The 238,098-nt window shown below is 52.9% G+C and overlaps 2 protein-coding genes across 13 annotated transcripts; one reads left to right on the forward strand and one right to left on the reverse strand.

Annotated features, from left to right (window-relative positions):
* The first annotated feature begins 4,127 nt into the window (after positions 1 to 4,127).
* On the forward strand, positions 4,128 to 11,741 carry TGIF2 (TGFB induced factor homeobox 2). Of its 3 annotated transcripts, none has more exons than XM_074920213.1 (3): positions 4,128 to 4,168; positions 5,517 to 5,755; positions 9,110 to 11,741. In XM_074920213.1, the coding sequence occupies exons 2-3, from the start codon at positions 5,552 to 5,554 to the stop codon at positions 9,686 to 9,688; spliced, it is 783 nt and encodes a 260-aa protein (XP_074776314.1). In that variant the 5' UTR covers positions 4,128 to 4,168; positions 5,517 to 5,551; the 3' UTR covers positions 9,689 to 11,741. The 3 variants fall into 3 exon arrangements, with proteins under 3 accessions (XP_074776314.1, XP_074776313.1, XP_074776312.1); XM_074920212.1 differs by lacking the exon at positions 4,128 to 4,168 and adding an exon at positions 4,293 to 4,481; XM_074920211.1 differs by lacking the exon at positions 4,128 to 4,168 and having other exon boundaries at positions 5,429 to 5,755.
* A 3,238-nt stretch (positions 11,742 to 14,979) lies between these two features.
* On the reverse strand, positions 14,980 to 195,221 carry DLGAP4 (DLG associated protein 4). 10 transcript variants are annotated; one of them, XM_074920643.1, is made up of 15 exons: positions 195,110 to 195,221; positions 168,675 to 168,822; positions 99,543 to 99,636; positions 85,230 to 86,099; positions 83,661 to 83,831; positions 77,699 to 77,916; positions 74,288 to 74,402; positions 71,288 to 71,338; positions 69,886 to 70,132; positions 23,993 to 24,354; positions 22,502 to 22,593; positions 21,647 to 22,056; positions 19,941 to 20,032; positions 18,197 to 18,349; positions 14,980 to 17,394 (listed from the first exon to the last, which is right to left on the reverse strand). In XM_074920643.1, exons 4-15 carry the CDS (start codon positions 86,055 to 86,057, stop codon positions 17,179 to 17,181), a joined length of 2,955 nt encoding a protein of 984 aa, XP_074776744.1. In that variant the 5' UTR covers positions 86,058 to 86,099; positions 99,543 to 99,636; positions 168,675 to 168,822; positions 195,110 to 195,221; the 3' UTR covers positions 14,980 to 17,178. The 10 variants fall into 10 exon arrangements, with proteins under 10 accessions (XP_074776744.1, XP_074776741.1, XP_074776738.1 ...); XM_074920640.1 differs by having other exon boundaries at positions 69,889 to 70,132; positions 85,230 to 86,272; XM_074920637.1 differs by having other exon boundaries at positions 85,230 to 86,272.
* Positions 195,222 to 238,098: the final 42,877 nt, after the last annotated feature.

A 238,098-nucleotide genomic window follows, 5' to 3' on the forward strand; every position in this document is an offset into this window, starting at 1 on the left:
CCACCCTTTTATGTCACCCTGAGCAGGGGGAGAGTGGGGGTCAGAGTCAGGGAGGGTAAGAAATGGGAGGGGGCTTTTCCCTTCGGTTTGGTTATTTATCACCACCCTGACAAGGGTGTAGGAGCACAGAGGGCTCCTGCCTTGCAAAGCTGCTGTCAACTGGTGCTTGAAGTCAGCCCCATCTCCCTGCCCTGGAGGGATGAGTTTCCTGCATTTCTTCCTTCAAAAACATGATTACAAACCCACGGAACCTGGTGAGGGCACAGTACATGCTGGAGATGCTTCCAGTGCACAGGGGAAGCTCAGACAGGGTCTGTGGGCGTGTGCTGCTGGGATCAGAGGGGTTTGGCAGCCCCGGCTGTGCTCAGAGACCTGCCAGGCCCGGGGCGATGCTCTCACCTGGGGGATGACCCACAGTTCACAGAATCGCAGAATCATCGAGGTTGGGAAGGACCTTGAAGCTCCTCCAGTCCAACCGTTAACCTCACACTGACCGTTCCCAACTCCACCAGATCCCTCAGCACTGGGTCAACTCTACTCTTAAACACCTCCAGGGATGGGGACTCCCCCCCTGCCCTGGGCAGCCCATTCCAACGCCCAACAGCCCCTTCTGCAAAGAAATACTTCCTAATATCCAGTCTAAACCTTCCCTGGCACAAAATTTCTCCTTAGTTCTTGGTGCTTCTATTTCCCAGGCACTGCCAACACAAGGAAAGATGAACTGAATTATCAGGGACACAGAGATGTGAAAGGCTGAACACGTGCTCTCCCGGGGAGCTCCCCAGGGCCATGACTTGTGCTCTGCAGCCACAGCCTCAAACCAGCCCACCTCCAGGCTCGCAGATGCCAAGATCCTTCCCTAGTTCTCTCTGTAGGGGGGAAAAACCTGCAGTTCTCCCACTTCCAGAGCAAAGTCCCAGGCCTTAAGGCTGCTGGAGGGCAGGATGCTTTCTAAAAGGCCCTGTTCACTGGGACACACACACCAAAGTGAATGTCTCACAGACATGTCGGGGCAGAGGGCCGAGGCTGGAGATAAACTGAGTGGCGTGGGGAAGGGCCTACAGCCTCTGCAAGGTCTCTGCCACACTGCGGGCAAACTGTCTTCTGGTGCTGGAGCCGGGCAGAGCCCCTGGTGCTGGAGGTGGTGAGGCAGCTCGTGCTCCAGCTGACTTGGGCTGAGGTGTGCACCGCCGTGCTGGGGCACCAACAGTCCAACACTGGGTGTTTTCGTGGTGCTCCCTGTTCCATCAGTGCCCAGCCTGGCGCTTTAACACAACTGTCAGTCTCCTCGCTGAGCAGACCAGGATTGCTTTTAAAGCTTTAAACCTGCCTTTAAACACCAGCCCGAGGCTCCCACTCCATCCCTGAGCAGGGGAAGGACAAACACCCACTATCTTTTCCCTCCTACTTAACATCACCATGGCTCCAGCTCAAGGCCATCCAGCTGTGGCTTTTGCAGAGCAAAGGCAGGCTGTGAACCAGTAAAAAAGCCCTGTTAACACCACTCACGGGACCTCTGGGGGAATCTCAGCCTGCTGGGAGTCTGGTGGCCCTCAACAGGGAGCAGGACCCTCAGTGCTGGAGAGCCAGACACGGGCCCCAAGGGCAGGGCTGTAGCCAACAGCCATCACAGCTGACCACAAATCCTATTTTCCTTGCCAAAAATCCAGGTGAAATAGCAAAGGGTGGGCAAAGGTTGGAGGAAATACTGCCTGGGAAGGGTCAACACCCACGGAGGCTGCCTGGGGTTTCCAGCATCCCCCTTCGAGCTCTTTCTGGCTGATTGTTTTTCAAATTGCTGAAGTTTAATAGTATTATCATGTCAATGGGCCCGGCCAGACTATGCAGGGCCAACTGTGGAGGGATTCAGCCTGGACAAGCCCTTAGTGAGAGCAGGCAAAGAGATGCCCCATAGCCCCTGCCGTGGCCCCTCACCCCACAGGGCTCCTAATTCCCCACAGCTGGGAGCTCCCTGGCTCCTGCTCCAGGCTGGCTCTGCCCAGGGATTTAGGCTCCCCAGACGCAGCACCCAGGCACCCAGTGGGATTTTTCCAAAGCTGCTTCTACACTGCCTGTGTCTAGCCCAGGGAGCACAGGAGGACTCACGGCCCAGCCTTTGGACAGGTATTTGAGCCCAGGGACCATTTCCCAGTTGCCTCAAGTAGGCAGAAGACTAATACAGCCTTTTTCAAAGGGTAGGAGCAAAAGCAGACTGCTCTGGAGGACAGTCCTGCCTGAGCACGGCAGCTGACACAGACCCTGGCAGGGCGGCCAGGGGTGCTCTGCAGTGCCCCCCCTCCCTGCTGGGCACCCAGGCAGGGAGCAGAGCAGGAGGGTGAACGCACCTGCCCGGTAATGGCCCTGGTTTGCAGGCAGGAGCCAGCCTTCTGTGAGGGGGCTGGCTGGGGCGGGGGATGCACTGTGCACTGGTGAAACCTGCAGCAGACAGGATTTGCACCCAGGGCTGGCCCCACACCTCGCCTGTGGTTCACCAGCCCCTGCTGCATCTGCATTAATGGAGCTATAGCAACATGGGGGTACAGTTTCACTCAGGACCTCAAAGATTTAGTAGCAACTAAACAAACACTTTAAGGAATTATCTTCTTTTTGCCATTTAATCCTTTATTGCACCACACAATCTGCTTTTCACGGACCAAAAACCTACCATAAAATAAGCTTTTTTTTGCAGCTTTTCTCAATACCTGAATGGATCTTTCTCCCTGCAAGCAGAAAAGAGAGGAGGGAGGGGAGCTGCAGCACAGCCCACAAAGGTGGTGGAACCTGGGAGGGGAGAGCTTGCCTCAGGGCTGGCTCCTGCACCAGGGTGCCATCAAACACCTGTGGCGGACAAGCTTGGTGTGGAGAAAGGTGGAGCAGGGCCGGTGACCCTTGGGGCTGCTGTGCCTCACAAGCACATGGGTCCCTGGTGGGATGCACACGAGTGCGGTGCCTGGCTTGGCAAGGATGAGTGTGGACATCCTCAAGAGGGGGTATAGACATCCCAAAGGGGACATCCACAAAAGGGGGGTCTCTCTGCTAGCATCCTTCTGGGCTGGCCACTGGACAGGGTCATCTTGGCTTCCTGTGGCAGCACTTTCTCCACACTGGAGCTGGAAGGGATCAGCCTGCGTTTCTCACCACGTCATCACGCAGCCCAGAGGGTGCCACCCCACGGGATGTCGCACCGCTGCTCAGAGCAGCTCTTCTCTCTGTGGTCCCCACCTTGTGCCATGGACACAGCCCCTTCCGGGCTCGGCGCTGCTCACCTGCCCGTCCTGACCATCCGGCAGAGGGTGAAGGTGTGACCCAGCCCCACGCCACAGAAAGGCAGGGAGCACGTGCTGGGGAAATCCGACGGGAGCCACAGCCGGGACCAGCAGCGTGCTTGCGCATAAGCAGAGCGATTTGGTCTCCAAAACTCCAAAGGTGACCTTGGGCTCTGCTACTGCAGTGGAGAGGCGCAGGGAGGGCAGGGCAGCCCGGTAAGGCCTCCCAGACCTCGCCCAGCCCGCTGGCACTGGGCATGGCAAAGGCCCACCTGGTGCCCCCTCGATCACCATCCCTGCTCTGAAATACTTTCATGGGAGCGGTGATGCGCTGAGGTTCTGATTTCCCATTTAGTAAGTAAAAAAGCCACCAAATGAAGCACTGCTGGTGCCACAGGGTGGTCTGAGGTCCCTGGGGTTGTCACCCACACTCGCCCCAGCAGCTCCTGTTCCCAGGCCTGGTGCAGCCGGCGCCTGCCTGCTCCCTGTCCACGGACACCAGGAACCCCTCGGTGCTCAGTTCCAGGATTCAGCCTTAACATGTCCGGGGGTCCTTGTGTGGTGCCTTCTGGGGGTGTCACTGCGTGGGTGCCCCTGGGTGAGTGTCCCTGGGTAGGTGCTTGTCTTGGTGAGTGTCCCCAGGTGGGTGTCCCTGGGTGGGTGCCCCCGCAGGGGTATCCCTGGGTGGGTGTCCTGGGCAGGTGTCCCTGGGTGGGTGTCCCTGGGTGGGAGTCCCTGCCGGGGAGCAGCTCCGCGCAGGAGGGGGTTACCGCGGCATTTCCGCAGCCCGTGGGGCCGGGCGGGTGCGGGGGCTCCCTCCCGCCGGGCACCGTGTCCGGGAGCGGGGCAGAGCCCCATCCCCGCCGCGGGGCCGCTCCGGGCGGAGGTGCCGCCGCCGCCAGGTACCGGCCCGGCGCTCGGCGGGGCGGGGGCTCGGGTGCCCGCTGCCCGGTGCCGCGGCGGTGACAGCCGGGGGCGGGCGGGCCGGGGCCGGGGGCGGGGGGCCCGGCCGAGATCCTGCCTCCTCGGGAACAAAGGGAACTCTGTCTCGGCATCTGTCACCGCCGCCCACCCAAAACTTTTCGCTGCGCCTCGGCCGCCCGCCCCGCCGCCGCGGGAGGGTCCCGCCGCACCCCCGGCACCGGCACCGGAGCGGCGGCGCGACCCCGGGGCGGCCCATGCAAGGGCCGAGGCGGCGGCGGCGGCGGCCCGGGGGTAAGAGCGCAGCCGGGGCGGGCGGCAAACATGGAGTCCCGGCGGGTGCGGGCGCGGCGGGCCGGGCCGGGCAGCGCGGAGCGGCGCAGAGCAGCGCGGAGCGGAGCGCGGCCCCGCCGCCTTTGTGCGGGCCGGGCCGGGCCGGGAGCCGCCCCCGGCGTGAAAAGTTTGTGGGAGTCGCGGGTGGGCGCGCTCGGGTGGGTTTTGTTCCCTCTCCGCGTCGTTTCTAACTTGGCCAGTGTTGTTTGTTTGGTCGGGGCTGTTTTGGGGCCGGTTTGCGCCGTTTGCGGGGGTGCGCGGTTCGGGGCCGCGGGCGAGTTTCCAGCTTCTCTTTCTTTCTCCTTCGCCTCCCCGGGCGGCGGGGGGGGGCCGGGGCTCGCCGCTTCCCCCGGCTTTGTGTCCGCGGCGGCAGGGCCCCCGCGCCGCGCTACCTGTTGCGGCCGGAGGGGCGGCGGGGGGCGGCGGGGCCGGGGGGTGTCGGGGCCCGGCCCGCACCCCCGAGCCGAGCCCCCGGCCCGTGACAGCAGCGCGGGGAAGCCGCCCCCGCCGCCCCCCGCCTCCATCCCCGCCGCACAATGACCCCGCGTGGTTCCTTCTCCCCGAAGCAACTCCGACTTTCCAGCCCCTGTCTTTTTCTCCTGCCAAGATTTTTTTTTCTTAATTTCCCCCCCCCCCCAAAATGCTTGTTTTTTTTTTTTTTTTTTTCTTGCCCGCTGCGAGTGGCTCCCCCTGAACCCCGCTTGCGTGCGCGGGGCTCACGCCGGAGCCGTTTCCGCAGCCCTCCGGGGGCTCTGTTTAGGCAAAGCGAAGTGCCGGGGGGTGGGTGGGCTGTTGTCTCTGCCGGTGCCTGGAGCTTCTCCTCCCCCGGGGGGGGGGGCTCTGCCTCTGTATTATCCCCCCTCCTCGGCCGGGTGAGGAGGGGGTGAGCCCCCCCCGTTCGAGGCGGGAGGGGGGGAGCGGGTATGTGGCTGCGCGTCCCCCCCACCCCGGCCGGGACGCTGCCTGATGGCAGCTCTTTGGTCTCCACCTTGCCAGGCTTTCACCAGGAGAGATCTGCAGGCAGCTCCACCATGTCGGATAGTGACCTCGGGGAGGACGACAGCGCCACATCCCCGGACCCCTCGCTGTCCAACAAGAGGAAGAGAAGGGGCAATCTCCCCAAGGAGTCGGTGAAGATCCTCCGGGACTGGCTGTACGAGCACCGCTTCAATGCCTACCCCTCCGAGCAGGAGAAGCTCAGCCTCTCGGGACAGACCAGCCTCTCTGTGCTGCAGGTAGGAGCCAGTTCCCCACACGCTGGGGACACCGGACTGGGAGAATCCCACTGAAGATCCCAAAGGACTCAGCACACTGGAACCACTTGCCTCTGCAGGGCAGTGAGGGGGCAAGGGAGGGAACAGCAAGCAGGGAAGCAAAGCCACCTGCATGTGGTTGAGGGAGGTCTGAGCCCCAGGGACCAGTGTCATGGCAGCACTGGAGCAGAGATTTTTGACCGGCCAGAAGATAGAGGAACTGGGATGGGGACAAACTAAGCTATACCCTGTTGTTAGTAAAAGCTACCACAGGTGGGAGAGTTTCAAGGGGGTGCTGCTTTATCCTTTTTCCCTGGGCACCCCCCAGCAAAGGGGCTATGGCTACCACCCTCCTACATGCAGAACTGGGCAGGGGACAACTGTACTAGAAGGAGAAGCTGAGCTGGGCTTTGGCTGCAGGTGAGCCGTTAGCAGCACTAAGTACTGGCTGGTCCACCTGACACCAGTTACACCAGTTACATTAAGGGGAGCCCAGGCCAGCTGAGGGCTCCTGGGCAGGAGTCCCCCACCCTGCTTGAGTTGTGGGCTAATGTTCTCCTTACGGTGCTGTGGTGGGTGCCTAGCCCGGAGCCCTGGCTAGTAGGGGGGTGGGCCGTGCCTTTCCTTCCTTCTTGTCATCCTGCCTGCTGGTAGGGTGGCAGGGAGAACCTGCCTGCAGCTGTCTGCTCCCCTGAGCCATGTGAAGGCCAGCAGCCCCTGGGCAGGGGGACCCCTGTGCACCCAGGGTCCTGTCACCCCTCTCCCAGCCTGGCAGGGTGGGAGGTGAGTGGGGTCTTTGCTCTGTTTCTGGGGGCACAGTGGGGTGGGAAGCAGCTCTTGTGTGGAGGGGAGCAGGCGAGGGCCATCAGGTTTGCAGCTGAGCTCGTCTCCTTGGGGCTTCTTCTGCACCTCTGGCTCCTTTCCCTTCCTGGCTGAGCGCAGTCCTGGCCAGCCATCCTGGCCACGGCCCATGCGCTGGTGTGTGGGCAGTGGCCGCCTGGTTTTCTTCTTCCTGGCCGGTAAGGCAAACTTTCTCATACTAATGTATTTCCTGAAATGCTGCCTGTGCGATGGATTTGTGTCTGGGTAGCTGCTCCAGGGGGAGGCTGGTGGTCCTGGGAGGGCTTGAGTCAGAGTGTTGGGGGGAGCAGTGGTGGGTTTGGGGCTCTGGGAGTCCAGGTTTGTCCTGGACTGGGGTTGGCACAGTGGTGCCTGGCACACAGGGGTTTGAGGCAGTGGGAGCGGTGGGTGCCCGGCTCTCTGTGCCCTGGGCTCTCTGGGACTGGGGAGGGTGTTGCCAGGCCCCTGGGCTTGTGCTGAGGTGTGGCCTTGCTGTGTGTGGCTGCTGTCTGTCCCATGGGCCCCCCTGCAGCCAGCGTGTGCCTGGTTGAGGCGGCTGCCCCGGTGCTGCCCAGGCAGGGGGTCCCAGCCCGGGGGTGTTTCCCGGGGCCAGCTGAGGGCTTTCTGTCAGTCTGAGGTGATGGTGCGGGGGCTGCTCCATCTGACGAGAAGCCTCTTGGGGCGGAGGTGTGGGACACTCCATGGCGAGGCTGGAGTGGCTGCGGGGTCAGTGCCGATCCAACCCCTCCAGGAGCCTCTCAGGCACAGGGCTCTGCCGCAGCTGCTGGCCAGGCACCCCCTGGTTGTTTATTTGTGCATCCCCCTCCCCAGTCCGATGGCTTGGGGAGCTGGAGCCAGGTGGGAGCAGCCAGGGATGGGGCGTGCAGCAATTTGGGGCCTCCTGGGAGGGTGGGAAGCCATGTGACTTATTTGCAGAAGGTTGGGAGGTGAGAAAGTGGTGCCTGCTCCTGGTGAGGCTTCTCCGACCACAGCAGGTTCCCAAGCCTGTGCCCTCCTGCGGGGATGGGCTTTTCCTCCTCACAGAGGGGCTGCTGCTGTTGCCGCAGTGGTGGGGACAGATGCTGCAGATGTGTGCGCTGGTGGTGGGGCCAAGTGATGGGTATGTTCAAAAAGGGAAAAAAAGAAGCTGCTTACTTCAAAGCCGAGGCATATCCCAGCTCCCCAGGTAGGGGACGCCATGTGGTGTCCTGGGGTGTCACCAGTGGCTGCGTGTGCCTGTCTCCGTGCCACGTTTTCTACAGGGTATGCTGGAAGGGGATCAGCAGGATTTTGGGGGGGCTTCTCAGTGCTGTGGAGTTGGTTGGGCTTTTTGTTGGGAGTTCAGTCCTCTGGGGATTACAGCGGTTGATGGACGTGGGATCACAAGATCACGTCGAGGGAGCTCGGTGAAGGCTTGGAAGAGGGGAGGGTGTTTGGAGGGGAAAAGGGGGTGAGACTGCTCTATTTTGAGGGTGTTAAATGCCAAATATTGTCTTAAAAAATACAACTGAAATCTTGCTGCAATTGAAGTTGTGGTAAGGTCTCTCCTTGGGGGAAATACTTTAAGTAGCACTTAAGAAAGTGTAGGAAAGATCAGGTTGTGTGTTTTTTTTTTTTTTCCCCCGGATTTATTCTCTTCTGATCGTTTTCTAGGAAGAAGGCAGTTATTTTAATGTAGCATTTTACATAAAGATGCTGAAACAATACATGGCCATGGCTGAATCCATGGCTGCTGTGTTTCTGAAGGGCTTCCAGAGGTGTAGCTGCAGAGCTCTGCCTCTTTGGTGTGCAGATGGCTGGAAGAGCCTTTAAAGTTAGCTGTAACCTCAGCCCTTGGCAGGAGGCACAGGAAGGTGTTGATGCAGCCACAATCCCTGCCTTAGGTGATGGGGGCTGCAGCCCTTCGAGCTGCTGCTTTTAGGGTTTTCCATCCATGCTGCTGTCCTGCTGTTGACCTGCAGTCAGTTGCTGGGACTTAAGGGCTGCTGTGGGGGTAGAGTGTGGAGCCCACTCTTCCCTGGGGAGTGGGCAGCACTGCTCGAGAGCCATGGCAGCCCCGGCGGCTCTCTGCAGCCTTGCTCTGGCTCATGGGTGGCTCGGCCCAGGCTCTGTTCAGTGTGCTGGTGTGGTGAGCCAGTGCTGGGGGGGCTGGTGGCCGTGCACTGTCCCCACTGGGGTGGGCTGGCAGGGCTGGGTGGGAGTGTTGCAGCTGGGACAAGGGTGCAGGGAGGAAGGGGCCGCCCCAGGCAGGCGGTGCCAGGCAGGAAGCAGCCAGCGCTGGGGTTTCCGTGAGTGGCTGGGAAACCCCTGCCAGGAGTGGCTCTGCCTCTCCGGAGCCCCACGGGGAAGGAGGTGCAGGGCTGGAGAGTGAGGGAGACCTGTGGGGCTGGGGCATGCGGGTGCTGCTTGCTGGGTCCGGGGTGGGGGTTCTGGTGGCCTGGCTGTGCGTGCGTTGTAGTCCTGGGCTGACAGCACTGCCTCCCTCTCTCCTCCCAGATCTGCAACTGGTTCATCAACGCCAGGAGGCGGCTGCTCCCTGACATGCTGCGCAAGGATGGGAAGGACCCCAACCAGTTCACCATCTCCCGCCGAGGGGGCAAAGCTGGTGACGTGGCCCTGCCGCGGGGGGCTGCTGCTGGCTCTGGGGTGCTGGTGGTACCGCCCGTGACGGCCGCGGGGGCCTCCAAGGTGCTGTCGATGTCCGTGTGCCCGCAGGTACTGTGCCACCCTGCCCAGGCGCTGGGCAGCAACCTGGCGGTGGTGAGCGCCCACAGTCCCGAGTGGGAGAAGCCCCCCGGCCCGCCACGAGCAGAGCCGGACCCCAAAGCTCCGCTGGGTGCCACTGGCAGCACCGTGACCTTGCTGGCCCGGGCTGAGGCGGCCAGCCCCACCAGTGGACTCTTCAACACACCACCCCCAACGCCCCCCGAGCTCTTCGGTGACGACTTCAGCAGCTTCCAGCTGCTGGTGGAGGTGGCGCTGCAGAAGGCGGCTGAGCTAGAGTCGCAGCGGCAGGGCGGGCAGCTGCCCCTCTTGCCCCAGACTGAGCCCCCGGGAGCCTCCATCCCCAAATAACCCCCTGGGCCAGGTCCCACAGGGTGCCCTTCCATGGGGGTGCCGGACCCTCCCAGCCTCCTGCCACCCGTCTGCCTGCACCCCCCGACCAGCTCATCTCAGAAGCGGACTCCTGCCCTTCCAGGGGCTCTGGTCTCTGCATCAGCCATGGTGGGAGAGGAAGGACTGTTCCACCCTGCCATCCTCTCGCTGGGGAGGCACCCCCACCTCCCAGGATACTCCAGAATGGTGCCATCCGGCCGTTGTGAAAAGACCTTTGCAGCTTGACTGACCTCTCCCTGCTGCGACTGACGGTTACTGCGGAGTTCCCCTTGGAAAACCTGCTGACTTCTTTTTCTCTCTCCTGTAAACAAGGGTCCAGCCAACACTGCTTCTTCAGGGAGAGAAAAAGAGAATTTATTTTTTTTAAAGTTGGTGTCTGTTTTAAGGACTATGGATGAAAAGCTTTTTCTCCCAGATATCTGATCTTTTAGCCCCTCCCTCCCATTTTTTTTTCCCCTTTTGTTTGTGGAGGACCTTTCTGGTACCTTGTGCTGGACAGGAGCCCTGCTTTGCCCGGGGAAGGGCAAAGGACAGATGAACTGGAAGCCTGAAGTCTGTGGCGTTTTTTCACATGGAAAACATGGGACCCTCCTCTTCTGCTTTAGGGTGTTATGGATACAGCCAGCAGAAATCTCTATGGTGCTGTTTAGCAACTTTTTGTTGAAACATTTTCCCTTTAATTGTGATTTATTATATGATTTTTTTTTTCTTCTATGAGCATTTCCACAAGTTCCCCGTGTTTCTCTTGAATTCCTGCTGAATACGTGCACATTGTGTCCCAGAACAGAGAGCACACTGCAGAGCCTGTGAGACGCTGACAGCAGGCTGCTGCTGGGGGCAGATGCAAAGCTGAGACTGTGAAATTTTGTATCCAACGTCTTTATTTTCTTTTTTTAAAAAAAAACATTTGGAAAGAGGTGTGTTGCGGGCATAGGCATGCGTGTTCTTGTGCAAGCATGGTGCTCGCAGCCTGCAGACCGCAGTTCTGGAAAGCTGAGTTCTCTCATCAGCCAAGTGCTGATGACCTGCCCTGGGAACACGGAGGGATGGAGTCCCGTTGCCCTGTCCCCTCCCTCCCGCTCCTGCTCCCGGGGCTGTGCCTGGCTGTGCGGTGCTGGGGACCTCTAGTGACAAGCTGGTGTCTGCTGGGAGCTGGCCTGGCCCCCCCAGCCTGGCCTGGCCCCCCCAGCCTGGCCTGGCGGTGGGTTTTGGGGCTCTGGGGCAGTTCCTGGTTGGGCATCGCTTGCTGTCACTGAGCCTGGGTGCTGTGCTGGTCCTGGGACTGAGATACTGCTGTTTCACTGTAAAATGTAAGTTAAATAGCGATACGTACGCACCTATGTTATCTATCCTGAGAAACACTAATCCTAGGTAATTAGCCTGATTATTAAGTTGCATGACTAGAGATAATAATGTCCACAGGATCTGGTGCTCTGCAGTGGTTGGAGCCAGCGGTGCTGGGGGAGCAGCACGCTGCAGGATGATGGGGTGTGGAAGGGAAAAGCACTGATTTTGGGGGCTGACTTTTCTTCAGCAAGATGGTGGCAGGGGAGCAGAGTTCCTGTAGGGCTCCAGCACTGCCCAACTGGGCAGACGAACCACTCCAGATGGATGCTCACCACGTGGCTGTGAACGTCCCCTTCCTCATGTCCAGCCTTTGCCCTCTGCTTCCTTTGTAGGGAAAGCCCTGAGTTTTAGGACTCCCTTCCTTATTTCTAGGTAGCCCTTTGCCTGGTCACCCTCTGCAGTTCTGTTTCTTCCCCCAGGGGAGGGTGAGGCTTTTTAGTCTCCTCCACTTATTTTGCCCCAGTCAAACCAAAGTGGTTTCCTCCCCCAGGGCAGGAGTGCTACAGCTGTGCCTGTGCCGGGGACTGGTGTTGCTGCCCTAGGGATGGACCAGAAAGAGTGGGGAGGGCAGGGATTATTGGAATGAAATTTATGGAGCAAAAGAACTACTTAAATATCTTTCTGTTTGTTCTTCTGTTGTCAAATAAAAGTTTTTTTTAGTTTTGTTTTTTTTTTTTTTTAAATATGAACTTTGTGTGAGACTGGACTATGTCATTTGTGGGTGGCTGACTTGCTCCACCCTCACCACCAGCCCCCACCTCCTGACACTCAGCCAAAGCAGCTTAAGAGGTCTGAGGAACGTTGCTGGGTGTGGAAAAAATGGGCCCAGTGCCTGGCACGGGCCTGCGCCTGCCCTGCCATCATTTGGTCTGATGTTTGATGTGCTCACTTCCCACAGCATTTGATCCCGGTGTCTGGGAGCCAGAAGGCATTTGGCAGCAGCAGAGGGCTGATGCATTTGTCTTCCCTCCTCCTGGCGGACATTGGAGAAGGGAGACAGCAGTGCTACTAGCCCCTTGGCAAAGGAAAAAAGAAAGCAGCTCAGTGGGGCTCTACTGCACACCATTTCCAGGGTCAGGAACCCTGTGAAGTGGGCAGGGGTCTTCCAGAGCTCTTCTGGAGCAGCAGCCCCAGCCCGCCTTGCTCTGCCACAGCTGCTGCACTGCTGGCATGGATAGTGGCAGCACGGGAGCTGCAGCAAGGCTGGGCTCAGGCTGCTGTGGCTGCTCCTGCACTGCTCTGGGGATTTGCCAGCCTCTTGTGTGTGCTGGGAGTGTGTGCTCTGATATTTCATCTGCTAGTGCCTTCTACATGTGCCAGCTCAGGGTTATAGTCTCTGTGCCAGCTTGATGTCCTGCTTCCCTTGGGATGGATACCTGCTGGAGTGGGGGCTAGCACCCGTTCAAGCCCTGCAGCCCCATCATCCCTGGCTTCCCTGTGGTGTAGGGTGACCCCAGGGTCTGTGCACCCTCCCTGGCACTGGGAGCCCAGCCTCATGCATTCACTCATGCAGCTTCAGGGAAAGCCCATGGCAACTCTGGTGATAGGAATAGCAACAGGGTGTCCCCCATGCTGCGTGGGCTGCTGGCACTTAGTGCTCCTGGTGGGGATTAGGGGCTGGAGCCAGGACTCAGCCAGGGCAGGACAACTTGGGGGTGATGGTCTGCACAGCAGCGCGGGGTCATGGCTGGGTAAAACACAGCTAGTGCCTGCCCCCAGCTCTGCTTGCCCCTCCTGTGGCCTCAAGTAGCACCTCAGGGTTCGGAGCTGTAGAGAGGTGCCTTTGCCCTGGCCAGGCACTGGGGACCTGCAGGCAAGTCGGGCAGAGCCTCAGAGGCCTGCACGGGCCTCCATGGGGAAGGAGCACACCCTGTCACGGGGCGATGGGTGGGCATTTCCCGCAGGCATAAGGAGAGTGCTGGGAGGGGGGCAGCTGGCATCCTCACCCCCCGGCGCGGCGCTGAGCGGCGTTACCTGGGGTGAGGCTCAGCTCTGCCCCCCCCGCCAGCACCTCCAAGGGCAGCAGCCGGGATGTGTGCTCCCAGGAGGGGTCCTGCTGGCTGACCACCACCAGCCCTGCAGCCCCCCTGCCCTGGGTATGATGAGCCATTACACTGAGCGCAGAAAAGCATCGTTAATGTGATGTTTTCCTATTTCTCGTGCCACAGCCAATACTGCCCTGAAAATACCCACGTAGGGATGAGGCTTCAGGAGAGCCTCCCTAGCTGCTGCATCTCCCGTCGCTGGGGCGAGGAGGCAGTGCAGGGCGTCATGCTGTGCCCCAAACCAGCGCAACCAGAAGGTAAATTTATGCATCACAAGGGTCTCCGATCCCCCAGGGATGTGTGGTCAGCAGCAGCACAAACACCCCCCCCTCCTTCCTGCTGTGCTCCTCTTACCTGGATAGTGCCGGGAGATGCTCCCCTGGCAGTGCTCCTCAGGGCATGCACCAGCCCGGCTCCATACCCCCCCAGTTTCAGCGCTGCCCGGGGTGCTGGACCTGAGCAGAGTGCTGAGCTGGCGCCACCGAGCCCGGCAGGAAGCGGCACACATGGCGGTCGCGGGAGGATGGCGGCGCGGAGCAGGCAGCTGTTCCCCGCGAAGCCCAGGGCAGACACAGCTGGCACGGCGGCGGCTCTCATTCCACCGGCGAGACCTCGCCTGCTGCAGCTCTCCGGCCAGGGCACAAACCTCACGCAAAGCCCCAGCGCGGGCTCAGCCGGGGCCTGTCCCGGTGATGCCCAGGCCGCGGGACCGGCTCGGTCCGTCCTGTCAGTCGCTGCTGCCCGAGGAGCACGACGGGGGCCGACCCTGTCCCTGCCGGCGCTGAGAAGCTCCGCCTGGGCGCGGCCCTCCCCTCACCGCAGGCCCCGAGCGGGCAGCGGGTGGCGCCGGGCCCAGCTGCGCCCACGGCCGGCGGCGCTGCCGGGTTCGCCGCAGCGGGCAGCGGCCCGAGGCCGGCCCCGCCACCCCGCCCTCTCACCGCCGGGGGCCGCGGGGCCCCGCCCACCGCTCCCGCCAGCAGTCCCGCCCCCTCCCGGCCATTTGCCCCAGCGATAGAGGGGTCTCTCGTGATTGGCTGGAAGGACCGGGCGCCCCGCCTACCGGGCTGCCGAGCTTCTACATCTGACAGGGAAGGCCCACCACCTACCTGCACAGGGGGCAGCCATTTTGTTTCACCCACCATTTTAGAGCAGGGAGCAGCCATTTTGTTAAACGTCATACAGCCCTGTGATTGGCTGACAGCCACCCCTTGGCACCGTCATACCCACGTGTTCTCAGGCAGCCCCGTGATTGGCTGCTCGCTTCCTTTGGACCCCAAATTGCTCAGATATAAAAATACATACGTTTCTATACAGTGTATGCATATATGGAATTATTTCTATAAAGGCGTGTATAACTTTTTTCAGATGGACACCTCTATCTGTGTAGACAGATATATTTTAACAGATGTTGGACTAGAGGATCTTCAAGGTATTTTCCAGCCTAGGTGATTCTGATATGCACATTTATAAAGTTGTAGAGATTCCATACATACGGCCCTAAACCCAGAGGTGTGAAATAGATAAAAATCAGGGGAAGGGCCCTCTGGTCTGATGGGCTTGTGTAGGTAAATCAGTGGGAGGGGGGAGTGGTCCTGCCAGCCAGTCACCGTAGACTACCTGATTGAGGGCGGGGCTTCCTGCGCAAATGGCCTATGAGGCTGCGGGAGGGCGGGACTTCCGCCCAGGACACCTGCCCCGCACTGCCCCGGCCCGCCCCCTCCCCGGAGCAGCCGTCAGTTACCCCCCGGCTGCCAATAGCTGACAAACGAGTCCCATTACCAACCACTCACAGATACCACTGCTGAGAATAAAGAGGGAGAGAGACTGCAGGCAGCTATAAATTAAGACTGCATTTGTTTATTATTTTTTTATGGTAAGTCAGCCAGCTGTCCTTGCTGCTGTAAGTTCTTCTCCTCCAAGGCGGCAGGAAACAAAATGAGTCAGGCAGGCGCACACACGCCCCTCCGCTACGCAGCCTCCCTCCGAACAGCCGCACGCACACCCCTTCGCCCATCCCGGCTGCAGCCCGCGGGCCCGCTGCCAGCCACCAGCCATGAAGAGTCATCCCAGCCCAGGGGATTGAAGATCATTTGACAACTCATTTGCTGCCTACAGACTGCCAGCCCCAGAGACAGCAGCCTTCCAGGCCAGCTCTCCAGCAGCAGCCACTTTTGGAGAAGTTAGAAAAAAAAAAAATTAAAAAAAAAATCACCTTTTCCTGCTGTTCCCAATTTCAATGCTAGAGCTCTCTAAAACTGCATCTTTACAATCTCTTCCCCAAAAACCTGACAGTGCAAGCCAACATGTCAGTGTCTCTACCCACAAAGATCACAACCAATGCCAAATTTGAGTTATGTTATAGCCAAGCTTTGACGTGAATCTAATTCCGTGTTTGAGAGTTTATGGTAGGCAGGCAAAAATCTGAGAGCACCTGTGCATGGACAACACTGGACACTATACAATGGTCACTCAGACATCATTCAGGATTTCACTTTTATTTATTTTTTGCCTTCTGGATCACCAACACCCTCACTGAAACTTCTCTAGAATTCTACCCCCAGCCCATGAAAGTAGCACACAATCTCCCAACTCATTCAAGTGAAGAAAAAAAAAAAAATTTCCAGCAAGATCACTCAGGATGGGGCCAAATGCTTATTCTGAGGGGGTGGCAGTTCTGACTTCAAGAAGCCAGATGGAAAAGGAGACTTACAAAGGGGAAAATGGGCTAAAAAATATTTAGCAATCCTTCCTCTACCCAGAGAGCAGGGAGATAAGGAAAAAATAGTCATCTGATTACACACAGGGTATATATTTTTACACACACTTTTACACACATCTAGATATAGTACATGTAAAAATATATGCTATACATATGCCCATTCTCACCAAGGTGGTTTTAGTACACCATCTGCACTGTGCGTATGGGCATGTATACGTGTGTATGAATTAAATGTACAGGTACTACTAAGTGTATATGTGCATATGTACACATACATACAGGCAGGCAGCCTACCACCAGCTACCTGTGCCTTCCTCTTTGTACAAAACGCAGTCCTCCCACCCTGAAATACCATTACACTCTCCCCAGCCCACTTTGAAACAGGTCCCCCAGTGTAGCAGCTTCTTTCTCAACAAGCAATTCAAGGAAAATAACTTTGTAAAGGGAAAAGGAGAAAAATCAAAGTGAAGCGTGTGTGGATCATGCCCATAGTTGCTCTGTGGTCCTTCAGGTCCCCTCCTGTGCCTGGAATAAGGTACTGTTCTCTCAGGATCAGCCAGCCAGGCACTGTCCCTTCTCCCTTTGCCAGTTTATTGCACATTTGCTTCTGGGCTGCATTTCAACAACTCTGCATTACATTCCACAGACCCTGTCATCCTCTCACTTCAATAAAACAAAGGAATACAAACCCACTGCCCTGTCCCTGCCCACCCATCCTCCCCCCACCCCAGTATCCCCATCAAAAGGAAAACAAAAAAAACCCCAAGAAAGGCTGCTTGCTAGCAGAGTGCAACAGTAGTACACACTGAATGGGTGTTCTCTTCAGGAGCTCTGTGGAAAAGAGGTTATTTCTAACACGGTAAACAAAGCCATGCAAAGGGTGGGAGAAAGGAAGCAGGAGGAAAAAATAAAGAATGAGAAGGAAGAACAGAACTGAGGAGGAGGAAGAACACAGCATGGCAAGTGCTCAAGGCTTCATGTTTTCTTGTCCTCTTCTTGTAAACAAGCTAATAATTCTCATTAGATAGAACAAGTAAAAAGACTGAAGTTCCAAGTTGAGGGGCTGGAGTTTCCAGGAGTCTGTTCAGTCCATTCAGCAACACCACAGCCAGTGAGAAAACAAGGGGTATTTTTTCTTTTTTTGTTTGTTTGTTTTTTGTTTTTTTTTAAAATCTTCATTACTTAAAGCTGAGAGAAAAAAGCCAACTCAGGAGCCCTTTTCAAGGATGGCTCATTGTCTCTAGACTGAATAAATCACACTAGTTTAGAGAGAACCTTTTTTTTTTCCTTTTTAATGACTTATAAAAACCACACGGTTCCTTCCTCTGCCCCTTTGCTCAAAGGCGGGTCTGTGCCTCGGGTACGTATATCTCGATGCTATCTGCGCTCTCCGTGGCCGAGTTCTGCCGGACAGAGGCAGCCCGCTTGGCTGCCATAAGACGCTTGCGAGCTTCCTGGCGCTGCTTGTCTGAATCAGAGACTTTGTCCCGGTTCAGTTGGGTTTTGGACTTGGCTGGCTTCTTTGGCACTGGAGGGGGTGGTTTTTTCTCTTCCTTTAGGGAGACAGTAAGGAAAAACCCAAACATAAAATAAAAATGCACATACAGAAGCTTGCTCTGTGATATGGCAGGGACTCTCATGGCATGACAGACTAAGCAGTGAGGCAGAGTGTCAGGAAGAAGCAGCAGGAGTAGTTCTTGAGCAAGACATTCATCAAAATCAGCTTCCCCAATTTCTAGAAATGTGCCATATTGCATTTCATGGCATAGAGGCCTTCTGCGAAGTGGACTAGAGTTTGCAGACCATGTCTGGCCCAACTATATGTCAGAGCACAGCACAGGCAGTACAAAGACTGAACTTGATCCAGAACTGCAGAATTCCAATATGCCACCCTGCCCAGAGCCATAGTCCTCCTTCCTACCCTCACGTCTGGTCAGGCAGCCTGGCCCAGGGACACAGCCTGTGCTACATTTTCAAAAGGTTCAAGTAGGTGTTTTTTATACTACTCAGACACCAGGAATACTTAAAACCTATTCATACAGTGCTTGCAACACTAGAGGCCTCTGTACCACTGCTTTAAGCATATACCACCACTCATCACTCTGGTCTCTCTCTATCTTTAACACTTTTTCCCCTTGTACAAAATTGTTTCCACTATTACTCAAGAGGAATGGTCTCGGTGCATTGCAAGGCTGTGAGATTACACTGCACACGTGCAAGATGGCAAAGGCCCTAGAGATCTTCCATTTGCAGACACAAATAAATCTCAGATACCTGAAATGTCTGCAAGGTGCTCTGGCCACCCTCTACTGCCCCACAAGGTGCTCTGGCCACCCTCAACTGCCCCACACTCACCTTTCTCTCCGGTGTCTCTGCCAATTGCCAGCTATTAGCTTTCAGGTGGTACAGCTCATCAAACTTCATGCTGATGTCTTCAATGGACAACTGCAGGAGATCCCAAAACCCAGCTAGGTCCTGGGCTGTGGGTCTGGGATTGGCATTAGGGTTCTAGAAGGGAAAGTGTAAAGAAAGCCTTTCAGAAACAATAAGCCCTCCTGACAAGCAGAGCAGTCTGCACAGCCTACATATTCACCCCTGTTAAGTCTACCTGCCTGACAACTGAAATGTCAAGAACCCATATGAGACACCAACCCTAAATATGTGGACACACAATGCCATCATTTACAGTCAAAACTATTTCTGCAAAGATCAGGAAGTATTTCTCCTATAGGAGCCTGAAAAAGCATCCCAAAAAAGACATTCTCTGTAGCAGAAAGCACTAGCTCCCGTTTTCCCCAAGGCTTCCCCAGCTAGCACTAACCCCACAGCAGTAACCTCCAACTGAAGGTCCCCAGCATGTGATTCAGAGCTAGAACACTGGTTTCTTACACAGGGATCCTGATTCCAGGGTGGGTAGTAACAGAAACAGACACAACATAATGCAAAGCACAGTTCCAACATCTGGAGAACTTGCACACCAGTGTACAGTGATCCAAAGAAGCCAATGTATTTCATGAGCTAAATTACTTTGCTACACAACCCCCACCCCTCACCCCCCCAATCTGAAAGTATCAGTATTTCTCAGGCTAGGTTGAAAAATTTTAAATTGCTTGTTTCTTCCAAGAACACAATTTTCCCAGTTCTGAAACATCTGAACTGCTATCATAGGCCTGGATTGTCTAAGGAAAGCACGGGATCAGATCCGAGCAACTCAGAACAAAGTGTCAAAGGGAGGCCTCAGCACAAAGCTCTGTTGAAAGCCTGGCAGCTAGTGTGTTGCTGCTAGTCTCAGCTGTGATCAGCCAGAGATCAGCAAGCAGATGCTCAGCATTTCACCCCCTGCTCCTTCCCGAGTTTCTTTAAGGCTTTTCTTGCAAGTAAAGGGGAATCCACCTCCAAGGTTTGCAAAATCTACACCATGATAAAGCTTGAGGGGAAAAACAAAACAGATTCCCATCCATCCCCACATTAGCCCTGTTCAGCTCCCAGCGAGGGCAAAACCTTGCATTATATTCGAAGGGATCAGATTCAAACAGTGCTTTGTGACCAGTGGGGGACAATCCTGTTGGGACAGTTTTACCATCTACTTAATCTACATACAAAGCAAGCACGTCTGAAGATGAACAGTAGACTTTCCAAACATTCCTCCCTATTTGGCAAAACCTCAGTGGTTCACCTCAAAAAGCCCTTTCTTGTTACTTCTAAAGAGGTAGTTTCCAGGACACACAGCATTATGGTGAGTTGACAGTTCAGACCCACAGAGAGACTCAGTGTATTCAGCATGCCCTGAGTAGCAGTTGAAGAAAATTCCTCTGTGCTCAGGTAAGCACCAAAAGGAACTGCAAACACTCATCCCTGAGCAGAGCACAGCTCGAGCACTGCCTGTTCACTAGAGAGGTTGAGGCAATCAGCCTCCCACTGGCTCAGCTGCCATTTTAAATCAGCAGCATGGCATGGTGGTCAGGCTGTAGGCTACAGCTGCACTGGCTTTCTTTTTACAGTGACAGTAGCTTGTTAATGCCTGACCATGTTCTTGTAGTGCTGTTGAAACAGGTACATCCCCCCTCTCAAAAACCAGAAGAAATAGATCCAGACTCACCAAGTTTTGTTCACAGAGGCCGTGGAATTGCTGGAACTTCTGTGACATTAGTAACTGTGCACTGCCCACTGCACTCAGGACTTTTCCTAGGACTATGGGGGGAGAAAGAAAAACCACAAAAAAAACCAACACAACCTCAGTTGAACAGTCTATTAAACCTCAATTGAACAGACTATTAAATGCAGCAATGAATGAGTGTTTATGGAACAATGAAAGACTCTTCATTCATTAGAAAAGGTGTTTCAGAGATCCCCAAGGAACTAACTGCTCTCAGGGAAAGAAGATGTACTGAAACTATAATCTGCATCTGTCTTTGCCATCTATTATTACTCCTTCTAGAACAGGCCAAAAGCAGGCCAGACTGAGAATAACAACATCAGAATTAGCAGAAAGTACCTTAAACTGTCTTCAGCCTATCAGACAAGCCACCAGCACAATCTCATTGAGCAGATCTGCTGGCACCTGATTGCAGATCATAACCTGCTCTTCCACGCATGCACAGGGTGAAGGCAGCAAGGGGCAAAACTGTCTCCAACCTCCATTTACCAGAAGTGATTAATACTGGCAGGCTAGGGCTTTATGCTGCTCTTAGTGGGTTTTCCAAGAAGCCTCTGGGCATGGCAGCATTCCTCTGCTCATTAATGGATAAACACTGTATGGGCTTTCCCCTTCCAAAGGCACAGCTGAGAGACCCACGTGCATGCAGCTACACTGTGAACAGGGATGAACTGATTCCTCTTCTCTTTGGTCTGCTGCTGCACCTACTGAATCAGTTCTGAATGTTTATCAATCTTGATGGGACAAGTGTAAACTGGGCTCTCTCCATACTCACTAAGTTCTGTTACAGAATCTACTAGGAGACTGTTCTTTGGGGTCACAGATTAATGCCACATTGGCCTTGGTGTCTTTTCTTGCCAGAGCACTCTTGCCACAGGCAAAAGAAGGGCTGGGCAGCTAGTGCAGCATTTGAGAGCAACAGGATTAGAGATTAGCTCCCCCAAGCCCTAGCAGTAAACTGTAACTGAGTCTCACCATTATTTCACCTTTCTCAGATATTAAAAAAATAATCAGACTCAAAACAAAGATTCTGCCCTCTGCAGCCTGGTCACCCACTTCTGTCACTCTGTATGCACCATGGGCATGATTTCCACTGCAAGAAGCAAAGGTTTTGCCAACTCATTTGAAAATAACTGAACAACCCAACTGGGACTGAACCCAATAAAATCAAGTTGCTTGTGTTCCCTGTGCATGTGCTTTTGGTGTATTTAGCACAAAGCTTTCCCATATGAAGAAACCTCCTCTTTGCTGTGAAGTCCACAGATTCAACAGATCAAACAAGCCCAGAAGTCGTGTGCGTTCTGCCAACTAAGCTTTCACCTGCCTGATTGAATACAGCCTCCCTGAAAGCAATCCATTTAAGCTTTTAGCAGTTTTGAATGTCCAAGAACATGCACCATCCCCTGCAAGTCTTACACACTGTATCACAGTATTACTTCTTACCCCATTTGCTACAGGAAGTCACCTTATCCTTTCCAAAGAAGAAAAAAAGTGTTCCTTGTCCCATACTCATCTCCATGTTCTGTCTCTCTTGGGACTATCAGCAATTTAACTGCAGAAAGCTGATCCAACACTCAGTTACAACTCTTTCTCAAGGAAGGAGCTGCTAGGCTACTCCAGTCAGCCTCTGGACACCAGACAACACCTACCTTCTTCAGAGAGGTTGTTCTCTTTGGTCTCCTGGTCCATCTGGCGGCACCAGCCTTCTAACCGCTCTGTTTCTGCCTGTAGCAGCTTCAGGAACCAGTACCCATCCCGCCGGCAGGCTCCTGGCTGTGTGGGTTCTGATGGCGAGGTGGAGGACATCTCAAGCCAGGGGTCAGGAGGAGGGAGAGAGGAAGGCTCAAGGGCTGGGTCATTGTTTTCTCCATAGGAGAGGTTTCTCTTAATCTGTGAGGGCTTGGCTGGTTGCCTGGTAGTGGCATCAACACCAACAGAGTTGTTGTGTTGGGGGCACTCAGCAAGGCTTCTCTCAGATGATTTACAGCTAGAGTTATTAGGTTCCTGTGTGTCAGAGTCTGTGTCCTGTTTGGAGGACATACTGCGAGAGTGGCTGTTTCTAGAGAGATCAAAAGCAAACATTAAATAGCAGAACTCAACGTGGCTGGCCTCACACACTGACAGTGAAATGCATTTGTTTATTATGCCTGGAGATGAGCCTCACCCTGCCCGCCCTGCCCCTCCTCACACACAAACACACACCATACATTCAGACAGACAAAATTATAAGGTTGCCTGCTTACTGCAATAGGCCATTCAGATGAGAGGACTGACGCACATCTATAATTACATCTTGTACTTTTAATTTCAAACTCCCATTGATTTGGCTGTTTACAAAACAAGTGCTTTTTGCAGCAGGTATGTGCTGTGGAGGAAGAGCTCTCCGTGGGCCCCCATTCAACACCACTCATATTGGAACAAAGAAGGGAAGAAGGTCTAAGCAAAAGTGGGGGAAGTGCGATTTAAAAGAAAGGAAACTACAAAAGCTTGCGTCTTTCACTTACCGCCACTCGTCCTCTACCTGTACCCCGATGGACTGGAATTTGGTGGCTGGTGGAGGAGGCTCCTCTTTTGCCACTGGCTGAAGGCAGTCAACCTTATTAAACAAAAAAAATACAGACAAAAACAGACACAAGAACTTGCTGCTGGAATTCACATTAGTACACCAGGAGTGCTGCACACACACACAGCATGCTGACACCACACACCAACTGGAGGGTTGTCTTAGGAGAGGCACAAGGCTCAGGTCTGCTTCCACTTAGGGATGAGGACTGTATCCTGCCAGGCTGCTGCCAGATATCTGCTCTAAGAGCACTCAGCAATGCCATCCACCACTGTTTGCATGGTTGTGGCATCTGACCAAAGCAAAGGCCAAGAGATTCAAGAGAGGGCAGTGATCTGATTAAGACTGACAGCAAAACCCAGCTTCCTCTCTCACAGGGATTGATACCCTCCACAGTTCTGGATAAGAGGGTTAGAAGGTTTTAGGAAGGAAATCCAGGCCATGGAGCAGGTGGCTTGGGAACCAGCTCAGAAAAGGAAGAGGAGAGGAAGGCAGTCAGCCTCTTCAGTGTGAGTTCTCTTGCCTTGCTGCCCTTTCAGCATGTGTTCTGCCCCACTGGCACTGCAGAAAAGCCCTCACTACCACATGTACCTAACAGGCCTGCTAGCCTTACGGAGATCTTACTTGGTGCACACACACACAGTGGCTCAAGGCACAGATCCTGCATTTTGACTTGCCCAAATGTTCAGGTTCCTCTCCGCAGGTAATAGCCTGCAGCACTGAACCAGCCCTTTGGGACAAAACAAGGGTTCGGAGCAGTCAGCCACCTGTAACTGGGAAATCTTGTCCGCAGGAAGAGCATACAACTGCAGATGACTTATGTTTAGCTGAATAAAGCATGGACTTACACTATTCAGTGGGTTCTCGTTTGACTATATAATCAACAACTCATTTCTATCAGTTCCCACAGAGTTTAAAAATGCTTCCAGAAAGAGAAGCAGCAACCTGCTGGGAACAGGTGACAGCAAGGAATTGCTTCCTCCTGCCTATGGCCCTGGGAGCATTTCACACTGCAGCAGACCATGCTATGTCAAGTAAAAGGGCCCACCTCTCGAAGAAAGTTGTCCCCAGAACCATGATGGACAAGGAGCAGATTGATGTTAAGTAATACACAGTACAGAGCACAGGCTCAGTGTTGGCATCCGAGCAGCAAAAGACTTCTTTAGAGGGACTCACCCAGTTAACATGGTCCCACTGCTTTATGAAACATTTTAATTTTGTACTGTAAAGAACTTAGTTCTTTCTGGTCTGTTATGGAAAACTTCTGCTGTATTTTACCCCTGGGAACACAGAAAGTTAGTTTGACAAGGCAGTTAATGTCTTGTGCTATTCTAAGTGAGTTCAGATGCACACCTGGTCACACAAAATGCACACGCTAAATGGATGGGTTAAGGACATTCCTTAGGACAAAGGAGAACAAACTGTTCCATACTTGTATTCCTATAGACGACAGCTTTCTTTTAGGGATATTCTCCACTTTAGGCTCTTCGCTAGTCAGAGTCCCTTTGTCACTTTTCAAAGTTGCATTTTTCTGAGGTAACTCTGGAGTCTCTCTTGCTGGAGTCACGACGCTTCCCCTCGTCACACTGGGTGTCCTGGTGCTGTCCAAGCTGTCTGAAGAATTGCTGAGTCCCGACTGGCTGGTCACCTCACTCTTGTGGTCCTGGCTGTCCAGGTAGGTGTCCTGCGCCGATTCAGTGCTGCTCTGCACAGTGACAGAGATGAACGGCTTTGATGTGGTCCGAGGTGGGACAGGAGGTGGAGTCTTTTTATATGCCACTAGGCATGATGAACCTGCAGTAATGGAGGTGGGAAGAACGGAGAATGCAAAAGACAGATTGGGGAGAGAGATACAGTAGAAGAGAAAGAAAAAGCAGGTCAGTCACAACATCCAAGAGGAGCCTCCAAGTGGAAGCTGGAGGCAGAAATGCAGAAACAGCCTACAGCCAGCAGCTCACACTGGGTAACCCAAACCAAAGCGTAAGGGGAAGCGGAAGGCAGAGCCAGCTAGCTTGCAAAAGAAGTCAAAAGGAATACCGTGATGTTTGAAAGGCTGGAAATGGAGAAGAGGTATAGAAAAGCCTCCCAAGAATGCTACAGGGTTTGGCAGGTGTAAGCCTCCACGTTGGGGAATTTTTATTTGGCTAAACCCTATGTTTTAGTGTCCTAGTACAGCCAAGTGTCTCAGCTCTTTGTTCCATCAGTTGACATGTTTCAGTGTCTGGACCAGGATGGTGTTTTTTCCTATAAAAATGGAAAGAAGCCATAAAATTTGTTAGATGCTGATGGTAGGAACAAGAGTTTATGAAGTACCTTAAAAACCTCGCTGCTATGCATTAGAGGAAAACACATCATCTAGATGCAACAACCCAAGAGCAGTGAGGCTGCCGCTGTTCAATGTCCCCAGATCTGGCCAGTAGTAAGGCTGAAGATGTGCTCCCAGCAGACATCCAGAGCACACGTATCCACTACATGTACGTATATACACATGGCTGGCCACAGATCACAGAAGAGCACCCACGTGAATGCAGACCCCAGCAATGGACTCATCCTGCTTCTGTCTCTGGCTTGACAGGATGGAAGTCTGTTAGAGAAAATATATGTACAAGGTGGATCCTGCAGCAGCTGCACTCAGTCTGCCCAGTTCCTGACCCCTGGACATACAAGCCCCTGAGGCCTAAGTCCTACTCCAGCTGCTGTCCAAGACAGGACAGACTGTGCTGGGCAGTGCATGGCCACAGAAGCATACTGACCAGCCACCTACCTACACACAACTGAGCCCTTTTATCCCCTTACCCCTGTATTCCCCACTCTTGTTCCTCCCCTTTCTTGTCCCACCTTTGGTTCATCCCCTAAATATCTCATTAAGCCCCATGCAATCCCAAACTGCTTTTCCTCTGCATGATGTAGTTTGTACCAGGCCTTGGCAGCAACCCCTTTTAGTCTAAAAGGTGATCTGGAGAGCTGCTCCCCATGGCTCATGGTGGTGGGTGTCACACTGGGGACACCAGGGCTGAGGTTCTGCTGGGATGACCCCAGGAAGGGCCTTGACAGGGTGGTCAGTGTTCAGGGGTTCTTGGTTTGGGGTCCCACCCGCCACTGTGGGTACCTGCTTGTCCCTGTGATGGGCTGATGGCCTCTGCAGTGGAGCTGGGAGTACCCCAGTACCAACAGAGTAGGATTTGGGCTCCCGCTCCTGCTGTTGTCTCCAAGCCCCTTCATGGTGTGCAGAGGAGCTTTATCACATATAACGCTGTCCCACTCCAAGGCATAACACATCCTACCTGGCAGTCCCACCTCACCTTCCCCATGCAGAGCAGAAGCCCCTGTGCTCAGGACAGCAGCAGAACCTGCTGCAGATACTTGAGCAGCACCAGCTCAGAAGTGTTTAGCATCTCCAAAGTCAAGCTTGCCACTGGGATGCCTTCCTCAGAGGTACCAGATTAGATGGCACCACTTGTGCCAGCAGAGGTTGAACTACACCCCAGAGCTGACTTTTGCCCATGGAAGCTGCTTTACAGCATCTGGTTCATTGTACAAACGTACAAACCTGCCAGCACAGCAGAAGTCACGGAGGTGCTAAAGCAACAGTCACTGCACGACTGCTCCTTCTCTTTCCCCATGTTCTTTGCTGCACATCCCCAAAAGCCTCCTGAGGTGTAGATTTAGTTAAGTTAAAACTTTCCTGGTTACAGATGTTTATCTGCCTTCACAGCAGAAATCTTGATTATACACTACACAGAGCACAGCCTGCTAGACAGGGGAAGCATTCCTTGTGTGAGCACAGCTACAAGAGCTTTGCCCCATTACAGAAAAATTCCCTGGCTGTACAGCTGAACAGCCTCGCAGGTGCGTGCTGAAATAGCTCATCTGCCACCAACAGCCCCGGGTGCAGGACACTGCTCCTGAGGACAGAGGGAAGTTCAACTGCATATACGCTCTGCACTAGAGAGTGCGAGAGCAGTCCAGGTCTTTGGGTGCTCAGGCACCATCCTGCCCTCCGTAGTGAAGCTGCACAGGCACACGCTGCCAGTGATGCAGGCGGCCAGAGCCCTGCCAGCTGCAGAGAAGGCAGGCACTGGGCACCCCACGGATGGGAAGTGCCCACACAGTCACTCTGCCAGGGCTGTCTGACCAGAGAGCACCATCTTAAATAGCTACAGCAATTTCTAGGCCAAGTCTTATGCCCTGTCTTGTACAGCCCTTTCCAACAGAGCAGTGTAGGAGCAGCCTGAACAGAACAATTGCAGAAGTACCCCTTGTCAGACTGCTGCTACACCACCAAAACACAGGGTGCTCATGCTGCCTTGTGTTACTGTACCAGGACTATTATCTAGGACAAGCAAGAGCCACCCAAATTGGCAGTGGAGAAAGCACGTCAGTATGGCCCTCAAATTAAATACCTTGTTTTCCCACTCCACACAGCCTCTGTTCTTCTCCAGGGAGAGTGCCCAGCCCCAGCACCCCAGCTGCCTAGGGTCCCCTGCCACCCAAGTGAGCCTCTGTGACACCATCCCACTTGGAGCCAGACCAAAACAGGGTGGTGGTTTTGCTCTCATGTTTACCAGGAGCACGGCTCAAGTTTCCCAGCTGCTGTTTACACCCCACTGGGCTGTAATGTAATTGGGGAAAGTAAATCAATTGGTATCTGATATCAAGCACTGCAGCCAGTCAAAACAAGGGGAGGGCAACACATCAGCACAGAAAAGCAGCAGAGTTTCCTGAGGAAGATTAGCAGTGTTCAGGGTCAATAAACTAGATCCAAATTCATCCTTCCACCTACCAACAGACAGGATGAATACTGTTTGTGCTGTTCTATATACAGGGGGAAACTGCAACATCCCCTTCTCTTGTTCCTGGGGATCCTTTCATGCCATTCAGTTCAGCTGAAGAGCATCAAAGATTTTGCTAGAAAAAACCCCATAGAGTACCAACAAAATACCACCCCTGTTACAGGTAGTCAAAGGGTTGACTATGTGAGCTATAAAAACAAGTCTACAGCTCTAAGAAACACTGCAAATGAAAACCACAAAAAGATCAGGACTCTTGAAGAACTGAGGATGCTTTGATTGGTGCAATTGCAAATTAACCCCACCGAAGTCCTCTGCAACCATAAAGCAGGGACTTTTGACCAGCCCATCTAGAACAGTCTGCCCTTCTCCCTCAACACAAGTCTGAACTAAGTTTCAGTGTTTCTTGCATCTGTGGGAAGAAATAAAACATTGAGGAAGCCAAGAGCATCCCAGTATTTCTGTAGGAGGGATATGTTACCGGACCAACTGAGCAGGCAGCACGCCCTCATGGCTCAGAGTTCAAGCCCACCAGTTAGGGGCATTCCAGCTGCTGATTTACCCCTTCCAAAGGGCTACAGCTCAACAGGGTATGAATCTGCTCTTGAGTTGCTGCAGGTCATCGCCTATTACATTTTAAAATCAGCTTGTGCTGTAACATGGAACTACAATCCACATGGACGCTGGCACAGGTACACATCTTACTCTGCAGCACCATCAGCGAAGTTTGCTTGTGAACATCAGCCACACTCCAAAAAGGTACAGAAGAACAAGAAAATTTGTAAGCTTTGCTCAAGCTTCCAGCTTTGCAGCACTAGACTCTTCCTGCTCATAGAACTTCTAAGGCTTATTTAAGCAAGTCATGAGAATTCACAACTGTGCTGTGGATGATTGATTTTTTGTGGGAAGGGATGTCTGTTTATAGTCTTACTTGCATAATTATTTTTAGAAAGCAGCATGTTTCCAAATTAGCCTCTTCCACATGACATTACCTGCTGCTCCTAGGGGCTCGGGCAATACCCACTCACGTGGCCCCAGGCAGAAGAGGTGTGTTTGCAGAGCCTTAGCCTGGAGAACCCTCCTAACCCCCAAACCAGCTGGGCATGCTGTGATCCTCCCCCTCTCCTTCCAGAGAACCAGACATTTGCTTCTTGAAAGACTAAATGTAGGAGTCAAAAGAATATTAAATCCAGCACTGCCTTAAGAGGCCCCTGTTCAAGTACCACCAGACTGTGCTCACCTGCTCAGTACCTGGCAGCACTGCCAAGATCACAGCCAAGGTATTTGGGTTTTAGATTAAAATATCATAATTGCCCTCAAGTGTATATCTAGCATGAAGTGCCCATTTATTTTGTTGCTATTGCTGATTCAATACAGGCTGGTGATATTTCTAATCATTTCAGTGACTTCAAGGATCTATTCAAGCCATCCTCATTTTTGTTAAATTATCTCAAAGGTTCCAAGCCAGTCAGTTGTGAAGGCAAGTTGGACTGCCCTCAAACATCAGCAGGGCTCAGACTATCACTTTCCTGCTCCATGCATTCCCCCCTTTCTCCATGGGAAAATCTGAAATGACCTCATTTCCTCATGCATAAAGCAACATGCTCTGAAATAGTCTCTCCTACTACAAGACAAGCTCATTTGTCTTTTAAATGAAACAACCCAATAATCTTGAAGCAAATGAGAACCACTATCAGTTGCATTATCTCCTTGGAGATTTTGGTTGCATGTCTTCAGGCTTGTGTTTGCCACAGGGTCTCACAGATGGAAGGAGTTGCATTTAGAGGCAGTTTTCAATAGTGAAGGGAACTAAACAGCCACATTCCAATCAGACTGACCTCTGATTTTCATCAGCTTGAAGAACACTTGAAGGCTGAAACTACAATGAACTGCAGGATGTTTTATTTGTAGGGTGTCCAAGTAAAAACAATCCCCAGTTACAACTGCTACTGAAGACAATACTGATCTTTATTAATGGTTCACAGCAATCACTTCAGACCTTATTTTTTCTGCTAAAACAAGATGTTTCTAGCCTTTATGGCCATGGCTACAGCACACAGGCCTCCTTGAATCCATATTTGGCTTGTATAGAAGATGTTTGAGTATTCTGCAAAATGAAGGTCAAGATACTTACATCAGAGGCATAGATGAGAAACCTACCCAAATTTTATTAGTCATAGGACTCTTCACATGGATTCCCCAACTAGAAGATGGGAAATCCATGTGAAGATGCCATCTCTTGCTCTGAAAGAATGACTGTTTTGAGTGTTGAAGAAATTTTAAGTTTTACGCTGGTTAAACAAAACCACACTCCTGGAAAGCAAAGTTAAGTGACTGCATTCGTTTAAAGAGACTATTTATGGAAATGCTATAAATACCTACTCCCTCAGTGGCTTTCCTTCATAAATCTTATAGTACTGATCTTTGAAAAAAAGAAAAAATCTCACCTTGATACTACATAGAGAAAAACAGGCACCCAACAGGGAAATATGTTGCTGACCATGACTAAACTGGGGAGTCAGGGATGGGCTGTGGGCCCTTCTGCCACAGTCCTCACTCCACCAAGCTGAAGTCTGAACCCCCAACAGCAGCAGCATCCCAGAATGAGCAGCTCACCCACCTTACAGTCCAAACTGTGTGCTGCCTCCATGGCAGAGACCTACAGAATGACCAGCCCAGCAAAGCCCTTCTGAAGCTCTCTGACAGTCAAGCACTTCACCAGCTCCTCACAGCCCTCAGCTTTGCTTACAGTACCTGCTGTTTCCTTATAATCACAGAGGAGATCCACAAGCCAGGCTATACTTGCAGGCCAGATGACAGCATGCTCCAGGCGCTCCTCCCAAGCAGCAGCACCAGGGGAAAAGCATCTCCACCTCCCTGCTTAAACCCAGCCACATGACAGCCTGGCTCCTGCTCCAGACATCCAAATCACGTAGTAGTTTTGAAGGAGGTTATTGGAGAAATTCAAGCTTCCATTCCCCTTGTTAATGCCCTACTTGTCCTCAGCTTTTGGCTGCAGCACAGCTCAGTGGGGAGAGCACCAAGCCCTGCAGCCTGCCTGGGCATGGCTGGAGTGACAGCTGGGACAAGGGGACCACTGCTACCCCACTGCCTGTGGGCTGTTGCTTTTCCCACCAGACAACCAGCTGAAGGCAGACACTTGTTTCCAGGAAAGACACCAAGGCCTTGGGCTCTCTGACCCCATCCCTCTCCACACGCAATGGGGCACCCCTCTCACACCAGCCCCCTGGACTCCCAGCCAGAAGCAAGAGCACCACAGTCATGTCAGGGAGCACATCAAAGAGGTCACACTGAGGGAAGGTGGGTCTGCAGCAGAGCCCAAGGAGAGATGAGGGGCAGCCAGCTCATCTCTCCCACTGAAGCAGTTGGGGCCATACCCTGAAACCCCAAGCTGCAGCTGTTCCTACCAGCAAATATGGAAGATGACCAGACCTCACTTAGAGTTGTACCCAAGTCACTTTTCCCAACCCAAACAACCATAGGAAGTGGTTAACAGTATCAACTCACCTGTGAGGTAAGCACATAGAGGGGAGACGCCCTTACAAGCACCATTCCTCCCACTCAGGCACACTGGCTTCCTCTGGGAACACTCTCCAGCCAACCCACATACGTTCTTGACCCATACTTCAGCTCCCTGTTGGTACAGACTGTACCAGATTTGCAGACGTTTCAGCTATCTGGCATTTTTTTTCCAGAAGGAAAAGAAATAACTTCTCAGCTTTAAGAGAAACACCTACACCACCACAATCTATCCAGAGAAGCTAACACAGCTGCCTCCTCCTCATCACTGGGCAGCAAGTGCTTCCATGTTTGCAAGGGCTATAGTATTAAACAAAGACCTGTGCAAAGAGGTCTTTGCTTCCCAAACTGGGATATTACTTGCAAGTCCTGGTCAAACAAGCACAGAGCTGTTGAAGATTTATCACCTGTTGCTCCTGTTCAGGTTCAGTATCCCCCCTGGGTCACAGCACTCTTGCAGATCTCTAAAGCTAGGCTGGCAGGATAGTATTTATCATCTACATATTCATCTGCTACCTATTAATAATAAAAAAGGGACTCCCCTGCACTTTCTTGACCACTGCCAAGCACAGTAAGTTCCTGTGTATTACTGAAACAAAAGAACTTGACATATCTGTAGGAGAAGGACCTCAAACATTACAGTCAAAGACCCCTCCAATGCAAATACAGAAGCAAAGGCGTCTCCTTGAACATCAGCTGTGTGTTCTTAGACTAACAGTACAGCTTCCATCCATAAACACACACCACAAAATACTTTGTACAACCATTTGTGTTCTCCAGTCACCCATGACTCAGATGCCTTTAGGGTGAGCTGCAGCATTAGTCAACAGCATTGAGTAACATGCTGTGTGGACAGGGGAATGCATAAGGCAGGCAAGAGGTCAAGAGTGGCAGTACTCTGCCACATGGGACTGCACAACACTCAGCAGCCACTTCTGATTAGAGACATAGTCCCTATACTTTGGGGGGGAAGCAAAAACATGAAGGGCTGAGGGTTGTGATCTCTTTAAATGAGGGAATTTGGATTTTTCAATGTACCAGAAGCTTGAGCTTCTTGGAGATGCTCCTATTTGGAATTCATACCAATGTTTGGCAGAGAAATCATAATAAGCACAATACACTGAAAACTATTACACTGGGAAGGCAAGGCAGCTTGCCTCTTTTTTTAAAAAAAGACACTTGTAGAAGGTCACAAACTTGAGGCATGAAGCATCAGATGACACCAACCCAAAAACACTGAGGTTTTAAAAATACAGGATCTTGCTCTGCTGGCCTTCTGGTCATCTCCCCCTTTCAGCACTGACTGCTGCAGCACAGTTAGCCTTATAGTAAGGACACAACAGATGCTACAGAGAACGCCAGCCACAGACACTCCCAAACCCATCTGCAGCAACTATTACTGGGGCTTCTATTTGTATTAGAAGTCATTGTTAATTTCTCCCCACCCTCCCCAAAGTAATTTTCAGTATGGGTTTTAAAGCAATTTGGAGCAGTTATAGGCAACTCCACCCTACTCCAAAGATGCACATCCAGCAAGCTGTCCATCTGTCCTGTGGGACTCAAGCAGGTCTCCAATCCAGCTAGCACAGGGCAGGAGCAGTCCTTTCCTCCCCCCTGTCAAAGATGGTAATTCATTAACAAGAACCAAGGTCCCAAAAAGTAACCATCCTGCCTGAAGTCACTGTAAGAGAAAATCCCTGAGCATGGTCCCAGAAGAAACAGAACTGCAGCTCTGAGAGTGAGGGTGCTTGATTCCCAGGGACAGGGCCCCTTGCCTCTCACCTGCTGGCTCATTGCCCTTCTAGGGGTGGCACACACATTTTTCCACAAAGTGGATGAAGTGAAAGGAACAGAGCCTCTGCTCTGTACTGGGAGTCAGGTTGTCCTCACCCTCTCAACACCCCCACTAATGAGAGCTAATGCTTAATTAGCTAAACACACCAAGAGGTGTGAAGTAACACATCTAAAGGGAACCCAAGTGCAGAGAGCCCTGGGATCTCTGCTCATCATCCATGTTCCTGCAGTCTCCACTAAGACCAGGCTCTGAGGCCAGGGTCCTGCTCCGGAAACTCAACCATCCCAGCAGCAGAGTCCCCAGCACATGGACTACCAGCACCTGTACTGCCAGCTTGTCTTACACAAGTTGGGCAGCAACAGAGACACCAATTCCTCCTACCACCAGATCTTGCCTAGGCCCCAGCAGACCCTGCTGACACAGGTATACCAGCACAACCAGGGCTGCAGAGCCACTAAACCAGCCAAGTCTGCTTTGGAATCACAGAACCATCAAGGTTGGAAAAGCCCTTGAAGATCCTCCAGTCCAAACATCAACCTCCCCCTGACTGTTCCCAACTCCACCAGATCCCTCAGCGCTGGGTCAGCCCGACTCTTCAACCCCTCCAGGGATGGGGACTCCCCCCCTGCCCTGGGCAGCCCATTCCAACGCCCAACAGCCCCTTCTGCAAAGAAATCCTTCCTCAGAGCCAGCCTGACCCTGCCCTGGGCAGCTTGAGGCCATTCCCTCTTGTCCTGGTGCTTGTTCCTTCGGTCAAGAGACTCATCCCCCCTCTCTGCACCCTTCTTTCAGGGAGTTGTAGAGAGCCATGAGGTCTCCCCTCAGCCTCCTCCTTTCCTCCAGACTAAACCCCACCAGTTCCCTCAGCTGCTCCCCATCAGACCTGTGCGCCAGACTCTGCACCAGCTTCTCTGGACACACTCAAGTCATTCAATGGCCTTTTTGTAGTGAGGGGCCCAAAACTGAACACAGTAATGGAGGTGTGGCCTCACCAGTCCACAAGCCTACAGAGGCATGCTTGAAGACAAGAGATGTCTCCTCACCATGACCATATGCATGCATTCCCCAGTCAAATTCCCAGCCATGCAGCAAGAACAGCAAGCAGAGGCCATCAGAGAAGCATAATCCTAACCCTGTCACTGGTTTTCACAAGTGTGGAAAGCTCTCAGTGACAGAAGTCCAGCTTAGCTTTAAAGCCACACTCAGATACACCATTTCTTCCTGTTTGCCTTTGTCCAGGGGATGCAGAAATAGCAGGCGAGCAAACCCAAGCGGGAGTATCAACGGTGCCAAGGAGCCCCCACGATGGAAGACCCAGCAGGACTCGTTGCATCACCCAGAAGCCTTTTTACTATATGGCTGCGCAGACAGCTCCCCCGAGCCCCCTCCTTGCCTCGGGATCCTTCCATTCACACAGCACCATGCTGGCTCTGACCCAGGCATGAGTCATGGCGAGCACAGGGGGAAAAAGCAAGTCCCTGGCTGCAGCAGAGCGAGGATTCCTGGGAGGGTCTGACTGGTAGGAAAAAGGCCTTCTGTACATACAGCAACAGTCAGAGGGAACCTATGCTGCCGCTTTTCCTGTCCCTGGAGAAGGCAGGGAAACCCTGCCTGCCTACACATCTGGGCCAGAGAGCAGTTAGTCCTCTCCAGAGGGTTGTCAGGAAGGGGGTAAGCTCTGAACCATCCATTCCAAAGAGGCAGAGGCTTTCTAGAGAGCAGACATTTCCATCAGACCCTGCCATTGGGACAGGCCACATGGACTTCCCCACCAGCCAGTGCCAAATCTCACATCTGATAAGAGAAAGCAAGACTCAGACAGGAGCACGGACCATTTCAGAGCCCACCCAGGGTACAGCCTCTCCCTCCATCACGGCAGAGCTGGCCTGCAGCTCAGCACACCACTGCTTACAGGGCTCCAGGAGACATGAGGACCACTTCAATAGTACATGGACCACAGCTTAGGGACCACGTATCAGCCAGAGGCTCCTAAGACAGTGCACAGTCTCTCATATAAGCTGCACAGAGATGCTGCCACAAGAGGAGAGCAACAACTCTTTCCACTAATGATGCTTCAGTGCACCAGCATCCACTTCATCCCACTGATCCAGAGCTGGGCAGTCCCACCCAGGTGTGCATATAAAGCTCACCTGGCAGCAGCAGCAGCCCCAGCACAAAGGACTGTCTACTAGACTTTGACCATGCACTGCCTGTCAGTGCAACAGCACAAATGCAGCACTCAGGGTAGCTCTAACACCATCAGAAAGGAAACTAGAGAGGCAAGACTGATCTGGTAGCACAACAGGAGAGAGAAAAAAGCAACTAAAGATACCTAGAGACTTGCACTCCAGAGAGTATTTTTCAGAAATAGCATTTATTGCAGGCCCCATTCATCCCTGCTTTTAAATACATTCTGTGGCAGTCTCAAAATGATGATTCCTTCACTGAGGGGCTGGGGAGTCTGCTCCTGACAACTGCACACTGAAGCTTTTTGTCCAGGCCAGCTTTGGCTCTGCAGCCCTGAGTGTCTGTATTAGAAAGGTCTTGTGGAGAGCAAGAACTGCGCAGGATATCTAAGACCATGAAGGGAGCACTGGTTGGAACTGGCTGTTACAATATTAGTCACACAATAGCAACCAGTCTCTGTACTCCTCTCCCTATTTAACATCACTCTTTCTGCAGGTTTTGTGTACAATTATGGCAGCATGCACATGAATTTAGGGCATAAATGTGAACCAGGCATGAATTAGCCAATAGGTCACAAGCTGCTTTCCCCTCTCCTTCCCCACGAGGGAATGTTAACCTGCTGCTCTGCACCGCAGCAAACTGTACAGACCAGGGTTAGGTGTTCAGAGGAGACACTAATATGAGGAATAACTGAGAATCCTCCACTTATCCACCATAGCCGCTTCTAAGTGCACTGAGGGAATTAGTATTAATCTTCAAAGTGTTTAGGAAAGTTAATTAGGCAGGTCTTATTAGTTTTTCTCCAAGCTAACAGTTTCTAGGATATCCTGCAGAAATAAGTTCCACCATCTAATTATGCACTGCATGAAATGTGTTTTCCATTTGCCATCACTTCACTTTATGCAATGCCACATCACTCAGTAGATGGCACATGCAGATGATTTTAACTTGCTTCTCTGCCACTGCAGAAGTCCAGGGAATCTTAATACACCTCCTCAAAGTCGCACCCAGTCAAAAAAACCCATATGGCTAGAAACCATGCAGCACTACTTGTTAAAGCAAGACTGTTCTTGTCTATGTCAAAGCTCAACAGCTCAAACTTACTATTTTAGGATATGCTGACCACTAAGGCACAAAATCACATTATTCCCAAGCATTTGTTCACATGTCAAAGCAGATGCATTGCCAGCTTTCAAGGTACAGGCAGTAAGCCCCATCTTAGGGGCAAAAAGTGCAACAACCCAACTGCTTGCCCTCTCAGAAAGAGGAATTTGTCTGTCCAGCACCGTATAAACAGCACAGTTATTCTGCAGTACTTCCCCACATACCTTCCTTTCAGCTTCATGACCATCCTCTTAGCCCAACAGTAACCCTGGTAACCCCTGACAAACGCTTTTTGTCCAGGACCTTTTTACAGCTGCAGGAACATGAAGAGTTCCAGTACAGCAGAATCACACCTGGCCTATGACACTAGTTTGGTCCCTGGTGCTCAGGGAACAGCAGGAAGGTTTTGCAAAAGCTGGGGCAGTACTGGCATATTCCCACCAATACACAGTCACAGAAGCAGTGTGGATGGGTTACCATTATTTTAAGTGTATCATTTAAATACTTACTGTTCACAGAAGAGCTGCCCAAGAGGGTGCTGAAAACACTGATGGCAGCCAGCAGCTTGTCAGCACAGACTGTGATAACAGGAACAGGGCTGCACTGATGTCAGCAATAGCAGAGTTTCCCCCTCATATAAATTGGGCTCCTAGGGAACTGCTTCACCCCCAAGAACAGAAGCAGCCAGCAATTCTCTAGCCTACCTAGAAATTGTCACAACTGCTGCTGAAAAATCCTCAAAGCAAGAAAATAATTTCTCCATCATATTATTCAGCATCAAGGTTTTCACCAGTTTTCAGATTCTATATCCTAGATTTTACCTGATTCAGGGAATTGCTGTCATCTGCTGTTCTCACTTGCTCACAGGATGAGATTCCAGCTGTTTTAGGCAAGGGCAAGCATTCAGTGATGCCACCAGCAACAGCAGAGGTGGTTTTGCCAGAACATTATGAAAAACCCTCCACACACCCAGATGACTAGAAATTCTTTGTAAGCTAAAAACAAACCACACCCTGTACCCACAGGGCCAGAGAAAGCACATGTGTCAGCAGATGAGGAGACAATGCAACACAGCCTCTGCACAAGAGAGATGGGGAAGGCATCTAGCTGAACATACATCTCCCTGCACTTACTCAACCTATGAAAAAATCCAACCCTTAGTCCAGACTGTCTTTCCACTTGGACATTTTCTGTCAGGCAGCCAGCACCCAAGATTTACATCTTGAAAGCTACTATCATCAAGAGGCTTTAATAGATTCAATTGAAGCTATTTCCTCCCTTAAGTATGTACAAACCGATGTGGCAACATTATGCTAATACTGAAGAATCAAAGTCAGAATTGCTGGGAAACTTCTACTTGCTCAGGCACAGCACAAGCTTTGCATGTTAGAGAAAGCTATTCCATATTCTAATTCAGGATTTAACATGGCATTAGTTATAAGATTAAAAAAAATATCACATGAACACACAGCGAAAAAAGCCACAGCAGGTTGCTCCTTCTCTTCATTAGCATTTAATTCGGCAGTGGTCAGCTGTTGCACCAACCAGAACAGTCAACACTGTAAACCTCCTGTGTGATCAGTAGAGGCAAGGTAAGACCTTAGCGTCAGAGCAGGCAATTAAGCAAATATTCCAACCTTCTAATCCTTTCGGGTAGCATACTAGAAAGCTTTCAAAAAGCACAGCTGTTATCATTGCTTGGATTTCCAAGCACTCCCATATGAATTAACCTATGTATACTACAAAGCCAAGCTGACTTTCTTCTTTCTCACTAGCTAAGGCCAGAGAGGTATGTAAAAGAATGGTAGCATGTGTCCCCAGTGACGCTGCTCACACTGTTCTCAGAGGCCAAGAGTCCCCAGCTTTGATTTCTTAAGAATTTCAAATATCACAAGCACTTCCAGAACAATGGTCCCTTCTCTCCCATCCTCCCAAGGGTGGGGGTATCCAGAATAAATCCAGCACTTTCTGGAATACTTCATTTCAGAAATCAAGCAGGCCATTTGACAAAGGAGCCACTGTGCAGGCTCGATCTCTGAAATGAAAGAGCACAAATCCCAAGAGTGAACTGAGAGACTTCTCCAATCATATGTGAGGCTCTAATATCTGTGACATAAGTAGCTTCAAGCCACCAACAAGTCTTCATCTTTGAAGCTCAGTTTGCTGTTACTGGAGGGTCCAAAACACCAAGTTCCTGGTTCAGTCCTGAAGAGTTCCTGTAATCTTTCAATTTAAGAGCCCAGACCACCACTTTTCAGCCACAAATATAGGAAGCAGGTCTGGATTCATGCATGCAGTACCTGTTCACACACCCACATTCATCTGGGCCTCCATCTTGCAGAACCTGCCATAATGGTAGTTTGAAGATCTAATACTATTAACTGGAAAAGGGACACAAGGGAGAGGCTAGTGAAGAGCTCTACCACATCCATTTAACAGATCCAGTTTCTAGGCAACAAAACTGAAGGCACTGTCTTAGTTATGCTGTTGTCATGTCATTTTGTGTGCCATAGCACTCAGGACCTACTCCCTTCTGACCTGCTGTCTTGAATTCTGTATTTAACATGGTGACTCCCTGGTCTTCCAAGGAGGGCTAACAGCAAAACCCAGTCTCCAGCAAAAGTATTATGTGACACCAAAGCATCCTCTGCTGCTTTCAGGAATCTGATCAACTGCAGAACAGACTCTTTTCCTGCCTTGGAAGCTATGTGCCAGAAGACTTCTTGGCTTAATTTCCCACCTTGCTTATATTTATTCCTGTTTTCAAATGAGTGATCTCCTCTCCCTTTGCTTCTTTCAACTTACCAGCTGTATAGCTCCAGCTGCAAAATAAACACCATCCAAATCAAACTCTAAAATCCCAGGGTTGCTCTGCAGGATATTCCAAGAAGCTTCCTCCCAGGACTCCACCTGTAAACACTAAATAGCAACAAGCAGATGAAACAGCTTTCAACACTGACACTTTTGTTATTCCTCATCTGTTGCACAACACTAAATGGAAGAGTTTTGTCTGAGAGGGTGGGAAGGAGGTAACTACCACTGATTTAGAGCAGCTTGAGGAAGGTGATGAGAATGATCTTGAGTCAGAGTGTTTGAAGTTATTCCAGCAAGGGACAGTTTACAAGAGTTGGTTTTGCTGAAGCACAGCTATCTGACCTTCCTGAAAAACACTGTTCACTTGATCTCCCAGAGCTGGATGGGTCTTCAGGAGAGACTGCTGATACACTACTCCAGCTATTCTTTAGCCCAAAAAGTTGTAAACATGTCACGAGTAGGCTTTCCATAGTGGTTAGTTTAGCAGCAGAGAATGGCCTTGAAAGGAGCCTATCCACAATGCTGCCTTTTCCTGTTCATCTTGAGCTTTCCCTCCTAACACGTACAGCACTTTCACAGGGCTGTCAGGCATCTGCACTCATAGCAGGCAGCACAAAGCCCAGAGGGGTTTTTTTGATTGCAAAGTCCCTGCTCCAAACAAGCACAGAAGCCTTTTGTCAGAGTAACCTAAACAGTAACTAAAATGGTGCTATGGAAAAAAATGTAAGGCTTACTGGATTCTTAGTTTGACAGAAAACATCAGTCAAGTAACAAAACAAACGTAACAGCTACAGTGGGAACAGCCCTACTTCACATATCAGAAGCTTATCAAGTCTAAAGCTCCAGAAAGGAAATTAAGGGGCTTTTTGTTAGAGGTCTTCTGAGTCACAGTCCTACCAAACAGCTGGTGCTACCAGTCCTCTGGAGAACATGATCAGAGGGTTTCAGCAAGCAGGCATTGGGACTGCTGCTAACCACTCCTTACCCATCTCTTCCCTTTTCCCCACACCCCCTGCCCAAAGTCAAGCATTCAGGCAGCTGTTACAGCATGGAGGTAAAGACAACTCTAAAGCATATGAGCCAAGAAGTTCTTCTGGCAAGGTCAGGATGGAGAGAACAAGCTAAACAAACTGCTCCTTGCACAGACTTCCTCACACAACCAAGGACAAAAATGGTTTTGGAGAGAACAAGCTCGGACTTTCAAAATGGCTCCTCAGAGTAAGGCATCAACCTCACAGCAGTAGTTGGAAGTGGCCTGACCTTGCTCCCACACATACACCGAGGTGTGTACACTGTCATCAGCTCTTACTGAAAAATGCCATTTCTACATTTCTCTGAAAATCCCAGCCAAAGCAGACACTTTGAAGATTGCCCAAGGCTGGAGTTATTTCTCTACTCGGCCATCTGCCCACACTTGGCCAGGGAACAATTTTAAGCTTGGAAGGCATTACTGCATTCAAGCAGCCACTCCTTGTCATACCAGTTGTCCAACACCAAGACCGGCTGTAGGGTGAATTTCATAGTAACAGCAGCTTACCCTTCCAAATGAAACGTCAGTCTTTCGATGCAATGCTTTCCAGGGCAGTCACCAACTCAGTCTTTGCCATGTTTAGCTCAAAGGGATTACTGGGGACACAGCTACACTAGCTACCCAGTACAGACTGACCATGGCAGCAGCCCAGGGGCTAGTCCAGAAAAATGTCACCTTAAGTGGTCTTGCAAAACAAGAACCAGACAAAAATAGCCAAACTGTGATCATGTAGACATAAATCTAGAGCAGCATTTAATTTGTGAGGCACAGTCTTCCAGGAGAACTTATACAGCAGCAGGTGTCCAGCTATCTGCTCCAGGGGTTCATCTGCCAGCAGGACCCTCCACCAGTTAGAGTATGGCAAGGTACAGCAGGAAACAGGGCCTCAAAGAGAGGGACACAGGTGGGAGGGAGATTGTCACTTCAGTCTGAACTGCAGAAATAGCAGGGACAGGGAAGGGATCTGAGCCCTGTGCTCGGCACTGGTGAGGCCGCCCCTCGATGAGTGGGTTCAGTTTTGGGCCCCTCACCCCAAAAAGGCCACTGAATGACTCGAGCGTGTCCAGAGAAGGGCAACGGAGCTGGGGCAGGGTCTGGAGCACAGGTCTGATGGGGAGCGGCTGGGGGAACTGGGGGGGTTTAGTCTGGAGAAGAGGAGGCTGAGGGGAGACCTCCTGGCCCTCTACAGCTCCCTGAAAGGAGGGTGCAGAGAGGGGGGATGAGTCTCTTTAACCAAGCAATAAGCGACAGGACAAGAGATAATGGCCTCAAGTTGCACCAGGGAAGGTTTAGACTAGATATTAGGAAGCATTTCTCTACAGAACAGGTTGTTGGGTGTTGGAATGGGCTGCCCAGGGAGGTGGTGGAGTCCCCATCCCTGGAGGGGTTTAAGAGTAGAATTGACCCAGTGCTGAGGGATCTGGTGGAGTTGCAAACTGTCGGTGCTAGGTTAACGGTTGGACTGGATGATCTTCAAGGTCCTTCCCAACCTAGATGATTCTGTGAACTGCACCCAAGCACAGACCCCCAGCACATACATGCTGCAGTGGTCCTGCCATTGCCCATAAGGGGATAGGGCAATTGAGTGGCTCGGGGTCACTCCCAATGTCTGTGATACCAGACTGGGAAGCAAACCAGTCCAATCCCTCCTCCTACATTTTCCTAGAAAGCACTTTCTGAAAAACATTGTTTATGTACCAGAGCTACCCTTTCAGAGGAAGAGATACCAGTCAAGTTCCCCGGATCTAGGCCATGCCAGAAGAGTTAAGGCAGACACACTAAATACTGATTGAAGATACTTCATAATCATAGTAAGCAATTAAACCCACAAAGGTCCATCCCTCAGGAGAAGAAAGCTGCTCTGAAGTCTCAGCCAGGGTTTAGATGAAGGTCAGTGGAATGGGATGACTCTACCAGAAGTCCCCTCTGTATGGCTTCTGGCAGGCAGGCAGGCAGGAGAAACACTGTGAACTTGCTGTCAGCCAGAGAATGATATAGCAGGGAGAAATGCTGTCAAGAAGCTGAAAAAAGGGAGTGCTGAAACTGCTCCCATTACAGCACAGGTTAATGGAGACCTAGAGTGCACACTGCAGAAATTAATTTTCCTCCTCAATATACCTAAACAAGCAACTCAGTTCTGTCACTATACAAGAGAAAAATCTCCTTTACTCCCTAACAGCCTTTCAAAGGCCAAAACCAACCAAGTGCTTTTCAAGATAAGTTAATGGTCCTGTCGCAAGTGAAGAGGTGGGACAACACCAAGTAAGTGCCTTTAATTTTCAAGAGTCTGATTTCTACTGTCTTCCAATCATGCAAGAGCTGGAAGCTCTCCTGCTTGCTCCAGCTTCAACAGTGCATTAACCCCCAGTCAGAGGGGGCTGGTACATTCCCCAAAACAAGTGGGACCCAAACAGCTGCCACCTTGCAGCAACCTGCATGCAGGGCTGCCTTGGGGCCTGCTTCCCCCACAATGACTGCAGGGCTGCTGCTCTGCCTGCTCCCACAAGCATCTGAGCACCCAGCTGGAGTCAGCCAGCTGCACAAGGATTACCCTCTGCCTTATAGGGAGGCAAGCAAAGAGTGGCTAGGACAGCTCTTCCTACACAAACCACCATTCCTCACATGCTAGGGCTAGCATCTTCAGCACGGTCATCAGACCAAGAACAAATCCGATCTTCAGACAGGGATGTAAAGCTGCTCCATTTCTATTACTGTCCCATACATCCAGAAGATATAGGATGCCTATGAGATGACAGCGGACATGCTTCATACCAACAAGCCGAAGTCCCGAGATAGTGAAAAGAAGTTTGCATTAAAGCAGTGAAAGGAAAAATGTCCAACACCCTTTCAGGAACAGATTCAGTTCTATTTTTCCAGCTGAAACCGTGATGCACAGTACAGCTGAGGTAACAAAACAGCAACAAGTTATTTTGGATACTGTTTTGTAAACAGATGCATGGCCAGTTACCTAACTATGGGAACATTAATGAGTAGGCTCTGAGAGGGTGCAGGAGAGCACTCGCAGGGTTGTTTAACTGCAAGCTTTGAGCAACTTGCATCATCTCCATCAATAAATTTCCATGAGTCTGCAATGGCAGCAGCTTATGCTGCAAGACACCTGGAAGAATTTGTGAAGTGCCATCTCCTTTGGGCACCACAGAACTGTCCCCTCCTACTCTAGCCACTAACAGACACAGTCATGAGGACAGTTAGAAGAGGTAATTAACAGCTGTAGAAACACATTAATTGACAGAGATCTGACTCAAAGCTATAGAGCCTGGTGCTAGCTGGGCCTCCTGCTCCCTGTAGCAGAAATGCCTTATCCTTGGGGAAAGGGTGTAACAACAGAATTGAGTCACCTTACACACACAGCAGGCTATCACTTTCACATAATTTATGCTAGGGCAGCCTACTGATTTCAGTATGATCTGTATACCCTGGCGGGCTTCATACCAGGGAGTCACTACTTTGAGTGCTTTAAAAGCCGCATACAGCTCAGGCACCAAAAAGCAAGACATGAAAACAAGGAATTTCAGCATCATTAAAGGTAGGGTCTTCTGCACAAGTTAACATAGCAAGCATTAGTGTCTATGAGATCCATGGACAGAAGACCATGATCAACACCTGTGAGATGAAAGGAAGCACTGAATACAGAAGCACAGCATTAGAGGGGCAGCACAACAGAGAGTATGAACTCAGTCAAACTGTGGTCACGCTCCCCACTGTGGCTAACAGCAACAGAGCCAAGGGACAGCAGCAGAGCTCAGAACAGAAAAGCAGGGCTAGAAAAGCAGGTCAGAGAGCCAAAGCCCTTTTCCTCCCACCTCCACCTCACAGCAGTGCACCCTTCCCACCTCATAACTCACTGCCCAGGACCAGGCACCAGGTCCCACACAGCCACAGCAGCACTTGGTGCAGGCACCTGGGGGCTGAGGGCAACAGCTGCAGGACCTCAGCATTGTTAACCTTCAACTGATGCAGTAGGGGACAGAAGAATCACATCATTTGTGGTTTCCCTAGGTCAGGAACCCAAGCATGTGTAGTTTGTAATACAAATATTAGTATTCTGTAAAATTAAGAACCACCTCTCCTGAGAGCCAGAATCATACCTAACTGAAATACAGCACACCCCCCAAAACTGCAGTCCGACAGGACACATGTCTCTGGAGCAGAGCACAGTCTCTCTCCCTGGACTGTTCCATTTGAGAGAGTTTTAGAAGCGCTCTGTGTTCAAAATTGAGAGTTCATAGGCTATGGCAGTGCAGAAGGAAACACTTGGATACAATCATTTCAGGTATTTTGAATGAGCTGGTAAATTTTGCACAAAAGCATCACTACAGCCAAGTTCTACAGATGCTAAGACATATATGCCCAACGCAATTTCATGAAGCATCACGAATACACAATACATCACGAATGTATTGAGAAGTTGAGTGCCAAACCAAAGCAACCCTTCAATTTGTTTTAAGGACTTCAGCCTGATCTCACTCTGTTCACTTCTGCAGTGATCTTGAAGTATGAGCCTGATTTAAGGGAAATTTTAGCACTGTATCAATTCACACAATCACTGGAAGTCTTCCAGTAGCGGATTGCTACTTTTTTCATCAGGAAGTTATATTCTTGAATGTTCTGTCCTTTGCCTGTGCAGCCAGATTGAAGTAGTAGCTGTCCTCATTACTACATGTAGTATTCTGAACACACAAAAATCACAACAGCAATTAAAGTTAGAGATGGGCTCTGGTAAGCAAATGATCTTGCACTTCCCAAGTCCAGGATGTTACCTGAGAATGCTTTCAGGAATCTAAGGAGCGAACTGCTTTACAGTTTAATTCAGCAGCCCCTGCCAGAACAAACAAATCTGCCTTAAGCTTTGGTTCTTGATGCAAGAAGCTTCAAAACATTAAAGTTATTTGACCCTTCATTAGATGTTGCATATACAATATATATCCTCTGTGCATTAATCATAGAATGGTTTGGGTCAGAAGGAACCTTAAAGATCATCTAGCTGCAACCCCCCTGCCCCAGGCAGGGACACCTTCCACTAGCCCAGGTTGCCCAAAGCCCCATCCAACCTGGCCTTGAACCCTTCCAGGGAGGGGGCAGCCACAGCTTCTCTGGGCAACCTGTGCCAGGGCCTCACCACCCTCACAGGGAAGAATTTCTTCCTTATATCTAGTCTAAATCTACTCTGTCAGTTTAAAACCATTACCCCTCGTCCTATCCCTACACCCCTGATGACAAGTCCCTCCCCCCTTTCCTGTAGCCCGTTTCAGCCCTGGGAGGCCTCTCTAAGGTCTCCCTGGAGCCTTTTCTCCAGCTGAACCCCCCCAACTCTCTCAGCCTGCCCTCACAGGGGGGTGCTTCGGCCCCCTGAGTATCTTTGCTACCTCCTCTGGACCCACTCAAGCAGGTCCATGTCCTTCTGATGTTGGTGCCCCCAGAGCTGGACCCAGAGCAGAGCAGAGGGGGAGAATCCCCTCCCTCACCCTGTTGCCCACACTTCTCTTGGATTTCTGGGCTGCAAACACACATTGCCAAGTTATGCTGAGCTTCTCATCAATCAACACCTCCAAGTCCTTCTCTGCAGAGCTGCTCTCCATCCATTCTCCACCCAGCCTGTGTTTGTGCTTGGGATTGCCCCGACCCACGTGCAGGCCCTTGCCCTTGTTGAACTTCATGAGGTTTGCACAGGTCCCAGCTCTCAAACCTGTCAAGGTCTCTCTGGATGGCACATCCCTTCCCTCCAGCATGCCAACTGTACCACACAACTTGGCATCATCATCAGTTAGTAACAGAACAGTTATTAATTTCTATTAGGTAGGTACGTGTGAGAGCAATATAGTGCAGAGAGCAATGGCATGGAACAGTAATTGCTTCTGAAGTTTTAAAGCAATCAGTCTGGTTGTGGTAGGTGGCAAGTCAGATGGCATCCTGTGATGTCCCAGTGTCATTTTGAGTGTTCAGACCCTTAACAAGAGAGGGAGGTTGAGCTGCTGGCTCTCTGAAAGTGCGAGGGAACACAACAACAAACTGAACCCAAGACCAAAACAGAAGGCACAACCTATAACTCTGGAGGGAGATTACACTTCAGAAAACCCAAAACCACAGCTAAGTTTCCCTATGTTAAGATGAATCATCTGTCCCCCTTCCCATCACTGTTCCACTTACTGCTAGTGAGTCCTGCAGATAACTCTGTGCAGCCTAACAAGGTGAGCACGCAATTGCTGCCTCTCAAGGTAACAAATACAACCACAACCTCAACAGACCAACAGTTAAGCAACTGCACTCTAAGCAGCATGTACTCAAATCACAGCACTTGAATTTAGTAATTTCCTTTATCTTTGAGAACAGTGGTCCAGATTTTCATGCTCTGATACCTAACAGGCTACCAACTACCATTTCAGGTGTTCTATTAACATCCTGCTTTCTGGAAGTATTTATGAATACTAGAAAAATCAGACCTCCTTAACAGAGACTCTTTACTAAGGAAAATTCACTTGTCTTATCAATGAGACTTCACCATAAAGCCAGCTAAGAAATTTATTCATAAATCTTACCCATAGGAGGAAATAGGAATTCTATCTTTAGTTTTTAGATACTGGAACATGCAGAAACTTGCAGAAACCCCATATACACAACTTCCACTGCAGAACATGCAAAGTCCCCTACCCCCCCCCCCCTTCAGCAAATACTGCTGGACTATTTCTTTCCTACATTTATGATTGTAACTACATTAAAACCCTAGCTCTGATGAGAGATGCAGGAAAGCATCAACGAAAGGATCAGTCTACAGAGCTGAGAATTGCAGTCAGCACTTCCCAGAGACTCTGCTGGCAGCCTGAAATTCTGGGGTTTCAACCCCAAGCCCCAAATTAAAGTTGACATGTGGGTGATTCCCACAGCCCTTCCCAAAGGGGGGTGAGTTTGCCTTTAGGCTTCCCTCCAGGGTGCAGCCGGCCTGGCAGGGAGAGCCATTGGGTAAAGGAGCCCCAGGGGTCCTGCATTAAGTAACCCAAGGTCAGGTGTCCCCCTTAGGGATAAAAGCTGGGACCCCTTGCAGGAGGGGCAGTGTCTGTGTGTGAGGGGGATGCCCTGTGCAGAGTTCCCTGTTGGGGAAGGACCTCCCGCCTCCCTGGGACTGGGCTCCAGTCAGGTCTGGCCTTTGTAAACGTGGGCTGTGTAGAGATTCAGTATGTGGCTTCCTTGGTCTGATGTGTTTGGTTTGTTGACTCGGTTGTCTCCTGTCCCTTCTATGGGAGACTGCATTTCACCATTTATTCCACCATTGTTGGTTGTGCGGTGTCGTTGTTGGGGTCAGTGGGATTGATGTCAGTTATGTATAATCTGACTGACTTGTTTGTACCCTCAGCACTCACCCATGTACTGACCCTTTTGTATCAAATACAATTTGGTTATTGGTTCATCTTTAAGCTGGCTGTGTCCTTTATGCTAGGCCTAATAATCGGCAAAACACAGCCTTACTGACCTTGTTCACTGGACCTCAATGCATTACACAAGACGAGCTCCAAGTTAATGCAGCCATAAGCAGCCACATTCAATCAAGAGCAGTGTTGAATCGGGCACAAATCAGTTGCAGTATGGATGAACAGGCTTGGAGAACCTCAGCACAAGAGGCCAAGTGAACAGCATCCACTGCCTCTTCAAATAAGAAAGGCTGTTAGTAACTTGAGGCCAACTGTGTGGAGAGCAGACAGAATATATGACCATAGATCTGCCCATGTCACTGCACAGCACACACAGGTATTTACTAAACCAGCACAGACCAGCTTCCTCCTTCACACACTCACTCTCCATGAAAACCTTCAAGGACTTGGAAAATCTGGACAGGGGCTTAAGCATAAGTTGTGGCTTCTGGGGACACTTACTGCAGGAGGTTACACTGCCTCTGTGGCCAGGTGTGCAGGTTTTCCAGCTTACTATCTATCTGCAGGCTTCTTGCAATCCTGCAAATAGGATTAAACACCAGCTAGTCTTAACACTGCTGAAGTTAAACTGTCAGTTCAGCTTTCAGCACCAGGAGGAGTTCAGATCAAGAAATGCATCTGACAGCACTACCCAGCTATGCTTTCCTTCTATCTTTAAAGTTTCTCAGTGTTGCACAAACCACTGAGATTTTGCACATATGCAAAAACCACTGACACAGAAGTGATTCATATCCCTGAAGTGTGTCACTACTGGCTAGACAATGCAATCTTTAAGACTGAAAGCAGCCAAGTGCCACCCTTGTCCACTTTGTGTTTGCCCTGCATGTGACACCATGTCAGTAAGAGGCACTCAATGTGAGTGTAGAGATAGCCTGGGCAAGTGCAGACCTTGGTTCACAAAGGTATTTTCCTGCTGCTCAAGGGTTCAAAAATAATAGACAAGAGACTTAAAGAGCAAATGCATTTTTCTTTAAAGCAAAGGGAAGGACTCATCTTTTGCCACTCACTGACCAGAAGTTACTAAGAGGTGAAGAGACATCAAGAAAAGTTCTATCATTCTGAAGCATGACAGCTTAGCTAGATGGGAACCTGAGGCTCTCAGATATTAAGTAATTTCACTTTTAGTCATGTACTTAAGAGCATCTGCTAGCTCTGCATCATCTACTTTTCTAACAGCTTGCTTTGAGCACATATCCATACTTTGTTAACCTCCATCTCTGAGTGGTATTTGCAGGAGCTCTGTTTACCATTGAACAAGTATACATGGCTGTTGCTGCTACAGGATCAGGCAGCTCTAGTTTCAAAGTCTTTATCAGAGATCACACAAGACAACTCGATTTTCATCCTGAGGTCCTGACTTGCAGCATCCAATCTGTTGGCTTACGATCTGAACAAGCACTTGATGTCACAACCCTTAACCAACTGCTGCTGAAAGAACGCCTGAAACTTCAGTGCTGGAAAGATGCCCAGACAAACTTGCAGCAATTTTCACTACCTTATCTTTCAGGCAGGAATACCATTTCCCTTAATATCTCAGATACATTTTGCAGAGGAGTTCTGCAAAAGTTGTCAGTGCCCACTCACTCTTCCCTTTTAAGTTTGGATACTGCTTACCATCCTGTAGGTGATGATCTTCTACAAAGTTACAAACTTGTTTGAATGACAGTCATGTGCTGTTACATCTAAATTTCAGAGAACTCAGTAGAATAACACATTAATTTGAAGAATATTAGGTTTCTGTTCTTACCCTTAAGTCATCAGCCTGCCTTGGCTAGCACCTCAGTTTTTACTTCTGCAAGTTCATCACATTATAGATGCCAGCCAAGCCAGTTTGAGGGATTCAAGAAACCTGCAAGTCTTGAAGGAAGGGGCTATCATACAAGGCAGTTGAAAGGTTAAAGCATCTGCACTGAACTCCAAGGTGGTCAGTATAGCCCTGCTGGTGGAAGCAGGTCAGACACTGCAGACCAGGAACAAGGAAGCCTGCTGCACTGGCATCTGCAGCTGCAACAGAGGAGGGGTCTCTCCTGCTGACTTCTTGCTTCCCGAAGCAGCACAACACTGACCTCGTTTTCCTTTGGCTTTGTGGCAGCAGCCAAGCAGAAAGCAAGCAACACCCACAGATTTTGTCACTCACGAGAGCTGCTCCTGCTCAGCCCATTCCAGAGCTGGATGACCCCATTCCTCACCAGCAAGAGTTACCTACTAGTAACAACAGGGAAAGGAGAAGAGCTTCCAGGCACCCCCACAGAGGACCAATAATTCAGTCAGGTTCTTCACATCGTTGAAAGACAGGGGTACAAAAGCAGCCTACACAGCATCTTCTAACAAGCTCACTATATATAATATATTATTCAGAACCTAACAGTGGAGATTATATAGTGGTCATATTATCTGTATACTTGGCATTCAAGTCTGCCAAAAGTCATCACTGACATAAGAACAGAGCAACTGAGAATATCAGATGGACTCATCCACAGGATTACCTCCAGTTAACCCCGTAGGGCACAAACAAGTTTGGAGCATAAGGAACTCCATGCCAAGTCTTATTCTGAAATCATAAGCCATTTCAGAGCAACTTGCTCACGTAGTAAAGGAATTTGTTGGGGTTAACTGCGTTTAGACAACCCCATGAGTGAAGACCAGAAGGACTAGTTTCCTTCTAGGAAGCAATCTATTTATAGCCTTTAATGGAAATCTCCAAATACTTTGGAATTAGCTGTTTTGCTGTGTTAAGGGAAACTTCATCTAACCCTTTCCATAGATGAGGTAGTTTTCTACACACACTGAAAATTGAAAGCATGCTACAGACCATGCATAATTTGTAGATGAGCTTTTAACTCTTTTCCTGAATGACATCTGCCTGCAAACTGTAGTCCTAACTAGCACTAGCATAGTGTAGTAACTATAGGGCTAAAAGTCTTAAAAGTCAATTAGCCTTGGGGTGGGTTGCTCCACAGCCCCTGTAGCTATCAGGACAGATATGACCAGTGTCAGGAAACAATTAAAACACTTCCTACCCTCTAGAGTTTTTAACCACTGTTGGTTAAAAAGCAGGTTTTAGCATCTTTGGCCAGACACCTAGCTATTTTAAGATCAACAGCACTACAAATTAACATGATTCAAATGCAACTACCCTTTCAGTCACACTTTTCCCCTAAACAGGACACTTATCAAGGGTTCCAAGGGAACAAACAAGGTGAAAAACACTTTGTCTTCATGCTATGAGCTGCTCTAGCCTTTCATCTTGAAAATCCAGCAATTCAGAAGATAAATGAGAAAAAGAAGAGAAGTCTGTCAGCAGAACTGCTGGAAATGATCCTTTCAGGAAAACAGCCAGAAATTTCTCTCACACTGAAAAGTCAACTTGTTTCAGCTTCCATATTACAAGAAATGTGATCCTTCTTGTCTGAATACAAGGCTGCTCAAAACAAGCAAAGCACAAGGGAGAAGCTGTACGACTGTGCTTGCCAAGCAAGTGCCAGCCCCAACGGATTACAACTCCAACAAGCCCAAGAAACTGTGCAGGTGCAGTGCACATGGCCCCTGATGAGCCACCACCCAGCAGTATGAGAGCACCCTAATCTCACCCCAGAGCCCCAGATACACCCCACATACAGGGAAAATCCACATGCCCTCTCACCAATATCAGACTAATACAAACAGAAAAATTACGGATAATGTGCTTCTGCAATAGCTATGACAAAGCCCCTTTATAAAAAAAATGACAAATAATTGGAAAGCATTAGCTATCTACTTGCTAGGTCAGGCACTGAAGACCACCCTGCCTCCTGTTAATCAGGAGGAGACTAGTTAATATTTGAGTAGGCTGTTACAGCTCAAGACACAGTATCAAGTACACTGTGCCATGCTCTCAACCAGAGCCCTGACAAGAAAATAGATAAAGCTGAGGATGAACGTGTGGAAGAGATCATACAGAGCAGAACGCATCCTCACACAGCCTTTGCAGTGACGAGTCACAGCGTTTCAGAAAATAAGAAAAAGTTCCCAGCATTTTGGCAAAGAGCAGAATCAAGCCATGAAAGAAGCCCAGTTCTCTGCTACGTTACCATCTCCACTGAGGTCATACAAGTCAAATCCTGTTGGCTTTCATGATCTCACTGCGTAACAGCCCAGCTACCCCATTATGTGCTTACATATTCCCACAGTGGAAGCAGCTGTCTCAGAAGTGTCAGAAAGGCAAGAGACCCAAAAAAGTTCCTCCAACTGCCACCCTGGTTATACATCAGCTTTTCTGACTGATGTCAGAGCTAGCCAGAGAAGCTTAGTATACCTGTTATCCAGCCACAAGTAGCTCCAAGCCCATCACGTTGTGACTGGAATGCAGCCTAGTGGGTACCTGGGTTTTTAGCATCACAGGGCTCAAGTGAAGCAGCACAGCAATAGCTAGAGATTTTGGGCTTTCTGCCATTTAAGTGAGCTCAAAAGACACAGCAATGAAGACAGTTTTGAGAAAGTGGTTATGTTGTACCTCTTCTGCCATTGCTACTGAAGCAACAGTCTTAAAATTGCAATTGTAATTCAGGCTCACATGAAAGCTCTATCTTCCCTGAATCCTATTGACCTGTTCCACTTTCTCCTCCCAGCTACTGATTACTAGGGTGGATGGGGTGAGGGGGAATATTAACAACTGCCTCCCAGCCACTTTTCAGTGATGCTACAGCTTGTGACATCACAATTGTCTCCATGGTGACAGAGCAACACAACTGAATACGAACAGGAGGAGGCCAATTAGAACAAGAAAGCTCTTTTGTGGTTGGAACTGTAGTAATTGACAGAAATAAGAGAAGCTGTTATAAAAAATACAGCGTTCTAACAATAAAAACCTTGCTTTTAGTTTGCCAGGTGAAGCTAAAACCCCCAAACCATGGCTAAGTATAAGAAAAGCCCTACTAGATTGGAAAACCCATGATATCATTAGCTTCTTTCCCAGCTCTAAAGAACATTGAGCACAGTCTGGATCAGAGAGATCATTTTTCCTCTCATGTCAAGTTCTCTTTTCCACTGTAGTCTGCCCACATGCTTAGGAAGCTTCTCAGCCCATCACACTCAAGCAAAGCCCCCCAAGCTCGTTTCAACTTGCTACAATTAGCACACACGTGTGTGTGTGGGGAGAACACACAAAAGAAACCAACCCAAGGCTGCCAATCCGTAGTGACTCATGCCACCTAAGATTCCACCTTCAAGGACAAAGCACATTCAGGCTCTGAAATAGATGATATGAACAAGATTTGGACCCTCTAGGTACCTCTGACATGCTGTTTTCAATCTCCAAGTCAGTAAGAGACACACAGAAGCAATCTCTGCTAGCCAAAGTCAAATTGTTACCGTGCTGTTGGGGGCATGTTGAGCCAAATCCAACTCCCTGATGGATCTCTACTTTCCACCCTACAGTGCATGTGATCAGGAAGCTCTTGCTGCAGTCCCAGAGATAAGGCAACTGCTGTATTGCTCCAGAGTGGCCAGGAGCCACAAAGCTAGTAGGAAGACTCCAGGGCAGAGCAGCTGTTTAGAGCACACCACAATCAGGCTTTAAGCCTTAGGCACCTCTACTTTGTCTACAGATTTAGCCCATTAAATACTAGCTACATTTAGGAGTACATTTACAGCATTTTTTTCTTTTCTCAAGCAAGCCTGAAAGCTGCAGCAGTCCACGAATAAGTTTAGGGTATACTTTCCAAGAAAGCAAGCTTGAAGGTGTAAGCCACAGCATGAAGTCAGGCCCCCTGAAGTGCTGAGAGCTGCACCCAAGGCAGCAGCTCGAGCACAGCAATACCAAACACACTCACGACTGGTGGTTAAACCTTCAAGGGTAAGCTGCTTCCCAGAGCTGCAGCTAGCAGACCTATTCTGTTCCTCTCCTGCGACTCAATGGGAAAGAGAGGCATGTCACTCTTGGCAGAGAAAACAAATTACACAGGTCTCTAGTACTGGCAAGCTCATGGTATGTGGAGGCTGGGCAGTAATGAGGTTAGCAGCTGTGTTGTGATAATGGGCACAGCTAGCTAAAACTCTAATTGCGCCAGCTTAAAAAGTGATGCTGAGAAGCATCACATCATAAGAATTAGCATAAAATAGATTTAACAGGTACCCTCAACTGCAGCAGAAGCAGTTCTCAGTCATAATCCATCCAAGTGAGAGTTTTTGTATACAACAGCTCATACCTCAGCCTAGTAAATTTATTTCACATGCAACAGCAGGACTTAGGGTATTAACAGTGACTAGGCTTCCTGCTGATTCACCCAGCCATTAAAAATGAACCATCCTGTGACACACTTCTCAGAAGTGGGACAACAGGACTGCCTCAAGCCACTGTCATCTGTGACTACAGCTGGTTCAAACAGCAGATGCACACATTCCTGCACACTTCCTTCTGCAGGACAGCACCTGAGCAGCTCCAGTCTTCACAAGCTAGTGTTCTCCCCTCCAAAAATGTTTCAGTTCATTCTGGCCTCAGTGTTCCTGGTACCCAGAACTGCAACCACATCCACCTGCTGTGTGAACACATACCATCACTCATACCTAATACATTTGCTAACAGAGCAAGAACTAGAAGAGAGCAGAAAGCATGATTTTCTGTATGAACCAGACCTTGCAGCACTAGAAAAAGACATTAGCTACAGAAGGGAAAGAAACCTGAGAGAAGTAGAAATAATGACTTTGGAAATAACCAGCCTCTGAAGTTATTTTTAGACCTGCCTCCCCAGCACCCAAGATATTCAGAGCCCTTGGAAAAAATAAATCAAAGGTAAGTGCACAAATAGCAATGCCAGAAGAAAGCAGACAGTGCTTCAAAGTTTACTGCTGTCACAACACCAGCAACCTAAATGGCTGGCCCAGTTCTGTCCTTTGATTTGAGGAGGCCTCATTAGTCTGAGCTCTGCTTTGCTCCACCATAGCAAGCTCACAGGAGCTTCTGACTCCACTGGAGTCGTGCCACACGTGTGCTGGGGGAAATAACGAGCACCACTCTGTGCCTGGGGCCCACAGCAGGATGGCTGTCAATCTGCTGTCCAACAGGACTGAGCACAGCACTTTAAAGAGGGAAGAAGACAGACATGCACTTTCATCCTTGCTTTTTAAAGCCTGTTGCTATTCAACACCCAAGATGAGAGGTTATGGAGTTTCCTCCACATGCTTGGCAGCCTGCTACCTTCCCAGCTCAGCTGCTTCCCCAGGCAGGCTGGGCCGGGAGCGGAGGGGCACGCAGTCCTGACAACTCTGTGGGGCTGCAGCTGGTCGGGGCGTCTCCCCTCCCACCGCACCCGCGTAAGCTCCGGCCCAGATGGGCTGCGAGTGTCAGCGCCAGCGCTCCGAGCTCCTTTCCAGCAGCCGAAACGAACGGCAAAGGCCGGAGGCCGAGGTGTCTCTGGATCAGCGCTCCCCGCCGCCCGGGCGGGAGGTGCTCCCGGCGTGGCCGCCCTGGAGCGGGGCCCAGGTCCCGTCCCGCTGCGGGGAGCGCGGCGCCGCCCGGCTCGGCCGCGTCCCTCGCCCTACGGCCTGCTGCAAAGAGCGGCGGCCGGAAAGCGCGGGCGGCGCGAGGGGAGCGGCGCGACCGGCCCGGGGCCTCGGCCGCCCTCCCGCCGGGCGCGGCCCGCTCCGGCCTGGCGGCGGCACACGGCGCTCCGCGGGGGGAGGAGAGACCCCGCGGCGGAGCCCGGCACCTCGCCCGCCCTCCCGGGACCGCTGCCGGGGTCAGGGCAGGGCCCCCCCGCCGCTGAGCTAGCGGGGCTGGAGCCGCACAGCATCAGCAACACCGCCGAGTCATGCCGACGGCTCCCGCGGGGGCCGCGGGAGCAGGGCGAGCTGGCTCGGATTTATGCAGCCGTCAAAAAGCCCCTTGGAGGTACTTGAGACAAGCTCTGGGCATCGCCCAGCTGCAGCCCGCGGCTGCCGCGGAGCCCGCACGGCTCCTGCTCGCTGCTGCCCTTGGCTCCCCCCGCGCCTGCTCTGAGGAAGTTCTCACTCAAAATGCACTGCGTCCCTTTTGCCTCTTAAACCTTCAGATTTCTTCAGTCCTGATGCCACACTGACATTGTCCCCTTGAAGCACTACGAAAAGGAATTAAAGCATCACACAGATAAACCGCCAAAAACCGGGGACACCTCCGAGCCGACGCCTGCCCCGTGAACAAGCAGGTCAGATGAAGCAGAGCTCTGGCAGACAGACGAGCACATCCGCTGGAAGCACACAAGTGTGTGCACAACTGGCACAGCTGACAGGGAGCAGCATCTGCACCACCAATTACACGGGCAAAACAACTGAAGACAGATATTCATACAAGCTTTATGTTTCCCTTCCCCCAAAGACCTGATTTCCCCCATCAGCCTGATTCAGTATTTGACTCGAACAAGAACAACTCCTGTGAGAGAGCAGGGCTGTAAGAGCCTGCTTTGGCAGCCTCCCCTTAGCAACCCAGAGCATTTTGCAGCACTCAACTCCAGTAAACATGTTAACAGAGCAGCGATAAAAGCTAATGTGTGGCATAATATCACTATTAGCAGCGGAAGCCTCCTGAATGCCCTAGAAGATTGCAGGGTGACAGTGAGATGCAGACATCTGGAGCCTGGTGCCAAGGGCAAAGGCCAACTGCAGCAGTGTTGTGGCCAAGGCAACAGACTGGTGAGCAGATCTCTGCTTTCCAGCATCCAGGATTTCCTTGCTCAAGGGCTTGTTCTTGGCACACTGCAAACTTAAGAGCCATGAAACCCAATGCTTTTTAATCAAAGTAGCTACTTTGTCCAGGACCAGAGCTCAGGAGGTGAAATCACTGGCCAACACCCTCTTACTTCCAAGGAATCAGAATAAGCAGCTGTTATGGTACTGGGAAAAGTTCTCCAGCTCTATTCTACTAGTACCCATCTGTCCTGGAAAGTCCCAGTCCATGACGTACAAGGCTGGGCATTACAACAGCTCTGCATTGCCAGGCTGCTTGATTTGATCAGAGTAGCAGTGCTAAGTGGCCAAAATTCCCAGTCTGGGACTGCTGGAGTGGCAGGTCAGACAAGAAAGCACTGGTAGCCGTTCAGTAGAGCACACTAAAACCTGGAAGAGTTCCTGGACAGAAATGTCATGACTCAGGACCCCATGTTTGAGCGAAGCTGAGAGACTGAGGAAAGCCTCAGGATTCAAACAACGAAGGGAAGGCTTCCCAACAAAACAGTTACTCAAGTGACCTTACAAGAGGCAAGGGAGACCAGCTCTGCAATACTGTGCTGCCTCATAAGGTGCCTCAACACACGCTGTTCTGCACAAGAGCAGCACTGACTAATCTGGCAGCTGAGTGGGCAGTGGCTCAGCTCCTGAACAAGGGCCTTCAGAAGAGGGTCCAGAAACCCCCTTGGGGACAACTCCACAGTAGCCTTTGGGACACTTTATCTAGCTTCAGAAAGTGATGGTTGTCTCATGTATAAGGCCTAAGAGGGGTGTAATGCTTTAATTTCACAATTTTAACTTTCAATTTAATGCAGCTGTAGATATGCCCACCCTGAGTAGGAAGCTTTAAGCTTGGAGATGCCTCTTGAACATAGCAAATGTCCTGCTGGAGCTCTGTTCAGTTAGACCTTCAACCACTTCCAGAATATAAAAAAATAAGAAAAATAATTCTTAGAAGTTTGACTGCTCTTATGACAACAACTTGCAATAAAAATTCCCTTTTATCAACTCTTAAATACCTTTCAGCTTTTATCGAATATCACTTTGCACTATGACAACCCATCAGTAGAAAGGCATATGCAACTTCTAGTCTTTAATTTCAACTCTGACAGACTCGCACCACAAGTAAGAATTTACCTTTGAAACATTCACCACTCAAGTTTCTTGGCCGGCTTCAAACTGGAGAGACAACACAGTAGCTTAAGCTTTGATGTCTTAGAAGTAGGTTCAGAAGAAAAGATCATTGCAGTGAAACCTGGATGTCTTAATGAAGAGTACTAAATAAGACACACAAGACATAGTCAACATGTCCTTGATGTAAATATTAGTGTTAATGTTTAAAATTTATGCATCTTTACACCGTCCCTCTTTTGAGCACTGCTGTCTGCTGCAGCAAGCTACAGCCTGTCTCAGACAAGTCCCTTTTAGAAACTGTTTTCATTTTCTTGGTGCTGCCAGAAGAGCTGACAAACTTAACCCCCCAGACACACTGTACAGCAGTGAGGATAAGCAAGATCCTGTGTGCACTGTCTGCTAAGATGAAGCAGTAGCAGGCAGGATGCAGTATTCATGGAGATATTGGACATCTTTCCTGCACCTCAGTATGTGTGGGTGCCCCTCTGTGCCTTTACTGCCAATTTCACAGCGTAAGACCAAGCCCACCACCAAGAACCCCAGGGGGAAGTAGGAAAGAATTGGAACTCGGCTGTCTTCCTTCACAGTATTTAATTGTTGCAAGGAAGTTTGGGAGGAAGCCTGGCAGCACATAACCCACAGCCCTGTCCTCTACAGAAATCAGTCTCTGGTCCTGGAGGACCAGCACTTCCCCCAGGTCTGCTTGTCACCTATCTGTGACAGCAGCCTACACTGCGGTGTGTAGACACTGGTACTGCCCTACCTTATGTTGCCCATAAAATTAGAGACCAGACTTACATGGCATGGACAGATGTATCTGTTTTCAGTGGCAATTGCAAATGCTTTTGAAACAGTGCCTGTCAGATTTACAAGCCATACCCTGGTAGAACAGAGAAGTTAAGCACAGGGCTAAAGCCCAGGTCAGGTCTTCAGCCAGGCTGTTCCTCTTGCCTACTGCTTCACCAGGAGACAGAAGGTTGACTTAATCTGCACCAAAGGGCCAGCAATTCATTAATTTTTCAAGACAAATTGAAGGGGACAGAATTCCTACTCCCCTCATTAACCAGCCCATCTGCAAAGAATTTAACTTCCACTTGTTTAAAGGCAGATTATGTCAGACACCCTGGTGTCATTCTGTCCCCTACTTCTCCCTCTCCCAGGTGGCAGGCTGACATGGAGACCAGGAGAGAAGGAAAGTATAAACTCATTCTTTTGTGAGCTCTTCCAGAGACCCAAATTCACCATTCTCAAGCCCCAGCCCAACAACAGCCTTCACAGAACTTGATCCAACTGCCTGAACTCTTAATAGCAATCATACAATTTCTCCCCTCCCTTTTAAAATCTGCTCGGATAGGAAACACACTGACAACTTTTCACTGCAGAAACGGAATTGGATTTTTCTTGAACAAGGCCACCCGCCTGCACAGCCTTAATCCTTCCAGCTCACATATGCCACTAACTTACAGTGCACTGAATTCAATTATGCCTCCTCAATCCATTAAAAAATATTTGAGGCGGTTGCACAGCAAAAAAGTATCAGCTGAGATGACAAAAACAAGCCCTGTGGCAGCACAGTTTTGCAGCCTTACTTCTGCAGGCAGGCATGTAGTGCATTATTAGGAAAATTGTCACAGAGTTAACTTTTACAGGGTCTGGTGAACAGTTCAGTCCAAACTATTGGAGTCTGGACTCAAACAACAGGAAAATCTATACAGGAGACAAGAACTGACATATAGTTACTTGTAAGTGCCTGGCAGTTATTAGTTATCCATTAAAAGCTTTTTAAATTATATTGCTCTGGCAGCATGCACAGCTAAGAATGAGCTCACGGAACAGCAGGTCTCCCATGCATTACACATTAGGCTGGAGCAGCAGATGAATAACCTTGAGCTAAGTAGTCAGAAGTGTCCACAAATCTAAACTGCATGCACAGATTAAGCAACTGACTATCCAACTACTGACTCACACACAGCTGCGAAGCAAAATGCAAGCTCTCCCCAGCAGCTGACAATGTTTGCCCCATCAGCTAGAGGGCTGGGACACCAGCTACAGCCGATCAAGTTCCACAGAGGTACCTCTCAGCCTTAGAGTGCTCTGGGGTTTGCCAAATCCCATCTTATTATCAGTATTCTCCAGATAGTCAAATCCACATGTAACAGAAATTGAGTTCTTCCATTACCACCTTTGCTGACCAGGATCTGGCAGGGGCTGCACAGGGTCTTCTTGTCCTTTCAAAACCAGCACACTGCATAGTAGTCATACCCCAGCACTTCAAGGGCCAAGTTACAGATCCCAGGGCCCTCAGCTACACCAAAAACTTACACTGCCACTACAGAAATGGAACAGAAGTAGCAAACTATAGATGCAAACCCGGCATATAGCAGTTTAGCACTTGCACCTTAAAGATGAGCTCTTAGGTTTTCTGTGACTGCAACACGTCAGACAAATTCTGCAGATACTCTTCTGCTGAATATCTGGGTACTACTGCAGAGCACACACACAAATTATCTTAATTTGAAAGTCAAGCAGGCTAGATCTGATAGCTAGTTACACATACTTTCCTCCACACATTTAAGAGTGTGCAACTTCATAGCACCAAATTCCCGTTGAAGAGCAATTACCAGCTAAGTAATTTGGACCCTCTGAAGTCAAGTCTGCCAACTTACACGACTTGGCAATCTGGCTTGTTATCATCCCACATGATTGGAATTTATTTTAGGATCCAATGCCACATGCTGTGGTGGTGTTTTTTTTTTCCTTGTCTTCTTTTCCTCCCCCAAGTGGCAAGTTATAGCCCAGGATTCAGAGATCCTAATTCCATTCCTGTCTCAAACACACATTTCCTGCACAACCTGGGGTCAAGGTCTGTACTGCTGTAGAATATTAGTCCTACCAACAGGATCCTGGAAATAATCTTCCTTTTTGAACCACTTGAAGACAGGAGTCGAAATTAAGAGCTACATTTACTTACAGCTCAAAGCCAGCTCTAACATCCCCACCCTCCAACACAGCACAGGGATCCCTGAGCTACACCTGCAGCCAGACTCTGGGGCATTGCACCCAAACCCTCAGACAAGGTAGGGCAGCTCAATGCCAGCGTGCAACACCAGGTACCCTCAGCCAGGATCTGTTCTCCCAGGCTAAAAAAGAGACTTTCCAAAGCCTGCTCTGGACAGAAGGTGCCAGCTTGCTGCGCTGCTACATGTCAGCCTTCAGCAGCGACGGGCGCTGAAGCTTCGTGCCTCATCCAGACAATACCCTTTTCTTCTCGAGGGAGGAAGAATCCAAACACCACCTTAAGGAAAGTGTCAGTGCTCCCCGGGGGAGAACACGTTTAGCGATCGCTATTTCATTTCCTCCAGCACCTCAGGGCTCCTCAAAGGCCTTGAGCACCGGCCTGGGGACCCAGCCTGACCCGCCACGACCCCGCCGCGCCTCACGGGGACACCGGGGCTCGGCGCTGCCGGGGCTGCAGCCAAGCGGGGCGGCCGCTCCCCCGCCAAGGCGGCGGGGAAGGGAAGCAGCGTTCCCCTCCGCCCTCCACGGGCGCGGGGCCCGGCTCCTCCCGCGGGGCCGCGGACCCCCACGCAGCGAAGGCGGCATGCGTGGCAGGACGGGGCAGCCCTCCCCCAAGACAAGCGCGGAGGCAGCAGTAGCTCTCCCGCCGCGGCCACCCGGCACCCCCCTCCCACCCCCCCACGGAGGGCCGAGACGCGCGTGGGAAGCGGAAGCGCCACCTGCGATCCCGGCGGGGCGGCGGGCCCGGCAAGCGGCGGCAGCAGCAGCAGCAGCAGGCAGGCAGGCAGGGCGCGGCACCCCCGCCGCGGAGCCATGCAGGGCCCGGCCCGGCCCCCCGCCCGCCCGCCGCGCCCCGGGCAGTCACTCACATTGCTTGAGGAGCTCCAGACACAAAGCCATGGGAGACACAAAGGAGGGGCGGAGGGGACCGGAGAGACGGGGGGGGCCGCGGGGCGGGGGCGCTCGGCGCGGCCTCGGGTCCCGCCGAGGGGAGGACGGGCCGTGCACCGGCGAGGGGGGGAGGACGGGCCGCGGGCCGGGGCCGCGCCGGGCTGCTCCTGCGGCCGCGGGCGAGAGGAGGGAGGAGACGCGCGGAGCCACCGCCGCACTCACCGCGCCCGCCCGCCGCTCCGGCTGCGCCCCGCGGGCGGGGCCGCGCCTTAAACCGCCGCCCCGCCCCGCCCCGCCCCGCGCGTCACCGCCCGCCCCGCCCCGCGCAGGCGCGGCCCCGCCCCCCGCCCCGCGGCTCTCCCACGGCCGGGCGCGGTCCCGCGTGTCTCGCCGCGCCCAGCCGGAACGCAGGAGACCGGGCACGGTTCGAGCGTTAACCGGGATCCCCGCGTCCCGCCCGCTGCAGGGGGGGGGGCGGGGACAGAGGCGGCGGCCGCCGCTCCCCCACCGGAACCGTCGCGGGTGGCAGCCCCGTGCGTGGCAGGAGCGGGGGAGCCAAACGCTGCAGAACAAAGCGGGCGCCTCTCCCACCCCCACGCGGGAGCTTTGTCTCCCTGTCACAGCCGCGGGAGCCACGGTGACATTTTCCCCAGCACGGCCCCGTCCCTCACCCACACACCGACGTGATTTGGCGAAGAGGCCTCCCCGCCCCCCGCGCTCCGGCCCCGCCGCTGTGTGGGGGCACCCCGGGCTGAGCGGGGGGTGCGGGGGCTGCGGGCGATGCTCCGGCACTGCCCCGTGTCAGCGGAAGGAGTCTCCAGCGAGAGACAAATAAGTGGAAAAGAAAACAGTGGGGAAGTGGCTGTTTCCCTGGGTGGATGTTTCCTGCTGGTCACAGATTCGCCAGCCAAGCTCCATCCTGCTGGACGCTGATTTTTGCTTCACCGGGGGACGTTGCTGTGCCTGGTGCCTGCGCTTTGTGCCTCCCTGTCAGGCTGCCTGAGCAGGGACGGTGGAGGAGGGACGCAGGGAGGGGAGCAAGGCTGGTGCAGCTTGCGGGCCACAGGGAGAGCCCTGCCGGGCTTGGCACCCTGGGCACAGACACACTGGGTGCTGGAGCCGCGTCCAACTCCACCCCTCCAATCCTGCCTCGAAACACCCGGAGCTGAGCATGAGTCTCGCCCAGACTGCGGGGCAGGTGTGACCCCCGCGAGGCCAGAGCCACACTGCGCAGAGAGCTGACGCGAGCCGAGGGCAGCGGTGCCCGCGAGCCCAGGGTGCTGTGGGTGTTGCCTCACGGTGCTGCCACGGGCCTCGGACAGGGCTTGTGGCTTTGCAGGCAGCGGTGATACTGCGTGGCTCCTGCCAGGAGCACGTGTGCTGCCCCAGCTCCTCACTGTTACCATCAGTCCTTGGATGCTCTGATTTATTTCTGGCTGGCTGGGTTCACGGCATGCAGTGCAGAAGGGCTCGTCTGCAGCATGGAGAGATGAAAGTGCCTTGGGGAAACACTGCACTGAGCTCACGGCTGAGCCACTGCCGCCCTTGGCGTGCAGCGACAGAATCGCTGTGGATGTGTTCCTTCTGCTCTGGAAAACAGAGCAGCACGCTGGGGCCAAAGGAGAATCTTGACAGACAGTCAGCCCTGAGGCTTGGGACCTGCAGCCCAGGGCCTCTCCCCTGGGCTGCCTACCAAGGAAAACAAGAAAACTTGTTTTCAGTTCAACTGCTTCCAGGCTTGGGAGTGGTGAGAGTGGTGAGCAGCTCTGGACTGAGAGCCCCTCATCCACATGGGCTGTGAGTGGTGAAGCTCTGAGCCAATCTCTTCCTGAATCCTCAGGAATACCCACATTGTGGCTCAATAGATTGAAGGAGAGGAAAAGCAACTGAGAACAAGAGAAACACAAAGAAATCCTCATTTGCCTGCGCGGTCTGAAATCTTGCAAATGCTCAGGCCTGGGTGCATGGCCTTACTAAACCTCATCCAGTCCCACTGTGTCTTAGTTAAGACCATTGTCAGTGGCTGCTGGGCTGCTCCAGCGATGGCACAAGCCCTGTGGCCACCGAGGGAGAGGCAGAGAGGTGCTGAGGGATACTGAGTGGCATCTGTGATTACCTGGCACCAGGGCGGCTCCGTGCTCACCCAGTTTCCATAGACGGCAGCAGTGCCAGGACGCTGCCAGGCCCCTCAGCCTAAGAAGAGACCTTGGGTGTCTGCCATACATGGTACATGTCTCTCCAACCAGTGCGGCTGCAGGGGCTGAGCGCTGCACCAGGCCTGTGCTCCCTGCTGCTGCTCTCCCAGAGCCCCTGACCAAACTGAGACAACCCTTGGTGCTTTGGTTTCTCCTTCTCTCCCATGAGGACACCACTACTGCCTCCCTTTCCTGCCCTCAAGGCTGATTAAAGCAAGCAACAAGGATTTTGCTTTCTGACCATAGTACCAAAGGAAAATGCTGGCAGCTGTCTCTCTACTCCTTTGTAGGTGGCCCCTGCTGGGAGAAGGCAGGATTGGCCAGGACCTGGGAGCTGTGCTCCCTTCCCAGTATTAAGTGCATGGGCAACTGTTTCCACCTCCCCTGCTCCTGCTTGTGTTGGCACAGCAGCTCCCCCCTTCCTGGGGATCTGGGCAAATGACATTTCCGTGGGGCTCAAACTCATTGCACTCGTTCCTGGGTGCCAGAGAGACACATGCGCACAGCAGGCAGCAGAAAGAGAGCATGCTGGGCTGGGTGCTGCCTGTAGTAGAGCTGAAACCTGGCAGCAAGGAGCACCAAGCTTTGCTGAGGCAGAAGGATGGAGATATTCTGGTTTTGATGGTGGAGTTGGAGAGTGGGGTTGTAGCCATGGTACAGGCTTCCTGGGGAAAAGGGAGTGCTGTCTGGGCACAGGGCTTGGTAGTGGAGTTGCCATAATATCAAGGAAAAGATTAGAGGTGAAAAATGAACAGGTAAGTGTGGAGAGAAACGATTGTTATAAACTTCTTTGTGTCCTACAGACATATGAATAGATCATGGAACATGTATATGTACCCTTTTTTTCCATTACAAACAGCAACGGAGCATGCAACAGAAATCTTACCCTGGCATGTGCACACGCACGCACACACACACTCTCTCTCCGCCATCTCTCTAATCCTTTTCCTGCTGGTATGTCAGAGAAAGCTATTTCTGGAACGTGAAATCTAGGTCAAAAAGGAGAAAATCTGAAGGGAATGATAACAGTCTCTCTCCTCAAAGGCCATATGGGGTCAGCTCTGTCTGATACGATTAGCAAAGGGGCTGCAGTGGTTCTTTTCTCCTCAGCTGTGGCTGCTCACACACAGGCTGAACGATGTGTCCTGCTCTGGTTTGTTTTTTCCTTTGCCTTTGCACCACTACTTTTTCCCCACAAAGAAGAGAAGGCCATGACAGCCAAGAGAGGAGGAGCAGAACTTGCCTTCCTACCCAGAGACCAGGTAGTCACTGCGGACAGAGGAGGAGGAAGAGGAGAAGGAGGAAGGGTGTCTGTACCCATCCCTCACAAGCCAGCACTACATGACTTTCCCAGAAGCTGTGGAAACTTGTCCCGCAGTGAACCAGCCCTTGGGGATTTGGTCAGCATGATGCTGTTTTGTGCTGTGACACCGCACGGAGTTGTGCACGCACTTGTCTTTCCTCTGCTAAGCACAACCGTGCTGCCTCCCTGCAAGAGCATCAGTGCCAGGGGACCAGGCTGAGATCTGCCTTCCCCCTGGGGCAGGGCAGAGTTCCCAGCACAGTGATGGTCCTGGGAGCCATCTCTCTAATTTAGTGATGAACAGAGAAAAAAAAACCAATACAAAGAAGACAGAAAGCAGGTTGGAGGCAGAAGGGTGACTATTCTGTCATGACTTTAGGGAGTATCTCTCCCAGGTAGTGGTCTCATGTCCAGCCTGGGCTTGGCAGAGCTCTGGCATATGGATGGGCGTAAGGTATGTGCAGCCCTGGCAGTTGTTCATGGGAGTGCTGGTGGCTCTCAAGGACAAGCCTCATGCCTGGCTCTGGTTGGGCTCCAGGCTGGGCTGGCCTGAAGGACTAGACTTCCTAGAGCTCCTTCTGCTTCAGGTCCCTGTGATGGGCTGAGCTGGGAGCCTGCAGCCAGAGCTGCCATCACAGCATCTGCAGAAAGGGAGAACTGGAGGGTCCCTGCCCTCCAGAGCTCACACTCTCAGGGACATCTTGACCATTGGTAAGACAGGTCAACAGAGACAGCCCAGTTCTGGAGGAGGAGGCAGAGCTGGATTCCCCAGCCTCTCTGAAAGAGATTTGGGCACAGGATAAGGAGCTGAGCACCTGGACTTTCTGGGAACAGGCTGCTGAATCCCAGGGCAGGATGCTGTGAGCAAGGGTGATGTTACCAGATGGCACAGGGAGGATGGGAAGAGCTTGAGTAGGAACTGGCTTGGTATGAACTTTCCCTGCTGTCACTGGTGCATTGGGTGGAGACTGGGCTGGGGTCTCTGCACTGGGGATTCTGACCTCCTTTTGCTGTGCTTTGCTCACCTCTTCTTTCCCGTTTCCCCTGGACATCAAATACTCAGCTCTGTATTGCAAGCTGTCTATTAAGCAAGTAATTCCCAGTGCTGCTTCTAATAAGAAGGAGCTGGGGCTGGGGAGCCCTTTGTAATGCTCAGGAGCTGGCGTGGCTGTCGGTGGAACGCCTGGCAATTAAATGAATAGGTTTCACTGGGGCTTTTGAGTCTCCAGCTTGGGCTTCGCAAGGCACAAAGCTTTGTTTAAGGCTGATCAAGGGCAGCTCATCATCTGTTTTGCTGGCTGTCAAATGGGAGCTAATTGCCTTGTAGTGCACGAGTGACACAGGCAGTTTGTGGGAGGAACTGGCTTGTCAGAGGTGTGACAGCTGTCAAGGCTCTGCCACCCAGCTGTGCTCCCCACACAGACCCCGGCACTGGCAGCCCTCTGCGAAATGGAACTCGCTGCACCTCCCTGTGCCCTCAGCTGGTGGCTGAATCCCTTTGCTTTATTAGTCAACCCCCACATTCTCCTCAAAAATTGAGAAGCCTGTGTCAGTCACAACACTGCTGCTGCTGATGCCTCTTTAGGATGTGTCCCTACAGAGAAGAAACATGATCCCCCTCTCAGGGACCAGGTCAGTGATGGAACAGTTCCTCTGGGCTGGTGCACGGATGCTGGTGCAGGAGCATGTCCGTGGGAAGGGAACAGAGGAGGGCTCTCAGTTGTTTCATCCCAGAGCCCTGTGTGGAGCAGAGGCCATGAGCAACTATTAGACTTGCGGATAATGGTGCACCCACTTCTCTCTATCAGTCCAGACTGATGCTGTCGAGCTGAGAGGTACCAATCTGCTGCTCGGGAGGCCCCTTTTGTACAACACCAACCAATTAAAGCCTCAGTGATGCACATTTGCAGGGGGAACTGAGCCCGGGTGGCGGATTAAAGGTGTGACTGCCATCCAGATATGCCTCCTGCCTTCCCCATCGTGCACACACACAAACACAGATGCTCCTCTCTGCTTCCCACACCTCCTCTGTCAAAAACATTTCCCTCTCCAAGCCCCAGCAGCCAATGCAAAGGACTGGAGGATATTCTGAAAATCAGCAGATCTCTACTGGGTCATGTCAGAGAGAGGTGGCAACCAGTCCTTTTGAAAGCCCCCTCTGTGCTATGCCTCCTGGTGTTAGCCTGGATTTGCAGCAGCGTTGAACTCAGCATCAGCCATACTGCCAGCAAGGAGCAGGGGTGGGCTTGCAGTTGAGCCAGGGTGGGAAGAGTGTGGGACAGAAGCAGAGCAGAGAGGGTGGTAGGAAGGAGGGATGGGGCTGAGCAAGCAGCCTGTCCCTCTCAGGGAATCTCTTTCAGTCCCTGCCTCATCCTGTGGACTGTGATAACCCTGGAGCACAGACTACTGGAGGGGACACATGAGGGTATGGGCATGTGTCTGGGTAGGAGGGCCTGGAGCCCACATGAAGGCTGCTGGTGCCCCCCTTCCCATTCTCCCCTCTGCTGGGATGGGGCTCCACCCTGCGTCCCACCAACAGCCCACTCCAGTGCTCCGGCAGCTTTGCCCACAGCAGATATGCTATGCCTGCTCTGAAATTCCCCCACAGCTCTGTGGTTCAGTGCCAGAGCTCATGCCAAGAGCAGCCTGCCCCGCTGGACCTGACCCCGGTGTCCCCGTGGGTGACAGGGCTTGCTGTCTGCCTCCACACTGCCAGAAGCACTGTGCAACCCTGGTGAGAGATGCCGGACACCTCCTGCCCGCTCTGGTGTCTGCCTGGTATGATGTCTAGGTACTGCCATGTCTGGGAGCACTGAGACATCACCTTTTCTAACCAGTTCCCCAAACTGTTCCTGGGATGGGACCCCTCAGCTCCTTGCACCCTGCATTATGGCCAAGCCTCCCCTGCAGCCCTGAGGCTGCCCAGGAGTTGAGAAGGACACAGGCTGCCTTGAAGAAAATGATGCAAAAGTGATGCAGATCAAGTGACTTGGAGCATCATGGAAAGGTAACAAGTTTATCTTCTGGCAAGGGCCTGCCAATCTCCCAGAGCATCTCTCTGGAGACTGCTCCCACTCCCTGGTGCCCCAGGAGGGCCTTGCCTCAGCTGAAATGATGCAGTGAGAGCAGAGCTGCTCCTCACGCTGCAGCTTCGCATAGCTGCACCTGTCAGCTCTGCTCAGGCCTTCAGGAGCCATTTGCAGAAGCAGCATCTCCAGAGCGATGATCCTCCCTGCCACCCATAGCCCTTGCACCCATTTTCCAGGACAGGCAAGGACCACTGGGGACTGAAGCCACTGCTGCAAATCGTGCTTTGATAAAGGCAGCCACAGGTGGAGCCTGGCTGCACCAAAACTGTCCCTGGGCCAGGGTGATGCTGGTCTCTGCAGCAGGGAGCCAGCACCCCAGCTCATTTGTGGATGAGACAGAAAATCAGCTCTTGCATCTCTTTCCTCCTGGGCTTTCCCAGTGCTGTGAGGTCTGAGCAGCCCTCACCATTCCTTGCTGTCTTGAGCCACTGACCCCAGCATCTTGGCAAAATTATATCCTGGGGCAAATCACTTGCCTTTCCTTGCATCCCACCTGCGTGCTGAATGCATGGGGTGTTCACAGGAGCCTCCTCTGGCAGCACTGCCGGGGGCATGCCAGTCCTGCCAGGGAGTGGGCAGCCCCGACTCACCCAAGAGGTGCTGCATGGTCTGGCCACTGGGGAAGCAGGGGCTTGGCATGTGGGAGAGCCAGCTCTGGCCAGACATGTGGCAAAGAGACCCACTCTGCTGTGATGCTGGGAGCTGCCTCCTGGGAGAGACAGCCTGGCTGGTGAGAAACGCCAGCTGAACGGGGCTGCCTGCAGCCTCGCCCCTACTCCAGGCGATGGAGTCAATTCTGACTAACATTGGAGGGAGAGGCCAGGCTCTTGTCTCATACAGTAATTATTAATCAAAAGAGCAGAGCCTGGAATGAATAATGCCCACATCCAGCACCAGGCGGGGTGTCTGGAGTTGGGTATAATGCTGCTCAGTGTACCAAGGCTGCAGCGTGCTGGGCTCTGGGGCTTGGGAAGGCTTGTAAGTGCCTTGAAACTCAGAGCAAGACCTGTTTTTACCCCACACCAGGGATGTTGGGGTTTCTTATCTATGTATACCTGATGGAGAGGGGCAAATAGGACTTGATTCTTATCTGTCTCTGGGAGAGAAAGCAGTTGGAGCCAGTCCAGCTGAAGGATGAACTCCCAGCATCTCACTGTCAAAAGATTTTGAAAGACTAGTCTCTAGGCAGCAGCCTGAGGGCTGGGTGCACCAGGATGACGCTGTCTGCTAGTTACCCCTCCTGCCCTGCCTGCAGGGGAAGGGACCAGGCTGTGAGCACTGTGAGCCCAGCACACAGCACCACTCAGCCTCTGCACGGAGCTGGGCTGTCGCCTGGATGGCACAGGAGCCACGCTGGTGAGCCCGGCCTTCAGCACGCCGCTGCCTGGGCTGCGCCGCTCAGGTGTGGGCTGGCCCGCAGCCTGCCCTCACTGGCTGCGGCTCGAAATCACAAACCCTGTGGGTCTGGAGGAGGCAAATCTGCACCATTCTCTTTTTCCCCCAGATATGATCTCTCAGACCTGTCTCTAGGAGTCCTGTCGTGTGTGGGAACCTGCAAAGAAATTCATGGTGGACCCCAAAGCTGTTTTACACCTTCATCACTGAGGGATGGAGGCCGATGCCTTCTGCCCTCCCTCCTCCGGTTGGCCCCAATTTCTGCCTCTGGCAGACTCTGAGATACGTATGCTGGTGTGTGCTCAGACCCTGGGGAAGCTGGTGCAGAGTCTCTGATAGACATTTTTGTTCCCAAGAGTTTTAGAGAGAGGTCAAACTTGTCAACTATAGCCTGGATTGGGGTAATAAGTTATGCACAGTGGAGAGGAGGAGGAGGAGGAGGAGGAAGATGGAAGGCATTGATAAGGTAGGGCAGCAGGGCTGCTTGCCTGCAGGTTCCTGCTGCACCTGCAGCCCTGCAGGACTTCAGGCAGAGAGGGCAGCCAGTGCTCCTGGGCAAGGCGGGTGTCCCGCAGGGTGCTCCCAGCTGCAGCAACGCAGACTTGGGTTTGGCTTGACCGGGTGAATACTTTGAGCTCTCCCAGAGCTCTGCAGGCTCCATCAGCCATGCCAGCCAGATCCCAGCAGCCAGAGCCTGTCTGCCATTTCAGTGCCAGCATCCAGAGACCCAGCCCCGGCCATCCTTGTGTCATGCCTGGCTGCTGGCCTCCCTCTCTAGCACAGAGCAAGCCCCCATACGTCCACAAAATTACTGGACAACAGTGGCTGGAGATACAGGTATCTGAGCCCAGAATCCCCTGTCCCCGCTGCCCTCATGCCCCTTCTCTCCACCACCCCACCGCGCACCGCTGGCACTCACTGCTGTTGGTGGGCAGGGTCCTGCTGCCGCTGAGGCTGCCCGCCGTCGGGGGGGAGATGGAGCGGACGGAGCCTGTGTCCTCTTCCTGGGAGCAGCCCGCCTGGATGGCTCGGAGGTAGCTGTGGCTCCGGGAGCGGAAGTAGCTGGGCAGAGGTAGGTCCAGCACCTCTGCAGCGGCCGACTCGGCCTCGCTGTAGGTAGCGTCGCAGACCGCCTCGTACTGCTCCCCCAGCTCTGGCTCTGGCGCCTGCACGGGAAGAGGGGCAGAGCCAGTCAGCCCCTACCTGCAGGCAGCCCTTTCCCTTCCCCTCTGCTCCTCTCCCTGCAGCCACCCTGCTGCCACTCCTGCGTGGTCCTGCTTACGGCAGGCGAGACCGGGAGGTGCAGTGGTCAGTGCTGGTGGGGCGCAGGATGCCCGGGCTCTCTGCTGGGAGAGAGAGAAGAGGGGACCCTCCTCGGAGGCGAGAGGATCCCTGCTAGTGGTATAGGAGAGACTTACCACCGCAGTGCCTGGGAAACACCCCCCAGTCTCTGATGGAGAGAGCATATGAGGCTAAAACCCCCGTCCAGCCTCTGACAGGTCCCTCTGCCCCACCAGCACAGCTGGGAGACCCCAGCCTCAGCCACAAGACCCTGCTGGGCAGGGGTGCTCCTTCCTTGCTGGGGGGAGATGGCCTGGTGCTACAGCGGGGTGCAGTGAAGAGAAGGTGGGGAGGTGTGGGCTGGGGGGACAGCTTTCACACTTGACCAAGGACAGGGTGCCTGAACCGCTTCTGCGTGGCACCATCAGGAACCCATCCTAGCCCCATCTGCGGTGGGAGACCAGGAGGGGGCTCGGTGGCAGGCTGCGGTGAGGTGTGAGCCAAGCAGGGGCAGCTTTGCTCCCTGCTTCTCTTGCTTTCCCCACCTCCCTCCCACCCATGCCCTGTTCTCCACTAGCAGTGGCTGGTCAAACTTGGACTCAGGAGAGGCTCACCCAGGTTAAACCAGGGCCAGCCTAAAGCAGAGCAGTCTGAAATACAGATGAGAGATGCTGAGTTTGGCCCTGTTGTCCACTTCCATCTCTCCTGGCCCTTTCTTTGGCCTTAAGGACAGTGTTTCTGCCCATCATTGGCAACTGAGCTCCACAAGGTTTGGCTCAAAAAGTTCATCTACTTTCTCCCTAAAACTGTCAGTTCCTAACGCCCCACAGGGGCCAGGGGAACCAAGCTCTCCAGCTGCCCTGCAGTGCCCGGGTCAGGAGTGCTGCCTTCTCCTCCTCCTTTTCCTCCTCCTCCTCCTTCTCCTGCTGGTCCCGGTGTGGACTGACCCCACGGCCTGCCTCACATCCTGCCGTGGGTGTCCAGGCTGACCTGAGAAAACTCCGTGATGAAGAAAGGGGGAAACACCAGCGGGACGGTACCTGCTCTCCATGGGTAAATATCTGAGGGATAAGTGAGGGGGGTCCAAAGATCTGGAAGAAAGAGTTGGAGAAGGTTAAAGGCCAAGAATGGGGGAGCCCCTCACACAGACAGCCATTGCACAGGGACTGAGACAAGGGGAGTGGATGGCCCATCCCCCAGGGCCAATGCTGCTGACACTTCGGTACAAACTTCAGAGCTCATAAGATGCCAAGCAAGATGCTGCACAGGCCTGTCAGACAGCAGCTCAAACAGGGCATGGCAAAGCTCCACAGGACGCCTCCAGATGGAGAGAAGCTGCTGATGCATTCAGCCTATTGTATGCACCATATATCAATATATATACACAGGGCACACTTGTGACACAAAATGCGGGGACACCCCTTGGCACACATGGGTTGCCTGTGGCTGCTGGACAAGGGCTGCTGTGGCTCCCAGTCAGCACGTCTGTGAAGCCCCCAGTATTGGCCAGTACCTCGCAAAATGGCCAGGAGTAGTGATGGGCCTGTGCAGCCCGCAGAGCTGGGGTGATGGACAATCTGAGTTCTCCATGTCGGGAAAACCGTCCTTCACCCTGATGGGGTCAGGCTGGCCACCTCGCTGCTATCTCCTCTGTCCCTATGCCAAGAAGAAGCCACACAGAAGCAATACTGCCTTTTCTCTATAGCAAAGCCATGGCACACACTCGGCATAAGGACAGACGCCCAAAAGACACTGCACTGCCTGTGGGGAGGAATGCCTTCTCCACCTCTCCGTACCTGGTCTGCAGAGCACATCCACCCTATGAGCTCTGCCCTGTGCAAGCTGCCCAAAATTACCCATCTTGGGAAGAATCCAGGCTCAAAATGTACCTAAGGGAAGAGGCTTGGCTCTGGGGGCTGGGTCCAACCCTTCTACGCTGGGCACAGCTCAAAGTATGGATAAGCAGTGTTGGGGGTCACCAGCTGGCTCTGCCCTTGGTGTGGCAGGTGGATGCTGACATGCACCCCCGGTGAACCCTGCACTTCCAAGGTTTGTAAGGCGAAGGTCAGCTGGGACAAAACCAAGTAAAGCAGACTTGCCTTTCAGAGCTGGGGAAGCTTCTGTGTGTGGGAGGACACTAGGGTCTTGCTGGGCACACAAGGAAGGTGTTGGAGAACATGCAAAAGTGAATGCAGGGGAGAAACTGCCTCTGACACCAGATGAAAGGGCAGCTCAGACCCAACAGACTATGAGACCAGCAAACGCTGGTGCCTGTATCAGCTCCACCCACCTCGATCAACAGATATGCAGTTCATGGGGTCCTCTAAATCCCCACCCCGCTGCAACTGAACTCTCTCTGATTTGGAAGAAAGTGAGCAGAGTGCACGTGACGACAGCAACCCCATGCTTGAGCAGGTGCTGAGGCAGTTGGCATGTCCCCAGCACCACAGTGCTACCAGTCTGGGACTGAGATGTTTTGCCTGGGCAGCTCCTGGCACATCGTGGGCTGCTCAGACCCTCCAGCTCCAAGACCCTTCTGATGTCTTCATGGGGGTGCTGCACTCAGCTGCTAAATGGCAGCTTTAGACAGGGAGAGAGCACAGAGTCATCCCGCCTGTTGTGTTCATGCAGAGACCTGACTTCAGACATGGATTTACATGCAGAGGACAAGAATATGATGGTCCTGACCTCTTCTCTTTGCAGTGAGACACCCAGCACATTGCTGTTGATGTACAAGGAACGAGACTGACCACAAGGAACACGTATGCCCGCGAGCAATGCCTCATGCCCTTCCCCAGAGCTCTCTACCAAGGGCTCCCAGTGCTCTGTGGCAGCAGGAGAAACCAGCCATGGGGTGGGAGAGGCTGGGCTGGGCCAGAGGAGGGCTTGGAGCCCGACACACAGGGAGGGGACGCCAGAAAACTCTGCTCACCCACTTCAATGCTCTGGCTCGTGATGCTTTAAACCCCGACTCATGCTGCTGCCCTCGATCATAGCGCACAGACAGAGCAGAGCCGTGCAGAAGGGGCACGTGTGTGCATGTGTTCCCATGCAGATACACGTGAACAGAGACAGGACATGACAGAGGCCCAGGGTAACAGAGAAACACCTGGGAGAAGCTTGTGGGGACCTTCACTTGCTGCCCGGGGGACATCCACTTGCATACCAAAAGGACAGGTCCCCAACCTGCGGCTGAGATAAGCACACGGGACCTCTCATCCTGGCATGGATTGTTTCCTGGCCTGTGAGGCAGCTGGCTTAGAGCCACCCAAGCCCCAAGCTGCTCCAGAGTAATCCCAAGGGGAGGCATAGTGTGGGACAGAGAGTTAAACCCAGTTTGCACTGACTGCATGCCAGAGGTTGGGGTCAGGGAATGAGCCCACCCTGTGGCAAGGGGTCTGCCACCCACCATCAGCACCTCACTGGCATCCTTGGCTTTGCCATTCCCAGGGGACCAGGAATATCCAAGGGAGACACCGCCAGCTAGCTGGCATAGCAGTCTCCCAAATTACAGGCGTCTTGTTCCTGGTCCAGTCTGCTGCACGAGGAATGAGGTCCGCCGAGCTAAGCAGGGTTGCTGTCCCTGGTGAGCTGCTGCAGGGTCCCAGGCTGGACGCCACCATTTGCACAGGTGAGGTTGGCTTGGGTGGGTGTGAGGAGCTTGCAGCAGGAGCGAGCAGCCTCACAAGTGGCTTCTGGGTGGTGACATGGTGGGACCCTGTGCTCAGAGCAGCTCTGAGCTTCACCCATTGCTGTGAAGCATTCCTTTGGGCTGCCACACCTATGGCCATGGCAGAGTGACTTCAGCTGCACCAGCAGTGCTGAGAGGAGGCAAAGCTAGAGGAGGGGGGGTCTAATATGAGTCAGAATTAAGGAGCTGGCCTTGATACTTTGGTAAAGCTGCCAGAGAATAGTGTGTGCCATTCCTGGAGTGTAGCCAGTGCTTTATTTTGGAGGAAGACGTCCCTCTCTCCCCTCGGCTGGCCTCCTTTCCCACTGGGGTGTGCTGGCGCAGGGGGCACAGCGCTCCAGTATCTCACCTGGTTGATGCAACTGGACTCGTTGACGCTGTCGGAGATCTGGTTGTATTCTTCCTCCCAGGTTGGGAACTTCGGAGGTAGGAGGATCTCGACAGAGTCCAGGCGGTCCAGGCTCCTGTCAGCAGAGAGAGAGGGTGTGAGGAGTGTCCCCATGGTGGGGGCAGCGCTGGGGCTGTGCTGGAGCTGCCGCCCTGCCAGGAGAGCCAGTGCACCCCTGGCTGCGGCTCCCTCTGCCAGGCACAGGCACATGTGGCAGCACAGAGACAACACTGGGCACCAAGTCCACCGCTCAGCCCCTGCTGCAGCTTCTGGAGTAGAGGAAGCGCTTTCTCACCTTCCTGGCTCCTGACTTGAGCACATGGGTGAAGATTTGTGGGGTGCAGGGGAAGGAGAGGGGACGAGACTCTGCCCCCAGGAACGCACTGCAGATGCCAGTTAGTCCAGACAAACCCCAGTGAGCACATGGGGTCTGTCCCAGCCCCCAGAGCCACAGCCCTGGTGACAGAGCACCTCTCACACAGGCTGGTGCTGGGGACCAGGGGTCAGGGAAGCTGGATCTTCCCTGCCTGGAATGGTGGGAAGGGGGTGTGAGGTGTGGGGTGAGAAATTACTTTTAAATGGTATTTTATGGACTTTGCAATTGGAAACATCTGTAGGATTTTTTTGTTCTTATTATTTGTGTAGAGGAACCCAAAAGATTATCTGGAAGAAGTTCAAGGGGAGCCAAACCTGAATGACAGTGCTGCAGGAGCAGGGAGGGGTGGTATTTCCAGAGCAGCTTTTGCTGCAGGCTCTGGAAGAAGCACTGTCCTCATGCCCAGGGCTCAGCAGCAGCCTCTGCATCAGGAGAAGATCAGGGCTGTCACTGAGCCCAAACCAGCCAAGACCACAGCTGAGACCCAGCACCCAGGGGCCAGGAGGGATGTGGAAGGATGGGAGGGACACGGGAGGAAGAGGAGGGATGTGGAAAGGATGTGACTGCCCCGTTCTTCTGTTCCATCATGAGACCCTGTGTGGAGTCCTTGTCACAGACCATGTGGGGCATAGTGGAGGCTACAGTTAGCCCCCCAGCTGTGGGGACTCTCCCTCTTGAATTGACCATGGTCCCTACGAGGACCCTTGGGGTGTCACTTCCCCCACAGCTGGCAGGGCTGTGGGTGCAAAGATCTGTCCTTCAGCAGCCTGGGGGACAGTGAAGCTGAGGGCAGGGTGCATCCTAGCTGGGAAGGAGCCCTGTGCAGTGTGTGGACCACCAGAAAGGACTGTGGCACCTCCTGAGACTATCCTGCGGTATGATGAGAGCAGGGAGTAGTCTCATCGGCCAGGGGTGATGGAGGAGACACCCAGCCCCCAGGAGACCCACTGCTGAGTGGCCAAGGGCAACGCAGTGTTCCAAGCCCTGGGCTGTTCATTTATTGCCTTGTTTCCCTCGACCTGAGAGGGTTTTGTCTGTGAGCTCACCACGCACCCGTGAGTCAGTTGTGTCCTGGGGCAGGCAACAACCCTGCCAGCGGCCCTGTGCCCACCCCGTCTGCCTTCACCTCGGCCTGCACCTGCAGCCTGCCCGTGGGGAAACCGAGTCACCAAGCAGGCGACGGACGGGCAGAGGGCAGAGACCCTCTCACAGGGACAGACTGTGTCTCACTCCTCTGTGCCTTGGCCTGGCTAAGGCTGCAGCTCTCCAGTCCCTCCCGTCCCAAACTGCAGGTCCGGTGCCCCTCGGCTGGTGGAGCCCGGAGATGGCCCCGGCAGCTCTGGGGAGGTGGAGGATGATGGCGAGGGGCTGTGCCAGGGCAGGGTGCCCCCGCTGCGGTCCCAGGGCTGTGCCAGGGCACCCTAGGGAGGCCCTGCAGCGCCCAAGGGGGCCACAGCGTCCCAAAAGCTCCTGGGCGAGGGGGGGGAGCGGCGAGGGGCGGTCAGCAGATGGCAGCCGTGCTCATGCTCCGGCGCCGGCTGGGCGAGCGCTCGGGCCTGTCCTGAGCCCTGGGCAGCCCGGGGCGGGGGGCACGGCCAGGCCGGGATGCCATGACCCCGCCGGGGCGCAGCGCCAGGAGCTGCGGAGCCGCCTCCTTCCCAGGCAGGATGTGCCCGGAGCGAGCCCTCGCAGCCCAGCCCTGCCCGGAGTCCCCCTCTGCCCTGTGGCCGCATCCAGGGCTCGGCCGGTTCTGCCCCTCCTGCTCAAACATCCTGCCCTCACTTGGCCCCTTCCACAAAGCTCTGTGGGCTCTGGCTGGACCCCAGCAGCCCGGCTGACCTCTTGCCCTGATGGACATGACCTGAACGGACAATGAGCCCAGGACAGGAAGAACCTCAGTCTCTAACTTGGCTTATCAGAGACCCCCGGACCCAGCTCTGCTCCCCCTGGAGCAGATGGGAATGAAGGGAACAGGGATGGATTCAGAGCAGGCATTCCCAGGGCGCTCCGCAGATAATTTTGTCACCATCTCTCAACAGAAAGCAGTGTCTGGTCTGCAATCTGAAGGCACCGTCAGGGATCTCCACACTGCCTGCTGCACCTTCACTCCCTCCTGGCTCTGTCTGCTGAACATCAGCAGTCCATCTGTGGTGGCTCGTGCCTCCTCCTGCCCCTCCGTGCTGCTCACATCCCCCCGAGAGGCAGCATCTGAAGCACTGACAGTCTGTGACAGCCCCTGGGTGCCTTGTCCCGGGAAGTGGAGCAGCTGGTGAGGACACTGTACAGCATCACTCCTGGTCAGGTGGGTCCATGATGACCCCATCCTGCAAGGACCAGCCTCTTTCCCAGGAAGCTTTTGCTGTGTTCCCCTTGCTCTGCTGTCTATCATTTGCCTCAAGCCACTCTGGGTCTTCCTCCCTCAATACCTGGTCCCAGACCTCTCAGCTCATGTCTCCCAGCCTCAGGTATTACCCAGCCTAGTGTGCCAAGGGGGCACTTTCTGCCTGGTCCCAGAGTCGCCAGGACACCCGTGGAGCAAAGCAGATGGCACAGTCTCAGCAGCCTGTGGGCTGCGTGCCAAGTGTCCTCAGCCATGCTGGTTGGAGCATTTTCCATGTCTCAGTAGCATCATGGAGTTGGGATCTCTGCACTCCCTCAGAGGAGCAGATGCTTATAGAGGAAATCCACCCAGCTCCATCTCAGGAGTGCCCCCCCTCTCGCTGAGGGGACAGGGACTTGGAGCAGCTCCTAACACCAGGGCTATTTGGAGTCACCAGGGTGGAAGGGTCTCTCCATTCCACTGGCACATCTCCTCCTGTCCTGCTTGTCTCCCCATCTGTCTGCCTGTGGGCAGGCTGAGCTGGTGTGCAGGAGCTGTGCTGGCTCTGGTCCCCAGGTGGGATGTCCACACGGCTGCTGCTGGATAAACCCCAGCACTTGCTTCTGGTGTGAGCCCTGGGGCCCTGTGCAGAGATCTGGAGGAGCTCCAGCATTACCTTTGTGTGGTGCTCTGCTCACTCAGGGACTGTTGGGTGGCCTTGAGGTAACTCTGCCTCCGAGCTGCAGTTTTTGGGGATGGTTTGGGGCTGGTTTCTGAGTCTTCACTATCATCATCCCCCATGGCTTTGATGTAACTCCCGCTCCGCATGCGCCGGCACGGGATCTCGCTGTCTTTGTCTCGAGACAGCGTGTTGTTCCACTCCCCCTGAGGCACCTGCAGGAGGAAGGGAAGCATGAGCATACGTGAGGGATGGCACCTCTGGGACCAGCGGGATCATGGGGGCCTGGGGGGGGATCAGTGGCAAGGACAGCTGTTGGACCCTCAGCTGGAGCATAGTGGGAATGGGCCACGCAATTTCTTTCCAACCCTCCCTTACCAGTTCATGCCAGGCAGCCCTATGTTTGGTTGCTTCTGGTTTAGCACATCTACCCACAGCCATTTGCCTCACCACCACTGCAGATCACCTCACAACGGACCATGCTTACGCAGTTGATACAGGCTGCACGATGCCAGACACAGTGGGAAGGGAAGAGTCTCACCAGATTTGTGCTGGGCATTGGGACAGGAGTGGCACACAGTTGTTCAATGCAAAGCCCCCACTCATTTAACATAAAGTGCGCATATTGTTCAGGCCAAGGCAATCAAGAGCTGGTTTAGACCAGGACCTGTCGAACAGAGCCCAGACCTTCACTAGGTCTTTAAGGTTTCTGAGTTGAATGTGACTCTCGGTGACTGAAATTAATTTCTCAAACCAAGCCAGGCCTTCATAAATTCCTCTAGAGCAGCTCAGACTGAGGCATAGACCTCTGCGCAGAGATTAGTACCTTGTGCAAGAAAAGCACTTCTAACTTCACTGAGATGACAACTCTGCAATTAATTTAAGGCAGACATGGTCTCTTGTTCCCTCATTAGAGATGGGCAAGCTAATGCTTCCACTATAGGCCTGAAGCACTGAGCAACTGAAGTAATGAACACCCCTGCCTGCCTGTCCCACAAAGGGTTTGTGTAGGTGATCAGAGGCACAGCCAAGGTTCTTGGCCAGCAGCAGAGCCAGACGTCAGCCCTGGACTGATCAAGATAAGAAACATACACAATGTGGGACAGGCGACAAGAAAGATGGGGAAACCTGAGTTGCCAGGAGCAAGCCTTTGTTTTGTGGCTAACTTGGTTTATAGCTGGTCTTTGACCTGCCCTTGACCTGAGGAGACATGGTCAAGGAGAAGCAAGGGAAGATGTGAGGAACGCAGCAATGTGCAAACCATGCAGACACTGGGACAGCCCAAGGCCTCCCAGTCTGCTGTGGGAAGCAGGCTGGTTGGGGACAGCCATGGGGAACAGCAAAGGGTCTTGTACTGAGTGCAGGTCATGCTGCCAAGAGCATCCACGTTGACTCTGCTGGATGGAGCTGTTGGAGTTGCCCAACTCCTGAAGGGGCTGGGGGATTAATCAGTCAGTGTTTATACAGTGCTTTGGGGATGCACAGAGCTGAGTTGCTAACTCTGAAGAGCCAGAGCTGTTAAGCGCTGCGTGGTTCCTGTTCTCCTCCTTGTTCACAGCATGCATGTTCTGTGGGAGACAGAGCCAGCCTGAGGGTGCCGTCTGCTGCTTGTGGGGTGCAACATCTTCAGATGAGCTTCAGATCTGCAGGTAGTGGCTTCTCATTCTCCTGCGAGGGCTTGTGGTGTGCCAGATGCAGGCTCAATACACACACAGCTTAGCTCACTCTGAGGCCTTGCTTCTGCCCAAACGATCCAGGAATTCATCCCTTGTCCTTCCAGCCTGTGGTTGGGTTCAGGACAAGGCAAGGGGTGACCCCAGGACTATGTGGAGCAGAACCCAAACAGCCTGTGGGACTGCTTTGGCGATGGGGTTCCCGCCACTATGTGCACTCATGAGCCAGGACCCATATTATTGGGGGACACAGAACAGGGAGCCAGGGGCACTGTGTTGCCTGTGTGCAAGATACAGGTGGAGGCAGACCTGCCAGGCCTCCCTGGCCCCACTCGCTGCTGCCATGGGTTTTCCCAGATCTTTTCACTCTGCCTCCTGCAAGGTTCATGCTTGGCAATGGCTTTTGGGCTGGCTGCTTGCAAGACTGCCCTGCTCAGGAGCTACTGGGTTTTATCTGGCAGGTTCCTACAAAAACAAGAGCAGGGAGGCCTTTCTCTTCTGGGTGTGAGTGCTCACTCTGCCCTGGCACAGCTGCCTGCACTGGGTGGCTCTCAGGCCAGCCAGGAGGGACCCTGTGGCTCCAGCTGAGTTGTGCCATGGGAGAGATCCCACAGGTCACTGGAGTGGCTGGCTCTGACCTTTCCTAAATGAGACAGGGGCCCTGCTATACTCACCAGCTTGGCATCAGGTCTGACTTGAAACTGTGTTTTGCTGCCTGCCTTCTCTGAGGGATGAGTTGCAGCCTCCTGCCTGCAAGGATCTTGGGCCTGTAAGGGGCTGGGGCGACAGGGCAGATGGTGCTGGAGTCTGCAGCTCCTGGCTAAGGAGGTGAGAACTTGCCAGCATACCAAGCAGGGGCCATATGCAGAGGCATATGCTGTGTTTTGTGGGGCAGTGAGAAGTGCTGGGCTCAGCCCAGTGACCCAAGGACAGGGCAGGTATTAAGTTCTCAGGCTCTTGTGGCCACATTGATGCCGCTGCTTGAGGACAGGGTCTTTGGGTTTCTCAGCTCTGCCTGGGCTTGTGCATCTGCTTTCTGGCCTTGGGCACGTGGCTCTAGGAAAAGTGACACAAGGACAGTGTTTTCAGCATGTCTCTGCTGGTGCAGGTTGTCTACAGCAGTGTGAGCCAAGCATCCCCCAGCACTGCCTGCCCCATATGGGCCCTGTCCCTCTCCTCAGCACAGCCTCCATCAGCTTCCCTGTCGCATTGCGGCAGCCCCCTGCTCCTATCTGAGCTGCCTTATTTCTCCTTTCCCTTGACCTTCCTCTACTTTGCGCCTTGGCAAGGCAGCAAGAAACAAGGCGCTCCACATTCCAGTTTAGCAGCATCAAGGGGAAGGAAGGTGCTTGGCATGATACCCTTTGAATCTGGAGCCCCAGTTTGGAGCATGTCCTGCCTGTGTCTGCACACAGGGTCCACAGGGGCTCCCACAGCTCTTGCTCCCATGGGACAGAGTGCAGGACAAGTGTTTCAAAAGTGCTGCACCTGAAAAGACAAGTAGGTACCCTTGGGGATCTTTGAAAGCAGTGCAGGTACTTGAGCTGCTGTTCAGGATCCTCCAGGGTGCTTCTCTGCACCTTCAGGCACCTGAGGATGCGAAGAGCCTGTCCCACTGTCTGTGAAGCTCTGCGATGGGGGTGAAGAGCCCAGAGCACCTCTTGTCAAGGGACAGACCTCGACCGTGGCCAGTGCAGAACCTCGATGGCAGCAACCTTCCTGGCAGCTGAGACCCTGGGCTCTGAACACAGCCCATGTATTACAGAAAGGACAAAGTGGAAATGAGGGCTGCCTCGTCTTGCACCCGAGCCTGGTATAGAGAAGCTCAGGAGGCTCCTCACAGGCTGTGGGACCCTTGCTGCTCTTCCTGCTGCTCTCCCAGATGTAGACTTGTTTCTGCTCATGGAGGTTGATGTGAAAGGGGTGGGAGCAAGAGGATGCCTGGGTCGAGAGCCTTGTAGGTAGGTGGCTGCAGGCATAGAGGGCTTGGGGATCCAGCCTGCCTAGTGACTGCACAGGAGTGGACAGCAGAGATGCTTTGCCAGACTTCAGGATGCGGATCCTCCTTTCTGACCGGTCTTGGTCCGTGCAGTGCTCCGTGGTGCAGGCATGTGGGATTCAAGCACATGTCGGTCCCTGGGAGTTGGGCTCCGCTGACACCATCCTGGCACAACACTGCACGTTGCAAAGAAGCAGTGCCTTCTGGCTCTTCTGCTCTCCATGCCATGAGCTGTGTGTGGAGGGAAAAGGAAAGAAGGGGCCACACAGCAGTTTTCCCCTACCTTAATACTGCCTGGGGCATTCCCCCCTACTTTAATGCTTCCTGGGGCATTCTCCCCTACTTTAATACTGGAACATTCCCCAGTCACTTGGAGCATTAACAGAGGAGAGAGGAAGGAAGGGGAAAACTCCAATCCTGGGTGCTGGGCAGGGGTGAAAGAGCTGTGCTGCTCCCATCGTTTTGGTGAGGTCTGGGGGAAGAGAGACTCACAGAGCAAACAGGGTTTCCACTCACACGTGTGCCAGCTCTGACATGCACCCCGGCACACACAGACATGCACACACATGAATACACCCGCCGAGGCACGCGCAGGGCTGGACGCAGTGTGCAGGGATGCATGTGCCATGCAGACAGGCTCCAACGCAGAGACTGAGCCTGATGTGGGTACACCGCTGCTCCCTCCAGGGCCGGATCCCTCGTGGTGTCCCGAGGGCTACGTGTGGTCTCAGGCACGTCCTCAAGAATGAAAGCTGGAGCCCAGGCTGCCTATGGGGGTCCATCTGTCCTTTTGGCAGGGCACCCTCTGGGCATGACCTGGCTTGGGTTTCCTGCCCCATGGGATCTCTGTGGGGCTGCCGTGAGGGCAGCCAGCATCGCGGGGTGGCTGGCACTGGACAGGCTGCCCACTCAGGATTACAAATTTATTTTTTGGGCCACTGGGGTTTAAGGAAACTTTGGTGCAGTCTGACTGTAAGTGGGGTTGGGGCACCTAACCTGGATGATGCATCAGGCTAGCGGTGCCTGTGATATGACTCTGTCCCCTGGGAGCCCCAACACTCCCCGTCCCTTCGATGTGGTCTCAGTATCCACAAACATGGGTCTGAGTCTGTGTCAGGGGCAGAAATGCTGTTCCGCTCTGCCTGCTCCTGTTCACCCCCTGCCTGGGGCATCACTCACTCCAAGGAGCTTCTTGGCCACTGGGATCCTGACCTTTCAGCCTCTTCCCTTGCACTGCCAGCTGTATGTGGGGCCCATGGGGAGGGGGGAACAGGGGACGGGGAACGCAGCCTCCTTCCCTGGGGACTGTGCTCCAAGGACAGTGCTGTGTCACCTTGGGGACTGCTCCCGAGAAATCCCCCACCCTGACAGGACATGACCTGGAGCTTGGTGATCACCCACTCTCAGCTCCTATGTCTGGGTCTGAGCCTGGAAACACCACACGGATCCCCAATAGTCCCAGATGAGCCCCAAGACTAGAGACTGCAAATGGGGCAGAGGAGTTGAGTAGCCTGGGGGCTTACCCCACCCTGGAGGCTGGAGTGTCCTGTTGTCCCCATCCCACTCCTCCTGCCCTCCCTTATGTCAGAGGGGCACTTCTCCACCTCTGAGACCCACTGGGCATTTCTACCTTGCAGCAACCCCGCCCGCAGCAGGTCAGGGCCTCCGTGCTCCCCAGGCACTGGGCTCAGTGCACCTGCAGATGCAGGTGGTCCCTCGCCAGGGCACAAGCAGGGAGTGGGCTTGTCCTGCTCGAGGGAGGAGTGGGTGGCAGGGGACACATGGCCTTGCAAAAGGACATTTCCCACACACCGGGCTCCAGAGGTGACTTCTCCACTGCCAGTTTAGTCCCCTTCCTGTGCCGAGGAGAGGTCTGGATACAACCACCCCATCCTATCCCGACGGCCAGCCCTAGCTCTGTGCCCTGCCGGCACACCGGGCTCACACCGGCTGTCTAGGGGCAAGGTCAGCCCAAGCACCTGTGACCTGTTGCCTTGTGGGGGCACTGAACATCATGTTTTCTGGCCTGGGTGCCTGGGGTCTTGACTTTGCTGGTGAGATGTTGCCAGCCATGGGGGCTGCCCCAGGTGCTCAGGATGCCGCTCACACCCCAGCGTCCCCCGGTGCCCCTCCAGCCATGCTGCCAGCAGCTGCCAGCTGCTCTCTACCCAGGCTGCTCCCGCTCCAAGTCTGGTGGCACTGGCTGCCAACCCCGTCCGATGGTCCCAGGAGGGTCAGGGCAGGGAGGGAGCTGGGCAAAAGCTTCCCCTCAAAACAAGATCCCTACCTGGCCGCTGCCTGCGTCGGTCGGCCCAGGGCTGAGGGGCTGGTCCCACCTCCGTGGGGGCTCGCTCGGCTGCAGCGGGGCGGCACCCGTGTCCTCCCAGCCAAGTGGTGGGGCTGCCCAGCTGCTGGCTGGGCTCACGCCACCCAGCTGTGCCCACAGCCCTCCGTCAGGCTGTCGAGAAACGGAGGCTCATTACATGGTGGGGAATAATGAGCAGGGCAGTCTCGTACCCCAGCCATGGCCACACCCCGGGAGGTGAGGTGAGGGGCTCTGGGTGTTGCATCTGGTGCCCGGGGTTGCCGCGCTGGGCTCTGCGACCGCACCCAGAGGGGGAACAGTGCCAGCGGGTATTTTGTCTGTAGCTCTTTAACCTCCTAACCTTAACTGAAAGGAAAGGGGCAAAGAAAAAGAAACCAGGCCGAGAACATTTTTTCTGATGATGTTCCTTACGCAAAAAGTCCCCCTGAAATTTGATTTGCATCCGTGGCCAGCAAGGTATTGAAAGCAGAGTGTGCTTCAGTAATTCATTGCTCTTTAAAGCTTCTAAGCCCACTGGCCACAGCCAGGGGAGCCCATGACACCTTTACATTAAAAAGGATGCTGGAGATTTACATACATAGACTAGTCCCCTCCTCCCTCCATCCAGGCCTGGCTTATTTATCTTCATTCCTCTATCTAGGGCACAACCAGGTTTATGTTCTTCAAGCGCCGCTTTTTGAAACCACCAGTGACCTGGTGCTCTTGGTGACGGGGGTGTGGTTCAAACCAGCATTAGCCATGCAGGCTTCTGCCATGCAAACGGGGCAGCTGGCACTGCCCTCCTGGCCCCACAGCCCTGCCCTGCATCCAGGTGAGCAGCAAAGGCAGCCATGCCCCGCGGAGCTGCAGGTCCTACCAGCGCTCCAGGGAAGCTCTGTAGAGCGGGGCTTACTGGGCACGCCGGCACATCCTTGCGATGCGTGGATATAAAGGGTTAATATTAGTTATTACTGGTGACCTTCAGACCGCGGGAGGGCAGCAGTGCCTGGCCAGAGGCCGGGAGCTGTGTCCGGGTGGGATGTGAGCCATGGCTCCTCAGCATACCCAGTTGCCTGGGCACTGAGTGGAAACAGTTACGTGTGGGCAGCTTCGTGCCTGGCTGTCCAGGAGTCTACCCCACCACAGCATCTTCAGGGTCTGGGTGGGCAGCGGGGGGTGCTGGGGTTCTGCAGCAAATGGGGATCACAGCAGAGGGTGCCAAGGCTGTGGTGTGGGCACATCACCTCCTCTCCACATTACCATGGTCCAGCACAGGGGCTGGGGGGCCTTGGGGCAGCGCTGCAGCTGGGGGAGCTGGACCCCATCAGCACCAGTGTCCCTGCAGGAGGTGTGGTGGCCTGTTTCTGGGGTCTTGGTGAATTTAACCTCCCTCAGCTGTCTCCTGGCAATGTGAGCTGAGGTGGCAGCTAAATCATCTGGAGCTGTTTGATAAGGTCTACTGGGCAATAGGACGCCTACTGAGAGGGTCTCCCCTGTCTTCCTGCACTCTCCCTGCATGGAGCAAGCCATAACTCCCCCCGCTGCACCCACCTGCAGGTAGTGGTAGGCCAAGTCTTGATGGCAGGACTTGGATTTCAGCAAGGCTTTGTCGATCGTGGCGGAGGCCTTCTGGCATACTTCCCGGGCATGGCTGAGTGTCAGCGTGGACCAGGAGCCCCTCTTAATGTAGTTGGAGTCATTGTTGATGGGGATATTGGTGCAAGGGGTGACCTTGAGGTCGTTATTGCTCTTGGAGGATTTCAGCATGTGCTCGCTGATGGTATTGTAAGCGTGCATGAAATACTTCGGCTGGCTGTGGTCTGGCTGCCGGCCCAGTGTCATGAGGCCCATTGGGTTGCGGTAGCTGCAGGTATCGCTGTCTAAATTGTCATCTGAGCTCCACCAGCCTGATATGTTGGATCTGGTCCTGCGCTTGGGCTCGGAGGTCTTAGCTCGGTCTTTGCTCTTGCTCCTCCGGTTTTGCTTGGGATCATCCCCCCCCTTCTTGCCATTCACGTTGCCTTTGGTGGGGCCCTCCAGAGACTGGGACTTGGCAAAAAGCTTCTGGACAGAGTGGACAAGGTGCCGGATGCGCCCAGGGCTCTCGCTCCGGTGCTTCGCATCGCTCCTCTGAAACTGGAGGGTGCTGAAGCCGTCTCTGTGGATGGGGAGCTGCTTCTCAAACTGGTCAAGGAGGTTTGCAGGCAGGCGGTTGATTTTAGTGGCTTGGGCATGGCTTGGAAAAGGGTTGTCGTCTGGGACCTCGAAGTGGGAGTTGTAATGGATGCGGGGGAAAGTGCTGCTGTTGGAGATCTGATTGTTGAGTGGAAGGAGACAGTCTCCATGGAGGGTGTTCTGGGTTGGGAATCGAGGGTCCATGGCGAAGGAGTCAGTGGGGCTGAGGAGATATGGGTTCCTGTCCTGGGGGGCATAAAGAGAGTCTTGAGGGGAGTCCAGGTTATCAGAGAGGTGGCGGCTTCTGTTATCTCCTAAGCCCTTCATGGTCCCAGTGTTTCCTAGACCATCGCTCAGGGATGGTGCGGCAGAGCCCTTGCAGGAGTGCTGACCCTCCTCCCCCGCAGACTTCCCTGCACCTGGAGGAAGAGGACAGATGCTCAGAGCCTGCCGAGAACTCTTTGGCAGCCCACTCCTCACTGGGGCGTCCTTGCGAGGGCTGTCCCAGCTCTAAAAGCAAATGCCACCAAGGTTAAGGGACAAAGGAGAGAAGCAGGATGGGGGAGATGACAGGGAAGGGGAGGAGAAGAAGGGGCATGAGACCAGGGGCTGGAGAGAACAGGGTACAGGAGCAGAGGCAGGGAAGGATTCATTCTTTCTAGCTGCAGTTTAAGTGCATTTGTGTCTCAGTGCTCAACCACAGGCTGCTTCAATAATTCTGCTGCTATTTTTCTGGTGCCTGCACATGTTTATTTAATAGAGTCCCTTCCCCAGCCAGCATAACAAAGGCTATCAGGGGTGCTGCCAGCAAATCACTGCTCCTGCCCCATTTTTTCAGGGGGCTGGATAAAAATCTGCTGTCAAACACTGCACACGGGCCTTGACTGAGCCAAGGGAAGTCTGGAGCCGAGCATGCCATCTTCTGCATTATGCTTTGTGTTTCTGTGTTTACTGGATCTCAGAAGGGGGCTGGCAGCCCTGCTTTGTGTGTTGCGTGCAGCTGCGCTAATGTGATATGATGTCAAACATCGCCTCTCTAACAAGTCCCCTGGTTTATGGCATGTTTTACCCCAGAGGAAATTGTTTCAGTAGCTATGATGAGAACAGAGGTGTTTCTGAACACTCAGAGCCTGACCTGAGAAGCTGTTTGCTGCTCAGCTGATCTTTCCTGCCTTGCTGCTTCGCTCCTGGGGAAGCTGTGCCACCCTCTGAGCCTGGCCTCTGCCTCTCCTCTGCCACAGCAAGGGGCTGAGGTTGGGCATCTGTGGTCCGTTCAGCTGGCACAGGCATCCCTGCGGGTGGTGAAGGGGGGCAGCCGGACACAGAGGATCCCCTTCGGCAGGGGAGCTTCTCACTGAAGGTTTCTCACGTGTGCTTACCTCATCCTGCTTGGCTCAGAGGGATCCTCAGCTGCACTGGGTTATATGGGGAAAAAAAGACAAAATTTTGGGGACTGCTTGAAGAAAATCAATGAACATATAGATGAATTGTCAGTCAATGAGTTGATTTTCCATACTTAAATCCTATTTAAAATCATGTAGTGTGTAAACAAATTCTTACTTCCTTTTACCCTTTAGTTTAGTTTCTTATTTCATTTTTGTTGTCATTTGCATCTCTTAAAGGCAACTAGCAAACACTGAGGTATCCTATGGGTGTAAAAATCCAGAGAATGAGATCCTAGACTACCTTTCCAAAGACCAGGGCCCCAAAACATGTACACATGTCTGAATGGCTGCTCTGGGACCTGGGACAACAAGGGTCTGTGCAGAAGAGCCATTTTCCAACAGGAGGATGATCCAGTGTTCCCCAATATACACCTGGAAGGGGGAATTATTCCTAGAGAACAAGTAGGATAATGGTGTGTCTCTGTGACAAGCAGAGCTGGTAGTCTGGGCTCCTGGGTTCTCCCTGTTCAGCCACAGTTTTGACTCTGGTCTTCCCAAGGAGCCTGCCCTCCTGCACCCAGTCTGGTCAGCGAAAATAGCCGGGACCCCACCGGTGCAGGGAGTGGAGTCAGCAATCACTGAAGGATAATAGGAGTTGGCAGGCTTGTTTTTCTTCCTCACACAGGGAAAATGTATTAAAAATTAAAAGCATCTGGGGCTTTAAATAATTGTTTGGAAGCACAAAAAAAAAAGTGTCATGTATTCCATAGCTTGATGGGTTTTAAAAAGTCTCCATCTAACTCCATTGCTTCCACGGGGCTGGCAAAGCAAAGCCGGCCTTTGTAAACCTGTGGTTTGCAGGCAGCAGGTGACACAGCCTGGGCTCCCCACGCTGCTTCGACAGAGACTTCTGCTCCTGCAAATCCTGCTCCGGGGTGGTCCTGCCAGCTTTCCTGTGCTGAGCTCAGCCAAGCACACTTCTAGGCATTGCCAGCTGCCCCCAGAACTCATGTGAACCTGCACGGCTCTTGTCCCCAGCAGATCCTGTGGCCCTACGCAAGGCTTGCTTGGCCCTGTCCTGAAACCCACCAGGAGAAGCTGTGTACGGACACGGGGTGGGTCCTCTTGACCTGCTGCTGACCTGGGCCCTGCAGCTGGTTCAGATGCCATCATCTACAGCCTGGTGTCCTGCCCTGTGGTCTGGGCTTTGGTGGTGTGGGAGAGATTATTTGCCCCCCAGGCCTCTTCACCACATGGACAGTGTCCATACATTTTGGGGATGAGGACATGACTGTTATCCTGGCCTGAGCTGGGGGAACTTTGATATCAAACCTTCCCTTCTTGCCAAAACACCCAATGCAATATCAGACTTGACGTGTCCAGCTGCTCATGGTCACTGTGGGTGCCATCCTTTTCTCACTGTGCTCTTCAGCAGCTAGGTGCACTAGCCTCTGTGGAGCCCCTTGCCCATGGGACAGCACTCATGTGAGCTGGCGGAGCGGCAGCAGGTGCTGGCTGGAGAAGTGCCACAGAAGTGCCACTCATGGATGTGCCAAGCAGACCTGCTTCTGCTTTGTGCAAGCTGGCATCCGTGCAGTGGTTAAGGAGCAGTGACAAAAAGGCCCAGGAGATGTTCTCAAAGGAAACCCTCTGGACAGAAGAGAAGGACGAGGTGTAGAAGGGCAGACTCTAGACTGAGCCATCCATCTGGTCCTTTACATTCCATCTGGCCATGAACGAGTAAGCTCAACCCTGCTCGACTTGGAGGGGAAGCCCCACAGGTAGTGGGGAGCCCAAATCCTCCCTGAATATCACCCCGATCTGCCCAGGCTCAGCTCTGCCCACTGTGGCCTCTTTCTCCTTTCCTTCTATGTGCCAGATCCAGACTCCCAGCAAGGTCCTTTGCTCAGGTGCCTGAGGCCACCCTGGCTCTGATGGACGCTGTGCTTCTCCCGCCACTTTACGCTACAGGAGTCAGACAGTCCCTAAGGAAACAAGACAGCGCTGATTTAATTATAATGGGATGACTCCGGATATTGATAGCAAATACGTCTTTTCCTACAAAGGGCAATCAATATTTGAAATAGAAGTCTCCCAGGCACTCCTGAGAGACACTTCAGCCCTGTGACTCCTTTGCCATAAAGCACATCAGCATCACTGCTTTTGTGTTCACTGGGCTCCAGAATAAAGTAAAACTGCCCTAGGACTAAAAATAAACAGGGAAATGAAATTAAATAAATTAAATGAAAACAAATGAAATGCAATGAAAGCCTGGCTTGCAAGGGAAGAGCTGGGGCTGGGGCCTGAACTGGCTCAGGACAGCTCAAGAAGCAGAGGGGCAGGGAGGAGTGACTGAGGGGCTGTGGGGACAAGCAGGAAGAGAGGAAAAGTGAAGTTTGTGGTGGGGATGGAGCAGAAAGGATGACAAGGCAGGGAGCAGGGGAGGGCAGGGAGCTCCCTCTCTCTTAGGCTGGTGTGCTCTTGCCAAGGGTGGCCACTCACTTCAATATGGCAGATAGTTTATTGCTCCCTTTTCCTCCTGTGAGCTCTTGCAGGGTTGGCAACAGGTCCTGATTCTCCTGCCTGTCCTGCTTGCTCTGGGCTTCCCTTTACTTGACGGCCAGGCACAGTGTGGGGCACCAGCCTTGCTGCTGAGCATGTGTTGGGTCAGGGCTGGTGGGACAGCCAGGGCTCCCCCAGCCCCTGGTGCCCACCGTGCTGTGTTGACTGTATTCTCTGTGAGCTGGTTACCCTTTAAGACGGATTAAACTGTTTTCATTACATTTCAATTACTCTTTACAATCCTTGGCACTTTCTTGAGATGTGGGGTCAGGGAAGGGAAAAACCCAACAAACCACTTCTGCACAATCTTTTTAATTTGGAAGGATGAAAAAGCTTGAAATTAAATCTAACAAATCCATGATGCTGCAGCTTGCAGTCTAGGTCAGGGCTGTGTCTACGACAGCTGTCTGCTGCCCCTGCTGTGTCCCCCCACCTGAGTCAGGCACCATGGCAAGGAGGTGGACAGCCCCTGACCACAGGGAGGGCACCTGCAGTCGTCAGCAGGAGAAGACCCTGGTTAGCAGACGGTCATAGAGGGGCTGTCAGGGCACAGAGAGGATGAATCCCTAAGCCCAGGGGAAGGGGCTGGTTTTGCTGCATGGCTCCATTACCTTCCTCTCCCTCAGCCTGTGTTTTTTCAGGGTTGCCCTTCCTCTTCCCAGTGGCTTTGCTGATGCTCAGAGGTCTCTGAGGTGCAGTGGATGACCTCACCTGATTTATGGCAGTTTTGTTTGTCCCAAACCACTCTGAACAGCAGCTGGAGTCACCTTCCCCTTGAGCAGAGTTTACAACAGCAGCACTTGTACTGCCTTTTTGAAGGCTCAGAGTGGTTGTACTGAATTGACTTATAGCAGCACCTCCTGCAAAACATATCTGCACCTCCAGACACCAAGCAGATAAGAAAGCTCAAATCATAGAATCACAGAACGGTTAGGGTTGGAAGGAATCTTAAAGACTATCTAGCTCCAACACCCCTGCCATGGGCAGGGACACCTTCCACTAGCCCAGGTTGCCCAAAGCCCCGTCCAACCTGGCCTTGAACCCTTCCAGGGAGGGGGCAGCCACAGCTGCTCTGGGCAACCTGTGCCAGGGCCTCACCACCCTCACAGTAAAACATTTCTTCCTATATCTAATCTAAATCTATGCTCTTTAAGTTTAAAACTTTTATCTTTCATCCTATCACTACAGTCTTGAATCAAGAATCCCTCTCCCTTTCCTGCAGCCCCTTTCAGCCCTGGGAGGCTGCTCTAAGGTCTCCCCAGAGCCTTCTCTTCTCCAGCTGAACCCCCCAACTCTCTCAGCCTGTCCTCACAGGGGGGTGCTCCAGTCCCTGATCATCTTTGTGGGCTCCTCTGGACCTGCTCGAGGAGGTCCATGTGCTCCTTATGTTGGTGCCCCCAGAGCTGGATCCAGCACTGCAGGGGGGTTCTCAAGAGAGCAGAGTATAGGAACAGAATCCCCCCACTCTCCCTGCTGCCCACACTGCTCTGGGGCAGCCCAGGACACGGGTGGATTTCTGGGCTGTGAGCTCACGTTGCTGGCTCACAGTCAGTTTTCCATCCACTAACACCCCCAAGTCCTTCTCCTCAGAGCTGCTCTCAATCCACTCATCCCCCAGCCTGTGTTTGTGCTGGGGATTGCCCTGACCCATGTGCAGGACCTTGCCCTTGGCCTTGTTGATCTCCATGAGGTTTGCCCGTCCCACCTCTCCAGCCTGTCCAGGTCCCTCTGGATGGCACATCCCTTCCCTCCAGCGTGTCACCTCACCACACAGCTCGGTGTCATCAGCAAACCTGCTGAGGGTGCACTCAATCAAGGGACATCGAGCCATTCACTGCAGCTCTCTGAGTGTGAATGTCAAGCCAATTCTTTATTCACCAAGAGGTCCAAACATCAAACCCACTTCTCTCCAATTTAGAGACAAGGATGTCATGTGGGACAGTGTCCAAAGCTTTGCACAAGTCCAGGTAGATGATGTCAGTTGCTCTTCCCCTGTCCACCAGCACTGTAACACCATCACAGAAGGCCGCCAAATTTTTCAGGTGTGATTTGCCCTTAGTGAAGCCATGTTGTCTGTCACCAGTCACCTCCTCATTTTCCATGTCCCCTAGCATGTTTTCCAGGAGGATCTGCTCCATGATCTTGCTGGGCACAGAGGTGAGACTGACTGGCCTGTAGTTCCCCAGGTCTTCCTTGTTTCCCTTTCTAAAAATGGGGCTTATGTTTCCCTTTTTCAAGTCAGCAGGAACTTTACCACAGTGCCATGACTTCTCACATATGATAGATTATCCACTTAGCCACTTCATCTGCCCATTCTCTTAAGACCCTCAGATACATCTGATCAGGTCCCAGAGACCTGTGCACCTTCAGGTTCCTTACATGTTCTGAAACTGGATCTTCTCCTAAAGTGGGTGGTTCTTCCTTCTCCAGTCCCCAGCTTCACCTCCTCTGTCTTGGGTGGTGTGGCTGGAGCACTTGCTGGTGAAGACTGAGGCAAAAAAGTCAGACTGCTTCAGCGTTCTCCATATCCCATGCGTTAGTCTCCCTTTTCCTTCCAGAGAGGGCCTGCATTTTCCCAAACCTTCCTTTTATTACCAACATGCCTGTAAATTCTTTTTTTGTTGCCCTTGATGTCTCTGGCCAGATTTAATTCTATTAGGGCTCTGGCTTTCCTAACCTGATCCCTGGTTACCCAGATAGTTTCTCTGTATTCCTCCCAGATTACCTGTCCTTGCTTTCATGCTCTGTAGACTTCCTTTTTGTGTTTGACCTTGTCCAGGAACTCCTTGTTCATTCCTGCAGACCTCCTGGCGTTCTTACCTGACTTTCTCTTTGCTGAGATGCATCGCTTCTGAGCTTGGAGGAGATGAATCTTGAATATCGACCAGTTTTCTTGGGCTCCTCTTGCCTCCAGGGCTTTATGACATGTTATTCTGTCAAGCAGATCCCTGAAGCAGCCAAAGTCTGCTCTCCTGAAGTCCATGTTAGCGAGCTTGCTGTGCGTCCTCCTCACTGCCTTAAGGATCTTGAACTCCACTATTTCATTGTCACTGCAGCCAAGGCTGCCCTTGAGCTTCCCACTCCTCACCAGCCCCCCCTTGTTGTTGAGAACAAGGTCCGGCATAGCACCTCTCCTCCTTGGCTCCTCTATCACTTGGAGGAGGAGGCTACCATCAATGCATTCCAGGAACCTCATGGATTGATTATGCACTTCAGTGTTGTCCCTCCAACAGGTATCAGGTGGTTGAAGTCCCCCATAAAGACCAGGACTTGTGAATGTGAAGCTGCTTCTGTCTATAGCCGGCCTCATCTGCTCAGTCTTCCTGGTCAGATAGCCTCAGCAGACCCCCACTTTAACATCTGTCCCTGCCTTCCCTTTAATCCTGACTCACAAGCTCTTGTTTGGCTCCTCATCCATCCCCAGGCAGAAGTCTCTGTACTCCAGCTGGTCATTGACATAGAGGGCGACCTAAAGAGTCTGCATCCTTCCGTTCCAACACTCCCACCACATGTCAATAAGATTGTAGCCCTGCAGGCATGCTTGAGTCTCTAGCTCCACTTGTTTATTCCTCATGCTACATGCATTTGCACAGAAGCTTTTAAGTTGAGCCCCCAGTGAGGCTGACTTTCTGGCTGGAATTCCTTTGTGCTCCTCTTCAGGTGCTCTCCTGCTGACCTGTGATCCCTCTCCAGGTTCTGGGCATCTATTGCTGGCACAGATATCAAGTTGGTAGGAGTGGGATGGTTTGAGGTTCTCCTCCCCTGGTGAATTTAGTTTAAAGCTGTCTTCACCAGCTTGGCAAGCCTATGGCCAAGATGCTCTTCCCCTTCTCTAACAGATGGATGCCATCAGCCTGAAGTAGATAAGGTTTCTCAAAGTGAGTCCCATGGTCTAAGTAGCTGAACCTGTGGCTATGGCACCAGTCCTGTAAACAACTGCTGATTTGACAGATTCGACTGGTCTTTTCAAACCCCTTCCCTTTGACCGGGAGGATTGATGAAGAAAGTACCTGCCCTCCAGAGTTCCTTACTGCTGCTCCCTGGGCTCTGTAGCCCTTGATCTCCTCAGACTGGTCCTGGATCTAACATTGGTGCTCACAAGAAACAACAGCAGTGGATAATAGTCAGTGGGCTGTATGAGGCTCAGCAATCTCTTGGTGACATCTCTGATTCAAGCCCCCAGTAAGCACCACACCTCTCTAGAGAGTGTGTCAGGTTGGCACATGGCTGCCTCTATATCTCTCAGAAAGGAGTTGCCTACCACTATGACCCGTCACCTTTTCTTATTTGCACTGGTTGTTATATGCAGGAGGTGATAGCCTTGCCTGAAGAAGCTTCCTGCTCTTCAGGGACTCCTCTCCTGCCCTGGCTCAGCGCGGCCAGTGTTTCCCTCCTGGAGGACCCTCAGCTGCTGTGCTCATCTACTGTGAGTGGGAGATGGGGTCGGTCCGGGGGCTGCCGAAGCTGCTCGGAGATGGTTCACTCCACTTCAGGAAGACTGAATCACATCTTCATTGTGAGCTGAACAGCCTCCATTACTGTAAGAGATACTTCAGTGACTGCAAATATTTGCTTTTCTCTCTCCTTTTAACAGCAAAGAGATTAAGCTGGCTCAAACTCTGGGCAGAGCAGGAGGTAACCAAAAGGAACTGGATGTTGTAAGAGGAGACAGACAGCTGCAATGCAGTATAAAGACTAGCAAAGGAATGGTTTCCTAGCTATATGTCCTGTCCTCACTCTCACATGCCTGCCCAGCTGTCCATCCAGCCAGTCGCCCAGCCAGACAGTGTTTGGTGAGTCCTTCAAATTATGGTTTGTAACTCCTGGCAGAAAGTGTGAGCAAGAAGTCTGTCAAAATGTCACCCAGGGCAGCACCAGGGCAGCAGCTAATGAGCTGTCCTGGAGATGTCTTCTTTCTTTGCAATCCTATAAAGCTCTGAAGCTTCTACTATCCCTCTGGGATCTCTCTGGTGGCAGCTCCAGCCTGTGATGTCATGTCCTATCCACCCTGCACATGGAGAACAGATCTCCTTCTTCCTTTCCACCCTTGGAGACTAGCTCCATGCCCCCTTGGAGGTGCTCCACCATGCACTGTGTCCTTGAGAGGATGGCTGCCCAGGAGACACTGGCCATGGGTCCATCCCCATCTCCCCACAGAAATTCCTCTCCTGTTGCTGTGACATGAAGAGGGCAGCAGCCAGAGGACCATTGCTCCACAGGGGCTTCTCCTTGCCTGTTCTGAACAGGCTCGAGCCCCAGGACACAAACCAACAAAGCCTGGGATGCCCTAGTGCTTGTGAGAGAGCAGACCACCTCCTGCAAGCCAGCCATGTTAGGGACCATCGGCTTTGATCAGCTTCTGTACTGGGGCTCTGCACCACAAGGGACTTGGGCAAACCAGCTGCCAGTGCCCACCATGCCTCCAGTTTAACTTCTGGGGTGGAGGTGGGTTTCCAGGAGAAACTGTCCTTTTTCTCATGTCTCCATGTTCCTATGGGCTAAATTCCTGATTTAAACTCTGCAAACTCACATTAAAGCCGCTTATCCTGAGGGCATCAAGAGACAGGGCAGAGGACAGGGCAAACCCTCTGCCCTCTCTCAGCGAGAAGGGGAGAGGAGGAGGAAATGCAGTACCTTACCCTGTCAGCCTTGCCTCACTGCTTTCTGCTTCAGTCCATTTCCAGGATTTCACTTTGCAATTATCTGGTGTTTACAAGTCCAATGCGTGGCAGAGGCAGTTGGTACTAGGTGTCACCGGGCAGGGCTTGCTCCTTCTCACCAAGCCTGGGAGGGCACAGAGAGCTCTGAGAGCACCCTGATGTTCACTTGGATTTCTGCTCCTTGTGCATGCATGTTGGGACTGTAGCATGAGGGCAAACACACGTCTGTGTGGCTGTGGATTATGTGTGTTCGTGTGCTGTCAGCTGTGGTGCGCGCGGTGGAGATGCAGGTACGGGGATCAGGATTGCCCTGCCAGATGCTGGAGGAGAACAGAAGGGAGGTCAGACCTACCTCTGCAGCTTTCATAGCATGAGGGACTGCAGTCTGCATGCGGGTGCTTCTGCTCCTGCATTTCACCTTCCACGGCCAGCAGTGGGTGCAGGCTCTGTACTGCCTCCCTCCTTTTTACCATGCCTTTGGCACACATCTTCATGCAAGAATTCCATGTCCTCTCCTTGGCTGCCCTCTGCAAACGCAGTCATGGCTGCCCTGACTGAGCAGTGCCTTGATCCAGAAACAAACACCTGAAGAGCTCTTCTTTCTCCCCAGAATTACAGCCGAAAGCATCATTCCCTTTTTCCCTTGCTTCCCTCTCCTCTCTGCCTCCCCCTCACAGCTTAGCCATAGACTTCCTGCTATTCCCACCAGCAGAGCTTTCCAACAGCTTCTAAGTTTGTTCCCTGTGGAAACACCAAAGCTTCTGCCCCCACGCTGCATGCCAGCCCAGCGGCCTTCATCCTTGTAATTGGAGGGAGGAACCTACCACCTCCCAGGAGAGCTCAGCTCTCTCCTCCTAACATGTGTCATGTCCCATCTAAAGAACATAATGCACCACAAAATCACTGCACCTGTGCAAAACACCAGGCACCAGACATACAGCCAGACCTTGGTCCAGGTGGTGCCTGCAAGAAGCCAGAGACCCTCTCGCCAGGCTTCTTGGCTGGCATTTATATAACAATCACAGATTTGTTTAGGTTGGAAAGCATCTCTTGAGATCATAACCTTCAAATCAGGGTTTGCCTCAACGGGACTGGCTGGGAAGAGATGTGTACTACTGAGCCACGGCTGGGCACGAAGGGCCAGGAGGCCATTCACGTGCTGCTCAGGAGAGGCAGGTAGAAGCATGAGGAGAAGCAGCAGCCTGTAAAGTGGGACTGCTCAGGGCAGAAGTCCTCCAGAAGGAAGAAACCCTGGTCCTGACAGGGCTGCAGGCACCCTTCAGAGTCCAGTAATCCTGCCCTCTGCTGATCAGCTCTTCCAGGGCTCCATGTACCATAATCTCCCACGTAAACCTCAGTCCAGCCATCCAAGCTGGCTGCAAACACATGGGTGGCTTTTATATATAGAAACCTAGCAGCATGCTAATAACTAGCTAAAGACTAAATGATTCGCAACCTGCAGAAGAAAAATGACTCCCCTCACCCTGCCGCAAGAAGCTTAAAAAATTGTATACTGTGGTGTAGGTGACGTCGGTCTGCCTACACGCATGAATTCAAATGTTCCCTGAATTAGCAGAACACTTCATGTGGCATTCACCAAGGGGGGCCGCCGGCTTCCAGGGCGTTGCATTAATGATGATTCAAAGAGTTCAAAATCTAATCGCAGGGGATAAAAATAGCTGGCTTCTACTTAGAACAATTCATTATACAACAGACTTTCTTCCAGCCTCCTTCTGCCACTCGGTTCTCCTTGGGAAGTTTCCCACTGCTGCCAGGGAGCTTCATCCCAGGGGCAGAGTGGGTACCAAGGTCTGAGCAGCATGCCACACTGCCTGTCCCGGGCTGCTGGGCAGAGCTTAAGCCAGGGTCTCCTGAGGAGCTCCTGTGGGGTTAATGTCACCTGGACTTTCCCACTGAGATGTGTGACAGCATCACCAGGAGAACCAAGGCACACCTGCCCTTTGCCCCTCACTCTCTATACAGCAATGGAGGGGAGTCAATGGCTTCTAGTGAGTCACGAATCTCATCTACCTGGGACCTACCCAGATACACATCTACTATGTGTCTTACCCCTAGGAGATAGGCAAATTTCTTTATGAGGACCAATCTGCCCATTGCCTGAAGGTGTCCCAACGGGCTTGCCCAGTCCATCTACCAATCCAACTTCTAGGTGGCTAACGCTAGATGAACTAAATCCCAGTGTAGGCTACATTGGTATATGAGCTCAAGAAAGTGTGCAGCACTGATTTTTCAACTCTACTGAGTCTTATGTCACCAGTGGAAAGATCTCACGTCTCACTTCATGTGTGATTTGTTCCTTTTTAATGTGGAATCTGCATATGGCTCCCGAGACTCCCTGGTAGCTGCACAGTGCGCCGCAGCCCTGGGACACTCAGTGCATGCCTGTGGTCTCCTGCTTGTTCTTCAGGAAAAGGGGTATTTCTGCTGGGACTGACAGCTGATGCCCGCTGGAGTGATGGGGAAGGATGGGGTCTGACTGCAGCCATCTCAAAACAGACAAAGAATTTTTGTTTCTAATATGCTCTAGATACTACTTTTTTTATTTTTTCTTTTTGTTAGCGGCACAACCAAATGCTGTGAAAATCAATGGCTGCAATATGACAAAGATTTTTGACTTCATGTGTTGACTAAACTGGAGGAGCACACGAACTCTTAAGAGAGACAGAGAACTTATTTTCATGCAAATGTCACTGGTAATATAATCAGCTCTCAAGGGAACAAAACCCCAGAAACTTTACAACCTATTTGTCTGTCCCTAAATAGAAGTTTCACAAAGTTCTCCAGAAGATGGGATCTGCTCTGAAGAAGGAAATGCAAAGCATTAAGTAGGTCATATGAGACAAATAAGATAAGAAAGGGACAGTTTTCAGACAGAAAGCAGGAGAGCTGGTGAGATGGAGTGGAAGGACCAGGGCAGTGAGCAAGGGTCACTGTCTTTTGAAACCTACCTGCAGTCTCTGCTCTCTTACAGGGCACTCAGGGCACATGCTGGTGACAACATGGTGCATGTTCCAGCTTGTCTGGAACAGCAGCTAATGAGACCATTCGGGACCAAAACTGATTGTTCTGGTCCATGCTGTTCAACAGGCCTGGAGCAGGGGGGGGTGTTTGCAGAGCCCTCCATGGAGCCAGCAGAGGACGAAAAGCACTTAACATGGCTGCCCTCGACCTTGCTTACGCTGTGACCCCCAGGCATGGAGGCTGTCCACACCTGCACTGAAAACTTGTGACACAGAAGAAGGCAGGCCACTCTGCTTGGCCCTCTGTGCTACCACCCTGCCCCAAAACACCAGCCGGATCCTCCTGTCTCACTGTGCTACCAGAGCAAGCAGCAGCCCCAGGACTGGGGGTACCGAGGACTAAGCAGATGAGGAGGACGTGGGGATGGCTGGGAGGGTAGGGAAGGCTCCATGCCCTGGATGCTTGTGGCACAACAGTAACAGGGCGCTCTAAAGGGTGATGGCTGTTGCTGCTGCACCACCAGGTCCTGCAGATTTGCAAGGATGTTGCTTTGCTCCAGGGCAGATATTCCTTTGCCTAGCTGTCCAGATGAAGCGAGGTGGGTCCACATGGAGCTAGGCAGGGCCCTGCCTGCATTTGGGATCAGGATGGAGATGCCCTCCCACAGTGGATGTGCTCAGTGCCTGAGACAAGCAGCTCATGTTGCCTGAGGGAGGCAGGTGGGGAAAAACCAGCAGCTCCCTCTGCCATTCTTTCCAGAGAACAGACTGAGACTTGTCTGCAGCCTCCTGTGTGCTCAGAGCTGCGGGAACACTTCCTTTGTCTCAAACTAGGTCAGCGCGGAGGCGTGATGTTACTATAGCAATCGGTATTAGATTTCATAACTTTATTTTAGTGATGGGCATGTTGCAGGATTCACTACTAGATGGAGGGAGGGTTGTCACTGAAACGCCATCTCCAGCTCCCCTTCCCCAGCCTCCTTCTCCCTCCTGCTCTGCTGCCCCTTGTGCCACAAGCACAAAGCTGTATCTGGCCATCCCGCCCCCCCCCCCCCGATTGTTTCTCAAGAGTCTCAAAGTCATTTCTGGGCCATACTGTACCTCTCACAGCTTGCTGGGCTTGGGGACTAGGCCAGATTCAGCATCCTGTGAACCGTGTGTCCCTCTAGGCTCCAGAGCTGTCCCTCATGAAGACCTGCCAGGCAGAGAGAAAAGGGAAAATGTCCTCAGGTCACAAAGAGAAGACTGGTGTCTTCCAGCTAAATGTCCCAGACCATAACCCTGATGCTGTAAAGACACAACAACTCTGATTGACACCCACACCCAGGTTGTCTTCGTTAAGTCTTAGCAAAGACACAAGGCAAATGTGAGAAAGCATCCTATGTAAAGAGGCAGAGGGGAGGAAGATGTGGAAGTGGTTCCCATGTCCCCGTGTTGCACATAGACCGAAAGGATGGACTGGAAATAAATTGGGTGGGGAGGAGAAATGCAAAATTCCTGGACCACTTGCTCAGGAGCACAGGGATGAGGCCAGCCCCTTTGTGGGAAAGTGATCTTTCACTTTCCATTCCTTGTTTCTTTGTCATGAAATAATCCCTTAAGGAGCTCCCTTGCTGCCTGTGGTTGTATTTTGGTTTCTTGGCCATGTCAGGAGCTCACTGTCCTGAGCAAGGGTGATTCTGTAACCCTCTGTCCTTCATCATAGATCATAGAATCACAGAACGGTTAGGGTTGGAAGGAATCTTAAAGACTATCTAGCTCCAACACCCCTGCCATGGGCAGGGACACCTTCCACTAGCCCAGGTTGCCCAAAGCCCCGTCCAACCTGGCCTTGAACCCTTCCAGGGAGGGGGCAGCCACAGCTGCTCTGGGCAACCTGTGCCAGGGCCTCACCACCCTCACAGTAAAACATTTCTTCGTTATATCTAATTTAAATCTACACTCTATCAGTTTAAAACCATTATCCCTCATGCTATCCCTACATCCCCTGATCAAGAATCCCTCCCTCTTTCCTGCAGCCCCTTTCAGCCCTGGAAGGCTGCTCTAAGGTCTCCCCAGAGCCTTCTCTTCTCCAGCTGAACCCCCCCAACTCTCTCAGCCTGTCCTCACAGGGGGGTGCTCCAGTCCCTGATCATCTTTGTGGGCTCCTCTGGACCTGCTCGAGGAGGTCCATGTGCTCCTTATGTTGGTGCCCCCAGAGCTGGATCCAGCACTGCAGGGGGGTTCTCAAGAGAGCAGAGTATAGGAACAGAATCCCCCCTGCCACTCTCCCTGCTGCCCACACTGCTCTGGGGCAGCCCAGGACACGGGTGGATTTCTGGGCTCTGAGCTCACGTTGCTGGCTCACAGTCAGTTTTCCATCCACTAACACCCCCAAGTCCTTCTCCTCAGAGCTGCTCTCAATCCACTCGTCCCCCAGCCTGTGTTTGTGCTGGGGATTGCCCTGACCCATGTGCAGGACCTTGCCCTTGGCCTTGTTGATCTCCATGAGGTTTGCCCGTCCCACCTCTCCAGCCTGTCCAGGTCCCTCTGGACGGCACATCCCTTCCCTCCAGTGTGTCACCCCACCACACAGCTCGGTGTCATCAGCAAACCTGCTGAGGGTGCACTCAATCAAGGGACATCGAGCCATTCACTGCAGCTCTCTGAGTGTGAATGTCAAGCCAATTCTTTATTCACCAAGAGGTCCAAACATCAAACCCACTTCTCTCCAATTTAGAGACAAGGATGTCATGTGGGACAGTGTCCAAAGCTTTGCACAAGTCCAGGTAGATGATGTCAGTTGCTCTTCCCCTGTCCACCAGCACTGTAACACCATCACAGAAGGCCGCCAAATTTTTCAGGTGTGATTTGCCCTCAGTGAAGCCATGTTGTCTGTCACCAGTCACCTCCTCATTTTCCATGTCCCCTAGCATGTTTTCCAGGAGGATCTGCTCCATGATCTTGCTGGGCACAGAGGTGAGACTGACTGGCCTGTAGTTCCCCAGGTCTTCCTTGTTTCCCTTTCTAAAAATGGGGGTTATGTTTCCCCTTTTCCAGTCAGCAGGATCTTCACCACAGTGCCATGACTTCTCAACTATTTCTGATAGTAGCTTAGCCCTCAGGACCCTCAGACACATCTGATCAGGTCCCAGACATCTTCAGATTCCTTAGATGATCTTGAACCTGACCCTTTTGTACAGTGCGTGGTTCTTCATTCTCCCAGTGCCCACTTTCACCTTCTGCATCTTGGGCGGTGTGGCTGGAGCACTTGCTGGTGAAGACTGAGGCAAAAAAGTCAGACTGCTTCAGCGTTCTCCATATCCCATGCGTTAGTCTCCCTTTTCCTTCCAGAGAGGGCCTGCATTTTCCCAAACCTTCCTTTTATCACCAACGTACCTATAAAAGCTTTTTTTTTTTGTTGCCCTTGATGTCCCTGGCCAGATTTAATTCTATCAGGGCTTTCACTTTACTAACCTGATCCCTGGTTATCCAGACAGTTTCGCTGTATTCCTTGTCTTCTGGGCTGTTGACTTTGCTTTGAGCCGTGGGCAAATAGAGTCTGGTAAGGCAGGAAGGACAATTCTGGGGATAAACCTCCTGACTGGCGTGACAGATGGCAGCCAGTTACCTTTTGTGTGTCCTAGCTATATATCTGCCAAAATCTCCATCTTACTCTCACCTACCACTGCTGATCATTAAACTTTTGCTTCAGCAGCTCACACTAAACCTTTTCCATCTTGTCGCTAGGTGCTACTGTATTGCAGCTAAAGCATTGTACTTCTTTCTTTATTGTCATTGAGTATCAGCTACACTGCAAACAACTGAAAAAAATGCTCTCTGTATCAAAGATTAAGTAAATAAATATGGGGGAAAACCCCAATGTTTTCTTAATGTCCATCACAACAGAGAACACAGCCTGAATTATTTTATCAGTGAGATTAAATATTATTTGGGGTTTACATCAATTAATTTCCAAGGTAAGCTTGTGAGTGTGCCTGCAAGCTTTCTATTCTGCACTGAGAAGATGCAGGCATGGTGCTGGGGCAATCTGGGGAATTCAGCCTTTCGCTGCTGAGAAGCAAGGGATGGGAATGGCACGGTAACTGAAAGCAAGACAGCCTTACTATGACGCTGTATTTTTTCATTCCTAATTGAACAGAGGAGACCATCTGGGTCTTGAGAAGGCCTGCCTATTGCTCCAGAAGGGCTTTAAAATAGGCAAACCCTTGTTTCTTGACTGGGAAGGACATATGGGACAAGGATACAAACCTCTGCAATTTTTCTAGGAAAGCTAGATCTGAGTGGTAGGTTTGACTCTCTGCAGAAGCAGACAAAGTGTGCCCTGGTGCCAGTGATAAGACAGCAGCTCTTTGTCCCCAGAAAGGAGAGATGGTCATTGCAGTGCCCATGAGATCCTGCTTTCTCACCCTGGCTCTGTCCAGCAAAAGTGGTTTTCTCTCCAGGTTAACTCATGCCTGGCAGGGTGTCGTTACAGACATCCCAGATGTAATGTATGCTTGGATTATGACAAAGGCACCACGTTTCCTTCCAAACATGCTCAACAGCCCTCCTTATAATCTGTCCCAAGGAAACAAATAGTAGATAGATGGACAGGTACAGTGCAGGTAGAGAAAAAGAGGATTTGGTATTCAAGAGTCATTCAGATACTCTCACAGAGGATATCCCAGCAGACAGAAGAACAGAACGCCTGAGAAGGTTAGAAGACTGCCTTCCTAAACCCTCTTCACCTTCCCACTAGCTCTGTACCACTTGAACCCCAACAATGCAGAGGAAATGTTTGAAGGAAAGGCACGCACCCCGGGAAAGCCAAGCACAAGACAGCTTTTATTTAGACAGGGCAGTCATATCTGTTCCCAGAACTCACCTGTCTTCTACACAAAAACACTTGTTTTTTGAGTTTCTTGCTGCTGATGGATATTCAGCTGTGAAAACCAGAGACAGACACTCTATCCAGGAGGTACAGTAAACATGCTTCCAGCTAACCAAGAAGGCCTCTATTTTGGAGGCATCAGCTCTTGAAGACAAGGGACAATTCCACATCCTAAACTCAGACATTCCTGAGCTCAGAGATGTCAATGAGGTTGCAGGTTGCTGCCAATAGGCCGCTGCTGCCAGCACTAAACACAGTGCTGTGTGAATGTGATAAGTCGAGGTGTGATGAGCTTGGGTTCTGCAGATGGCCATGAAGCAGTAATTGCACTGACACCATCCAACCGTTTCACAGATCTCTCTACATGAAAAATGAATTCTGTCTACTAGCGAGTTGAGTTATGTTTGAGCCAGTAATCCAAACATGTAGAGCCTGCAATAGCCATTAGCACAGCCAGCATCCATGGCTAGTGCTGCCTACAGCCACCCATAGCATCAGCATTCATCTGCCAGCACCAAAGCTATTGCTCTCCTGCTCTAATGCCACCAGTACTGTTATGAAGGGTAACACTATGTATCCCTAGAGCCACTAATGTCCATCATGAAAGTCAGAAGCATCTGCTAGAAATGTTCTCAGCACCCCTCCTGGGTGCACAAGTATCCACCACTAGTGTCCAGCATCCTGTACCACCACCAGTAGCTACTTGCCCTGGAAATATCTGTTCAGTACCACCATCACCCATCCTGTCCATGTCTGTCACCAGCACTCTCAGGGTATCCTGGAGTACCTCTAGGAATGTTGCTGACACTGGGACCCCTTGGCACAGAGTGACTCCGACATGTGGGAGGAGCAATACCTGGGCTCCAGGTCTGCACTTACCAGCAGATTTCTCAAAATAAAAGATGCCATTGAAGCTCTGGAGGAAGAACCATTTTTGTCTGTAATACTGCTTTTGTCTTTTAATGCTACTGTTGCACTGAAAAAATAGTGCTATAATTACTTTTAATTAATATCAGCATCAATGCTCCAAGGAAATGCAAATGAACAATTATGCCACTAGCACAATTACATTACATTAACTACCAGAGATCCACCTCTATCATCCCCCTCTTTCTCCCATTCTCAGGAGCAGCTTGCTGACATCATGGCTGCTGTGTGGAGAGGGTGGGATTGAAGACGATATGTGGAAGGACACACACTGCTATGAGAGGCGGTGGAACCCCAGGCAAGTAGATTGCAGACCAAGGGGAATGGTGGGGAGCAGGGGGCAAGCTGGCATCCCTGAGCTTCTAGGCAATGAGGGCACAGGATGCTGGAGGAAGCAGCCAAGGGTCCTTCCAGGATGGTCTGCGTGTTCCCATGCTGTTGTTTGCTTAGTGCTGCCCTGCTGATGACCCAATTGACGTCCCTTCCCCACATGATTCAAGACACTTTTGGTGAACTAGTGCCTCAGATGCAGTTCAGCCAAACCTCACTGGAGAACCAGCTCATGATTATTGTTCCTCCGAGCCTTGGTCTAGGAGAGGAGGGCCACAACCTGCACTTCTGTAGCCCATGTGGTTCTGTCAGACTTGAAGTGTGACTGGAGATGACCTTGAAGAGACTGATCTGGCATTCATGATCCCTGTTATTGCCACCTCAGAGATGACTGCAGCAAAGTGACAGAAAGAGGCAACTCTGAGTAAAGGATCGGATTGCCTGCTGGGGTCTCCAGATGAGTTGATGAGGGTTTCAGTCGTGACTGAGCAGTGGAAAGCACAGTCTGCTCACACGGCAGCACAATGTGAAGGGCAGGATGGTCTTTCCTTTCCAGTCATCCATTCCTGGGGCCACACTGGTGTGGCCAAAACCTGAGCAGAGCAAGGCAATCAGAGCACTCATGGTAGGCATTTCTGGGAAGGTGCAGATGGTGCTGGGATTTAATTTTAGTGAAAATACTGTGAAATGTTGCAGGCTCAAAAAGCAGCACTTTGGGCTGAATTTGTGTGAGAAAGGAAGGTCCTTCCCCAGCTGGTCTCTCACCTCCCACTGCAGGGACTTTCTCCTTCTCTTCCCAACATGAAAGATCCTCAGCAAACTGCCCATGTCTGCTCTTGTTAAAGCTGAGAAGAAATTAAGTCCTCGTGTCAGGGAAGCAGCAAAGCGAGCTGCCTGGGCTTCTCTATTTTGCAGCCAGCGCCATGTTGGATCCAGAGCTCTGGTATGGGAGAAAGGCTGTGAGCCCGAGTGAAGATCCTGTGAGCACATTAGGGGCATCCACAGGGACGGAGGGAATGAGCAGGTCCAGCAGTAAGAAATGGGTGAAGAGCACAGCCAGGCATGCAGGCTTCCAGTGACAGCAAGTGCTCCTGCATGCAACGTTCCCCTCCTCCTGCTATCATCCCTAACTTGAGTTCCTTCTAATACTTGGATTTACAGACTGTAAGTTCACGTATACTCATTACAAACCTCTGGCCTGCTCTCCTTTATGAAATAGGCCATAGCATCATTCTCTGCAAATCCAGCAACAGAAATAATGAAAATAAATATATGTGTGTTCTTGTACCTCTAATCTCATAACCATTTCTCTGGATAAAACAAATACATTCAGCTCTTTTGGGTCTCCCAGAAAGAATTAAATTTTGTATGAAGGATGATCGGGGCCTGATCTGAGGGGTATCACATTCAAGAAAGGAAAAAAGGATGCTGTGGAGAGAGTGAAGAGCACAGATGAGATATGGCTGTTCGTAAGTGAAGAGATTTGTAGCCAGTATTAAGATTCTTCTGAAGGAGGTATGATTGGAAAAATATGTGTGTGAAAGAGCTAGAGGAAAACAATCAAGCAAAGCTGGGAAGAGTGGCAAAGTCTTGCTGAACCATGAGGAATGTGTTCCTCTCTCTGAGCCCAGAAGGCTGGCCCTCTGCAAAGGTCCCCACACAGGTGACTTGTCAGCAGAATTCTTTTTGGGTCATGGGAGGAGGGAAACAAGGTTACAGCACATCACGTGTGCTGTTCCTCTTCATGTTTTCCCAACAGGAAGGTACCCTGAACACAAACACAATGTGTACTCATATTGCCTAAGATTTATGGAAGTTGAAGTAAGCAGGAGGCTGAGGCAAAAGATCCATCCTTTGTGACCACTGACTCCTAGAAGGTGTACAAGACTGATCCAAAACCCACATCACTGTTAGTCAAGAGGAATCTCAGAGACATAATAGGAACTCAACAGCAGCACTCCTTTTATTTTGTACCTAGGTGAACCTGGCAAGACCTCCTGGACATAAACCTTGTGAGTACATGAAGGAGAAACACTTCAGACAGAATGAGTTTGAGTGACTGAAATCTGCTTCATTTCAAAGAAATACCACCCTCCCCTCTGGTAAGGTATTACATTAAGTTTTGTTTCATGAATTTACTAAATAAACTCAGACAACTCGGGTCTGCTCTGCCTGACGCGAGAATGAAGCTTGGGCAGGCCAGCAGCACACCAGGGAAAAGAGGAGGGGACATAAATCCCTGTGGGTGGAGGTTACCAATTCTTACCATGGGAACAGCAGAACAGGTCTGAGGTTACCAGTGGAGGATGGGAGATGGAGCTGGGTGGAACAGAACTGAGCCTTTCTAGTCCACATCGTGAGATAATCACGCCCACAGTGACATCCAGCAGGGAAGGTGGATGCTCTTACCAAGGGATCCCACTGCCCAGTGGGTGGCATGTTCCCTCCCCAGGTCCCAGATACACTGGTGTCCACAAGTCATAACGAGGCACCTCCCAGACAAGAGCTCCAGGGTGTGCAGAGGGCTGTGGTGGGGCAGGGCACGCTGGAGGCTCTGCTGGGGCAGCTGCCTGCTTTCACAAGAAGGTGGCTCCTGTGGCAGTGCCCAGCTGGCAGCATGAGGGTGTGAGCTGGCAGGGTCTGGTGTGGTGCAGTGGTCCATGAGATGCTGTTCAGGATGGAACACCTTCCTCTGAGGGCATGGAAGGCAAGGAGGCTGTAGGACAGACCAGTAGGATATGAAACAAGGAAGGAGAAGGTAAAGTAGGAGGGACTGAGAAGACTTCATTAGCATGACCTCATGATGTTGAGAATAAAATTGATCCAGACAGCAAGGGACTTGAAGAGAAGAAATTTTTTAATTGCCTTCACACAGATGCCAGGGAGCCTGGATAATGCACTCTGCTCACATATGGACATGACTTTGACTTAGTTGTGCTACTGAAATCTGGCTAGGAGTGCCACATAATTGGAGTGTTAAAACCAGCAAATGTTAAAATCAACACCTTTAGAGAGGAATGAGGGTGCAAAGAGGGACACTGAATGTCATGGCAGACAAGGTCAGCTTTTTGAGTCACATCTACCTGTAAAGCTTACAGATCTGTGTCCTAGCACAGGAATCAGAAGATGGAGTATGTATGGGGCCTTCCACACCCACCAGCTCATCCTGGTGAGCCTGACAGTCTGCTCTGCAAGCGCCTTTGTGATATGCATGGAAAAGAGGGTGCCTTGTAATGAGGAACTTAACTGGAGAGACTTGTACTGAGAGCTGTATCTTAGTATGACCCCAAGATGGATACAGTGGCTGAACAGCTGGACATAAGATGTGTACAAAACGATGGTTAAAATGAGACTCTGCTTTGATCAGTGGACACTGTGGCAAAGAGACTATCTTTCTAGAAAAGAGGGTCTTTTTCTGGCAGATCAACCTCTGGGAGGATGTTGATAAACTGGAGATGGTTTAGAGAAGAGCCACAGGGACTGCACGATGTGGCTCACGCTGGGACACACCAGGAATGTGAGCAACTGAACTGCAGAGCACCAGTCCTTAAAAGGCTGACAACAGAGAGCTCTTCAGCACTGCAGCCAGGACCCTGTGAGCATCCAGGGGCAGGCAGCTGAAGATGGTTCAGACTGGACCACAAGCAAAGAAAGGCTTTATTTTTAAGAAAAAAGAGCAATCAGCCATAAAAAGGACTGCATCCTGCTGGGAGTAGCAGTGTATTCTCCACCATGAGCAAAAGTTCAAGTCACCTGGGAAGTTTTTCTCAAGATGTTTAGTTCAAATGAACTTCTGAGACTTGAAGGATAAACAAACTCAGGGATTTCTTCCTTGGTTGCTATCACCTTCCCAAAAGTGACTTCTGGTTTGGGGCATTGTGATAAGTGGGACACTTGCACATGCTCACTGCCCCTGATTCCATGCTTAGATCTTCCAGGAGACAGAGCAGATTTACAGCTTTTTTAATTTCTTAAAAATAGCCCCAGGAGTACCATAGACATAGAACAGCATCAGATGGACAAGTCAAGCCGGGACTGTTCAGTCCCATAGACTGGAGGGGGCAAATGCCCGACCCTCTATTGGGCCAGGTAAGGCAGTGGGGAACTCCCCTGCTCCAGCCAGGTGTTGTGGAGAAGCCTGGGATCCCCCTGCTGGTTAGTCCTCAAGTGGCCTCCCTGCTTTGAGATGCAGCCAGCAGCATGGGAGAAAGTCTATGAAGGGCTGGGAAATGCACAGATGCAGGTACAGGTTGTTCAGGGAGCTGCTTCTTGGTTGTCTCCTGGGAACCTGGCATGGGCCACAGACAGACCACTGCCTCAGGTGATCCCTGTCCATCCTACAGACAGCACCTCAACACCAGTGGGAGGCTCTCAGCTTTTCTCAAGTGGTGAATGCTTTCCCATCATAGGTTCCACCCTTCCTGCAGGTTTTTTCTTTTCCTAAAGCCTGAGCTGAGGCCAGGGGAGAGTGTCTGGCCCTATGAGAGAACATTATTAGTGACTGGCAGCTGGACATCACTTCTTCCAAGAAACTCCACGCTCCTTCCAAGCTAGCACCTGACTGGCCTAGAAGGAAGGTGTGAACACTGCCAGCAGTAACACCAGGCATCAAGGAAAAGAAACAGCTGCCTCCAGCCTCTTGCTGATAGACCAGGCTTAGGGATCTGCACTAGTTGCTCACCAGTGCAGCAGGACCAGGCTTGAGCCAGGAGAGAGAGGATGAAGTAAAATCCCTCTGGGGGCTGCAGGGCAGGCTTAGGGTACCACAGACTTGTTGGCCACAGCCCAAGCCTAGGCAGGACATGGGCTGCAGTGGTGGCTGTGCACCTGGAAGAGGTTTTCCAAGAAGATTGTTCATGACTGTGGAAAAGGATGGAGGCACATTGACCCAAAGCCAAAGATGAGCACATGCCTCTGTGCCTGGAGCTTCACTTCTATTTGGCCATGGATTGGCACATGTTCACTGTCTCTGTTGGCTCTTATTTTAACCTTCAATCAATCACGCAAAGCCGGAGGACATAGGGTTTGATTGTACAGGTGGGAGAGCCATCCAGAGATGAAATGTGGCTACAGAGTAAAGAGAAGACCAGAGGAGCTGGCTTGGAGCCACCTCTTCTGCTGCCCAGTCTGTTCCCAGCCTGCAGCTCTGCAGTGTCTGTTCTCGCTGTGCTCCTCACCCAGGGAAATGAAGAGCCTGTTCCTGCTTGGGGTCAGATGGGTTTCCTGCTGCAAAGGGCCCGTGACCTGACCACGCGCACTGAGCCCCATGGGAGAAGACCTACTCTCCTGTGGCAGAGGAGACCTGAACAGTCTGTCCTTGCCACTGCTCCTTGCTCTCCCTCCCTGACACTGCTTGTCTGGTGAGGCTAACAAGAGACAAAGATCTGCATCTCCCTCTGGGGCTGGACATAACACAATATGGCTACTCAAAATCTCAGCAAAAAATCCAGGTCTGCCAAACAACCACTCATTTCAGAAAGCTCCATGCTTGCGTAGCTCCTGCTGAGAAACGCTTAGCCTTGCCCCTTCATCAGCTCTGGTGACCCACTGTGGTATCAACTGCTCTGGCAAAGCTCCTGGCATGACATCAGGGACAATCTGCATCACCTGACTGGGTGCCACTGAGGCAGAAACACTTGGACCTTCCCGGGGCAGGTCTCTGCTCTGAGCTTCTTGCCTGAGCCCTGCTCTGGCATGACCACTGGCTGCATCTTTGCAGGGGATGGAAAAGGACAAGCACATGGAGAAGCCGCCTGCGGCAAACCCAAGTAAGGGCAGATCACGCTGGTGCTAGAAGAGAACAGCCAGCCCAGAAATAGAGAGGGCAAGTGTGCGTGCTGGGAGTGGGTCGTGCTGTGTGTGACCAGCCTGGCCGTGGCACCCACTGCTCTGCTGTGCCATGTGCTGCGCTGCCTGCTCTCACAGAGACAGCCACCCACTGGCACTGCCTCACGGTGGATCAATTCGCTGCAGCTCCTTGGGATGTGCTGTGCTGGTGGCTGCGGGTTTGTGCTGGATGAGAGGATGTGCTACACTGATCAGGGCTGCTGCGCGCACCCGCCACTGCTGAGCAGTGCTGTCCCCTCTGTGGTATGGAGGATGCTGTCAGATGCTGTCGCTCTGGTAGCAAGAAGAGCTCTGCAGGTGCCTGCCTTTAACAAGATGAGTAATTCCCTTTCAGTCCTTTAATCAGTCACTTTTAATTAGCGTGCCAATTGTTTTTTCCGTAGAAAACAGCTCTTTCAAGAAGGGGTTTTGCTGCATCTGCTAGGCTGGGAAAACACTATTCCCAGAAGACGCTGTGTCTTAGTTCTTTGGCAGGAGGTTTCTCCCATGGAGGCTGTAGCACTGGGCTCGTGTGTGGAGGATGGCATGGGGCCTTCTCATCCCTGGTCCACGCCACGGATGAGAAGCCACTTGCTGCTCTCAGACTTTTGGGTGGCTGTAGAATAGGTGGTCACCCCAATCCAGGATGACTCTTTTCCTGACTCCAGTAGTGTTTAGCCACAACTGGCTGTTGCCTTGCTGAAGCTGTGCATCTTCTTGCACACTGAAATGGGAGAAGAAGATGTGCCCTTCATCAGTGGCTCCCGCCTGGCTTTGCAATTCCCCTCCCAGGCTGCCTGAGCTGGGCAGTATGAGTTTCACACTGCTCTGACCAGGTAATGGGGAACCTTGCAAGCCCAAGGAGGGATTATGTGATGCTGCTGGGATGGAGCCATTTCTAGGAGGTGCCCCAAGCTGGTGGTATCCTGGACATTGCATTTTCCAGAGGGCCCAAAGACTGACTTTCCCTTCTTGTAGGCAGAAACATTCTCCTTATTCACATTCCTTTAAGTTTTGGTTTTTTCTCTTTTGAAACTTCCTTAGCTTTGTGCTTCTGATATCTCATGGCAGCAAGTTCCACAGGCAAATCTTGCTTGTGGAAAAAGGATCGCACCTTGATCACTTTCCGTGATGCTTTGTTCTTGTGTTAAGGAGAAGAGTAACCAAAGCGGCAGTTCTCTGCTTTGGGGTGTGCTCCAGTTCCCAGATCTCAGCCTTTTAAGTCCCTCTTTTATTTCCTCCCATGTGAATTTTTTGGGCCAGGACAAAGTGCTGCTGCTCAGCCATGATCTTCCTGACACTGTGCACCTGCTCTGGGCAAGATGAGCAGAGCACCATCCCACGCCACAGGGCAGGACCACCTGAAGGCACTCCTGCCTCCAGCACTGATACCTCCTCTGCCACCTACATGCCCTCTGAATGCTGCTGCATGGGGGGAAGTGATTGTCCACCAGCCTCTTGCCACAAAACCAGTGCCTCTCTCCTAGGAGTCATTCAATTCTCCAATTACAGTTCCCTGCACACATTTATTAAGGTGGCTGTGTCACCTCTGCTCTGGCCTAATATCCTGCAACCTCTGCCCCTGGGGGAGATGTGGAACTGGGAAACGTGATGCTCGGATGTGAGATCTGGTTCCAAGCAATATCAGTATGTTGGGCGAAGGGAATGAATCATGCCAAATACTGAAAGAGTCATTCACTTGCCACCTCCATCTCAGACTAAGCCAAAACCCTGTGTCCAAACACGTCCTGGAGGGTAGGCATTTTGGGGCACACAGAGGTGTAGGATCAGCCTACAACAAGAGAGGGTATAATGCAACCTAGATAAGGCTATGGAAAAATGGGAGTGGCAGTGAAATACATGTTCCCTGGGGGGGATAACAGAAGAGTGTGTGGTCAGTGTGGCACCACTGCTTGGCATAGGGTTTATAGTAGGGTAGAGCTAAGTCTGTCCTCTCAGAAAGAAGGTGTTGAGTTGGGGATGTGATGATGAAAGACATTATGTCCCAGACAACGCTTCTTTGCCGTGCCCTTGGTGCCTGGGGTAGGGGCATGGATCAGGCAGCTTAGGGACAGGGCAGCAGCCAGGAGAAGAGAAAACTGCTCTGGATGAGGCTGTTTCCTTGCAGCTCTGCTGTGATCCTGCACAAGCAGCGTCATGTGGCACAACCAGGCCCTTCGTGCAAGCCTCCGTGCCAGGGGCTTCACACACCTGTGCCAGGACTGGGATGAGGCTCCAGACCTGGTCTTCACAGCTTGGGCACAGCTGAGCTGGGTTTGAGGTCTACCTCGCATACAGCCTCTTTGGAGGAGCACGAGGGACAGGTCCTTCCTTTCTCTGGTGAGTGCCACCTCATCCACAGGAGCTTTGAGAAAGGAAAGTCACACCACAGACAGTACAGCTCCCAGAGACCAGGATGGGAGAGCTGCAGACACAGAAATTTTCCAGTTTCTGGATAAACTTAGGAAAGGTTTGCTTCTTTCAGGCTTTCGTACAATTAAATTTTTGTTTGGTTTTCCCAAGGAATTGGCATAAGTGTGTTGGGATCAGTACGACCATTTTTCTGGGGTCTATAATAAAATACTTTTTTGGGTTGGTTTGGCTTTTTTAAACTGTTCAATTGTTTTGTTGTAAAAAATTGTATTTTAAAAAAATATATCAAACCAGTATTTTCAGATTAAAAACTGAAATGTTTTTGCTTAGCGGGCACCAAAACGGAAATGGAGGTTCTAAAAATTCCTCTCTTGTTCATCTGAGGTTTTGAGCCCCCCCTGCCACGTATCTACCCAAAAGATCAGACATCACCATTGTGTGGTTCCTCTCGGAGACACAGCGGTGTCCTCAGCTGTAGAGGCTTCACTGTGGTTCAAGAGTGGGTATTTCCACGGTGCTTTAGACAGGAGCTGTGTGCTTGGGTGCTGGCTGCCGTAGGTCATTCAGCCCCAGATTCAATGCAAATATACAGGTTCTCCTTCCCCACCTCATCTCCATATCACTGAACTCCTCCTGAGATCATCTCACACCCATATTCAACATCCAGCTATTGGGGCAGACATGCCAGCCCTGAACCAGAAGTTTTGATTTCATTTTCATTTGAATAATGAAGATGTGCAAGCATCAGCTTAGAGTTCCTTCAGGTAGGTTTTTCCCTCTGCCCTCAGAGGACTGCTCTCCCTTTCTCCCTTCCCCTCCTGAGCAAGGGGAAGCTCTGTCTCTCTGAGGGGGCCCCAGCCACTTTCCTTTTCCTGGCCCAGGGGGGGATGTCCAGGCTGGCCCAGCTTCCCGTGAGTCACCAGCAAATCTCAGCTTCCTTCTGCAGGGCCCTGGAACCAGAGCCCTAATTACAGGGCAAGCCTAGCGGAAACAAGCTTATTATTTACAAGGCTAATGAAAATTAATCATGCCTCCCCCTCCTTTTCTTGTGGGAACAGTCATTTTAAAGAAAGCAGATTATAAAAGCATTATGGGCGACTGCTGTGTTGGTTTTTAGCACTAACCAGGAGATTGTACGTGGGCTGTGGGCTTTGTTTGCAGGTCACCTGAAACTCAGGGGTTAAAAGTACCTAAAAGTGAGGTGCGGCTTGTTCTTCCCCTCCCCATACAGGCCTCCCCTCTGCTCCTGGCCAAGGCTGCGGGCTGAGACAAGGAGCAGATGGAGTCTGTAGCCCCAGCGCTAAGCCAGACAGGCTGTCAAGCCCTCTTGTGCGCTTCCAGGCAGCTGCTGCTTCTCCCTAAGCCTGGACCCCTTCGGCATCATCTGTCCCACCCTAGGGACTCACAGCCCACCCTGCCCAGGAGGCAGGAGAATTCTCCAGGGTGGCCCAATGGAGACCAGTTAGCTCCATGAAGTAGTCGAGGAGTAGTTCATGATGCACAGGTATGGAAAAACTGAGCACTCTACCTGTTCTGCTCTAAGTGCTGCTGGCCTTTTCTGCAGCAAAAGGATGAACACTGTTAGGTACAAAAACCACTGCCCTTGTTCAAACCATCACCATTACTCAGGGGAAACTGAGGTACAGGATAGGGAAGGTCAGTCATGGAGACAGGGAGAGTCTTTTGTTTTCTGCCCAGTGCCAGCTTCTGTGGTCCCCACTTTCAGGGATGTGGTGTTGCATGCCCTGAGTGCTGAGCCCAGATCTGCCCTACCTGTCCCCCACACTGACCACATCCTCCCTTTTCCAGGCTTAAACATCTCCACACCCATGAGCAGCCTCCCTCTCCCTGGGACTGTGCAGGCTGGGAGTGGGAGGAAGGCAGGAAGGGGCACTGGGACACGACCCAGCCAGTGTCAGGGCTGATCACCTGGATCAGGATCTGGGATGGAGGGAGGCAAGGACCAGGCCCCCGAGCCAGACTGAAGAGCTGCTTCCTGCCAGGCCTGTCCAGGCGGCCCTGAGGGAACGTGGAGCAGCCTACCCCATGGCTTCTGCAGGCTACCACAGTAAGGGACCGTTGCTTTGGAGAAGAAAGGAAATGAGCAGGAGGTCAATTTTCAATTTCCCAGATGTGTATAACCAGTTTCTAGCAGGCAGCCTGAAAATAAATCTCCATCAGTCTAGTTACCCCTTAATTAACATCTCCAGCTTCAACATGTATTCCCCAGTCCAGACAAAGACGGAGCTCATCCACTATTGATGTACAACAAGACAGAGCCAAGGCTGTGGCATGACTGGTGGGAATTCTCTAGCCTGAAATTTCAGTCCTGCTGCTCAACACGCTTGACTTGTCCTGCTCAGGCAGCGAAGCTCTGCCTCAGCTTCCCTTGTATTGCTCCAAGATGGGGCCAGCTGCTGTGATCTCCCCCAGAGCAGGCTGCTTTTGGGGGCAGTTGGCACAGATGACTGCAGGAAATTTGGTGAAACAACTGGCGTCTGTTTCCCTTTTGCATAGTTTGGAATAAAGAAGGAAAGAAGGTCCTGTGGGTGAAATACTTTCCTGTGCTACCACTCCACCCAAGAAAATCACATTCTTTCCATGAGAAAATAATTCTCAGTTTTCCATAAGGAACTGTGGTTTTCATAAGTGAAGAGCATTGGCCATTCCAGAGAGAGATTTTGGTAAAAATGACAATAAGCGTCCTGGAACTGTCATGGAAAATGGCCACTGTGTCCAAAACCAGTTTTAACAAGACCCAGCCACCAAAGCCCCAGCATCGATGAATACTGGCCGGTGAAGCAGGGCTGCAGCACGGGGGCACTGGGCTCAGAGTGCTGCAGTGCTCTGGCACCCGGGACCTCCCCTTCCCTGATGCGATGGAGGTGCCATCCCAGTCATCCAGGCTTGGGGCAGCTGCTGGCTGCCCAGCGCAGCCCTGGGCCGCCCAGCAAAAGCCCTGAGCTCACAGGGGCAGCGGCACGGGCAGCCGAGGCACTCTGAGCGCACACTCGGGACACTCCCTCTCCCCAGCACACACACCTATGCGGCGCACAGAAAATCGGGTGCTGTTCTTGCATGGGTCCTGTCCTCAGGGCGGTTCAGGGTCTGGGTGCAGCCGAGGTGGGGGAATGAGGAGAGAAGGTGGCTGTGTGGCCCAGCAACCCAGGTGCAGCGAGGCTCAGCTGCAGCGCTGCCCTGCAGGCTCTGGAGCAAGTCACACCGTGAAGGGAGGATGAGTATCATGCTGTCCTGCTATGCTGGAAATATCTGTCCTTCACTCTTATTCCAGCCCTCCTTGACACTGTATCAGACCCAAACTATCACCTTAGGACTGGGAGCCCAGAGGAAAGCAGTGTTGTCCTACATTGTCTTATCTCTAGCTCCTGGGAAGGTCCCCACTGGGCAGAAACACCTTGGGCCATCCCTCCCAATGTGCCAGTCAAATAGTGTGGGGGCATGTCTCCCACTCATCTCCTTGTTCTTGTCTTTCCTATGTGGGTTTTGTGAGAAAGGTAGGCTTAAAGCAAAACCAAACTTCTTGAGCTGGAGAGCCAAGGAAAGGAGTCAGAAGACTAGACTGACCAGTAGAGCAGGGAGGCTGGGATGTGGAAACCCATCCTGGCTGGTGGTGAGACCCACGATGACAGAGAGACATCTTGATGGGACATTCACAGTGGGACAAGACTGGCCTGTTCCCTGAGGGGAATGACAGTGGGAGGTTTCCTTGGTTTTTGGAGAATTAGAGCTATCTGAGGCCTCTAATCAGCCTATATACACTAAGACATTAACCCCTTGCCTGCCTGAGAAATGACAAATGCCCTTCTGGCCTGAGTCATCCAGGGAGGGTTCACATCTCCCATATCCAAAGGGGAGAAGTCTCCACTGAGCTGATCGGTAGCAAATTTGCTGGCAGTCAGTGAGCCCAGCTCTGTATCAGGGGACAGTGCTGCAGTCCCCCTTCCCACCCAAGCCAGAGAGATCCCAGGCACAGTTCGTACCCAGTGAGCTAACCTAAGCCAGCGGCAACCTCCCAGGGTTATGGCATGCAGCTGTGTGCCCAGACCCCACGGGAGATGAACACTGCTGCTTTTTCAGCTGGCCACCTTCTCTTTGCTTTTTAATTTACTCCCCATTGGTGAGTTCTGCTCACACGCTATCTTCTCACCCTGGTTTGCAACGAGAGGTAACACTATCCCCACCAGGTGATCTAGCAAAGGAAGAGCACATCGGCTGTTAGTGTTAGCCCATGTGAAAAAAGGAAGAAGACAAGATGAAAGAATCCATTTCTACTCCTATCATCATCCCACTTGGCACTTATCTTCAAAGCACTGTACAAACATTAACTAATTAATCCTCCCAACACTCCTGGGAGGAAGAGACATATTAACATGACTCTTATTTTAGATGCCTGATAAACACAAAGGATAGATGGGCCAGGAGATACCAGACAGGCAAAACGGGCAGGTCATGCCAGTTACTCCATTCTTCCTGTTGAATATTGCAGAGTTTGTGAGTCAGTGGATGTGTCCCAGGCAATTAGCTGGTGTACTCACATGTTGGAGGGTGGACAGAAGCGGAGGAGGTGGAGCGGAGAGCAGAACAGGCAGTGTTGCAGAAATACATGAGTGAGAGTAAAACTAGAGCAGAATGGGAGGAAGATAAGTCCTGTTGTCTGCACAGACAGACACACAGACTGCTGTAAAGGTAAATGCTGCAGGACTGGGAGCTCAGCAGCTCCCCTGGAAGAAGAGACAGGTGAGAAGGAGACCTGCAGGAGCACATGCAAGGGACATCCCCCAGATCTGAGGGGCATAGCGGTAAGCCAAGGTTGATGCTTTTTCATCAAAAGACCCTCCCTCCTCAGTCCACACTGCCTAAGCTTCAGTTATTTGTCTCCAGTGACTTACGTCTTCCCCTGGAAAAATGCACTACCAAAGCAGACAGATGCTGGTGTCTGTTGAAGCGCACCAGGACGTCACTGCACAGCAGTGAGCACAGGGTCTCTTTTGGCTGTTTACTGGAAAGACCCCCTCACCCAGGGAGCTTGGTACCCCAGCAGCTCTTCCTGCAGTGGAAGAGGTCAAGGGGTCAGGGGCACAGCCATAAACCAGGAAAAAATAATTTTCAGCTGAGCAGTGCTGAAAATTAACATTTTTTCAAGCAGCTGGAAAAGTCAAAACTATTTTATTTGGGCCCAACCAAGAGCTTTCAATTCCAGCTTTGATGGAATTTTATAAGTATCATAAAATTAGACTAAAATGGAAGGAAATTCTGACAGTGCTGCTGAGGCATCCTGGAGGAAAGTATTGAGATGAAGAATTTTGACTTTAAAAAAATGGATTTTGACCTGCTCAGTCTGGCAGGTGACTTCCCCAGAAGATCTAAAAAAATCAAAAGGTGGGGTTTTTGAAAAGATTTCAGCTGAAAAATTTCACTCTTCACAGCTCTCCTGCATGGTGCAACATGGGGTCACCCTTCAGTCCCTGCCTGAATTGTAGAGGGGCAGCGAGGGCTGCCTGGCGCCCAGGTGCCCTCCCCCCCCTGCACAGGCTGGCGATGCCAGCAGGGCACCAAGTGGGCAGCCCGAGGCACACCGGCACCTGCCGGTGCCAACGAAGAGCAAAGGGACGGGTGACAGGGTTAGAGGTGCTCGGCAGGTGACTGCTCTGCTCGGGGCTGGTGCCCAGGCGTGCCCACGCCCAGGCAAGGGGAGCCCGTTCCCATGCTCTGCTGCCTGCGTGTGCACTGGCAGGGGACGGGCAGTCAGCTCCTGCCACTGCAGCGTGGCAGAGCAGGTGAGAAAATGCTCCAGGAGCCGCTGCCTTCCTCAAAACTGCTGGGTGAGTCAGTGGGGTCCAGGGCTGGCAAATCCCGGGTCTCCTGCTGCTCCACAGCCCTAGTGGGCAGACAGGCTGGTGTTAGGCCTTTGGGCTCACAGAGGAGGAGGTGCAACATTGCTCCCCAAGGCCAGCAGCAAGGTTTGGGAGGGGAGACAGTCACCAGTGGGTGACAGGACAGGGGAGCACAAGCCAGGCCTCTCCAACAGGAGATTGGTGTTTGGAACATCTTGGGGAACCTGCCAAGTCCATGGCTGGTGAATGCCGAGGGGAACTTCTTGGCCCTTCTGTCACATATGGCTTCAGGAGAGAACCCACCCGTGCTGTCAGCACTGCCTCTTCTGCCATTTTGTATCAAAAATCCTAATTACAGCACAGTAGACCTAATTGCAATTACGTCCCCTTATTGCTGCAATGTATTATTGCTGGAGCATGATCATCCTGGCACTATGAATTTGTGAAGCAATAACGCAATTGGACACAACCGTGTCCGAGGTCTGAAGACCTAGCGGGAGCAGAGGGACCATTTCTGCTCCCACAGCGGGTCCCACGGGACCTGGGCTGGAGGATGCCACCCATCTGCACCTGCAATAAGCCCACAGCCTGGGTTGGGCCAGGATGTTATATGAAGCTATGGCCATGTTTAGTCTCATCTCCTAACCACCACCCTCTGGCAGTCCTCTGCAATGCTCCTGAGCCATGTGGACCAAATATCTTGTCTGTGTAATGGTTCTTATAGTTTCTGACCATGACACCCTTTATCCTGCTGGGAACATAATAAATAGATCAAGCACCTTAATTCTCACTCTGGAAGTCAACTTCTGTCTGCAATTTCTTAGTGTCCCATCTGAAACAAGGAGCCCAGAAAGAAATGCAGCTGCTTTACCAATGATTTTGAGAGGCCTGCTACGGGCAGGGAGCCACCTCTCCATTCCTGTTCCACATTGCAGCGGAGAGATGTAAGGAACCCCCAGGCATAACAGCCCTGCTCTCTCTGCAGCACCTCCCCACAGTGCTGATTTGTGCTTTTGTCTGGATTTTCAGCTTGAATATCTCCAAACATTGCACCATTTCTTGTGTCCTTTAGCTGAACTCTGTCTTTCTTCCCTACTCTAGTGTTTACCCAGTAATGCATCAACAAACAGCTGTCGCATCCCCTGTCTTTAAACAGTCCAAACAAGCCCAGAATCTTTGGGATTTGCAGGTTGACTCTACTCCCTTAGGACTGGCCTCACTGGGACCTTGCATTTAATGCTGCTTCTACCTTCATCCCTAAATCCTTTTCAAGATCACAGCATGCCAGGATCCCACTCCCTAGTCCTGTAAAGTGCGACCTGCATTCAGTGCTCCTTGCAGCCGGCTGTTAGAAAGGACACTGGCTGCAATGAAACCTCCGTGCCAAGCGATGCAGATCCATCCATGGAACTGCGCTGTGTTTGCCACTGGGGCTGGCGGGGGACCAGGCCACCTGCCGACAGCTGGTGTTGCTCCTTGTTCTCTGCGTCTAGCCTCGCAGGCTTCTCCAACCTATTTCTGGGGATCCCCAAGGGTCTGGGATCTCCAAAGTAAAGCCAAGGTCCTGCTGTTTTCTTGGGAGTTCAGTTCAATTGGACCAGTCCAGTCGCATCATGTAGAGACTTGCCTGCTGTGCCTGAAATTATAGCTGCTAAATTTTTAAACACAGCAGCATACGAAGGCCAAAAACAGAGATCAGAGGCTCTTCCCACTCGTCTGCCCACAGGTCTGGAAAGACAGAGTCCATCTGCATAAAATCTTACAGTCTCTTCATGGAGTTTTTCTGGAGGTAGTTATATCTAGTTCTGAGACGCTCAATTCAATACGGCTAGAAAAAACCTGCCACAGAGCAGGCTGTTCTTTTGGGGTAGACCTGGACCTGTCTCATACAGACACAGATGCACTTGGTAGAATAATATGTTTTTTTCTGGTCCCTCTGCATACAGTAAAGATTCCAGTATAATTAGTTCCTGTTCCTCCAAGGGGTCCTGCACCAATCAAGCATTAATTGAAGGTTTCAGGTCAGCTGCCACTAGCGCAGAGATACCTCGTTATTTCTTCTCCTGTCCCTCCTACATCAGCCCCAGATCTGATTGCCCAGCTCTCCTGCCTGCAGAGCCCTGCCCAAGCATTCAGCTGTGGAGAGGAGACTTGCAGGCATGGGACCTCAACGCCCCATCTTGCCTTTGCCTCTGCTGAGCCAGCGACAGAGATTAGCTCCTCGCCACTCTGTCTCAGAGACACCAGAGGATGAGAAAGGGAGGGAAGTCACTGAATTTATGGGGTAGACTGCATTCTGTAAATTGAGCTGACTGTTCTCCCTACTCCAGCCGGAGCTGACCCAGAGTTCAAGAACGAAAGTGAGTCACAAGGACTTTGTTCACCTGGGATGGGCAGGGAGCTTGAAGAAATCTGAGGGATCCTGGAAGGGACTTTTGGGGTTGGAAATCTTCAGATGGGGATCTCCAGATTGAAGAGTTGGACCAAATGTACCATTTGAGGATAACACCAGAACCTCTGACAAGACACTCAGCATGGTCAGGGTACCTGGGCTCAGGTTCTGGGTCTCTGGGGGCTTGTTGTGTCTGAAGAATGTCCTACATACGGACACCTGCAGGGCCCAGAGAAAGGCAAGTCCCAGATAAGCATCAACACTCCAGTGCAGGGCCCTCCTAGTAGAAATGTTGGCCAGATATACCACAGCCCCAGAGCAGCACTGAGTGCTAGCTAGACATTGCTTACCACCTGTTTACACCCTTCATCCCTCAATCAGTCCACCTTGGCTCCACGAGGTTTTTCTTGGAAGGAGGTAGAGGCACAAGGGTGGGAGAAAGGGGAATGAGCTGACTCAGCCCTGCTCTCCCACCACATCCATGCCCAGAGCTGCCTGTGCCTGCGGGAGGCTGCTGCATCTTAATTCCTCTCCCCCACTGCCTGCCTGCCTGCGGGTGGATCGCCCCCAGCTATGCTTTCTCCCCGTGTCCTCTGGCACCTGCACTCTCTGGCCATGATTCTCCAAGTGCCTGATTTGCACACTGTATTCATGTGCAGAAAAAAAGCGCAGCATTTCTGTCCATGACGACTACCGCAGGGGCTTGTGTGCTATCTGCCTTAGAGGCACATCAGCAGCCCGTGTCAGTGTAAGCTGCAGCTCTCACTCCAGCTCTACGTACATATTTAGCTGTCTGTGGCACAAGATGGGGCAGCTTGAGCCCCATCCTGAGCCCCACAGGGACGGCAGTGCTGTCAGAGATGGAGAAAGAAGAGCAGCAGAAAGGGTGGGAACCACAGAGCTATTGAAGAGGCACAGAGCAAATCTTGGGGGGGGGTGGGGGTGGGGGTGCTATAAGGCAGTATATGCCCAAGTGCAAACAGCAGCAAGGGTCTCTGTCCTGTGTGAGCCTTGTGCTCTGCAGAGGGGCACAAAGTTCCCTGTGGTTTACCTGGCCACGTCCCCACCATTCCCATGCTACAAGCCAGTCCTGAACCTTAGTCACACATTGGTGTCCAGCCCCCTGCTCCCAGGGAGGGGAATGGCCTCAGCTCAAGAGATGCACCCACCCAGGGGCATGGTGTGGACAGGATGTGTGGGGAGGGTTTTGGAGAGGTGGGGGGAACACCAAAAAGCTGAACTTAAACTACAGTAGCAGAGTGCACCAGTATGCATTCAACAGGTGCAAGCACTGCTAAGACAAAGGGGAGGTACCGAGGAGTGCAAAGAAAAGTGCTTAAAATAGGCTGGCAGAAAAAAAGTAACAACAAGGGCAGATAAGTCACAGAGATGTTCACTCTCTCCGACTCACATGCAGCCGAAGAACCAGGATGAGCCAAGGGCCGAGGAGGACCGGCCCCGAGGGGGGGGACGTCCCATGCGCTGGGGCTCAGGCTTGACTGGCTGCTGGGAGAGCTGGTCTGTGGGCAGCAGGAGAAGGCCCCGCTGGGGTCTGCACTGTGGGCGATTTGGCCTTGACAAAGCTGAGGGAAGGACGCGGGAAGGACGTCCTCGGAGGAAGCTCTACCAGCCCACTGCCCTGGGCAGGCTGGGCAGGCCATGGGCACGCCTGGGCGACAGCAGCCGGAGGCCCCGCTGGCCCCACTGCCCGCCCTCCCCTGCCCGGGTGACGGCCAGGACCAGCAGCCCCCGCACACGCTGCTCCCCATCCCCGGCCACCCCACGCACCCGCGGGGTGAGCGGTCACCCAGCCCAGAGCTTGGCCCCGTGCTGCCCCAGGGGCCGGACGGAGGATGCCGGCAGGACCTGTCCAGCGCCTGGCAAGAGCCACGGCCCGGCCAGAGCCACACGTACCTGGGGGGTCCGCCAAGGCCTCCCGCTCTTCTTCCTCCCCGGCTGCCGCCCTCCCGCTCCCGCTCCCCTCAGCGGCTCGGCGGTTGCTACGGAAGGACCGTTGCCAGGAGATGAGGCGCTGGATCCGCTGGATCCCCGCGGCGGGCATCCCGCCCAGCCCCGGTGGCCAGCAGCAGCAGGGACAGGGCTGGCAGGCGCCAGCTCACCGGCATCAGGTGAGCGCGGGGGCTCCGGCCGGTGTGGCGGAAGCCGGTGGCAGCGGCTGCCGCCCCGCGCAGAGCGTGCGAACACACACCGGCAACACCCCGAGGGAGATGGAGATGGGAGCGACCTGCCGCAGCACTCACCACCCCCCATAGCATCGTGCCCTGGAGATCAGGAAAACACCATGGCCAGCCTGGCGATGGTCACACACGCAGCTGTGTGACACCTTCCTTCCCAAAACCAGACTGGCTCTTGCAGCAGCCTCGCAAGGCTGTGTTTTGCAAAGGCTGGTGTCCAGCATCCTGCCAGACCTCTGTCATAACTCAGTGGTGCTGGAGCTGCGGCGCAGCCTCTCCCTGGGAAAGCACACTCCTGGCTCTGACCAGGTGCTACTCCTGGGTTGCTCTCCTGCTCACTTGGAGATGGGGCTGTCCTGCTGCTTTGCCCTTGTTGGACGGCCCTGGGGAAAATCCCAATACAAGTAATGGGAGGAGCCCAAGGAGAGAGGAGAAAACCTGATCCTGCTTGATCCCCCACGGAGCTGGTTTGGGACCCAGATTACCACAAAGTGCTGTTTCTTCACCCATGAGGTTAGATCTTAACTCTGGTTTGGTGCAGCACAGGAGTGCCCCAGCAGGTACTAAGAGGGGAAAGAGAAGGGTAAAAATTAGCAGGGGTGGGAGGACAGCCCTTTCCACAGGCTCCAGGTGATAAACGCTGTGTCCTAATCTTCTGGCAGCCCAAAAAATTCCTCACCAAAGCAGAGCGTGATGAAACCTGAAATCCTCACCGTTTCTAAAGAAAAATCCAAGCAGAAAGGACATTTAACACTGGCTGCAAGCAAACAGGCTCCAGGCACCCTTTCGAGGGAGCTGTGGGCTTTCCTTTCTCTCTAACAGGTCATTTTTTTAGCAGCTTGATTTCATTCTTGCCATTTCCTAATACAAAGCACACACATCTCCAGTGGTGAGTGGGGTGTGCTGTAGCCACGGTCCCCAGCTGCCAGCCACACTCACCAATGCAACCTCTTTCTGTCCTCCAGTGCAAGGCACAGCCCCGGGAGGGGGTCTCTGTGTAGCAGAAGTGCTGACACTCTGCTCTCACACCAGCTGTGTCCCATCTGGAAGGGGATGCAGGAAAATGAAAACCTTTCCCAGCATGGCCTGTGGTTTGGAGGTCTCCATCAAGGACTTTGGATGGCTAAAGTCACTCATTTACTCTGTTCAGCTCAGCACCCTGCTCTAGGTGCCCGTCTGGCAGCAACACCTCATGCAGACATCTAAGAACAACCATTCCCTCTTCACAGAGGGGGAAACAGGCCCAGCAGCACACCCAGACATGCTTTGCTGGGCTGCAACTAGTTGTCCAACCTCCCAGCTCTCAGTGTCCTCAGTCTGGTTGAGTAATTCAGCTGTCACCCCAGGAAGCCACAAAACTCTGCTTCAGTCTGCTGTATGGCAAGAAACAGGAAAAAAACAAGTCTAACATAATTCTGACCCTACCATGCAGCTGTGGGGTCCACCAACACTGGGTTTGTGAGCCCCTTGTTGGCCCCCCAGCACCTGTCTGCAGTTTATGGTGGAGCAGAGAGGAGACCAAATGTGGGGGGCTGAGGAAAGCCCAGGGTTCTGCAACAGAAAAGGACCCGAGCACTACCTGCAGCAGGAGAGCAACCTGGAGTGGGGACACCAGCGGAACTCTGCAGACCATGGACCCCTTCGCGCTTTGGGAACACCACACCCTGGGACAAGCACCGGTCCCCAGCTCCGGCGTGGCAGCCCCACACTCTCTACCTGTGGGATGCCCAGGTGGCCCCAGACTGCTGCAGTCGGCCTGGCATGCCTCTCTGCTTTGGAAATGGGGGTACAGCCACCCAGCGGGTACAGCGGGAGCAGGTCCCGGGGGAAAGCCGTCACTCGGCTGCAGAGATGAATGCCTCAAAAAGGATCACAGCTGACATGGTCGCCCTTTGGCTTTAAAAATCTCATTCTGGGTCATTTATTTCCTTGTTTCTGAGATATAAAACTGGATGGGACAGGCAGGCAGCTGTGCTGGGCTTGTGTGCCCCGCAGACATGTGTGAACAGGGCCAGTGCAGCCACCACCAACTCACTCCCTGCATGAACATCACATCTTCCCCTACCAGCTCCCCAGGGGTTAATGCCCTGCAGGAGCCAACATGCCACCAGTGGGAATAGCAGCCTGCCAGGGGCAGGGTGACACCCTGGCCATGGTGGACCGGCCTGAAAGCAGTTCACAAGGACTTTCCTTCACCAGTGGGCAAAGGATATCTGGCCAAGCTGAACAGAGAGCAGGGGCATGGGGTGCAGGAGGGACTGAGGCTGCCCGACCCCCCCCCCCCGCCCCCCGCCCCAGCTCCATACGGGGCGGCCCCTCTCTAAACCCTGACTCCAGTCCTGGGAAATACTCGCTGCAGCCCACAGCAAGGACACCGTCGCTGTGTAAATCACGGGGAATATACCTAACCCCTCGTCTCTCTCAGGAGGCTGGTGAGATGTTCCCTCTTTGAGTGCTTGGGCAGAGATCAGCAGAGAGACTCAAACCTGTCTGCAGCTCAGGTTCACCCTCTCGGGGTCATGGCAGAAGGGCTCCCTGGCAGTGCTGCTACCCAGGAATTTGCCACGTCTGGCTTTAAGCATCCTGTGCCCATCCCTAGCTCTCAGGGCATCAAGGCCTCAGGAGCTTGTTGTGGATCCATCTCTTCCACTCAGGCAAACCTGCCCCTGGTTTCTGGGGGCTCAGATTTTACCCTACTGCAGAGCATTTCTGACATCCCATTCATTCCTTTAATCTGCTCCTGAGCATGATGCTAGCGTGAACCATGCGCCTACAAACCTGACAATGATTTTTCTGAGCCAGGAGATCAGGCAGGTATTAAGTGAGGCCCTCAGCCAAACCACAGAATAGCTTCAAAGGCATACAATATGTAATATTAATGGAGAGCCACAGAGACAAACTCTTGCTCAGTCCCAGAGAAATACAGAGAATAACACAGAAAAGGATTATCAGAAGCAGTCCTGGGTAGGGCATGGACACATATTTGCCAAGACAAACCTGAGACACAAACTCCACACAGGAGAAGGAGATTATAGACTGCCAAAGCCCTTTTACCCAAAATTTATAGCAGATGTGTCACAAATCACCCCCAACACTGCCTGCAGAACCAGGATTCACAGCTACAATTTACACTGCCACACATCTGCTCTTGTAAGCAATTCCTCAAGTCCTCCTTTCACCACTGTTGCTAAAACACCTTACATCTTTCATTCAGAAAAAAGAAAAGGAAAAAAAAAAACCAAAACAGCAGCAAATACCTTTTTTGCTTGCAAATATTGGTTTGCAAAGCCAAGCCTGATGCTGCGGCTGGGTGTGATGGGGTAACTGGCCCATGACCAGTAGGGCCTTGAGGCCACTTCAGCCTGGCCGAGCTCCCACCCAACCTGGGAGGTGGTGGTGGTGCAGCGGGTGTGGGGCTGTTTTGCCACACAGCAATTCACACCTGAGCCTGCAGGAGCCCCTCTGGCTCCCATAGCCAGCACAGCTTCCCCCCCACCCCAGACAAAGTCAGGAGCCTCTCAGCCGCCCAGGCTGCACATGCTGCAGTGCCACTTTGCACTTCTGCAGGAAATTTCTAAAGGTTGTCTCCCAGCTCGGATTTCAGCAGCCAAGTTATTCATTCACAAACACACACAGCACCTGGCCAACTCGTGTGAACCTCTCAGCTCACAGTATTTGGTGTGGGCTTCACACGCTGCGGCTCCAGGAGCCACGGGCTTATGAGAAAACCCAGCTTGCTTTCCTGTATTTTAAGTAGCAAAGCTCTGGCCTTCTGATTGCAGCGGTACGATTGAGAAATCAGACAAAATACACCTCAGCATGTGGTGTTTTCAAAATCTTCAGTCTCCAGCTTTCTAGAAAGTCAAACATGACATCTGAGCATCCAACACTGATTGTCCTGGTCGCCCATGTCTGGAAACATGAGATGTTCCTAAAACCACCTCAGTACCTCTCTGCAGACGTCCTCCTGAAGTCTGACAGAGCACAGGAAACCTGGGGCCATGGGCTGATGGTGTCAGTGAGGATGGAGGAAGGCAGGGCTAACAAGGGTGCCTACGTGACCGATCCCGGGGCTATGCACCCCAGACCCTCCTGTCCACGCAGACGCTCATGCCCACGCTCCCCATGGCCTCTTCCAAAGCCCAGTCACTCTCAAGTGCAGTGCTGGTAAGCTATTATGGTAGGTTATCTAGGTTACAGATTGTCTCTCCCCTTCCAAGCATGCACATGCACGCACACACACACATGCGCATGTACAGGCACACGCACAGGGCAGGTGCTGACACAGTTCCCCAGGCTGTCACACAACAAGCCAGAACCACCGACAGTACCCAAGGGAAGGAGGAGCACAGGAGAGTGAGACAAATTTGTTGAGAAGACCCCAGGAGTGCTCAGGTGACAGTGGCAAGCTGGGGACAAATGGGATTACAGAGCCTCTAAAGGAAGAGATCCCTGGGATCTTCTAACTCCCTCTCTGTCTCCAGAGCTCTCCTTGCAGGTGCCAGCAGGCTCTGGAGGCTTGCGTGTGGCCATGGGGGCTGCTTTTGTGACCCACCTCCTGCCAGCAGGTTAGCTACTTGTCTCCTTGGCATCAGCCTTGTGCCAGCATCACTGGTCTTCTGTGTGCTGGTCCATGTGGCCTCTGTGCTCCCAGCCCAGAGGAGGGGACAGCCGCTCCCCGCTGCCGCGGAGCAGGAGGGGGCACAGGATTCTGCCAGGGCACTGTCCCCAGGGCTGCCTGCATCCCACCTGCCTGAAGCAGCGAGGAGGAGCTGGGGGCATGCTGGAGCTGGGCTGGCAGCGTGAATGCTCATCTGTAGCTGATGATACTTCTTGATTTTTGATGAGGTGGATGCTGAAAGGTCAGACCTTCTTCCAGGGATGCTTCTGTGTTTGGGCTCTGGAGACCCTCCTCTCTGAATCCCTGTTAAGTCACTTAAACCTTTTGGTGCCTCAATTGCCCATCTGTAAAGCAAGGCTTATGATTTCCTGTCTGTCATACCAGGATAGCTCATAAGCCATTTGGGGCTGTAAAAGTCTCTGAATATGAATTTGTGTCTGGCTTGCACAGTGGGGCCCTGGGCTTATTAGGGACTAATGTGAGCACTTGTGCTGTGTCTAGTGAGGAGAAACATGATGCTGTGGGTACTTGTTCCTGTGCTCAGAGATGGGAGTGTAGTAGTGATGACACTACACATGCTCCCAAGTCATGCCATGTCATTCCAAATTGCACTCTCATGCAACAAGCAAGTTAATCTCAGCTCAGGCATTCACGAACACCAATTTATTTATTTTACCAATTTTTGCTGTTATTTGACAACAACTCTTTGCTAAGGGGTCAGGATGGGTCACAAATATCCTTCAAAGACAGGGCTGCTATGGTGCTTGTCACACATATTTATGCTACACAGAAGCGCCACACCTCGAATGAGAGTTATGCTCACCTAAAGCCGTGATAAACATCCTTCTTTCACACTTCCCCTGCTGTGTCCCTGTGCCTGTCCTTCAAGGATGGCTGTGTAAGGACAATGCAAATAAACAGAGAGTGTCCAGAGGAAATGAGGCAGTGCCGACCTCAGCTAACCCTCAGACACCCCTAAATCATCTCTGAGCCTTCACACCTTTGTTGCTGTGGCAACCCCCCATGGGGATTCAGCAGCAGAAACTCTCTGGAAGGGTGTGCATGGTAATGGGGCTGCGCACAAAGTGCCCAGGGCTTCCTGGGGGACGACTGGGGATTGAAACAGGGAATTTGGGGATTGCACAATACTTGTTATCGGATGGTTCGGAGACGGGTCACAGGTGAGCATGGGGAGGGATCCAGGTAGAACAGGGAGGAACAAGCATGCAGTCTGACCTGCCTTATTTTCCTGTGTGGTGCACCCTTGTGTGTGTGTGGGATCCAGATCCGCCAGTGAACTTCAAGCCAGACTAGCCAGTGAGTGCAGCGGGCAGTGCTGGAGTCAGATCCTGGAGAGACCAAGGGCCTGGGAGATGGATACCAAGGAGACTCACGCAGGGTTTTTCCCTGTGAGCCTCAGGAGTAGGATGGGGCTGTTCATGCTACCTATATCCCCCACACTGGCATTGCCTGCCTGCCTGCACTGGTCCACCTGTATGCAGCTGTGCCTGCAGGCTGTGTGCCCAGCGGGGACCTGACAGTGGAGTTAGGAAGCAGTTCCTTATCTCAGCCAGATCCCCGGGACCTTCAGTCCACAGGATTAAATCACCCTCAACAGTCCTGGCCAAGGACATGCTTAGAAATAACATCTGGGACAGGGCAGGCTGAGAATCCTATTAATTGCTTGGTTGCTCTGTGGTTTGTTTGCATGCTGCACCTGAATAAGTATAGCTCAAGAGTGTCATTGTCAAAGTTGCAGCTGGGATGCAGGTCTGGCATAACAGCCCTGAAAGCATGCCAGGAGAGCTGCTTTTTGGCACCTGGAGCCATGTGTTAGTAGTAAGATGATAACATACTGAGCCCTACCTAGTCCTGCCTTTGAAACTATCATCAGGGCATCTTGTTCGGCTGGCTGGTAAGTGTAACACACTGCCAGGCAGGATGAGCTGACTTATCATCAGAAACACCTCCAGAGACAAAACAACATCAGGATGCCATGGAGCATCAGTCTAAAATGGCTTCTGACCATCTCCCACTTGCACCTCTGCACACAACGGTAGGAGCTGACACGGCCATCCCACCACATTCAAGGATCGAGGATTTTTCTTTCTCAGTTCTTCCGTGGGGCAGGGATGCTCCACCCTTGTTTTACATTCAAGATTCTGCAAGAAGCATGTGATGGACTTGGGAGGGCAAATTCATGCCCCCATACTCAAGTCTGGCCCCTCCAGCCTGTGGGGTTGCTCTGTCCCAGGGTCCTGCGGGTGGCTGGAGGGGCTGGGGGTGGCAGCTGGCAGCATTGCTCCGCACTGATCCATATGCTCCAGCCCTGTGGTAGGGTCCTGGCTGGCTGTGCCTGCTGGCTTGCATCTCAGGGAGCACGATTTACAGCCGACCTCTAAACAGCTGTTTGTGGCGCACGAGAAGCCAAAGCACTTCTGCTGCACAGGCTACAATGAGACAAGGAGGTCACGCTGCCGGTGCTGTGCCCTGGCACAGGGCTCTCATGGACAGACAGTGCCCACCCAGTGCCACACTGGGCTGGTGTTGGCACAGCTGGCCAGCACTTGTGCTCAGAGGATCGAGAGAGGAGTTTTTGCCTGAGTGTGAAGCAACAGAGTGAAGGTGAAGACACATTGCAGGTGATTGCTTCAGCCCTCACCCCTTCTGCTTCAGCAGTCCTGGCTGGCCTTTAACCACAAGCTCTTTTGATCCACAGATCTCAATGCTTCTGAGCCCTTCAGAAGGGACACCAGGACATGATTTGCTCTTTCCAGACCTGCTGTAGTCTGGGCTCCTGCTGAAAACTCTCATGCTGCACTTGGGAACTAGGGCTGGAGGGAGACACAGGCAAAGGCTGTGGCACTTATCAGTGTAGTCCTCTGGGCAAAGAGCAACCGATCAGTAAAACCACACAGCACAAACACACCCTGCATAATGAGTGAGCTCCAGAGCCACCCCACTCATACTGCTTGGGGGACACGTGTGCTCTATCTCCAGAACATGGGACAGGCCGTGCTGTGCCCCCCTCGTTCACACCATGACTGCATCCCCCTCTAAAAATATTGCTTGTGTCATTGGAAGGCATGTTTGGAAGCATTTTTTTGCCACCAAGAGGATAAAATAGCTTTTTGGCAGGGAGGCCACGTGTTCAGCAGAGCTCCCTGGTCTCCTCCACCTCAGAGAGGGACAGAGAGCAGGGGAAGGAAAAGTACTGGGCACAGACAGGATGTTTGTGCTGTCAGCTGCCTTGGCTTCCCGTCCATCTGTGATTATCTAAGAACAGCTGTTAATGTCATGCATGGTCAAAAAAGGGAGTTGGAAGCACAAGGAGGAGTGTGGAGGAGTGCAAGGGGCAAAGACGCACTGTCGCTCACTGCCTGCTGGCCTCCTCCCACTTCCCTGAGCAGCTGTATCAAGTCCTCCCCAGCTCTGAGGTCCCTCCTGGAGGCCTCTGAGACCCCCCCATCAGCTGAAGGGTTTTTTGAAGATGCTGATGTTGGAAGTGTAGACAGTGAAGTGATAGGGCCAGGGAAGTTGAGCCCAGTGGAAGCCCATGAGCATCCTTCCTGGACATGGAACACTGCATCCGTCTGCAAGCCAAGGCTGGTCTAGTCATGCCACAGGGCTCAGCGCTGGCTGGGAGCCGTACGGCCCCTGCTTGGTCTCCTCTCCACTCCAGAGAGATGCTGGTGCCAGCTTTAACTTAGCAAGCTAGAATCTAGATGAACTTAACTTGCTCTAGGCTTGGTGTCACCCAGGAGCTACTGGAAACCCAATTATTACATTAACCTTTCCTTTGCTTTGAGGTCTCTGCAGGGCGCAGCAGCGAGGCAGCAGACCAGTCACCCTCTGAATAAGCACCTGAACACTGTGTTCTGGTGCCTACCAAGCCTCTGCCTTCACGGGGAACTGAAGGTGCTCTGCATCCCTCGGGATGTGCCTCAAAGCCTCTCCTGGAGCTGAACAATTGCCCAGCTGGGATCAGGCCCCTTGAAGATAGAGGTGTGACTGCCCCTGCAGTGGCAGCTCTTGGCAGGGTAGGGCAGGGTATCTAGGGTGAAACTGCCTCTTGTGCCTGTGCCACATCAGAAGAGGCACGAGGATGAATGAACGCTCCAGGGACAGGAGGAATTTGTGTCCATGAGAGTAAACAACCCCCCCAACAACATCAAAGCCCTGAGCCCCAAGAGCTCTGCTGATTTCCCACCTGCAGAAAACAACCCCAGAAGAAAGGCAGCACCCAGCCTAAACAGGGTTTAATTTGCTGTTGACAATCCAGACGGTAATTATATTACCAAGTACCTGGCTTTTCATTAAGGCCCCATGCAGATGTTACTTTTCTGGAGCTGACATAAATGTGCTCATTTGTCTTCATCAAAGAAGCACACACACTCCTGGCCGTCTCCCCAGTGACCTGGAGCAGCACTGGCGCTGTGCCCCTTTGTGAAGCCATGCTCGTGGGACTCACAGAGTCCCTTATTCCCCCAGAAGGGCACATGGACGCAGGAAAGAGTTTCTCTGTGGTTACTGCCATCAGCCTTGTTCCTGTCACCACTTTAGTCCTGCCATCATCCTCATCCCTGCCATCATCCCTGTCCCTGCCATCGTTCCCATCCCTGTCATCATCCCTGTCTCTGCCATCATCCCTGTCCCTGCCATTGTCCCTGTCCCTGCCATCATCCCCGTCCCTGTCATCATCCCTGTCTCTGTCATCATCCCCATCCCTGCCATCATCCCCAGTCCCTCTGTCAGTCCCCAGCTCTGCCACCAGCCTCTCCAGCACAGGCAGCATGGACCAGGCAGGGTGTTTCACTTCCCTGCAGACAAGGTCTGGCGCCTCTGGGCTACTTTTGTGGGTGAGCCAGGAAGCTGGGCTGAGGGGAGGCCACGATGCCCTCTCCAGCACTGGGGATGACCCTCGTCCCAGTGTGCAGCCAGCCTTACACCACCCACTCACCCCCTTCTCCTCCCCAGGGCTGGGGACATGGCCCAGTTCAGGGTATTGCTGCCCACTCACTGCAGACGGAGTGAGCCCAACCTGAGCAGAGCTGCTGGCACAGGCCATGTGGAGAAAGGCCTGTGCTTGTTCTGCTCCTGGGGTCCCATCGCTGCTGTGGCATGGGGTGGGCACCATCCTGCCAGCAGCAGAACCTACCTGGCCAGATGGTAGGTGAGTGATGCAGGTGATTCCCTTGGGCCTCATTTGAGAAACAAGGTACCAGCGTCCCAAAGAGTACAGGCAGCACAAGGGGGTGGCAGCAGAGTCTGCTTCTACCTTTACGGCATGGGAGGAGAGGGATGGGAGCAGGCCAGCTGGCATGGCAAGGCTGGGGAAGATGGAAAGCCACAGACTGAGCACTCTGCAGCCTCCTGCTGGTGTCTGTGCAATTTTTGTACAGAAATGCACAGAGCAAGTTTGTGGCATTGCCAGTGCTAAATAACCCCTCACTCAATTTGCTCAAAAAAGCCTCTTCCTGTAGAAAATACTTTTCTGGCAGAAAATATCACTGGATCCCTGTTAAAGTGCCCAGCTGCTGGAAAAGAGCAGTGCAGACAGGAGTCTGGTGCGCAGACAGCTAAGGCAACCAGGAGAAAGCTCCCAGCAGCTCTCTAGACTGGGATGGCCAGCCTGCAAGGCAGGAGGAAAGTCAGACTCCAGATGACAGATATCTGGCTGAGGTGCACTGCCTGGAAGAAGTGGTATTTCTTCCCCCCCCCCATCTACTGCTTGGGGAGGGGTTTGCAGGGGAGGGGGGATTTAGTGGCTCAGAGGCCTGTGATATGTGCACCACATGTCTTCTGCCTGCTTGGCAAGGCAGAGAAGCGGGGCAGAGCTCCAAGGACTGTGCAGCCTTCCTTCAGTCCCTCTCAGCAATCATTCATGAAGGCAGAGATGCGATGAGAGAGCGCGTGCAGCTCTGTGGCACCCTGCTGTGCTGCAGCCCTGGTGTGAGCTCTGGTCCCTCCTGTCCCTCCACCCTGCAAGGGCTGGGACCCTTGTCCCAGTGCTGCCAAGCCACCCTCTGGGCTTTGCAGGACCTGCTATTGAGACAGTGTGGGGGATTCTGTCCCCCGTGCTTGCGGTATTGATGGAGCATTACAGTGATCCTGCACCTCTGCTAGTTCCACGCTCCTGCTCTCCCTCAGAGCAGTGCTTAGCCTGACCCCTCACACTGGGATCAGCAGCAGCACGCTGTACCATCAGCTCAGCGTTAACGTTAGTGCGATGAACATCACTGCTGCTGTTGTGCCACCGCAGATTGCAGGGATCCTAACCCTGACCACTGTATCACCCTCCTCCGGGGTGGGGAGACTTGCTGTGCCAAGCACTCAGCATGGCACGGACGGATCAAAGAAATGGGAAAATCCTCTTCAGCCACCTCAGATCCAACATCCTGCTGAGGCTGTGGGTTTGATCTGCCGGGGGTTTGGCCACCAGCAGGGATTTTCCCAGAGTTGATGATTCCTTTCCAAGTCCCACTTAGCTGGTCCTGAGACCACCCTCTCCTCATAACCTCTGGTTTGCTTAATTGCTGGGTGCGATGGGTCCAAATCAGTGGTGCTGAGCTCCATGTGGAGATCTGTTGGGCCTGCCTTTTGTGGAGCAGAAACGAGGGCTCACTTCCAGGTGTTTAATACCCAGTTCTCCTTTACCTTCTTCACATGTTCTCTTGACTATTCCTGTTCACCTCTGGCTACTTTATCATGATGTCTCCAACCTCCTGGAAGCTGGAGCTGTTCTTTGACCTTCAGCTTTAGAAAAGCAAGCTGTCAGACTCACAGAAGTGCATGGTTTTCCTAGGTATCTTATACTTGGGACCTGGGTTGGGAGGTGCAAGGCTAAGTAAATAAATCAAGGCAAGACCCTCCAGATGCCATGACAGATGTCCTTCAGGTCAGTCCGACTCCCTGATGCGACTGGGTCAAGCATGGAGAAGATCAACTGCTAGGCCTACTCCTGACTCCTGGAGCCCTGCTTTTAGAGGCATGTTTGCTGCTTCACATCTGCCTCCTACCCTCTGTGTCCTCCTTCCTGCGACAGAGCTGCTCCTTTTCCTGCTGGAGCTCAAGGCTGGCTGTGATGCAGGCTGTCCTGCAGCAGTGCCAGGACGCTCTGAGAACACCACTGCTCCCACCAGTCGCCTCGTTTTCCCCTCTCCAACTCAGCCGTGTGCTTGCCTGTTTGCTCAAAGACTTTTACCTTGGATTTGGCAGAACTTGGACCAAAAGTCTGTGGTGGATTCAAATCCTCTGGGAGCAGCGTGGGAATGCAGTGCAATCCACACTGAAGTGGAGATTTCAGCAACCTGGAGGTGGACAGTCTGTCGACTGGAAGATGGTAGGCATGACATGCTCCCTGAATCAAGGTCAGTTTGTCACATCACACCTTGTATGGAGTTTTATTTGGGACTGTAGCACTCCACTAACTCACAGCAGTAGCAACACAAGAGCCTATGTAGAGAGGAGGAACGAAGCTCATGTTGTGTGAGTGGCAGCAAGTCCTCAGGTACTGTGAGAGCTGCAGAAGGCAATGACACACTCTCTTGCTTTCTAAGAGGCAGCTACAAATGCTTTTAGCTGCCCCATCAATCTTGTCAGAGGAGCAGGCACAGTGTGGAGGCTGGCAGGGCTCCTGGCTCTGCTGGGTCAGGGACCAGCCTTTCTCTCCAAGCATGTGGGCTGGGAGGCTGGCAGGACGTGCCTGCCCTGGGCTGTGCCATGTGCACTGCTGCAGATGATCTGATTAAAGCAGGGACCCCTGAAGGACCTTCTGAGCCTAAAAGTCATTGGCACATCACCATGACCCTCCAGGGACAGCCTGCCTGCTGGGGCTCCAGCCAGGGAACTGCAAGGGTGTGAGTTAGTGGCACTGCTCTGTTACTAACAGCTCGATTCTACTAATAAGAACAGCTTTATTAATAAAAGTTGTTCTACCAGGTATTGGTTGTGATCTGTATCTCTGCCAGCTTGATCCCCTGACTGGACAAAGGGAGCCCACACCATTGGCAGGACAGGGCAGGGCCAGCTCCCAGCTGGGCTCCTCTGTGCCACAGCTAGCTGGTGGAGGTGGGAAAGCCTTTGCACCGTGCCTGCAGGGACTGCTGCCCTTGGTCTCCAGCACTCTCCATCTGGTTTGTGTTTTTATTCCTGACACTCAGCACTCAGGGCAAAGCCAGCTCAAGTCAAGACTCCCCTGTGGGCAGATGTGGCATGCCACATCCCACGTAGCAGCCAGAAGGGAGGCCAGGGCGCCACGGGTGAATCATTCCACAGTGTGAGAAAGCTGCTCTAGGAGTCTCCTGAAGCCACAGGGATGACGACAATTCCCCTGGATGGCCCAGGGCTCCTTCACTGAGGCTCCCCGGCCCCTACAGACAGCTGTCAGCTCCAGCTCACTGCTTGGCTGCATCTGGGACTGTATCCAGATTCATGCTTGAGGGTCCTGTCTGCTGTGCCATCCCCAGGATGCCACATTGTTCCTGCCAGCTCCATGGGTCAAAGGGTGTTCAGAGTCACCTTCCTGAGATGTGCTCAGACCAGATTGAGCAGGGAAGGCATGCCCTCTGCAGCTCCAGGGGCGAGACATGCCGAAGGCTTGCAAACCTCTGATCCTGTACCAGGAGCAGCTCCAGGGACATCTGCTGACATTCAGAACCACAGGCTCAGATGCATGAGGTCTAAATTTGCATAGAGTTTGCATCAGGGAGCTCTGAGGCTTCTATTTATTTTTATAAATGGGAAGAAAAACCCCACCTGATTTAGCTATAGTCTTTCCACATGCACAGCAGTAACCAACAACTGCCTTGCGCCTTGGCTATGAACATGCCTTTTCCCAGTGACCTACCTGGCTGGCTAAAACCATCCCCCTGGTTGTTCCATTAAGAGTCACCCTCTCTGCCAGTTGCAGTGTGAGAAGTGGGCATGGCAGGAGCTGCCAGCTGTGCGACATGATACGAGCGTTAGATGCAGGGAGCAGCTCAGTGGTGCTGGGGGGATGGCTCAGACCTCTGCCCAGTTTGGCAGATCTTCAGACAGGAGGGTGCTCCTTTGGGTACCAGTGCAGCACAGGGGTGCTACAGTAGCGGCTCTACAGACCCAAAAATAATTCCCGCTCCTGTCCCACAGTGCATGCCATAACACCTTTGCCTAGTGCCAGACCTGCTAATTGCTCACACAATCAAAGTGGCTATGAGGAGGAGATGGCAAACAGGTGTAAATACCCAGTAATGAAGATTAAGCAGCTGAGCCTGGACGCTCTGGAAGAAGCCCTGTGTTGTCTTGTTTGTGAAGAAATGCCATGGAGTTGCCCCTACAAGGCTCAGTCTCCACAGGCTGCTGCTGTTCAAGATTTGGTAACAGTCATGCCAACAGCTAGCAAGACACCCCGGTATCCCCAGACCAGCTTGTGAAGGCCATTAGCCTCCTCTGTTCAACCATGATCATCCTTCCTGCTTGGCCTCAGCGGTAAGAGACGCTTTGCTCTGTCTCTGACTTGACCTTCCTCTTAGGAATCCCAGCTAACGGCACTTGTCCTTGGGCTCTTTGCAATAACCCCCCAGACATGCCACGGAAAGCCACTGCATAGGAGACCCGTTTGCCAAGCCTTGCCTTATGCTAGCAGCCGGGCAGGGGCCGGTTGTGTCTGGGCTCATGTCGTGTCCCAGCTCATCCCATGGCACTGGGTCCCTGGGTCCCAGACACACTCAGTCCCCAGCTCTCTGGGTGTCGAAGGCCAGGCACGGATGTGTGGGGTGTCACAGCATGGCATCCGCAGTCAGTGTGCCCCACTGTGAAGGCGGTGAAGACGGTGTGAGCTGTGTTTATTGTTTTTGCCATTAGGACAATATTCTGCTGTGTTAGAATAAATGGCGTGTGCCATTGTTGTGGATTACTAAATAGCATTATATTACACAGCTAATCAACTCCTGCTTCAACAACTCAGAAAATGCACTATTTTGGTCTTGCTGCCCGTGGGTAGGAATTTCATTCCAGGTGATTTCTCCCAGGGACTCTGCCTACCCAAATCCACCTAGCAATCATGTCAGCAAGACCCAGAGATCTTTCTGGCCCACTAGATCAGAGATCCTTCAGCAAATGGCCCAGTAAACCTTTGCCCTGGGCTGTGTATACATCAGCTGCAGCAAGGGAAATGATTAATAAGGAGAAAGGAGACACTGTATCTTGCGCTTTCTTACAGTGTTTTACCCCAAAAGATGATGAAGGACAAGAACATCGTCTGGAAGCTCTTGGAGAGATACACAACTAGGAAACAGTAAAGGAAACAATCACTTATGACCTTCACAAGACCTCTTTCCTCAGCAGTTTCTTGACAGACTTGAGCTCATTCTTCCTTTTTGAGCACTGTAAAATACAAGTACTAACTGAGAAGTGAGAGACAGAGACCTGACAACATGGGCAAATTATTGTTCTCTAGCAAACACGTCAATCCAGTTTATCTAAGCATGCTGAGTATTGCCTGGGAATAGCTTGTGAGTCACTGAGACGGGCCGCTTCACTGATTTGCCCTTGAACGGGAGCACCTTCTGCACCTCACCACGTGCCCCTGGAGGCACCGGCACCCCAGGGCTGCCCACACATTGCCTTTCACCCTGCCAGGTGGGTCGGAGCCTTGTGGCTGCTGCGTCTGGGTCTCCATCAGGAGTGAAAGTAACCCTGCTCATTGCAAGAAATGTTCTGTTGATAATCTCTGCAGAGCTTTTGCAGCTGCTGGCAGAGGCAAGGACACACAGGGAGACATGTAGAATGGCGCCGACTGCTCATGTCTTACAAAGCTCCCTGGGTGCCATGTGGGGTGTAACAGCATTTGGGACCACCAGGGCAGTCAGATGGGGACTGAAATGTGGCAGGCAAAGGGGCAACAACCTAAGCTTGGGTTTAAGGCTGCTGCCTCTATCATACTCTTACTACAGCTGTACACCTGTCTGGCTGAAGGCAGAAATTGGCTTATTTGGCATTGCCAGTTTTGCAGTTTGCAAGTTTTGCAGTTGGCTTTGCTTCTGTATACAAGATGAATCTCTAAAACATGCCTCCCATGATCTGTTTGCTTGTCCTAGTCCCTGGGAATTTAAAATCAGGCACGTGCAGACATCTCCATAAGAAGTCTCTGCTTGTTTCCAGTGGCGTACAGATTGGTGTGCCTTCCTCCCACCTGCTTGTTTTAACATCTCTGTAATTTGACTCTGCAAGAGTACAGCCACCCCTGGGCTGGGCAGGTCATGTGGGCTTTCAAGCCACCGGGGCAGGAGGAATATCAACTGATGTGCCTACAATAAAGGTTACCACATCCATTGCAGTTTTGCCAAAAGTCTACAATGCAGAGGGGTGAACATGAGATGAAAGAGGGACATGGCCCTTGTGTGAGCCCCCTGCAAGGTGGACATTTTACTGGACAGAGAAAAGATGGAGGGAACAAATGCTTGGTCATTTCAGAAATGTTATTTCCTGTATCTGTAGCTTAAACCCAATGTGGTGCTTTACAATGAAAGGCAACAGGGCAGTCTTCAGCCCTTGGCATGGACTCGGCATCTGGGGGCTTTTTCAGGCTGCTGTTTGATTAGTGCAGAGAGCAGGCTGACTCCTGGAAGCTGCTGAGTTCCCAAAACTCCCTACAATCCATTAGGTCAGCACTGGTGAGCATCTGGCACAGGGGGAGATCTTCAAATTAGCTAGTGGTCAGACACTCTTTTCACCATCCTCCGGTGCTCCCAGAGCACTGCCGTGACTCATGATGCTATATATATTTATATATATAAATTTGGAATCAAAGACCCATCATCATTAAAAATCTGCTTTTCCTGCATGGCCTCAAGTTTGCTGGTGCTACTGCTGCTCTCACGTGTGCAGCGGGGAGCAGAAACATTCTCCCAGTCCTGCTTTGCCAGCACTGGAGGAGGAAGAGTGTGATTTCCAAGAAAAATGATAGATTTGTGAAAACCTCTGGTAGCCTGGGGTACAGTGAGGTACCCAGGGCCCTTCCAGGGGTGGCTGCTGCAGGTGACTTGGATTGAGATGAAAAGGATGCTACAGAGAGCCGCTGCCCAAATGCAGGCTGGACACCTTCCACCCCACTGCCTTGCCCTCTGCCACCTCCAGCCCTAGGAGAGAGACCCTCACAGCTCGCAGATGGGACTCTGGATGAGGTGGCAGCCTGCAGTCTCACCTCAGTCCTGATCTGACCTCCCATTTACGCTTGTGCGGAGGTCACTGCAGTAACTTGAAAACAAATTTTGTAGCTCAGTGCCACTCCAGGAGGAAAATGCTCTGAGAGGTGCTCTTCCTGCTTCTTTGCTCTGAACTGTGTCTAGGATATATTCACATGTTGTCTGCAGTGCAAGACAGTGAATGACTTCCAAAGCAGCCACTTTATTTGTGGGTTTGACAGCTGAACCTCTAAGGCCTTGAGAGCAGCCTGATGGATCACAGCACTGTCCCCCTTAGGTCAGACCCCGCTTTTGTCAACCTCTATTCTACTCTGGTCACAACTCAATCTGCTAAGCACATCCCAGGAAGTCCCAAGACCCCACCACCTTCCTGGAGCACAGGGACCCAGCATCTTGCAGGATTGTTCTTTCAAAGGTGAAATTATACTCCTCTGCCTGAGACCAAAAAAAATGTAGAAAAATCTCCACTTTTTTCCCTGCTAGTTGGGTCTCACACTAGAAATAACAGCAGCCTTTTTGTTCCCATAAGATCTCACAGGAAGCCTTTAAGGTGACAGGTAAACTGTACCTAAAATGACTTTGCTTTGGGTGCCAAGCCTGGTCAGCCCTCAGAAACATCCTCCCAACATAAAAGAAATGCTGAGCACTCATTTGTCTTTTCATTGGGTCAATATCCTGAGGATATTATCTGTGCCCACTGAAAGGAGCAACTTATATTCAATTTTATCACCCTATTTTGAAGTTGAAATACTTTGGCCAAGTTTCCGCCATTTTACTTATTAATTGTATTCATTATCATACACCCTTGGATAAATTTCCACTGAAGAGCCTTGCAAGCGTCTTGGCCATCTTTGAAGGAAATGAGTTTTTCTGAACTGATAAACATGCAAAAGGAGGAAAAGAAGGAGAAAGAAATGAAAAGAAAGAAGAAATCCATCAACAATGGGAAGCCCATGTTCAGGTTAAACATAATATATTATTCTGCCACATGCAATTTATCTTTTGACATATGCTATTGTGGCATATGGCATATATAGAAAATAGCGAAATGCAGAATTAGGGCAAGGCTGAGTTCCTGCAGGTTACCACTTCTGATGGGGCTGTTATTATTTCATTACTGTATCTGCTGCAGTCCCACCTACGGCAGGACCTTGCAAGGACTCTCTCACTCACCATGGCATGCAGAGAGGTTCAGGAGCCATTCCTGCTCCAGCCAGTTCCTCCCTGGGATGTTCCTGCCTGGCAGCCCAGCACACGCACCCCTACTTGGGAAACGACCCCTTTCGCCCCCAGCACACAAAACACTAAGCATGTATTTTGCTTTAAACAAGTGCTGTGGTATTGAGGTTTAAGCAGATACCTAAAATTGTTTAAGTGCTTTGCTGAAGTACCCGCAGAAGGGACTAAATGTTAAACAGTGGGTAAAGGAGGCAGAGGAGAGATGTGGGACTGTGCTGGGATCACCATGTAAGCAACAGACCTGTTAACAGTCTATCCAAACAGAAATCACAACTAAACTCAAAGAGCAAACCTCAGTAACCCAATTGCTAGCACTCAGCAACTTCACAGACAAATAAATGGAGCTACTTCTGACTTGTGATACTTGTGCTTGGCAGACTATGTCCTTGTGGACATCTGCAGTAGATGAAGAAGAGCTCACTCTCTCTGGGATGGTGCTGCATAAACACCCTCAACTACCCACATTACTCTCCTTAGACAATACAATTTATATCATCAGTGCTGTCATTTCAGGCTTTTTGCTTTCTCGTAATCATTTTGCAGAGGCTGTCTTAGCAAGCCCTCCGTAGTGTAATTGCATGCAGTCTTGGATGAGATGGTCATGGAGGGACTCCAGCTCTTCTCAGGAAGGCTTTCACACGAGGATCTCGGGAGCACTGTTCTCACCACTGCGCTCCACGGATGCACGGCCCTGACGCCGCTGGAGACGGGCATCACGAGGCTTGTTTGTTTCCCAGCATGTTATTCACTGACTTTATTTTCCAGCCAAGAGAGCTTTGCAAATAATAATAAGAAAGGATGAATGGGATGGCATGGGATGATTAACCAGGATTTTCAAAGACAGGCCAGCAGTCTAGGTTGCCAGCAGCACAGTCACCTCACAAACAACTGCCTGCATCACACATCCTACCCTCCGCTGGAGGGGGAGACATCCCTGCAGCTGTTTTTAAGTAGATCAGTCGGCAATGATTATCTACACTATCAAACTGCACAATGAAGCTGTGTTTTCAGAAACAGTCTCTCCTTTTTTGTTGTTATTGTCAGGTTTTTGATATCCTTACAGTAGAAACTCCTAGATTTATTCCTGCTCTCTGAACGCATTGCCACAACAGTTGGGATTTGATGCTGTTATAATCTTTCTGGACTATAAAAAACAAGTCATGTCTTTCGATAGCATATGGTTCTCCTCTTACAACAACAGACACCAGAACTTTCAATTAAGTTTCTGGAAGCAACGCTGAAACACACATGACTCATTTCAAAAGTGCACTAACAAGTGAAATGATCCCATTTTTTGCCAGATCTCCGCTCATCAGGAAACAAACAGTATCTGATGTCTTTCTTTCTTTATACATTGACGAAAACAACACCCTTCTCCGTTGACACTGAGATTGGGTAGAAATCGTCCAGCTAAATATTATAATATTTGATAATAGTCCTGCCAGCATGGAGCTGACTCATTTAATGTAATGTGCTGCTCCCTGAAGATTGCTTTTCAGCACTGCAAACAATTAGCTAGTTCATTCATCCCAGCTTGAGAATGGTAGATAGTTACAGGACCATGGGTACTCTCCTAACGGGAGCTGATTTATCAACAATTGTAGTTGTTGTTCCTGTAATTAATCTTATGCTATTTCCACACACACTTACCCCTCCACTGACACTCTGCTCCCAGTTCCCAACCACTTTTTTAATGCTCAGAATGGCACAGAAATAATTTTGATTTTCGGTCAGTGCACAGAAATGATCAGGCAAGATCAAGCCATGATTCAGGGGCTCTGCTCTCCAGCCCTCCTTAAACACTGCCCTTTGCTCCCGTGGGGCAGAGCAGGGGTGCCTCAGCCCCAGCCCCAGCCCCAGCTCACCACGGGCCAGCAGAGCACTGCTGCTGTGATGCTGCAGAGGTCCGAGCTGGTATCCCCACACATGACACCACAGCAGCCCACGGACACACGTCTGCATCCACCCCCGTCCATCCTGAGGGAGCCACCAGCTCAGCCCCAGTGTGCCTCCATCTCTGGGTCTTGATTAAAAATGGGGGGAGCATCCTTGTCCCTGATGCAGGTGGGGAAGCAGGCACCATAGGAAGGATGTCCAAGGCCATGTGGTGAATGAAAAAGTTGTCGGATCTAATGGGAGCTGGGACTCCCAGCAAGAGGCTTTAGGAGCTGGAGGCGGGAAGCAATTGCTAACCCCTCTGGCATATCTGCCTGCCGCTCTGCTCTGACTCCTCAGTGCTATTATTTTTCTGACTCAGCAATCCCACAGCACCCAGGCGCAGCCAAGGCTTTTGGCGCCGGCAGGACTGCTGTCCCCTGACCCCCACCTCTGGGGCAGGCAGAGCATCCCTCCTCGGGGATCTGCTTCCCAGCTGGTTTTGGCAGTGTGAACTCCTGGCTAATGCAAACCCTGTTGTTCCACTCCTTTCAGACACTGTTCGGGAGCACATTAGACACTTGTATTCTCCAGATCACAGGGAGAAAATGGCAGATCCCTGGCAGCAAGTGTTTCTTTATCTCACATCCTTGCAAAAGAGACAGCTCCTGGGATTTTTTCCCTCTAGACTTCGGCTTCAACTGAGGATTTATTTTATTGTGTTCATTGCTATAATTATTGCCAGTGTGAAGACGGTGACCTCAGTACCCAGACAAATGAATATAGCAATGAGTTCATCATCGGCATCCTTATAATTACCGCCCAAATACACACCATGGAAACCAGGAGAGAGGGGGGATGCCCAAGTAGGGATGGAAAGGAGTGCAGGATCACATGGCTGTAAGGAGCCGTCCTGCTGGCATGGAGGGCTGGCTGTGCCACCCTGCTGCCAGCGCGGGCTGTCCACCCCCCTGGGAGAGGGCAAGCATGCCTGTACAGTTGCCATTACAGCTTTTTGGGTTACATCCCCACCCTCCCCAACGTGCTGCTGCAAGGGATGGAGCAGGGCTGCCTCAGTGTCACATCCCCACGGACACCATGAGACAGGCAGCACAGAGAAGCACATCTGTGCGTCCATCTTTACAGCCCAGGGACTGCGCCAGACGCCGTGGGGAGGCAGCCTGAGCCTAGCCCGGGATGCAAGAGATCTACTCTGCCTCTATGTCGTTTCGCAGATGGCTGTGGCTCATTGCCCATTCCTGCTCTGCTCTCTCTGGAACAGGTCCATGAGCCCCTCTTTGCAAGGGCAGATAACCACACTTCTCTTTGGCAGGTGAGAGCAGGTGCCCCAGCAGCCCCCCAGCTGTGTGGTCCAATTTCCAGCACAGGCAGATGGTTTTTAGTGTGCCCCAGTCTTGATGTTGACTGCTCCCATTTACCAATACTGATGACCTTCAGGGAACAGGAGCCTGGACATACACCAACCATTTGTGCTTCCATATTTCCCACTGTGGCACAACCCTCAGGGCTGGGACTGAGGTGCTGCAGCCTCAGTGCCTGCTGGCATCAGTCCCAGGTTCCCCCACTGGCTTGTCATGGACATGGGGCAGGGGGCACCTCGCGTCAGCATTTCTGGGGCAGTATTCCAGTTGTGGCTGTCACCCTCGCCTCTATCAGTGACTCAGTCCGGAGTAAAGACAGTTCATTATTTCTTTGTAAGAGATGGGGAGATTTCCTCATAAGAGATACCCAGTCATGTCCCCACTGCGTTCAGCCTTCTTCCCAGAGCCAACACAACTCTCCTGGAGCTCAGTAACTGGGACAAGGACCTTCTGCCTGACCCACCAGCTGCCTTTCTCTCTCTCAGCCCCCTAATACTTCTTCAAGTGTCTCCAGGAAGGTGCCACCACTATGGTAAAGGCAGGGCAGTGTCTTTCTACAGTGTGCCCTGACCAAGGGCGAGCATCTGGTGTTGAGAGAGTAAATCTAGTTGCTTCTACTAAATACCAGGTGAAGAGCTTTGGCCAAAAATGGGGGAGGGGAGGTTCAATTTGAAAAGCATTTTGTTTTCAAGTGACTCCTTTTGTGGCAGGTGTTCTGGAACAGCTGTTCTTTTTCTTTTCAACATTAAATGTGCCGTTTTGAAACTGCAAGGTTTGGGGCTTTAACATTGAAACCTCACAAATTAAAAGAAAATGAACATAAGCAGGAGGATCAGATAGTGCCCAGGGGCATGAGGGTCTCCAGTTTCCGCCCGATTAAACACTTCAGAGAGGCACTTTTGGTTTTTACTTTGTTGAGAGGTGTTACTTTCTGGTTTGGTCCAAACCAAACCAATTTCCTCTCTGCCTCTCAGGACTGCCCCAGGAAATCCTGCACTCAACCTCAACATTCAGAGGGCAACACCTGAATGGAAAGTTCACCCAGTCCCGATGGATAAGGATCCTTCTCACTGTGCTTAATTTAAGCATTTGAACCAGTTCAGTACTACTCCTGTACCTCTTCATGAGCTCAGTGTCTATTGTCTGTTTCTGGATTAATTCCCTGAAGCATCAGATAACTCAATCTCTCCAGCCAGAAAAAACTTACAGAAGATGGTGAATTTGCTGGAAGGGGCGTTTCCCCAGATGTTAGCTGTGTTACATATGTAAGGGAAGGTGGTGGTTAAGAGCTCATCTGGGCCAGGGTGAGCCCTCGGCCCTTGGCAGGACCTGAGGCTCAGTGCTTGTCTGGAATGGAGAAGAGCCAAGAGGAGAGGCTCCACCATACTGCTGCTCTGACCCAAACCTGGGCTGGCTGTCAAATATGCTGGCAAAACACTGCTCACCTAATCCTGCACGTTAGAAATATTGACCATTAGCACTGGATAAATGGGAAGGAATTGATATCAGCTCAGAGACAATCCCCAGACCAGAGGAGAGACAGAATTAACCAGCTTATTATTATTATTTAATGCCTATATTGTGAGAACAGATGAATAATTCGTTTGCAAGGCTCTGCATGCAAGGCTGTTATGAAGCTTAATTCATTAGCGCTTGTAAAGTGACTTGAACTCATGAGATGAAAGGTGCCCTCTGTGTGCCAAGTACTATTATGCCTCCAGTACTGCGGATCTTTAATAAGGATATTGAACGACTCCTCTGAGCCAGCACATTGCTTTTTAACTTCTTTATGGCTGTTTTTACAAGCACTATCCTAGAGAGCCAACAAAATAAAAAGTTGCAGGAAAAAAAAATACCATAACAGTGCACACAGCTTAACACACCTGCCAACTTTCCTCCCCACAGGGCAAAGCAGAGGGGAGCAAGGCACCACAGCTGCCTTGGCGATGGATGGGGGGCAGCGGATGCGGGCACTGAAGTAACCTGACTCTGCACAGCTGATGGATCAGGGTGACAACTCCACAGCACTCAGCCTCGCTGCCTGTCTGGCTCACTGCCTCCCCATGGATACCAGTCATAGGGGTCTGTCACCAGCCCTGACGTGGCAAATGAGAGCTGTGACAGCTCTGGGGGCATCACTGGATGGAGGCTGAGAGGGGGCAAGTGGGGACAGAGGAATGTCACGGTGGAAGCTGGGGACTGCTGGCACAGTTTCTGGTTTTCCTGCAGGCTCTCAACCAAGCTGCCTTCCTTGCTCTTCATGCCATTGAGTTTGGCCGATGCGTGGGGAGGTGACAGTGGGGTGCCATCCACCCTTCGCTGCCATCCATGACAGCATGCTCTCACCTCCTCTGACAAACAGCCTGATGACGGGGTGAGTGGAAGACACTTGATTCTCCTCTGCTGTGCTCCACTCGCCATGTGAAGACCGTGTCCCCCTGTGCCTTCCCAGCTCAGCTCTGCCTGGCCGCAGAGTGTGTTGGTGAGATGGCTTTCCCCGCGGAGGTGGTGATGGGGCTGGCTCTTACAAGGCTCCCAGGGCCTCAGAAAGAAATACCAGCTGAATGACTTCACAAGAGAATTTGCTCGCATCCCCATTTGTTTCCTCCAGACCCGTCCTGGCTCTCTCTCCCCCAATGCAAACGCTGTCAGCCCTCCTGCTCTCTTCACTGGGAAGCAGATTTATGCTGGCTGACATGCTTCCATTCCCCGTGCAATGAGTGGACTTTCGTGGACTCCCTCTATTCAGATTTTGTGACAATATGCTCAGTGCAGCCACTTGCTCCATGACAAAGCCATTATAACTCAGCCAGGCTCTGCCAGGCTCAGGCACCATGGGCTGCATGCGCCCTCTTTGGAAAGTTTGCTTCCTTCACATTCACCTACCTGCGGCTATTGTTGCTCATTTATCAGGTAAGAAACCATGGCCGTGAGTCCACAGAAAACTATTCCCTGCTGTATCAAGGTGGGAAGATCTTTATCTATCTGAAGTCCCACGTATGGCATCTCTAATTGCTGCTGCATTTCCAATAAGCCGTAATGGGTTTTGAAAAAAAAATGCTTTCTAATATTTCCCACTCAGAGGAGAGCAGAAAGTGTCGACAAAGCATGCTGAACACAGCACGCCATTGTACTACAAGCACAATCTCCAAATGACTGGGAAAGTGGCAACTTCTTTCATTGAGGGAAAAATGAACCCTCCAAAGAGAACGCGATGACCTTCTCATCTGCTTTCCTTTCTTCCTTCTTCAGATGTTGCTGCAACCAGCAAAACTTTCTCATTATCTACAGAGGCAGCTTCCACAAAATGCTCAATAAGGCATGCAGAGTGCAGCAAGTGTCTGGCTGGCCAGTGCTGGGCTGCTGTGTGCCTTGGCACGCCGGGGAGCGCGAGAGCTGGGGGACGAGCTGTGGCCTTGCCTCTGCTGGGGCTCAAGTGGAGTAAAGGACTCATCATTTGCTTTAATTATTCCAAAGCCTCTTTACTTGGAGGAAAATAAAATATTTATCAGAGACTCGTGGCTTTGGCAAAGGTGATTAAACTCAGATTAAATTTTTAGATGCCTGTAAAATTTAATTGGCATTAGTGTAGGACAGCTTCTGTCTCTGAAAACTTAAAGAGTTTTTCTGAACAGTGCAGCCTGACCTTTGGGGACCTGTCTCTCTCTTTCCAGTGTCCTCAGTGTTGCCTGGGGCCAAACCTGGGCTGGTGTCCCTGTGCCACCAGGCTCCCAGACTAGTCTGACAGCACCAACCACCTTAGATTCGGCAATGCTGCCAGCAGACACACCATGTCCTAGAAGAACTTGGCAACTGTGACACAGACGGGCACCAGAGAGGGCTGATCTTCTTGGGAGAAGTTGGAGCTGGTCAGCACTGACTGGTCATGCCTGTCTTCAGCAGGTCTGGGATTCAGGCCCGGCTGCAAAGCCCATCTCCAGCTCTGATCCCGTCACCTGATCAGATGGCAGACCCTCACAGATGCCTCTGAAGGAGCCTGGTTCTGGTTGTCGTCTCTAACTTCCCTGAGTTTTTTGCCTGGACATGGCCTTTCCAGCCTTCATTTTGTGATGGCCAGGAAACTGCCCTCTCCTAGTCCCCATTATCTACTGAAATTCATTCCTTCCCCACATCTGAGCCTGGCTCAGCCCCTGCCTTGGCAGTCTCCTTCCTTGTCCACAAGGTGCCCAGGACAATGTGCACCCCAGGGCAGATGAGCTTCCTCCAGAGAGCTGGAAAACAAAGTGCGCCAGGACAGTCTGTGTGCCTGCACGGCGAGGAGACAAGCAAGGTGCACCCACGGCAACTGTACGCACCAGGGGAGAAGCTGGGGCGGGAGGGGCACATATCAGATTATAATGGCTAAACTGCTAATTAACCTTTGCCAGTCTGGCAGGAAATCTGTTCTCTCCCTCTCTCTCTCATGCATGCATAGCAATATACACTCCTGCTACCTTGCTTTTTAAAGTTATACTTTATGTCTGAATAAAAGCAAAGGATGGTTAAATTGTGCTATTCAAAGGGATGGAGACCAATTGTCCCGCTCACGGATTTTCCCTTCAGGCAACAGTTTTGTCAGTGTTGTATTTGCTGGGCTGTACTCTGCAGACACCCTGGGCTCAGTTTGCCCTGCCTGTATGTTTTAGCACTCCGCACAGGCAGGAACTGAGCTATCCAGGCTTCTGCTCCTTGCTCTTCTGCTGTACTTTTCCTGTTGATGCCAAGAACTTTGCAAAAACTTGAGAAACAAGATTTCACTTTGCTCTTATCCCTGGAGCAGAAACTCACAAGTGCCAGAGGAAGAAATCTAGAGAGTTTGAACCACAACCTTGAAATCCAGAGAGCTGGATTCAGGTCTGGCATGGCAGGAATAAGCCAGCAGCCTGAATTCCGAGAGAAACTCCTGCCACCAAAATCAGAATAAATCTGATGAGTTTGAAAACATATCATATCTCCTCCTTGCTGTACTCTGCTCCTGCACCAGCTCTTAGTTTTCCAAACCTACATGTGCTAGCCCAGTTCTGTGCCTTCCCCAGAGTGGCTGCCTTTCCAATAATTTAATGGTTTCCTTTTTCAGCCAACCTTGTCAATGCAAAGAGCTGGTTTTTCATTTCAGGATTAATCTCCCCAACTCCACTCTTTCCAAAGGCTTACACAGACATTAAAGAGGTAACTCTTTGCTTTCCAGAAGTCAGAAAGCTTCTCTGGTATCACCTGACTTAATTAAACAGAGACATCAAAAGGACCCGTCAAATTCAATGACCAGACGGAAAGTGGAAGTCAGAGAAGCACCAAGGCAGAGCAAAGACTCGGGCTGCTGCTGTGGCAGATTTAAAAAAGGACAAATCCCGTGGAGATTTTTCCCTTCAAGGGAAAAAGAGGATGAAAGCACAAGGGTTCAAGCAGTCCCGAATATGCAGGATGCCACTGTGCAGGAGTGAGGCAGGGCTGTGTGGCTGCCAGGCACTGGCTGCCCAGACATCGCTGCTGCGCGTTTCCCACCGCAGGCACCCAGACCCGCTTCATACCAACCCCGCAGGTCCCCGCTGGGCCCAGGGGTCAGTGCTTGCTTAGGCAGGAGGCACCGATGGGAGATGCGATGTGCTTAGTGTCCAGAGGAGAGCCAAGGCAGCCGGGGGCAGGTCCTGCAAGGCTCCCTGGCCGTGGTGGGCATGTGGCCCATTCCCATGCATATGCTTAACTTCCACTCAGCTCAACACAACTCTGATTATAAACACGCTTGATTCCCTTCCTGAATTGGGGCCACACTCCCATCTGATCCATCAGCCTGCAGGCAGGTTAGATATGCAACACAAAGCTTCAGTGAATCTGTAAAGCAGACTGCCTTGATGTAAAAAGTGAACTTATGTGAATGTAAATCAGGCAGGCTCTGATACACAAGGTTGCTATGACAGGGATACTTTAGAGTATCACAGTTAATTAGTACTTAATTAACTCTAATGCCTTGAAAAATTCTACAAGCCATACAAGTTGGTCTGTATGTTGTCACTCACAGGGTCCCTACCTGTTTAGTCAGCTCACCCCAGCCTGTTTTTGCTTAAGGGGAAGCTACAAATAAAATACATTATTAGCTCGACCTCTGTAATCCTCTCATCATGTCTCATGAAATGATTTTTAATATCAAGCTTTCCAAGATGAAACATATGGAGATGCCAGGGATGAAAGAGGGACTGTAGCATGGTGGTGTTTCAAGTGACTCTCCAAATGCCTGAGATCACCGATGGCTGGCAAAGGCTGGAAGGAGCATGGTGCGACTCGGGGGGACAGCTGGGAGAGCCCAGGGCATTGCAGGGTGCTTAGGGCTTGGGCAGTGAAAACCAGCCCCTTCCACCAGACTGGTGTGTGGTCACAGATGTCCCTGCCAGGCAGCAGCTGGGGAGGTGCAGACAGGACCATGGGTGCCTGGAGATGGGCAGTCTGAGCCTTCTCAGAGCACTGGCACTGAAACAGGGGGCGTGACGGGGACTGGGTGAGGCCTCCCTACCTCGTGGGAGCTGTGGGATCCTCAGAACAGGAGGATAGCTCCTAACTGGAGCTTGCCAGTGTGAGGTTGAGGCTTCTACTTTTCATACTCCTGCTATGCCAGCTGAAGCCACATGACCTTCTCTTGCCTTGCTGTCCCTGGCAGTAACTGTGGCTTGCAGCATCCGTGCAGAGCCAGGTCTGGCCTTGCACAGCCAGAGGTGGCTGATGCTGCATCAGTGACCCACCAGCCCTCAGAGGGGAGGTTACAATCACCAGCAAGTAACATGGGCGAAGGGAGGCATGAAGGATATGAAAGAGTGGAGTGATCTTCCCCAGTCCTTATGCAAATCTCAGACATCATCACCCCAGAAGACATCCTGCAGGCAACAACCAAGAGAGAAGCCCAAGCTGACATAGGAAGGGAGAGGTCAGGAGAAGAAGAAGGGAGAGATCAAGGGAGAAGAGCAAAATCTTTCAGGAGGAAGGATAGCAGCACGGCAGCTGCAAATCCACCAGCTGGAAGTACGGCACAGCTTGGCCCCCTTCTCTCCATAACAGTGCCCTGAGCCCCGAGGCAGCTCGCTGCACCCCAGCAAGACAGCTGTCCCCCAGGAGTAGATCTGGATGAATATACAGCCTGACAAAATATAAGGACAAACCCAAAACATGGTGGCAGGAATTACAGAAACCCTTTTGGTTGATGAGAACTCCCAAATTTACAAGTTTCTCCCAAGAGGTCACTCTGTGACCACAGGTGGTCACCACGGCAGACTGGGAGGGGTGGTGAGAGCCAGGCTCTCTGCTAGGCAGGCATGAAAACTGCCAGCATTGCTTCGGGGTACCCCATTAACACACATTACTCAGTTAGCTTTATATTGAATGTAAAATTCAGCAACAGCTGGAGATGAAATCTAATTTTCTGGGGGAAAATATGAATAAAATAGAATGTAGCTGCTGTGTGAATGAGTTTATCCTCTGTCAAGCACTTGTTACCGCTCTGGCATGGCCTCTGTCACGCTGCAGAGGGTAGGCAATGTTAACATGTTTTCCTCACTGTTCGTTCTTCAGCCAAGTGTCTGCAGAAGAAAACAGCACCGAGTGCTGCCACCATAGCTGCGGGCTTGCAGGTGTCCAAGGTAGTGAGCGCAAGGATTTAATCACGATCATTTCCAGTGAGTGATTCATTGACAGGCTAAGGACAAACTAATGCTCTGTTGGCCTCTCACAGTCATGTCTCCTGCAAGCTGCCTTCCCGAGTGCTTGTAAGCAAACTGCTGATCAGAAATTGCAGCTATAGGACTGACCAGCCCACCTTCCCCTGTGCTCCTCAAATTGCTGCCCTGGTGACCAAGACAGATGTGTCTGGTTGATGTGGTTTAACCTCAGCCGGCAGCTCAGTCCCCCCTCTCTCACTCGCCCCAGCGGGATGGGGGAAACAATCAGAAGGGTAAAAGTCAGAAGACTTGTGGGTTGAGATAAAGTCAGTTTAATAGGTAAAGCAAAAGCCGCGCACACAAGCGAAGCAAAACAAGGAATTTGTTCACCGCTTCCCAAGGGCAGGCAGGTGCTCAGCCATCTCCAGGCAGGCAGGGCTCTGTCACATGTGATGGTGACTTGGGAAGACAAACGCCATCACGCCAAACACCCCCCCTTCCGCCTTCTTTCCCAGCTTTACACGCTGAGTGTGACGCCACAGGGTCTGGGGTAGCCCTTTGGCCAGCTGGGGTCGGCTGTCCCGGCTGTGTCCCCTCCCAAGGCCTTGTGCCCCCCCAGCCTGCTCCCTGGGGGGGTGAGGAGCAGAAATGGCCTCGACTCTCTGCAAGCCCTGCCCAGCAGGAACTAAAACATCCCTGCGTTACCAACATTGTGTCCAGCACAAATCCGAAGCACAGCCCCAAACTAGCTACTGTGAACAAAATCAACGCTGCCCCAGCCCAAACCAGCACATTGGCAGAATGGAGAAGCCTCCACTGTGCTGGAGGGATGTTCAGCCAAAGTGGGATGTTCACAGGGCACCAGGCACTGCCCGAGCTGGGGGCACCCAGCACTGCACAAGCCAGGTGAGTGCTTGGATGAAGGGCTACCACAAGCCAGAGGCAGAGTGGGCACCTCAAGCCAAGAGGACATCTGGGGAGATCCAGGTTGGATTTCCCGATGGGCGCACACCAGGACTGGCACTCAGGGTTTGCACCAAGAGCCTCCCAGCCCGGAAGGAGGACAGGCAATGTGGGGAGAAGCAAGCACACAGTCAGCTACAGAGCAGTCATGGAGTGGAGAGTTGGAAGCATGTGTGTGGGGACATGGCACTGAGCTGCCAGGCTGCTGAAAGGCAGCGTGTGCGCAGGTATGAGCCCAGAATGATCCTTCACTGGCCATAACAGTTCCTAATCCTGTTTTTACGGTGGGGTAGTAAACGTGCCCTACAATACTCAGTGGGGCCTTTACAGGGAGAGACATCACACATAGGAAAGGAAACAAACCACCCTGAGTACAGCAGCCAGATTGATACAAGGACTGGAGAGGATGACTTATGGGCAGAGACTAAGGCAATTTAAGTTGTATAGCCTAGAAAGATGATGCCTGAGGGGGAACATGATAATGCTATATAAATATCTAAAGGGCAGTTGTATGAAGAAGGGGGGAAAAAAGTGACGCATGCACCAGCCGTGGGAGTGATGTGATGGACCAAAGAAGGGAACAGTTTCCCAAGGGAAAGGGCGGGCTGTTACAGCCTGGTGGGCAGAGAGCAGAACAGCATGCCTGGAGTCTGCACGTGGTTTCCAGCCATGGCCAGGGCTGGAGTAAGGAGGATTGGGAAGGAGCAGCCTGGTACAAGCAGCATGGAAGGCATTCATGGTCCTTCCATGGAACGGGCACGGCTGCACTGCACGGGGGGCTGGAGTGGCACCTTCCCCTGCAGACACCCGCGGTGTCCCAGCACACTGGGGCTGCGATGGTACTGCGTGAATCAGCTGCTGGCTCAGGGCACTCGCTTGGCAGCTCTCACACAGCTCTCGGTGGCCAGGCAGAGCCAAACCTGTTCCCTTCTCTTCGCTATCTCAATTTTCCAAAGGATGCCTGAGGACCAAGTCTTCCAAATTCCTAATCCGTTCTAGCACGGCATATCCAGAGCTTCCCTGCAAAATTTCAGCCTCAGGCTGACCGGCTTCTGCCTTGGCCATTACGAAACCCACCCAGGCAGCCCCAGGCTAGGGTCTCTTTTTGGGTGTCCTTGTAGCAGATGATGAAGGCATAATCCCTAGGCCTGGTTGTTGGAGAAGAGCACAATTGCAATGGTCCAAAATAGAGAAAGGAGTGAGGTACATTGATGTCTGTGTTCCTGCCCCTCTCCCCTCTCTTCCTTGCAAATTTGAGTTGCTTTTTACAATCACATTTGCTTCTTCTTAAAAAAAAAGATTTTTTTCTCTGCCGTTGCCATGTGAAAAACCCACACAAACAACAGGAAAAACTGGCTACCTCTACGCAGAACCCAGCATAGCGACTGCAGAGTGACTGTCACACAGGCAGCAGCCTAAAAAAACAGGGAGAAAAATAGATTTTTCCCTTCAGCCCTTTCAGACACATGACTTGGAGACTTATTATAGTAATAACAGGCAAAAGATTTTTTCAGAGGAGAGGCCGGTCTCCATTTGTTTCTTCCTTACATTGATGAAGTCCCTTCACCAATTTAAATGGGGCAGATTCTGCTTTCAGCTGCCCTTGTTTAGAGCTGAGCAGCCGTTCAGTAACAAACCTCCCCGACATAAGAAATCCCTCAGATTTGGGTCCTTACCATGAGGGAAGCCCACACCGTGGGGCAGAGCCTTTGTGAGATGGTGTTCAGTTAAACCTGCCATTAATTGCACTTTACCTATTACAGCTGATTTGCTTGGCTCAGAGCCCAGAGCATTCTTCATGAACCACCAGTTTACCAAACAACACGGCGCCAAACACAGGAGTTGTGTGTGCTGGCACTGGCGGCTCTCCTCCTCCAGTGAGCTGCCTAGAGAACAAACAGACGAGGTCTCACCATTCACATCCACCACCCTCAATGCCCAGGGAAGGACTGTGGAGGCACAGCTCTAGCAGTGCTCTAGCAGATCAGCCTTTTGGATGATTGTCCTTGTATTCGCTTATCTCCATGGGGCTTAAAACAAGAGCATGTTTGGGCTGCATGTTTTCAAATGCATCTGTAATTACCCAAGTTACTAGGAGTGGATGAATCTGAGATGCTGACACTCCATTGAAGCACAGTGCCCTTTAATTCCTGACCAGCCAGCTGTGGGTTGTCATGGAGACTACATCTGTCTCCCATTTGTTCAAAGGCCTTTTAAATAACCCAGGCTAGCCAGACCTTTCCTGTTTTGCTGCGTGCCCATCCTAAATTTTGCTCTCCCCTCTTTTTTTTTTTTATGCTGGGAATGTGGGTGATTCCCACTGGAGGTGCCAGGCAGCCACTAGGGTCTGTCTGAGCCAGCCCTTCTCCCGCCTGCCCTCAGGCTGGAGGGGACCCAGGGAGTTTTGTGCCTGGAAGGTACTTCAGCCCTGGTGGGCCTGAAGCAGGAATCGGCATTCACACCAACGGCTATTCGGGGTTTCCATCACTAATTGGGAACAGACCCATGCCCAGCACTGCTACAGCTGAAACCAAAGTCACTCTGGGCTAGACTAACCCATTCCCCATCTGAGACTTTATGTGATGGTCTCTGTGTGGATTCTCCCTACATCTTCTGCTTAATGCTCAACAGCTACGAGCCACCAGCTGCTTCTCTGCTGTGCTGACATCTGGCAGGATCCTCACCAAGGTGAGGGATTCGAAGGGATGCTCAGCTTGGGCGGCCCCAGCAAGTCAGGAAATGCTCTGTTCACTGCTACGGACCTGCCTCGCAGGATTCACCTTCCTTATTTTCTGACATAGTTACAAGACTTGCTTGGGTTCTCAGCTATCCTGTCCTCACAACTGTGACAGGAATCAGAGTGAGGGTAGCACAGGAGGGCGTTTGGCTTCCCTGGCCTCTGTGCTTCCAGCCACTTGCAGAACACTGCTTTGCCTGGGGTGCAAGTGGTGCCATCAGTCCCAGAAGACAGCAGGTCTGGGAGGCCAGGAGCTGGCAGCATAGTCCAGGCGCATGCACACACACACACACACCTCTCACGGGCGAAGACAGTGGTTAAACTCATGACATCTTCTAAGTGCAGCAGCCCCGCAAGGCAGGGGAGGCCTGGTGTCCAGCACTCAGGGCTGGCAGAGGCCAGGTCCTTCCCACGGGTGGATGCCACTTGCTGTGTGACCCTGAGCTATCTCAGCTATCCACACTTTTCTCAGCATGCCTCAGTTTCCCTTTTGCCCTGCTGAACTGGTGTGCAGGAGGACTGTCAAGCTCACTTCACTCATCCCTGGATGGCCCTTGAAACCCTGGTTCGGGAGGTGCTGCTGAGGTGGTGTATTGTGTATAGCGCTGAACAACAGCCTTAGGCTGACGCTATTTCCAGCAGCCAGGGAAGGGGGAGAGCATTTCAATGCCTGGGCAAGGCAGACAATTTATAGCCTGATGCTAAAAAGAACAACAGTGACAAAAAAGAGATACCAGGGCAAGCGTCACTCTTCATTTAATCCTGATGGATCTATTCTAGCAAAGCAGTGGATAAAGTGGGCTGTGAACATGTGTACATTTCCCCGGGCCATTCTCAGACACCTTCAGTTTCATGATTCAGAACTCTCTCCCCGTGCTGCCCTTGCTCGCCAGCCTGAGCAGAGCTCCTCTGGGGACAGAGAGCACCAGCCGGTGCACGAGCTCACACCCCGCTGCCAAAACGAAACCCAACCCATTCAGCACATCGCTCTGAGGGCGGTTTAAAGACTCACAGGCTTGACTGAATGCGTGGAGGCTTTTCAAAGGTTTCTCTGGAGGGTGTCAGTTGGTATGGGAAAATGAGGTACTGTCAATCTGGAGCCTGATCCACACACAGTGGCTGAACCAAATGCTGGGCCTACAGTGTTCTTCTTGGTAGCCCATGAAGGCTTCACCGCCTCATTCTCCAGAGCCACATTACTTTGCTTTATTACTTCTCCCACACTTTGATTTTAGCTCTTTCAGATAAACTAAAAAAAGAAGGGAGCTAGTGAATACAGGTCACCTACAAACACTTTTGCTGTCCTGGAGGGAGCAGGGAGCTGGTCTGAGGGGCTGTGGGTATTTGCTGCTCAGTCAGGACAGGCCGTGGGAGACTGGAGCAATGTGTAGTGGAACAGGAACATTCACAACAACCAGGAGCTGGGTGTGCAGGGTGAGAAGGCAGGGGGAGCAGCAGGCAGGCAGAACTTCATTGGTGGAGCTGAGGTAGACCTGTACACAGCAGGGTCCTTGCATGTGCTCCAGCTTACTAGGGTAGAGACAGAAATGCTGCAGAAGAAAGGTGTTAGAGCCAAGGAAGAGCAAAGACAGCCAGAGGAGCCCTTCCAGGGTGACCAAAGGCACAGACAGTAGCCCTTCTCCAGGGCAGTCTGCCCAGGCTTCCCCAGCACACATCATCCTGGAGGAGCAGAACAGGGCCCTGTTCAGATGTCTCCTGGATCAAGAATTTTTTAACCTGATCTCAAACCCTCAAGCCTGTCCTGAGGCACATGCAGGACCCTTTGCTGTGCCTGACAGGAGGCCGGCATGATTGTTCACCTCAGCCAAAGAAACTCAAACCTGGCCATGATCAGAAACCTCCCTGTTCCAGCCCACCCTGGCCTTCGGCTCAGCCCTGGGAAGAGCCTTTCAGCTCACCTCCTGGACTTCTCTGCACTGAGCACACCCAGGGTGCTGACAGGAGGGTGCTGGCCTCCCTAAGGCTCAGCACAGGGTGCTCACCTGCCCCCAGGGCCATGGGGCTTCGGCCAGGACACTGCTGGCAGTCGGGCTTCTTCTGGACTTCTACTGCCAGTGCACAGCGCACTTCATACCACTGCAGAGCAATGGAGAAGCAAACCGACTCTAAGAGAGAGCCAGGAAAAAAATACTGTGGATGTCTGTCCTGGTCAGTGGGAAGGAAGCACCACGGAGGTGCAGACAGCAGACACCGTATCTGGACTGGGCCAGGATGGCCCTGAAGGACTGTGCCAGTCAGTGGATCTAGATCATAACCATGGAAGAAGCTCCACCTCCTCCCTGCAATGAGGGATGCTGCTTTTTCATGCTCAGGGCCTCCTCTGCCTCAGTAAAAGCTCCCACCCAAGAGCAAGGAGTGCTGCTGCAGGTCCGGTGGGAGCAGGGCAGAGCTGTGCCTGCAGCAGCACATCCCCCTGCCCAGCCGCCCGCCTGCGTGGCTCAGCCCAGGGGGGAGCAGAGGTGCAGCCTGCGCCTAGGCAAGACCCTGCCACCCTGCATCGCTCAGCCTGGGTAGGGGGAGACGTCAGGTCCCACCTCTTACCTGGTACCAAGAGGGATCTGTTCATTTCCTATCTTTATTTCCTTCTTTCACACCCTCCATGACTCCAGGACCCTCTTCCATCTGGGCACTGCTCACAGCAGATCCTGCCCCTTTTTGTCCCTAGACCTTGCTGTTTACAGAGACTGAGCAAAGTTGTGTGCAGGGAGGGGAGTGGTAAATGCAGGCATGCATTTGCAGAGCTGTGGCCAGGAGGATGTGTTTGAACATCTAATTAGATCACAGCAAACCTCCTGAATAGCAAAGCTACAGCCCTGTCACCCCCTGGAGACATCGGGCCACGCCTGGATTGCTGTCTGATTCTGATCTACATAATTCACCATAATCCGTAAAACTGAGTCAAGCAATGAGGTTCACTGCACAGCTCACTGGATTTAATCCACCACTCCAGCAGTGCTAACGAAGCTAATGGCAGAGGCAGAGAAGGAACACATGTATAGCTAGCAGGCAGAGATAAAACATTCATTTGACCATATGCTTTTAACCCGCTTTACTCTTCCACCCTCACCCCAATGCCCTTTTTCAGCACTGGGGGAGACCAAAACCAGCGGGAAGAAAGAGGAAGGGAAGAAGACTGTCCCCCTGGCCGAGTGGCCAGGTGTGCTCGCACCTCTGTGCGCCCGCAGCCGGCAGCAATTTGGATCAGAGCTGCGGGTAGGGCAGGGCTTGGTGGGGCCAGGGCGACCAGGCAGGAATTGGGATTCTGGGTGAGGGGAGGGAACAGCTCCTTGTCAGAGCCATGGCACCTGGTCTCAATTCTAGATACAGCCCATCTCCCTCAAGCTAACATGCTGAGACAGGCTGACATGACATCAAACTTCGTGTGCATGCAGCATCCCAGTGGTGCTCACCTCCATACATCCTCCCACTGCCCCTTGCTGTCACCATCAGTGACATTCACGAGGGTGCAGCACAGCCCCAGAGCCTCACGCTCCCCTCGGGAGCACCAGCTGGTCTCCATCCCACCCAAGGCCTCAAGCCGAGGGAGCAAGGGGTGGCTGCAGGCAGTGTCAAAGACTAGGACATGAAGAGCCACACTCACCTACCTCGGGGAGAGCAGAGATGTGGCTGCAGGATGGAGACAGGCCCGCCAGCCTGCCCAGGTACCCGACGTGCATTCCCACAAGGGACATACAAGCAGCACCCACTTTCCTGCCTGTTTTCACCCGTGGACAGCTGGAGGTAGGTTTCATTACATACACGCACAGCACCCAGCACAGTACAGGGCAGCGCTGCTGTGCACACCATTGCTGCCACCCTGCTGGGACACCACCTCAGACCAGGTTGCAGGTGTGTAATGGAAGAGGGAAGGTGAGGAAGACCCTAAATTCCCCTCCACAGCCTGTCACCCCTGGGCTGGGCAGGGAACTGGGTGGGAGGAGGAAGGACTGTTTTCAGAGAGGTTTCCGGAGACCAGCGAGCTTGGAAGGAGGATGGGTGTTCTGTTAGTGAGCAAGGGGGAAGAGACTGCCCTATCCCTCCCCGGAAGCTGGCAGGACGAGCCCAAGCATCCGCAGCTCCTTCTGCCTCCGTGCTGGGAAGAGAGCAGCTTGGCGGAGCCAGGCACACAGCTACCACCTGTCCGGCAGCGGCCTCCTCAGCTTTTATGGAAGTTGAAAAGGGGCTTGAATCACCAGCCAGCAACCAAATCATTTGTGCCCCTCAGTCCTCGAAGTCCAGGCAGTGCCTGTACCATCCCAGCTGCAGGAAGCAAACCCAGCCATTGCTGCCTTTAGGATCTGTCAGCAGGGAAAAGTGCTCTGCAGAGGCAAAGGCATTCAGAGCCCAAATTAGCTGCACTGGGCTCAATCTGAGATTTTGACAGCGGATGCCAAATTTATTTCCAAACGCTCTCTGGAAATGTCACCGTGCTGGTCGGAAGGAATCGGGTACATGCTCCCTTTTAAATAGAACCAAGCATATGGGAGGAGGATGATTAGATTGCTTCCAAGCTGCCAAATTTCTTTGCTGCAGCTAAAAATCTTCCCCAAAATGTCCCAGCCCACAGTGTTTCTGAGCACTGAAGTCTGCGCTGAGACTTTTCCATTGACAGTTGTGCTCCAAGCAAGAAAACACATCCCTCCAGTGGGGTCCCAGGTGGTCCCCGCTCTCAAGAGGCTGGGGGGTCTTCTGCCTCCCCTTGCAAGCCAGAACAACTCCTCCCCTCCTGCAACCCTACCCTGGAAAGAGGGCAGAGTTTCCTTCTCCCTTTTACTCTGGCAAAAAGCAATGATCTAAGACCATTCCCTCTCCTTTCTCATTTCCAGGGCAGTACCTGCCTCCTCTCAAGCAGTAACCATCTCCCTGACAGAGGCTGCACGGCATCCCCCTAATGGCAGCCCTGCGGACACCACTGCACTGAGCCACCATGTCCTCACCTGCTCTCTTCCCAGCTCATCCAGAAACCCAGCCCACCCCAGTACAGAGGGGCAAAATCAGCCCAGCAGCCACTTGCAAATCAAGAGGGGAGCAGCTGGGTACCAGGGGACTGAGAGCGGGGGAGAGATGGAGATGTGCTCTGGGACTTGTTAGCCTGTCCCACCTGGGCTCTGAGGCACCTGGAGCCAAGCAACTACAGCACTTCCCTGCAGATCACCCCTAGTTCACCCTCAGTTTGAGGGGAAGCGCTGTAAGACACCATAGCACATTTTTTCCAGGCTGGAGGCAGGGTCAGCAGCCCAAAGTGCAAAGCAGCAGCACGGTGATGTCCCTCATCACAGCCCCAGTGAAAGGATGACCTTGGGGTCACCCAAACCTTTCCTGCCCCACTGAGAGACTGAGAAGGGCACAAATAGCTACTCTGTGCTTGGCAGGGGGCTTTCTCTCTGTAGGTAATTCTAAAGCTTCCCCAGGGAGCAGAGAGCATGGTGGCCTTCCCAGGAGAGGACATGTGGTCAGCACTGGTTTCCAAATCCGGGATGGTGCCCCCTCCCACCTAGCCTGCTTGAATTTCTGCCAGCACAGTGTGGGGGACAGCCAAGACCAAGCATACACTGTCCCTTCAAAACCATCCTCCACCAGCCATCCTCATTTTCCCAGCAAGAAAACAAAGTATGCCCAGACCTGAGGGGACCAGGAGCAGTGTCCTCCCTTCTGCTGCAGGACTAACCTGCAACACCTCTGAGTCCTCCAGGCCCTCTCTCTGGTGCCCCATTGCCAAAGCATCCACCCACTTTCTCTAGTAAGACACTGCTGGATCACAGACACAAAAGTCTCACTGTCTTACATCTGCTTCTACCTGCTCTATAGGGCTTTTCATGCCCAGGACTCCAAGGAAGGCATGAAGTGAAGCCAGCAGTCCTGGCCCTGCTCAGCAGACTGGGAAAATAAAGCATGTTGCAAGGAGACAGCAAACCCTAAACCAGCTGAGAGCAGAGCATCGCCTTCTCCACCGTCCCTGAGCAGCGCTCCACTCTCCAGGGCACACGGGCTCAGAGGGTCCCAGCAGGAGTGTCACAAGTCCACCTGGCAGGCTCAGGGTCCCAGAGCCAGGAACTGACCCAGAACATGCTGTAAGGCAGCTGAGCCCAGAGGGCACAAGCAGGAGGACTGTTGAGCCCAAGCAGTTAAAGCAAAGCGGCACAGCTGCTCCCAGCTCTGCTCTCAGCCCACACGCTGCTGAGTTGCGGGTGGGAGGTTTTTTCTCTGCATTGCAAATCCCTTCTTATTCAAGTGCTGCAGTGCTGCTTGGAAGGAAAACAACCACTCTGGAGAGAGAGCAAAGGGGTCCAGAACAGCACCAGCATCTTCTCCTGCCCAAGGCAGGTCCTGGAACTGGCCCCAGGAGAACCTGGCTCTGTAGATAAAGCTAAAGTTTGCCCAGCAGACAGCCTGGCTGGAGCAGCCATCATCCATTCCATTTTCCTGTGCTTGTCTCTGGCACAGATAGCCCCAGCTGAGCTCTCTCTTCAAACCTGGGAAGCTGGAGGAGAGGAGAAGGCAGAGGGAAGAAGGCTTCTAGGTCTGCGGAGGCTGGCTGGCAGCAGAACAAGAGCTGTGAGAAATGGTGGGAGCAAAGTGCTCACGGCACGTGGCTGCAGCCCCTTTGCAGCGTGGGCCAGAGCACTTCTGGGAGGGTGTTAGTGCCATGCAGATGCACAGGCAGCGTGCAGCAGTGTCCCCCGTGCTTGCTGTGCAGCTCCTCTGCCAGACCCAGGTTGGGAAAAAACTGGTCTGGGTGTACTTGTTCCCTTTTTGCCATACGGTGTTGGGCAAGCTGCTCATTCCTGCCTGATCTGTAAAGGGGGCTGTGCTCTGAGCCCCCAGGAACGTGGCTGCCCCTTTCCCAGAGGAGTGAGTTCATGCTGCGAGCTGTTCACATTACTCACGATCCCAACCTATAGATGCATCTCCACATGTGCACATCTCCAACACCTAGCACCCGCTTCACACACCCAACAGCAAGTTCTCTTGCCAGACACACAGCACTATTGGGCTATGAAGATCTTTAGGGAATCCACAGCAAAACAATTCCCTTGTTTGCTGGGGCACAGGTTCCTCCATCACCAAGTTCCTGGGAGCTACCTTACTCCATGTTTACCACCACTATCCAGGGAGAGAGAGGTTGGTTTTGCGCTCCTTAGCACACGTGCTCAGGGACTGATGGAGTGTGGAAGTCCAGGGACAGTGTCCGCAGGGTCCTTTGCAGGTGGCAAGCCTTCGGGGTGGGGGGTTCAGCCCTGGGTGGTGAAGGGGACAGGAGCACTGTCAGATTCAGTATTATACTGAGATTCAGTAAACGCACATGGGACTTTCTATAGAGAGAGTCCATTTGGACCAGGGAGCCCCTCCCGAGGAAGTCGTGCTGCCTCTAAAAGCCATGACTCTTCCTCCGTCAAGGCCCTTGGAAACCGAGCAAAGGGGGATAGAGTGAGGGAGGTGGTGCTCTCAGGAGGGGTCTCACCAAGGGACAGAAAATGCCTGTACTCTTGCTCCAGTCCGCTTGTTCCTAATGGGACTGTTCATGCTGATGAGAGCTTAGGAGGAGAAAGAAAAGAATAAAAACAGAAAACCCTAAAAACAACAGGCAGCAATCCCCAGCAGCAGAGACTTGTCACTGGGGCAGGGACCTGGGGGTGGATTTCATACACCAAGGCTCCTAATGAGAAGCACTGTAGGGACGTGTGGGGTCAGGAGGTGCCAGACCCACTGGCCCTTGGCCGAGCTAGCCCTGCAGGTCTGTCTCTGCAGTCCCATCCTCCACACCACAGCACCCACCTGTTCACCTTTCTGAATTTATTCAGCTCAGCTTTTTAGAACAAACCATTCATCCATCCATCCGTTCACCTGGCCATCTGTCCCTCCATAGTTTTCTCTTTTATCTACACACAACCCAAATCCATTGGCTGTCTGGATTGCTATTTATCAAGGAAGGTAGCCAGGCAACTAGTAGGATCTCCATTTATTAGCTCCAGTATGTGTCTGCGGATTTCTCTGTGGGGAAGAAGGTGTATTTTACTTTTGTGCCAACCAGAAGATGGATCTGCAGAGGTCTGGGCACCAACATGGCTTTCAAAACACATGGCCTGAGGCAACAGATACCAAGCCTTAAAGTCCGTCCTTTGCTTTTATTCAGTCTCTAAGCAAGCAAGCTTCCAGAAGGAGTACAGATGTTTCCACCAGTGGCCTTCGGCATGTAAAAACCAAAGCAATCCCACAAGCTCATCATGTACAAATGTGGAAGCTGACTCTGCAAGCAGGCCAGGCCTCTTCCATTTGAAAGAAGGGCTGCAGGCTCCTCTCAGGAGGAAAACTAGAGGGTATGGGCCAGGTGATGGGCTGAACAGTGTAAATACCATCCCATCCTCTGCCAGCACCTCCTTCTGTACTCAGGGAAGCAAGACGTTGTAGGGGAGCAGGCCCCTAGTCCTTCCCAAACAGGCTGGACCCTGACTTTGAACCAAGCCCTGGGGTAATCCTGCTCCCATTTGCTGGCTCTGCCTGCAGCATATGTCAATAAGCAATGCTGGAGCTTTAAGATTAAGCTTCTCTTCAACATACAAAAGAAGGCCATTAGGAGTAAGAAGTCCTCAGCTGCCTCTTCTCAGAGCTCTGTGATCTTTAATCAGTCTCACTCCTTAGTTTTTAATTTCAGATTCTCTCCCACAATGAACAAAGGCTCTGCTGTCCTTCTCCTGCAGGCCAGCACCTCCCTGGAGACACATGGGCAAATCCTTGTAGGAATACAGCAAATAATCCCTACTCCCCCGCCTCACCCAGCCTGGGCTCCTTTTCACTTCCAGACCCAAAGTAAGAGCACGGGGTGGTTTATGCAATTATCCAGCATAGGTAGCAACCATTCTAGAGGCCTCTGTGCACAGACACCAGGCAGCAAGGGGATGGGGGCTTCTGTTTTCAATTAATTAGAGTTATTGTCTTCTCACAATCAATAGGCAGCAGGAGGATTACTGCAATAGAGCCATGTCTCTGGTAGAAGGGATTGTTTTGGTTCCAAATTCTGGGGGCAGAAATGCAAATGCAGAGTGAGACCAGCACCCTGATGAGACATATGGCAAAAGACAGGCAGTCACACCTGCATTTTCTGGTACTTTCAAGAAGAGTTATGAAAGCAGAAGTCCTGACTAGTGGTAAGGACCCAAGTTGCCTTTCTAAAGACACATTTCACTGAGCATCCTGTGCAGAAATGGCAAGAAGGTCCCTGTTTAAGGCAGCCATGAGCAAAATCCTGCATCCTGAAGGTGATGAAGCATCCAACCGCTCTCAGATGGGTGCCAGGAGGGGTTTGGTCTCCTTGGCACAGAGCGAGCAGATGGAGGTGAGCAGCTCTGGGTCCTGCTCAGCAGCTCTATCTCCACCTGCACGGGGCTGTCATGCCAAGACTCGCTCACAGCGAGCTTGGCTGGCAGTGGGCACACACTGGGCCTGGCTGTGCACATGTGTCCTCTCCAGGTCTGGGGAAAATGACCAACTGCAAAGCCCAGCCAAGTCTGCCAGCCTGGCCTGGTGATGAGGGGGCACCTGTGTTCTGGGAAGTCTGGGCCTTCATTTCCAGCCTGTCCCACAGCACGGGAGGGCAGAGGCACCCAGAGGTATCATGCATCCCACCACTGTGTTCTGCTCCTGTGATGTGTCCTTCACAGTGGGAAGGGCAGCTCTACCAACAGGGAGATACCTACAGCTCCTCCCTACTGAGTATCACTGCATCATCACCCTGGATGCCAACACACTGCCTGGCCATGCTGTAAAAGGAGGCAGAAAGCCAGTCCAGCAGTGCAGCTATGCGTCCCCGCAACCAGGCTGTCCTGAGCTCTTCCACCCGCCTCCTGGGACATCACCTGCTACACACTGGCTCCCCCTCCCTCAGAACAGCACCCTGTGCAGCCCCAGCATCCCCAAATGCCACCATGGAGTCCACCACCACACCAGCGCAGTTCGCACAGGCAGGGCAGGAACATGTCCTTGGCCCTGACCCTCAAGTCTCATAGGAACACCAGCAAAGACATCTCCAGGGCTTTTCTCCTCTTACACCCAGGTGAGAGAGGAAGAACCAGGCCCGTCTCTGCCCCCATGACTCAGCTTCCCCAGCATGCCAGGCAGGGGCTGAGGGCACCAGGCAGCCTGAGGCTTGGCTTGTTCCCCGCTGCCTGCTCAGCACAGGGGGGTCAGGCTCAAAGCCCCCCATCTCAAGCACCTGGCACATGGCTCTCACCTCCCAGCATCATCACAGCAGCAGCGTGGGAGCTGGGCTTGGCACCAGCACTGCGAGTCACCTTCCAATTTCCAAGGAGCTACAGCGTGCCAACAGACTGCCAGGGAGGACCACTCCTACCCATCACCACTCCTCTGCTCAGGAGCTACGGAAGAGGCTGGGAGCCACAGAAGAGAGGCTGGGCACACACGTGCTGGAGGTGTATGTGGATTTTTTTTTTCTCCACCCTTTTCTTAGAAAATAGAGAAGGGAAAAAATAAGGAAAAAAATAGCAAAATAAAACAAACCCAACAACTCCAATTTCTATCTTAATGAATAAATTAAATGCATCCCAAGAGGTAATTAAGTGCTTCGAACCAAACATGTGTCACCTACATTAAAAAAAATAGAACCCAGAGAGAAATCAAGCAACTGCAATTAAGGGAAAGAGACAGATGGGTGATTACCAGGGAGTGGGGAAGCGGGGAAGGCCAGCCAGCAAGGCCCTGCTCCTGCTGCCTGGTGCTCTCACTGTGCCATGCGGTCCCATGGGAGAGGGGCAGTCCCACAGTGTGGAGGCCTCCCAACACCCAGGAGTGTCCCCAGTAGTTTCTCCTGCCCTAAGGGCATCACTCTCCCCTTTGTGATGCAGCCTTTGTGCCCCGTGGGAACTGTGACCATTTTCTGTCAGGTTTCCCTTCCCAAATCAGACACCAAGCTTTGTCTCACCCATCCTCCTGGATGTAACATCCAGGAAATACCCAAGCCCACCTGATTTCATTTCCTTCTGGCTCTTTCCCTGTCCTTGGCACTACAGTGTGTGGGAGCTGCCTGGAGTGCCACTGTGTCTCAATCATCACCAAACCACATGCTCAGTTTGCGTTGGTAGGGTTTGCTGTTTGTGCATTTGCTGTTCAGGAGGAAGGCTGAAGAAGGTATTTTCTGCAGTGCCGAAGGAGATGAGGTTGTGGTTGTACATGATCTCTATCCTCAATCCAACATAGTAGCCATCCCAGGTGCACAGCCCATCCCTCCATGCATGTATGCCTGACCTCCATCCCCATCTCCAAATCTTGAGACCTCTGCACCACTTGCCAGAGCCTTGATGTTAAGGAGAAGCCTCTGTGTATGCTAGACTGCACAATACCACATGACTCTTCTTTCTCGATGACCCCAGAAGGCCACAAAGACACTCTTTTATTGGACGAGAGGGTGGGCAAAGAGATCAACTTGGTTAAAAAACATCATGGATTTTCCTGTGACAACAATTCAAAGAAGGATTTTAGTAGCTGCTGCACTGAGAAAGCCGCATGCTGTGAGGGTCATGAGCTCTCTGGCAGCCTGTGCTATTTGGAGCAGCCATTACTTACTTCTAAGTGGCATCAGGGCCAGGACAGGGCACCCATACCAGCCCCTGCACTGTCTCCCACCCCTTGGGGCCCCACAGCTGCTTGCTATAGACCAAGGCTCCAGGGCTGTGAAGGAAAATTCCCTGACATGCTCTTGATGCTTATTGGATTTTACGACCCTCTTCTCTCTCTGGGAGGCCAAATCAAGACCTTTCAAATGCTTGCGTTTGGCTGAGCTGCTGATGGAACCGTTGTCACATCCTGGGACAGGGCAGGAGATCTTTCCTGACACGAGGAAGGCATGTGATTTATTTCTCCATAGATTTGCTCTGCCTATTCGCTTCCTCTCAAGAGTCTGCTGCTTTCAGAACAAGTTCCTTCCCAATGGACCTTGGCAGCTGTGACAACATTGCTTGAACCCAGACCCCTGCCCTTTGCACAAGCTCATCTGTCTCCTGGGGGGGGGTGGGGGGTGGGGGTGGGTGAATACAGGCTTTCCATATGCTTGAGGGCTGCAGCTGTTCCCTGCAGAAGTCTCCTTCGCCAGCTCACCAGAGGGGTCAAGCATCTGCATCCTCCTCTTGCCCACCTATCCCACAGAGAGTTAGAGACCTTGGGGACCACTACATGTGATGTGTAGCTGAACTCATGGCCACGAGATAACAGTGGAGAGCAGAAAGTAAATGGTGAGGGGCAGCCCCACAGGTCCCACTGCGCCTACACCTGGTGGGTGTAAGTGCCTCCTCGGTCTGCTCGCCACTTGGCTTATGGATGGCCTGCTCTCCATGGGCTCTGCCCCACAGTCACAGCAGGAGCCTGGATGCTCCCATGCTCTGTCATTGCTCCAACCACTGCCCAGCATCGCAGCCATCACCCGGAGCAGACACCATCACAGCTCTCCCTGCCCTCAGACACACTTATAACAGTCTTCCAGCCACCCTCTGCCCCAGGCCACTGGGGCCATGTCAGTGCCTCATACCAGCTCACTCATGCACCCCAGACAGCCCCCCATCTCCCCCTACCCTGACAGAAGTACCTCTCCTCCTTTGCTGCCACTCAGTGCTCAGGCTCTCTTTCTGCCCTGCAGGGCAACAGCATCCCGGGAGAGAAGAAGCTCACAGCTCTCCAACACCCACAGTCTCCTCTTGCCTTTTGCCCCAAGGAAACCCCACAGAGCAGGACCATGACCCTGCGGGGGTCCTGCCTCAGGCCCTGCTCTGCCCACGGTGCCCGGAGCACTCACAGTCCGGATGCTGCTCCCCGAGGTGACTTCTTCTGCCAGGATGCTGCTGTCATTCGCAAGCTGGAGGATGTTGGTGGTCCATGCGTTGGCTGCGGGGTGGGCAGAGCCAGGCGGCAGCTCTGTGACCGTGATCACCAGGCTCTTTGGGCTGAGGAGGGCAAAGAGAAGTGTGAGTCCAGGGAGGCATGGATTAACTGTGGTCCCTTCCCTGTCACAAGAGTCATCCTCCAGTCTTCCCCCTCTCCAGGTCCCTTCAGGCCCACCCAGTGAGGGAGGGATCCAGCAGAGACGCTCCTGCTCAGAAACACTCAGACAGCACCTGTCAGGTTCAGACCACACTCACATCCAGCATCTGTCACAGGCATTCCTCTCCACCAGCCCTCCTGGTTCCCCATGTGCCCCTGCCTTCCCTGGGAACATAGAGTGGGGCTGACTCACAGGGCACCCATCAGAAGAACAGGGAGAATCCTCACAGGGAGCCAGCCACACATAGAGGAGTGGTCTCAGCTCCCCAGACCCTCAGCAGAGCAAGAGGCGGAGGCAAAGAAGGAACTCGACAGGAATGCAAGTCCATCCCTGGCTTCTACAGCGCTGCTCCAAGCACGGCCATGGACTCATGAGCTCACCAGGAACAAGCAGTCTCCCATGAATGGGTGGTGGTCACACTGCTGAGCTCAAATCCTCAGATGTCACCTGAACCCCTGCTGGGGTCCTCTTGAAATGGACAGCACTGTTCCCCTGACTCCATGGACTCCATGGCTGCCAGAGATCCAGATTGATGAGGGTGTCCAGGAAGGTCAACAGACTCCAGCACGGTGAGCAACTCACCCTGCTCCAAAGCAAACCTTTTGCCTTATAACTGTTGGTGTACTTGGGACATCACACAGCTGCTCTCAGAGGTTCAGAGGAGAAACGGGGGTCAAGCCATGCAAACAGTCAGATGTGCCACCAAGCTAAAGAACCGGACATCTTCCCGCTATTTTCAGTCAGCTTGACTCGCCTCCCCAGTGACATGCACATCTGTCCTCCCCATGCACTTTGAAAAGAGCAGCTTACACTCTGATCAGATTAGACGAAGAAAACTGCATTGCAATAAATCCAGGGAGGGAACTGACTGCCTGGGCTTTAATCTGAGGGGAGCCTTCAAGATAAGAGCATTAAGAAGTGGGGATAAAGCAGTCTTGGTGCAGGAATGGTCTGAGCTGGTCTCTAGTCTGGGAAGCAGCAGAGCAGAGCTGGCTGTGGCATGCCCTGGCACCTGAGAACAACTCGGCACATTCCCTCAAACATGACCTGTCTTTCCCTGACTGCAGCGCCCTCAGTGCAGGAGATGGGGGAGCACTAAGGGCAGGGCATAGGACACAGAAGATCACTCCAAAAGCTCATATATCATATGGGGGGCCTGAAATCCTAAGTGGGAACCAGGACAGCACAGTCCTCACCAGGAGACCTTAGAGCATGGCAGGATCTCTCCCCATAGTCCCTCCTTCCAGTAAGGGAATCTGGCACCTCCCAGCTCCAACTGCACTTCAGCTTCAAACTGACACTGGATTCCTCTGGGAAGTCCTTCTGCCTCCTAAATGTGGGGCCAGAGGCAACCTGCACTATGCAGAGGTCTGCTCCTCTTTCAGAGACATTCACAGAGAACCCCCACCACCTGGGTGATCTCCAACACCAACCCTATGGATGGGACAGGAGCTCTTCAACTTGTTCCTCCGAGAAAGCCAGGCACCTCTCTTTTATTCCTCATGTCCCTTTAGAGATAATCCCCAGAGCAGCACCAGGGCAGAGGGACAGAATAAGAGGTGTTGACCTGCATCCTCTGATGAAGGCTGAGGAGAGCAATCTGCTCCTGCTACATTTGCACCTGGAGGACCCCTGTGACTGGCGGGCAGAAGCCCCCTGGGATGTGGGCAGTGGTGGAAGCACAGGCTGGAGCCCCCCCTCATGGCAGTGCAATCTGTTTGGCATTTAGTGGGGACTGGCAACGCAGGGCACCGCTCCTGGTGCAGGTTCTCATGAACTCAGCTGGCAAAGCCTTGGCTGAGTGCACAGTTTCATCATGCTTCTGATGTGAATGGAGACAGCCCTGCAGCTTGGTGTAAATAACTGAGAAAAGAACATTTGTAAGGCAGGAGACAGCTGGATTATAAAGGTGAAGCCCAAAAAGCAAATGAAAAGAGAATCACTGATGATGGATGGGAAAGCAGTACCCAAGTCCGGCGTTTTCCTGGATGTGCTGTTGAACAGCAGCAAGACAAGAAGAGCTGAGATCCAACCATGGAAAGAGCTTGGGCAGACCCGAGGGCTTGCAGGACCTATTGCAGTTGAAAAGGCACAGTCAGCTGCTGAGCTCCAAGTTTCCCAGTCTTGGTGGGAGACCCTGATGCTGGTCCCAGAGCCCACGCCTGGTCTGCTGACCAGCATTAGGATTGCTGCGTGCAAAGGCTGTGCACGTGGACATCTGCCCTGGGTGAAATTCAGCAGTGACCGTTACTGCCCAGCCCCTCCTGTGCATCTTCTGCTGCACTTTGCCATGTCCTGGCCCTACCTCTGCAGAGCAGAAATCCCCAAACATCTGGTGCATTCTTGAGAGCATTCAGAGCGACTGCACAGAACACATTATAAAGGTGTACTGCAGTTTGCTTTATTAATTGCTGCTGATCAGACAGCTTTCTTGGAAAGGGGGGAAAAGACATTGGAGTAGAAAGAAAATAAATCGAGTTCATGAGATAGAAGAGTTCAAAACTCCTCTCTTTGCACCAGGTGCCAAGCAGCCACAGGCCACCCCTGCAAAGACAGGGGCTGTGACCACCAGGCAGACTGATGGAGAGCCCCAGGATAAGTCCCATCCATGGTGCAGGGAGAGTGGAGGAGTCAAGGTGAGCCACTGCCCAACGTCTGCTGCATAGGCAGACTGAGAAGTGGTCAACTTGTCAAAGAGCAGCATCCTCTCCCCACCATGGTAAGGACAAATGGAGGAGATCACAGCCCCATCACCCACAACATCCTTTCCCTGTGACTTTCCACATCCTTGCATCACCACTGCAGTTACTTTACCCTGGGACCATCAGAAAGCACTAAGTGCTGTACCACATTCCCTGGCATCAGGCCACCTCCACACCACCCCCACACCCTCCCAGCACAGCCCAGGGACCAGTCTCCCCACTCTCTGCTTCCTTTTTCTTCACGACCAAGGCAATCTCCAACAGGTTACAGTTCTTGTTCCCTCAGTCCTGAACACTAACCAGAGCCTTCCCATCCCAGACGCCTCCCAAGACATTCTCTGCCAGATCTAAAACTCAGCTGGGACTGAGAAAGAAGATGTGACATCCCAAACAGGTCACCTGCTGCAAAGCAAAGCACAGGACTGCCCTGACGGGTTTTCTTTAAAAAACAATTTGCTTCACTGTCCTGGACAACCCCACATATTCACAAGACCCTGAAGCAAACACAGAAGCATTTTTCAGTAGGAGGAGGAAGCAGAAAGATTGATCCCAGCCCCATCATTTCCCAGTGGGCTGAGGACAGTGGCATGCGGCTGGCCCAGGGTTGTCCCCACACACAGAGCAGGGTTGTATTGCCCCCGCTGTAAATGCTCCACGAAGCTGCAGGTCCTATCACTGCATGACATCAGGAGAAAGACCTTCCCCAGTACATCTCATGAGCCCTACATCTGCCTTGCAACGAGGTAACATGAGACACAGGGGGTAATGACTTGCCAAAGAGATCACAGGGAGCCAAGAGAAGACCCAGGGATAGAATTCGTATCTCCCAAAGCCCACTCTTGGGCACTTCATCCAGCACACAAGCAGACTAGAAGCCAGAGCAGCCCCAAGAGCATCCATCTCAGACAGATGTGGACTCTGGGTAAGACGGTACTTGGTCTGTGCAACTTCATTCCCTGAAGAAACACTGGTTCATCATCAGCACACTCTGGACAGCAAGATACATGCAACAGAGAACCACCAGGCCACGATCCAGCCATTGAGGAGAGCTGCTGGGATCACTATGACCAGGATCACTGAAACCACCCACAGAGGACTTTTAGAATCCATGCTGGAATATTAGTGCCAGAGGCCAGTCCCCTAGTGCACAAACACAGCAGGACCTGTGCTCGAGGACACTGGTGCTGGGGTCTGAGCAACCTCCTGGGCAGCTCTCCCATCGATCTTAGCAGGAGATACAACCAATACCCCCAGAACCAGGGCAGCGGGAGCCCCCTCAGACCAGGGATCCATTAGAAACCGATTAGAAATTTAACTGAGGAGCAGGTTCAAGGCACAACCAGCCCTTGCCAGGCTGGGAGGAGCCCTGGGAGTTAGGCAGCTCCAAACCTAAGGGGCAAAATGACTCCAAAATTGGAGGAGCAGACAGCAACGTGCGGGAATCCCCCAGCAGAGACAGATTGGAGATGTCTCCAGCAGAAGCAGCTCCCTTTCTGCTGGATGAAATGTCGACTGCAGGGTCCCTCCCTCAGTGCTGGAGGGCATGGATGGTGGTTAGGAAACTTCGGGGAGGGGTCTCAGTGACACCAACCTGGAGGACACAGGCCCCCCCCAGGAAGGACAAGAGCAGGGCTTGAGGGCAAGGGTCAGGGTCTCCTGAGAAAGCTGGAGGGGGCTTTCTCTGCTAGCACAGAGGATGTAAGGTCCCCAGAGGAGAGGCACTGCTGCTCGCTTCACAGTCTTTGGGTGTTAACGAGCTGGAAAGGTCAGGGGAGATGTATTTCAGCAGCACTTGAACTCCAGAGGTACTACAGCATCACAGCAAAGTAAATACCCCATAAAACGTTCATCTGGCAGCTGTACTGTAGTGCACAGGCTCATTCACCTTTGTTCCCAGCACTCTCCTCGAGATGAGGAATAACCATTCACACTGCTGAGGTTTATGACAGAAGCACACAGCAAATCCTCAGCCCCAGTAAATGCTAGTGAGAGTGGGGGGAGTCTTGGGTCCCCCACCCCAGGTTGTCTAGAGGCAGCAGAAGCAGTTCCTGGGCTCAGTGCCAAGGATTTTGATGGAAGCAAAGCAGTAAGGAAGCAAAAGGAAGAAAACACGGGCCTGAGCTGCAGCCCCACGCGATGCTCAGCCAAGAGTGCTGGAGGGAAAAAGCACCTGGGTGCATGGGGCGTGGATCTGGCCCCCAGTGCATACCCCATCGCCCACGGCCCCCCCAGGGCCATGCCAGCATCCCCGTAGCATCCCCCCTGTGCTGCCCCTGGGGGGGAGCACCACATCCCGGAGCGTGGGGAAGGTGTGCCCGAGGGCTCCTGCAAAGCAGCTGCTGCGAACGCTTGCTGTGGGGCACTGCCATCGCTCGCCCGACTTGCCAGGCTGTTCCCTCCATCTGCTGAACCCAGCACGTTTATTTTTGTGTTTCCAAGTTTGATCAGATCGACTCTTCCACTTTAATCTAATGAGCGTGCTGAGCTGAAACAAACACAATCTGTCCGTGGAGGGCCGGGGAAGGATGTCTGGGGGCACTGCAGAAGCACCGTGTGAAGCCTGCGGTGCCCTGATGCAGAACCAAGGCAGGTTTGTTAGCCAGCACAGCCTGAGCTCCCCCCCTCACCCCACACATGTCTTCCCAACCGCTCCAGGGGCTGAAGACCTGAGCACGAAAGGGTACCTCTGGAGAGAACAGCATCCTCCTCACGCCCTGATCTGGGCATGGCTCTGCTGTCTCCTTCCTTTCCTTGTCAACAGACTGTCTTTCCAGCTAATTACCCCAGTGCTGTGGGCATGAGCCACGTGGCAGCTGGCATGTGCATTGGCCCCCAGCGATGACCTTGGCCGCTCAGAGGACAGTGGGAGCCTTTTGCCTTCCAGGCTTCCCCTGAGACAGACAAGAAACCTTCAGTGGGAGGGATGACATGAACATCCAGCCCCTGCGGTTTGCTGCTCTCCAGTTGCGAGCAAATCTGCACCAGCTCCGCCAGCTCCAGAGTGTGGCTGGAGGCACTGAGCCTGTGGCTCCCCGCGCTGGGACGAGTCACCTCCACAAGGACCCTCCAGCGCCAACTCTCTGCGGAAACTCCCCAGCAGGATTTATCACCAGTCTCAGGCTTGGAAGTTTTACTCCCCTCTGTTTTGCAACAGTTTCATTGCAGTAAAACCCTGAGACAGGTTTGTTTTCATTCCTGTGATGTGTGTGTGTGTAGCAGAGAGGGGAGCTCGGCCACACTGCTCTGGTGTGAAGAGCTTCAGGGGAGAGCAAGGGTTGGATGGGGGGGCCTTTAGGAAGCAATCTGGCTGGGTGGCATCACCGCCACTGTCCCACTGTGCTTCTTCCCTGGTGCAAGGAGAGACATGGAGGAGAAAGGAGGTAGCTTGGCAGAATATGTCTGCAGCTCTACACAACAGGGACAACAGCCCTTGGAAGCATCCAACTTTGCACCGATGGAAAGGCCCAGGAGCCGGGTGGCTGGGAGACCCCTCGGGGTGGAAGGCGAGCTGTCATCTGGCAAATTGTGGGGGCTGCCTGGGCAGCAGCTGGGAGGCTGGAGGCAGGGCAGGCTCCTCCTGGCTGCCCAGCTGCCTGATAGCAGCTCAGCTGGCTCAGCGCAGGCTGCCCAGCTGGCCCCAGTGAGGACAACGCCACACAAGGAGAGGGTTCAGCTGCCAGTCGCGGGCACTGCCGGGATGAGTGTGGCAACGAGCTGGTCATCCACTCACACAGGCATGGGACATGGGGAAGGCTGCTGGCAGCTCACAACCCTGCCCTGCTCAGAGGGAGGGCAAGTGGCAGAGCGGGCTGGAATCACTGAAGGATTCCAGGGGAGGGGGGCTCCCATGGGGCTGCCTGTCCCCAGGAGCTGGGGCAGAGTCAGACCATGCCCAATCAGGTTCTCTCACACCTTCTCTCGGTCCAAGCTTGTTTTGACCTGGGTGCCAAAGGATCACCAGCTTCCCAAGCTCACGAGGCATTTTGGGAAATGACCCTTCCAAGTGCTCGGTTGCTTGGGCTCCACGGGGGTGAGATGCTGAACTCCTCGGGTAGCTGAGACGGTGGCACAGGCATCCCCATCCTGGAGAGCTCAGCACCCACCTGGCTGGGTAAGGCAGCTGTGTTGGCTTAACCTTGAGCCTTGCTGCAGTAAAGCTTTGTATGCGGATAGGTTTCCTCTTGTCTCCTTCCCAAACAAAATCCCCCAACTCCCTCCAGCTATCACATCTGCGGATTCTTTTTCCTTAAAATAATAACTAAGTCCATGCCATGAGAGGCTCGTTCTTGCCCTGCTTTAATAAAGAGGGAAGATGAAAACACCAGGAGAAGATTTGCTTTTGCAGTACCTCACTGTTGCTCCCAGTTCTGTGCTCTCCGTCCTTATTCTCATTCTCCTTTCCAGGAGCTGTCTGTAACCCTTTGATAATAACCTCTTCTCTCCCAAAAGCAGGCAGTGTCCTTTCTTGCCTGCATAGCCAAAGAAACATCACACTTTCCCTTTGATGTCAAGATAATGTATAGATGTAACATTATGTGTATGTGTGACAAATGCAAACAGCCAGCTCTCTGTCCCAGATTTGGTAATTTAGGAGGAAAAAGGAAAAGATAGGAAAAAATAATCTTAAAATTAATTCTCCCTGTCTATCATATGCACACAGAGCTGCCCCCAGGCCCTTCCTGGGGGCCTGGGACCCCCAGATGTCTGGGGCCAGGGCTGAGATGGCGACATGCTGATACCAGGGGCCCTGCATGTCCCCCCACCCCACCAAGCACTGAGGTCAACCCTTGCAGGTCTCTGTGCCCAGAGGAGACAATACCTCACAGTCCAGTGAGATTATGGGGCAGCCATGAACTACCCTGTTACAGCAAAACAAGTAGCTCAAACCCCATGGTTTTGTCAAAAGCAGTTTGGAAGATGGATTTGCAGGAATGCCTCATCCACCGGCAGCACAGGTGCCAGAGCTGCCGCGCTCTGCCTGGCTACCTGGGCACCCCACAGCCATGCCGGGCTGAGCCTGCTGGCAGCAGCCCCTCTCAAACCACTCTCCAGGTGCTGCTCAGGTCCCTGCTCCAGGCTTACAGGAGCCTGTGAAGCCCCCAGAAACCTCCCACTGTTCCCTCTTTACAGTCCCTCTGACTGAGGGGTTTCTCTGCTCTGCATGAACCAGGACATGCCATGTTAGGATGGAGGATGAGCCCCTTCCCTGTACTGGAAGCGTGGGAGGCATCACCCCTCTGGCCAGCTCTGCCCTGGGCAGCCCTGGGTCTGGCCTCCAGCCCCAACCTCCAGGAAACCTCCCCAGCCCCGGGGACCAAACCCTGACCCCTCCAGTCCCGGCACAGCCCTTGGATGGGTTCAGAGCATGGTTTGGGACAAGCACAGGCAGGAACTGTCCCAGGAGGCAGTTTAGATGCAGCCAGCACAAGAAAGTCTCTTCTCAGATACAGAGGTTTTTCCTTGCCTCTTGGTCTCAGTGCCAGCAGGGACACATTTAATTGCAGACAAGGCATGGTCTGAACACGGCAGGCTGAACAGAGCAGCGTGGGTGGCCTGCCTGCCTGCCGGGGTGGGCATCCCGCCTCAGCCGAGGAATGCTGGCAGCCTCCAGCCCTCCGCCAGCCCCCCTGGGATGCAGCTGGGCAGTGCAGGCAGCACAAGGTAAAGCAGGCAGAGCTCAACTCCCCTTCCTGCGGGTCCCCTCCCCACCCCACACACTTGAGCATCACTTTCACTTTCATCTTCACATCCTGCTTCTGCAGTCGCTTCACAACCAGCCCGGCGTGTGCTTGGCAGAGGAGAGGAGTCTCTACAGCCATTGCAGGGTCCCCATGCCCAAGCCAGACCCGTTCCACACAAAGGGAACAAGTTTTGATCTGATCGATCCCATGGTTTAACTAAACCAATGCCAATGCTTGTGTTACTTCATGTGGAGTGGCTGGATCCAGAGTCACTCCAGGAGGGGAGGACCTGTGCTGGTTTGGCCTCTGGTTTGTCGAAAACAGCCGAGTGCCTGGGGCCACCAAAACCTCCTTGGCAAGCGTGACAATCGTGGCAAGTTGGAGGGTGAAGCCCACGATGGTGATGACAGGCTCCTTGTGATTACCTGCAAGCACTTGCTCACCCTGGCTGCATGATTCACTGCTTGGGTAGCACAGCGTAACGGGCTGGGGGAGAGCAGGGGGAAGCTCAGCTGCAGCAAGAGGGCCAGGAGTCAGCAGACAGAGACCCATGCACTCCGTCAACCCGGCATCAGCAGCCCTGGCTGTGGCCAGGCTGGGACATCCTGCAGTCAGCACACACCACATGGCATGTTTCACTGGGGGCATGGCCAGGGCGGCGACCTTGGGCACGTTGGTGGGACACACTCTCTCCCACAAAGCCAGAGCCCGTCCCTCTCTGGATCCAGGGTCTGACGGTGCACAAAGGTCCTGCGCTGCATGGTGGGCCTGTTCTGTGCTTTGTTCCTTGCAAGCCACTTGTAGCCTGGCCTGGCTTGAAACTTGCCTTTGAGGAACCTTTTGTTCATCCCCAAAGCAGCCTCTCCCCTGCAGACTCACACCAGGGAGCACAGTAAATGCAGCTCCCGAGACTCCCCAGCTCCCTGCACACAGTGCCCCTTTCACCCCACCGACACCTCCTCCTGCTCCTCCAGGGGCTGGGTGGCTCTCACCATGTGGGTGGCTGCCTTGGGGTGCAGCTGCATGGGAGGTTACAAGAATGAGCACCAGAAACGGAGCATGTGGCTTCTGAAGCTTCTATGTGTGTGACTCTCCAGCCTTCCTGTGAAATCACTTGCTTTCTCCTTTTACCTCTGGCTCTGACGCAGACCCTCAGCATCAGGGGAGCTGGGAAGGGGGTAAGTAGATGCCCTCCTTGTCCATGTTGCTCACCCGCCCTCTCTGAATCCCCCAGACCACTCTCCTCTCTTAATGGGAATCTGGGAGAAAGGTTGAGTTTATCTAAGCCAGAATCACTAAGAGCCCTCGAACTCTGCTCAGTCATTAACTGGTGAGTAAAGCGCGCTCAGTGAGTCACCGTTGCTATTATAAACACTTGCTTCTAAAGGCTGTAGAAATACAGTAGGAAAGTGGTGTTGCTTGAAGTCACTGTTTGTAGCTGTTTCCTTCCATCAAGATCTCTGCTCTGCGACCTGGGACGGCTCCGTCCCCCCGGCCTGCCCCACAGGCACCTTCCCCCTGCCAAGGCTGTGCCCCCCCAGGGCCAGGCCCTTCATGCCTGGCGTGACAACATGAGCTATGTCTGCACCGCTCCCACGACCCTTCCCGTGCTTTGCAGCTGCACCTCGTATTAAGCCATTTATAAAGGTTAATGCATGCAGGACAGATATGCTTTTCCTAGATTAATTGATGCTAAAGACATCAGCAGCAAGGAGTTGCTCAGTGCCATCCATAACGTGGTGCGGGCTGCATGACCCTCTCGCAGCATGCTCCTACTCCTTGGTACCCTCAGTCTGCCCAAAGCACTGATCCTGCCTGTCACTGCTGTTAATAAACCCAGAGCTTCCTATGAGCCTCACCACCCGCTGTGTCACCCTGGGCCTCCAGGTCTGCCTGTTGCCCTTCTCCTGGCTTAGTCCCACTCCACACCACGACCATTTTCACCTCTTGTGCATGTATGGAAGCTGCTGTGACTCCTCTGCAAGCCTCCACCTGCATCCCCAATCTCTTGCCTTGCTCCCTAGAGCATGGCTTGGTCTGTCCAAGGGCCACATGGAGATGCTGACGCTTGGGTTAGGCTGTGGGTGTCACACTAAACTTCTGCTTCGCACGCTCCTGTTGATGGCCACCAGTCCAGCCCATCTCCATGCTGGCCTTCTCTCCCCACCAATCCAACCTGGGTCTGCTCCTCCTTTCTCTGCTCACTGCCTTGCCCTATGTGCATCTCCTGCCCTCATTCCTTCTTCTTTGCATCTTATTTTTCAGCTTGTTGGCTTTTTTTCCCCCTTCTGCTCCCAGGTCTCATTTTATCCTCAGCTTTGAAAATGCAAGTGCTTACTAGCACACCTAACACCACACACCTGCTGGGATGGGTTTGCCCTGGGGGGCTTCTCTGACCCCAGCTCACCCTAACTCCAGCATGACTGTGCCCAGCGGCTCCCCAGCGGTGCGAAGGACTCCAGCTCCTGTCGGCTATGCCACCCGGCCACCTCCACCACCCTGGAGACAAGCAGAAGCTGACTTGTGACACAGCCTGCTGCTGGGACTGCCATACTGATTATTTTACACTTGATATCACAACGAGATGAAAATGCCAAAACTCTAGAGAAGGAAGAGGAAGGTGTGTTGGACCAAAGAGATGGGAGAGCAATTCTTGCAGAGACTGAGGACCCTGCAGAAAGCCCTTCTGCCTTATCCCTGCCTGGATGCCTTGCCAGCTGGGGCAAGCTTTGCTCCATGCTGCCATTCCCTGTGTCCTGCCCAGGCTCCAGGGCTAGACACTAAGATCTTCCTATTCAAAAGGATTACAAATTACTGTCTGATCCACTAATTAGGAAGGGAAGATGAATGTGCTTCTGACAGTGATGTTTAGCAGCCATTTAGAAATTGCTCTGAAGGCAGCAAGGCACTGTGAGCACACCGCAGCATGGAGCCACATCTGCTCCTAGCCAGCAAGCACAGGACCACCCCACCCAGCAGCTCCCTCTCGCCCTGTGAGACTCTGCCCGACGCCGTCCCCAGCTTGCACAGCTCCTGCAGCCAGCCTTGCCCTTCTGCAGAGCTCGTCCAGCTCTCAAGGATGTCCCCAGGCCATTTGGCTCCTAGCCCTGCTGCCATTACTTTATTTAACAAAATTAAAACCTGCTCAGTGGGGCCAGCTGAAGGCATGGGAGACAAATCAGATCTTCATGCCTCTGCCAGAGAAGGGCAGCCTGGCACCGGCCTGGGGGCCACCTGCGCTTTCTCAGGGGGACGAGACCCTCCTTCCTGTCACTGGCCAGTCATGCTGGGGTACTGTGCATCAGGAGGCAGCAGCCCAGCAAGCACCCCAGACCGCTCATGCCACTTCTTGGGGTTCCCTCTTGTCTCCTTCCCCGCGTGGCCACTGGTGGCAGGAGCTGGCTCTGGCTGGGGAAGGTCCCCAGGAGGAAGGCCCCAAGTGGCACATCCTTGCTGTGATGGGACTCCCTGAGAGCCGCAGGTGATAAGGTCCTTGTGCATGCAGACAGGAGTGGCCGTGCCTCCAAGAGAAACAGCCCAGCCCTGCAGCCACTGGCATGATGGAAGCAGCCCCATGCCTATGTGTGATGGCCACGACAAGTGTGTGGAGACTGCTCTGAACACCTCCTGACAGTGCCTAGAGACAAGACACTGCTCCCAGCCAAGGAAGGGCAGCAGACATGGCCTCAGCCCCTTCCGAACCCTTGCTGCCTCTAGCAGGGCCCCAGTTTCCCATGTAGTTCCATACAGAATCAGGCTCCTCTCTACTGGGTGAGAAACTTGCCCTAGATCAAACAGGAGATCAGGTGGGTCTAGGACCACCTCAGGAACTGCTCTACAGCTTATGCCTTCCCAAAAGTCATCCTAGTGCTGACTCCCATACCCCAGCATCACACCCCTTCTAAAACCCAACCCACCGACCAGCACAGAGCCAAGCAGCTTAGCTACCTCCAGAAGCGCTCCATGCTGCGTGCAAAGACTTTCCATAGGAGAGCAAAGAGCCAGAGCTCGAAAGCATGAGCCACATCCTCAGGGCACAAGTGCAGAGGTATTCCTGCCCTCCACCCCCAGTATGACCCTGCTGGGACTGGACATCTGCAAGACCCACTTTGGATGGTCTCTCACCCTGCATGGCCCCAGGTGCTCCCTGCCTTGGTGCGGAGTGAGCTCTCCAGCAGAACCCTGATCCAGCATCATCCAGCACAGAAATGCAACTATGATGTGAAGGCAGAGGGAGGAGATGGGAAGCCTCAGAGACAGGTACAGGCATCCCCAGAGGAGCAGCTTCATCACAGAGATGAGCCCGGCCAGCTCAAGGTATTATTAGATTGAGTTACAGTGGTATTAATGAATGCTTTCAATTTTAATGAAGTTAATCTACCTATAAAAGCTCTTTATGCCCATAAACATATGATCTGAGGGAGAACAGGACTTTCAGCCACATTTTTATGACATTTGAGCATGTTTTCTGCAGACACCTATTGAACAGCGATGGCAGCACAACAGCTGTGAGAAAAGCACCCACTGTCCGAACTGCAGCTCCCTGCACTGTACCAGTTAAATGTGGAACAACTTCTTGCTTGAGCTGCATGGACTTCTGGGGGGGGCAAGATTTCACAGTCACATTATGATAAAAGTTATAAAAAATTGTGAATTTCAATGAAAAATGACATACTGTCTTTTCTCTGCTAGGGAGAAGATGGTGCACACAGAAGAAAGAGCTCATGGAAATGATGACAAGCCCAGGTCCAGTAAAGGACCCAGGCCCGCTGGGGTCTCCCTGTCCTCCCCCTGCTCCCTCGAGAGGAGAGGCCAGCTTGCTGACCAGGGTCTTGCAGAAAGAGCCTGTCTCCAGCCTCCAGCAGGCCCTTGTCTGCTTTGCCAGCAGAGGTTCATTTTTCTGATGCTGCGGTTACTCTTGGAGCAGGGTGTGGGTGGCCTGGGTTTGATTCCCTGGCTCATTCCCTGGCTTGGCCTTTCCCATCACTGGGGAAAAGAGGAGAGTCAGAGCCTGCTTCAGACCTGGGATGACCTCCACAAATCCACAGGTTTGGGCTTTCTCTCCTCCTTGAGAATCTTGTGAAATTCCCCTTTTGGAGCAATGCTAGCTGAGGTCTGGGTGCCAGAGGACACGAGGGGTCCCTGGGGAGAAGTGTCTTGCTCAGGCTGGTCCTCCTTGCCTGACAGGACAAACGGAGCCACCCTACGCAAAAGTGTCAAGCTGACCAGAAGGCCATTCTGTCACATCTGCAAAGAGGGGAAAGAGCAGGAATGGCACTGGAAATTAAAACGTCAAAGAAAATGACAGTTTTTTCCCCTGAGGAGAGGCAGGCTGGATCTCTGAGGGCTTTTGCGCTGGGCCAGCAGCTGCTCTGATCATTGGGGAGAGGTGGGGGAGGGATGGACCTGGGGCTCTCCCTGGCTGGTCTGTACACAGCAACTGCCTGGATGCTGTGGAGCAGTGGGGACCTCCTTTAAGGGGTGCCTGGGCTGGGCTTAGAGCAGAGGTGAGTCCTTGCCAGCTACAGCAGTGGCTCAGTCTCCCACCATTTTGGCTTTCTAATAAAAAATGCCTCTCCCTCCAGCCCACCCTGTCCTCCAGGCTGTATTGCCAAGAGCAGGAGATGCCACATACCCTGGAAGCCACCAGCAGCGTCCAGCCCTACTCCCACCCCTGCTCCGCTCACCCTGTTGCCAGCAGCTCTATCACAGCTTGGTGGGGCCAGGGGTTCCTAATGCCCCTCCTAGACTGGGGCCTCAGCATGGGCTGCTACGAGCCACCCTCAGACACGTTCCTATGCCAGCATGGAGGCAGGACAGTCCTGCCTGCATCCCCAGCCAGCTCACTGACACATCTGCTTGCACTGTGCTGCTCAGAGCGCTGCCCAGGGCCAGCAGCCAGGGTGAGCCAGGGCCTCTCCTTGAACCAAGTTCCCTGAAGGCCACAATGTGCTGGGAGTTCTCATGGGGAAGGTCCTGATGTGCCCCATGGTCCCAGGCACCCCCTCATGGGGTCACTTCCCTGTCCAGGGTGGGAAATGCCAGAGCAGCTTCCCTTCTCCCTCCTCTTTTCTCCTGCTAGTTATGTCATCCCTGGCTTGGAAGTGACACACATGGCTGCCAGGGGCACCTGGTCCATACTGCCTGTTACTGCTGGTGGCAATGGCACTGCTCCTCTCCCCGCCGAGGCATCGAACTGAGCTAAATGTCCTCTGGTGGGAGGGGGATGAAGACCTGTCCAGGGCAGGCACAGTCGGGTGTAGCACATCTGGAGAGGTGATGAGCAGCAGCTCCTGCCAGAGCGAGCTGGGAGCTGTGGCTGACCAGGCAGAGGAGTGGGCAGCAGTGCCGCGACAAGGCTGAGCAGCCGCTTCTGAGCCAGCAAGTTCATCGATCTGTCCTCAGATGGGAGACCAGACCTGACTCCCAGGGAGAACAGCCTGAAGACCCAAGTGCTGAGACTGATGTACATGAACAGCCCTTTATACCTCTCTGAGAAAATGAGGTTAAAGAAGCTTTACATTTCCAGTGTAAACCAATAGATCAGTGTAAACAGGCATTTGCAGAATTAAAATTCCTTTTCTTTCTCTGAAATTTGCCTTGTTTCACTGAGACCTTGTTTGTGGCAGTTACCATGAGGGATGCTCCCAGAGCAAACTCTGCAGGGAGCACCCACAGATCCACCCCAGAGCTGGATGAGAGCTTGGCACAGGGACCCTGATGGAGTTGGTGGGTCCTTCATCTGAGCCCATCCCTGTAGAGGAACTGGAAGTGGCTGGAGGAGTGGGGATGCCAAACACATTCCTGGCTGCCGGCAGGGACAAAAATGGCTGGATTTATTGGCTTTGACATCAGAACCACAAAGCAGGAGTTCCCAAATAGTTATGGCTTATCTTCTTTGGCAGGACCAGTCCAGGAGGGTCAACTGATCAACATGGGGATGTGTGGAATGCTCTGGGGCAGGAATCAATAGCCGGCTGCTTAGTGCCCAGTTTGTGGTCATTAATCAATCAACACGGGAACATCACAGGATGTTTAGAGAGCTGTGGCACTGAGTAGAAGTGAACCAGGTCAAGCCAGAGCAGGCCCTGGCTTTCCTTCTCCCCTGAAATGGCACACTATCACCAGTAGCAGAGAGCTGCGTGTCGGCAGGAGGACTAGGGAGGTACATGCTACCAGGTGTCTCTGCACTTCCGGAGCTACCCCAGGATGGTTTCATGGATGTTTTGAGGGGCTAGGCTCTCCAGGGGCAGGGCAGCTGCAGTTTAGGATGTCCACTAATGAGGTTAAGAGCCTGACTCAGAGGGACCCCTCCCCAACCCCAGTTGGCCTGTGGGGCTTTGGCTCGCAGATGCCAGCCTCGTGTCCTGCAGCTTGTCTTGCTGTGGCAGGCATTGGATTTGGTCACTTCTTCCCACAGGTGTGCTGAGTCACAGGTGCTGATCCATGCTCAGTTCCTGCCAGCATCATCTCACTGACCCACTGTAGGTCAGCAGGGGCCATGAAAGCCACCAAACCCCACAGCAGAGGAGAGGAAACATGGTCATCTAGTAAGGAGACCAGGCAGTGCTTCCTGGAGCAGTGCAGGGAAGGAGGGAGCAAACCACTCAGGGCTCATTGCCTGGAAGTGGCTCACCTTCGCTGGGTCAAGTGATGCCACCAAAGTAGGGCTGCCAGGCTCCCTGGGGCCGTGGCGGCACGGAGATTTTCTCGGCATGCTGCACAGAACAGGGCGTATTGTCTAATTATATCGGCTCTGTCCCACAAAGAGAAGCTGAGAGATGGGGTGCCCTATTTACACAGCCCTCCTCCAGTCCCCGGCAGCCGCAGACTGGTGCCAGCCCGCCCCTTGCCCAGGTACTGCATGGCCCCACGTCCTTCAGCCTCATCAGCTGGAGGAAGATAGCCGCAGCTCCCCGCACCTCCAGATGTAGCGGGGCTCGCCTGACACCACCACACCCTGGCTGGATGTTTGCTTCTAGGCTGGGGGGAAGATGGTTGCGTGGGTCCAGGTCAATGTCTGGTGGATCAGCGGCCTCTCTCCATCCCCTGGACTGGCTAATACTGGGCTGCTATTACAGCTCACACCAAGGCATCTCATGGGGGCAGGATGGATTAGCTCCATCAGAGGACCTCCAAGACAAGCTGCTATGAGCTGCAGCCTCATTAGTAAGCCCAAAACTGAAAAGGGACTTGTATCCACAGCATTTCACTCAACTTTTTATCAGTGATGCTGTATGAGCACTTGCAGCTAGGTGAGTGCAGGATGAAGCAGGTTAGTGGGCAATCTCACACTGCCACCAAGTTCTGAGCATCGCATCAGGCACTCTGGGGGAAGGCACCTGCCCTGGGCAGCAGTGCAGTGCAGTCCCACAAGGGTGCTGGAACTTGTGGCCTGCGCAGATGTGTCCTCACTGCACCACCTTGCACACGCGCCCATGCCAGGAGCCATGAAGGCGTCTGCAGCAAAGGGACTAACTCTAAACAGGTAGCATGAACACCCCAAGACCAACAGCATCCTCACACCTCCATGCCCTGCTGGGCCAGGCTGGGGCAGCCTTCTCCCTGCCCAGCACATGTGTTCCTTCTCAGTTCAGACCCTACTTCAGGAGGTCTCATCACCCGCAGGATGTAGTGAACCCATCGTGCAGGGCTGGAGTAGGCCCGTGCCAAGAGCCTTTGGGGGTGGCTGGAGCCATCAGGAGGTAACTGCTATGTCAGGAAGCACGGGGTTGATAGCATCAGGGCTATGCCATGAGAACAGGCAGGGCAGTTCTCCCATGATGGGAGAACTGGAACAGACACACCAATGCTGGGATTATGGCCTTGGTGGGACACCCCTTCCGCCTTGCACAGCCCTGTGCACCCCACCTCAGCCATGGCTCTGGGAGCTGCTTCTGTTGAGCTGCTGGTGGCAGGTGTGATGCAGAGCACGGCCCTGCATGCTACTCTGGTGGGGCTAGCAGGAGAGGGCTACCTGCTAGCCTCATCCCAGAGAATCCAAAGGGCTGGGGAATCGCTGGGGATTGCCTGGCCCCTGCCACCTGCCTGGCGGAGGGGCTGTGGGCCGAGAGCAGATCGGGAAGCATTCCTCACCTGACGTTATTTTGGTTGCTAGGTGATTAAATCATCCATCTGCTTATGACAGCACGGAGAGCAGTGAGTCAGTCCCCTTCGTACAAGACAACAAAGGGTTTTTCAACTCCAGCCCACCTCCAGACTGTCCCCAGGTCCGTCCATGCCTGCAGGACACTCAGGCGGCAGAGCCTGCCATATGCAGGGGGAGCAAGGCTCCTGCCAGTGCAGCCCCGCGCCCCAGGGCAGAGCAGCTGCCAGAGGCTGGGAGGCTGCCATGGGGCTGGGGGCATCTTCCAACATGTTTCTGGTGAACAGGACCCCCATGGCATCCTGGAGAGCACAGCCGGGCAACTGTACCCTCACAGCACCACCTCGCAGGAGGGTTTAGCATTATTGTATCTAGAGCAACTTCAGGGGATCAGATGAGCCCCACTAGAAGCGAAGGGAGGTTTGCTGTCAGCCCCCCGGGACAGCCCAGCACCCCCAGCGCAGCCACCCAAGCACCTTCCCCCTTCTGCAGGCTCAGGACGTCACTAACATTGCACCAGCAGAGCAGCTGCGACCATGTGCTTCAGGAGCAGAGCCTGGGGAAAGCCAGCAGGCTGCTCAGGGAGCGCAAAGCAGAAAGGCAACAGTTTGGGAGAAAATAACATTTTCATAAAGTGTTTGAAGTCTTTTGGGGGAGGAAAGTGGGAAGGAAGAGCAGGAAGAGCCTTGGTGTGTGTGTGTGTGTGTGCATATGTGAGAGAGTGACAACAGAAGCCTTCCTCCCCACCGAGAAGAAAGCATCTCAGTTTCTCAGGTTTTGGAGAGTGTTGAGACACTGGAAAATTAAAGCAATGACCACAAAACATGTTTGGGTGAGGGGCTGGAGGCTGCCCAGGATCTGCATCCCCGGCCAACACACAGCACGCTGGAGCTGAAGCCCACCAGGACCAACGGAAGTCTCCTGAGAGATGCATGGGCCTTTGTGGGAGCTTCAGTTTCCACATGGAACTTTGCTGTGGGGACGGAGCTGGGAGACCACCCTGGGGGCCGCCCACCCCCTGCCCATGACAGCCCCGAAGAAGCTCTGCAGCAGGGTAAGGAGCACCATGCATGGCAGAAAGGGGGCAAAACCATAGCAGAGCTGCCCAGAACTGATTTCTCCACCTCCTGACACTGCAGGGGAGCAAATGCAGAGCACTCGCTGCCTGTCACGTCCCTCCCGCCCCACACACCCTATGCAGGGGGCTCAGCCAGCACCGAGGCACCCACAGCAGCATCCCAAACCCTGGGGGCTGGGCTAGTGGCCTCCCCACTGCTCTCCACAGTCCTCCCAAGTTCCTCAGCAGCTATCCTGACTTCTTAGTGCAAAGAGGCTCATTAATGAAGTGGAAAAGGAGGAGGAGGAGCAAGCTGAATGGTCTATCCTAAGGGACAGTACAGCAAGGAAGAGGAGGAGCACTCAGCTGATCTCAGGATATGCAGCCACCAGAGGGAGAAGAACAACTGTCCAGAAAATAACGGGGTAGAAAGGACGAAGGGTCCATCTGGCTGGGCAGCCTGCCCGGGGGGCCTGCCAGCAATGGTGGAAATCAAAGAGGTGTGGGCAGGAGAAGAGCAGGGCAGGGATGCTGCCCCCAGAGCCACACCGTCGCCATCAGTGCTGCATTCACAGCAACCTCCACCAAAAGGCAGCTCACTGACCTGGCAGGAGGCAAAGGGAAGCCTGCAGAGCCATGGGCAGGAGGGCTGGGTCCTGGGAGATACCCATGGCATCACAGGAGAAGCCTCCACAGAGCTATTCGCTCCATCTGCGCTCCCTGCCCTGGACCTCGGGTCTCTCCATCCCACAAGGCACCATCACTTTGGTGGCTCCCAGTGCCCCAGCACGGCAGTGAGCCTGCAGTTCGCCAGCAGCAGCACTGGTGGAGGAAGGAGGCTGTGTGGGAAGGACGTTTTTCTTTAGCACGTCTGTTCCCAGTTTCCAAGCTGTCTCTGCAAGGCCCTGGCTGCTGTGCTTGTGGGCAGCACTGCAGGGGAACTGGGGGGAGCGGGCGCTGGGCTCCTCCTGGCCACCAGCCCCGGGCCACCAGCCCCTGGCCAGCTCACTCTGCAGCAGAGGGCATGGAGGCCCCAGGAGTAGGTCTGTTTGCATCACATGTGGGCAGCTCCAGAGGCTGCCAGGGAGCACTGAGAGGGGAAGGTTTCCCTCCCCAGCTCACAGCTTCAAGCAGAGGAGTGGGACATCAGGCTGGCAGGGGCTGCACGGTCAGCTGCTCCAACAGCTCCGAGGCCTCACACTGTTCCTTGGGTCCCCAGCAGCAGCTCTTTCCAAACCCAGGGAGCCCTGGTCTGCAGCAGCCTCCTATCCCCATGGCACACCAGGGGGCTTGGCTCAGAGCCCATGACCTTGGCCTCTACTGCTCCTGTGCTGGGCATGCACTGCTCCTCTGCTCATGCCCTTCAGGGCTCAGATCCCACAGGCAGACCCATCTGACTCACTGGGGTCTGGACTCGCAGGCCTGGCCAGCCCCAGAAAATGGCTGAAGAGCTCATGGGAAGCCCCTATTCCTGCCCAGATCTGATGCCCCACATCCCATTGCAGAAGGCACACACACCTTCAGTGAGCATCACCCTCATGCTGAGCTGGGGGAGAGGACACCAGCCACCGTGCTGTGATGGGTCTGTCCGTCCACACACCTCCAGCCTCCAGGACATCCAGCACATCGCCCAGAAAGCACAACCCAAACCTAAGCCTGATATGAAACTGGTTTCCCACCCCAGAGGCTTTTACGCACAGCAAGTGGGGACGAGGCAGGGAATCACACCGGTGTTTATGAGCTGACAGGCTGAGAAATCCTTTGCACTTCAGCCAGCTGAAACGCTTCAAGGCATTGCTAAAAGGATTCACTGGACTTTGACCTCTTCCCAAACCAGCAGCAGCATCCAGCTGACACAAAAGGAGGGTGGGTTATTTAGAAAATGCCAAACTGACCCTTTCTGATCATTCAGAAAATTGCCTTACTGTTCAGAGCACAAAAATCACTGGAAAAGGGACCTTGTCCCTTAGACTGTGCCGGCTCGCTCCCAACACCAGCCCCGTCTGCATCGTCAGATCTACCCCAGGAGGAGGGTCCCCAGGGTCCGGGTTGCTCCTGACAGGCTCAGTGCTCCTCAAGGTCTCATCAGGAGCTGACGAGAGGCACCACTGCTCCTGCAGTTCAGGTCCAGCCAAGCACGGGTGCGAGGCAGCAGATCCCAGCGGGCATGGGCGGTGACCGTCTGGCTGAAGTGTCCATCTCAAGGACTTGCCCAAGTCTAGAAACCCCCAGCTAAGTGGCTGGAGCAGCCATCCCTTGCACCTCTCTGCCATGGGAAGGATTAATTGAACAAGGGAAGCGGTGAGGGAGCGTCAACTTGATTCCCGCAGCAAAGAAACTGTGCCATTAAAATCCTCTCTCCTATGACACACACTGAGCCTATTTCAGTAATAGTTTGGCAGGGGAATAACATTACTGAGCCTATAAATACCTCATGGGGTGCTGCTCTGCTGATGGAGCAGCAGGACACGGCCCTTGCCCACCCTGGTGCTGGCCCCAGCAGTCTCTCGGCCATCGCCATCACTGGAGCCAGCAGCTGCCTGGCCCTGCCCTGAGGGTGAAGGATAGAAGGACGCGTTAGGGCAGAGCTGTCCCAGGGCAGCCCCAGAGGAGAGCCAGGGGCTGGGAGAGAACCATGGCTGATGGGAATGGGGCAAGATCTGTGTAAGCACTGGAGACACCAGAGGGGATGGAGCTGAGCCAGGGGGCGGATGGAGGTATGAAGATGGTGGAAAGTATTAGCACCCAGAGGATGTTCCCAAAGCAAACTGTGAGGCTCCCTGCAGCTGCAGCTGGGGACTTTGGTCTGACTCAAACCAGCCTGACATGTCTCTCCTCACGGGGTACCCCAGGCACAGAGAGGTGTCTCACATGAGAGGAGGTAGCAATGGAAGATCCTCAGGGCACAGCCTGGTGCCCTGAAACATCCCGGAGACCTTCGACCCATGTTCTTCCCAGTCCCTGTGGTGTGGAGGGAAGCTGCTCCCGGCAAAGCCCTGGCCATCAGCTGGGCCATCCTGGGCACTGAATGTGAGAAATCAATGACCCATCTCCAGCACCTGCTCCTCTACCAAGGCCCTGAGACAATGTGCATGAAGAAATCACCCCGCCACATCTGACAGGGATGGCAACTGGAGGGGAAGAGGTGGGAAAGGGTTCCAGTGCCCCAGCCACCACCGCAGTGCTGTGCAGCGAGGGGAATGGCTGGAGCTGGGCTGCTGTCATGCATTTATCATCTTACAAGGGAGATTGTGTGGGTGGCCCCTGTCCTGTGAAGACACATTGAGACAAATGGCTGAGGGATTTGGATATTAAATATTTGATGTAAGGGGACTTTTCATGACACTCATCATGGGTCTCTCAGAGCTAAGCCAGTGCTGAGTAGTTTTCATACTCCTGCCTTGTACATATTTAATGCACACACCAAGCTGCCACCTACCTTCCCTGCTCACAGGCCAGACCTCTACCCACCTGAAAGTGTCAACACCGTTCTTCAAACCTCCTGGCCGTTCGTCAAAGCTCTCTTGAGCAGAGAGCACCTCCAAGTAGTCACCAACCCGTCTATGGGCAGCATGGGAGATAAAAGGGGACACCAAACCCAAAGGCAGTTGCTGGGGGCCAGAGGAAACAGGGTCCCTCAATGTGAGAGTCACCCAAGGGATATGCAGAAGGGTCCACACTCCCTGGGGAAGGGAGGAACCAGACCCAAGGGACACCTAAACCATCCTGCAGCCAGCAGAGTGTAGGTTTGTGGCTGCTTGTCACAGACAAACACACACACACACACACACACACACACACCCCTAATCCCAAAGGACATGAAACCACCGAGATCACCGCAACAGCTCTGGAAGTTGTACAGAGCTTCCTTCAAGCAGCTGGAAAGCTTTGCAAAGAGCCGCAGTGAGCCAAGCCTCATTCAGGGAAAGGTAATTTTCCTGACAGCCCATGGTCCAAACCCACCAGCCAGCCATTAGAGCTGGGAAAGGCTGACATCCATGACAGCCTGCCTGAGCAAAACCAGAGCTGGCGTGTTAAGGCTCATCCTCATGGGAACTTTCCCTATGCAATGTCTCTGCAAGCAATATGGGGCTCAGGACTGCCTTTCCGTTGCACACTCCAAACCATAACATGAGGTCACGCAAGGAACCCACTGGAATCTCTGCTAATAGCTGCATGGTTCTCGTAACCAAAGACACTAACCCACAGCAGAACTCAGTTAAGCTCCCAAACAAGACATGTAAACAGATACAAAGTGTGAAATACAGGTATCTTTTGCAAAGCATCATCATTTTAATGCCATAGATAGCAGGACACACCAAGTCCAAGTGCAAGAGGTTGGTGCAAATCTCAGGGAGTGTCATTTCAAGAAAGCTTTGCTGTCATGTAGTCAGCTTTTGGCCAGACACAGCTCCTCAAACAACAACTCATGCCGACGGCTTCCCTCACATCCCCAAGCAAAGGAGCTGAATCTTCACTTCCATTTGTTTTGCATAAACCTAAAAACACCCCCCTAAAATGAAGAATAATCAAGCAGACTCCCTGATCAAAACAACTCCTTCTGATCATCCCAGCTAGCGGCTGTGAGTCGCCTGCAACCCCTCTGCTTTCCGTAAGCACGACTAGAGTCCTCTCCTCCAACACGGCCTCTTCGTGGGGAAGGGTGGATGATGTCTCAGCCTGACCTAGGGTGACTCAGCACACCTCACCTCAGTCCAGGAGAACAAAAAGGCTGCCCAGGGCTGCAGAGCTGCAGCAAGGGGCTGCCTGCTGCCTCCAGCTCTGGGCACAGCCGGCCAGAGCGCTTGGCCAGCCGCAGCTTCAGCCCCAGGACTGATGGATCCAGGCTGGAAAACAGCAAGAAGAAAAATTGTGCTGAGCTCTGAGCTCAAAATCAGCACCTTGAACCCTGTCCAAAAGCAAATCGGAAGTCAGTACAGCTTCTGGCAACCAGGTGCTGCTTCGTCTGTGGCTGACGCCACTAAGCACAAGCTGACGACTTTGACCCGAGCCATGGGCAGCAGAACCAGGGACGCAGGTGGCCGCTGTGGCACAGGGGTCCTCCCAGGGACGCTTTCTCGCAGGCTGCTCCCCTTCTCTGCGGATGCCGAAGGGATGATGTGGGCACCGAGGAAAGCAGGCTGCCATCTGGATCCAGGACTATTCATCTCTGACGATGGCAGTAGCGGCTCAGTGCTTGGGAGAAGCCTGATTGTGGACAGATTAGAGGGACACAGCGTGTTCATTTCTATCCATGCTGCGCTGCTATTACCCAGACTGAAAATAAAGCCTCATTTTTCATGCAAAGATGCACAATGGTTAACATGAGAAAAACTTGCCTGGGAGGCATGCAGGTATCAAATCAATTTCAAAACGGGTTTCCAATTACTACTGATGTTTATTTGATTTACAATTTTTTCTGGCTTGCCAGATGTTTGCACTCTGAGGGTGGAACTCAGCCCAGCACCACTGGACCGGCACGAGGGTGTAAGAAGGTGCAAAAGTCTCCTGCTGCAGAGTGGTACGTTTCCCTTGAGCTGCTCTATTCCTTCACCACTTGCAGCGTGCTTCAAACTGTACTGGTACATCATGTACACCAAGAGCAGCGAGGGAGCCGAGCTGCTGCGGAGATCAGAACTGGGCTTGCACACACCAGCTGCCCTGCCGGGATCTGGAAAAGCCCCATTTTCCTGCCGGTGTAAGAATCAGCCCCATGCCTCACGGGCAGGAGTGGTGGCTCTGACCAGGCATTAGCTTCCCGCAGGAATCCTCTGGGCTGGCTCTGCTTTGTGCTTCCTCAGAGGAAAAGCAGCCAGACGAGGATACGCGAGGCTCCGAGAGTCCATTTTGCGGGAAGCGCTCCGAGATGCCCGGGTCCTGCGGGCTGCAGCCCGCGCACATCTGCGTGGACACGTCTGCTCACAGCGCAGCAGGTGCCAGCCCGACGCTGGGGTGGTGGCACGGTGTCGGGAAGGTCACCAACTCTCAGAGCCTCAAAGGCACATTGGTGCCAAACTCCAATTGAAATGATGGCAACATCAATGCCTGGGCCTCGTCCTGGACTGGGGCTTCCTAACCGTGTCATGGCAAAGGCCCGGAGGAGAGTTTGTTCTGTGGCATCTCTCTCCTGGAGGGGACCAGCATGTGGGGGGACATGCTGCCCCTCCAAAAGTCTAATGTGAGAGTAATGACCCAGCCACTGCCTCGGGGCCAATCCAGACCATTGCTACAGCCAGAGGACAGGCAGCCAGGCCTGCGAGCTGCATCCACGGGGAACAGAGGGCACTGCCCTGCCAGGTGCTGCCGCTTGCTGCCAGCCAGCTCCATTTCCCTGCAGCCCCTCTGGCTCAGTGTGAGGCAGTGCAAGGCAGGAGCACCTTCACCCGGGCAGAACCGAGCGGGCAGCGGGGTGAGGGGAGGCTCAGGCTGGCACCCTGCCTCAGCAGGGCAGCTCTGCCTGCCTCCACGCCCAGCACAGCGTGCCCACGCCGGTCCTGTCCCAGGGATGGGGAGGGTCCGATCAGGGCTCGAAGGAAGCAGGGGGCTGCCTGCAGGCAGGCGCAGGCCGAGGCCACGCTCCGTGGACTGACACTGGGGCCAGGCGCTCCCCGGGGACGCTGTGACCCCCCGCCATGGGGAAGTGGGCGGCTCTGCACACGGGTGCTCCCAGACTCCACGCATCTCCTCGCTTACCCCACACGTGCCGGCTCCCCCCATCACGCTGGTGTGTTCCCTGGCACACACACAGACACACACCCCCCCCGCAGCGCGCACACCCGCAGGCACACATCACCTACCGAGACACACGCGTGCGCGGCGCACACGCAGGCACCGGGACGCGCACAGACACGGCCGCCCGGGCGGGGGTTGCTCCCACACACAGGCTCAATGCGGTTGGCACACGCGCGGAAACGGGGACACGCTCCGCTCTGCATCCCTCGCACCGACAGCCGGGCTGGGGGATCGCACCCCCGGCACCAACGCACGCACCGGCGCCGCAGTGGAGACACGCACACGCAGGAACACTCAGCCTGGGGCTCTCGCACTCACGCACACACACACGTAAGCGCAGTGTGTGGCTCCCGGGGCGGCAGCGGCGGGGCCGGGGCTGCCGGGGCTCTCGCCCCCAGCGCCGCCACGCCGCAACCAGCCCCCGAACCTCGGCCTCCCCCTGCCCCGCGCACAAACACCCGTGGGGTGTGATGGGCCACGCCCCCGGGTGGGCGCCGGATCTCTCACACACACACACACACACACACACACACACACACACGACTGCTCCGCAGCCACTTAACTCCTTGTTGCCCGGCCCCAGCACCATCCAGCCCAGCTCCGCACAGTCCAGCCCGGCGCCAGCATCACCCAGCCCGGCGCCAGCAACACCCAGCCCAGCCCTGCACCATCCAGCCCAGCTCCGCTCCGTCCAGCCCGGCCACAGCATCACCCAGCCCCACGCCCCGCACCGTCCATCCCCACGCCCCGCACCGTCCGGCCCGACCCGGCTCCCCCCCCGGCCCCCGCCGCCGCGGCCCCCCAGCCCCGCAGCCCGCCCCGTCGGGCCGGCCCCGGCGCGGCTCCTGGGAGCGGCCGCGGTCGAGCGCCGGCCCCGCCGCAGCCCCCCCCGCCCCGGCCCGCCCGCTCACCTCGATCCGCGGCGGCGGGAGGCGGCGCTCGGGCCGGAGCGGTCCCGCGGCGGGGCAGCGCCCGCTCCTCGCAGCGCCCCGGCGGCGGCGGCTGCGGGCTCGGCGGGGGGCCCGGCTCGGCTCGGCCCGGCCCGGCCCGGCCCCGGCCCCGGCCCCGGCCGCTGGCCGGCCGCCGCTGCCCCCCTGCCCGCGGCGCGCTCCGGCCGCCTCGCCCCTATGCGGAGGCTCCAGCAGCACCGAGGCGATGCCCATTCATTCGGCTTGTCCCCCGCAGCCCTCCCCTTCCGCCCCGCGCTCCCAGCCTCCTGGATGGAGGTGGCTAGTGATGCTGCAGCGGTACCCAGAGCCCCCGGAGAGTACAGTGCGGAGAGGAGGGAGGGAGAGGAGGAGGAAGGAGAGCAGAAGGAGGGAAAAGGAAAGAGAGAGAGAGGGAGAGGGAGATGGCTGCCCCCAAAACCAGAGCTGGATCTGGAGAAGACTCTGGGATTTCCACAAGGAAATCAGGGCAGGGAGCGGAGCGGGGCCGGCACAGCACCCCCCATCCAGCCCGGCACAGCACCCCAGCACGGCACCCAGGGGCGCTGGGGGGGGGGGGGGGGGGGCAAGGGCAGGCGAAAGCCTGGGCAGTGCGGGCGGTGGGCACAGGTCCGCGTAGGGCCAGGGCAGGGTGCGAAACCGAAATGTCCTTCTCTAAGTCAGGGCTGACACTAGCCAGGGGGTCAGCAGCCACCCCACCCAGGAGCTCGGCTTTAAAGACATATAAAGCTGGGGGGGGAGGGGGGGGGGGGCATCTTTTGCCCGTGTTGCCAACCCAGTGTGCAGTCTGTGCACTTGGCCCCACATATGCCCTTGCAGCCTCCCAACGTTGCCATCCTCAGACGGGGCTCTTCCACCCCCTGCACAGCCAGGACCCCCTCAAAAGGCACTGGGGTCCATGCGTCCTGAGCCCCAGGAAAACATCCTGCGCACCACATCAAAGTTTCTCAGCTTTTAATAATGTGGATCTTGCTTAACTCTCTGGAAAATAATCCACTGGCCATCTGCCACAGTGATTTTCATTTAGAACCTTGCACAAATTAGGCTCATCTGTTCACTTACTTCTCTTCTGCCCATGGCTTTTGGTCACTCCACTCCATGTGTGTCTTCCTAGGCACCAGCTTGCCATTGGGCTGGGGGTGACCTTGCCAAGCCTGGCAGCCCGAGCTGGGCTGCAGGCAAGTGTGCTTGCTCCTCACACTCTCTCTGATCTTCTGAGGATGTTTTGCTCCTAGCTGGATGGAAGGCATCCCCCCTGCCCAGCCTGCCTGACCCCCATGGTCCTCTCTCAGGGAGAGCTGAGGAACCTGTCTGAGGGAACAGCCCCCCTATTCAGGTGCCCCTTCAAGGTTCGTGCAGGACAAGTAATGAGCTTTTAAGTACACTGAGCACACGGGTCCATGTGGGACTTGAGCAAGAGCTCTTGGACTTCCCTTTGGCAGGGATTCACAGCCTGGCCTCAGGCAATTCAGGTATCTGTGGTTTCAGGGGTGTTTAACAGCCAATTCACTAATTCACCGACCTTGCTGCCTTGGGAGGCTTGACCAGGGCTGCCCCATGAGAAAGTGAGGTGTTCAGAGAGCCCAGCAGTCATCATTCCTAAAAAACAACGCCACAGCCACTGTGCACCTCCATTAGCGGCTTCAGAGTCAGGCCTGAGGGATGCATACATGATGCTATGAGCAGCTATCATGGTTATTTTCTCATCACTTTGCCCTAGCGCTTTTGCAAATTGAGAGCTTGGCTTTCTGGGGAAGAGGCTTCATTCTCTAAGGAAAATGGAAATATACAGATTTTTTTTCCTTCCTGTAGCAGAATCAGCAAAAGTGCAGCTGTCTTCACAGCCTTGAATACAGAATTGACCATTCAGTTCATCCCTAAGGGGAAATGACCAAGTAGAGAGGAACAACGAGCCCCACAGTGCTCCCTGCACCCTCTAAAGCCTTTCTCAACCCAGGCATTTTCCTCTCCTGGGTTTCAGGGGTGCCTGTCTCCCTTTGCAGGGCAACGAAGGCTACCCACATACTTTCAAAACACCTCTCAATGCCTATCAGCTTCAAACCAGTTTTTCTGCTTAAATTGAAATTTGGTAGGTTATTTGCCAGTAATGAAGACTGGGGCCCAGAGGCATGGGGACACAAGAGAGCAGAAGCTGAGTGAACGGCTTACTTCGAAAGGCACCACGCTGCTGCAGAAGCAAAGTGCATTTCATCTCTGTCAAAGGCTTCCGGATCCCAGTGGTGGGACCAGTCAGTCTTGAATCTTTTGGCTTTGAGGGCCAATGCCTTTTCCATATCCTGCCTATTCTACAGCCCTCCCGAGCCTTACGTCAGCCCCAATTGTCTGAAAGAAAATGAAGGCATGAATAATACTATTTATTGCTGATTTTACCATAAGTGTATGCGTGCTCCTCAGAAAAGCCACTCAGTGTCCTGAGGAGTCTCCAGCCAGGTGCAGTGCCCAGAGTGATGCAGAGCAGCCCTGGCAGGCTGGCATGGTCCCCTGTTGTGTTTTTAGTTAACAACCCAGCAAAGGCCATGTGGAGGAATAAGATGGTGGGATGAGGAGGGATATTGGGAATGAAGGGCAACTGGGGAGGTCTGTCTGGAAAACAGGCCAAAACTTCACTTCTGAGGTGTACAGGAGTCAAGGGGGGACTTAGACACTATCAGGAAAGCTGCAGGCAGGTGGAGAGGCTTTTCCAAGTGAAGATAAGAGGCTTCCATTCCTGGTGACAAGACAGGGAGAATTGTGGGGCATAGGAAGAGGTGACACATTCAAGGCAAAGGGGAAATAATCTTTCTAGGAACCAGTGTGATGACTATTCATTAACACGGCTGCTGTTGTCAATCCAGAGACAAGAATGTAGCAGTAATCAAATGGCAACGTACTTGAGCCTAGACAAAAACTTTATCTGGAGGAATTAATATGAAGGGCTTTATCTGGAGGGAGTGTATGGAGAGAATGTCTGTGACTCGAGCACAGCTGGGACTCGCTAAGCTCAAGTGGTGCAGAGCAGTGCTGCACAGGGGTCTTGTCTGCTCGGGAGAGATGGGGGAAGGCTTTGGTGAGAGGTGATGAACTCTGCTCTCGCTGTGCTGAAATGGAGCTGATGGGCTACACCTCCACCAGGAAATGTCAGCCAGGCTGGCTGATTTTTTTGTAAAGAGACAACTCTGGCACAGCACGGAAGGTCTGAGAGTCACTACAGAGAGTGGTTGGAGCTAGTGAGTGGTGGAGATTACCCAGAGATAGTGTGTGAAAGGAGAACAGAAAGGGCTAAAGGACAGGCTGCTGTGGGCATCCAGCAGAAGAGGGAGGCAGGTGTAAGGAAGAGCCAGAGAAGCAGAAATATGAAAGACAGGCAGAAAACCACAGGATTAACCATCAGATAATCTCAGATGGGCCAACTTTCTAAGCCAGTGTGGCTGAATGTGTGGAGACCAGGAGGAAGATCAAAGGTGATTACTGAGCATAGCTTTGAGACCATCATGAGAAACCTGGACACAGGACTCTGTGCTGAGCAAGTGGGACAGAAGGCAGAGAGTGTGAGTGCAGAGGTGGGGGCAGAGAGGCCTGGGGGAGATGGGGCAGAAATCTGAGGGGATTTCTCCTGTTTAGAGATGTTTGTGTTGCAGGCCTGGGGGGCCCTAGCACAGGTTAGGGAGAGAGCAGAGCTGAGCAAAGGGCGGGTGTGAGGTTGCTATCCCCATGGGAGGGAGGGGATGGGATTGCCTGGAGAGACAAAGGGATCCAGGAGAGTCCCACTAAGGTGACAGGGGAGATTTATCTCCACAGAGCAGCAGAAGAGGACAAGGATTGACAAGCCTCTTACATTCTTCATGAAGACAGTGGCAAGATGCTGTGTGGGAGGTCAATCTGCTGAGGGGAAGAGAGTCATTTAGGGAGGAGAAGGCAGAACCAAATTGAAAAGGAACTCTTTTGAGTCGAGGAGCTGGCTTGAGTTTGGGAATTGCACTATGGCTGTATGAGCAATGGGCACTTGGAGTGTGTGAGAACGAAAGCCACACTGGTCACACAAAGGCCCTTGTATTACAACTTTTATCCTCCTGGAAGTTTAGCTAGTAAATGGTTTTGCAGCCCACAGGACAGTCTTTGTAGCTTGCAACTCTCTGCTGTTAAGCAGAAACAGTTAATTCCTCTGGCACCGGACTGCTCCAGTCTCCAGGGGTGACATGATTTGTCAAAGATGCCACTGAACATTTCAGTCAGTGGACCAAACGTTCACTGCCAACAGGAGAAATGACCCAGCTTGGGTCTGTACGGGAAGCAAGCAAAGCTGGGGAGGGACTGGAGGACAACATATGGAAAGGGAGGTTAGAGTAGAAGAAGTGTGAGTAAGAAGGGTGCGGGGCTGAGCATGCACAAAGTGATATTGGGGCTGTCAAGTCTATAGGACCCTGAGACATGTGGAGTCTATATGACCCTGAGACAAACAACCATGACTGACTGGACACAGTGAAGCCAGACAAGGGCATTGCAGGGAAGCAGCCGTCTGTGTGCAGGGTCCAGGCCCCAGTGCTCTCAGACACAGGGAGGGACAGAAAAGGGGAGATGCAGTGAATACCAGATGGATTGGCATCCCCAAGCTCATGAAGCTCTGAGCTGATGTGGCTTTTCCAGTGAGATCCTACAACCCCTGCACATTCAGGGTGCTGCAGATACCTTTGGAGACCACTGAGGGGTGGATAGGCCAGAAAATCTGCAGCGAGCTGTAAAGGAGCAGAGGTGTGTGCACAGTGCAGTGCAGACCCCCCGCACCTCCCAGCTGGGCAGAGGGCAGGCCTGGTTTGCTTTGATCTTCTGTCAACGAATTACTCAGAAGTCAATTCTTCTCCTCCCTGCTCCTTGCTGAAATCAAATGCTGGTGAGTAACAGCCTTTTAACTTAGCCACATGCTCAAAACCTCACCCCGGTCTGCCTGTGCTCTGTGTCCTGCTCACAGAAACTGTCTCCCTCTGCCGCTGCCTTGGTCCTATGTGGCAGCTCTGACAACCCCTGTTCCACCAAGAAGGGATGGTCTGTCAGACCAGCCTCTGCTACCCTTTGTCATCACATTCCTCCTAACCAGGTAATGGTTCATTCCAGTCAATGGCGCTTCTTCACTTGGCTTGAAGTCCACATTCTTTCTGAGGACAGAGGGGTCATTATTTAAGGGGCACCTACATGCAGGTTATGGGTCTCCTACCCTGCCTGAACAAGCTGGAGGCCATCAGCACATCTGAGAGACATGTTCCACACTGACAAGATGCATCACCTATAGTCGATAATATCTTGGAATAAAAAATATCTCGTGCCCTACCTCAGAGAGCCTGCAAAATAGGGCACACCAAGAACTTAATATCCAGAAGGGTGAAATAAATGTACTAAGTCAGACTCTCATGTTTGCAACGCACCAAATTCAATTCAAAGCATAATGAGCCAAGCAATGAGCACAGTAGGGCTGAGAGTATAAGGCCATATCTAGTTCTCTGAAGGGGTGCCAGGGATGAAGGCTGAGGAGTAGCAGAATAAAACTGAAGGAAAGAATTAAGTAAGATTCAGAAAGGAGCTTAGAGGAGCATCTGCAGTCACATTAGGCCAGACTGGGGAACACAAAGGGACAGCAGACCTCCTGCCACAGCCCCAGAGCTGCTGGCCAGCCGGGATCCGGCTCTCACAGGACAGGACTGCACGGTGAAGCACTCAGGAGCCTGTAATGATTTCCTTGGGAGCATTTGCCATGAGCCACTGTTACACCTACAGTGTCAGACCAGACAGGCCATCAATCTGCTTCAGTGTGACTGTTTCCACTTTTTTGCTGCAGGAAACCATGGCTCGGGCACTAGGAAAGAATTTACAATACTGTCCAGCTGTTCCTTCAGAGATACTGGTATATTTAGTACCTGCAAAGCTCTGGGTAATATTCTATGAGAAATGAGCCTATACCAGGAAAGGAAGAGGGAAATGAATCAGGCAGCTTCAACCTTCCTTCCAATCCTCAGGAGCTCATCCTGCTGCCCCACTCTGGCCACAGCCAAGGGGCAGGTCTGTGCCCACCGAGCAGCGGAGCCGCTTCACCCAACAGCTGCCGAGCAGCTGCAGCTACAGCCCCTGCTCCTGCCAGGGCAGGGCAGGGGAGGCCAGAGGCACAAGGGCTGAGCAGGGGGGAGCGTGCTGTATCCATCAGCACCTCTGACCTGCACCATGGCCCAGAGATGCCAAAGCTTTGCAGTGCTTTGCTCCTACAGACTGTCTCTTGCTGCTCTCCTCTGCTGCCAGCCTGGCTGAAGAGCTCTAGGGGAGGTGCTGCAAGCAAGAAAGGACAAAACACTGTTTTGCAAAGAGTGCAGTGAGTCAGTCAGCTAATTCGAGGCAAGAATCTCTTCCAGAAAGGAATGATAAGGAGGAAGTTGTTTGTTCTGTAAGGATGAAGCCAGGAAGGCTGTATGGCAGCGCCTGCAGAGATGTGCAAGCGCCTATGTGCTCCCTGCCTCCTGCTGCATTTTGTTTATCTGGGCTCTGGGATGTGGCTGCACACTCTCATTTGCCCACTGAACAAGGGCCCAAGTCCTCAGGCTGTGGGAAGTCCAGAGCTTGACCCACAGAGAGTAGCCAGGGTTCCATTCAGCCAGGGATCAGACTGCAGCTTCAGAGCATCCCACCGGCTCTGATACCAGATTTCGTTCCCACATTGTTTTATGTTCAGTTTCTGCTGCTGCAGCAGTGCTGGGGCAGGGGTGATGGGGTCCTGGGTCAGTCACTCTGCCTTGGTTTCCATCTAGTTTAACTGTTAACTTAGCCGCCGAGGAGTGCCTGTGCAATGAACAGTGAGGTTGCCCTTTCTGAGGCTTTAAATACAGCAGTGAGGATGGACGCTGGGTACCTACAATATCACAACTGAGATCATTTTCTAGATGCTTGTTGCTTGGCAGCCAAAGGCTTAGAAATGTCAATTTCTAATTAAAACCATGCACCCAAAATCTACATACCCTCCCCAAAACCCAGTATTTTTATACACTACTCTCAGCTGCAGTGGGCATGGTAATAGCTCTCAGCATGCAAACATCCAGGAACAAGCCACGTTTCTGCCAGGGAGGATGCAGGTGAGATACATGCACCAGCTAAGTAGAAGTGCATTCAGTTAAAAGAAATAGATGCAACCTGATAACAAGGGAGATTGAGGATGTGACCCAGAAATAGAAATGAGGAAGGCTTTGCTGGAACACACAACAGGCGCAGCAAAGCCAGCGTGCTAACCACAAAAATGACGGCAGCACAATGTCACCTTCCCATGTGAGATGTAAACGGTCGGGCCTGACCTGGAGACAGGCTGCCTGGAGGAGCTGGCAGCCTCACTTCGCCAGGGCAGCGTCTGCACGCAGTGCCAGCCAGGCAGCATCCTCCTCCCCCGGGTACCTGTGTCTTCTCCCAGGGTCGGGATCTTCTGCTGGTGACTGGTCAGTGCTTGCTAGAAAAGGGGTTTCCTTATAGGATCTGGTGTTTGCAACACCAGGAAGCTGGGCCTAAGGGTGAGCTGATATGTCCGAGGTAGTGTGACTCTCACCCAGCCTGGTTCCTGGCTCTGCTTGGGCAGGAGACACAGTAAACCCAGAGCTCTGTGGCACCAGTCCCCAGGCAGAAACAGGATGTAACTCCACAGCGGAGTCTAAGCATTTAAAGTCAACCTCACTAAAAGGTACAATAAGATAAATTACTGTTTTTTAAATCCGTGTCATTGGATTACAGATTTGGATAAGTTAAAAATAATAATTATTGGCCGCTGTATTTGCTTTCTGGTATATAAACCTGTAGAGTTTGTATTTCTACGATCTCCCTACATGAGAGTAATGCCAAGGGCATGGGGAGTGGAAGGGAGGGGAGAGGCACTAAGACTCTCCCAGCGATGCACCTCCAGGTGATTGGGTTGCAGAGGGTTATGAATATTTGCTGCTGTCATGAAATGCCCAGTGAAGCCCTGAGCTGACGAGCGGCCCCAGACCCTGCTGTGGGCAGAGCCCACCCTGCCGCCGGGCTGTGGAGAGCACCGGTGCTTGCAGGAGCAAACTGCCTCACTGGAAAATTTATTTTATTTTTGGACGAAAATTTGGAGAACCTCTTTTTAGCATTTTCTCACAGAATAATTCTGGGTTTCTGCTTCTAACTGACATTCAATTTCAACATCTGAGCTAGGGATAAAATGAATATTTTTACAACCTGACTGAATTCAAACCAATATGCTTAGAAATGATGGAACTGTCATCTGCGGAGCAAAGCAGAGGTGGGCAGGCATCTACAGCCACGTTTATGGCTGTAGAATTTTATTTGCCCAGTTCAGACTGGAGAAACCTTTCCTAAGCTGGCCACTGGCTGGGTGGCAGCCCAGCCACAGCCCTCGTGCCCGCAGCCTGCCCAGCCAGGCGCTGCCAGGGAACACTTGCTCTGGACACGGTGTCTTGCTGTCTTGGGGATGTTTTAGCCCAGCAAATAGGCCTTGGCGCTAGGCTAATCTTCCCCATCTCATTGCCTGCCTCCCTTCATGCTATATTCAGCTGATCTGACATTTGATTGGCAGGTCATACCTAACACATTTTCTCATAACTTTCCCAGTTACCTTGTGAGAGGCATTCTTATAAAAAGGACTTTGATACCTTATTTCCCTCAGATGGAGTACGCAGCCCTGAGATGGGGGCCGATGTGAAATGGTGCTTCTCATAAACACACCGAGAATAACACTTCTTTTGTTTTCCTGAGGGGGTGAAGGGTCTTACAACAACGTATGCTGTAAAATCATCCTCTGACTAGTGAGGCAAAAATGTTCGATGTTTAACAGTAGGACCCTTTTTTCCTCCGTGTGCATAATGGTCAAAACTAATTAGTTACTACAGAATAATTAAAATCCCTTTTTCCTGTTTCAAACACACAACTGCTTGCAATGTATCAGCTGCGTATCCACAGAAATCTCCTTCACTGGTTCCATCTCATTAGCAAGTGGTGGCCCGAGAGGTGAAGGTATGGCAGGAGGTGGTGACCGGGAGGTGCGTGCTCCTGTCCAAAGTAAGCTGCTCCCGCAAACGCCCACTGCCAGCAGCGCCGGCACCGTGCAGCCCCACAGCCGGCAGAGCTCAGGGCCTGACAGGTCTTGCTGCTTCATGCCCCCAAGCATGTTCATGTGGCCACGTCTTGGGCTTGCTCCGCTCTCATCCTTCAGCGTGTTTTGGCCTTTCTAAAATCTCCAGATCCCATCAGATCCTATCTCCAGATCCCATCTCCAGATGCCATTCCTGGCTGAAGCACAAACAAAAAAAAATCAGGTTTTGCTTCCCCTTTTGCAGTGTATTTCTTTGTGAAAATGCAACTAGAGAAAGAACCAGCTTTTGGCTGGAGACAAGAGAAATGCAGCTTCCAGGCAAGCATCAGCTTTGAGTTCCCTCAAGAAAAAGTAGGATTTGCAGGGACTGAGAAGCAGCAAACACAACATGTGGGATCACTGAGCTATCACAGAGCAATTAGCTTAACACCAGTGTGGAGGAAAATCTAGAAACATTATGAGGTATTTTGTTAAATGGATGGAGAGGTGTTCCCTGACTAGTGATACTTGGTGCAGGGTGGGAGAGTACGGCGGGTTTGAAGGTGCAACATCAGCATCCAGTAGGCTAGGGCCTACAGTTAATTATCTAAATAAGCCAACCATAAACTTCATAAAAGCCTATAAAAGCTTTATAAAAGCCTAATAGAAATAGAAATAGCTGTGCTTTGTTTTTAAAATCACTTACAACATGGATCATTATTAGTCTTAATTATCTCCCTGCAGTGTGGAGATACCCCGTTTTTGTTGTTTGGTTTTTTGGTGTTTTTTTTTTCATTTTTCAGACACAGAAAGCACACAAGGCACATTTTAGAGATGAAATAGAAAGGCCATTGTAAAATGCAGGGAAGGCTGTGATGTCTCAGCAGCTGACACACAGCCCCAGGTGCATAGCTGCCTTTCTGCCTTCAGCATCCCGGCATGAGGCAGCTTTGGGTATCCAAGCCCTGGAGCTCCTGGAGTTCAAGGGCCTGGAGCTGGGTTTAGCTGGGTGGTGCAGGTCGGTCTTGCCCCTGGTGCAGCATGAAGCCCGAGGTGGCCATGCAGCTGGGGAAGCTGTGCCCTTTCCAGCAACACAGCTGGGCCTCGGCAACACGAGCAGAAGAAAGGAGATGGCAGAGCCACTGTGCAAGTAGAAAACCATCCCTTGAACATCGACTGCAGTTCTGTTCCCCTCACAGGAATTAGACCTGGAAAAAGCTTGCAGCGTCTTGCTCCAAATGAAGCTGACAGCAACAAGGTCCAAACCAACCCAAAGTGCTGTGATGAAGCGGAGGCAGAGCTGTGGTACTCCTTGCCACAGCATGCTGTAGATGCCAGGAGTGTACAGGAATAGATGGAGACCAGAAAACTGCTTGAAAAATAAATTCATGAGGGTTCAGCAATAACAAGTGTGAAAAATAAATAAATGGAAAGAAATTAAATCCACAGGCAGGTTAGTGAATATCCAGAAACCAGATCTGGCTTATGAAGTCCCTGAGCTGAAAACACTGCACCATGAGCCCTGAATCTGAGGGCTGACTGCCTGGAGCAGTTTGGGCAGGAGAAGTTAGAGAGTCTCCAGCTGAGGTGGGGGACCTGCCTGGTCAGAGCGAGCAGTCACATGGGAACAGCTCGGGCAGCTCCCAGTCCTGCCTGGGCCACCTCCTGGGTAGTCCAGGGACATTGCCTTGTCCTGAAGTGCAGAGGGACAGCCCTACCTGTGGCCAGGGACATGCAGGACAGACTCCCAGCAGGGACAGGCCAGTCCAGGCACCCACTATGAGAGTTGTGTTCTCCCTTATCCATCATTCTGGATCTTCAGAACACACAGAAACCCTTAAATCCACATTCTGCATTCAAGGCATTGACACCAATGAAAAACTAAAGCCAAAGGAAGAAAAGCAAATTTTTCTAAATTATCTTGCCATTTTTAATGATGTATATATTTTTTTCACTGACAGTCATTGTTCCTTATTTACCGACAATCTGTACATTTCCTGATGGCTGCTGCTACCTGTGTGGGATTGGGTGCATTAAAGGTAGCAACTCCAGCAGAGCCCAGCATCCCTCCTGAGCCTCTTATGGAGAAGCAATGCCCGGTCCGAAGCCCACACAGGCTTGCAGATGTGCTACAGAGTTGTGGGAGGGCCCCAGGTGAGCAGCAGGGCAGGAGTGACTTGGGGACTAGCTGAGCCAAAGAGCACTTTGCACTGGGGCACCCAAGCAGGCACCATCCTTGGTGCTTCAGGCACAGCCCGCAGTCTTCTTGGTCCTCTGAGGGCCCCAAGATGACTACACAGGACTTTCCTGGAGCTAAGGCCGCCAAGTTGGGGTGCAGTTGCTCTGGCTGGATGGTGTAGCTGGAGCTTGCCTGCTGCAGCCATGTGCTGCTGCAGATGGAGTCAGAAATGATCCTGCAGGCATTGTTTCACAGGCACAGAAGCTGCTCCTCCCCTTCACGGGGGCAAGCAAGGCGCACTGTGACAGTGGATCCTGCAGAAGCTCTTGCCAGGATGGAAAATGGTCACTTCATTATTTTAGCATTGTTTCAAATGCAGAAATCAGAAGTGGCTGTGCAGAGCATCCCCACTGCCCCATGAGCCCTGCTGAGGCTTCATGCCGCTGCACTCACCAGCCTCGTCGGGAGCTCCCTGTCTCGTGCCAGGCAGAGGTGGCCTGTGGAGGTTGGGTGCTCTGCTCTGCTCTGACACCTCTGCAGGGACATGTCTGTCTGCCCTGCTGAGGCCAGAGTGCTGGAGAGGTCACAGGGGCTGGCTGAACATGTGTCCAAGCAAGGCAACACTGCCTACCTGTGTGCACAATGGGACATGGGTGCTGCCCCCCTGACAGGTTGTAGCATCTTGGTGCTTTCCCAACTCCAGGTACCACCAGCAAGTTCTGGCACAAACCTGCAAAACAGAAGAAAGAAATGGATGGATCCCCAGTTGCGTTAAGATGAATGGGTTATGTCTACCAGCCAGGATTACCTGCTTAGCATATATATGAAAAAACCAGTGGAATAGAAAATGCCAGGCTTGCCTCCTGGTCAGGGAGCTGGGCAGCAGGACACCCCAGCTGCCACGGGAAGCTCACAGGGACAGCTTGATGCAAAGCCCACCAGCAAGACTTCTGTCCTGGGTGGGAGCCAGCGGCCACAGCATTGCTCAGGATGGGAAAAGCAACAGAGCTGCTGCTTGGGGTCGGGTGGAAACAAGTGCACGGTGATGCTGTGACACTGCAGCATGAGAAGGAAGCTCTCTGGATCTTTATGAGCCACCAGAATAGCCGGGACTGAACTGACACCACGCGGCTCACCCCAGGCTGCCTGCTGCTCCTCCGCAGTGCGTAGAGTGGGAAACTGGTCCTCTACCCATCAGTGAGGAGCGATGGGCGGCACTGCTCGGTTCCGCTCCCGGGGAACTCAGGGGGCACCTGCGGTAACACTGCAGCCTCCCAGTGGAGCTGGGCCTGGCATCTGTGAACGAAGAACAGAATTAGGGCCCAGAGGGAAAGTCAGATGCTGATCGTGACTCCCTTAGATGCTGTTGTCTCTAACGACACCATCGGTCCGTGGAGAATCCCAGCACTCCCAACAGACTCCAGCTGCAGGAACTGGCTCCCGCACTGGGACAGGAGCCTGGGGAGGGATGCCAGCAGCACCTGCTCCAGCCCCGTGTGCCGGCCACCCCTGCAAAGAGCATCAGCCTCAGGGGAGAGGAGGAAGCACCAATTTTCAGCCCCTCTGCAACTGTTGAGGGCGAGGTGGTCATATCCCAGGCACAGTCACTGGGATTTGTGGGCACAAAGGCGAAGCGCCATGCCAGGAGCCCACAGCAGGGTGTTCCACTGTGCAGGCAGGAAGGTCTGTCCCTGCCTCAGCCAGCCACGGGCAGGCAGGGGACAGCAAGATGGGTGGAAACAAGCTGTACCTACCAGTGGCTGAAACTTGGAAACAGTTTAATAAGAAACTGTCACATCTTGAAACCCACATTAATTCTAGCTCAGGGAAAAAACTGTCCTATAAAATGAGCGATTCTGGAACAAACATAGTTTGGAAAACAAAAGTGCAAATTGTGTTTTCAAATAAAATACACAAATAAAATTTAAATTAAAATATGCATTCCATCATGTTCCCAGGGATACAAACTATATTTCTTCACATTTCTATCACTCACGACGTGTCAGCAGCAGTACTGTGTAACGTGCGTCAGGCACACACTGGGGCAGAGGATTCCAGCTCTTCTGTTATTTTATTCACATTGCTGCATTTGTTTTACATCATTCTGAACAGCTTTTACTTAGCATTGATTGAAACATCTTATTTTCTAGATCAAAGTGTTTCTTTGTCTTTTAATGAAATACTTTGACACAATAGCTTTGTGTTAGTTCAAAATCATTATTTAATATATTGAAAACTGCTGGTCTTCTAATTAGTACGCTGTGTGCTTTTCTTCCTATCTTGTTCAAAGTGTCAAAACATTTCACTATGAAACAATTCTATTAGGATATATCAGCGGTGGTTGTACACACCGTGATGTGTCTCTTGATATGATGTGTACACTGCACCACTATATCAAAATAATAATAACAGTGATGCAAAACTAAAAAGTAGAGTCTTGAAATCAAAATTAATTTTGAGTGTGATTGTTGTTCCCAAGTGAAATTTTGAAAAATGAAAAAAATATCAGGACTCAGCAGGATTGTGTGGTACATGGGTTTGAATGCTGCCTGTCTCCTGTCCACCTCTGAACTTAGACTAAGAGCATTTTAGGCAAAGTGTTTGTGCAGCTCCAGGGCACTGGGACGAGAGACTGAGCTCTCCTTGCACTCTGCAAGACCCTTCAGACAATGACACGGTGGCCTCCTTCAGACCCCACCACAGCCACGGCTGTTGGATCACCTCTGGGTCAGCAGCTGCTGGGTTTGGTGATCGTGGCCAGCTCTGCTGGGAGAGCTGATGCCCCGTTCAGGCAGCATGTGCTCCTTGCTCTTGCTGGAGTAAACCCTGCAGTATACAACCTGCTGCTTCTCTTGGAAATGTCCGACCTTGGGGCAGTCAGGCACTGCGGGTACACCATGATCTGCTGTGGATGGAAGGGACAAGATGAAGACCTCAGGTGCAAGGAAGATGTTTAACAAATAGGACTCCCTCCTGTGCTCAGTTCACCACCCCTCCATGTATTTTTCTACCCAGGTTCACCACTGTTTTTACATACACTTTGCCCAAATCCACCTTATTTCTCCCCATTTCTGTCCCTCATCTGTCCATTCACAAAGTACTCTTTTCCTATGGATTTATTTCTCTGCTTGCCTTTACATCTGTATATGTCTCTTTTTTTCCACTCAGAGAGTGACTAATACATGCAATGATACAGGGAAATGCTCTCTGCCAGTCTCTTCACTCTTCATTATGAATGCAAGAATCATCCTGTTTTCACAACAGATTTGCAAAATGTTGCAAATATTTTCATTAAAAAATGGCCTGTTTCTCTAATCACTGGAGAAAGTATAAAAAAAATTTAAGCATGGAGATACCATTTTCTGAATCTCAGAGAAAAATCTCAATTTTAAGAACAAAAATCTCAGAAGTGGAAAAACAGTGTACCAGAAATTTTGGCTCTGCAGAGCTGAGATCCTCCCTTTCCCTGCACATCTCAGCTCACAGTTCAGTATGACCTGCTTTGGAAGCATGGGAGACAAAAATCTTTGACTTTATTAATCAGGGACTGTATCGTCCCTCCATATAGACCATGCCAAAGGTACATCACTCACACTCCTGCAGACCGCAGAGAGATGTGCTTTCTGCTCTTGGTGGGAGTCTTATTTATTGCACTACAGATGAACCATGAAAGGATCTTTAATGCTTTTCCACCTACTGATCAGCTCCTGTACCTCTGTTTATCCAGCCATGTGCTCGCCTGGCAGTTGTCTGCTGAATCCGTCTAGCTAGTGATTCACCTTCTTGTCAACATACCCGGAGATTTGCTAGTGTTGCAGCCTCTTGCCTATCAAATAACATGAGATTGTTGTACCCTGCATATGAGCTTGTGCCCGAGAGACAAAGTTAATGGATAAAACCAACTTTATTATTCAGCATTTTTTTGGCTACTATCGTATTGCACAACAAGAAGACTGCAGCAGGAAGACATCTGTAAATGGCTCTGACAATCTAGAAATTAGCTGCTCAAGAGGGACAGAGCCATTTCCCTCTCAGTACAGGCTCCTTGTCTCACATAAGCTTGCTTAATTACAGCCAGTTCAGAAGGGTTTTGTCTAACCAGCTGCTGTACAATCCAGGGCTGGACTTCCCAGAGCCAGATGAGAAGACCAGGAGAGAAAGGGTCAACCAGCACAGGAAGGTGAGCAGGGAGGGGCAGGGCACCTCCTGGCAATGTCTCTGGCACAGCCCCTGGCACCTTCTGTGGAAAGCTGTTGTGCTGCTTGCCTGGTGTGAACATTAATCTGATCATAGGCCATCATGTGTCCTTGTTTATCTTCACAGATTCAGCAATACAAAAGGCTTTGTTCTGCGGGGAAAAAAAAAAATAAAAATTGAAGGGAACTGTCCCATCTGGAAAGTCAGTGTCTGGTGGCTGGGACCTGCTCCTGCAGGGTCCTTGGAGCACAGATGGGGAGACGAGGACAGTAACACAAGTCAGCAATAGTTATTCACTCTGTCTCACAATGCATGAGCTGAGCCAGCAAAGAAACTGTCACACAGGTTTAAAACATGCAAAAGGAAGGATCTGTCCATACAAAAGTGTGAGGAAATTGTGGACCTCCTTGCCGCAGGGCAAAGAGAGGATTCAAAAGGGGGATTCGAGATGGGGTAAGTCCAGCATCTGAGATGAAGGTTTGCACACAATCTCAGGAGTCTCTGAACAAGCAATGACACCTCCATGAGGCAGCTGGAGAAGGCGTCTGGCCTTGCCATGTTCCTTACACTTCTCCCTGAACATCCTCCACTGGCCACATATTCTTCTGGAGGGAAAGCCTTGAGTTTTTAAGTTCTTTTTCTCACTACCTCTAACACAGGTATTCCCACCTCCACTCTCCAGAGTGGAACATGCTCTTTCCATAGCAAATGTACAGCACCTCACACCCGGCCTACAGTCTAGGAAGGCATTGGGTATTGTGCAGTGCCTGCAAGAGGTCACTGTGTGACTCCCTGTACCCGATCTTTGATAGCAAGCTTGCAAAAAACAGAGCAGGAACTCCTGCCAGATGCACAAAGCCATATTTTATTCATATTCTGTAAAGCAAGGTTTAGGCTCATTTCTGTAGCTATTTCACATCACAGGTCAAAGGGAAATAATTCTTTCCGTGTTGCTCTGTACGGCAGTGCCTGCCCGGGCACAGTGAGGGTGAAATGGCTGGTGGAGCAGGGGCTTCATCCATGGGTCTGTCCCACAGTACCCAAGCAAGAGAGCAGGGCAGGCATGGCAGCCAGGCTCGGCCATGAGTCGTGATTATCAGGCAAGCTGCTGGTGGCGAGACAGGCCCAAGGCCACGCCAGGAAGGCGAGTCAGCAAGCCAGGGTCAGGATCAGGTGATGGTAACCAGGGTCAGACACAGCCCAGTGTCCACCCAGCAAACCCACGGCAGTGAAGCAGAAAGCCAGTCCTCGGGCCGGGGCCCTGGCGGGTGCAGGCGTGCCTGTGACGGGATGGGGGTCAGGCCTCGCCGAGCCTCCCTGCAGAGCTCTTCAGGACTGCGCCGTCCAGGGGCCCTGAGAGACAGGGCCCACCTCAGCTGGCCTTGAGCCTTGCCAGCCAGGCCTCCTTGCAGCAGGATGCTGGGATGGCGAAACATGACTCAGAACCTGGCAGAGAAGGTGGCACTGGCACGTTCAGCTGTGCGTGACAAGCACCCAGAAAGCAATGTTCCCGTGCTCAGGGATCAGACAACCACGTTTGGCAGCCTTGGTGTGACGGGGCAAAGCTGCCAAAAGTGCCAAAAGTTGCCACCATGTGTCAACACAGGTACACAGATCAAGAAATACTCCTCCAAAGAGCCTGGCTGTCCTTGTCTGAGAGACCAAGACATGTCACTCTGGTCCACATGGGTAATCCCCAGTGGCTGACATGCAACAGGGATCTGTCAGGGGAGCTGGGGAACTACTAACAGCAGAGGGGACACCCCCTTTTCCCACCCATCCTTCCAGCTCTTTTGGAGCCCACCCAAGTTTAGAAGCCAACAGCAACCTAAAGATGAGGCGCATGGGTTTGTTTAACTCCTACAGAAGACAAATATTGTCCCAATGTTTGTTAGCTAATAGGGATTTTGCTTCCAAATAACTGTTGCCCGGGAAGCATGTTGGTGACAATACCAGAGGAACACATGTAGAAGGAGCCCTTGCAGCAGAGTGGGAGGCAGCTGGGCCAGGTTGGCTGCAGTGCAAGTTGCAGCTCATCTCCCAGAGCTCGGTTGAGCTGGGGGTAGGAACCAGAGTCCTCAAAGTACATCCCACACTCTCCCTTGGAGCCAGGTGCCCTTGCTGTTACTTCCCCCTGCCCATAGGCTGATTCTCAGATCTCTGTGTTACAAACACGTCATGCATGAGCCTGAGGACTCAGGCTTTTCCAGGATAGGACCCTGGTCTTCCTCATACCATAAGAAGCAAAACTGGTGGGTTTGTCTTCCTTTGGAGTTTTCAGGAAACTTAATGCCAAGCTGTGATGGTAGTATTTGTGCCCCTGCGAGACCAAAGTTTGGATAAAAAGGGCAGAGAGACCCAAATGAAATTAACTGGAGACCACAAACCTCACCTGAGACATCTGAGGATGCCAGCACTGCAGTGGCGGAGCAGGGACATACGGGGCAGGAGGATCCTGCAGGAGGGCATCAGGAGCAGTGCCTGGTCCAGGCCTGTGCCTGGCAGCGGGGGATGAGCTGCAGGGGGCAAGCAGGAACCCTCCCCAGTCTGGAAGGGGAGGACAGGGGCTCCTGCAGCACTGAGTCCCGGCAGCAGCCGTACAGATGGGGGAGATGGACGTTGCAAAGACAGTTGTAGAAATGTGCCCCTGCCCACATAGCCCCAAGCCTTGTCACCTCCCCCACCATGTTTTTGAGGCAGTTACATTTCCCATTCTTAGCTTCTGGCAGAGCACATGTCCACCCTACTGCCAGGTGGCCTTGGAAGCTGACAGGTACTTCATCTGAAACCGCCTCAGCAAACTGACAACCCCTTGGAATCCGCAGTGACTAATCTTAGCTCTGCTACCCCAGAAGGGTGCTTGCAAGGATGCCTTGTGGTGCAGACTAGCACCTCAGGCAGCGGGTGCACAGAGCCCAGGACTGGTGGCCCAGGCTCCATCCCGGCCTCTGACTCCTTCGCTGCTGCTTAATTCAACCCTTAGCTGAGCACCAGCCAGGAGAGGTCCAGGAAATGCAGCTTCCTCCACCAGGTCCCTCAGCCCCAAGGCGACCCGTTCCCGCTCTGCTGGCAGCCCCCGAGTTGCAGGATAACACTCCAGCAGCAACAGCAGAGAGCACAGCCCCCACTGCTCAACATGATTTGGGGCTTCTGATGGTCTGGATGACATCAGACAACTTCCCACAGCCGCTAATTGGCCCAAATCTCCCTCACACTGGTATAATTGGTGTTTTCCACTGATCACTTGGATCCAAGTCTGGCACCCTCATGTGTCCACCACTGTCCTAGACATGTTATTTACTGAGAACATCCTTTTCATTACTTTAGCTCATCAGTCCCAACTCTTGCCAAAACTTCATACAGGCTGGTCGTGGTCTTTGATGGTTTCTCTTAGATCAAAAGTGGAGAATCTGGGCCCTGCCATACTCTCCTGAATGGACCATTTTTTGTGAAGCACGTCAGAAATTAAGACAATGCTTGTGAGCAATTAAGACAATGCTTGTGAGCACCAAAGAAACCACGTCTTGCTGGAGATTCTGAATCCTCAAAAACATGTGCTCGCTTTCCCTAAGGGCATCTCCCAGATGCTGCAGATAACACCCAGGCCAGGAGTTCACTTGTGTGGCCCGGGGGAAGCTGGCGGAGGCAGCAGAACATGTTTTCTTGCAGACAAAGTTACTGTATTCCTTCAGCCCTCCTTGACTTCAGCTGTGACAAGGGAAGGGAGACTGGCTTTATCTCATCTCTGCTTGCAAAAATGTTTCTCACACTGCTGCTGCCACGGCACACATTGCCCCTCTAGAGCACTCTTCCTGTAAGTGAAGGCAGAACCAGCTCTGTCCTCCCCACCCTGGGCAACTCCCTGCAGAGGGAGATCACCTGTCACCCTTCACAGCCATTTCCTATCCATCACTTTGACTCAAGCACCTGCAGACCTGTGTGCTGCTGTTTGTAACCTCTGAGTTAGTGTCCTCTCCTGTAATGACCAGATCCTCTATCAAGTGAAGAGTGTCAGGACAACTCATGCTCCATGAGCCTGCTTGCATGTCTTCCTTCGGTGAATGAATCCTAATTGGTTTGGGGTTAATTCTGTGTCCTCTTGGTGGCTTTCTGAGATTTTTTTCTCCATATCTGAATTGCTAAAAGATCTCATCTCATATCAGTGATCCATTAGCCCTGGCAATATTGTTTCTTTAGATTTACAAGAGCCACAAACTCTTCTGTGCTTGCCACTGATGTCTGCACTTCATTCAAAGGCACCACTCAGCTGCTCAGGTTTTGTGCAGAGTGCGGAACTCCTCAATTTTCCATAATACCCTGTGATAGTTAGCTTCCTCTGCCTGACTTAATTGAAAGTATTAAAAACATCACGTGCTTCAGAGCAGGCTATCGGAAAAAATTAAGCTTCTTTCTCACAGTCTCCCCCCTCCCCAGTTCATCCACTACTTGCAGAGAAATGGGGAAGCACCATTTAAGCCATTTTTCCCACCCTGCTGCCTTCCCAAGAAGCTGTGCCTTGCGCAGGGCTTTTAGCAGCTCTGTGCTTGCCTTCAGGGTCTCTCTCCAGTCCCCACATCAGCTATGGTTACCTGAGATCAACCTCCTAACACCACGCTTGGTCACAACACAGTGGCCTGTCTCCTGTGAGGACCCCTGTAGTCTTCATCTTGCTCAACAGAGGGAAGGGATGCCTCATCCTTTGCCTAGAGATGGTGTTATCCCCCTCTGTTTTGGTCCTATGGGGCAGCCCCATGGTTAGGGGCTCTGTGCCCTGGGTGCCCTGGCGGTCTGCCTGCTGCAGGAGAGATGGTGCCGTACAACCCGCAGGTACCACGTGCAGGAGGGTTTAGGATGGGCTAAAGCAAAGTAACCTGGGACATGGTGCACCAGAAGGATGCCTTTCCAGAGCCTCTGAAGATCCACACCATGTACCTGAATCCCTCCCACCCCACAGGACGGGGGGAACAGACCAGCAAAACCTTTGTCACCAGGCAAATAGGGCAGCATGGCTCAGACCATCACCTACAGCCTTAGTCAAGGGCTCCTCTGAGCACCACATCTAGCCTCCTCCACCACCCATCTCTCTCAAAACAGCCAGTCACCTCAGTTTGTGTGGCCAGGGGGGCTCTGGGGACTAGGACACTCACACTGTGGACAGAATAATGACACAAATGCCCCATAACACAGGACTCAGATTACTGAGGTGTTGAGGTGACCGCCTCACTCTTGTGCTCAATGGAGCCTGTCCCAAAGCCTTCATATCCTCCACCATGCCAGGGCAGAGAGACTTAGAGATGCTGGTCCCCTCAGCCAGCTGAGGCAGAGCGGTACAGAGCCATTGCCTGATGTGTGACTGGAGGAGATGATCTGAGATCTGCTCCGAGGAGATGCACCACTATCTCACATCCTTACCTGGTGCCCTGAAGAGAGGCTCCTGAAGCAGGCTGATGCCGGGGTGTGCAGGGCGCATGGCAGTTGTGCTGTGACTAACTACGGATGAGTGAAGGAGCACTCAGAGCCACTGTCACTGCAGCCATTGCAGACCTACAGCCTTGCCTAGCACTGGCTCCCCAGTCCTGCCCACCATGAGGGCATCATAGCATGAGAGCTGACCCCGGCTCCCACAGGTTGAGGCTTGAACCTGGCAACACTCCGCTGCTCAGGGGTTGTTCACGGAGGATTCCAAACCCTCCCGATTTATAGCAAGAGGCATACCCCACCTTTTGCTTATATAAGGTCACAAAAATCATTAAAATTCACTAAATATTGTGAATTGCTGTGATTGGTTGTCTCATGATGCATCAAACACCCAAGTGTTACCAGCAGCACACCACAAGCTCCCTGCCACTCTTTGTTGCCTCTAGAAGAACAAGGGATGATGCAGAGCCTGAGGCATATGTCCTTCTCTGCCTCCTCCACCTCCTTCTCCTCCTCCTCTGCCACCTCCTCCTCCTCCTCTCAGCACTGCTGAGGAAGGAAGGTGAGGTCCTGCAAGGCACAGCATTTGCCTCATTCTGCCATTAAAAATCAAGCCAGCCCAGTGATTAGATGTTATTAGTGCTGAATGCTGGCATGCTGGGACAGTGCGTGTCCTGGTTTCGGCTGGAATAAAGTTAATGTTCTTCCTGGTAGCTGGTACAGTGCCGTGTTTTGGATTTAGGATGAGAATCATGTTGATAACACACCGATGTTTTAGCTGTTGCTAAGCAGTGTTTATAACAAGTCAAGGACTTTTCAGCTTCTCGTACTGCCCCGCCAGCGGAGGCTGGGAGTGCACAAGAAGCTGGGAGGGGACAGCCAGGACAGCTGACCCAAACTAGCCAAAGGGCTATTCCAGACCATATGACATCACGTCCAGTATATAAACTGGGGAGAGCTGGCCAGTGGGCACCATGGCTTGGGGACTGACTGGGTATCAGTCAGTGGGTGGTGAGCAATTGCATTGTGCATCACTTGTTTTGTATATTATTTATTATCATTATTATTATTATTATTATTACTACTACTACTATTACTATTTCCCTTCCTTTACTGCCCTATTAAACTGTCTTTATCTCAATCCATGAGTTTTGCTTTTTTCCTGATTCTTTCCCCCAACCCACCAAGGGTGGGGAGTGATGAGCAGCTGTGTGGTGCTTCATTGCTGGCTGGGGTTAAGCCACGACGACACACAAAAGCAGAGCTTCTGCTCAGGGCACTGCCTGTGCGTCCACGCAAAGGAAGCAAGAGACAAGGGAAAGCACAGCACCCTGTAAGAGGTGTCAAAGTCCCAGGAGGCCTGGGGTTTTGGAGCTGTACTGCTTTTCCACACCTTGTTTGCTAAAGGAGAGAATCACGGGTCCTGGCTCTGTCAGCCCCATTTTCAGGCTTCACTTGAGGGAGAGGCGAGCACTGCTGGCAGACGGATCAGCACCGTGTCATACAGGTGGGGTAGAGACCAGTGGTGGTCTCCAGAGGGGGAGCAGTGTTAGAATGCCCAGCTCAAAGTATAAACCTTCAGAGCAGCCACTCTCTCAATGTGTTTTAGTGTCACAAAGCCTGGAAATAAAAGCAAGTCTAACACGTCTGCTGCAACTGATGCCGTGGGGCAGCTGAGCATGAGGTGGCTGGGCCTGGGTACGAGCTGTCAGACGTCCAGCTGGGAGGAGAAGCACTCTCAGGACATGGCCAGAAATTATTCCCTTTCTGACCTTTACCTTCACAGTAAGAAAAAGCTGATCTTGATCTAAATCGGAGCCTTGAGGAGTTGAGCAACCTTTAACCTGTCTCTGAAAGCTTTGGGGATTTTTTTTTTCTGTTAAATAAACCCAAGGAAGCGGCTGTCCTGGTAGAACACATATCCAGTCTCACTTGATTCCAGTAAGCAATTTTCTCTTGCCTAGCAAGCAGCTTGGGAAATCAAAAAGCCAGCACCAGCTGCAGACAAGAATTGATAGGAAGAAGCCCAGTAATCAGAAAGGCTGGGAAGCCATAAAGCTGGTTGCAGGAGGCCAAGCGTGTCTCTGGTGTAAGGTGGCTCCAGCAGGGACTGCACATTGTGCAGTGCTGCTGGTCACAGACACAGCCTGGCCTCGGCAAGCAGCTGGCAGAAAATGAATCTGCTGATTTCTACTGTGGCACCCACTTGCTCCCTGACCAAATGATGACGGGATAAGATGGGACTTCAGGGGCTAGACTGCCCTTCATCCCCCTTTCCTTGGGAGGGAGAATGCTTGGAGTTGTACTTACTTTTTTACATAAATAGTGGGGTTCTGTCCAGGATACTCTGTCTCAGTCTTTGGAACAGTGCTGCCCCTGCCCTGTACCTCGGGCTGTGGTGGCAGGGTTGCTCTGTGGTCACACTGTCACTCTTGGCCAGGGCCCCGCCAATGGCTTGCAGGGGCATTGAACTATGCTATGCTCAGCTGGCGCCTCTGGAGAGGGCTCAGCCTGAGATCTCTGGCCCAAACTGGGCCCTTGCCCACCTGCCCTGAATTCATCCCAGCTTTTCTGAGCTGGGAGAGGCAGGTGAGCAACCTGAAGTCCCAGCAGGGTGGCTGTGCTCCAGGGCTGGGAGCCGCTGTCTGGTGCAAGCAGGCAGAGCGGGCACTGCGGGCATTAGTGACTGTGCTACACTGCCAGCCCGGTGGCCTGACGGGTTTGAGAGGCAGGAGAAGCCCCACTGAAGTCAAACGAAGGACAGTTACATGAGCTGCATTACATGTACCAGTGTCTCCAGTTACCTTCCAACGTCCATGACCCTGTTCATCCCTTCCTCTGCCCCCGTTCCACTGAACATGCCAGAGCACAACAGTAGCTGCCCCTGAAGCACCCCCAGCTCCTGCCTTTGAACTCTGGTCAGTCTGGACAGGGCTGCAGAGGAGGGAATGAATCTGCCCAGGGACTCATCCTGCTGCTCCCCTTGCTGCAACAACCTTGCTGCTGCTCCCCTTGTTTCAACAAAGGGAGATGGGAGGTTATGTGTGTCTGCAAAGGGTGTAGAGGAGATGAGGTAAGGTGTGTTTCACCATGCTCAGCATCCCAGGACTGGCGGGTCTGTGGTACCCCACGGCACACTCCCCAAAGCCCGGCGGTGGACAGCATCAGGTGGCAGGAGCCAGCCAGCTCGGGGGTGGTGCTGAGCCTCCGAGGCAGCCCATCTGTACAGATTTCCTGAATGATTTGGGGACAGACTTGTACACCATGCAGAAACCAGCCAGATCTAATTGGCAGATTGGGTTAGTGGAGGAGAGATAAGCCAATCCACTTAGTGGTTCTGTTGAGCTGTATGCAGCTAAACCCGATTAGGGGCAGATGCTCAGCCGGTGTAAGGTGGCACAGTGCTGTGGGAGCCCATGACAAAGCACTAGCGTGTTTCCTTCCCAGTAATCTCTCTAGTCTCCAGGGGCAGTGAGCGCAATGCCAGTGCCAGAGCTGTAAAGTGACATTAATACAGAGGGATGGATTAAATGGGAGATTTGGAGGTAGCATTACGTAGGAACTTCTGCTTTGTCTCACTCCAGGCATCTCACACTGGCCCTTCTGATGAGAAAGGTGATGCACAAAGTGCTCAGCCCCTTTTACAAGAGCTGCCTCTGTCTTTGCTGAGTCCCTCTGGCCATGATGCTTGCGTGGGGCTCTTCACACCCCTGCCTCCACACACGGACGCAGCTCTGCAGCTGGGGGTTCTTGCTCTGCACAACAAGGGGGTAAGGGGAATCAGTGAGGCAGATTCCTGAGACCTTGTAAACATATCCCCCTTTCCCAAGCCTACCGAGCAAACTCAGCCTGTCTCTTCTGTCATTCTGAAAGTAAACTCAACAGTTATGTCCCTCACCCAGCTGGCTCATCAGCCACAGGACTCCCACAGCTTCCAATCTCTCTCATAAAGCACTTCTCAAACCTCATTTATCTATGAATTAACTAATTTAATTTCTCCCAGGAGGAGAATAGGAGCACTGCACTGTCTGATGGATAGGAACACAAGCACTGCACCATGTGACTGGAGGCACTGAGCACTGCCCATCATCCAGCTCTCAGACCTGAAGACATCATGGGCACCTCAAGTACTCCCATTTTCCTGCTGAATATATCAAGAGGACTAATTTGATCCATTATACAAATCTTGTTAGACTTTGCCTCTTATGGATGAAGAAACAGAGGATGAAGGCATATTTTATCCAGGACATGTCACGGTCTGGTGAAACAGCATCACATAATGGCCATCAGACCTTGAATCTAACACTGATTTGCTGCAGGACTGTGGGTGCATCACTTCCCCACACATGTCCATGCCTTGATCTGCAAACCAGCAATAGGGTCATTGCACGGGGGACAGGGGCACACCCACTGGGTGCAGCTGTGGGAATGTGGCTTTGTAAGGTGCAGGCAGTCCTGAGCTGGGGGAGAGGGAAGAGGCACTCACTCATCAACCACATCTCAATTTTTTATTTTTTTTTTTTTTCAGAAATATTTGGTGAACAGTGCTGTTTGGTTCCAGTTTTCAAACAAACTTTTTCACCTCTTTAAGACGCTGCTGATTCACCGAGACAAACATAAAGCAAGGAATGGGGCAATCCTGCATCTTTTCAATTCAATCTGTACCAGAACTCCTTTGAAAATCTCAACATCAGCACCAAAGTCAAGTTGTTTTCTTTACACTTTGTCGTATTTACTCATACCCTGAAAATAAAGGTGAAAACAAAATCCATCCTGCAGAACAGCAACTTGGATAGCAGAGCCTGCAAGATCCCTGCCCTCCCTCCTGTGCACTGCATCCATGCAGAGCAGCATGGGCTTGAGACCCCGAGCTGCAGGGGATGCTCACTCAGCCAGCCCTGCTCACACTGCCATGCTCACCACAATGGACTTGCTGAAACGGGTGCAATGTCTCCTTAAAAAGAACAAGTCACCAGTTCTTTGGGAAAGAGGATGTGTGACTTCTCACACCACCATTGACCACCTTTGCTACCGTTAATACATGGCTGAGATCAAGGACCCTTGTTCTGCGCTTCGTGCAGACATCGAGACACAGGCAAGACAGGCCCACAGTAGAGGGGAATGGCGACAGCACCTTCTCACCTTGTGCTCCAGGGCCAGCTGGGGAATATTGGGAAACACAGATTATACCCTGCGCTGGCCGTGTTTCCACAAAGGTCTTGCAAATTTTCCTCTGGGCTCTGGGTTGCGTGTGTTTCACCTCTCATTCCCCTCATTGCATTCACACACTCCCAGGAGGATGGAGGCTGAACTGGACCAGTTCTGGATAAAGAAAGGGCCAACTGGGCCACAAGGAGAGATCAGAAAGGTCCTGTTTGTGCACAAGTCCCAAAAAGGGACAGAGGGCAGGGAGGTGGAGATGTCCTTGACCACCTGCAGATCCCTCAGGTGAAGCTGGCGAAGATATCCATCCCTCCTCCTCCCAACCCCGTGATTGTCCTTGGACAGGGCAGTCTGCTTCCCTCTCTCTTCGGACAGGCCCACAGATGACGGCGCTGGAGAGTCCATCGGCTGTTGCCGGTGAGTCCGCTGGCGTGGAGCAAGGCCGGTGGCACTGCCAGCGTCTGAGCACCCACCGCTGCGGCAGAAAGGCACCGCCGCGAGCAAGCAGCCCCATGGGCAGCACCCGGCTGCGGCCACAGCCGCCCGCTCCGAGCAGGGTTTGCTCCAGTGAATGAATGAGGCAGCTGATGAATATTCAGAATTGGCAAAGCAGATAACTTTCAGCTAATTTTGATCACAATACGGGATAAATTAAGCCACGGGATGAATGCATTTAAAATGAAGATTAAAAGAACGCACTGTACAAAGTCAGGAAAGTAGGTTTAGCCAAAATCTGACAATATACACAAACAGACGAAAATAAAGTTCCTTTCACTAAGCAAATAATGAGGTCGGGATCAGCCTCTCACCAAGTTCCTATGGAAACATCTCTTTTTTTCTTTTTAATTTAAAAATATAAGGGGCGGGGGGGGGGGGGGGAGAATGCCTGGGAAACGAATGATGCTCAGAAAGTCCACAAATAGAGGGAGGTGCTCAACAGAAGTAATATCTAGTGAGAAAAATAACCTCATGTCAGGGGACGCCCAGGGAGGGCAGGCAGGCGGGGGAGGCTGCCAAACCCTCAGCCGCGTCACCCACCCAGGGAAGTGCCGGGCTGGCACAGCACCAGCCCCAGCACTGTGGGGTGCTGATGCCGGGCACATCTCCAGCTTGCTGCAGGTCCTGGCTCAGGGGACTGGGCTCTTTTGGAAGCTGGGAGAAGGGTGAGGAGGGGGAAGCATCTGGGTTTGCCACGGGACCACAAAACTGAAGAGCTTGCAGGAGGCTGAGGTGAGGAATGAAGGCTCATGCCACTTCTGCTCCCACTTTTGGAAAGTTCCAGATTATTGTGGGCCTGTAAAGCAAAGCCAGGGACAGCACAGCTGCCTTCATTCAGACATAATCAGAAACAAAGGCACTGAGGCAGAACAGGGCTGTGGCTCTGCCCTGGGGAAACTGAGGTAGTGAGCTGGCAGAGCAACCTGCCCAAAGGCTGCCAGAGAGCAGGCGCCAGCAGCCCAGCTGGGCACCCCGTGCTCAGGCACGGGCAGGGTTTCCACCCCCTTTCACTGATGGTAAGATGGGCACTGCTGTCACCTCTGAGGGTCCCTGCAGCACCCCCGTCCCCAGGGACCTATTCCCTCTGTCACATCTCGCTCTGTGTGTGCTGGGCAAGCAGGACAGGCAGGCAGCTCTCTGCTCCTGGGCACACAGCATCCCTCTGGGGATGGGTTCAACCCCTCTGCCAGGCTGGGAACAGGAGGAGAAAAGGTCCTGCAAGGACCAGTGTGCTGGGGAGGTGAAGCACCTTGCTGAGCTTGCTGTGGTCTGTGCCTGGCCTTCCCTGCCCCCAGCTGGTGAGAGGCCTCAGCCTCTCACTGGTGCCAGACTGGGCACAGCAGCACAGGGCAGAGGCTGCTTGTCCCTAACCACTCAGAGCTCAAATACAGGCACCCACCACCCAGGGACCCCAGTGGTTCCAAAACCCACTGGACCACTATGCCTCCCCTGGGAGGTGGCCTCCTTCTCCTGCAGCCACACAGTTTGCAAGAGGAGAAAATTAAAGGGCTGTCTATCAGGCTGACATGAACAAGTCTATTAGCAGCCCCTGGCAGGTGAGAGGAAAGCATTAGCATATGGGAAACGGGGGAGGAAAGGCAGCGTGTCTGGGACTGTTATGACTGAGCAGACAGGTGAAACCGGGGAGGTTATAAATAAATCCCACACACACACCCCCAGCCATACTTCTACAAAGTCTCTAATCAGCTCAGAAACCCAGTGCTCGTCCCTGGGTCTGGGGAGGGTGGTGGGCTCCCACACGGGGTGGCAGGCAGACAGGGAGCAGAGCACCAGCTCACCGAGGTGTCCACCACGGCAGCACTGGCAGCAGAGGAGGAGGCAGGCTCAGACCAGGACCAGCCACAGCAGAAGGACTGGGGCAATGGCTTTCCTCTCCCACCTTTCCTGTCCTTAGCTGAGGAGCTTGATGACCAGGGCCAGCGCCATTCCCAATCTGTCCTCCTCCCACATCCACCCCAGAGCGTGTTTATCGCAACCTCTGCCCTATATGATATGAAAAAGCCACCAATGCTGGAGCCAGTGTAAACCACACCAGGAGTGATGGCAGGGGAGCAGCAGGCATAGTCAAAGGCCCTTTCATTCGAGCCAGAATTTTGAGAAAGGAACTTACAAAAGGAGATGGCCACTTTCGCTCCAGCTGAAGTAAGGGCCGCAGGGTGCAACCCCTCAAAAAGGCATGTGGGCAGGCAGGGAAGAAACATTGAGATTCTTGTCAACCTGACCCTCCACAGCAAGGAGTGGGACCTGGGGGTGTTGATTGACAGCCGGCTGAACAGGAGCCAGCAGTGTGCCCAGGTGGCCAAGAAGGCCAATGGCATCCTGGCTTGTGTCAGCAATAGCGTGGCCAGCAGGGACAGGGAAGGGATCTGAGCCCTGTGCTCGGCACTGGTGAGGCCGCCCCTCGATGGGTGGGTTCAGTTTTGGGCCCCTCACCCCAAAAAGGCCATTGAATGACTCGAGCGTGGCCAGAGAAGGGCAACGGAGCTGGGGCAGGGTCTGGAGCACAGGTCTGCTGGGGAGCGGCTGGGGGAACTGGGGGGGTTTAGTCTGGAGAAGAGGAGGCTGAGGGGAGACCTCCTGGCCCTCTACAGCTCCCTGAAAGGAGGGTGCGGAGAGGGGGGATGAGTCTCTTGAACCAAGGAACAAGTGACAGAACAAGAGGTAATGGCCTCAAGCTGTGCCAGGGAAGGTTTAGACTAGATGTCAGGAAGTATTTCTTTGCGGAAGGGGCTGTTGGGCGTTGAAATGGGCTGCCCAGGGCAGGGGGCGAGTCCCCACCCCTGGAGGGGTTTAAGAGTCAGGTCCACATAGCACTGAGGGATCTGGTGGAGTTGGAAATGGTCAGTGATAGGTTAACGGTTGGACTGGATGATCTTCAAGGTCCTTTCCAACCTAGCTGATTCTGTGATTGTGTGGGTGCTACTGCAGAGAGGTGGGGGATCGCAGCCCTCACCCCCTCCTCACCTTGCTTGGAGCATCTCTCCCTCTAACCCAATGAGCCAAACTGCCAACCTGCGATTCAGTCAGAGCTGCCATGCCCAACACCAGGTTACCCCTGAGGACCTTCACCAGCCTCCCTAAGACAACGCTGCCCGTCACATCAGTGCCAGGGAGAGAGGAACAGTTATGCAGAAAGACTGCTGCAGGATGGGTCATACAAACCAGAATGAGGTTAGGCAAATGACCATTTACAGCAATGTCCAGTTTTAGCCCTAAAAGGAACAGTGATTTGAACTCCCAGGACTCCTTGGGTAAGCAGGCCGGCCTTGTTGTGCCATAAGAGGTTCAGTCTCCGAGAGCAGGAGACAGCAGTAGGGTTTGGTAGGAGTGTGGAGCTGTAGCACACTCACTGCACTAGCATCCCACCCAAGCCATGAGACTCAGCAAGTGTTTGTTGGTTTTACACAAAGCAACATCACTAACAAATACAAGCCCTGTTCCACTCCCCAGCAACAACAGAGCTGACCAGGTTTCCAAATGCACAGGGACCCACAGCTCTGTGCACACAAGCTGATGCCCTAAGCATGCCCAGTTTGGGTGGCAAGGCTGGCACCCTGGGCTGATTAGACATGAATTCTTCACACAAACGTCCTGGAAGGCTCCAGGATGGCTTCTTGCCCTCCACGCTTCTCCACGCCACCCCATGGCAAGACCTAGAGAGTCATGCTGCTTTGCTGAAAAACACTGTTGCATCAGGAATATTTCTTTAGATATTTTTACTTAAAGCTCAGGTTGGGGAAACAAAATAATAGTGATTTGATTTTGCCTTTTGTGGAGCTGTCCACAGGCAAGGAGAGAGACAATGCTCAGAGGCACTGAAAGGAAGGACCAGCTGCAAGAGACCCTTCTTCCCACTTCCCAGGCTGTTTCTCTAGGTTGAAGGTCTCAGGCCTTGGTGACCACACTGTGCTCATCAGGTCTCACCCCTTGGTTCATACGCCCTGAAGCAGACCTCGTCTCTGCACTTGAAATGCTGCATCTCAGAGTCCCCCCATGAGAGTGCAATTGTTTCACAGCCCAGGATTTTGGCTCAGTGCCCCAAGCCAGGGAGCAGCCCAGTGGGGTGGGAAACTTAAAATGGTGTTAGAGCCAGAGACTGGCTATGGATAAGGGATGGGGCAAGTTCATTGGGTCCAGAGGTCAGATGTGCTTCAAGAAATCGCCACCAGGCCACCTTCCACAAGTGCAACTGCCCTACAATATGGAACAACCTTCCTGGGGCATCTGAAGAGCTGGACTACAGAGAAGTCCCGCTGCCCTTCCACTGCGGGGGGAGCGCAGCCTGGAGGGGGGATCCTTTGTACAACCCCTCACTGCTACAGGGGTGCATGACCCAGTGTCACCTTGGGAGAAGGAAAAAACAGACGTCCTGCTCCCCCTCCTCACTTGTTGAAATGAGAAGTCACGGATCACCTGCAGGGTTGTACTGACACACAGGTGCTGAGTTGTCTGCTTTTGCAATTAGTGGCGGTCATTAAAATAAGTGCTATGTTGATTATTGTTGAGTTGCAGCTCAACCTCCAGGTCTGCCACTTGGCAAAACTCACACTTGAGTTGGATCCCACTTCTGGGAACTTCCCAAAGGCTTTGTGTTCAGCTGGGAAGGTGCAGGCAGCGTGGGCACTGTCCCCAGCTCCTCCTTGCTGGGCTCTGGCAGTGCAGGTGCTTAAGCAGCCTCTGGAGGAGGACTAAAAGCAGACCCCTGGTCTGGGGGTACCTGCCACTTAGATCATTTGCCACAGGCCACTGGGAGTCAGACAGCTTCTCTTCTCCAGAGGCCTCTATCCCACCCCTCCACACCTGCCCAGCCCTGGGCCCAGCACGTCACAGCTCTGATAGGAAACAAGGCCAAAAAGCAGAGTGCAAATGGTGTGAGGGAACTAACCCCACAGACTTATCAGGGGGCTCTGGACCAGCACAACCATGGCAAATGCCAAACCAGCATGCCCTCCCAAAATCAGGGAGGCCTTGGAGAACAGGAGTTGGTGCTGAGATGGAACAGCTGCAGAACTGCCTTAATCCAGGCTGCCAGGACCAAGGTGCTCCTGGACACAGCCTGTGCCAGGTTTCCCTACCTGTGCCACCCTCCCCCTAGGCTCAGGAGGAGCCCCGTGTCCACCCTCCCAGGGTTAAGCCCATCCAGCTTCCCCATGACCACACTGGGTTTAGTCCCCACTGCATTCCCACTTCTTCCATGGTGGTTCTGTTGCCATATGGCATTGCATCATTGACTGCAGGCCAGGCTTTCTGGATTAAACCCTTCCTACCCAAGGAGTATTGAGAACATCCCTGTATTAAGATATTTTATACGAGGCTAACGGTTTTGAGGAATGGCAGCTTTTGGCTCTTTCTCTAAGAAAGAGTTTATGGCTGGCAGTGCCAGTGGGAGCTGTGAAACCAGAAGTGGAGTTTGGATACATCCTGCACCCTCTCAGCTTTGACCTCTTACAGAAACAAGTCTTACAAACCACAGCTGGCCTGTTTAACAAAAACTCTGTTCTGCTGCAAGTTCTGGTCTTTCCAGTTTCACTGAATTGAGTTATTGACAGACTGATGCAGAGGGACCAGTTTCTTTGATGGTGTGCATAGTAACTGAATTTCAGCAGGGTGCAGCCAATCTCTGCCATGGGCTTGTTCCTATTTCCAACTGTTGCAGTGGGACCAGGACAGCAGGTCTCCTTTAAACTCTTTACATTCATTCCCTACCCTCACAGGTACAGGAATAAATGGGTCATCTTGGGTCAGTTTCTAAGGTCTTCTGCAACAAGCAGCTACTTCCTGTAATCCCTGCCCCAAAATCAGGTAGATGCTTTAAAAATAAGTGTGGTTTTGACAGTCATCAGAAGTCCACTGCAGGTCACTTCCCATCCTGAAATCATCCTGATGTATGTCCAGTGTACTTCCTGACTGCCTAGCCTGGCACAGATTTCTTCCTGCATCTTTCTCAAGATGTAGATGTTTAAGAAGCTCTGCCCAGCCTTACTAAAAGCCACGTGAAACTTTTATGTTGCCAGTCTGCTGGGACAAGTTTAATGATGTTTAATAAAGGCTGATGGTGCCTGAACTTCACACTGGAGTTCTTTCTCAGTCTCCCTGGTGGAGGGAGTGTGGAAGAGCTTGTCTTCACTGTGTCTTCTTCACTTGACTTGTCAGCATGAAGAACAAGGTATTGTGAAGCCATACGGCATTTGTGCTTATGAGACAGCAGAGAAGAGATCATGCAGTTGTGTAAATGAGTTGGCATGGTCAAAATATAATTTCTAGGTATCAAAACCAAATACCACGGTTTTATTCTGAACCAAGATAGCCTGGTAACTAAGAGAATTCAGCCAGAAAAATGCTCTTACTATCACTCAGAGAAGACATCTGGAGGTGGCTGGTCCAAGAAGATGTGGATAAGGCCAATATAACTGGACAGGACATGATCCAGTGTGATCTTGCAATAGCCTCTGTCAGTGCATGCCTGAAAGACCAAACGATTGCACTGCATGTCCATTACAGATTTGTTCAGCACCCTTGGGACTGCCTGAGTAGAGCTTCCAGCAGAGTGACGGCAGGACCCTGGTGTGAAACCTGCAGTTTTGTGCTGTACCAGCTGGACACCTCTTTTTCAAGGGCAGTCACCCCTTGGACTTTACCTCCCAGATAGACTCTTCTCCAAGGGCGTATCTCCCAGTCTCAGCCACAGAGACGGGAGGTCTCTGCTGAAGAATGATCAGCCAGTGCTTCCCCTGGTGCCACTTGGAGGCCCAAGTCCACCACAGGGACATACACAGGGGCTGTGCAGAGCCAGTGCTTTTGTTACAGCAAATCTGACTTGCGTGTGCAGGAAGGACCCTGCCCACAGATGTGCGTTGCCATCAGCGCACACAAGCTGCTCCTCCAGCAGCAGAAGGGCTGGAGCTCCTCCCCCTTCTCTCTGGGATGTGCAGGCACTGCACTAGGGTCTGCTGCAGCAGCAACTCCATCTCTCAGAAATCAGATTGGAAATAATCTCAGCCCAGAGAGCAAAACCATCATCTGCTGTGCTACTGTGACAGGAAAAGCTCCTTACCTCCAAGGGGCCAGGTTCACCCTTGCAGCAGCACCAGCATGCCTCCAGCATGGCACCCACAGGTATGACTGTGGACATGCACAGCTCTTGTAGTCCTTTGGATCCTCTCCTGGGGCAGGAGCTGGCAGCATCATTCTGAGCTTTGCCCTTCTGTTCAGAGACCTGAAAGGAGGCCTTCGGACGCTATTTAAGACCATTGGGAGCTACAGGTCCACCCTGTCCTACATTCAGAGGCACAGCACCATCTGGTTAGTTTGGGCTGACCACCTGCCTCCTCTCTTCAGTAACAGCATCTCCTTGCCAAGATATTGCAGGTGGAAGGCACCCAGCCAACACCTTGGTGGAGAGGTGTGTTCAGTGCCCAGGCCACTGCTGCCCTTGGCCTCCTGTCCCTCCACCTCTGGCTCAGCCCCCCTGCATGCTGCAGAACCCCTGAGAACAGGATGGTCCCCAGGACTGGGGCAGCAGCTTGTTCTCTCCTGGAGGCACCAGGAACTCCAGCCAGAGAGCTAGATCCTGGCAGCACGCAGCAGCACAAAGAGACAGAACAGCCATCAGCAGCTTCTTGGACAGCCCTGGGCACTGCACAGACACAGTGCTGGCCAGGACATCAGGATTATCTTTCTCCATTAACTAAAAGCACTATGGGAGTGCTGGCATCCACCTGGAAAGCCACCAGGGACAGGCACGAGGAAATGTCTCATCAAGAAGGGCTGCTGCTGCTGCTCAGCACTTGCTTCTGTGAGGCTTTGCCTTAGACCCCTGTTTCCCCTTGAAATAACAAGCCTGTTTATATTCAATAACTTTATGCTTGGAAGGAGGGCAGAGGACTTTCAGGCTTGGACTGCTCCCAAGGAAGTTCATTTGCACACTTTGCCTTGGCTCAGTAGCTGGAGTGGTGACAGTCGGGACTACAGAGGGCTTGGGCACTCAGAGTCTAGTGGCAATAAAATAGACTCAGACCATTCTGACATGGGCGACCCCTTCCAGACAGTACCCTTGGGTCCCACCTTGCAAGAACACGTGAACATGCCACCTGACACTGGTCTGCAAGGCGTCAACTCCCCAAACACTTGCTGGGCTGTTGGCATGTTGGTTCCCCCACCAACTCACACCACAGAGGAATAAAGCTGCTGGGAGCACTGGCAGTGCCAGGAGGAGCAAGCGAGCCTGGTGGTGAGCAAGAGGAATATTTCCTGCTCATGTGGAAACAAACCTCCACCCACAGTGGCTCACGCTGGGCCAGGACTGACTTCAAACCCAACCACCTGAGTCCCATTGCTCTGAGACACCCAGGCAGGACTCGGCATCTCTTCTGCAAGGTGAGCAACAGCACTTTGGCGGAGCATAGCTGGTAGCATGGCCGGAGGAGAGGGTGTAGTAGACGCCTGATGCAAAGAAGCCTGCTACAGAGCAGCAGTGGTACAGGCCACTGGGCCAGTCCCAGCCCATGGCCACCGGCCCGGTGCCACCCTGCCTCTGAGGCAGCTCTAGAGCAGGGCACCAGCTTGCACCCTTGCCTCTGCCTGGCCCATCCAAGGGGCACAGACGTCGCCTCTGGAGCTGTGTCCCGGTGGGACGGACCTCAGCCCCTGCAGGCAGTGCCTCTGCAAGCTGCTGTCACCAAGCACCATGGCACAGCCGCATGGGGCTGCGATTGCTGCGTGGGGAGGGAACGGTGACCTTGTCCTATATTTTAAAGGCCACTTTTCATCTACAAAAAGCAGCCAAATGAGGGCAGCAGCAGGGAGGAGGAGAGATGAGCAGTGCAATGCGGCCATGAGGCAGAGGCGATGCCTCCGCACTCAGCAGTGCTTTTTCCCCTCCCTGGCACAGCGGGTGGCTAGAAAGGGGGTGCCCTGCTGACCCCACCTCTGCTCCATCTCCTGCTCAACGAGGGATGAGTGGGGAACAGCATCTGTGGGGTGCAGGGAGAAGGGCAGAGCTGGGCTGTTTGAGCGCAGACACAGGGCTCCGAGTCAAGGTCCCTAAGTCACTTCAGCCAGGAACAGGTGCAGCCCCCCCAGAGCCCCAGCACCCTCTGCCAGGCTGCCAGCAGCCACAGCCCCCACAGGTCACAGAACCCCAGAATCATTCAGGTTGGAAAAGACCCTCGGGATCATTGAGTCCAACCATCAGCCCGACTCTGCAAAATTCTCTCTTACACCACAGCCCCAGCATCACACAGGTCCTATGACAGTCTGCCAGCCCCACACTCTATCTCTGACACCTGGGGAGTTTCAAACACCCAGAAATGTGAACCAGGACCCCAGCTCATCCCATATATGTCCTGCATGTATCAGTCATTATTTTCTGAATAAAAGGTAAGAATTCTCTTCAAGATCAACAAGTTGGGCCATCAGAGTCCAAATGTGACCCACACCCTGCTTCAGAATGTCAGGAGATAAATGGAGAAACTCAAGTGCATGGTCAGCTTTGCCAGGGAGACACAAGTCTGACTGCAACAGACAGACACCTCCCCACTCACCTCCCAAGGGCTCTCCGGGGACATGGCCTGTCCCTATGGGCAGCACCAGCCCCAGAAAAGCATCTGGACTTTGGCTGTGGCTGCCCAGGGCCTGGAGAGGAGGCGTCCCAGCTGTCCCATCTGCTGGCACAGAGCTGGGAAAGGAGAGCTCCTCCAAGCATCTGGTTGGGTTCAGCCTTGTGCTACAGCTGTGAGATTTCACTCCAGGCTCTGGAAAGCACTTCAAATATATTCTTAAGAATTTTGCTGCTTCAGAGCTTTAATGATAGCGCATCACTTGGTTGGCAGGAGCTGAGAGCTTCCCTCCTCACTAGTGATGGAGCATTAGTACAAGAAAGGAAGGCTGCATTATGGGTTGATGCTCTCCATTCAGTCTCCCGTTTTCTGGGAGGTAGGATTGTTCAAGTGCAGCCATTAAAGAAGGCAGCAGTTCCTGCATTCCAACCCCAAAAGCGGAAGGCTTACTCAGGTTTAAACAATTCAAGAGCTTCTAGAAAAAAATGCCAAGGTGTCTTCAGAGAGGAAAGGACAGGGAAGGTCAGAGCAGGAGTGCCAAGGAGACAGGACTGCTTCACCTTTAATCCCTCTGACAGAGGCAAAATGTTGCTCTGTGCACAGGAACCCGCTAATGCCCAGCCTCACGAGGCAGAGCCCTCTCCATGCCCTCCTACCAGCTTATGTGCAGGTATGTAAACACATTGGAAGAGGCATCTGAGCATCACTCAGCTGGCCTCCTGCCTTCTTGGTGCGAGAGCAGTCTGGAAAGAAGCTGGTGCATTATCCTTCCCTCAATCCCTCCCTCCCATTCATCTCCTTCCACACTGCCAACCTCTTCTAAACTTTCACAATGCCACAACTTGAGACATCCTCCCCCAGGCTGCTGGGAGACCACATCACTGGGGATGAGGGAGACAGAACTGAGGGAATGTCTCCAAAACACCAGCATGCTGCTCAACAGGCACCGACAGGGAGGTCAGCCCATGAGGCTGTGGCTATCTGGTGGACCATGCTCCCTGGAGATGCTCTCAGAATTCTCAGATGCTTTTGCCTCTGGAAGTGGCCACAATTTGAAGCAATTTCCAAAAGCATACTGCTCCCTTGGTGGCACAGCCACTGGCTCTGGGGTCAGACCCGGGCTCCACTTCCTTGGAACCAGCTGCTTTGGGATGGACTCAGGGCAGCAAGCCCTGAAGGTCTGAATGGAGTTGATCACGAGAATGGAGGTTCATTACAAGAGACATCCACCTACTCTTAGTGCCACAGCATTGACTTGTACACCATAATGTGACAGCTGAGACAATTTGAACGGTGACTATAAAGTAATATACAGCTGCTACACAGCAGCAGGGTGGAAAAGACGCATCAGGATAAGCTGGGCCCAAGATGGAGAGAAAAAAAAAAAAAAGAAACTTGGTCACAAAGCCAGTTCTGTGGAAATCTACACCATGTCTGGAAGGAAAGGCAGTGCAAAGGGTCCTGAGGCTGCACTGAGCTTCAGAGCTACGGAACAAGCTCCTGCATGGCCCTGGACAGCAGCAGGGAGCTGTAAAAAGCTGCCTGTCATGGCCTCACCCAGCGCTGAGGGTGGAGCTGGGAACCCAAGCGAGCGCGAGACAGAAGCAGGAAGAAAGCCCCACTGCTGCCGGTGGAAAAATTAGACCTCCACACAGCTGCAGGAGCAGTTTTGTTGATGATTGTTTTTACAAGGGGTTAGGCTAGGTTGTTCATTAATATTAATGTATCGGTAAATTATGTATATTATTCATTTGCATGAAGCATCCCCCAGTGATGCTTCCTACGTTGTTAGCCAGCCTCCCCCTGAGCACCAGCAGCCTGCTCACAGAATCGGTGGCTGCATGTTGAAATGTTTTATTCCATTAAGAAAACAAAACTCAAAACAAAATTGAGAACAGCTTGGCATGGGGAGCCAACCCCTTCCTGCCAACAGAGAGAAGACTTCAGACAAGAGGGGCAAACCAACATGGCCCTTCCTGCATGTGTGACAGGACAGCCAAAGGCAGAATCCCTCTCCCAGGCAGAGGGTAAAGAAAAAGGCCATCTACTGCCCACCCATCCTCCCCCCAGGACAGATAGATCCGCAACCCTAAGCTAGAGGCAACAATCCTATCACAGCCTAGATCTAGCCTTCCCTATCTCTTTCCCACATCCCTCTAGTTCTTTTCTCGGGAGATGCTTGGTTTCTTGAATTCTGCTCCTGTCTCTTGTTACTGCTTGTATGAGCCCAAATTGTATCATCATATCATTATCAAGCCATGCACCTGATTTTCTGGTACACTGTGTCCTCATCAGGAGGCAGCTCCTTGCAGCTCAGTGCTTCATTCGGTACAAGCCAGACAAATTGCATTGCAATGAGCACAGCAACACTAACTCTTATCTGTCATCTGCCACGTGCGGTCCCACACCGCGCATGGCACCACACACACGTGCAGACAGGTGTCTGGACCGGCCACTTTGAGCCTTCTCTCTTGAGCCAAAACCACAGATTTACTGTGGTTAGCAGCTCCGGGCGAGCTGCTGGACAGTGCTCCTCTGCTGTACAACCCACACGCCACCACCAAGCTCCATCCTGAGTTACCAGGCTGTGCTGCTGAGCAGCAGGGAGCAGCAAAGGGAACTCCACTCCTTCCCCTTCCCATCGTTGCTGTGGTTGTGTCCCTGAGGGCACCTGCAAGGGACCAGAACCAGGACACGTGATATGGAGAGAAAAACACTGGGGCACCCCACTGGCCCCCTGACCCCATGGGACCACCCTGCCAGCCCACGTGGCCAGGAGGTCACATCAGGGCCCTGGAGCTCCCTCCTTGCTTGACCTGCAATGAGGATATAGGCACAGAAAGGACTTCACAGTTGAGGAGAGGCAGCAGCCTCTCTTGGGCTGTGTCAGCGCTGAGCAGGGAAGGACTTCACAGAGAGCCACAGCTTGTCCTCCACTGCTCACCCCAGATCCCCGAGTTGGCACCAAGTGCCACACTTCAAGCACAAGCCCTTCAGCCAAGAGTCAGTCTCCAAACTCAGCACCACGTTTCCAGATGCTTCACGCAGGTGTCTGTGGCAAAGGAGATCAAAAGATTATTAAGAAGCAGAAAACGCAAAGAGAAAAGACAAGACGCTTGTGGGGGACTGAGGCATCTGGAAGAACCTGCTTAGTGCACATCGGTCAAGCCACCTTTCAGAAACAGCCCTCCTGGTCCACCAGCTCCCCTGAGCACACCTACCAGGGAGAGACAAGGACTCATCACTGTCACCCGCCAACACCCCCCACTCCTCCGCACCAGGGCCCATAGCGTGGGGATGACACAGATGTTATGCTCTCCCTGGCCAGCAACTTTGGGGGTGTCTCCCAGCCAGAGGCTGCAGATAGTTGCCCAATTCTCTTTCTAATATCTTTTCATAGTTCCGGTCTTTACAACACTCTGTGAGAAACCACTTTACAAGCAAATCGGGTGGAGGGATGCTTTCGGGGTCATCAGGCACTTCCCAGTAGCTCTATGGAAGCCATCCCAGGTCCCACCCCTCCTCCACCCCTCTCTGGTTTCTCAGAGGGTGTTCAGCGGTGCCTTTTGTACCTGAAACACAGGTACAGCCCCAGCATCCCATCACCACCCACGGTCCCACCACAGCCCTGTCACTGCAGAGTGGGTGCATGGACACTGACACCCACTGGGTCCCTTGGGATCACAAGGACATGCTGGCTGAGTAGGAGACAGACAGACTGACAGCACCGAGTGAGGGGGAAACAGCAGCAGGGCCACGTGGGTTGCACGGCCAGATGGTCATGAGAGCTCCTGGAGGAGCGGTGTGGTGGTTTGAGCCCAGAGGGCAACCGAGCACCACAGAACCGTTCACTCACCCCTTCTCTCTCAGGACTGGGAAGGACAAAATGAAGTAAAAGGCTTGGAGTCAAGATAAGGACAGGAAGGGATGACTCACCCATTACTGTCAAAGGCAAAAGACAGGCTCGTGAGGGGAAGAAAATAACATCACTTTAATTCAAACACTAACAACAACACTTAACAGAGTAGGACAGTGAGAAGCATTACCACATCTTAAAAATACCTCCCCCCACCCCTCCGTTCTTCCCCGGCTCAGTTTTGTTCCCAGTATGTCCACCTCCTCCCTCCTAGCGGTGCAGGGGGCAGGGATGGGGGTTACGGTCAGTCCCACTGCTCCTTCCTCTGCAGGGGGAGGACTCCTCATCCTCTTCTGCTCCAGCGTGGTGTCCCTCTCATGGGACAGTCCTCCGTGAACTTTCTCTGCTGTGAGTCCTTCCCATGGGCTGCGGCTGTTCCCATGCTGCTTTGGCGTGGGTCGCCTCCGCGTGCTGCAGCCCTCCCAGTGCTGAAACACAACAGCGGGGGCTTCTCCTCCCCTGACAGTCCTGGCCTGCTCCAGCCTGGGATTCTCCACGGGCTACAGGTCAGTATCTGCTGCACTAGTGACCTGCATGGTGGCAGGGGGGTGGCTCTGTCCTCTCCCCACAGGGTGGAGAGAGGGGGTGTCTCTGCTCAGGCACACCTCCCGCACTGCCTCCTCCTTCCTTCCACTGCCCTCCGTGTTCACACAGGTGGCCTCCTCACAACTCCTACCCCTGCTCCCAGATTCCCCTTCTTAAATATGTTATCACAGAGGATCAGCCTTTGCCAGAGGCAGATCTGACTTGAGCTGGGGGAGCTTCGAGAAGCTTCTCACAGGAGCCACTGCTGTAGCCCCCGCCCCTGCTACCACAAACCCCATCACACACACAAACCCAGTGCACACAGTCACCGAAAGCCAAAATCCTCCAAGCAGTGAGGTCCCTTGAAGGCCCAGTGCAGGCCCAGCCCTGGCAGCCTGGCCCACGGATCAGAGGGGCAGTGTCCCAGTCCTGCCCCACCGCGGAAAGGCCAGCAGAGCACCCCCGGCAGGGACACTGCCCCCCGCCTCCAGAAAGGAAGGGATGAGTCAGTGCATGAAGGCCACTCGTGAAAGGTGTGGGTGGAGCAGAGCAGCAATTTCTTCCCCAGGAGATTATATTCTTTGTGGAAGTCCTTTTCCTTTATTCATTCATAGGGAGCACAGTGATTAACTGCTGCTCGGCTCCCCCACGGGAACGGGGCACTCACCCTTCTCCTGCTGTGCCCCGCACAGACGGCAGCCCAGCACGCAGCCAGGGCCCAGAGCTCCTCCCGGCACCAATGTGACAGGGAGGGGCCAGGGCTCGACCACCCAGCCTCACCCCTCTGCCCCACACCCCTCCCATCTGTGCCCCCAATGCCAGCGCAGTCCTGAGTGCATGGGGGTGCTCTCACCATGCCCATGCTGCGTATCTCAGCACTATCACCCACTGCATTGGCTGTGGCAGTCCGGTACCAGCGTTGCCCCAACAGTCTGATGCAGCCTTGGCTGGGAGAAGCCAAGAAGATGCTTGAAGAAGCCTCGGGTCTCCTCCCAGCTCTGTCACACTCTCGCTGTGCAAGCTGAGCTCACACCAGCCAGTTTCCTTGGGTGAACTGCAAGCATAATTTTGCCAGCTACAGATAAATAGTACTTTTAGTGCTTGGGCCACTTCAAAACAGTTTCCAGGGACAGCTGTGAATCCTATCCACCCAACAGAGCCCACCACAGCTAGCTGCAGCTCATTCGATCTACCTGCAGCCCATGATGGGGAGCAGCCCTCCCCAGGCTCTGCAGGATCTCACTCCTGCCCATGCAGAGGGGGCCACCATCTCCTTCCAACCCTGCCAAGCCTCAGTGTGCTGGATGCTGCCTTGACTGGTACCAGGGTTCAGGGACAGACAAACAAATGAATACGTGAAAGCATTTGTTGAAAGGGCTGTCAGAAGTGGTGCTGTTCACAAGCTGTGCTGTCCTTTGGGAAGGTGACCAGGCTGAGGACAGCACCCAGCTCACACTGTGCCTTACACTACACTAAAATATTAGGATCGATCAGCATAACGACAAGAGAATGCAGCTCTCCTCCAGCGAGCATCTTCAGACCCTGTCTCTGCCGCGATAGAGCAGAAAATCTGACAGATGTTGCCCAGGCAGGATAAGAAGGAAAGCAGAATTGTTCCAGGAAAGGTGACCTGAAGGAAAAGCTCCTCCTGTTGTCCTCCACACTAGGTCTCCTTGCTTGGAAGGACACTGGGGGAAGGATTATTTCTTGAAACCTTCATAGCACATCAGCTGCATGGAGAACTGATGGGCACAGCACTGCCAGGGGGGCTCTGCTACTTGGCAGCTGACAGGAGAGCAGAGGGAAGCATTGATGCCCCCCATACGCTAACAGGAGGTGCTCACCCCTGCACAACTCGGAGCCAGCACAGCCATCAGGACAGACGGGGTATTTTTGCTTTTGCATCCATCTCCTCCGCAGTACCTAGTGGAGTTCAGGACAATCCCGAGGCGCCTGGTGCTGCCCCTCAGGCAGGTCGCTCCTTGCAGGTGTTAACTCTCCAGCCAGGCAGCTCAGAGGCACGTCAAGCCGCAAGGGCTGGGACGCCCTGAGCTCTGCCCCAGATCCGGGCAGGGCTGCACACACAACAGCACAGGTCCCCAGCCACACCTCACCCTGCTCTCCTTCAGCGGGAAATGCTGCTGCTCAAAGTCATCTTCCCACCAGCACATTTCCAACTCATGTCAAGCAGCGACTGCCAGATACTGGCTGGGTCACTCGCTGTAGAACTGGGACTCTCCCTGGGCACCCATGCGTCCCTGTCCTCACTGGGAGCTGCAGAGGCCTTTCCCTGGGCCTGGCCCCCACTGAGGTGTCCCCAGAGATGTCCTGCTGCCAGGGCCCTGCCAGAGGCACAGGCACCAGCACAGCCAGCAGCCCCATGCCCGGCTGGGTGCCCGCCGGAGGGGC

The sequence above is a fragment of the Athene noctua genome, chromosome 16 (genome assembly GCF_965140245.1).
Source record: "Athene noctua chromosome 16, bAthNoc1.hap1.1, whole genome shotgun sequence".
Classification (NCBI taxonomy): Eukaryota; Metazoa; Chordata; class Aves; order Strigiformes; family Strigidae; genus Athene; species Athene noctua.

Excerpts from the sequence above, each read along its gene's own strand:
- DLGAP4 (XM_074920639.1), bottom strand. The coding sequence starts at position 86,180 with ATGAAGGGCTTAGGAGATAACAGAAGCCGCCACCTCTCTGATAACCTG. Across the intron at positions 71,339-74,287 it reads AGTCCAGTTGCATCAACCAG|ATCTTTGGACCCCCCTCACT; the intron begins GTGAGATACTGG and ends TCTTTCTTCCAG. Across the intron at positions 18,350-19,940 it reads GCCTCTGTGAACAAAACTTG|AACCCTAATGCCAATCCCAG; the intron begins GTGAGTCTGGAT and ends TTTCCCTTCTAG.
- TGIF2 (XM_074920211.1), top strand. The coding sequence starts at position 5,444 with ATGTGGCTGCGCGTCCCCCCCACCCCGGCCGGGACGCTGCCTGATGGC. Across the intron at positions 5,756-9,109 it reads CCAGCCTCTCTGTGCTGCAG|ATCTGCAACTGGTTCATCAA; the intron begins GTAGGAGCCAGT and ends CTCTCCTCCCAG.